Genomic DNA, 263,827 nt, shown 5'->3' on the forward strand with positions numbered 1-263,827 from the left:
CAAATACAATTAGATACACTCTGGTCAGATCTGTCATTATCTCAACCCTTTGTGTCCCACGCTGCGCGCCAAAAAGCACTGTCATGGTTTAAGCCTAGCTGGTAACTCAGAACCACACAGCCACTTGCTCACTCCCCACCTTCTTCCCTCACTCCCTCTGGAGAGAGGGAGAGGAGAATGGAAAGAACGTAAACCCCATGGATTGAGGTAAGAACAGTCCAGAAACTAAAGTATAACACAAAAAATACTACTGCTACCGCCAATAATAATAGTGATAAATGAAATAACAAGGGGAAAAAATATAAAACTAAAAGTGGAAAAGGAAAAGAAAACAACAAACACAAGTGATGCTCAATACAATTGCTCACCACCTGCTGACCTATACCCAGCCCGACCCAAGCAGTGATTTGGGCCTTCCAGGTAACTCCCCCCCAGTTTCTATACTGGGCATGACGTGCTGTGCTATGGAATATCTTTTGGCTAGTTTGGGTCAGGTGTCCTGTCTCTGCTTCCTCCCAGCTTCTTGTGCCCCTCCTCACTAGCAAAGCATGAGAGACCGAAAAGTCCTTGATGAGGGTAAGCACTACTTAGCAACACTAAAAACATCAGTGTGTTATCAGTGTTGCTCTCAGGCTAAAGTAAAAAACACAGCACCACACCAGCTACTAGGGAGGAGAAAAATAACTGTTACACTGAACCCAGGATGGCTGGTTTACTGGGGTCTTTACCCCAGTTCTCTGGGAGCCTGAGTCTCTTCTGTTTAATAGAGTTCCCCAGTCAGCTGCCATGGGTTTTGTGTACTGTAATGTACAGAACTGTGAATATTTTTTCCAGACCAGATTCATCCTGCCTTTTCTTAGGAAAGGTGAGAAAGAAGCCTTAATGTCTCGGAGGACACAGATAGTTTTCTTAGTGATCCATCTATCAGCAAAAGAGGAGGGAGGGACTGTGCAGAATCCATTGTTGTAGGAGGCCATTCTCTTTCTGCTCAAGCTGCCTGTAGTAAAGCTCACATGCTGAACTTTTGTCAAGAGGTTTTCCTTCTCGGCTGGGCCTCACTGAATTAAACCACACAAATGACTGCCTAAATAAAACCACCTGTGCCAAACCACTGAAAACTACAGAAACCCCTGCTCAGCAATCAGCTTTTCCTCCAGTGAATAAGAAGTTTTGCTTCCAGTCAAGTAAAAAAAAGATAGCCCTATTTATTTTATCCAGTGCATGTGTGTTAGAAGAGAAATTAATACAATTTAGCAACTGGAAACTAAACAGGGAAAGTACTGCTATAGCTAGGTATGTCTTGCAATCACTGTCTCACAGCAGCAAAGACCAAAACTGGAACTGAAAGTAAGAGAGAGAAATAAACCTCAGGAAACATACCAGATAACATTGCTTGCCTTGCTTTATGGGTTGGATTTGGATCAGTGAGGACAGAAGCCTCAATGTTCCTACATGTTTTCCTGGCTGTTGTTTTCAAGGAGAAGGCATGCTGCATGAAGAAGGATCCTGTGAGTCTGCAGAGGGGTGTACACCCATGTTCCCTGCAGAGAGAGGTCACTGAGTGTGACAAGCCACTTGTCTTACTTTAACTCTTATGTGAGAGCTGATGAATCATGAATCGGGCCACTAAAACCAGTATGGCAAGTAGCATCTCTTTCCCCTTTTTTACAAGATGCCTTTAGCCAACAAACACACATTCTTTGAGCCAGTGTCCAGAGGACTGAGGGGAAGAAGGTGAATTACACAGTTTCTGTGTTGGCATATTCAATACACATTCCATGCTCAATTCTTTTTTATATCTGCAGGCCATAGAAAGACTGGTTGTATCCCAGAACTGTTTAGCAGTCAAAGAGGACTGCTAAAGGTAAGAGGAGAAAAAAGACTTGGCTTCAGGGTATGGCCTGCTGCTGGCAAGAGGTGCAGAACAAACTGCCCTCAGAGTGGCCATAGCCCAGTGCATGAGCACTCTGCTCCACTTCAGAGCATGTGTATGTGCATGTGAATGCATGTGTGTATGTATGTATGTGCAGTTTTTCTGGGTACATCCAGCTGTGGAAGCAGCACTTTCTCACAGTGCCAGTGATAACTGATGAGATAGGAGTGGTTTGAAGACTTGGGGCTTACAAATTATCTCTGTCATCCTGAATTACACGAGTCCATTGGGAGGTAGTCATTTCCCCTTGCTAGCACTATGTGGCATGTCTTTCTTGCCTTTTGAGGCTTTATCAGCCTCCTCATTCCTGGGGATGTCCCCATGACTCACAATTACAAGTCATGTGTGGATGTCTGAGACGACAAATGGAGAAGTGTATTGGTTGAAATTCTCTCAGTATGCAGTCAGCAGTCACACTCAATTCTTTAGTCACCATCTGAAGTACAATCACTAAAAGGAGAAGAAACTGTATGAGTATATGCACTTTACTGACTCTATTTGTGACTACTTTGGTTTGACCCAAATAGCCTCAGAAAAATCAAGAAGTAGTTCCCACTTGGCTGAGTATAGGGGGATTCCTCCACTGAGGAACTCTAAGATTGATGTTCATTAAAAAGGGACAACTTCATTCCATTTGCGTTTGAGGGCAAGTGCCAGAAAGCCCTGTGTAACTTATGTTGAGATTGGCTTGCGCTTTCTGTCTCTTGTTCCTCCCAGTCCAGCATATGAAAACCTAACGCACACAGTGAAGCATGAAGGTCTTGGAGTAAACAAGGGCTTTGTGGCTGGTATGATTGCCTGGGTTTTCATTTGCTCTCTTTTTTCCTGTTTTCATTTTTGGATATAGTAACTATTTTTTGACAGACACTTTCAAATCTGTGCTCTTTGACTCCTAAATTCCTTCAGTACCTTTCAAAACATCCCTTTTTACATGTTCTTACATGACATTAGTGCTTTTTCTTACATCAGATACCTCTTCTTACATCTTGCATCTTCTATGGAAAGACTCTCCTCACCCATGTTTCATAATGAGCTCAAAACAGAAGCAAATACTGAAGTAGAAACTGACTCTTTTGACTCCCCTAGTGCAGGGAATTTTTCTAGAATTCCTATCCTGTTCAACACTGAGTCTCCTGGAGACAGGACATGTGTGACTAAGACTTTCCACTGCTGACCCAAAAGCTAGCCTAGAGACATCCAGAAGATGCATTCACCATCCTTCTCCTATGCTGTAAACACAGGCTGATTTGCACAAGTGCTGTCAAAGGAAGGCACAACTCAAGGAAATTCTCTTAACATGGTAAGGTCAGGGAATTCTCAGATGCCCTCCACCCAAACACAACCACATAACTATCCCAGAACAGACACATTTTCAAAGCATACCATTGCCAGGCAATTTGTGTTTGCTATGTGTTTCCCCAGCTAGAAAGCGGAACTGTTTTAATCAACTGCTAAACTTTTCTATTGCTCAGTCTTTTAGAACAATCTTTTATTCTAAGCTACATTAAAAAAATCTGTTGTTGTTATTATGTTAATATTTAATTATGTTGTTATTACATTAAAAAACCCTTCTGTTTCCCTAATTTTTGCCTTTTGTATTCCTTCTCATTACTGCCTGTTTCAATAACATCCTGTTATACCTAAGATCTTCAGAAGAACTATGATTTTCTCTGTGATTCTGGTACCACTTTGCATTAACATCCAAAACTGTTCTTTTAATAACAATTAAACAACACCAATTATTTCAATAATACCTTTGGTTGAAAGATCATGGAACATTCCACTGCCTCTGCTAGCAGAATTCTTCATCCACAACTGAAGGGCAGGTATCTCTGAAAGAGAGCACAGCGACTGCCTAATGACACACAGTGTCACTGCAGCAAAGCCCAGGACACGAATATATACTCCATGCAAATGAAACTGAGGGGAAATTTGGAGGGGAAGAAACTTATCAGCCAGAATTAGACATCCATTGGGATTAGCTGTGTTGTTTATTCTGAGTTCCACCTAAAGGACGGGGTAGATTGACATATTTGTTTGACACTCTAAACTACACCTGGCCACAGAATTGGCAAGTTGGCTGAACTGCTTCTTCGTCACAGGTAACCACATCAGATGACATTTGTCCTCCTTTCCCAGTGCTCGCACTTGCCTCAAGGTTAGTCAAACAAACTTGTCAGCAGGGGAATAGCAATTGCCAGATTCAGTTCTCACCAGGACACTCTACCTTGTTTGACTTTGCAGTGAAATAGGGGAGTGCACCCCTGCTCCAGAGAGGTGATGGAACTGGACGATCTCAAGATCCTTTCCAAGCTTAACTATTCAATGATGCCATGATTGTGTGTCAGTTCATTAACAGACCTGTAAATTGCTGGAGTTTCCTTGAGAGTAATTGTACAGAAGAGGGAATACAAATGCCCACTCCTAGGTTGTCCCTCTTCTGAGCCTCCTACTTCTGCACAGGACACTTTGCCTAAAAATGGCAGCATGGCTACACAATGAAGTACAGGCATAACCTTAAATGGCAGTATCTAGGGCACCTCTGAGTTATGTACTGTACACAAAAGGATGAATCTGTAGTTGATTCCTAACTTATACCCAAACACTCCTAATAAGGATTAGCAGCTATACAATATATTTTAGTTTTAGTTCTCAGGTATTATAATCTTTTTTTCAGTAAGTGTCTTTCAAAATCAGGTGGGCATGTGACACAAACCTCATTCTGCTTCTTAAACAGGAGGACCACTGAGCAGGAACTTATTTTTCTTGCAATAAATTAATCTCAATTATTAAATGAAGATGTGATTCAGAAGTGAGGTTAAATAAGCCTCCTGCTCTCAGTTCAGTGCAAAAGTCACTCTGGGGACACATACCGGGTTTATCACAGTACTTCTCATGGCACACTGATTTACAAAGCTAAGGAAAAGGTTTTGCCTCCTACTTTTCTGTCCCTCCCTTCAACCACAACCATTACAACAGTTGGAAGAAAGGACCTGATCCTCCTGTCTACTGGTGTTGTAAATTAAGACCACCATCCTTATAACATGCATAATAGGAAGATGCCCTGCAGGTTCATTTTGGTCGTTTTGCCCAGTTTCTGATTATAAATGTCCTGCTCCAGTAATTCAGGAAATAACTGTGTCAATGCTACTACAGAATGGCCTCTGGCTCTTTCTGGTATAGATTGGTCAGCTTGCTCCAGGGAATAAGGGATGTGTGTGGAGCTGCTACAGTTAGCAGCTGTGACTCAAATACTATAGAGATCAACTGTGGAGTCACTTTACTAATAGCAATTGCATTTTTACAAATGTATGCTCCTACTTGCTTATAGGAGCATGACAAACACCTCTGAAACTGATCAGATTATTATCAGATACAGAAGCAAACCCATTCAATATAAAGCAGTATTACAACTCTAAAGTATTACAAATAAGCAGTACCTTATTTCTTTTTCCAGGCTTCCCATCTCAGAGGCAGCAAAATACTCCAATATGGATCTTGACAACAGAAATGTTCATTCTTTCCTCTGTCCTCAGTGCTTGTCCTCCACCATAAGCAGAATGCCCAAAACACAGGAAAATCAACCCTTTCCTACCACAAATACGTGTGTGCTGCTTAAAGCAAGCCCCTGTGGTCAAAAGAAGCTTCCTCTTTTTAACTTGAAATTCCCCTTCTTTCAAAGCACATTGAATTCTCCCATAAGTGCCAGTGTTAATCACTGTGTTCCTGAGCTAGTGTAGAGCCCTAGTCTTCAAGAAGGCTTTTGCCTGGATTTTGCCTGAAGGAAATAACCATTTTTGAATAAAGTTTACCTTTCATGGCTGGCAAATTCCTTTCACTTTTGTTTGCTCAAATAGGTCTTGTATTAATAGAATGGGAAATAGATTTCTTGGCAAGGACTCAAGTTTCTCAACACGATTAGACAAAACTGTCTGTCCTTCCCCAATACTCTGCTGCTGAAACTCACCAAGTTAATTTAGGACTTGATGACACAATGAAAATACAGCTGAATGGACTGTCATATAAGAACAGTGGTATCAGGACCTATTCCATAACATTTATGGGAAATCAGAGAAAATTAAGGCCATACCTTTACCATAGCTGCCAGGCTTGCCATGTTCTAATTGATTTTTCTGTATGACTAAGTTGTGCTTATGTGTTTGAATATTTGTATGTATAACTCCATGATAGATTGGTAACTTTATTTTTCTGTACTGCTAACTTATTTACATGGAATTTGATTTCTCCTGTAACTTCATTTTGATTCTGCCAGCTTAGTAAAACTTGCAACTTTCTCATCCAGTATGATTTACGTTGGCTTATGAGCATGCAGTGAGCCTCACAAAAGCTCAGCTTAATGACTGCAGTTGTACTTGCCAGATGTAGATCAAACATTATTCACACCTAAGCCTTTTTTGTCTGAATCACAGTTTATATATGGCATTCAAAAAGGGCTGTATGGGAAGAAAAATCCTTCCTGTGTCTGTTGCTCATTAAACATTATTAGAGATGAATTTCAAATCACTTTCTATACATGACTTTCTTTGCCCAGGACAAACTACTCAACAGCTCTGATTAAAAATAAAGAAGTAGGCTGTTAGGAGTGAAAAAGGGGAAGTATTTTTCTCCAGTCTGTAGCAATCAGAGAACTATAATTTGCATTTAACTCAAGTTTCCTGTGAAAGCAGCCAAAAGAATAATTTCTTCAACTAGGCTGATTAAAACCTAATTGGATCTAATTTAAGTGTTTTCCAAACAAGTTCAGCAAAAATCTCAAACCAAGGAGCTTTTACAGGCTTCAGGTTTTTTACTTCCTTATAACTTAGTCTTGTAGTTAACAAGAAAAACAGGAGAGGTGCATAGAATTTTCAGAGACGATGGAGTATCTTCACCCCACTCTACAATGTCATCAAAAGTAAGGATGAATAAGACCTAAACATTGTACTGGAAGCAATCAGATTGGAAATGCTACATATTCTTTGTCTTTCTGCCTACAGAATATCACCATTTATACTCAAAGTCACACAGATTTACTGAGTTCAGTTTTCACCTGTTCAAACAACAGCCAGCCAGGCTGGTTGCAGTTGGATGAAGAGGTAGTGTCCTTTGTAAGAGACTGACTTGTGGTGCAGTGGGTGGGATTTACTTGCTTGCTCACGGTGAAAGCTTTGCTATGCATTTATTGGTTAGCTTTGCCTGTACTGTTATTGATAATAATAGATATTTGATGGTGAAAGCTCAGCTTGCAATGTATTGCTTGTGACTATCTCTAAAAATCTTGCTGAGTGGCATATTAAATAGGAACCCAATGTGGTTATATTGGAAGAGAATCTAAAGTTCAGAGCAAGACAGAGACAGTGTCTAGACAAGGAAAGAGAAACTAGATCAGGCTTTAACTGAAAGACATGAAAATTACATCAGAAGACCATAGAGAGGCAGGGATTTTGTAGAATTTAATTAGGAGTTAGCAGTAGATCAGAAGGTTTTTGAGAAGTGGTTAGTGAAAACATGAAGTGTGTTGGTGGAAAAAAAAGATACTTGATGGTAGATCATAAAGAACAGGTAAGCAATTATTCAGACACAGACTGAGCCTGAAAGCTCAGGCTTAAGAGTGAATATTCGTCAACCATTCAGTCATCTTCTTTTTTGTCTGTTGCTGAAGGAAAAAAGCTTGAAATTGCAAAAACAATGTGAAGACACCAAGTAAGGATTGAAAATAGATCTCCACATTAGTGTACGTAGAACCACATTCTTTGTTGAAATAGGTCACACCGAACATTGTATTGCTAATGCAGCACAACCCCAAAAGCTGAGAGGTAGCTGGAAAGATATTTCCTTGGAGCCTAGATTCCAGCTCTGAAGAGGTTTTCCCTGGAGATATGTAGCAGCAAGGATAAAATGCTATGAACTTCACAGAGCCTTGCTGAAATTCCCAGTGTGCAGCAGGGATGCAGGTTAAAATGATTTGCCCATCTGTAGCTGCTTGTGATACTGCAAAACACATTTAAGATGATGCGCAAGAGATTAACTGAAGCGTATGTGGACATCTGCCTGCCACCCACAGTATGAGTGCGAATGCTGTGAGCAGCTCAGGCTGCATCCCCCATGCTCAGCAGATGTACCAAGCTGACACAGGTACTACTTGCCAGATTAGTGTTAGAAGTAGATTTTACTTATAGTAAGCAGACATTTTGTAGATGCTTGTCAGAGTGTGAAAAGCATGGGATAAAACGGTCAACGGCAAGAAATCTGGTGTACTGAATCATGTGAGGCTGTGGAGAGGTTTTCTCAGTAAGCTGGTATTTGGTTTCACTGAGAAGGAGGTAATGAAAGTAAGTGCTGCCTTCCTTAGGAACCCCAGAAAGCTTCCAGAGGAACTGTGTGATCCATTGCCTGAGGCTGAAGTACCCACCTGGGAGACAGGTGAGAAATCATGAGCAGCCCAGATCCAGGGTGATGGCACCTACAAGCAGGAAGAACAACTCAGCTTACAGTGAGAGAACCCCCTCAGCCCTATGGAGGTCCTCAGTTTTCTGTTAAAGACATAAGGGGTGCTAAGACATGCCTCATTAGCACCAGTATATTAAATGCTGATGCAGAAATGATGCTCAACTGATAAAAAGCAAGATGAGCTCCAGAAAAGGGTGTGCTGCAGTAAACAACAGGGAAGTACTCAAGGTACTGTTAGGAGATATCTTGAGACTCTGGAAGGATTATGACATTGTTTCAGGATAGTCCCTCTGGAGTTTTGGGTACCACTAAGGGCAAAACCTCTGCTAAGTGGCCTGTGGGTACAAAAAGATTGTGAAGCCAAACTGTATTGCTTATACTGCCTGAGTCACAGCTTGTGCTGAGAAATGAAAACAACCCTGGCATCGAGTAATTCCCAAATGGATCATTCAGGGCAAATTTCAGTATCTAGGAAAGATGGTAATACATTCTTCGCTATAAATTGGTTAGACAAATTCTGTAAACAGAAAAATATATTTTATTAGATCCAAATATTGGTGGAAAAAACAGGAAGAGCTTGAAAAGGCTCGAAAACGCCTGACATCCTGCTTTGGTTTTCGTGTTATACGAGTTGCTCCAATAGCAAACATCATCTATGCAAATTCTGCTTCACTTAGACTATCGTGGCTACAGCAAGACTGCTATTATAATTAAGGCTTTTCATGCCCACATCCAGAAAACAGGAGATGCTGAACACAGAGTTTGCACAATTCATGGGGAGAATGCAGTTTTGCAGAATGGAGATGCTGACAACCGGCACACGGATGAGGGAGCCACACACATGAGTCTATGGGAGAATCCGGCTTTCTTATCCTGTGTTAATAGGCACCTACTTTCCCTCAGGATTCACAAATATTAAAATACTAGATTGAAGTGGAGGAAAAAAAACACATAAAGAACAAAGAATGTGATGTTTTCATAGAAAAAAACTGTTATCCTTTAGGGGGTGCTGTACTGACATATGGTAACTACTTTTGCTACTTTTTCTTGGAAACCCATAAATAAAGCTTTATATATGAAAATTAATTTTTAGGAAAAAAAACAGATTCATGCGACATTTCAAATGGTGAACTGCAGTAAAACTGGAAGAGACCTTCTGGAAAGAGATTTCACATGACAAATTATTGAATGTAAGTGAAATGAAAATTCCAGGAAAAATAAACCATGCAGAATTTAACTTGAAGTACGAATACAGTACCATATAAATGCACATTAATAGAAGAAGCTTCTTCTGCTAATAAGCACCTTCATCACCTCCTTTTAAAAAGCAGCATGCATCACTCCATCAGAAGAGTGCAAGCAAATCCTTTTTCTTTTTTTAGGAGCCAGGCCACTCAACCAGGACACAGGAGGCCCAAGTTCATGATTCACATGAGAAAATCCTGACTTATTCACACTGCAGGACTACTTCATGTACAAGGCTGAAGACTGTCTTGGAGTAGGACCAAAAACTTTCGAATGAGTTCAACTTTACACAAAAGAATTACCAAGTCTCTGGGTCAGAGAATGATAAGGAGCAGAAGGACCTCCTTTTTCCAGTGGTTTGTTTGGGACATGGGAGCTCTGGATTAATTTTGTTGCTCCCAGGACTGTATTAAGAGTATTTTGTTAAATATTACTATGCCAAATGCATTGGTAGTGGCTTGGGGCTGAGAAAAGAAGACCAGGAATGACAACCTCTGTGAGAGTGCTCTCATCATACAGGTAAAGCAGTATTTCCTTTCTACTTCAGTTTCAGGAGCTGTCTACAGAGGTATTCCATAACATGAGAGACAAGCATATAGATATCTCACAGGCAAGACTGGGAATTGTCCTGCACCCTCTCCACCTCTGAATGAGGGCTCTAACCAGCTGTAAAAATAGTCCCATTTTAATAGGCAGAAAGAGACACCATCCTTGTAACCACACTTCAAAGGGTTAAGCACCCACAATCCAGTTTTTTTGCAGACTGATTCAATAAATGTATCCTGTGACAACCAACTGTGTCAGGTCCATCAAACAAGACAAAAGAGAGGTAAAGCTTTCTCCTGAGCTTTGGCTAAGACTGGGTCTTGCTAGGGCCTGAAATAGTAAACCCTCTCTGAGCATCTCAGATTTTGTCACTGGGAAACCTGAAACCCTTTAGACCAATACAACTTGGTTAAGCACAGCCAAAAAGGGGCTTCATGTTTGTCACTCTGTGTTTGGGTGAGTTAAGTCCAGCCAAGGAGCTATTTTAGGTACTGAGAAACTTTGGTGGATTTGGCCCTAACTGGGCAGAGTTTTTCCTTCCTCTTGTGACCAGGGGCAGCTCCTGCCTGGCTTCTGGTTAGGTCTGTGGTCTCTGGGGATTCCCAATGCCTGCTGAAAATAACATCCCACATCTTCTCACCTCAGAGTACGGCAAAAACTTCTGGAGATTAAAGGAAATCTCATAGAAGGTACCTACTGTAGTACCTAGGAAAACAGGCATGTCCAGCAGTGCCTGGGAAAACAGAGATTTAAAACTCTACTGATCCCAGGGCCCATTTCAGCAAGTCCTAACAGTTGTCCAGGAATGAGAACTACTTTAGTGCTGAGGCACACCCTGTTTAGTTCTGACTCAGAGAAAGAAGTAGTTGCTATTATGGGGCAGGGGAACTACATCTAAACTTTAGTCCTCATGATTATTTAATTGGCTGTGTCCTACAGGATGTTCCAGTTAAACAGGGAGCAAGGTTTCTTTAGTATACAATGCCTGAGTTTTGTGAAATGAAGATTAAAGTACCAAGTGCACTCAGAGAGGATTTCTTTCTCATCACTTCTGGTTTAGCAACTTGTTTAAACAAAATGTGTTTCTTTGATGTGATACAAGGGGATTCAGTACATAAAATTTGAATTCAGGCAATGAACTTACACTTAACCCTGTATATATGCTGATGTAGTGAAGTGCTCCTGTCCATGCATCCTATAGATGCACTCTTTTTCTATATTATGCTAACTGGAAGAATTATGACATTTGAGTCCTCCAACTAAAAATATAAAACAGAAAAATATCTGCAAATGAAAGAATATGACTGTGGTCTGCTCTGCAGTGCAAGTGCACTGGCTGGAGATGTTATCAAAAGAGAATTGGCATGTGAAACAGAAGATTTTGCTCTTAAAGGGTTTGATTTTATATGTAACTTAAATTAAACTTAGTGCTGAAAAACAGAAATAATCACATAAGATGTTAGGTTGACAATTTACAATCACTTTTGTGTGGGTTTTCTTATAGGTATTGAGAATTACTAGTTTATCTTTGAAGCCATCACTTGGAGGCAGCAGCGAAATAATAAACCCCTTTTAAAGTAAGCTTGGGTATTTAAACCTCTCTTTCCATACTTTCCTATGCTATGCTCTGCTAACGCTGAGCATAGGATGGGAAGGTATTTGCTTAACTGAATTTCTCATTATTGGAACTAAAGACAATTCTTTTGCCGGGGTGACCTTCCTCTAGCTAGGGTGAACAAAATTACTTCCCTCACACTTACTGCTAATAGGACCAAGAATGATTGAAGAATCATTGAGAGAGTACAAAATACTGACAGGCTCACTGGGAGCATCAATGAAGTCAAAGAACACATTGGTGAATTAGGTCATCAGTGAAACTGAGCACACAGTGGAAGTGACAGAAACAGACATAATCTTCATCAACTCACTTCCATCCTATGTGGGATTTGATAAAAGAGCTGTGCAGTAATTAATCTTTCTCATCCTGAAAGCTTCCTATGTTGAGACTCTTCTATCATTGTTGTAAAAGAGGGTGACAGTTTGCAGCTGCCAGCACAAGAGTTCAGTTTTCAGGGTTTGACATGGGGCTAAATTGAGGATAATCCCCTGAAGTCAAAGTGGGCAGCAAAAGGAAAGGAAACAGCATATTTGAGAGATGCAAGATGGGACATCCTTCAGTGCATTTAGGGAGTCACAGAGACAGAAGGATCTCATCCATAAGAGTAAATAGCACAGACAATTTCCTCTCGGACTAGCAAGATGCAGACTACTGCTGTCCTGAGGCTAATCCAAAGCAGACAACAGCTCAAGACCCTGCAAACTAGCATATAGGTAGCTTGCCTACTATATGAGTTATATTTGAAACCTTTAGAATCTGTGATTAAGAATGTGTGAATGGTAGCTTGTACACAGCCAAACATGTAGAAACTGCTGTCTTCAATCCTATTGCATTGTGAGGGCTGGAAACGGTGTTTGGAGGATATTAGCTTGCCAAAATGGGAAATGGGGTTTTAAGCCATTTTGAATTAAATGAGAGCAATTAGGTTGAATAATGGAAAATTGCAGAAGTTGCTCAATAAACAGCAATTTTGGAAAGTCTAGCAGCTGCCTCAAAGATACTGAAAGAAGCTTGTCATATTACCACTATTATGGATTTTTAGGGCTCAGACAGGTAATTTCACAATCTGAATCCCACTTGTGTTCATCTGAAAAGCAGTTGTTGACTTCATACTATATCTAAAAAAATATATTAATTCACTTTTTTCCAGTTGCAATGTTAATTTGAGCATTGTGTTGTTTGATTTTATTTAGCTTAGTGGGAAATACTGTTTTATTAGGATATGAATGCTTTTTAAGCTTGTTTGTTTATTAATAGGTAATCATCCTTATAAAAGGCTCTCAGGCATAAGGTTTTTCTTCCTTTCAGCAATGCAGTAAGGTTACAAAAGCTATAGTCAGTCTGCTGCTTAACATTTGCCTCTATCTCTTGGTGTGTATTCATGTTCTTCACAGTACATTATACACTTCTTACCTTATCTTTTAAGACCATTACATTAGATGCCTATACATACCTTTGTGTGAGTGAGTACTATATTAACAGTGCATGAATCAGGAAAACATATCTAGTAATTTCTCATGATATATAACTTCAGAGATTTGACGGACTGTTTGTATAGTTATGGTCTCTTAAAAATCTACTAGGTCCACACTGCAGTTCCCATTATATTTTGTCATCATTCATCATTAGGATCTACTCTTTGAAATACTGTAACTTCCAGAACTCAGAATACTTCACCTTGAAAGTGCATTACATCTAACAGCCAAAGTATCTTCATATTTTCTTCAAGGTTATTTAATGTACTTCTGTTATCTCATTGCAGTTCTGGCAAATTCAAGTGAAAAGCTGTGAAGTTTATTAGCAATATTTTCAAATATTTAGTGCATCACAATGTGCCAAAAAAGGATTATATAATCAAAAAACTATGGGTTTTCTTAATACTTACTAGATTTGCACTTATATTGCAAAACCAAGTGCTTCAAAGCTATTCTTCAAACACTATTCATTATGGACTGTAGTGATAGGACAAGGGGTAATGGGTTGAAACTTAAACAGCAGAGGTTTAGACTGGATATAAGGAAGAAATTCTTTACTGTTAGGGTGGTGAGGTACTGGAATGGGTTGCCCATGAAGGTTGTGAATGCTTCATCTCTGGCAGTGTTCAAGGCCAGGTTGGACGAAGCCTTGGGTGACATGATTTAGTGTGAGGTGTTCCTCCTCATGGCAGGGGGGTTGGAACTAGATGATCATAAGGTCCTTTCCAACCCTAACTATTTTATGATTCCAAAACCTCTTAATCAAGACAGATGTATCTGCACATGTGCAGTACCATTCAAATACCTCCTTTAATCCATTATTTCAGCTATGTACTATTTTTATCCTACAAAAAGACATGAGTAGCATTAGAGTACTTAATTACTGTGGCATACTAATGTCTGAAATAAGACATGTTTTGGAAGACTTTGTTTTTATGAAGCATTGGGTTGCAGTCTGGTGAGGAAAACACCTGAAGAAATAGAAGAGCTTTAATAAAAAGACATTTTAATGTCACTGACATTATCAATGGTATCGACCTGCTCAAACATTAATGATGTGAGTGTTAACTCCTCTGGTTATGATGTGATTAAGAAGGATCAAGAGGATAAAAAAAAGAATCTTAGAGGTAGAACTATACAGGGAAGATAAAATTACCTTGGTTTAGAGTAAGACTGTAGACTGTAGAACCATGAATAATTTAGATTAGAATGGGCCTCTGGGGATCATCTAGGAGAACATCCCTGCTCAAAGCCATTTAATTAGCTCATGTTGCTCAGGGCCATGTCAGTTGGGTCTTGAAAAACCTCCTGAGAAGGAATTCTGTAACCTGTCTGGAGAACCTCTTCCACTATCTGACCACTTTCAAGGTAAAAAAAACAACCTCAAACCAAACCAAACCAAAAAATCTGATGTATAATTGGAATTTCTCATGTTCTCAATTGTGTGTTTTGCTTCTTTTGTTACTGCTGTGCACCTGCAAGAGGAGAGAAATCAGAAGTGAAGATACATGAATGCCCAGAGACCAGTGTGTCAACTAGCACTGTCTAGGGAAATACAACTGAGGGTGGAAGAAGAGAATAAGAGGAATATGAAAAGGACCAGCCTTTTAGCTTAGAAGAGTTAGAAAACTAGCAATTGCATTGATGAGAAGCCTGAGCAGGTTTTTATAAGGGACAGAATTCAAACCTGCACTGTTATGGGGAAATTAAAAACTGGAAGATTTGCAGTTATCAATCAAGACTCAATAGAGTTTCTTGGTTTTGTTCAGGGAATTCTTCAGAATTCAGAGAGAAACAGAATTTCTGGTTCTTTGTGGCCAGAAAGGACCTCCCTGTTCACCTAGGCTGACCCTCCCTATGAAGAGGCTGGGTAATGTTTTCTCAGAAGTAGATCAAACACTGTCTTTTAAAATGAGATCTAATGTTGTCTTTTGCATTCAAAGGGATGGTGACCTAACCATTTTGTTCTAAAAAGTCTGTAAAATGTCACTTACATAACTTAAAAGCCTTACCAGCATAAGGGAAATGTTTTGGACTTCACTAGAAGGAATAAAGATGGAAGTTGCTGGATTAGAAGTTGGTGGTTGCCAAGAAAGCAGTGTTCATGGCCCGATTATAGTAGCATGGCCAAGCACAGGAGAGTCCCAAACACAGACAGACTCAAAAGCTTTCATTCTCAAGAAAGTCGTAAGCAGAATCAGTTTGGGAAATATATCCGGGCAGAACAATGTGAATGGAAGATGGTGGCTTTTGAAGAGGGTTTATTTTCTGTCCAAAACTCACTGTCAAAGAAAAGAATATTGCTTGTACCATTTTCAGTTGCTATGTGAAAGCCATGATTAGAAATAAATAATTTATAACAATGGAAAAAAAGGAAATAGGTTGTAGGAACAATGAACAAGGAGCTACAAATCTGGAAAACTGATATGGGAAGATAAGACGTCCAAAGAGGAAGGTCTGTGGTTGCAATGTGAAAGGACAATATTAAGTTATTTAAGAAAAGTATTAAAAAAAACCAACCTGAACATAAAACCCCAGAAAAAATTGCCCATAGCTAGATGCAGCAGATAAAATTGCTCCTAATGGTGTAGAAAAGACACGACACTATTTTCTTTGCTGTACTTAGAAGAAAGCAGTGTGATATATACATGTCAGATTAGACCGATGAACTAGTTTCTGGCCCAGAATTTATTGAAGTTAAGAAATAGCTGCTAACGTTGTTAAATCTGCAGGCCCAAAGTATTTGCTCCTAAATCACAAAAGAATTGGCAAACTTGGCTTCTGCACCTCTGATAATTTGTAACAAATCTTGGAATGATGGAAGAACACCAGAAAATCAAGTCTCAGTGATAAAGCTGAGTCCATAACCAAAGAGAATGAGAATTATGCCACTAATTATAATTTAGTTAGCTTGATTCAGTCATGGTAAAATAAGGGAAAAGGGATTAGCTGAGAAAGGCCTGAAGGGGAGGATTATAATTAATGTCAGTATATTTTAAGGGAAATTAGTCAGATGAAAGCAAATCGCACTGATAAAGACAACAACATGGATATAGTATATATGGCTGTTTATAGGGCAGTTGGTTTAGTACCTCTATTACACTGATCAAAAATTTTTCACAGAGCAATGAGAAGAGAGCCCACATGAACTGTATTAACTGGCTAAACGACAGCTCCCAGTATCTATTTGCAATGCGGAACCTGTGGCTGAGCAATTGTGTTTCATTACTCAGAAGTGAGTATCAGCAGGCAGTGGGCTCCTCAGGTGGTGTATGGTGTGGGTTCCTTTCAGTCTGCTTTTAGACAGCCATGCTCTGACTAAGCACATGCCGGTAGGTGGGTTTGGGCTCAACAGGACTATGTTGTGGTGCAGCTCCAAGTGTGATGTGAGCAATTGTGAAGAGCCCAAGGTCTCCCACTGTGACAGCTCTAGCTCAAAACCATACATAAAATGGTCCAGAGTTTCCCCTAGATGATTGTGAAAGAAAATGCCCCTTTCTTGGCAAAAGAGTGGAAGACTTTGGCTGATAGTCCATGCTCAGGGACAAGCTTAGAGAAACTTGTGTAAATCAGGACAGAGGATCTGATCTAACCATGTGGTGATTTTTCTTGGCTTGGAAAGCCATCTTGGATGCTCCCTGATTATGGCACAAATGCCCTGACTGCATACATTTAGCAAGGCATTTTCAAAGTCTCATCCCTTAATTGAGTCACAACTTTATTTTCAACTCTTTCAAGTTTGAGACACTTTGGAGATAAGATTGTAACAAAGCAGGAATTCCCCCTGCTTTCCTGATGAAAGAGGTCAACACTGGTTTTGCTTAAACTTAACAGAAGAAAATTCAGCAAGTGGATAAACCAGGCATGGGAAATTTTTGTTAGAAGACAATTATGAGTAATTACAAACCAGGGATTAGAATTCAAACCCTTACGCAGCCTAACAAAAATCAGCATTACTGATTTGATAAAACTGTGTTGTTACTGATGTATCTTTTGTTTAATCTCAACTTTTCAACCTTTTTTTTGATTTTTTTCTTTCCCCCCCAAAAAAAAGCTCAGTGTGTGCACATATTTTTCCTGCTTCCCACAACTTGTGTCCTGAAGCACTGAGATAAAGCAGACTACAGGGAATTTTGGAAGGATTTTTCAGAATGAATCTTGGGTGCATTCTTCTTAGGTGCATTTCTCTTTTAGTGATGATAAAGAAATCCCACAGTGGAACATTTATTCTGACCTGTGGGGAATGTGTCATTGGTTGTTGCCTGAAGACTGATGAAGCTGCTAGCATATGAAAAGCTAGTTGTTGGCCATACTGACATAAAAGGCATTTGTAGTTTTTTAAGAGCCAACATTAATCATACCTCATGTCAGGGAGTACAGAGTGCAGAGGTGCCAGCATATTTCTAAGAAAAGAAGGAGATGGCAGAAAGGGAAGTGGGAGTAAAAAATTGTGTGTGTCTGGCTGTGTGGCTATTTGATGCTGTGTCCTGGAGGCAGAGTGGGCTGGTGAAACAGGTAATGAGGATCAACAGGCAAGTGAAGATGAGAAGCTGAGCTGTGAATTTGGAGGGTAACTTTCACAATACATATGCCTTTGGGAGAGGTGTGGAAGGTGAAAATAGGCTGCTTGCCCTAACTTTTCATTCCTTTGCTTCCTAGGATCCATGCCAAGACTATTATGTACCTGTATACCTTAAAATTCTTTTTAAAGTGCAACAAATTAGTTTCCTAATACATTTTAATTGTTAAACAATGTCTGTGAGGTATATAAAGTGCAGTTGCTGACAGAAAACATCTAAGATTTATGTGCTGTCACCAACTGTACATGAAGTAGCATTTGAACAAAAAATGAATAGCTATATATATAAATGAATAGCTATATATATAATAGTATACACATGTAAATAAGCTATATATTATATATATAATAGACATATATATAGAACAGATGCTGGAAGATTTTAATCATAGAATCATAGAATGGTTTGGGTTGGAAAGGATCTTAAGATCATCCAGTTCCAACTGCCTACCCTGGGCAGGGATGCTTCACACTAGACCATGTCACCCAAGACTCTGTCCAACCTGGCCTTGAACACTGTCAGGGATGGGGCAGCCACAGCTTCTCTGGGCAACCCATTCCAGTGCCTCACCACCCTCACAGTAAAGAACTTCTTCCTCATATCTAATCTAAACTTCCCCTGTTGAAGTTTGAACCTTTTACAATCACTACAGTACAGCTTCATGAACTGGTTGGGTTCATTACTACAATTGCTGGGCTTGTCCTTTGCATTCAAACATTTTCTATTACAACTGCCAGCTGCTGTTTTGCTGACATTGTTTGGCATGTTTATTTCCTTTGCTGTTTTATTTTCTCTAATCCTTACTGAGCTTGTTTAAAATGGGTTGCTTAGTTATCATGTAATCTGTGCCATTTAAAGGTCTTTGGGATTTTACTTCAGCGGTCTTTCAGGTATTCCTTTCTTTAATGAATCACAGTTTTTCTTATCATTAATGAATAGTCCTGAATTAAAAAAAAAACCCAAACCAAACCACCAAAAATCCCCACAAACCAAACCAACCAACCAACCAGCCCCACAACAAACAGCAAAACTCTTCTGTGTGTGGAAAAACTAATCCTACTTCCTCTTTTTTTTTCTAACTCCTACTAAGAAAATAGGTAGCATTTCTTCATCTGGACATAATGTTCTTCCTACTTTTGCATTAGCATTTCAAAACAATGTTCCTCTTTATCTGCATACACAAAATGCAACCAATACTCCCCAGAACAGTGGGATTACTTCAGCTGTCATCCTTTTTATTAACCCTAATGATTTTCAGGTACAATAGAAAGTGCTGGTTGGACCTGAAATTCTGCAAGATTTCATCAGCATCTCTCCCAGTTTTAAAATTTGCCAGGTTATTCACACAGTGCCACTCAGAGACTTTGCAATTCTGGTTTTATGATGGTTTTTTCTTTACTGACACGGGTAATTTTCATCCAACATCTTAGAAACATTGAATCATTTAGGTTGGAAAAACCCCCAAACATAAGATCATTGAGCCCAACTGTAAATCCAGCACTACCAAAGCCACCACTAAACTATGCCTAAGCACCACATCTCTTCTAGTGAATTTAAATCTCTATGCCTAAGCACCACATGTCTTTTAAATACCTACAGGGATGGTGACTCCACCACTGCCCTGGGCAGCCTGTCCCAATGCCTGACTACTCTTGGTGAAGAAATTTCTCCTAATCTCCAATCTAAATCTCCTCTGGCACAGCTTGAGACCAATTCCTCTCATCCTGTCTCTTGCTTCTTGGGAGAAGGGACCAACCCCACCTCACTGCAACCTCATTTCAGGTAACTGTAGAGAGCGATAAGGTCCCCCCTGAGCCTTCTCTTCTCCAGACTGAACCCCTCCAGGTCCCTCAGCTGTTCCCCATCACACTGTGCTCCAGACCCTGCACCAGCTTCAGTGCCCTTCTCTGGACCTGCTCCAGCACCTCAGTGTTTCTCTTGTAGTGAGGGGCCCAGAACTGAACATGGGATTCGAGGTGCGGCCTCACCAGTGCCCAGTGCAGGGGACAATCACTGCCCTGGCCCTGCTGCCAAACTGGTGCTGAAGAGAAGGCTATGTGGAGACCTATTAGCAGCCTTCCAGTATCTGAAGGGGGCCTACAGGGATGCTGATGAGGGACTATTCATTAGGGACTGTAGTGATAGGACAAGGGGTAACGGGTTGAAACTTAAACAGCATAGGTTTAGACTGGATATAAGGAAGAAATTCTTTACTGTGAGGGTGCTGAGGCACTGGAATGGGTTGCCCAGGGAGGTTGTGAATGCTCCATCCCTGGCAGTGTTCAAAACCAGGTTGGATGAAGCCTTGGGTGGCATGGTTTAGTGTGAGGTGTCCCTGCCCATGGCAGGGGGGTTGGAACTAGATGATTTTGAGGTCCTTTCCAATCCTCACTATTCTATGATTCTATGGTTCTATGATACAGGCAGGATGCTGTTGGTTGCTTTGGCCACCTGGGCACACTGTTGGCTCATATTAAGCCAGCTGCCAACCAACACCCCCCCCCCCCCCCCCCCCCGGTCCTTTTCCACCAAGCAGCTTTCCAGCCACTCTTCCCCAAGCCTGTAGCACCACATAGGGTTGTTGTGACCCAAGTGGAGGATCCAGCATAATTTTCCATTGCCCTATTCTTTTTTTCTATACTTACTAGGCCTTATGATTTTCACTTTAAGGATTCCATTAACGTGACAGCAGTTATTTAACTATCAGATGGAAAATGAAACTTCTATTGCGGAAGGGAATTTCCAATTTAAAGGGAGGCTGGATAGGCTTTCTGAGGCATGAAAGAACTAGCTGTAAAACTCTGAAGGTGTTCAGGTAAGGTCAGCAGATTTTTATTAATGCTTGAGAGAGAAGGAATGAAGCTGGCTTCATTCTTCCTGACGGGAGAGGGTTTGGTGTTCTTAGCTGTCAGAGGGTGTGCATATGAGTGTGTTTTTTCTGGAAGGGAAGATACTCTATAATGATGGTGAAAACAGATATATAATCATAGATACAGTAGAGCAGAAGTTCCCAGTCTAATCTCTGTTGGCATATCCATGAGCAATGAAAACACAGGTAATCTCGACCAGTAAAGGCAGCAGATGAAGAACCTTTTCCCCTCACATGTGGGAATTTCAGCACCAAAAGCACTTTCAAAGACACAAATCAGAATGGTTACAGGTGGAAAGAGTGTTTCATTTAGAAATAAAGTTATTGTAGTTGTCTTGGTTTAGTTTAGCTTAGTTTAGTTAATTTTAGCCTGGTTTAGTTTAGACCCTTCAGTTAAGCTGAAAAAAACCTCCCTTGCAGCCTGACAAAGGCAGGGCAGAGCAGGAACGGTGCCGTGGTGGTGCGAGAGCAGGGCAAGAAGAAGCCAGCCAGAAAGGGCTTGGTGGAACTGGAGGATTTTAAGTGTATCTAGTAGATCCAGGTGGCTGCAAGTTTCCTGCATAGCTGCTCCAGCTGGGCAGCTGTATGCCTTGAAGTCACAATGGTTTCAAACACACAGTTGCTGCATACTCATCAAGTAGAGCCAATGCCATGAGGATACACTGGACTCAATTACCTGTCTGCTATTCAGTCAGGTAAGCCTGACCAGCATTTCCAGCAAATGCTGGGTTCATTGTGTATGTATGACTTTGATTCCTACTTTAAATTTAATAAATGCAGGATCATCCAAAAGCTCAGGCTTACTCTTCACACATGCCTAAGTATATCTGAGAAAACCCAGACCAGCAGTGGAAAAATACTCAGCCCCACATGGCAGAGCTGTAATACAGGTAGGGATCTGCTGGGATTTGTGTCTAGAAAGCATCATGCAGTGGGACAAGGGAGGGTATTAGAAGGTGCGTAAGGCATGTCCTAGCTGCTAACTAGAGCCACTTTGGAGACACCATGTAGGGCCTTTGCTGGATAAATTTCCATTGCAGCATCTGCAGGAAAGCCAGTGCTAGCCTGATGTTTAAGTATGTGCAATTACAGACCCAAGCACAAACTCAGCTCAGAGACTGTAAGAAGGAAGAACAGTGGCAACCTGAGGGCTGGATAGCTTTAGACATCTTGGAGGAAATGATGGGGAGAGGGAAAAAATATTAGATGAGGGAGAAGATCACTGAAAAGCATAATGGGCAGACTGACAAATCAAGAGAAGGTCTTGTATTTGGGTGATGAATATAATCTTCCATGGAAAGCAGTTCTGCTGGCTTGGCTTCCAACCTGCACAGAGGTACAGAGAAATTCCTGTCTTACTGTTGCCAGTCCTGATAGGCACCCTGATGGCTTCACAAGGTAACAAGGATTAAAACAATGCTTAGGACACAGCAATGCAGCTTTCCCTACTGCACATGTCGGTCTGCAGTTAACTAGATAAACACAGGCTAGACAACAGAATGACAGAAATTCATTGGCTGAGCATAGCATCCACGCAACAAAGTCAGGAGTTTTCCCATAGTAGCTGATGATGATGGCTGTGATCTGGCTTTTTTGATTCATTTGGAACAAGGGAGAATTGGTACATGAATGTCATACAGTCCATGGCATATAATGTTAAATGGCAGCTACTGTGTCTGGTCAATTTTCCTTGATGCTTTTAACTCCATCCTCAAGTTTGAGCTAGCCTACAAGATCCTGGGTATAATGGTAATATAGGTATAGCACGGGAGAGCTTCTGTTTGTGTAGAGCCTTTCTTCCCTCCAGACATATGGCTGGGCTAATGAAAGGAGCTGCTAATATGAGAGCTGGCTCTGTTATATACCACATCTGTGAATATACCACATCAAGTGGTATATTCTCCTTTAACAGCAGAATTCTTCACTGGCTGTGCATGGACAAAGTCTAATTAAGCAGCATGAGTTTAATGAAAATATTTTACCTGAAGATTACGCTTCCAAAAGACTGGCTTATCAGCTTGTTGTAGTTCTAGTTCTAAAGCTGTTTAGACTTGAATGTCCACCTTTCTTTCTTGGGTTTTTTGGGTTTTTTTCTCTTTCTAAAGAGAAACATCTTTCAAATGCTCTTTTAGCATGGAATGAAGATAATACAGAACTATCAACAATGCAACGATAAAATGTCAAATGGCAATATATGCAAGCGCCATGCAGTTTTCTACGTATTTGTGACTGATTTTCTTATAATAGAAACTTTTTTTTTTTGTCTTTCAATATACAGATATAGAATAAAATCACTTGAAAGCAAAGAATGAAACTGGATCTCGATAAAACATGGAGTTAGTGAAATGGTGACAGATGGACCCTGCTGTGAAGGAGAAGACTATTGAACAAGACTGGGAGAAGTCAGTGAGTTTGCAATTATAAAGCATGTGGCTTTGTAATTTCTAGCCCCCAGTTCTGCAAAGTAATCAGTGAAGTTGGACACATATGCCTGCAGGGAAGCTCACTGAGACAGGCATGAAGATCTGCGTAGAGGAACACGGACATGCAGATATTCCAAAACCATAGCTGTAAGGAGGCAAATGTCTCTTCTAGCCAAATTTTAATTTGCCCTCTCCAGAATGGAAGAAAACTTCACTATGAAACATGAAGGTGATTTGCTTGATCTCCTGTAGTGTTTACCGGACCTGGGCTGGAATTTCAAGGAAGAAATGAGCCTTTCAAACATTGATTGATGTGCCACTGTTATGTGCTGTCTATCATGGGCAATGGGTGACACGTGTTTAAATTATGTTTCTAAGAGGACTCTGACTTGTTTTTCATAATGTTGAACATCTTTATCTTGACTCATTTCTGTAATAAACGTTTGGCAATGGGAAGCTATAATTTATTTACTTAGAAATTTCTCATCTCCATTATCGTAAAGATGTCTTAGCAATTCTATTTTTAGTATGGCACAAATGGGGCATAAATCCTGTTTTTCTTCTAAAGCAGATTGTGCTTGGATGCAAAACATCAAATGTGTAAGATTTGTGTCCATCTGAAGTGATTTTTAATTCCATGGACAGGCTCAGTCATCAAGTCTCATCATATGCAAACCCAGACCACCATGCAGATGATATATTTAACTTGTTACACAATCTCTTCCATATATTTAACAGATTCCAGTGATTTCAGGATGGTCCTCCCAGCATATGCTATAGGCAACTATTTGATCTCAAGGTCCTAAAGTCATGAAGCTCTTAGCCCTTATTTCTGAGCATCTTCAGAAAACTTATTTTCACTTTCTCAGCTAAAGAATGACAGTGCTGCTGCTGATCCCACTACACACTCATAGATCTCACATTTTCTTTTACAGTCTGATATTTATGCCCATTTTGTCTCTGTACAGAAGCTGCCAAGAGCAAGTTCAGTTTTCATAGCTGCAAATTTACTGGTATAGTCTAATACTCTTTCATGGTTCCCAAATTCCCTTTTGATGTGCAAGTCCTTTCATGCCTTAGGGAAGCACACAAGAAAGCATGGAAGTACTTGAAACATTAATAAATAGGTGCTGGGGGCTGGTATTACAGGCCAACTGGATGTAGGAGGAGGTGGTGTCTTAGTGATGAATCAGAAATACTAGGAAAGGGGGAAAGCACATCAGGAAAGGTTGGGATGATGCAAAGTTTGAAGTAATATAGCAAGGGCAATTGCACCCAAAAGTTTATCTGTCCAGAATCACTTTGAATAGACTTGAAAGGTGCAAGACTGCCTTTGTGAGAACCCAGAGACAAGGAAGCAGGACAATGGAACAGTTTGGCTGAAGTAATGACTGGGAAAGTATGTATCAGAACTGGATGTGTGGATGTAAGGAGAATTCAGAGTGTAAGACCATGCACAGAATCATCTTGCTATAGCCGCACTGAGGATGAGCAAGGCTAGTCTTCCTCATAAACATTTAGGTTCAAGGATTATTTGGAACAAAATGGGATCTAGAGAAGTTGACTTATGAGTTGTCCATATAGAAATGATATTAAAATGTATGTTTACCTACATTCACCAAAAGAGGGAAGAGGTATATAGAGCAGGGAAATGAGCCAAAGACTGAAGTCTTGTGACAAAGCTTGGCTGGGAGTGAAGTCTTTTTCAAGGAAGTAATGATTGGAGAGATAGGATAAGAAACATGGAGACAGTCACAGGAGCAATGAGAGACTAGATTTCACAGAGAGTGTTCTCATGGGACTGCAGTCATCATTAGCTTCAAGAGATGTTAATGGTGTTTTAAGCTGCGTCAGACTTTCCATGGAACCTGGGGGTCAGAGGAAAGACTGGAAAGTGTTTAGGAGAAAACTGAAGAAAAGGCTTTGCAAATGATTGCAATTGACCTGGTGCCCAGACTGTGATGTTAGAAGGGAGCACTGCAGTCATTTCAAGAAGAAAGAAATAATACATGGATATGGATCTGTACTTCAACGGGACTTACTTTGTCTATCTTTGAAATATGTGAACTACCGTAATAACTTTCCAAAATGTTGGTTTGTAGAAATACAGTGACTTTAGTGCTGACGATCAAGCATTTCTGCACCTTGAGCTTCCACTTACATTAGTAGTTAATCAAAGACAATGCAGGCAGTACAGAAAGTTCCTGGTTCTAGTGAAAACCCTTAGGTTTCATCACAGGTCACTTCTGAGAATGTTCTGGGCATCTCTGAGAAAGCACTAATAGATGCAGAATCTATGTAGTGCAGTACAGGCCCACAGAAACAACTAATTCAATATATTTCTATATTTAATGTAGTTCAGCTACAGAGCAACAACACTGCAGTGTGGAAAATCACTGGCAGACTTACAGGGATATGCATATTACCCAGTGTGACAGAACCAAAGGATGAAAAATTAGTCTTGGACCTGGGTAAAGAGTAGGGAAGTCAAAACAAGCACAAAATTGAAGAAATACAAAACTTCATCATGATTTAGATGCTTTAGAATTTGGAAAGGTCATCATAAACTACAAAACCTAGAGAAATGTCACTTCCTTGCAATGAGCTAAACACAAAGATACATTTTTATAAAGAAACTGGAAGCTTCTGCTCAGTCTTTTAAAGCAAAAGAAAAACTAGCAGTTGGCAGAGAAGAGTGAAGCAAAGGGCAAAAAGAATGAAGAACAAAAGTCTTCATGGATTGATCTTTTTTTTCCCATTGTGTGAAAGCAATTTAACAACTGAAGACTTGAATATATTTGAAGATATTTTACTTTACCAGATCAAAACTGTAAGTCAGCTGAAATGACCAACAGATCAGGTGAAGCCTATTGATCCTGCAGTAACACCATGAAATGTTAGGTTTAGTTGCTGTACTGGTTTGAGTGCACTGTAGTATCATCAATAATACAGTTTCATATACATACTCTCTTTGGTATCTTTGCCTCACACTGGCTTTTTGGTTTCTATTACCTCATGACAGAGTTTCTCACTTTATTCTGATTTTTACTAGTGTAAGACCAGTGAGCAGGGTCCAGCTGTCTGCTGCATAGCATTATCATGGCCCTATTTGTAAAAAAACAGGGAAGAGGAAGCAAAAACCTAAGTTAATGGAAGAGTTCAGCTGACTGGACAGAGAGGAAAGGCTATTTTCTCTGGTATGTTAGGCAAAAAGATCAAGCAAGGTGTGATTCATAGCTTGGATATGAGTACTGTATGTAGCATGTGACCAAAGAGAAAGAGTTAATCTCATATAGAATACAGTTTCCTTCACCTTGATCAGTTAACTTCAGATAACCTGACTGACTCTAAGGTTTATTAATCTGGAATTTTTTGCCCCACCCAGACCTGTGCCACTACATTGACCATCAGAGTGCTTTACTAGCTCAGCTGCTCTCCTTCCTTGGAATCCTCCCAAATTAGCCTCTTTTGAGGGTTTAATTTCCATAGTACACCATACTCAGACCAGAAGCTGAGCACTAACCTTCATTAATTCAGCATGTCCAGCTGGACTTGAGATGCTTTTTTTACAGGCTAGTATAATTCCCCTCAGATTCAAACCACTTAAAGCAATGTGTAAGACTGATAACAGACCTAAAGGCCTGGTATTACCATTATCAAACCTGCTCCAGTCAGATATCAGCAGCTGCTGGGACTGCGATCAAGGGCACCCCACTCATGGGCATTGGCAGCATTAATGGCAGCAACTTTTGGCTCTGTGCTGGATGTCTGCCTGCAGGACACATGACTCAATGCCTTCTCTTCCACTTTCTTTGTGTATTCACACCTGTAGACTGGTTTCCTCACCCTTCTGGAATGTGGCTGGGACATTCACCACAGGGAGCTGCTGCCTGCTGCTTGAATTCAGTTATCCTGTTACTCCTACCACAGTCTGGGAACACTGCCTTGCCCCTTGGAAGTCCTCTCCATGCTCCTCAGGTTGAACTGACCTGTCCTTTCCCCTGCCTTTATGTTTCCTTGGCTGGGATTCAGTCTTGTCTGCCAGGTTTGCTAAACACACTCTGCTCTCCATAACCTGGGAGTACTCAAGGCTCCAGTGATATCTTTAACAGGTAAAAACCACCCTACTCTGAGAAGAGTTGCAGATGTAACTTGTTTCCCAAACTTATGATCTACTTTTGTTCTTTTAACTCCTCTGAACCTGGTTCCTACAGCTACCTTAACCAGGCCTTTACTAAACCTTTCCTTTCGCTTTTGCATTCAACCCTTAGAGACTGGGGAACTCTGCCTTGGGCATGTGTGCAGGCATCAACCATGACTGAGCAGGGTAAAATGATCACATTTAATGTTTGTAAGGGGTAATTCAGATACGCTTTCATAGAATGATAGAATGGTTAGGGTTGGAAGGTGCCGCGGCCAGGTGGAGGGGAGAAAACACCGATACGATGTAGGTTCACAAAATGCTCCGTTTATTGATTACAAGGCTGCTCTTAATATACTGTCTTACATGCGATCACGCATTACTTGATTGGCTGCTTCGCTTTGCCCATGAGGGATACACGCTCCCCTTTACCTCTCCTGATTGGTTTCACACCTTCGCTTCAGCTTAGCGTTACATCATGCTTCTGCAATTACTGGCATCCTGTTATTGCATTCCTGTTTTGCTGATCTTGACACTTCTTCTTCTTTTAACCTGGGGTCATAAGTTCACTTTCTCACAGCTTGCTGTAGGCCTGTTCAAGCGCCCATGCTCGACCCCCAACAGGAAGGGACCTTAAGATCACCCAGTTCCAGCCTCCCTGTCATGGGCAGGGACACCTCACACTACACCATGTTGCCTTGAACACTGCCAAGGATGGAGCAGACTGGGCAAACTCTGCCAGCACCTCACCACCCTCACAGTAAAGAACCTTTTCCTTATATCTAACCTGAAGTTCCCCTGTTTCAGTTTGAACCCATCACCCCATCACCCCTTGTCCTATCACTACAGTCCGTGATGAAGATTCCCTCTTTGTACCCTTGTAGGCCCCCTTCAGATATTGTGAGGCTGCTCTGAGGTCTCCATGCACCTTTTCTCCAGGCTGAACAGCCCCAACATTCTTAAGCTGTCTTTGTATGGGAAGTATTTTCTGCCTGCAACTTCATCCACACCCCTTCTTATGGCGCTTCTGCATTAACATCATCACTCCATAGGTTCAAAGCTGCTTGAGAAGCTGGGGAGCTCTCACGGTTGAGGTCACTAAAGCTGACTCTGCTGTAGTACCTCAGCTGCCCCAGGGCATTGCCCCTGGCAGCATGCTCCGACACCCCTCAGGTAAACCAAAACAGCCACACCAGGGAAGGCACAGCCTGATGCCTCCGTGCGGTATCAGAATACACGCAGAATACCAGAGCTCCGTGCTGCTCCCTTGTGACGTGTGTCTCCTGTCAAACATTACTCCCCATTGACCCCTAAATTGCGAGGTCCCCTATCCAAGCCCGAGCCAGAGCCCGAGCCCCAACCCCAACCCGAACCCGAACCCGAGTCCCAGCCCGAACCCAACCCCAGCCCCAGCCCCAGTCCCAGCCCCGCCCGCACACTCCGCCAGGCCCCGCCCCTGGCCCCGCTCCTCCCACCGAAGGGGCATGGCTCCCTTGGCAGCAGCTTCGCGGAGACCTCGTTTTCTGCGCTGCGCCTGCGCAGCTGCCACCTCCGCGCCTGCGCAGTAAGTGCGGGCAGAGGGTCCGGAGTGAAATTGCAGTGGCCGTTACCGGCGCCGTTCACAGCGGGGCGGCGCGGCGGGGATGAGCCTCCTCCCGGCCCGGCTCAGGGGACGCGGGCGGAGGCACGCAGAGCGCCAGGCCGGGCCTCCAGCAGCCCGCTGCCGTTCGCCGCTGCCGTCCCGCAGTCGAACGGCTGCGGAGCTTGGGGAGCGCCGCTGACCGGAGCCGCCCGCTTGGGCCCTACCGGGCCCGGGGCGAGGAAGGGAGGGAAGGAGGGACACGCAGGTAGTGGGGCGGCTGCACCCCGGCCCAAGCTCCCCGGGAGGCGGGGGTGCCGTTGGGGCGGCCCGGCCTCTCTCCTCCGGTCCCGTCTCCTCCCCTTCGTTCCCCCAGCGGTGGTTAGGCAGGCGAGGGAGTGCGCGGCCCGGCGCCCTCGGGAAGGATGGTGAAGCCGCCCGCAGCTCCCGCGCCGGGCCGGGAGGCGGCCGAGCCGAGCCGGGCCCGCGCCGCCGGAGCGCTCCGCAGGGGCTAAGGGATGAGCCGTGCTCCGCGGGGTGGTCGCTAACGGAAGGATGACCACTCCTGCCTTGCTGCCGCTCTCCGGGCGGAGGCTGCCCCCCCTGAACCTGGGCGCCTCTGCCTTCCCGCACCACAGGGCTACCTTGAGACTCTCCGAAAAATTTATCCTGCTCCTGATTCTTAGTGCCTTCATCACCCTGTGCTTCGGGGCTTTCTTCTTCCTCCCCGACTCCTCGAAGCACAAGCGCTTTGACCTGGGCTTGGAGGATGTGCTCATCCCTCACGTGGACACCAGCAAAGGGGGCAAGAACCTCGGCGGCTTCCTCATTCACGGGCAAGAGCACGACGAGCACCGGCACAGGTAAGAGCCTGGCTTGCCAATGGAGAGCGAGCGGGTCCCCTTGGGAGCGGAACCAGGTGGAAGGAAGATCCCTTGAAATAAGTCCTTCCCGCATCCCTGTCGCTCCGTTCTCTGACGTGCTTCAGTCTTCCTAACGAGTGTCAATTTCTGGGCTCTAGCTTTGTGTCCTACAGCTGCCATATGTAGCTGTGCTTTCGTGTTTTTTTTACCACTGTGAATTTAACCTCCCGGCGAGAGAGAGCTGGGAGGATAAAATACTGATTTATTTTCTCACCTATGCCAATTCTCAGGGTCAGTCGTGGGAAGAAGGGGCTTAAGTTATGGTATTTGTGGAGGCAGTATATGTGACTGAAAAACTGCCACATCTTTTGTATAGATGTTATGGGCTTACTCACAACCAGCTGCTTGTTGCTGAATAGTGTAGCAAGAACTTTGATCTGGCAAAGACTTCATGCTGTGACCCTGAGGCTGTCAGTTTGTGATGTGCAGGACACAAACCTAATGTAGATGGCACGGTCCCCTTTTCTGGCCCTTAAAATCACTTGTTATAATGCTATATCCAGACAGTTGGAGATGCTGGTGTCTGAGTTTCCATAACTGTGTTTGCCAGTGTGAAGAAATTGAAGGTAAACTAGCAATGAAGAGTAAGAAGGGTAAATGTCATGCTGCTGATAGCTTTTTGGGCTGCCTAGAGCTTCATGCAGCATAAACCTCTAAATGTTAAAGACAAAGTTGTGTGAAGTTAAGTCTTCAACCCTCATTTTTTAAATCTGTTTTATACATTATGTCTCCTTCCAATGTAAATGAGTGAGGATGTAGATGACCTGCAGTCTCCTCAATTTATCAGATTTTTTTTAAAGCAAGATTATTTATAAAACAGTAATTGAGCAGACTTATTTCTTTAATGATATGTCAAGCACCTGCTCTTTATATTAACTTACTTTAAATGCTTAAATCCTGCCTGGGTCATAGTGAAGCTGTCTGATCTTTCTTCATTGTCCAAGATGTGAAAATGTGATCATCATGGGTGATAAAATATAAGTTCTTCCATAATCAAACTAGGAATACAGTGAAATTTAAAGAAAGGTGACTTATGTTGATGGCATTTCCTTTGAGAACAGTTTAAAAAAATGCTGTTGACTTAAGAATTATTTAAAGGTTACTTGTGCTAGGTTAAAAGGAGAGGGTGCAGGTGCCTCTCTGCTCATCTGTTATGAGTTATAAGGACTACCTGAGTACTGTGGTATTTTTTCTTAAGGCTTTTTTTGCTGTTGTATGCCTTGTGACACTTATGAGCTCTTTCTCCATAACTGAAGGGGTAGGGATGCTTAATATTTAACAAGAACTTATTTTGTCTATGGCATTAATTGCTGATGTGGTTAAATGTTGAACAAAACATAGGTTTAGGAACTCTCTGATGTGCCCTTGAAGTTCTCATCTTTCACTGTCTTTTTTTTATGATCTTAATTCTTAGCTTCCCCCATCACTGTGGTACATGCATTCAAAATCAGGTTCTAAAATAGAAGACAGGTGCAACAAAAGAAGGAAGGTTCAGAAATGTTCAGAACTCCAGCTGTGACTGTTCTACCTTGTGTTGCTCAGTAGATGTGCCACAGAAAATGAAGTTTACTGATACTGATAGTATCATGTAGAGTGATGCTCTTGATTAATCCACTTACATGTGTCCTTTTTGGGTTTCCTCTCTAAGTATAATTACTGGGGCTACAGCTTTAGTAGTGATGTGCATGCTGGTTTTGTCATACATGGATAGCCAGTAACTTGCAGCTATTGGAGCTAAATGTGTGGTGGTTTTGTTTGGGATCTGCTCTTAAACAAAGTGGTTATCCTGTCATCAGCAAACTCTCCTGTGGTCCCTCCAGTAACTATGGAGTAACCACTGGGTTACTCCAGGCAAGTCTTAACTACTAAAAAAGCCTGCTTATAAGACACTTGTGTGAATGCCATGTGAATCAATGTGAGCCCAGGTGTTGTGCTTTGCTTCTAGAGCAACTTTTTTGGCTTATTACCACATGGTTGTATCAACAGGCCATTTGCTAGCTTTGAGATGATGGAGTGACTGTTTTCTATAAAGGAAAATACGTGTTGCCATTTTCGTTGTTGAGTTCCTACTCCTGGGTTGTAGGGACATTGACAGACAGTATTTTGAGAAAGTATAGTGTCTTCAGTAGTGAATTCTAGATTGTTACCTCAGTTTGAGATGGGAAAAATATTCAGCTTACTATCAAGGAGCAAAGTCAAGTGTCAACTTAAGTGTTGTTTTTTGGATGGCACTGAGGAGATACGGTACGTAAGATCAAGAGAAATTAACCTACTGTGAATACAGAGAAAAATGTGGTCTAAGATCTGTACCGTGATGATGGATTGACAAACTGTATTTACAAGAATAGTGGACTTCAGAAGAAATTGGATTGAAGGTCATTCATATGAAGCATACACTTGATCATGAAATGACAGGTATTGATTTAGTAGCTGAAGGAAAGTGTTTTCTTCTGTGAATGCTGATTTTGACCTCTCTCAGATTATTTAAACCCACATACCATTATTACACTGCTCCCTTGGTATATAGGCTATAATAATATAATGCTTATTTTCTCCTACCCCCCAAATTTTGAGCTTAGTAGGCTATTGGAGCATATTTGTGTTTCTGTCTTCTAGCAAAATATAGCGATGATGTAGGTAGAGGGTTGTCATGCAGCTGTGATTTACTGTTGGGTGTGCAAGCAATGTTTCTCACTGGATGTTTTCTGTATTCCTCACACTGCTTTCCCACCTCTTCTCCTAGGTCCCCTTGGCATTCTCGAGTGTTTTTATTATTATTGTTAGCTCTTGGTGACATTATCTTCCATTAAGCTGTCTTTTTTTTACTGCTCTTGTCCTTTACTTCTCACCTACCAGGCATCAAAAAGCAGGGAGATCCCACTCTCTTCCTGGTAGGCTAATGTATTTTTTTCAAGAATTGCAGTGTCCTTGCCATCATCCAAAGAATAACCATCTTCTTACAAGAAAGAAGTTTAAATCTGGAGTAAAACTGCAGTTTATATTTTGCAAAATGAATAGGCAGCAATGCAAGTTAATACTCATTTTTAGCTGGTTTTTTTTTCATGGGTAAGCTCTTCATTTGCACTTGCAGGATAATGGGGAATGGGTTAGTAATGTTGGAGAGGTATACCACAATATTTTGCCTCTAGGAGAGAAGTGGAAGAGACTAGTCCAGGACTTGTGAAGATATGTGCATATACATGCTTTTAAAAAATCTATTGCACTTCCTGAAGATGAATTTCTCTTCATTTCAAATAGGATTTTGCAGAGATTCTGGAATGAGAGCAGCACAGTTTTGAAGACACATCTTGCCAGGCAAACTTATGTCACTCAAAATTTGTTACACTGTTTTAGATAACTGTTACTTTTCCAAAACTTCTGAATCTCCCCTGCTGCACAGAAACATTTCAGGTGTTTCTTACTACCCAGTTATTTTCCATCTCTCTGTGTTTTATTCTTCAGTACCAGGTCTGAAAGATAGCTTTGGAAGGAGAACAATATATTCTTATAGTTTCTTGGCATCTGGTGTAAACAAGTGAGGATGTAGATGCTCTGTAATCTCCTCAATTTATCAGATTTAAAAAAAAATAAGGTTATCTCCAAAATGAAAATTGAGCAGACTGGCTTCTTTAACGATGTGTCAAGCAGCTGGTCTATATATTACTTGACAAAAGTTAAGACCATTCCTATGGTAAAAGTACATTAATCTTAGAGGCAATGTAATTTTATGGGCTCAAAGCTGCAACGCCACTTTTTAACAGCACTTGGACTAATGTTGTGCCACCAATTCAGTCCTTCAGAATTTGCAGAGCTGTATCTTCAGCTGCTAAATTCTTCTGTATTCCTTTAAGTCATATCTCCTGCTTAAGCTTAAAAACAGCCCCAAAACTAACCCTGATGTCATCACATAGATAACGGTTGTTACTAATACAACTGGCCACCTCAACTGCCTTGGCCTCTGTGTTAGATTATGTATACATCAGTGTAAATGATGCCATTGACTTTGTTTCTGTGAAGTTAAGGAATATTGTCTCCTGTGTTATGCAGAGATATTGACCTTTTACTCAGTGGGATCAGTGTCTCCTGTTACCCTTGCCATCAAGTGTAAAAGTGCATAAAACTCTTTGCCCTTCCTTTCCCACTTTTACTTGAGGCACAACTCAATAGTGTAATTAAGACTATTTGCTATTCTGAGACTATTAAGACTACTTGCTATTTGTGATTCTAAGAACCTATTTTTTTCTGCTGAAAAATTGGGAGCCACTGTAGTGGATGGGCCCCAGGTCCTAGTCTGTCCAATTTTTCATTGCATGAAATTAAACCTGTCTTCAGAGTAGACTTCACAGTCTGTCTCTGGGCACTGAGTTTAAGCTGAGGTGCCTGACCTGGAAGCAAGAAGTTTTTAGAATGCAACATGTAGAAGATGCAGGTCCTCATGGTGACACATGTATGGAGCTGAAATGGGCAGGTGTAGTATGTGCCAAGTCAGGGTTCAGAAATATCTGGTATGTCTAGGGCAAAGAAGATGTAACTATTTGATGCTGGTCTTCACCTGTTGAAGCTATTTCAAGAGCACTGCACATCTTTATCTGAAGACTTTTCTCAGTTGGAGTTCTTAGTAGCCACATGCCATTCTCTGTTCTGGAACTTACCATTCTTCTTTTTGAGGAGAGGCTTCAGAAATTATGCTGGTCCTTGAAGATTAATGGGAATTTGATTACTCTATTTCTTCAGGAGTCCCCTCATTATACCCTTAAACTCAATTTGAATCTCTCCCAGCATTGTGTTGGACTGTGGGAGAAGTACCCTCTTATATTATTTCTAAGATTCTGCTGAAATTAGTGTGTTGTGTTGTAGGCTGAGAAATGCCTCCATCTTCAAATTACAAAATGCAAATTCTAGACCATCTGTCTAGATGTCCTCCTTCCTCCCACCCATCTGCTGAACAGCCTACATCATATGTAGAATACTGCTTGCTTCAAGTTATCTTGTTGAACTCCAGTTTGTCAAAGTATTTCCCATATTATGAAAGAGGAGCTCAGAGCTGGTGCTCTCCATTTCTTATCCTTTCCAGTTTAAAAAAATATAATAAGGAAAAGTTCTAACTTGTTTTTCTACGTGATCTACACTTTCTCTGCATGCTGGAAAACAATCAGGCGTGGGAAAACTGCAGGAAGTCTACTGGCTGGATTTAGTCCAGCTGCTGGTGGGTGGGAGGCAGTAGCACTTTGGTTCATTTGGAGTTTTGTAGATTAAAATCTCAAAAGAACTTTAGCATAAATGTGGGTTGCTTGATGATGGTAGCAGTGTAGGCAATAGTAAGTATTATGGCTAGCTGTGGGCACACTGCACTGTGAGTTCCCCCATCTTCTGATCTTCTCAATTTCCTCTAGTAAATACAAACATATTGATCCTACTCAGCTAGTTCTGAGTTAAGGAGTTCTTGCTTTCTGAATGTATGTAAAACTAATTGCAAGTTGGTGATATGGTGTTTGTGTGTGTACATGTTTTCATAACAATTGAGCCGAGACTGAATATGGGCAAAGAGGAAAAGCTTTGTAACACCTCTTCTTATGTTCTTCCCTAAGATGCCCATAAAGTCCACTTTCAGTATTGCAGCTCTCAGGGTGGAGTCTGGGCAGACGGGTAGGCAGCTATTTCTCACAGTAGTTATTCAGGCTATCAACGTGCAAACTTGAGGGTATGTGTTTGAATACAGCTTGTGGCGTTTGTTCTTTCCATTTCCAGCTGCAAGCTCAGGTGTCATCTCTCCTGATTCAGTAACTACATGATTACTTTGTTACTAACATTGAGAATTTTGTTACAAGTTAGCAGTTTGGAGGGAGGAGCCTGTGAGGCCAGCAAGGTAGTAAGGGGAATCTACTGATATAAGCACTTTTCCCTTGCTGCCCCAAACCTTGAAATAAAAAGTCCGAGGGCTCCAGATGTTCTGTATGATTGTAACTTTCCCCAAATACCTGCATTTATAGTGTAGTTATTTACCTTTTATTTGATCAATATGACTTCTGCTGTTTGTCTTCAAATTCAACAAATACTTATTAACTTTATTAACCTAATGCATTGAGAGTGCACACATTCATCAGGAGCAAATATTGGGAAAACCTTTGAGAACTGCTAAGTTCTTGTCATATGTTTGCTTATAAAAATTTGTAACCTTTGGTTCCTTTTGCCTTTATGTTGTCTGATCTAGTGTCCTCTACAGAGCAAATTATGTATTTTCATTTAATCTCTCAAAGATATGGAGGTTCTGTGTCATTATTTAGTGTTTGAAGAACTCAGAAATAACTGGTATGGTATCCTCAAAAATGCCTGGTAACTTCCATTGTGGTACCTGGTAACCCAACCAGGTACGCTGGTGTTTCTAAAATAGAACTTGAAAAAAAAAAAAACCCAGAGAAGATAAGTTCTAGGCTACTTATTAACCTTATTTCTAAGAGGCTGCTTTTTAAAGGTAACTTTAGCCTTGTCTCCTAAGCCAGCAAAGTTTGTGGCTGTGCCTTATGTTCGCTTGTAGCAATTGCTGACCCTGTTCTGTTCTGTATTCTTTCTTTCTCCCTCATAATATCTATCAGCAGCAAATGGTATGTGTCAAAATAAGTATGTTTCCGTATATTGTGCACATCTCAGTGCTGGGTGAAAGAGAAAGACCTTAATTAGGGACGATGCTGAAAGAGGGATCACAGCTATGAGCCCAAGATACTTAGTCTCCTGCTTGGTCAATCTGCACAATAGCTGCTCTGAACCAGCTACAGCATGTGTCCTCTGTTCTTCACTGATTGCTGGAGAAGGGTGATCAGAAATTAATGATGTGGCAGGGAACTGCTGGGTTTTATGGGATGCCAGGAGTAATGGGGTGGATTACTGAGGTGGTAGGGCTCATTGGCACAGAAAGCTGAAGGCTGTTAACGTTTGAAGTATTGGCGTACGTTAGTTTGCTAACTTAGCACAACTGTTGAATCATGGGATTTATTTGTCCAAATGTTGAATCACATTTATGACTGTCTTGCTGCCTTTATTTATTGTTTTTTAATATGATGCAAACCTGGATCACCTTACATATATCATTTAGCGTTTGTTTCATTTGCGTTTAATGTTTTTTCTTACCTGTTAATCACCTCTTAAACCACCAGAGGATTTTGTAAATGCTTCCCCAACTCCTTGCTGCTATTGAGGCTTGCAGTGGCAGGTAGCTATTTTGTATGAATCTTTTTGAGAGAGCAAGTTGGAAGTTTTAATTTGGCTTAAAGTTATATATAAGCAGTATGGCATGAGCAAAATCACAGCTTTGAGGGAGTGCATAAGATGAAAGTATTTTCTTGCTGTATAAAGATTTAAAGAGCTCTTAAATGAGATTACTTTGTGACTATTAACACCAGCATGCAGAAATGGCAATTTTCACATTTAATGTGTGCTGGTAGTAACTTGGAAGACTTTTGTAAGATGACATTAATTTCTGCTGAGTTTTAGCACTGTTTGTAGGCCAGCAAGGCATTTGAAGTTTGCACAGGCAAGCTGCATTAAGTAGTTTCTCTCTCCCAGTAATTTGTTACCATTTTTCTCTGGACCTGCTGATGTGTTCTATGTGAACAGTCAGGCCACTTACGAGCAGGTGACTGCCAGTGGTAAATCAGACTAATCCCTTTAACTTTTTGTTGGATCAAACTGAATGTGCTCACAAAGGGTAAGAAAAACATCTTGTCCGTGTGAGTGGCATATCCCTTAAATCCTTTGGTGGGATGGGGAAGAGCAAGATCTGCCATGTTCTTCCTCTGAATACCCTGCCAGATAAGTAAACTTGTGCTGAATACACTGGGTTGTGCTTGTGGTTTAGGTTTGTTGGCCGATAAGAACTGTAAGTACTGTCTTCTCAGCTGATTTTTCTGGATGTGGTGCTATCATTACAAATGTGTTGCATTTTAAGTGCTGTTTACTATTTTCTCTGTTCAAGTTAGAGGATCTGCTTTTGCTTCAGAACACTTGTATCCTTTCTGACATATATAAACAAAATCATAATCCGTAGGTGACTTTCTGATCTATATACTTCCTGCTTGTTTTCATTACTTTTATGAAATAAAATTTGCTCTATGCTTAAACAAACCTTAGAGAAAATTCTGTGACTCTCTGGGCTTATTTGAGGTGGCACAAGTAGTGAGAAAGATGCTTTTCAGACAAGAGGGGTGTTATTTTTCTGCATAAGATACGGTATTCTCCCTTCCCCCTGCCCTCCAAAGAAAAAGAAAATTCAGTCCTGAAAACATAGAAGTGTGAGTTAGTTTGACTAAGAACCATGTTTCTAGTGACCTTTTAAATCTCATGTTAATCAGGTTTATCTTGGAAACACTAAAGACTGTTTAATTCTAAACTTAATAATCACAGATGATGCAAGCATGTGTCTGTTTTCCCAGTGCTGTAATCACACATCTTTAGTTTCAAAAAAGGCATCTGTTCTGCTGCTGTCGGCTTCTATTTGAGTGGAGAGCGTTCTCCAAGTTAGAGTAACACATGCATTGAATTCTCAATTGCAATACCCAGTGTTCTGAAGAAGACAATACTGTAGAGGGGCAGGTGAGTTCTTCTGTATCATGGAATTCTGACGTTATAAAGCGTATTTGAGGAATTCAGCTTTCTACTTTTGTGACTAATTCCACCTTCTAGAAACAGTGCAACCCATGGCAATTAAAGTATTGATGGGTCTGTGAAACAGCTATTTTCTAGTAAAAAGAAAAAAAATCAAAACAAATGGAAAACAGTGCTAAGAATTAAAACATTTATTTAACTTCAATTTTAGCACTGTATCTTGTACATTATTTTAACCAGTTGTTACTCTGGACTGTTAAAACTGATGTACTTCAAAACTGTCAAGTTGGATCTATGAATTATTATACTTGTTAAATTGGTTCAAATCAGTGCAGTTCGTAGAGTATGAATGTTATACATGTCTGTTTCTATGTGAAATTAATTACTAGTTCACTTCCTGGATGATGGAAGGGAACTTAACTGCACTGCTATAACTGTCACCCTGATAACTGAGAAATGTTTGTTTTATACAATATCCGCAAACTTTCTCACTGGGCTGACACCTGTGGAAGGATAACAAGGTATCTGTATATAGGACATCTATAAACTGCTCAATGAAGTGGATAATCAGTTGCCACTACTGTCATTTCAGTGCTTGCAGATGAAACTTTAAAACCAGTGAGGTAACTGATATTCTACTGGAAATTTTTGGCAACAACTTGTTATGAAATTGATTCAGCTTTTTCTTGCAGTAACGTTGGTGAGCACAACACTTTGGAATCAATTCATAGTCATTCGAAGTTGTATTGGTAACCAAAGGAAGCTGCAATCAATTCATAGTCATTCGAAGTTGTATTGGTAACCAAAGGAAGCTGCTTTTATAAAAACACCACCACAGCTCACCAAAAAACGCTACCTAAAACCAAACAAAAAAACTTCCCATCAACTTGTCATTCTTGGTGTTACTTAATGTAAAAAAGAACAATAAAAATCCAGGGATAGGAGAGAACTGGAATCTTTCTGGCTGCCTTTTACTCAGTCCTGTGCTGGCATTGCAGTGTTTGACAGCTGCTAGCTGGCAAGTGTAGGCAGTGGGAACAGGTTATTGACTTACGAAGTCAAATACCTAATGGTGACTTTGTTCTTGTATGGTGTTGTGAAACGTCAGAGTTTTTGAGATCATGTTACTAAGACGAGATATGAAACCCTGTTCTTTGTTTTCTCTGGGGTTTTTTTTTAATGCATCTGTAGTTTTTGATAGGTTTATTTTGGTTTCTGTAAATCACTTGAGCACTAATTTTATTCAGCTGGATATGCTATTGCAGTTGTGCAATAGCTGTTTGCTTGACAGCCCCACTCCCCTCTTTAGATACATTTTTTTCTCAGAATAGCATCTGGCTGTCGCACTACAGTGGGACTAGATCATCCAGTCTACTGCTATTACAAAGAAAAATGAGGCTTGACATATTCATGTCAATTTGGCAAGATGCCTGAATCATTATGCTCAATGAAATATGTGATGTTTCTAGTGGTAATGTAACCTGCAGGAACATTCGCAGGAGAAACTTCAGGCACTGCAAAGTAAATGCAACCTTTAGTTTAGACTGGGAGGTTTAGATGGTGGTACAAGTCACCTGGTCAGTCTGGAGCATGAGGTTGCAGTTTAGTAGAATCACAGAATGGTTTGGATATAGAAGGACCTTAAGATAATCTAGTTCTAACTCCCTGCCATGGGTAGGGACACCTCATGGTAGACCATGTCACCCAAGGCTCTGTCCAGCCTGGCCTTGAACACTGACAGGGATGGAGCATTCACAACTTCCTTGGGCAACCTGTGTCAGTGCCTCACCACCCTCACAGTAAAAAACTTCTTCCTTATATCTAACGTGAACTTCCCGTTTCAGTTAGAACCTATGACCCCTTGTCCTGTCACTACAGTCCCTAATGGAGAGTCCCACTCCAGCATCCTTGTAGGCCCCCTTCAGATACTGGAAGCTGCTCTGATGTCTCCATGCAGCTTCTCTTCTCCAGCCGATCTCCACACAGGAGGTGCTCCAGCCCCCCGATCATCCTTGTGGCCTCCTCCAGACTTGCTCCAACCGTAACTTTTTTCAACACGTTTCATGGTCTAGAATTTGCTGGTTGTGATCCTGGGAGAATTTCAAATGCCTTTTGAGTTTAAAAGGAAAAAAAAAATCTCAAGGAAATATCTGTGGAACTTCCTTTCATTCAGTAACAAGTAAACAAACCAGCAACAAGCTTTATTTCTGAAGCTGCATGTATAGTTTTGAGTAAGTTGTGTTTACTTACTGTTCTTTGGTTCTCTAGCAGGTTTACTTTGAACCTTCAAGGGTTTGTAGTATGGAACTTTTAGAAAAAGCGAACCAAGTAATATTGTCTAGTGTTCTAGTAACTAGAGAACATGTGAAAGTATAAACCAATTAAAATATCCCTTAAATTTCACATTTCACACATTTCTTTTTCTATCTGAATTCTGTTATTTAAGAAGAAATTCTGGAACCTCTGCAGACTAAGTGGAGTTCTTCCAATCTGCCTTGAAAAGTTGCCTTCAACTGCATCAACCATAACCTTGCCTCACCAGCTTTCAGGTGGGTCAGTAATGCTTAAAATAGAATGCCCTGTGAGAATTAGAAAGCTTTATATTTACTTCAAACTGTTCAAAGCCATTTGTGGCAGATGGTTTTTGGTTTTATATTTTATTTTCGGTTTCTTCTCTACCTCTCCTTTTTGTAGACTTGGTTAGTTATTTATAGCAATTTGACCCTACAGGTTTCAATTTAGTGCTCAGTAGTTGAAATAAAGCAGAGCTGTAAAGGTAGCAAGTGCTATCCAATTGTGACATCTAAATCAGCATCACCATCTTCTTTTCTATGTGGAGACTAGAAAGCTGATGGGGAAGGGAAGCATAGGAGGAGTTAGATGGAAGTGTAACCTCGGAAGTTTTTCTTTTGTTCCTTTATGTCATGCTGTTCTTCAGATCACAGATAACTGTTGCCTCAACCTTTCTCCCACAAAGGTTAGGTGTGGTCCAAAAACATATTGTGCTGGTGGGTGGCTAATATTGCTTCATCTTCTTTTAACCCATTAAGAATGACTGAACTTTAAGAAGTGTGAGTAAATAGAAGCCTCCATAAAACTTCAGTCCTCAAGAAGAGAAGCTACTTTAGGCTTTGACAGCTGCCTTAAATACCATATTTTGTGTTCTTTATTCTTTCACCTGTTCTCTCTGGAATCTAAAATTGTACTATCTGAAGGTGACATAATGTTTATAGGGGAGGGAGTTAAACTTCCATTTTGTAGTCCGAGTGCTTGATTTTGCGTTATCTTTACTCTAGGGTTGGAAAGAACTTCCAACTAATATTAACTTTCATGCATGACAACAGCTGCAAGGATGTGACCTTTTGCCACAGCATTAATCTTCAGAAATAGAGTCTTTCTATATAAAATTGTTGTGGGTATGTGTTCGGCATCCTCTAGCATACACAGAGGTTCTTCAAGCAGGAAAACCACAGCAGTTACTTGCTGGCTTGGGCAGAGCCTAGCCAGTTAGGCTATTTACTGAGGATTAATATGTTTACCAGCTTAGTGAGTCCTTGGTGGCCTGAAAGCTAAAAGGTAGGAAAATACTTGATTCTTGGAGTAGATTAATTCTTGATCTTACTGAGTCAGCATCTTACAGCTCCACTGTTTTTTCTCAGATTTTATGCCTTTTTGATTTGCTCATTAATTAAGTTAATGTCTCATCAATTTCATTCTTTTTCTTGCCTTTTGTGGCTTATGAGATTATCCTCTTGTAAGGTAACAGTTTGGCTTTGGAGCTGAGCCAGAGCTCGCATTGGACTTTGCGTCATAAAGAGTTGGATCTCCTGATTTGATCTTGGGGCTGCGTGCTTATTTACTCTGGACCAATGTTTCTGAAAGTATTAGTTCTGAACTTCTCAAAATAAATGTAATCTTGTTGCCTACAGCCAGTGAAGGAAAAAAGTTGTGGATTGTTCTCTAGTTCTAGAATTTCCATTAATCAAATCAACAATGATGTCTTGTTTGAGGCATTTCTTTGTTATTATAACTTATTTGTTAAGGAAGTTGCCTCTTTTTCATGAAGAGGCAAGGAAGTTGCCGTAATAATTTGAGCTAATGAAACAGATTAATCTTAGAGGAATCAAATATATGACTACAGCTGTCCATGGGCTGCATTTTATTGCTGGGAATTCAGAAAGTTGACAATAGTGGTGGCAGAGAAGGAAGAAATTTGACTTTACATGTTGGGTGTATATGTGATTGTATTAAGTAAATTAACAGAGAAAGATAATATTGTTTGCTATATGCTGCTCATAAAGCTATCTGAAAAATCTGAGATTTGGTTGAAGAAAATTCAGAGGTCAAATTGCTGAGACATTTTATATCCCCACCTCTTCCATTATTTTAGATGCAGGTTTTGGGCTGCTGCACTTCATGTATTTTCTGTCTTGGTCATGTCAAGAGTAGTTTGTCTCCAGCTCATCTGTTGTTGCCTACATCTTAAAGCCTGAATATGTATTCTGTAAAAGATTTTAATAGTAAAGTATTTTACTGATACTGGAAATGGCATTCATAGCTATTAATCATCATTGCATTGCTTTGCTTTAATGTGTTAGTTTTATTATAGGTTTATGAAAAACATCCATGATAGTTCTAGATGTGTATACTAGATGCTTTACTATATGCGAGTCTTAGATGTATGTACTACTGAAACTTTGCTTATTTGCTATGTTTTGTTTCACTTGTATCCTGACAATATTTTTATTGCAGATGTATATGAAAAAGGATTTGCTTTGCAGTTCTTGAAGAATGCCAAGTCATCTTTAGCTGACTTCATTGTAATGTGTAAGAGCAGTTTACACATCACAAATTCCTCTTTTATACTTTTTATTGCATTCTGTTGTGTTTTCCATCACAATGCTAACATTCTTACTTTGTTCATGGATCAGTCATTCCTTAGACTACGTGCTGAATTTTGCTAACCTACCTGGCTATCAACAGTATTGTTTTCCCAGTGGGAAAGAAGTTGCAGTTGGGAAGGTGTTGTTCAGAATGGAGCTTATCACTCATATTCTTTGCAGTTTGCTTATATATGAGGAAAGCCCACTGCATAATTTATGGCAATGATAGCTACATCCTTGTAGATACTCAAAAGCTGTATGGACATGGTCCTGAGCAACTGGTTTTAGGTGGTCCTGCTTGAGCAGGGGGTTTGGACCAGATGACCTCAAGAAGTCCCTTCCCACTTCACCCTTTCTGTGATTCTGTGACAGGGGCTATACTCTCTTCTGATGTGCAAAAATCTGCTTTCCATATTCATAATGTACTGAGCAGTGTGAGCCTTGTATTGTTACATGGTTTGGGTGAAGAGTTACTAATCCAGAATTGCTTTTTTCCTGGCCTTTTTTAAAAGGGAAAAAAACCCCTGAACACCAAATTATCTGCCTCTTGAAGCAAAACTCTGTCGTTTATGAGCAGGGTGGGTTATATAATGTGGAAACTTCTTAAAAGCATCTGCCTTAAAAGGAAGGCTAAATAATTTGTCACACAGTTGTCTTTCATCCTCTGCTTTATCGACAAGATTAAAGAACTCTGGGAATAAAGAGATACAGTTTTGCTCTGTTGTACAGTGTAGATTAGACCACATGTCATGATTTCCAGGTATTTTGTTGTGCTATCTTTAGTTACTATTTTGGCTGATTTTGCCAGGCAGTGAGATGTAAAGCTTTGCTGCTTATTACTTGTAGCCAGTCCTAGTGGTGCTGTATGAGAGAAGACCTTTATAGAGTATTTCTATTTTAATTAATCTAATATTACTGTTTAAAGTGTATCCACACTGCAGTCTGTGTCCTCTTGTATGAAATCCTTTTGAATCACAGTATAAATGCTATACGTATTTGTTTTTTTCCCCTGAAATAAGTAAGGACTATGCTTAACAGAACAATGATCAGCTCCTGCCCTGTCAGGGGTTTTCTCATGGCACATCACAAAATAACTTCTGAAAGCAATTGTTATTCTGAGACTGAGTTCAAATTAGTTTTTTCCCCTGTTGTTGCCCCATAATTCTTCAAGTTTTTATGAAGCAGGCCTATGTTTTAAACTCATATGGTAGATCCCAGGGTTTTACCCCTCTTCATTTTCAAGCCCTTTGCCATACATTTTAGTGCATGGCTTATGGTGCCATGAATATTAACTACTATTTTAAAATGCATTGATAGACAAGTATCAGGTTTTGCCATATAGCTATATGGTAACAATTATAGGTGGAGCGGGAAAATGGATCTGAGCAGTATGTGTGAATTTCCAAGATGGTATTTTAAGCAGTGCTGCTTCTGGGATGTGCAAAGCAACTCTGGCTGGGGGAGTAAAACAGCATTATGGAAATGTGGTAGCATGTGTCAACAGAACATCTGTGTGAGGGTAGTAGCTTCCTTAGAGCTCTGTAGGCCCTGCCAGAGGGTTTCCTGTGTAGAGAAGTCTAGTACCATCTGCTTACCTGAAAGTTTGCCATCTCTGAGTCTACATTATCTGATATTTGCTACTTTCATTTTGTGATGGCCTTTATTTCGTTACGTGTATTTTTGCTGTCAACTTATTTTATATGTGAACAATTGAGAATTTTTAGACTAAGACCATACTAATATAATGTCTATTGCTTTAACTAGCTAATTTTGTCCAGCTGTTTTTCTTCAGATGGTGAGAGTCTGGGGTTTACTGCAGGAGATCAGGCTGCTGAGAAGACTTGTGGTATGAAAGGAAGGAGCTACCATGCTTACTGTAGTACCCCTTTCGAACACAGACATCAGGAAGAGGACATTGCTTCAGTTAATATAATTCTCATTTTTCCAGTGTAGGAGGTGGGCAAAAGGAAAGAAGTACCTGACAAGGAATAGGAACCTGGATGGGGAATTTAAGCCCAGGGGAGGCAGAGAGCCTTGGTGGTGGTGAGGAGAAGCAATGAATTTCTTTCTTAGAAAGCTGAAGATGGGAACTGCACACAGAGATAATTAAAAGGGGTGGGATGACTGTGAAAGAGTGCTTTTTGCTTTCTTCCCCTTTCCCCTAAGAACAAGATCGATGTTGTTGTGAGGCGTAAGAAGAGGTAGGTATTGGCTGAGTGAGATATCAAAAGCTAATCACAGTTGCCTTGGGGAAAGGAGATATTTGAAGCAATTTGGTGCTCACTGAGGCATAAATAAAATTTAGGGTGGTAGGGAGTGATTCTTACTTAAGGGAGGAAGCAGTATCATTAGGATAGACTAGAGAAGAGGAAATGTGGCTGAGTGAGGGGATAGGGGTGATGGTAAAGGAGGGAATAACTAGTTAATGGCCATGTGAGTCTGTGCAGAAAACATGTTCCTTATAGCTTGGGCTCTAATTTAACATCCCTGAACATGCAGGTCTATAACACTAGAAGCTCATGCTCTGTTCTGCTGTGTCCCCAGCCACTTAATTTTGCTTATAGCCTTGCCCCAAGAGCAGCGTTTAGGCAGTCAGACAGTTAGGAGACCTGATTTGGCCTGAAATGGTCAGTGGTTGTCCAGCAGGCTCAGCTTGCTGCTAGCTGACTGGCTTGTCTGATTTCCAGAGTACCGGCATAAGGAGTAAGGGAGCTTGCTTTTGTAGGGTGATTAAAGCCCTGAAAACGAGTGATTCACCACAGAGATGGTGACCCATGCAAAGAATATAGAGTCATCCTTTATTCTGTAAACCAGTATACGAAATATTTTTGTTATTACTATTAATGCTGCACTCATATGCAACCAATCTTCAGCATAATAAATCAGCAGTGTGTGTGGACATACAACATCCTTCATATGCTGGTTGCCTGGTTTTACAGAACCATTCATTTTTTAGCCATTAGTGACTCATTGCCGTAACACCAGGGAAGCTGTGTTCCTGGGCACTATCTGACCGGTGATCAGGAAAGGGGACCCATGCTGATGGTGAGCAACTCTTACACATCTAGGTATATTTTCTTACCAGTCCATACTGGTGGATTTCTCTGTCTCAGGCATACAGTGAAGACAGTGTCATCTCCTCTCTGACTGGAAGTTGCATCTACGGATGGGTCTCCTCTGAGTTTGTCAGAGGAACTTTCCGAAGCTTAACCTGCCATGGCCTGTGCTTGTATTGGTGATCTCTGCTCAAGGTGCTGTGTGCATCGCCCACTCAGTCCATTCATCTCACTGTGATTTTGGCCAGTAGTTTTTAGTTTTGCTGTACTACTGTTGGCTTTGACCTCGGCGCTCTACAGTTAGTTTCATTTATTGTTATACAAGTCACTTTAAAGCTACCATTTACACATTAGTGTAATGGTAGACTCTGTCAAGCTCTGTTAAAGGAAGACTGTGTGGACTCAGCTGTAGAGGGAAGACTGCTCCTGCTTCTTTACCAATGTTAGCTTTGGCTGTCATCTGACCTCACCGTCATCTAAGTCAGGGAGATAACTGTGCAAAAAAGCCAGCCGCAGAACAAACAAATGCCAAGGAGAGCGTTCCCAGTCCTCAGATAGCTTACTGTGGTAAGGCACTCAATCAGGTCACCAGCCACTGACAAGTGACAGAACGGTTGCAGGCTTGAGTGGGAGCTTTCACTTGGCAGTAGCTAGGTATTAATCAGCTTAAATATAATGTGGAACTGTAGCTGGAGTCTCTTTTTTCCACTCTGTCAAGGTATTTTTTTCTCTTCCTCTGTTGTTGACCTACATAGTAACTGATAGAGACTGACAGCCTCCTGCTATTAGCTGAATTGGTGAAGCCTCTTACGGATGTCAAACACCAGACTTACCATTTTGAATCACCAGGATGTTAAAATGATTGTCATAATTTTTAGTGATTACTGGTTCTTAGTTCCCTCAAAAAAACCCCAGACCCTGCCCTCAAACACACTTCTATAGAGCAAGTGTTTTCTGGCACCCTATTTTTTTTTCTCTAGCATTTCTAGCTCCGTTAAGGTTACTTACCTCACCCTTTTAAGTCTGCGCAGTATTACCACTTGCAGTTGGTGTTTAACTTTATTTTTCCCTGATCTTTATTATTTGAATCTAAAGAAAACATTCAAGCCCCGTTTTTAACAAAATAAAGTCAAGCTAATGATATAAATTGGGGTAATAGAGGTGTTTTCTTGTTAACTGTGTTTGAAAAATTTTCTTGTTCTGTTTTATGGTTCGCTTGGTCTACAAGAGTAGACCAGGAGTTATCTTCTTTCTATTACTATATATTTAGTGTGGGTTTTTTTTTTGGCAAATTCTTTTCAACTATGTCTCTTCTTGTTCTTCATTCTAAAACAAGCTTATAATGTCTATGTGGAATGTCACAGAAGTGTCATCTGTCTACCACACATGGAGAGTGAGGCTAAACTGGTATATTAAATGTTTAATACGTATATATTTAGCGCTTCTATTGCAAGACATTAATGCAGCTTTCTCTGTGATGTTCTTGCTTAGTGATTTCAGCAAGCCTTAGATATCTGCTGGAGGAAAGTTTTCAAGCTATGTCTTGTGAAGTTAAACAGGTAAAATCCTGTTTCTCTTTTGCTTAAATGTTCTCTCATACACTGATGTTCCTGTATCTTGGGTGAAATGTTAGGAAACTCTTCATAGCTTGTTAATCAAACTATACCATATGATTTGTTATTAGATTAAACTACCTGATCAAGAGCATGCTATAATCCATAGATGTGCTAAGAAATTCTTTTTTTTTTGTCATGTAGGTGTGCAAAAGTAAAAGGAATTTCTTGGTTGACTATTGCACCTACTTCTACCTTTTCTGTTTCTGGAGGCTGAGTCCTTTCAGTCACTCCTGAAGACTTCCTGCATATCTCCAGGAACTTTTTTTTTCCTCCTCTGGGAATGCAAAAAGGGGGATTTGTAATTCTGGAGGCAAAGATCAGAAAAGAAAGGGAGAGCAAGGATGCTGTGTGTAATGCAGATTTATGATTGGAATTCATTTGTTGTTGCTTCCTTCTGGTTTCTGCTCCCATCTGCTCCCAGAAGTAGTGCTGAAGATGGAGTGCAAGCTTCCTTAGAGCGTACACTGAAACAGTTTCTGATGCTGTGCACAAATGGACCCATGACTCATTTTCTTGGGGTAAAAAATTATGTAAGGACTATATATTTCAAAAAAACAATCCTTTTCACTCCAGAGAATGTTAAAATGTTAAGTACTGTAGGAAGTGCTAGTTCTGCATATGCACATACAACTCGAATCTGGCTTTTCGTGTGTTCAGAAGGGTGAGAATTAAGGTGTAGCAGAAACCAGTAACATTCTTGGTTTTCAAGCATTTGAATCTAAAATTAGTCTTTTAAGTCTGGCTAATTTTAGGGTTCTGTTTAATATTGGGCAGCTTAAGTAGGATTGTGATTTTTCGGGGAAAAGTTGCTATCAAAGCAGGTTTGTTTTATCATTGTGAAAAAAATAGTGTTTACAATTAGTTTATTTTTCTTTATTCTATAAAAAAATCAAAAACTTCTGTAAAAATTGTAGCATGATGCCGTCTGAGAAATATAGGAGCTTTGAGTGGTACGGAAAATAGAGGAATGCTTCAGACTACAGCAATTTTTGCAACATAGGCCAAATAATTTTTTCCTTTCTGGCTTGTGTTGCTGGGTTTGTGTGGTGTTTTGGTTGTAGTAGTTGTGTGTTTTCCTTCCTATTGGAAACTTAGGTTTTGGCAGTAGTAGTAGACTAGCCATAAAATAATATTGAAGAGTTTGCTGTGTAGTGGGAGTGCTCTGGTTTCTTTCATTTCTGTTTGAGCACCTGCCTCAATATCGTATTCATGCCATCAACATCAGCAGGATTGCATTGTCCTATATGTAAATGTGCTTATCTATAAAAGTCCCTCCTTCAGTAGGAAGCAGAGATGATGAATTGCTCTGGGATGAGAACCCAGTTCATTGCTTTCTCCGAACCACATGACCAGCTAATGTATTATTCTGCCTTGATCAAAATGTTTTTTATATCAGTGAATAATACAGTATGCAGGGTGTTTGTCCACCGTCTTAGACTTGACTTGAATATTAATTTCTATATATGTGTCTAAACTTGTACAATAATAGTGTTTCCAGCAACTTAAGAGTGGTTGATAGTAGAAAATTCTGTATTTTGACATGGCTAATTGTAGTAGGCTTCTGTAGTTTTCAGTTAAAATTGTCCTGCTGGTTTTTGGTACTGTTGGAATCCTGCATCAAAATAGACTCTTAATTTCCATATTGGGAGTTTTATCCTACCCAATTCTCCTGACTAATGTTAATTTCTTATTCTCGTACGGTATATGTATTTTCCAATCTTGCTGCTTGTAAAGTTCTTCTGCCTTTATTACTTCAAAAAATAACCATAAACCTAAATCAGTCTTGGGGGGATACTCACTGGAAAGGAAGATCTGATGCTGTAGTCAGTTTGCTGCTGGGAGACAGGAAGCTATTTTAAATCCTCTTACACAGGGCAGGTGGCAACATTCTTATTCAGCTTTCTTGATAAACATGAAGAGATCCTAAACATCATAAACTTTTATTAAGTTTTTAGCTTTTCAGTGTCCTTTTTTAGAATGGATTAATATTTTTCTCTCTAATTTAGCATGGTAAATGCTTTGAGAGTCAGATTTAAGACCTTGTTATGCAGAGGATTAATATTTTGCACAACAGTATTAGCTGTAGCTGTTAAATGATGTATCTTTAATCAGCCAAAATTATGAAATAATACCTATTTTTGAATTTGTTAGTTCCTTGAGGCAAATGTAACTGAACTCTTTTATAGCATAGAAGCAGAAAGGATCTAAATGAGATATATTTGATAGAGCTGTAGTGATTGTAAACTCTATATTGTTGAACTTTATGCATCTATCACTTAAAAATGTTTTTGTACCCAAATGACATTAAGACACTAAAAACTGAATGAGTTTGATTGCATGTAGTTGAAAACTTCTGTAAAGTGTTAGATGTAATTTATAGCATTTATTTGCTCTTCACTAACGAAAGCTGCATTCACTGCTGTTATAGTCTTTAAAAAATTATCCTTTTTCTTCCTGAGATAGTTCATCTGATTCTTCTAAAAAATCCTCTTTGGCTAATATTATGTAACTACAAAACTAAGAAATTCCATGTAACCTGAAAATGCTTATCTAGTGTCTAGTGACACTTCTTAGTGCTGACAGATGCCTGGCTGCTAAAATAAACAAACAAACAAACAAACATATAATCTACTTTTCTTCAGTAGTAAAACTTAAGCTGACTTTACCAGCTACAACAGTGCTTTCAGGTCCCAAGAAAGCTACTGACTTGAGCTTGGCTCCCTCCTTTTTCTATGTTGATGTTTGGGATTACATGGCTGCTGAAGATGGGTGAGGAATCTTTGCTTATGGGCACAGCACTTGACAGAATCTCAAGATAAATTTTTCTAGTTCTTCAATTCTTATCATGTTAACATTCATAACATAGGAGGCAAATAATTGCCAAAGGATGACCTCTTGCCTGCATGTATTATTATTATTTATTTATTTTTTAATTCAAAAGTTATACATATTCCTGCCTGTGGCAGGGGTTCGGAACTGGATGATCTTTAGGATAGGATCCCTTCCAACCCAAACCAGTCTGGGATATTCCACACAGGGTAATGGAATTTGTACTGTTTTATACTTAACTGAAAGGTATGCTTTGTACTTTTTGTTATCAGTACGAAAGAAAGTGAGAGATGTCTTATGTGTTAGTATATTTTACTAATGAAATATTTAAATGGGTGTTGTTACCTTATAATTTATGAAGATTCTCTCCATGTTCAAAAAACCTTATAAAAGATACCTACCAATAATACGGATTTTTCCTGCTTTCAGTTTCACAGAGGACTTGCTCTTCATGCATAAGGGATGTGCTTCAACTCTCCACTCCCTTTTGCACTTTCTGTGTGCCTATTCAGTCTCTGCTTCTGAAATTCTTGCTAAATGTATTCCTTGAGTATTTCTTTTGTACTTCTTCCAGTGTTGCTTCCAAAGATCCTGCCTCGGTTACACGAAAAAGAAAAGCAATTGGGTAGACACAGATACAGAAGCAGCAATCAGCAGTGGCCTTCAATGATCAGCATGGAAATTCATGAGTTTATGCACCCAGAAGTGGCCATGTTTTCTTTCTGTTGTGCCTAGAAAAATACATATAATGAATTACAAATTTTGCAGGAAAAATATACAGAAAGAAAATGTAAAGATGCAAGTAGTTAAGTGGACTGTCATTCTAACAGAATTGTTGGGTGAACAGAACAAGATCTCAGGGCCTTTAGCTGTATGAGTTAAAAAAAACTGCATTTAAAATTCCTTAGTCTGTTTCTGTTTATTTTAGGTGTAGTCAGGTTTTAGGAAATAGAAAGAATACCCAGACACTGGCAATCTGGGCAATGGAGAATTTTCCATTGCTGAACAAAAGATGTGGGAGGAAGATTAACAGTAAGTCACAGTTCATTTGGCTTGAAGGTTGACATGCAGCTACAAAGAAATGTCAAGAGACTGAGGTTTTGGTTTAGACAAGACAGCAGATGTGAAACAGCACTTGTCAGGCCACACCTGGAATACTGAGTTCAGCTTTGGTCCTTGCTCTACAAAAAAAGATGTGGACCTGCTGAGATGGTCCAGAAAAGGGTCACAAAGGTGACCAAAGGACTGGGAAGCCTGCCAGATGAGGAACAGCTGAGAGAGCTGTTTGTTCAGCCTCGAGAAAAGAAGGCTCAGGGGTGACCTTACTACTACCATGTTCCAGTATTTAAAGAGTGGATACAAAAAAGATGGAGACGTGGAGTCACATGGGGAAAGACATGGGGTAATTGACATGGATTACTCCCGGGGAGATTCCAGCTGGGCATGAGAGGAACATTTTTCACAATGAGAACAATTAGCCATTGGAATAAACTCCCCAGGGAAGGGGTGGATTTCCCAGCACTGGACACTGCTAAGATTTGGCTGGACAGTGCTGGGACATGTAGTCTAGGTCATGCTTCGCCTAGGAACATTGGACCAGATGATTCTTGAGGTTCTTTCTAATCTGGTATTTTATGATTCTATGATCTGTGAATTTCCATCATAGAGATGAGAGTTTGAGAGCAGTGATGAAGGTGGCTAAAGGCTGGGATTCTTGGTCTGAGATTTTGCTGCAGAAGAGATCAGTTAGGGGCATCATTTATTGCACAGAAGTGGAAGGAAGTTTAGTTTGGAGGAGGTCTACGTGAAATTTAAGAGGGTGCATTTAGAAGTAAAAGAGAGTGCCTATGTCAGCAAGTTAATTCTCTCCTCTGTAGCATGATCTAAAGGAGTTTAATGGTGAGAAGTGAGGAGGGCTGGCATCCAGCCTGGAAGCCATGCCTTTGTAGATGACCAAGGAAGCAAGCGAGCAGAGCTTAAGTCGGTACAAGTAATAGTAAAGGAAAGTAGAAAATAGGAATGTGAAGAAGATCAAAGGAAAGTGTGACAGCAAGAGAAAAACTTCTGATACTGGTTGGAGAGGGATAAGAGAACTTGAATGAGGACTCAGTCTCATGTTCTTTGTATTTAAGGAGCCGTACTCATGTCATATGCAAATGTAACCACTTCCTAGAAATAAATTCTACTGTCAACTTTGTCTGAAAGAAACCACTCGAGGAATTTGCAATTTGGGTTCATTTTCTGGGCAGTGAGGGGCATTACATATTTCTCCAGTGTCCTTGTGTTATATACTCCATATAGTAGGAGAACATGATGGGATTGTGAAGTGTGGATGTTATAAAATCATGTACACTGCAAGGCTGGAGGGAAAAGCAACTTTTATAGTTGACATATGAGATGGCTTTTAGGCAGACTTTCCATTTGCTTGGGGTGTTATGTTTTCGGTTGTTTGTTTGTTTGTTTTTTTAGTATTAGTGCCTATCTTTATTTCACTCTGTTGCTAAAAGTAGCCTCTGGTTGAAGATTAAATTTGAGAAAAGAGTAAAAGTTCAGAATTTCCACACAGGGTTTTATTTCTGGATGACAGACTTACATGAACATTTACGTGCTTTAACAGTTCTTGTCTATCTGCTGAAAATCCAAATGATAATAAACTGGGGGTCCTTTCACTCTAGTGATAAAGTGCTCTGCTTTTTCATATGAGAGAGCAGTTACTGGTGGTCACTTTTCTTGCCTCCATGCTAATTTTTGTTTCCTTTTTTGATCTTGAATCTCACAAAGTAATCTGAAAGCATTTTTGGGTTGTTTTACTCTTTTGCTATTGATTTCTGAAGAGCCTGCTGTGTCACGGCAGATAGGGGACACTTATGTTAAAAGTCATTGTCCTGGCAAATGAAACTTTAGTAGCTTTTAAGTTCGTAAAGCTAGCTACCGTGTGCATGATTAAAGCACAAGAAGTTTTGGTTAGTGATTTAGTTATCAAGCGTTATCATTTGTGATCTTTCCCTAATGGCATTTAGACAGCTTTGGAATGTTTTGTGCATAGTGCTTCTGCATAAGCAGCTGCAATGGTTATTTACAGGGATTGTTTTAAAAAATCTTGAACATGTTTCTAGTTTTGGATTCTAATTTAAGTCTATTTATAGTTCCCGCTGGCAAAAGAGAGTCTAATTGCAGATTTGTTTAATAATACTGCTTGTTTTAAAGTAGCTACTGCTGTTGTTTATGGTACTTGAACCTTTCTGTCTTGAGACTTCAGAGTAAACTGGAGGGGGGGAAAGGGGGGCACTAGAAGGAAGCAGCAGCTTTCTGTTAGGTAAGGGGTTTTGAAGATTTACTCAAAATACTCTATATTTTAAGAGTTTGCTTATGTTGCCTAGAAGCGGAGGTGGGGTGGGTAGTTGGATAGGGAAACTGTTTGACACATTTGGGTATATGTGTTTATGCTGGGACTCTTTCCAACCTTACATTTTTAGATGGATCCTATCTGAGGTCTCCTTTCTTTCACTCTGAGTATTTGAATGTGGTGCTATGTACATGCATTAAACTGTTGCTGACTCTTTCTTATGCTAGATGGGCAGCTTGTTGGTGTTTGGTTATGACTTGGGGGTTGTCAGCTGCTCACATGTTTTCAATCTTCTAATTCTCCTTATTCTGTATTTTCAGTATTCTGTATTTTATTCTGTATTTCAGAACTACTTAGTTCATGTTGCTTAAGAACTCAGAAGAAAGATGTGTGGCGGATGGCAATGCTGAGGTGATGGTGGCAGCCGCCATCTTGGGGGCGGGATAGAGTGGTGGTAGAGGCGGGATGTGGCGCTGCTGAGGCCACCTGCAAGGCAGTGCTCTTCCCATGGAGGCAAGAGCGGATGGTGTTGTCCTGCCGTGGGCTTTCAGGCAAGCCCTAGGAGGAAGGCAATCCTTGTGGCAGTATCTGGGCAGAACCGTGCTCCTGTCATCGCTGTGTAACAAGATCCCACCTTTCCATACTTGCGGGCAGTCATTTTCACCAGCAATGCCCTTCCTGCCGGAAGTGCTGCTATTGCACTAGGGAGCTGGCACCCTCAGGCCTTGCTCATGCTAAGCCCAGAAGGTGGAAGAGAAGGCTGCATGGAGACCTCATGGCAGCCTTCCAGTATCTGAAGGGGGCCTACAGGGATGCTGGAGAGGGACTGTTTGTTAGGGACTGTAGTGATAGGACAAGGGGTAATGGGTTCAAACTGAAACAGAGGAAGTTTAGATTGGATATAAGGAAGAAGTTCTTTACTGTAAGGGTGGTGAGGCACTGGAATGGTTGCCCAAGGAAGTTGTGACTGCTCCATTGCTGTCTGTTGAAAGACAGAGCCTTGGGTGACGTGGTTTAGTGTGAGGTGTCTGTGCCCATGGCAGGGGGGCTGGAACAAGATGATCTTAATGTCCTTTCCAACCCAAACCATTCTATGGTTCTGTATACTTGAATATATTTGATAAAATATGTCTTCAGCTGGAATGTAGAATATGACATTTCTTGTAGTTCATGCTGTCTCTGGTAATTGCACAGAGGATATTTCTGCAGAAGCTCTTGGACAATCTCCTGTAAACTTCCTCAAATACCTGTTGACCTTTCTCTTCATCTTACTGTTTTCTCATGTTTGTCTCAAAATGTCACTTCCTGGAAGACTTGGAGCCGATCATACAGTTAGTGCTAGAGTTTGTCATCTCTATTGAGTCTCGGTGTATTTTCTTAAAATACTTAGGTGTTCTGCTGAGTGACTGAAGGTGAGTAGACTGTCATTCAAATCTCCTTAATGACTCTAATTGTATTATAGCACTGTAGAAATCGGCAACTTTATGTTTCTATAGTGGATCCTGCAGTGTAAATAGACACGAGTTGAAAACTTGTTTTCCAATTTATGGCTGTTTCATGCAGTTTGAATCTAGAAATAGATGAAGATGGCAGAGTGATAGAGCTTTTATTATTACTGTTGTATGCAGCACCTGGGACTGAAAATAGAGAAAAGTTAAAGGCAAAATACTCATTGCACTTGATCTTGAAGGTGTGCAAAGCACATCATTTTAGTGAGTCAGACTTACTCCAACTACACGTACATAATTAATCTCTTTTGTATTTTTGGGGACGTGCATGTGAACCAGGGGTTTTACCAAGCCCTTTCCTATTTATAAGTAAAGCACACTCATCGTGAAGCATCGTCTTCAAATTCAGTTAATGTGGATATACCTTGCACATCTTTTTCTTCAGTTTTGAGATAAGCTGTTATCCTGTTTTTCTAAAAAATCTTTCTTTTGGAGAAAGAATTTCAATATTTATTAACAAAATAGTAGATCTGGTTGGAAAGACTGACACTTGCCTGCAGGAACTGTTTTGAAAATGAATACCGTACCTCCAAAATACATTATCCCCACACTGAAATATTTCTGATTCTTTAATGTTCAGCAATGTTTCATATTTCTCATCCTCTGTAAGCTATCTCTTTGGCTCCTGCACAGCATGCTGTCCCTTGATTCTGGGGAATGATGTATCTTGTTCTGGCAACCTCATTCTCATTTTCTTTAGCTGCATCTCATGCAAAGCCCTCTGCTAGTCTTGAAAAGCTTTCCAGACTACACATTTATGGTTTCAAATCTTTTGCTTGATAGGAAATTTCGGCTGCTTTTGTTACAGAATTGAGCACTTTACTGCCACAGCGAATGTAACTTTTGCAAAAATACAAGGAAGCTTATTTTCTCCTGTGAGTCACAATAGAAATAAAAGTTACCTTAAATATTACTCGTATTATCTCTCTTTAGAATAGTGTTTTGTCACTTTGAAAGTTGTTTCTTTGCCTTACAGTTGAGGGAGAGAAGCACTGCTACTGCTCAACAATGTTAATGAGTTTGGATTTGATAGTCAAAGTTGAGGAGCACAGTCCTTTCTTATTTATTGTTTGGGAGAAATGTGGATGTGCTGTGCTCCATGTTGAGAAAAGTGGCTGAGGAGCTTCTGTTTCAAAGCCTTTCAGTCAGTCCATCTGTTAAAAAGTTGCATTGTATTTCTAGTACTGAAATATTGGAAGGTAATAATGCTGCTATAACCTCTTAAAATGCAAAAGTAATAGCACTTCAGAAATATGGAAGGGCTAATAAAACATTCTGTGTAACAACACATTTTGCTGAGCCCATTTATGTTGCAGTACTGTGGCTTTCCCCCTGCATGCTAAGCACATTGGCCTGTAAACTTGTAGCTGAAGTTATTTTCTGAATGATGACAAGTGATACCAGATTTTGTCAACTTCAGAATAAAATGTGTGCCTAAAAGTCTCGGAGCTTTTGTGCCCAAGCTAAAGAATGGGGAAAAGAGTGTATAAATTTTACCTTAAAAATATACTGATGTCCCTGAGATAGCAGTCAGGGTTGGTGCACTGGGAGCATGAACCGTGAATATTTGGAACTGAAAGCTTGATTTATTACATTTTGACTTAAAATCAGCTTTTCCTTGGCAGAAGATTGTAAGTCATAAACCTTGCACAAAATGAATCAGTCTGGTGGGATTGTTCTGATACAATGGTATCATAACTCTTTGCAAGCTATTCATTATTAGCTTTGTTCTTTGACCTTCTTTTTGTAAAGGTGAAGCAATGCTTGTAAAAGACATTATATGATCTTGATCTGTGAGATTAATAAAACTAGTTCTGCTATACTTGCAAAGCTCAGTAAGATCTGTCCATATCCCCAAACATTCAAACACAGCAGCCCAGCAAGCTTCTTAACATTGATTTCAGTCTCTGGAAGCATTAGCAGTTCACCACAGACTTTGACAAGAAAATGAGGAGTATATTATATAATATAAATTGGGATATTTCCCCTACAGAATTTGTTAGAAATATTTGACAATGTTAGGTTAACAGTTGTCAATCTTGAGGTTTTGCTGGTTTGTTTTCCTGTAAACTTTTGGATTGGCTTTTAATCGCAGTTGTTCTGGATGATCACTGGGGGTTCCTTCCAACTGAACTTCTCTAATTCTCACATACCAATGAGGAGAAACCACCATTTGATATGTTGATATTTGATATGTTTTCAGTAAACTGGAACAAAACGCATGCAGTATGGGTCAAGTGGTTCATCCTAAAAGCAGTTAGCCTAAGCTTGAAGTTTATTACATGGCTTGCTGCTTGACTGACTTTCTTTCTATTATCCATTGTCTCTTCCCTAATGCTTTTTTGAGGAAAAAGTATTTTTGCCTGGGGGAGGAACTGGGAGGGAGTGTGGGTTGTTTTGTTGGGTTGTTTTGTTGTGTTTAACTAGTGCTTGTTTTAAATCCTTACAACTATTCTGGCTTACATTAGTCACTAAGCAACTTGGTATTTTAAAGAAGCTTGAAAAGGTTATGTTATATTGAGAGTCTGATGTGTAGCTTCCTGATGCCTTGAAGTATTTTGAGACTGGAATGAGCTGTTTTCGTCTCTTGTTTAACCCAGGCTTTAAAATGGCAAGCTGTATTTTGCATGTGAATCTCAAAATCTTTACTGATCATTAAAGATCATGATAGAAGATTGTGCTTTTATAACCAAGATGATGTTGGTTTTGTTGACAGTGAGTTTCAAAGCCATGCTTTACTCTGAAAGCTCTTATGTTCCTAAATAGCTTTATAATTAACCCTGCGTTTAATGTGTGAGGTTTATGGACGCACTGATTGGAACAATGAATTCTGAATTCAAGACAAAACATGTTGTGGTGGAGTTAGCTGCTCTTGCAGCTCCCAGCTTACTGGTAATAAAAAGAGTGGCTGTGAATCTTTTTTTTTAAATGGTGGTTACAGCAGATCTTGAGAAGTTGTGTACAATGTACTTATTGTGCACAAGACTAAGAAGAGCCCTTCTGATCTTATTTCTTAAACTGAATGATTGCTAGATGTGCCTCTGCACATGTCTGTAGTTGAAGTACAGGATGTAGGGCTTTTCCTCTCTAAATTCTTGAGTAGGCAAGCAAAGGTGCTCACAGATAAAACTCAATGATACATTTTTCCACAATAATATTGCTGGTGTGTGCAGTGTTCTTCTGGAGTTTATGGCAAAAGGACTGGAGGGTTCTGAACAAGCATAATAAAGTAAACTTGTCTGAGTCATTAGAATTACTTAGAGTAAAGCAGCTTGGATGTGGCTTCTGTTTTGAAGCTGTATTTTGTTTATAAGCAGTGTGGTTCTTATTAATGAGATGCTGACTAACATTTGTGTCTCTAGAGAAGAAGAGGAACGTCTGAGAAATAAGATCCGAGCAGATCATGAAAAAGCACTGGAAGAGGCTAAGGAAAAATTGAAGAAATCACGTGATGAGATTCAAGCTGAGATTCAGACAGAAAAGAACAAAGTAGTGCAAGAGTTGAAAAAGAAGGACAGCAAGCCACTGCCCCCCGTTCCTTTACCAAATCTTATAGGGATAAACAGTGGAGAACCAGCAGACCCGGATATCCGAGAGAAGAGGAACAAAATTAAAGAGGTAAAGATGATGATGATGTGGTTCTACCTGTTCTTGTATCTGATAGCAGTTATTTGGACACCGTTTAGTTGCTGTTATTATTTATATTAAAAACAGGACTACAAAATCTTTTAAAATAAACAATAAGCTAAAAGTGCACATCAAGTATTAATGAACATAAGCATTATTGCATGTGTTTAGTTGCAGGTTGGGGTGTTAATATTTCACTGGATAACAACTTCAAAGTTATTTTAAGGGTTTATTAAACTTATTGGTATGGTTTCAAAGTGGGTTTGCCATTAACACACAGAACAGCAACAACTGCATCTTTAAAGCAGAGACTGACTTTGTCAGTTTCTGGTCAAAGGAAGGGATATATTGGTGCAACACAAGAGACTTCAAAATGTTGAAAAAGTGGATTGAAAATATAAGGGAAAATAAAGACTTGCTGCTAAAATTTGCAGATTACTGAGTTATGACATGCTTTTCAAAATAATATTTAAATGGGTCTAAAACCTAGGATTTAATTTAAGTAGATTGTCTCATTTACCTGTAAAACATTCAAACCAAGATGCTGGCTTAGGCTTTTGGTTCTGTGGCAGATTACCTGGTGGAATTGCTGTTTCTGGTCTTACTCTTCCACTCCTGGTTGGCAGTGAGGTTGATTGTCCTCTTTTGTACTGGCAATGCCACTTTGCTATTATTAGTGCCAGGCATTTTCTGAGTCTGTACTTCTAGTGGGGATGGCAGGAACATTGTCCAGCAGTCTTTTTGTCCCTGCAGTCTCATTAGTTTTATGCCAAAAAATCGGGTTGAGGCCAGAGGTAGACAGGCCCGGGGTCTGTCACTAGAGAACACCTAGGACCACAGCACTTGGCAGTGCCAGCAGCTTAATCTTTTATTGTAATCTATATTTAATTAGCTCACAAAATTAAACAAAATAGGTCATTCATACCTGTCCTTGTAATAGGAAGGAATTGCAGCTGGGGAGAGTGCCATGCTGTGTGTAGATCCTCCAAGGTGGTATTTTACTTTGACTATTAATGATGACTAGATGAAATCCATCCTTACCAAATAACAAACAACTGCCTATGATAAGAGTGATGCATCATAGAGCTGTATCACTACTTGAATCTCTCAAGTAGCAAATCCTTCCCAGAAGGCATGCTTATTCTGTTAGGTACTGCAAAAGCACTTCTGACTGAGAAGTTGTATGTGATATTGGACCCCCTTGACCCTGCTTGGTTAAGGCTTTTCCCCAAAGTACAGCACTGAACTGTGGATTTCAAAAGGCTCTACTGCTTTTCAAAACTGGGTCCTGTGAGAATATATAGAGGATCTTGCTTTTCAAAATGTCTTGTGTAGGGTGAAGGTGAACAGTGAATGGTATTGTCATATAGTTGTCAATACTTCTTGATTTTAACTACAGATTACTGTATATACATACATTTGAGTGTGGCACTGACAGATTTAATGGATACAATAATACTGAGTTGACCAAGTAATGTGAAAGTACAGAGTTCAGTTAACAATGAAGAATCAGAAGAAATAATCAACCGAATTTCCTAGAGATCAAGCCTGGAATTAGAGGTAGGGTTGAAAATTAGTATTTGCATTTCTGAGATGGGTTGGTCAGAATGTAGCCTGAGAGGGGATGGGGAGCTATTGGTTAATACAGAATGGCAATTTTCTTGGTGACTTAAGTATGAAGTTTGAATAGCTCTTGCTGATCTAAACCTGAGAGTATAGCAATTTGTGAGTAAGGAATGCAGGGTAGTCTGTAAGTAAGAATAACTAAGTAGTAGCTCTGGTGATCCTTAGCTGCAGTTGCCACAAATCTCATGCTGTAAAAGGTTTGCTTTTTTGGGTGATCAGCCTACCTGTGAGTCATTTTGACAAGCTGTGTTTTTATTGTGTAACTTGTTGGTGGCTCTTATTGTGTCTTCTGACGTGTAGCTTTTCATACACCAAAGATTTTTGTGGGACTGTGCATTAGGTGGGTACTTCAGTTAGGATAATTCTGCACTTGTACTGATGAGTCTTCAGTAGTGTGACCACAGTGCTTGAACAGTCTAGGATCACACCAGCACGGTGGAAATTTGTCTTTGTTGTGTGAATTGTCTTCATTGAGTCAGTCTTGGTAGTACTATACCTACCAGGGGATCTCCAGAAATATTAATCTTTTCTGATGCAGGGCAGCAGCTTGTCAGTTCTACAGCTAGATGCGTGAAGGTGCAGAATACAGGAGTGGAAGGTGTGCTAGTGAGAATGGACAAATAATAATGCTGAAGAACCCATTGTTCATACACTGTCATTTTTGTTTGTCCTCTGGCTCTACTTTTGGATTTTGGCATCTGCTATGTTGCAAAGAATAGAGCCTGTCTCAGAAAACATACATCTACGGTGTCATAGGAAGAATATTTTGCCCAAAAATCTGTTTTTGACAACATCAGGTATTCACAGAAGGCTGTAGGAATTGCAGAGATGCAAAGTACATTTTAAAATATGTTATGATCATCACTGAGGTCTTCTGTCCCAGTTTTTTGTAACCAGTGTAGAATAATGCAAATAGTCTTTGTCAGTGAGATAGACTTAGCAAAGACAGAACAAGTTCCAGGAGACAGTATCTCTAACATGGGTCTACACCTAGCATATATAGCATTTCTGACATGCAAGACATTATGATTGCTTGGATTGAGACCAGAAAAAAATAGTACAGGGAAACTTCTAGGTCTTTGAAGGCTGCATAAATGGCTTCAGAATTGCAGGTGGTCCTGGCAAGGCATTTGGCTCATGCCTTGGTTGACTTCTAAGTGTTCTGATGCATATTTGAGGAACTTGCTTTAGGCTGTTTAAATTGGAGGGGGAAAAAAAAGTAAAAAAAAATTATACAGCTTACTTTGACTAGTATCAAACAGTGGTAAAACTACCCAGGATTGGGTTGACCGTTGGGGATAGTTTGTAACACGCACATGGACCTTTGCAGTCAGGAGAAAACCGGTAAACATTCAAACACAAAACCAGTGTTTTGCAGAAAATTTGTTGCTACTTTTTTTTTCCAAAACCCAACTTGGTAAAGTCCCTTTTAAACAGACCTCTGTATATGAAGCAGTTTTGCAGCACTTGAATATTTTTAAAATACATATTTTGATTTTTTTTTTAAAAGTGCTTATGAAAGTAAAAAAAGAAGTGTAAGGCTACTTGAGAGCTTTGTAAAGTGTCTGAAAGCTTTCTATAAGAAGAATGTTTCCTGAGCACAAAGAAGGAAGTGTCTTATGCTTATAGAATAAAACAGGAGCAGACTCTGCGTGTCCTGATTTTTGTGTCTTTTGGTTCTGACGTTTATATTTAGTATTACATTGTGTTCTCAATTGTAGCTCATTCACAGAATTGTATAATTCATCTATATTCTTAATACAAGCTATTAATTCAGATATTTCAATAAGGACCATTTATGAGTAGGCTGATTAATTTAGATTCTCAAATTGACAACTTTGAGAAGTGAAGATTTTCCATCTGCTTGCTGTATATGGTCTTGTAGCACTTCTGTAGTATATATAGTCCTTTAAATGGTACCAGTATTTTTTTCTGCAGTTTAAGTGTAATCATTACATGGTGCTCTTTATTTAATGAGTTGCTTCCTTGGGAAGGTAATTTTTACCCAGTCAAATAAGGAAAAAATCATAGTTCTTTTACCCTACTCAGGGTTCAGGTTCTCTTTCATTTCAACCTGAGATTTCACAATATTGTCTTACTTTGAGCATTCGTTTTTGATTCTTGTTAAAATAATTTTATATTATTAATCTTCGTTAACGGTCTAGATGATTGGACAGAATATACCCTCATCAAGTTTGCTAAAGACAGAACTGGGAGGAGTAGCTAATACACCTGCATGCTAAATGCTGTCCCTTTCAATGAATAAAGGGGATTATAACAACCTTCCTCTCTGGGGTACTGACTTGTGATTCACTGTAGATATTTTTTTTTCTCCCTCCCTGTAGATCCCATAGAGGTCCCAGGTATCTGGTTCCTCCAACTCTAAAGTCAGGTTTAATGAGAGAATAGATTCAAATTCAAAGGCTACTGCAAATGTATATGGCAAAAGATATGTGTTCAGAGAGCAAGACTGCATAAGCCTTATTCCCTTCAGAAATCGGGTTAAAAACAATAAGTGTCCTTTTACCTGTGTTATGTTTTGTGTGCTTACTGAGAAAAGAACTGTGCAGAAGATATATCATGTAGAGGTCTTTTCATGCTGTGTAGTTCCTCTTTTCAGAATTACTATTCATTTATGTTGTTGTACTTACCGTGTTTCTGACCTAGCCAAGTAGGCTGCCTTCTGTGACTGGGGTACCTTTTCCAGCATCCGAGACCAATCCAGAACAATTTTGTTATTGCTGAGTCTTTATACTCTTTTCATTTACTTGATCAAAATTACTTGGATTGCTGGTTGGTTAGGACATCAACTTTTAGTAATACATATCTATTGTGTTAATAGTTTTACATTGTGTTTTGTAGCTCACTGCTCCTCACACTGATCCCAATAGAAGTGAAGCTCAATAAGTATTATGACCTATATTTTTCAGTATTTAAGATAACATGCCCTGTTGTGTGTGTTTGTATAAAATGCATACACACAAGTGTTTGGTTGTATACATACAGATACATAGGTATGTGTATCTATACATGTAAGCACGCATTGTTTATTAAGTGGTTTTATTTGTACTCTTTGAATTCTCTTTGGATTCTCAAATATAATTCACCATGTTGACAGCTACCAAGTTGGCTTTAAGTAAGTTTCCCTGCGCTTTCTTTAATGCTTATCTTAATTTTACCACGAGTAAAATGCCTGTAACGTAAGGATGGACTCCCTTTGATCAAGCCTGTTGGAAAATTAATTCTTAATGTATACATTGGAATGAAAATTGTGCAATCGCCACTTTAGCCAGTCCAGGAAAGTTAGAAATAGACCTGCAGAAAGGTGTGTCCCAGCATGTTGGGATGATTGTATAAAGAACCCATTTTACATTTGTATATCTTCAGTTTTTGTCTGTGAGAAACTTTGTAGCTTAGTGTACTTATTTTGTTTGAACTGAAGAATGAAAATAAACCTCCTAATGTGGATGGCGCAGTATTCCAGCTGCACATCCCTATAGATTGCTTTGGTTACTAGCTTAAAATGTGCTGCTAATAAGGAATGCAGGTTTGTATTTGATGATATTTAAAATATGAGTCACTTTACTCAAGTTGTAGCAATTACTGAATTCTCCAGCATTTATGCATTCTTGGAAGCATGTTATAAATTCAGGAAGGTCTTCCTTATTAAAGGTACCTTTTTTCCAGACTATTGTGAGAAGCTGTCTTTCAACAATGAACTGGCACATCTGCAATATTTAAAATTTATAATTGTAAAATAAAGTCAAGAATACAAGGAAGTATTTCAAGGGAGTTGGAACTTAGACAATCTTTAAAGTCCTTTCCAGCATTACCTATTCTGTGATTCTGTTTCACTTCCCTAATATAATAAAGAAAAACTAGCAAAACCCCAGGTAAATGACTTCTCTTCAGAACTGGGTAAATCCAAAATGTGCTGTGATATCTGATTTGCCCTTGCTACAGAAATGTTAGTAGCAAAGATAATGAATTACGGCTAGATGGAAGATCACTGTATATTAAATTATACAAGATCTGTTACACAAGTGACTGCTTTTTGCAGCTGTGGAAACTTTGATTGGAAAGCAAGAACATTCTCTTAAATACAATAAAACTTCTACTTCTTGTAAATTATCATTACACAATTTCTGCTGTAGTACTCTCCATTTTCCCACAGTTCCATAGAATATATGTCAGCATGTCCTTTAACATAGTTTTCTCGATGTTAGATCTCAGATTTGCTGATACTAATGATGTCATTGATACACAATGAGCTACTTGTAGCTGATGAGTAACCTCTTATGGTGTTTTCCTTTAAGATGTAGACAATACTGTAATACCTGAAACTTGCAACAGTTTACTCTTGGTTTGCTCTGAGATGTGAATTCTTGATTTGCACTGGTAGCACTTAGTCTTATTTTCTGCTTTGTTACCAGAGGACTAGAGGTGACCAGCAAGACATCAGTTCTTGAAAGGGGTTCAAGGGGAGATCAAAGAGCTACAGATCCCTATGCCTGGTGAATGAGCTGCAGATTAACAGAAACTAGAACAGGGAATAGGGTGGTTGAGCACAGAGATATGTAAGATTTCTCAGTATATTTTTAATGATGTCATGATGGGCAAAGCTTTAGAAGATGCCTGAAAGAGTCATCAAGCATGTGGACAAGGGGAGGTATGGTTATATATATATATAACTTTTAAAAGCATATTTGGCATGATTCATCACTAACAACAGTTGAATTAAGCAGCCATGAGATGGAAGATTGTGTCCCTGCCTGGAGAAATTGCTTAGAAGGCAGTAACTGGAGAGTGCAGTTAAGTGGTGCTGGAGACCACAGAGGATGTGCATTGGGGATTCATGCTCTAAATTAGACAAATGGATTATGTAGAGTTTGTAAGTGGATAAATAGCAGTATGATCAACTTTTGCTGCCAACATGTAGATTTGGAGTAGAAAACAGAAGAACTGCAGAAAAACCTCATGGGACTGAGTGATTATCTCCCCTTTTATTTTTCAGCTGAACATAAAATGATACATATTCAGGCTGGAGAGGGAGGAAATTCCAACATTATGCTTAATATGAAAAGCTGTGAGGTGACTTATTACCACTTGAGAATGAGAGCTTGTGTTTATAGTAGCTGTTTGGAAATGTCACTGTAGTGCTTAATAGCAGACAAAAATGCAGATATTCAGTATTTTAGGAAAAGAGAAGAAAACAGGCAAGGTTTGTGCTCTAGCATGTGAAACTAAAGTTCTTCTGCATCTTGCATGCTTTCATGTAGTTCTAGTCTCTCAACTTCACAAAGGACACAGTAAAACTGGCAGAGATACATGGATAAGCTGATGAAGATGTTTAGATTGATGCCTGAAAAGGCAAGACTGGAAGAAGGCAGGACTGAAAGAAAGGAGCTGCTTTCTGTTGGCTGATAAGCATTTCTGGTTGTTTTCAAAGATGAGCTTTTGGAGCACCACAGGATCAGTCAAAAACCATGAGTACCTGTATCTCTTGTAACAGTGAGGACATGCAAAGTTGAAAAAAGCACTTGGCTTTCTTGTACAAACTTGAGCAGTTGGTTCACTGCTGTAAGCTCTCCAAGTTTTAGCTCTTTGCATCTACTGTTCCAGTTCCCACCGTCCTGAGAGTTCCATCAGGCATCTTAGACTTAAAGTATTTCCTGCCAACAAAAAAGGACAAGCTTCCCATTTTGTACACATTTGGTAACCAGTTTTATTTTAGTAATTGATTTGTTACCAGATTCATCAGTAAAAAAAAAAAAACCTCAGCTTTCTGTGTCTGTTAAGAACATGTTCCAAACAGACTTTTTCATTGGCAGTGTTCAGAAATGCATAGAGTCATAGACTGATGCCTGTATTAATTTCTCTTTAGGTAGAGATTTGTAGCTCCCAATAGAATAATATAACCTGCATGATTTTTCTAGGTTTCTTCAGAAATGTGAGTACCTATACAAGGAAAAGATCATTCTTTAATGTCCAAAAAATGTTCTCTACAAACAGGAGGAAAGTGGTTATTAGTTTTTAATCTGCCAGTTGAGCAGTGATATTGTCTAGCAAGTCCTGGGTTAATTTTAAAACTGAATTTGAAGATGGCTTATATAAATCTCTTTAAATTCTACCCTTGACCAGAAGACATTCCTTTGAAAGCAAACCCTGTTTGCTGTCTCTTATGCACATTCCTGATGGAAGGGCAGGAAGAGGGTAAGCTTCTTGTTTCTAGGCACAGCCAGTATATATTGCAATTTGCCAGTAAATTGTTTCCTTTGCTTATTTTTCAGGACTCTTATTTTCTGTTTGGTACCTGTCTGCCCTTTTTTGAGGGGTGGAAAAGGGCTTTTGAGTCTGTGTTTGGTTTGAATTATTGTTTCCAACATGCTGCTGTAGTGATAGAACTCCCTTACTAAAGTCTCTTTTCAGTTACTGTAACCTCCTTTTACTGTTGTGATTATGATTTCATCAAAGGCGTCATTACTGCTCTGTCTCTATAAAAAACTGATTTCCTAGTGACTACAGAAGATAATCAGATCCTATGTTCTAAAGTTAGTAAAAGCATCTAGATAATAGTGTACCTACGAAAGCGGTTTCATTTGACATGCCCTGCTTCTTGCCATTCTGGCTTGCTTTCAGCAGAGTCCAAATTTATCTTTTTGTTGAACTATCAAGTTGCACATGCAACAACATCTTGCTGGCTGTTGTATGTGGGGCATCCCATACTAAACATTTTCAAGGCTGTTATTCACTGGACCTAACCTGTATCTTCCTTTTGAAAGCAAAGTCTGGCATGGAAAGTGCCAGTAAAAAGTCCATCACTAAAACTATTTGTTCTCTGGTGGACAGATTGGAAGATCTTTATATGAGATTCCATCAAGCTCCAAACCCTCACTTTGACAGACAGCTGTTAGGTATGGAAATTTCAGTTCTGGAAATCTCTGCCTTGCCTTTTTCATAGTTATTGATCCATGCTTGGACCAGCATGTTATTCCCAGTCTGCTGAGTTTAAGATGCCTCTGTCATGGGTTAAGTGTTGGGAGTGGTTTTCTGCAAGTGTTTTTGCCCTCTTTCTATTATCATTAATGCTGATGTTCCAGTCAGTTTCCAAGACCTCTCTGTCTCCTCTTAAAGGCCAGTTTTTTTTTTTTGAGGAAAAGCCTATCTATACCTGCAGCTCTTCTTCAGCATTTCCACCCTTCACTATGCAAATACTACCTAGCACATTCACAGAGAGAATCCTGTTTTTCACATCACTAGTTCACATTGCTTGTACTTCCTGACCAAAAGTGGCATCCTCTGTTCAATTTTTAACCGGCAGATGCATTTATCATATTTTATCTCTCAAAAGCTTCTGTGTGCACAACTGCTCCCAGTAGTATAGATGCTGTATCTATAGTGTATCATGCTACCAGCTCCAGCAGTAACAGAAATCTCCATGTTGTTATAGGATCACTTGGCATGTCATCCTTACAAGCACAAGACCTGTGGGGTTTCTCACTTGCATGTAGCATACAGTCATTTGCTAACATGATACCCTGAAGTCTGCTCACTTGGTGCTGATGAGCTCTGTCCCAGAGTAATACCCAGTGTTCATCTGGAAAAAAATCAGTTGACAAATTAGTATAGTGAAGTCAAAATATTCTTGAGGAGTTATAACACCATGTTCTTTGTAGACCGCTTGGGGGAGGCAGATGGGACATGACAGAACATTTGTGCTTATCAAAGTAGCTTAGTCTCCTCAAAAGACAATTTCCTATCTTAGAACCTTAGATGATGCAGTCAACTGTGTCAGTCTCTCATGTTCAGTAGTGTCTGGTCTCAGCAGTGTATTCTTAAGTTACTTCTGCATTAATTCATGAATCTAGTGAAACTGACTCCTTTACAGTTTGTCTTAATGGAATTTTATCTTAGGATAAATATCCTCTTGGGGATATAGAAACAGATTGTGAGTTATTCTGGTTTAGCCCTTTGTCATTTCCATACTTTTCTTGGGTTTTCTCAGAACTAAATAGTCTGTAATAAAATCTGTACCTTCTTCCCAGAAGCAAACTGGAACAGTGAAATATTCCACAATTAACATTCTGCCATGAGGAAACAATTTGTTGTTCTTATTTTGGACTTAACTAATTTTGGTTTATACTGGAGTTTGCCAACACTTTGAGATTTTTAAAGAGATAAAATGTCAGTGGTCATTTGGTTATTCTTCATGAAATATCTGACACATCCAAAGATCTCAGAAGCCCAGTTTCCCTTTTATGGAAGCAAGTTGGTTAGATATGCCATGTCATGGTCACCTTGTTGTGTAGACATAGAAATAGATGTAGAAATAGAGCACAGTGGTCAGTAATTTTTTTGTTTCACCATCTAATGCCTTCTAAAACTGTAGGTCTGTGTTTTCCCAAGTGGCTTTTTTAGGACTTAAAAGTGGACTGGCAAACCATGAGTTAGAGCAGAACACTTCACGGAGGTCTTGACTGTCCCATTCTGACTCGGTAAAACCTTGAGTAGCCCAGTTTGATCCCGTAACTGATTCTCCTTTGAGCAGGAGGTTAAATGAGAGACATCCTGAGGTCCTTTCCTGCCTAATGAGGCTGTGATTCTTGATTCTATGATCTGAAATTGATGAACAATAAGATAAAAAAATGTGTAGGTCGATTCTGGATAAGGTTAGCAAGAGATCTTGGAGGAACTTCTGCCTGTGATCAGGCTTTTATTGCGTTTGTCACGCTCTAGTTTTGTTACCTGTCAAGAGAGGATCATTTTACCTGAGTCATCTTGAAGTTCTAATAGCTATTAACTGATCGATTTGATACATGCTTTGTAAACAGTAAGGAATTTGTGAATGCTAATAAAATGGCTTTTCTCTCCTTTTTAGTGTAATATTTGCATCCTCTTTTTCTTACATTGCAGGTTGATGACACTAAAAGAAACAATACCGTATTATTGCCTAATCAGGTGTCAGAATCTTTTAGTGCAAATACAAAAAGCAACACGTGAGCTGACTTTGACAAGCAGTAGGAATGGGACCTCTGGCATCTTGAGAGGGACATCTGTGCCTAGGTTGATGTCGGTTTAACACAGGAGTGCTCCCCAGCTGCTAGGCCTGTGCGTATACCTTTGCTGTGGTTCACATTTATTGTCTGGGCGTGAGTTAACTGAGCCATGGGAAATTTGGAGGGGTTTATGGTCAAAGGAATTATAGCTGTGTAGGTGGAGCAGGGATCTCTTGATAGCTGCAGGGAGACAGGGCATGTCTCAGCATGCAGGTTAGGTGCAGTTTGCTGATTTCCACTATATCCTGAACTCAGTGAGAGAACTGTGTCTATGTGAGGGAGTGCTGCTAAGGCAGCTGGCTGCACTTGACTTTTTAGCCAGCACTTCCTTATTCCCTCCTGTTTTCTATGAGCACAGTGACCATCTGATTAAAATAAGAAAGCTACAGTCTTGTAAATTGGAGAAAACTTTATTTGCCCTGATACAATCAGTTTCTTAAAAAGGTTAGTGTTTGTCTGTTAGTTACATTAGCATAGTTTCTCATCTTAGAGAGTATTTCTTAAATTTGTGGAAATTGTGATTTAAGTCCTTTACATTTTCTTGGCTTTTTTTCTTCTTTATATTAACCATGTTTTAATACTATTTTGAAGCTGGAATGTAAAAAATATGTTGAATGTGGTGGATACAGCCACATGGCTGCTGTTTTAGAACTGATTTATTCCCAACTGCTCTTGTGTCTGGGGCAGTATCTTTTGGAGTCTTTCTGTTACTTGCTTTGATCTGTTTAGGTAACTGATAATTTTTTTTAAGTGTATTTGCTTGGCAATTTGATAGCCACTGAATTTCTGCTGTAACCAACAAGCAAGAACTTTGAAAAGCTTTAGCAAATCCATAAAAGCCTGCTTAGCAGCTGATGTGCACAACTAATGTTCATGGATCAACAAGACCTTTTGTTTCTTAGATATAACTTGCTTCCTAGGTGATGGTAACATCTGTTACAAAAAGTTGAGAATGTTTTGTGGAGTAAATGTTAACAATTTTATACTGCTTTGTTAATTATGTTTTCTAAAGAGCAAAGCTTCTGCCATTTCTTTTGATAGAGGCTGTAAGACAGTGTATCTTTGTCAAACAGGTGTTGCTAAGAAAAAATGTATTATGCCTTTTGCGAAATTGTGTGGTTATACTTGGATGTATGTAAATGACTCTCTTCTATGCTTCAGATATTGGTAGCTATTTTTTCCTTTTGGTTATTGTCTTGAGATGCTAGCCAGTCTTTCCACCAGTTCCTGATGCTTGAATTCTTAAACGTCTGTGTGTCTATTTAAGGAAAAGAAAGAACAAGAAAACTACCTAATGCAGAGCATTAGGCTCTATAGCTTGAGTCAAATAGTCTTAAAAGTTGTTTCCAAATTTATTCATGCTGTATAATCTAATTTCTGTAACAGATGGAAATAGCAGCAAATTAATTATAAGTGTGCTGGGATGACTGTGAAAGATGAAGTCTCAAGGATTAAAATACTGTATTTGTACAAAGTAGTTTTATAATGTAATGAAATCCTTTTTGTTTTTCCCCCCATCTCTTAGATGATGAAGCATGCCTGGGACAATTATAGGCAATATGGATGGGGACATAATGAGCTCAAACCAATTGCCCGGAAAGGACATTCCACCAACATATTTGGTAGGCTGTTTTCTGGTTTGGTTGAGGGATTTGCTTTTGTTTGGTTGCTTGCTCTCTGGTTTTAATATTTCTGTCTACACCACCGTCTTTGAAAGTCAACCCAGACTTCCTAACAAATTCTATTTTAATATAAATCTTTTGAAGTGTGCACGGCAGAAGTGTATTGCTTATTTCAGGGATACTTCAGTGAATTACTTCACTAAACTCTCTTGGGGTTTAATATGTTCATATTGTTGCCAAAGCTAAACTGTGTCTGTTTATGAATATAAATGATTTTTTTTAACAACCTCATCTTAACCAGATCTTTGTGCTTAATTCCACAAGAATGTGGTTTAAGACAAAATGCTTCTACAAGATGCTAAAAATCTGCTAGGACCTACGTGAAAATTAAAACAGCTTTTAAAACAAGGTCTTGGTGAAGTGGATGTGACATTGTTACTTGATGTGTGACTTGTTGCTCAACCTGTAGATTGGAATGAAGGGGGGGGGGGGGGGGGGGGGGAAACATTCCAAATATAGAATTTTGGTGATAAGGCCAAGTTTTGAAAACCTGCCTTCAAATAAATCCCTTCCTTCCAGTCCTCTGGTGCGCAGAAGCCCATTTAAATCCATAGGAGAATAATCTTAGCTGCTGTACTAACCCTACCTGTAGTTAGAACTGCTCACCTGTACTGCAAGCAAACCCCTTAGGGCCTGGCATTGATTACTTTTGGTGAGGTACCTGAATCTGGTTTCTTATACTTCAGTATGATGTGAAAGCTGATGTTAAATTTCTTTATATTTCTTTATAAAGACAATGACTGGCTCAGGGGGAAGATTATCAAGTTACTGTGCTCAGGAGAAAATAAAGCATCTGTACTGGACAAGGAGTTTGAAGATTGAAATTGAGAGTCAAAGATGTAGTCAGCACTGAGTATAGCATTAGGAGAGAGTGTGAGGCTGAAGGGGTACTGGAGTGACAGGCTTCTGTCATGATGGTCAGAAGGAGATTTTTAGATTCCCAGCAAGTATTGTGTAGTAATTCTTAAGTACTTTCTCTTTGCTGCCTTGGACATTGACACTGCTTTCATTTCTGTTAGAAAAATCTCTTCTGAAGCTCCTTCCTTGTGACCTAATTGTATGCTATCTTTAATTTATGGCTTTCCTTTATATTGTAGGTCTGACAGTGTTCACCTGTATGATCATGTAATCTTTGTTGTTGAATTTACATGAAATTCTGTTGCTTTATGTGCCGAGTATAATTTTAGATCACCCTTGGTCTGTAACCTGGATTCTCTATGAAGTGAGGGTTTTCTCTTTATATGGCAGGAAAACACTTTTCCAATGTTTGTTTTTATTGTGACTAGCACAATATTTCGAAGTAATTTTGAGTTGCAATATAACTCTAGCATTTTCTTTCCATTCCTCCTCTGCTTGCTTCTCATGTGTCTCCTAATGAGCCTGGAGGATTTCTACTTTTTTTTTAATGCCCTCTTTGGAATGCTTTTTCTTGGAGTTTTGACATTGCTGCCTGAAAGAAATTGCAATCTTCCTCTACATTTAACTTCTGTGATTCTATTATTCCAGCTCACTCTAGCTGCCAATTCCCCAAGTGTTTGTCCTCTTAAAATCCAGATGCTATTTTGTACCATTTCATTTTTAGCCAGTCATGTCATGATTGCTCTGTTCAGGGCTATTTAATATGTGAAACTTTCCTGAAATACATAGTCTTCAGTATATACCAGGTCTAGAAATAGAATCAGCTAGTGTTGATTTTGGTGGGTGGTTGGTGCGAAGGAGGTGGGGGTGAAAATTGGTCTTTGTAATGAGGAGTGTTTAGGTTGGTAAAGTACTATCAATAACAATACAATTTCTGTTACCCATAATGACACCATTCCCAGTGGTATTTGCCTTTATAGAAGCATTACATGATTCTTTTTTAAATCTGATGCTATTTTTAATAAGAAGCTGCTCAGCAAAACCTGTTTTTATTATTCACCTCAAAGATGATTTGACCCAAACTATTTTCTGCTATTACTGCAGTCTGTTGTACTTCCATTGCAATTCACAGCACGTCTGAGAGATTCAGCATGGAGATGCTATCGTCTGTTGACACTGGAACCCTCTGCATTAATCTTTAGGAAATACAGTTTACTGATAACTCTCAAGTGAGGTAAACAAGATTCAATTTAGAAGGCAAATAAGCCATTAATCTTCCCTGTAGGACTTTTCTTTCCTTCTAGAACAGTGAATATCTATGTCTATGCCAAGAGGAACATCAGTGTTCCAAACACTGCAAGATCTAGCAGGGCTTGGGCTGGAATCAGAGAAGGGCAGAGAATATGGCCTGCTTTGCTGTCATAAATCTTAGTTTTAAGTCCCTAAAAAAATAAGGAAGGAGGATAAACAATAAAGCAAGCTGCTCTGTGCCACACTGAAGCATGCCAGTGGCTGCCCCAATGACTAGTTTCATGTTGATAATAAAACCTGCTGGGTTTGCTTTAGTTGTCCTCCAACTAGAAACTTTTACCAGTCTTTTTGAGATGTTGGACTGGGTGACTGTACTTTGTGAAGTCAAGCCTGCTAAGCATGTTGCCTATCAAACTGTGCAGTCAGTAGTTAAATCGTGATGTACCTTCAACTGCTGGATCACAGGGTAAGTAGCATAGTGCTGCTTTGAGAAAGCATGACTGGAAATTGGTGGGCTTTTAAAGATAGTTACATTTATTTAGATGACTTCTAAAACAAACCTTTGTAGGTTCTGTGTTGGTGAAATGGAATTTGCTCCTATTTTTTGTGAAAGTTGCCTCTTTTTGAAAGTGTTGATAATTCCAAGATTTCTTCCTTCCCTATCGATAAAACACAAAAGGCAAGTAGGAAGTGTAACAGAGAGCTTTAATTTTTCTTTCCAGTTAAAATTTTATTTGCACATATGCTATTGGCTGTAGCAGCTAAGCTAAAAATCCAACCCCAACAAAACCCCATGCAGAAAACACAACCAACCAAAAACCAGGTTAACGTCTTTGTTGGGCTGCTTAAATTGCTAGAATAATTTGATGACAGCCTCAGGGTGTTACTGTAGAGCATCTGGGTCAAGTTCTCATTAGAAAAGGAAGGGTAAAGAGAAAAGGTTGATGGAATCTGATGCTTGTAAGATAATGAGGAAGCACGGCAAACACTGTGCTTACTCCAGATTTTTCTGGGTTTAGCAAGAATCTGGGTGGCCAATACTATTGTTGGATTCTCTTGCTGTAATGAAATCTGAATCGATTTGCTTTTGGGGATCAGAGTAGCCATCTGAAACAGAAAGATGATTTGTCCCTGCGCTTCTTTAGTGACCCCTAAGTGAACATCTTTTACTTCAGTATCTTACAAACTAAGTACTGTAATACAAGCTTTGAGGATGGTTTCTTGTAAGTTAAATAGCACAGCTTATACTAGTGGGTTTGTATCAGTCTTCAGTCTTTTATTTCTCTTAAACAGTGTTAATTTGAGAACCTAAATGTCTTTAAGGAACAAAAACTTAAGAGACCACAATCCTTGGGCAACTCAGAACGTTGTCGTCAGCAAAACTAGTAATTTTTTGGGCTTCATCTTACCTGATGCTTTCTGAAATGAGAGTGCTGAAATTTGTGCTGTGTTTTTGTTTTGGTTGATTGGGTGGTTTGGTTTTTTTTTTTCTTTTAATGTCAATTATCTAAGCATAAAGTCAAGATGTGCAGTTTGTCAGGTAATAAGTGCATGACGAAGTGCTGATACACACTTCTGCTTAAACTGTAGACTTCCTGTATTACTAGCAGTGCATTTCTAAACCTCACATTTGGATGTATTCTGTGTACAGATGAGTTGCATAAGATGATCTGATAATGTATACATACATAAACAGATACATGTCTAGATACGTTTTGAAGGGTGTGAAGAGATCTTCAGTTGCAATGATGTAGATATTTGCATACATGAGACATACCTGTGCGCATGCACCAAAGATTTAATGAAATTATTTTGTATTTTGTCACTTTCTCATACATCTCTAGTGCTGTTATGCCTCTGATCTTGCATGGCATACAAATGGTCAATTTAATCTGAGATGTCTGCCAGCTCTGCCTTGGGATTGTTTTCTAAGAGGAAGAGAGCTGTCAATGAAGCCACATTGTGGTTGCATTTTTATTATGTAGTAGAGCCTTAAGGCTGCAGTGCAGTGCCATATCTCTTCCTGAACCAAATAAAGTTGTTTGTTCTTTTATGAGGGATTTTTGTCTGTTATGTTCTATGTCAGTGATGCGCTGCTGCTTTACACATGAGAAAATGAATTTTTAAGGTGTATGTTGATTAACAGGAAAGATGTGTTCAAGGGAACAACTCAAAAATTTAGTTGGGGTAGCTAGTGAGCTAAGTTGTTTTTTTTTTAACTTGAAAATGCACTACTTGGCTCCTACCATGTTGTTCAGTGCATCCTATTGCCTGTCTCACTGCACAGCCTGGCTCAACCTTTTGCTACCAGTGCTGCTTTTAAACCCTCAGGACACAGGAGAAAGTTGCTGAACCAGCTACCAACTGCCCACTGCTGCAGTGTGGTAAGCTCTTGCCACAGAACTTTGTATTGCTTAGCAATGGAGATCTGCCCATGTGTTTCTCCACTGTGCTGGGGAGCAGGATCAGTATTACTCCCAAGCCCTGTGGGGAAAATGCATTTGTCAGGCTGCAAGGGTGGGAGGCCGTTGAGAGGAGGTGAGTTGGGCAAAGGATTCTGTTTTCCCAATACGTTCCACAAGTACAGTATAGCATGGGAGATTAATGGCATTTCTTTATCCAGACTGTGGTCTAGAAAACAAGAGGTAAGCCATTTTTTTCATAAGCACTACAAGAAAGTGCTGTGACAGATTATTAATGACCTTGGGAATTTTGAACTAGATACTTTTGTCATCTGTCATTGTAACAGTTATTGGGCTGCCCAAGCTGCTCTGACAATGTCATCAACAGCAGATAAGTTGTCATCTGATTTCCTTTTGAAGCGTGTCACGGTTGTCAGGCTTTGCGGATCTTTTGTTTTACTGGGGTTTTTTTAGTTGCCAATGACATGCCAATAAATTTAGAAACACAATGGAGACAAACACTCTCACTGGGATGAAACTGGATGATGTACCCTAAAGACTCAGGGACAGGCTCTTGAAAATACAGCTAAAAACTTCTTGTGTCTTCTCATTGTAAAATCCTAATGAAGAGACAGGAGAAACAACTTCAGTTCAACAACCTCTTTCTGTGCATGGGTTCAGTCTCTGAATCCATGAAGAGGATAAATGACAACAAAAAAGCAATGTAAACAAATATGTTCTTGACTTCTTGTTTTGATGAAGGAAAAAAAAACAAACCAACTCACTTGTTGAACAGCAGTTTTCATCTTAACTGTCTGTGCCCAAGTGTTCTAGCCATCATTGCCGTTTTCTGGGGCAAATGAAAGGGGAAAGAAAATCCTTTCATGCTAACTAATGAAGTGAGGTAATTTCATGATGCAAACATCAGCCCCATTTCTGTACTTCAGGTTCTGTTCAGCTTTAAAGTAAATGAAAGCAGCCTTAGGACAGGCCTATGCAGCTGTGTCCTCTGCAAAATCAGTGATGTGTGACTACACTGAGACCATGTTGACTATTATATGTACATTGAATGTGTATTTTTTTTTTTTTTTTGGCCAGTGACACAAATTTTGGAAATATGAGATTTTGGGAAAGAACTCTCAGGAGCTGCTGGCTGAATTTGGAGTTCAATAGAACAGTGTTCTGATTATACAAGAAAAATCCTTTTGAGTTGGACAAAGGATCAGACATGATTGTTACTTGTTGCTCATGGCAGGTATCTAAGGCAGAAATATAAGAGCAGAAAAAGCCTGCAGTTAAGTGAGCATTTTTCAGGGCACTCTTTGGACTTACAGAGGTTTGTGCAGTGTTAGTGCTTCTGTGGTCAGAGGAAGCAAGTTTTATTTACTCTTAGAGTTTATTTTTCCATTATTTTGTCCAATCTGCTTTTGAGTCTGAATTCTAGAGCACCTGCCATATCCCATTACAAGTGATTCCATAGCTTGATTCCATATTGTGTAGTCAACTTGTTAGTTTTGATGTCTGCTCACTGTTCAAGGTGACTAGTTTTGTTACTGGAAAAAAAAGACCCATTATACATCTCTTCCTTGCCATTCATGAGTTAGAACTGCTTATACCCTCACCTGTTTGCCTGTCTTACATGGAGAGTTTTGGTCTGTTAAGTAATTTCTCATATATCTGTGTTTTCATACTTTATCCATTATCACCTTTCTTTGTATCAAGTTTGATTTTTTTTCTCTTTTTTTTTCTTTGGGAGTATGACTAAAACTTTGTTCTGTTTCTTGTTTTGTTCATAGATCCTTTCATAATAATTGTGTTTTGCATCACTTAGGGTCCTTATGGAGTCTAGAAACTCACACTAGGGTGTTTTTTCTGCAGTAGCATTCCTTTTCAAAGTCCTCATCTGAATTATTTATAAATATGATTTATAAATGTTTCTAAATTATTTCATAAATAAGCATGTGCCCAACAATTCATCTCTGCAGGATGCCACTGGTGGCCTTCCCTTACAATGAGAATTGTCTGCCTACACTTACCCTGTTTCCTATCTTTTAAACTATTATTCGTCTGAGAATGTGATTTTTCTCTTACCCTGTGGCAAGTTAGTTTTCTCAAGAACCTTTGTTCTTGAGATGTTCTCACATACCTTCTGTATGTGTTCTCAGTCCATATGCAAGTTCACTTCTTAAAAAGACTGTAATATTGGTGCTAAAATATGACTTTCCATTACAAAATTTCTGACTTTTCTACAGTTGATTTAATTTCAAGCTGTCCTCTGCTGCTGCTAATAGTGTTTTGTAAACTAGCAAGCTATTATTTCACTGCCATAGATGTCATGGTTATTCATAATATGGTTGTTCTCTAAAACTTGCAAATGTGTGCAGGCAGGATGCAACGTGGCTGTCTGTTTCCTCTAACTGTTTTACAGTACTGGTGCCATAGATAAAGACAACTGTGTTAGCAAAGAATATTGTTTGCATGGTACTGCTATCCATCAAACTGTTACAAGTGTGCCTGTGCGTATAAGGAAACGTCACCATAAGCAGCTGTTGCCTTCTGTTCTTTTTAATAATGCACTGTTCTCACTGAATTCTCATCCAGTTTGTATTAGCTCATGTACAACACATTTAGGTCAGTTGTGCTTAATGGCTTTCTGATGTATTTCTGAACTGGTGTTTAATCTTGCAGTATTGTTAAACACCTCATTTTGTAACCTGTCTTATAGTGAGGTAAGTATCTATATCAAATGGTAATGAAGAAATTAAGTTATATTGGAGTTCAAGGCTCAGGCTCAATTTGAGGATTTGTATTCTCTCTAAAGACATCCTTTCCTGTTTTTCTCTTACAAACCAGATGGTTTGCTCTGAGGAAAAAAAAAACCTATTTGTTTCCCATTGGGAATCTTTAGACTTGTTTGTTTTGATTTGGGAATTATTTAGGTTGTGGGAATGCTTTTTCAGAATTATTTCCTGTCATTCGGAATTAAGAACAGGGGTTGTGATAAAGAAATGAAACTAAGGCTGTGATGTCTGTTTTGGACTGTGTTAAAATATTAAGTAAACAGGCATGACAACTAAAGAAGGATTAGCATACTGAGTTCCAAACCTAAATGTACTAAGGACAAGTCAATGGGCATGTGTGCAAAGTGGGAGGTAGGTGCAAGTAGTCTTTGCTATCAGGTGAAGCCAGCAGATGTATGAGGCAGCTGTAATGCAGAAACAGTTCAACCACATTAGTGCAGTGCCATGTTTGTGCCAAACACATCAATATTGTTCAGTCAAATTTTGCAACATTCTAGTGAAGTTTTATGGGTTCCAAACTGGAATCTGCTCCCTTTCAGCTGTCTTAAAGAAAATTTAGAAAGTGGTTCGGACCAAAATGTGTGGAAGTAGCCCAAGTTGTTATCTAAAGATAGAAAATCTTATGTGACATGGCTGTTAGAGGTGTGGGGTTTGTGATGCTTTTCCTACTGCCTGGCTGACAAAGTAGTTTAGCTTACAGCTATCTGTAAGAAATTGTATCTTTACTGTTTTGGAAAATCAGTACTTAGCTTGCTTCATACATAAGATTTCTGCACCCAGGCCACATAACTCTGCTTGAGTCCAGATAACATCTCACTCTCTTATTTACTGTCAAATATTAATCTTGCTTTGCATGCTGCTGGGTTTAGTTGACTGCTGCCTGTATTTAGGTTCTACATACCTTTGAGCCATCATTCACAGATACTCTTCCCATCACTCTTCCACTTCCTGATTTCTCAAAATGGAGTTGCTCCAGAGAAGTTGCTCCAGATAGGTGTATTTGGTTAGTTTTGATTGCTTCATGGATGTAGCCAATTGCCATCACCATGCAGTTCTCACTTGTTATTCTTGCCTCTATTCTGATACGTTTCTATTCCTTCCCTTGTACTCAATTTAATGCCGTCTCCTCTCACTCATTCCTTTTCTGCTCTGAAGCTTATTCTAGTCTTTCTCTCATGACACTGCAGCCTTTCAGTTAATATTAGGTGTTAACCACTAACTCAGATCATAGTTTCAGCATCAATCGTGATTATGGCTTGCACACACTCCTCCTATCTACTATAATTCAGTTTTGTGGTTGTGCTTAAAACCAAAATAAAAATACGGAGAAGACAATTGGGTGGAAATGTAGAAAATCAAAACTGTCTGGAATTAGTATGTTAAGCCCTTCTCTAGTTTTGAGGACACTCAAGCTTTGTACTAGAGGGACTGCATTCAACTGTTGCTTGTATGAATTTTGAATGTAGCTGAAGGGCTGTGTAAGATTTAGCTGGAGAGTAAAGTGAAGCAGTCAAGTGAGGAACAGAGAAGAGGAAGATTTACTGTAGTATAAATTCTTAGAGTTCTTAAATTTGAGTCTTAAGGATGTAGCTGTTTAAGCAGCAGTTTGTTGATTAATAACATCTACCTGCAGGACCACTTCTTTAACAACGATTGGCATACACTTTGGTGCTTCACTTCCATTGCTTCCTCATTTATAAAATTAAGGCAAGCATTGCAATTGATTATTTAATGTAATTTATATGCTAAAATACTGTCTGGTACAAAAGATTAAGAACTCCTTTTCATGTTGTCTTATTATCAGCAATTTAACAGAACTCAGCAATCAACGTACTTAGGTTTTTGTTCAGCTTTTTTAATTAGCCTAAAATGTTAAAGGCGATTGGTTTCTTCATGGATACTTAAAGGCCTATTCATTGCATTCTTATAGCTGAGCTGAAATACAGTGCGATTTAGTATGCAATGCATAGTTTCATTGACTGATTTTGAGGCACTTGTTTTCATGGTGTAATTAAACTCTTGTTCAAAAATTTAATTCATTTTCTTAAATGTTACCTTGCTCTTTGAGTCATTAAGACACTTTATAGGTGGTATGCTGCAGTACTGGCAGTCTTATTGCCAGAGCTTCATTCAGTATACAGAAAAGTGGGTTGATAATTGTTTGCATTTAATTTTCATGTTACATATTTTCTTACCACATCTGTAATTGTCTTATCACATTAAGAAATCCTGTTGCTACAGTCTGAAAACTTGAATTCTGTGAATCTTTTTGAGTAGCAATTGCAATATTTTTCTTACATCAGTACAGTCTTGCCCAGTCTGCATTTTTCAGGCATTCTGAAGCTGGGCAGGCACAAATATCAATAACAAGAATATTTATTTCTTTAAGACTGTAATAACTCTGTACTTGATGTGAGGCTGAGTTTATCAAGGAAGCATTTTCACTCTGTTGCTAAGGATTAAAACACCTGTCTGTGTGAAAAATAACTGATCTTTTAGGTTCAAAGTGTGCCAGGGTATGCTACTTTCATGAGGCTTTACATCTATTCAGTTTCTCGAATCACAGTGATGGAATAGGGGAGGAGCTGCTCTATGCTTGGGCTCATCCATTGTTGGGTTGCTGTGACAGTAGTGCTGGATCACTGTCTGGTTCAGAACAGAGCAGAAATTCAGCTTAGGAATTAAGTCTAATTATCACGTGGCACTTTGTTCCTCTTAGATTCCTTTTGAGGAGGAATCTTCTTTCCACCTCCAGTTAATGAGAGCAGTAATCTCTATGCATAACTAGCTATAGATTCCAGCTTATGAAGAGAAGTTGGCCTTTGAGAGTGTAAAATAACTTATTTCCATAGCAAGGATTGCAACAGACTTACTTGCTATTTGTATGATATAGAGGCAGTTGCCTCTGTATCAGGCCAAATGCTTTTACTATACCCAACTTCTTGTTTTTACTCAAGCAGTCTCACCAGTTCCCTTAGCTTTCTTCTAAACATAGCTGCTGGGGTATCCATAGGCTGTCCTTGTAAACCAGAATAATGGTGTCTTAGATTCCTCTGTGATTTTTGTCACTGGTTGAGGAAATAGTCAAACCCTACCTAGATTGTAAACAAACTGATAAGCATCCCACTTCAGGATCTTTAATCTGCTGACTTTTCTGTTTAGTAATAGAATATCTCTTTTTTGGTCACTGCATAAGGGAGAAGGGTAAGAATGGCTACATGCACCTACTAGATGTATTGAATATGACTTTCCTTGGAGACAGAGTGGCCTCATGGTAACTTTCCACTTAAGGCTTGTTGCCTTGACTTCGTAGTAGCCCTGCTGTGACCTAGTGTGCATTTTGGTAATTAGAGATCCAGTTGAACAGGCTAAATTTCCTTTGGGTTTGTTACTCCTCTAACTCATCCTTGGGTAGATGTCAGTTGTGTTGTAAGACACTAACACACTTGTAACACGAGAGTTTTGAAGTACAGACAGATGGTGAAAGGGAAAGGAGAATTTTCTTCCAGTGGAGAGGGGAGAGAATAGGAAGAGCAAAAGCAAGAAAGCCTACACACTGAGGAAAGGGTACTTTGCTAAGTGAAAGAAAGGGGTGAGAGTGGGGAAAGTAATGCAAAGACACTCACCACCTACCACAAGCAGGCTGAAAACCCAAGTGGTCCTAGAGGAATGGCTGTGTGCCAGACTGTCCCCTGCTCTGCCAAAACTCTGGTGTGTTATAAACACTGGTTTAGTCATGAATCCAAAACACAGCACCATATGTTCTGCTGTGACGAAAAATAACTATATCCCAACCAGACCAAGTACACATGCTCAGTCTTCAATTCAGGCTAAAGACAGCCTTCATGGAAGTGCTTTTTTGGAAGAAGTAATGAATTTGTCTGTGGTGTATACCTGTTGAAGAAAGGAAGAAATATGGGATATGTATGAAGACATATTGAGAAAGTTGGGGCTGTTCAGCCTGGAGAAGAGAAGCTGCTTGGAGACCTCAGAGCAGCTTCCAGTATCTCAAGGGGGCTTGTAAGCATGCTGGAGAGAGGGGGCTCCTCATCAGGGACTGTAGCAATAGGACAAGGGGAAATGGGTTTAAACTAAAACAGGGGAAGTTCAGGTTAGATATGAGGAAGAAGTTCTTTACTGTTAGGGTGGTGAGGCACTGGAATGGGTTGCCCCAAGAAGCTGTGGCTGCCCCATCCCTGACAGTGTTCAAGGCCAGGTTGGACAGAGCTTTGGGTGACATGGTTTAGTGTGAAACATCCCTGCCCATGGCAGAGGGTTGGAACTGCATAATCTTAAGGTCCTTTCCAACCCAAACCATTATGTAATTCAATGTGTCAAATAATGGAAATTTCTGTGAAACACCTATTTGATGATTCCTCAGAATGCATGACCTCAGTTTGCTGGTGTAGAATTTTAATCTGTTATCTAGTTCCTTATTTGCATAATGTGACAGTGTCTCAGTTTTTCATGGTCTTCTCTGGTCATAATTGATCTATACTAGTTCACCTATTTTCTCTAGCACCTCACTGCTCATAGCCTCTTCTGCTTCCACATAAGTATCAGACTTTCTAGATCTCTATACTTATGGTACAATGGAAATGGGCTGTTTATTTTCTTCATGTTCCTTTAGTCATGGAACACATCACAAAGATTTGTCTCCCTGTACTTTGATAGTCTCTTGTGAGACTTTAAAATGGTATAAATAAACCAGTTTTTCATCTAGCATGTTAGCATACTGAAAGAATTTTAGATAAGAAAACGATTTTTCTTTCAATGGCCCTGCTATTTACACTTAGTTATATGATTTGTTAGATATTTCAGATTGTAAATTTATGTGCTATCAAGTTGAAGGTATTATTGGTCTAATCCCAGGAAACTGAAGTCTACCTAAATATAAATCTGAATTACTATTTTGCAGTCCTTTGGAATAATACTTTTGCTTAATGAAAGTGTTAGTAGTTCAGCTATTTCACTGCTTAATTCCTTCCATTAGCTCATGATAGATGTTCTGTTTTATTTAGAAGAGTGAGCGTTGCATTCATTAGGCAAACTTCATTAAATTTGGAGCTCAATCAACTAGAACTATAATTATATAAAGAGGAAACTTCCTAATATGACATTTATAAAACTGAGCTCTTTTGAAATCAATTATTATCTTAGTCAACGTGACCAACTGAGCCTTTGTATTGAACAGAAGCAGACCTTGGGAGGAGTGCCTTCTGCTAAGAGAAGTGTTATTTTCTGTTATAATTTAATTGTTTTATAGCCTTTTTCACCACAATGACACATCTGCTCTTTCTGTATTCAGAGCAATAATAGATCAGACTGGTTGAGGTGGTAGTAAGCAGTGTATACTATTACCTCATTGTTCAGAATTACTTCATGGCTTACAATGACACTTTCCGCAGTTTAAGTTCAGGAAAACTTTCCTTCTCTTTTAAGGCAAAATTGGTGAATCTTAGTATGGTTATGAAAGGGAAAACCCATACTTTGTTATGAATGGAAAATTATTTCTCTTTGTGACTTTAGACTGAATGATTTGTATCAACATCAGGAGGGGGAAGTACAGCTGCCTATCCACTATAGCCTGTTTTCCCTGTAGCATCACATGTGACTCTAATGCAGGCCAGTGGTCTCTGAACACTTGCTGTTTCTTCCACCTTTAGCTTTTGCTATCAGTGCAGTACATTTTTTAAGATGGAGTGAGACAGCAATGACAACATCGCTGCCTGTTCTGTTTAAGTCATGTATCTCAGCAGATACGGATGGATTTCATGGAAGCCATTATTTAGAAACAAACTAAGAATTACCTCCTCTCTACATTGTCCTCCAAGAGAGAAGCTGAGAGCAGCTCATTAATTTTACTCTCTAACCTAACCTTGTGTAGCCTGCAAATGACTGTAAATTATACCTATCTTGTAACATGGGCCAGCCAAGGTGTTATGTGCGTTGACTACTGTTGCCTTATGTCCTCTATTCTTGTAGGCACAAGACTTCTGGGTATGAACTCTACATTTTGGATTCTTTTCCCCCAGTGTCCAGAGGAGGGAATTAGCTTGCTTTGCGCTGACACTGAAGGAAGAAGACTGGATAGACAGTCTGTTGCAAAATACTGGCTTGTCATCTCTTGGCCTTTTGGAAATGTGTTCAGCCAAAAAGGTTTAAAACCCAAAGATTGTTCTGAGTCTTCCTCAAGGAAGACAGGCTGGTGTGCAGTTAAAAAGGAAAATCAAACCAAATTTGTTTGAAATAGCCTACTTATGAGTAAGAAATAATAAAAAATAATAATTTATTATGGGTTGTGATCTAAATGCGATCCTTAGGAGACCATGATAACAAATAGTTGAGCTCTCTCATGGGGTCTAGAAACTAAAACCGTGGTGATCTGCATTTCAGAAACAGGCACCCATCACTGCTTGTATAAGAAGTGTGTGTGAGTAGAAGGGGTTTTGTTCACACCCACATGTTTTGTTGGATGTTTGTGGGTCTAGGAAAGATAGACATAAAAGATGAGAGAGAGGGGCAAAAAGGCATCATCTGGGGGAGCTTAAAAATATATTGGAGTGTAGCCCAGGCAAAATCTTAGAATATCTATCTATGCCTTTAATTGACTCTTGGGGGCAAAAAAATGCTGAGCAAGTCTGTTTTGCTCTACTGGACTGGAGGGGCAATGCCACACCGGCCCATGCCCGTGCAGTATATTCTCCACACCCCATACTAGATGTCAAATATAAGAGCTTACTGATGTGTTTATAACTGTGTTGAAGTCAAAAAGTTTTTATTGTTTGAAACTATTACAAGAGGAACTTTCAGGATTATCCCCATTTGTTAAACACCTTGTGTATTTAGAAATTACCAATATTGGTGTGACTTAAGTGAAGGAACAGAAATTGCTTTGAGTGCCACATCAGTATAACACACTCCAGCTCCAGGTCTTCTTAGCTAATACTGAGGTTAGTCATTGTGTTATGGTCTGATTTGTGTATTTAAAGTGATGAATTAGATAACTGTCATGTGAATACTTATGAAAAGCTGCAGAGTTAAATGCATGCTATAGCTCTGTTCAAAGCAACCTCCACTTCAGCACAAGCAGTGGAATTTGTAAGTTGGCAGAAGGCATTTAACCTTACAGTACTTGCCCCACCACACTGAATTAATTTCCTGAGAGTTATAGGTATGCTTGTTGGCCAATTTGTGGAAGAATGTGTGTTTAATCTTGTGAAAGGTAGTGTATCCTGCTCTATACTTGAATATTCTTAACAAACACCATGACTTTAGGCTTTCCGTATCTAGTTTAGATTAAAACATATGCATGGCTATTTCTGAAGAAATTAATTGGTGATTACTTTGTCATAGAGGCTGCTTAATTTTTATTCTTCAGGGAAAGAAATCCCTGAAAATGGAGTTAAGCTTGCACGTAAGTGTCATTTAGGTGTGTGAAAAGAGATACAGTGAGGGTGATGGCTTCAGTTATTGTTATGCTTGAGGAGAAAAAAATACCTCTAAACATGTAAAAACCAGAAATGAATGAATAAAAACAACAAGCAGGAACACTGCACTATAGAGATTTTGCTATGGATGAAAATCACATTAAAAAAAATAAAATTGGCTTAACTTGCTAGGAGACTACTGTCATTAAATTGCTAATCATGAAGTTATTGTACTGTTTTATAGAATACTGGTATGAACAGTGAAATTTGACTACTTTTAGTGCATAGGAAGTTTCATACACACCATGAAAATAAATGCAAAAAATTGTATTTTTTGCTTTCCTCTAGAAACAAAGACTTCTGCCTACTAAAGGCAACAGCTTAGGTTGAGATGGACTAAGCAGGTCAAGGCCAAAGCGGGCAGTATCTCATCACTTCCTCATCTTATCTCCTTTGTACAAACTGATGAGCCACTCATCAATCGCCTGGAAATTGCTGCTGTTTCAAGTGAACAGTATTTTAGAGTAAAGCACCATTGATTTTTATTTGGCTTTTAATGCTACACTTTAAATGGTGGCAGTTGAGGAATCCATCAGCATCTCATAGTGTGAGTCCTTTGCAGGCAGTGATGCGAACATCTTGGAGCTGTGGCTTTATCAGTCAAGCCAGGTCTGGGTGTCTGTGCTCATCAGCCCATGCTTTAATGACTAGGTAGCTTCTATAATTACTGTTTCAGTAGTCAGTGTTAGGAAATGCAAGGCATTACTGCAAGTACAGGTTGCTTTATCTTGCATGTGCTTGTTTTTTTTTGTTTTTTTGGGGTTTTTTTTACACTTCTGTCCCAGAATTCCTGATAGGTTTTTGAAGCTGGATGTCTTTCTGTCCTTTTTTTATGTCAAAGTATGGTTGCTTATGGTCAGGCTGGGAAAGCAGATGAGAAGGATTTTTTTTCTATCTTTAGTTGTCTTTTTGTCCCCAGAAACCAAATTGTGCCAGAGGAATGATGTTTTGAAAGAGAAATGTTATCCTCCTATGTAGCTGCTAATTCCTTGCTTGTTTTGATTCTCCCTGCTGTCATCTTTGTTGTAACTTTGCTTTACTACCGCTTGGGTTATTTTCTCATGCTTGTGAAGATTAAGAAAAGTAATAAAATAATCACTTGTAATAGGAATCCTTCTTTTTGTGTGCAGGAAACTCACAAATGGGTGCTACCATAGTTGATGCATTGGATACTCTTTATATCATGGGGCTTCACGATGAATTCAGAGAAGGACAAGAGTGGATTGACAAAAACCTTGATTTCAGTGTGGTAAGTAGAGCTGTCCTTAATACTTCTCTAGACTTTTTCACAGCGTTCCACTTGAGGGGGAGACAGAAGAGGTCTTTCAGCTAGAACTTAAAGAACTTAGGACTCAAAGTATCAGTGCAAGCTTTAGGGAAGTTCTCTGTTTGCAACTTTCCAACCCTTTCACACTTTAAATTATAAGCAATGATATAGCTATATATTGTATTTCCAAAGTCCAACTTACCATTGGAAAGTGGAGGGGAAGTGGTCAGTGAGAATCAACAAGGTGTCACAAATGAAGGCAGAAATGAGACTTTACTAGGTTGTAGTAGTTGGAAGTAACTGAGCTGTGAAAGACCATTTCCTCCCAAGCCATAGTGTATAAATTACCTAACAGTAAAATCTCTTCTTCCATGTCCTTAAGATGTTTTAATACGAAGAATGCCATCTGGATCATCATAGTTTGCCTGTGCTGAATCTATCAAAAAAATTTGCCAGTTGATCATACAGCAATTTTTTGTGTGTGCGGAGTTGGGAGGTGTTAAAATGGAAGACATGGCTCTATTTTATCCTTCTCAGTTAGTGTTCCTATTACTGATTCAGGGACTGTCACCAGATTGTGGTGCAATTTATATTTTAGTCCTTGGGCTTTCTTTGAACAATTACTGGACATTCCAGTAATGCACAAAATGAAATGTAGGGATACAGTCAGAATTGAGCAGATGCTTCCTGTTGGGTTTATGTTATAGCTTATGTTTCAGAAATTATTTGGTTGGTTGGTTTTGTTTTATACATTGACTATCTGGCAAACATTAAAGAATTTCTACTCTGCTTTTTGCGGTTAATGCCAGATAATTTAGTCTAGAACTGAAGATCCTATGTATCAGAGAGCATAGACATAATGGTACTGTTATGAGGGTAAACTAAATTACTTCCATAACTTTTGTCTGATCTAAGGTTGTCTCCATACAAATTGCAGAAATTCCCAGAAGATCATAGAATCACAAACTGGTTTGGGTTGGAAGGGACTCTTAAAGACCATCTAGTTCCAAACACTTGCCATGGGTAGGGACACCCTCCACTAGAGCAGGAAGGTTGTCCTCAAATTAGGTTTAGAATCAGATTGTGTATTCCAAGAATCTAAGGTTCAATGACAGCTTCCTGTGTATCAGAGAACACTTCTGAAGGTTAATGACTTGTCGTATACATCAAATATGAGTAATTTCCTTACATGGCTTGAAGTTTATAAATAAATGTATAAATTTGTTGCTCTTGGATTCTTTTACTAGGAGATATAAATAATTTTTCACTCTACGTTGTACTATTGCTTCTGTGATTCATGACCTTCATAGGCATTAAATGGAATAATATGCTATACTGTTGATACTCTTCTTGTGTCACCTGTATGTGAATAAAAATATCTTTTTACTAAAAACCTATATTTGGGAGTATTTCAAACTTCAGACTTCTAATCATCAGTGCTATTCGAGGAACCTTTTAGAGTATTCATAGAATCTTTCTGAAATACGTAATATGTGCAAAGCACATTTATTTTGGATACAAGCAAAATGCACAATACAACTTCAGGTGCCATAGAAATAATGTGAATGGAAAGATATACCCATAAATTTGAGCTGTGTGCTAGCAGGTCAACCTGTACAGTGTACATTGTAGTGACTTTTCTGGATGAAAGAAGTCTCCCTTATCTCAAAATCTTCTAAGATAACTGCATTTCTGTGTTTAATGGTTTGTATTTGAAGTTTATGAAGGAGGCAGGTAAGGGTGTATGCAAAGGAGTGAATGGGGTGCAGAGGGAGGCAGAAAGATGTAAGGACAAGCTAGTTCCTCTTAAATTTTCAGTGGTTCAAATGAGTCACAAGATTCTGGTGAATTTAGCCCAATGATGGTAATGTGGAGGAAGGCAGTAAAATGGTTTATTCTCTTAAGTTTCTAGGTGGCATTGCATACTCTGTGTCATATAATTAAATACGTCAATGCTATTCCTAGACAGAGACTATGTTAAAATAGACCTCTGAATTTAAGACTGTACATTTGTAACTCAGGTTAAGAAAGTGCATTACAGGAATTACCTAATTATTATTTAGCTTTATCTTGTAAACCCGGAAGATTTGGTGTTAGAGAATCATAGAACAGTTTGGGTTGGAAGGTACCTTCAAAGCTCATCTAGTCCAAACCTACTGCAGTGAGGAGGGGCATCTTCAGCTAGATCAGGTTGCCCAGAACCACATCCAGCCTGGCCTTGAACATCTCCAGGGATGGCAGTGGTATGCTTGAATGTAAGAGAAAAGATGCTATATTATGGAAATATGTAGGTCTTTTCTTCCTTCCCACTATTCCCAAACAATTTTAATTGCGCTTTGTGGTCATGATAAGGTTAGAGAGCAGGATTAAAACTAGTTTGATTTTTAAAAATCAGTTGAAGTTATAATTAGAATTGTCATTTGGTGTCGTGAAGATGTGCATAGGAAGTTCAGAATGAATCTAGATACTGAAACAATACAAACAAAGCCTCTGCTTTGATTAGTTCCCCATTGCTGATTGATTGATGGCTTGGCTTCATGAATGAAGATTTGGGAAGGGCTTTACCCACACTTACTCAGAAGTTGGTTAAATATTGACTCTTTCTGTTCTAGAATTCTGAAGTATCTGTTTTTGAGGTCAATATTCGCTTCATTGGCGGTCTTCTAGCAGCATACTACCTTTCAGGACAAGAGGTAAGAAGACTTGAATGTATCTGTCAAATTTAATGTATTTTAGCAAATGTTGCATAGGAAGAATTTTTTAGACTCTTGGCTTCTCAGTAGTTTGCAAACCAATTTTACAGCAGTAAGTTGTCTAAAGTAACCACATTCTTAGAGTATGGGAACTTTAAAGCTTGTTTCTGTGCTGGTCTTAGCCAGTTGAGGACCATTTTATTAGAGCTTTGAAATGCTTCTTTTATCAAGGTGTTTTCAAAAGATATATCCACTCAAACCTGAAATGTCAAGTGGCTAGCTTCTTATGCCAATAACTTGGTTTGATACTCTGTAATTCCAGGAAGGTAGAAATAATCGTTTTGTCACTTGTCCTGCAAGGCTGTAGGTTTACTTCACAAAAGAACTACACAATTTTACCATTTTCTCAGGGACAAACTTGAGAAACATCAAGCCAATTTTATCCCACTTTTGAAGCTTCTATTAAAAAAAAGATTGGATACTTCTGAGCACTTGTGCAAAGACATGCTTAGACTGAAAGGCTGCATATACCCAGAGACCTGCAACTATGGACTTCTTTGGTCCAGCAGAAACATTGCTGCGACCTCTTCACATACTTTAACAAGGCTGGAGCTTGATCCACGCTACAGATTAAGTCATAGGTCTTCTGATGTCTTTTGATATATTACCTATGTCTTTGATTTGTTTGGGTTTATCCTTTATTTTTCATGGCCCTTCTAAATCCTAAAACATCAGCTTTCCAGAAGTACTTAATGGCTTAAGGTTTGATGCACTTTCAGGTATTCATCATAGAATCATAGTGGTTTATGTTGGAAGGGATGTTAAATATCATCTAGTTCCAATCCCCTGTTACAGGCAGGGACACATTCCAATAGACCAGGTTGCTCCAAGCCCCATCTAACCTGGCCTTGAACACTGCTATGTGTTCACTGAAGCCTTCAAGCATTGAGTAGAGCAGTGCCACATCCTCTTTTCAGCTAATAGGAACATTGATCCTGTCTCTGGATAACTTACTTGATCTGGAACATGCTCCTTGTAATCACCTACTGTGAATAAGAAAACCCTCAAAGAGCAAAGTTCAGAAATCAGTAGCTGGATTGTTTGTGTAGGTCAATACCAAATCTGTGCACAAGACCCAGTACACAGATGAGTTCAGCCAAACACTGTAAAACAAAACATGTTTTGCCTGCATTTGTAAAACTGTGTATTCCTTTTACGTTCAGTTGTCTAACTCTTTGGTAGAGTCAGACAAGCTCCTTTGGTTAAAGAATTTTCATCAGCACATTTCTTTTTTTCCTTCTTGGAAAGCTTTTACCCTTTGTCTTTCCTAAATTGTAGTCCCTGGGCTGACTTTTGGTTTTAAAAGTATTTTTATGGCATCAACTCTTTCCAACGAACTTCACATGCTTCATGGGTTGTAGAAGATAGTTCCTATCAAGTGTTTCTATGTTATGTTATGTTTTTTCCAAAATACTCCTAAAGAGAGTGTTCAAGTTGCATTGCTTTCAAAATAGCATGGCAGATAGAACTGTTTCTGGTACCTGAGGTACAACAGTATCCAAGTTGGATGGTTTGTCTGCAATTTGTCAGTGTCGGTAAGACAAGGGAACTTGAGGCTTTTTGGTAATTTAACCCAGGAGAGACACACCTGCCTCTGTGAGAACTCTTTAATTTCCAGTGTGGGAAGGTGTTCCTTAGCTTAGGATTGGGGCGTGCATTCTGACATGCAGTAGCTACCCATTTGGATGTTTTGCTTAATCAGGTGGTGAACGTGCACATGGGCTTATGCCTCTGAGGGGTCTGTATGTACTGGTAGGTAGCCTTCTTTTGTGCATCAAGCTATTGCTTACTTATATTTCCTTCCCACACCTTCTTGATTCCAATCCCCATCTCCCTTCTCCCAAGCTTCTGTAAGATTGTTGCTAGCTACTGATTTACAAGGTTTTCATACTAATTTCCATACTTCTGCATGTCTTATTTATGTAATGAAAAATCACAGAAACACATAATGGTTTTGGTTGGAAAAGACCTTAAGAGCATCCAATTCCAACCCCTTGCCATGAACAGGGACACCTCACACTAGACCATGTTGCTCAAGGCTCTGGCTAACCTGGCCTTGAACACTGCCAGGGATGGGGCCAGCCGTAGCTTCTCTGGGCAACCTGTGACAGTGCCTCACCATCCTCATAGTATAGAACTTCTTCCTTATATCTAACCTGAAATTCCCCTGTTTTAGTTTAAACCCATTTCCCCTTGCCCTGTCACTACAGTCCCTGATGAATGAACAGGCTGCTTGGAATAAGTTTTCCCCTTTTTATATAAATTTTCCCCTTTTTATATAAATTCTACTTAGGTCTGCAACAGGAGTAACTGCTGTTTGGTGATGGTTATAAAAGCTGTTCTTACTTTTTTTTGACTCCTATCCCTTAGTGCTGTTAAAGATAGTGACAACCATTAAAGTGTCCAGGACTCTGCATCAGCCGTGGAAGTTCAGGCACTTCTAAGTGGCCACATTTAGAGAATTTGACAGTCAGTGTGGTTTATCTAGATGCTTTTGCCCTTTGTATAAAGCGGGTAATTGTGTTTGATAGGACTTTATCTGTTTACGGGTCATAATGATCATAGTTTTTAAGTACAGCTGGCTATCAATTTAGATAAAATTGTTCTGTTTAAAAGTTCTGTAATTTTTATTAGAAACATGTTAGCTTTTAAAAACTATTTAGGGTGTCTAGTGTCATGACTCTGTGGTCTCCATGCTATATTTTTAGCTGTTGTGTTACTGACATTTCTTAGATGAGCATGAACTGTGATCCTGGGTTTTATGATGCTGATCACATCTGATGGTAATGTTTTGAGTCCTTCCTATTAAGATCATGGGTATTGCTGTCCCTTCTTTAAATAAAAGTTCATTTTTACTGCAGTGGCTGAGAGAATAATTAAGTATATTATAATAAAAGTATAATTCTTCTGAACTTTTCGTGTCAGAATGCCTTTTGAATAGAAGAAAATCAAGATACGTTGGTGAAACTTGACACAGTGGAAAATATGCCCATGTACTCTGTTTCAGTCTTCTAAAGTAGAAACAGCACTAGGGTTTATCTGATGGCAGGGCAAGTAGGTCTGCAGTCTGGGAGGCCCTTGTTTAAATTCTCTGTACAGTAAGTTTTTCATGGCTCGTTGTGGACAGGCCATCTGGTGTCTCGCATGGTGTATGTTATCAGATCTAAGAATGTGCTGCCTTTGTCTCTGCTGCTGTGTTGGAGCGAGGTCCTAATCTGTCCTTGCTTTTGAAATTCTTGGGGTAGGTTCTAGATTTCTGTTTTTTATAGCTTTGAGCCTGTGGCTTTTCTCTAAAGCACATTATTGAAATATATAACAAATATATGTTTAAATAGTGGGATATAGAATTACGGAATGGTTTGGGTTGTAAGGCACTTTTAAAGATAACTTAGTCCAAGCCCCTGCCATGGGCAGAAGCATCTTTCTCTAGGTCAGGGTGCTCAAAACCCCATCTGGCCTGATAGGGCATCCACAACTTCTCTGACCAATCTGTGCCAGCTCTTCAACACCCTCCTAGTAAAAGAATTACTTCTATATGACCAGTATAAATCTACTGTCTTTGAATGTTAAAACCATTGTCCCTTCTCTTGTCACTACAGGCTGTGGTAAAAAGTCGCTCTCAGCCTTTCTTTAAACCTGTGTTACAGTTTGAAAGACCACTATTAGGTCTCCCCTGAAGTTTCTCTTCTCCATGCTGAACAGCCCCAGTTCTCTCAGCTTTTCCTCACAGGAGGGGTATTCCAGCTCTGATTATTTTCATGGCCTTCTTCCAGACTTGTTCTAACATGTGCATTCCTTTCTTGTACTGGGGACCCCAGCACTGGATACAGCTTGTAGTGGGGACCCCAATGCTGTATACAGCTTGTACTGGAGACCCTAATGTTGGTGGGGTATATTGGAATTTTTTTTTAAATTATGCTGTCAAAACGAAGAAAGCAAGAAGAGACTTGATAAATATCGGGAGAAAAAAAGCAGGAGATCTCCTTAGGAGTGCTGTATGTCCAGGGAAGCTCTCTTGTATTTTGGTATATGCCAGAGGCTTCTTCACAGTTTCCACTGAGCAACCAACACAAAGCATTCATTTCACTCATCATTATTCCTTGCTAAGTTGCGTGTTAAGAGACATAATTTCTAAGTACTTAAATCTCTAAATAGGAAGTGCAAAATTTATATACTCAATCAGTAGCTACTTAATGGTTTTGGAGGTATAATGTTTAAGAGAGTAGCTTAAACAAAGGTGGCTTGGGGGTGTATTGTAGAACCAGGCACCCCTTTTCTCCACGCCAGGTTGTGATAGACTGGATATAATATTTACATTTTGCCTTTTTCTCAAAAAGGAAGCATGATCTTGTAGTTAAGGTGTGTGAACGACAAGGTTTTCACCTTCTGAGTTCACAGGTACCATCCTACTTGCTCTTTCCCATCTGGCAGATGGAGTTAACAGGCCAAATTAACATACTGGTGGTAAAATATATAATGATTTCTTATCTAAATTGAGCCAGACTGTTTCTCAGTAATCCCTGCAACAGTCCTTTAATTTCTATAGGAACTAGACATGGTCTTCATTATGCTTGGGGGGAACTGTTCTGGAGTTGATAATATAACAGAAATAAGTAGAAATGAATGTTCCATATGCCTAATTTTGGGTAAAATTGAGTGTAGCAGTTTAGGATAAAAATAAGCCTTACATGAGTTAAAAAAGACCCGACCCACCCCACCCCCCCCCCAAAAAAAAAAACAAAAAACCAACAAACTTCTGTGTGTGTGGCTGCATTAAGGTATTTGTTTTCTGTTATTCATCATCCTAACACAATACAGATTTTATCTTATGAATCCATGGCTTTTACGGTTCTTGATGCCTATCAAGGCATTATTTAGCATTGTACTTAGAACAGCAGGTTCCTTTTTGCTTATTCTGGTTCCCTAGACTTGCTGTATAAGAATGCTCAGTGTACTTTGTGGTTATCTTCGATTTCTTATCCAACACTAATAAAATAGCTTGATATCACTTTATTGCATGTAATAGCACCAGGGTAGAAATGTAGAAATGCATAATGGAAGAGTATAATGTATGCACAGAGGTCAGAGCGACATTTTATGCACTTGCAGTAGCATCTTTTTTCTTTTTGTGAAATGCAGGTTACACTTTTATTATTAGACTGGAGCTTTTCATACAGTCTTTTAAAGTCTCTTCCTCAGGAGGCTTCTCTGTTACCTGGAAATCAGCTATATTTAATAGCTGGTTTCTCCGGATGCAGCTCTGGAATTCTTCTGTGGTGTCTATTTATTTCTCTGATTGAAGATTTTGTTCAAGATCATGCTTGGTGCTTGCTTTTTCACTCAGTAACATGAGGTTTTCTCTTTACTATGTATGTTGGTATTGGTAAATTATCCTTTTCCACACAAATCATCTAATTGGTCTTTATTTGGCATATGTTTGATTTACATGTTCTTCCCCTTCTTCATCCTGTTTGTGGATCTGGGTCTTTCTGGGCGTCAGGCTAGTTGATACTGACTTCTGAGGTGAACAGGAGGCCTGATGTATAAAATCAGTGCCTGCCCATAATGCTCTCAGCTTCTGGTGCAAAAAAAAAAAAGAACAACCAAGCAAGCAGTAAGAATGAATGGTACCAACTAGAAAAGATCTGGCTGATCTTTCTGTGCTAATGCTGAAACAGCAGAGTGAATGTGATACTCACATTACATGCCAAATGTCTGTCCAGCTTCTCAAAGTATAAATAAAGTCCAAATTTTTGAGGAAATCTACAGGAATGGAGATATCTTCACAGCGATCCAAATCAAAGGAATGTCTGCCGTTTCTGGATACTGTGGCATCTCCCTTGAGTATTGTTCCTTGGAGCATTCAAAGAAGTTGCAGCACCCTTTTTCTGTGAGGCAATTCTAGTGATGAGGCTTCTGCCATCACCTTCATCCTCATCAAGGAAGGAAGACAATATAAAAGCTGAAAAGGTAGATTTCTTATGGGGCTGGAACCAGCCTATCTGCTGACTATCTCTGTTCTTAGGGAAGCATCCCCACAGTGAGAAGAGACTAGGAAACAGGAATAGGCCTGCTCTGTGGCTATTTCTAATTGTATCACGGGCTGTAGAATGCATCTTCCAAGGTGGTTGTTCTGAGTATGCGTTTTCCCCAAAGCAGTGTGTGTGCTGACTATTACAGTGCTACAGCTACTCCTTCAGATCTGAGATGGTCGGTAGGTCTCAGGGTGCTTAGGAGGTATTTCTCTGTTATGCATATGCATGAAATGCAAACCCAGCCAAGGGAAGATTGCAGGGGAGGAGCTTCTGAGCAGGAGTCTTGGCAGGTGGGTGGCTAACACCTATATTTGTGCACCCAGGATGAACATTCTGTTCTTACTCTTTTCTGTAAAACTCTGTTGGGCATGTGTGCCGTAAATGTTCATTCATGAAGGTTTGCAGTATTCTTGTGAAAGTACCTGTTGTCATGCTAATCTCAGACATAACTAATTGAATAATGGATAGACTTAAGGATAAAAATACTGGAGCTGTTCACTGGAGTTGGGCTGCTTTAGTGAACAGAAGTATGACTTCACCTTTACTCAGCAGTTAGCACCTTGAGTGTCTGTGGCCCTCACTGACAGAGTCCTTAAAACTCTGAAGATTTAGAACATTTCCTGAAGCCGGATGAACCAGACAAAGGAGTGCAGTGGGCAGTGGACTGTGAAAATCCAGGTGTAACTCTCTTGACTGGCATCTGGTAAAAACTGTTGAGCCCATGGCTTCTGGGTTTCTCCCCACAAAGTTTCACTGCAGCTGTTTGCAGCAGGTGTCAGGGTTTGGTTCCAGTTACTGCATATGTTGTGGTTTGTAAAGCAAGTGATTGACAATTAGGATTAGTAAGGGACACTTACATGCTTTGCCTTGAGCTCATCTGTTAATAGTCCATGAAGAGATTTGTAAGGTGTGCAATCTTGCCTTTAGAGTAACTTGCCCCATCTTGCCTTTAGAGTAACTAAGCATCTCATCTGGTATCAACAGCATTTGTCTGTGGAGAGAGTTCATAAGCTACCTGTTGACTACTTGCTTTTTTTCCATTAAATGGAGCTTTACAAATCACTAAAGCTTCTGATGTGACTGGTAGTGGTGAATAAAATACTCCTGCTAGCAGTAACACATGGAATGACAGAAGATGGATAGAGGGTCAGTTGTGTGGCATACATGGCTGTGCTTGAGTAATGGTCTCAGGTAAGAAAACAAAGTGAGTATTATGTTGTGTGATAGTGGCAGGAGGACGCTTACACCATTATGCTGAAGTGTTCTTGTCTGTTGCTGATTTATTAATACAGTAAAAGGGGTACTGTTCTGTTTTTTGTTGAACAGTTATTTATGGTATTTGCAATACCATAAACATATATATATATATAGGAATATTTACTGTGTTTACTTTTGCCAGCCTTAGCTATGGAGCAGTTGTTTTCCTTTTGATTGCCTTTATCATCTTTATAAGCACCATTAAAATGACACATCTTTCTGGACAAAGTAATAAAAAAATATGTGGATAAATCAAGCCTGAAATCTCATTAAAATAGAGCAAGAGATGGCGGTAAGTGCCTGGTACTCTATTAACAGATAATCAAACGAATCCTTTTCAGCAAACTGGCAGGCACTGTCTTTTCAGGAGACTTCCTCATAAAATTATAAGATAGTATATTATGCCAACAGATATCCCCAACAACTGACCTATCTATTTAAAGTAGAGGTTTTTGGTAAGCAAGACAATGCATTTTGTGAACTGGTTTCACAGAAGTTTTGACTGTACCTATGAAGGGGCTTTTCTAAATTAAGTTTTCCTTCAAAGGTTTAAAACTCTCAGAAGAGATAACACCGTTGTGTATGTGCTAGCCAATGAAGATTGGATTTCAATTTGTTGCCAGAAGCTGAGCTGCTTATTCATAAGCAGTTGTGACAGCTCCCTGCTCCCTAACAGGACACAGCCTGAAAAAATAAATTCTTTTTTCTCTCTTGAGTATTAAGGTATTGTCACATATTGGGCAGTGCCACTGCTTGCTGCAGTGCAGATAGTAAACCTTGTAATGTGTTTACTAGGCTGTAGTAAACATTTTTTGACAAATTACACATAGCCCAATTTATTGCTGCATTTTGGTACCCCAGGGCAGCCAAGGAGAAGAAAAAGAGGCTAAAACTGACTTCATTGCAATTTAGTTCCCTCTACTTAAAGTCTGATTGGAAACAGCATGGCCTTTTAGTATATCATGCTTTAAACTGGTGCAAATAAAGGACAAGCTGTTAGAACTAGAAAATAAATCAACTGTGCAGTGGTAGCCACTCTTAAACTTTACTCTTTGGTTGTGTTCCTGTAGAGGGCTACAAAAGCTGAGAAAGACAAGATCTTTTGCAACTACTTGTATATCACGTATCTCCTGATGACCATGTCTATTAGTTTTTGGCTCCCTCTTCAGCAGTTAAACCAGTCATACTGATGCTGATGGGCACCAGTCAAAGCAAGCACAGTATCCAGACATTCATTTACTGGCATTACTGTTGACACACTAATATGTGACTTTCTACCCAATGAGTTTTCCTATATTCTTTTCTCCTAAGTTAGTGTCTGCATGAAGGATTTTCATGGTTGAGCTGATCAGAGAGGGAGCATGGCATTTTCTTTTGTCAACTGAAAATGCTGCCCTTTCAGTAGGGTATCTTTTCACTTTAAAACAAAACAACAGTATGACTCTGGACATGATATCACTTTAAAACCAGGTGTTTTTGGCTGGTATTGCCTTTTCAAGCTTGTTTTCATTCAGGGCTACCTATTACGTTTTCCTTTTTAAAAGGAACTTTAGAGACAAGAACAGGTACTGTGAAAGAAAGATAAATGCCATGAATGCTACAGTGACTGAAGGAAAATTACTAAAACCTAGCAAAAATATTAACACAAATCATATTGCCTCTAATGACATGTGCAGTCATCACAGGAGAAAGAGGGTGCACTCTTCTAGTCTCTTAGGAGACAAGAGGCTGCTGTCTGCAGTAGGACTGTGTTATCATTTATGAACTGGATAATCGGCAAAAAAAATCTTTAAAGAAATGACCAAGAAATTCTTGAGCCTTTTAACATTCATCTTTAAAATTCCAAATAAAAAATTGCAGATAAATGCCTAAGCAAAAAAAAAAAAAAAGCCAACTACATATGTCCAGGTTCAGAAAAGGTCCTTTAAGGTGACCTAGGTATTTGTGAGACAGTTTGTCTGATTTCACTTCTCCTCCCTATCCCAGAAATTCAGTTAATGGAAAACAAGAGATTGTCATTGTCATAGTGACTTGACAGTAAATATTCTCAGAAGAATTTATAGCTGATTGTAGATTTCTCATTCTGCGATGACAAATAAATAGAAAACTCCAGAGAAATGTAATCAATTGTTCAACTTGGTGTGTGTAAATTAAATCCATTTTAATGTTACTAATGTCGTAGATGCAGGCTGTAACTTACAAGAAGGTCAAACAGCCCATATTGGCTAGACCAACATGGAACAGGACCAGGGAATATGTTTTGAGTAACTGTAGCTATGAAGAGTATGTGGAACTTGGAAAAGGCAAGGAGGGCAGTTTGGAATGAAATCTTGTGGCAAAAGACCTATGAGCATTTGGATTTATAAATAGGAGTTCTGACTACAACGAGGAACTTATTTCTGCTTGAAACTTTGTGGTAATCATGTTCTTAAAAGATGTGCAAAAACAGCAGAAGAGGTAGGAAAATAATGAAAAGGTAGAGGACTGACAGTTACGCCTCTTGGACACATGAATAATCAGTATGTTGAGAAAGATTCAGTCCAGTTCTATCTCTGGAAGCAATGGTTTACTTAAATGCTACTTACTGACGTAATTATCAAGGTAGCTTGATAATTACACTTTATGTAGATGATCAGACTGTTGCTCTGTTGAGCTTTTGATTTGTGTTTGCGTGGCATAACATAATCTTCATATGTTATTCCTGGCCCTGAGATCTCTAAATTCTGCTGTAGGAGATCAGGGTGTTTTTCTCCTCATTTTTCAAAAGAAATGTCTGCTTTTTCAAGTGCTTTGCAGAATTTATGCAGCTCTGAAGATTTAGTGCTTACTAAGTCATTGCTCATTGCTTTTATCTGCCAACTAATTTTCTATCAGAGGTTGGTCCTAATATATAAATTAACTGTAGATAAACTAAATATGTCTGTAAATCTCTGAAAACAAACCTATTCATTAAAAATAAAACCAACCCAAACAGCACACAAACCACTATTTAGGCATTTCATCAGTGCAGTGTAAGGCAATGTATTCTGTGTCTGACGGTCTGTAAAGGATCTGGTTTTGAAGAAGTAAAAGCTATGTGATTTTTTTTTAAATAATTTCTTTTTCTAGATTAATTTTTGCATTGTGATCTGTCACATTGAGTCATAAAATAGGGTTGGAAAGGACCTTAATATCATCTAATTCCAACCCCTCATCATACCAATGAGAGGAGAGAGGCCCTATGTGTAATGAGCGCACATCATGGGAAACAATAGTAATTTCATCTCTATTTAACTGGTTTTGGGTAGGCAAATACAGTCTAAAGGGGACTAAGTAATTTCTGGCAATGTCTAAAAGGGAAATCAAGATTAATTTAAAATGAAGACCTTGGCAGCACATTCAAGAGAAACAGGAGACAGGGATAACTGAGAAAGAGAGTAGAAATTGATAGAGTGTAAAAAAAGATGATACAGCAGAGAAAAATATGTGGGGAATTAAGGAGAGATTTGACATGAGTGAAGAACGTTTTAGGAGAGGGTATTACCACAAAGAAAGCCAGTGTCAAGAGTGATTAATAATGAGAGAAGGTAGATAATTTTTATTGCACAAAAATGATTCTCATAAGGCTTCTAAGTATAGCACAAACAGCTTAATTACTTGTCTTCAGAACCATTTCTTAGGGTTTCTAATACAGATTTTCCTTCTTAAAAACTGTAAAGAGACATTGGTTGGGTTGGGACCTTCAGGCACATAATGCAGTCTGTTACTTAAATCAGTAGGGCAATGGATAGTACCAAAATGTCAAAGATCACTGATTAATTGGAGAGATTCATTCCTACCATTTGATTTGCTTGGTTGTGTTTGACTATGAAGGCATGTTGAAAGGCTGATATCTTGGGGTTAATTCTAGGTCCTAAGAATATGTTATAGAGATGAAAATCATTCTTTCCCTATCAGATTCCACAAGATGTTTCTCATACTCCCATTCCTTACAACTACACTCTTGGCATTTCCTCCATGGTCCCTTGCTATGCTTTGTCTGCTTTGGCCTGCCATTCATTCCCTATCCTTCCTCCTCATGCCATTTGTTTCTTCCCTTCAGCTCCTATTTGTGCTCTCTTAACAACTTCCCTGACACTTCCTTCTGTGAGGTGGGGGACTGGAAACTCTATTTTTACTGCTTCTGTTTCCTTGCTGGCAAAGCTCCATACTGATATTCTGTCCCTTGATGGTGCTTTTGTTTGTTTTCCTGATGGCCATTCAGATTCATTTTTCTCTCCTTTCTTTTTGTATTCCTTCTTTCCACACTCTTTAAATCAATCTTTCTTGCTGCCAGCAACTAGAGGGAAAACATGTAAACCAGATGCCAGATATTGTCTGTGCTCTCACATCTTGGTTTCCTGTGCTACGACAGCTCCCACAACAAGAAGAAATTGTCTGAAATGAGTCTCTCTTAAAAGCTCTCTTCCACCCTTAGAGCGTGTTTAGGCATGAGTGATGGTTCAGTGGTGGTCCTGGCAGTCCTGGGGTAATGGGGGGACTTGATCTTAAAGGTTGATTAAGATTAGTATGTTGTGCAAAATCAAGATTGTTGCTTCTAGTCCTGAAACAATTTACTTACAAATGTAACTAATCTGGCAGGTTAATACTGCTTGTGTGAGTAAACTTACAGTGAAAAAGTTAGAGATATGAAAAGCAGGAAAGAGGAAGCATAAAAATTCCCTAGGCTGGATGCAACTTTCTAATAATAGTAATAATAATAGAAGAGCAAATAAACTCGAGAATGCCATGGGTTTTGGCTTAGTTAGGCAGGAGGGAAACCAGTGTAATATATCTCTTCCTGGAATGATCAGCTCAAGGAGGCATTTATATGCCAGTTTTTCATTATATTTATTCTGAATTTTAAGGGATCTGTGGTGTTGACTGACTGGTGTAAAGTGCCTCAGATTTGAAGTCCCTCTGAAAATGGAGAATGTATAACTTTTCTATTCATTTGCATGAAACCCATGCCAACGAAGCTGACACAGCTATTGAGGTAAACAAAATGGTACGGTTTAATTGAGATGTTAATAGGCAGTGCCAGGGAGTTAAAATATGATTAGCTGGGTGGTCAGTGTATGCCAGGTTTGTATGGTTAGGTCTTCTAGAGCAAAAAATCTGAATATTTCTGATTAGTTAATACATGCTCAAACTTTCTCATGTGGATTTAAAAAAATAATCAATAGTGTGAAAACAATGAATATTTCATTGGATCCTAAGATGTTTCAGTCAACAGTAACTAAATTCTTCATGTCTGTTGTCCAAGAAAGCAGCTTGGGAAAACTTTAAGTAAAAGATAGAGATAACATCACTTAAGAATTCTGTTTGCAATTCTTTCTCTGCTGGTGGTAGAAAGCCACCATAGTATTTATTATCTTATATCTAAGAAGCAGCATTTGAACATATATTTGCTAATTTGTAGAATATAAATAGGAAAGGCTGTATCCAACAAGGTAATCTGTCTTATCTGCATGTAACTGATGCAGTTCAAGTATTCAAGCAAGCCCAGAAGAGGCCAAGAGGATGATGAGGGGCTGGAGCACCTCCAGTATGAAGACGGGCTGAGAAAGCTGGGGCTGGTTAGCCTGAAGAACAGAAGCTGCAGGGAGACCTTGGAGCAGCTTCCAGGATCTAAAGGGGGCCTACAAGGATGCTGGACAGGAACTCTTCATCAGGGTCTGTAGTGATAGGACAAGGGGTGAAGGGTACAAACTGAAATGGGAAGTTCAGGTTAGATATAAGGAAGAAGTTCTTTACTGTGAGGGTGCTGAGGCACTGGCAGAGGTTGACTAAAGAAGTGGTGAATGCTCCATCCCTGGCAGTGTTCAAGGCCAGGCTGGACAGAGCCTTGGGTGACATGGTCTAGTGTGAGGTGTCCTCATACTAAGAAGGTGACCTTTGTTTTCATCTTAGAAGTCTAGAGTCTCTAGGAAAGAGGAGACCTGGCAGCATGTGTGTATTAATGGACCTGTACAGTTGTGTGGGCTTTACTGAGCTTTTTGTTTCAGAAGGAGAATGTTGCAGTCTTTTTCTTTGAAGTCAGGATAATTCTGATACATGGCATTAAATCTATTTTACAAGTTGAGTCTCTGAATTTCAGACAGACATACTAACAGACAGCAGGATTTGCGTAGCCATTATTTTTAGATCGGAAGTAACTGTTATATCACCTAATTTCATGCATCATCTGAAACTGAACAGCCTTTCTTGCCTTCCTACCATTTGTTCAAATTGTCATTCAAAGCAGATCTTTCAGGGAGGTACCCAGCATGATTCTCTTTGTAGAAATCTGATTGTGTCTCACTGGCTAAAGAGGCTATCAGCCTAGTCTGCATGTTTTGAAAACTAAAGGAGTTTCAGAAAAACCCTTCACAATGTTATTTTTCTTCTAGTGGAAAAAAATACCTGGTTTGACTTTAGAAGCCTTTAAAGTGAAAAGAGGTCTGGATCAGAATAGGTACAGGAGGAGGCAGTCATAAATGTTCATCAGTGTTTAAATGTTGACTTTCTGATTTTATTTTTTTGTGTTATTTCTTTTTTTATTTTGAAAGAACATTTCATGAAGCGTTTTATTATCTTGTGAAACAAGTAAATCAGCAAGCTATGTAGTATTGATGTATGAAGTAATATCTGCTTTATCCTGTTGTCCTTGACCAGAATTCTCCTAGCACAGGAGGACTCTACAGCAACAGTTGCATGAATAGAAGTAACTGGTCCTGTACTTCCATCAGGGTAAATTTGGCAGTGTTTAAAACTTTGGAAACTGTTAGAATTAAGGCATCAAGCTCAGTTTCTTTCTGTCTGCCTGTCTACATCTTCTGCAGTTGCATGCCTTACAGAACTGTACATTAAAAGGCTAAAGTTTAAATTGGTGTCATTGGGTACCAAAGCTAATACACAAGATGAATGGCATCACCCTTAGATCACTCCTACTTTCAAAAAGGGCAAGAAGGAGGACCCAGGGAACTACAGGCCAGTCAGGCTTACTTCAGTCTCTGGGAAGGTGATATAACAACTACTCTAGGAAGACTGTTCTGTTCCCTGGACTATGAGTGAGAAGTAGGAGCTACCATGGATTCCCAAAGGAGAAGTCATGCTCAGCCAACCCTGATAAACTATGATGAATGGCCTGGGAGATGAAGAGAGGGCAGTGGATATTGTCTCCTTAGACTTCAGTAAGGCTTTCAGCACTGTCTTCCATGAGATCCTCAAAATGAAGCTGGTAGAGCGTGGGTTGGGTGAGCTGATGGTGAGGTGGATTGAAAATTGGCTGAATAGCCAAGCCCAGAGGGTAATGATGAGTGATACAAAATATATGTGGAGTCCAGTAACTACTGGTGTACCTCAGGTATCAATGCTGGGTCCAGTCCTGTTCAGTATCTTCATTAATGAGGCAGAGTGCACCCTTGGCAAGTTTGCTGATGACAACAAACTGGGACCCACTCAGAGGAATCTCAGCAGGCTGGAGAAATGGGCTGACAGGAACCTTATGCACTTCAATGAAGTCAATTGCAAATTCCTGCATCTGGGGAGGAACAACCCCATCACAAATATATGCTGGAGGTTAACTATCTGCAAAGCAGCTTCGCAAACCAAGTTGACCGTGAGCCAGCAACGTGTCCTTGCTGCAAAGAGAGTGAATATCCTGAGCTGCATTAGGAGTGTTTCCAGCAGGTCAAGGGAGGTGATCGTTTGCTTTTATTCAGTGCTGGTGCAGACCCACCTGGAGTGCTGTATCCAGTTCTTAGCTCCCCAGTAGAAGAGAGACATCAACATACTTGAGAGAGTCCAGTGAAGAGCCAGAAAGATGGTTAAAGGACTGGAGTATCTCTCATCTGAGGAAAAGCTGAGAGAGCTGGGAGTCTTCAGCCTGAAGGAGAAAAGGCTTGGGAGAGACCTTGCCAATATGTACAGATATCTGAAGGGAGGAAGTAAAGAAAGCAGAGCAAGTTGACACCACAGCCATTTTAAGTTGACATCATAGTCCAGATTCAAGTTGATTCCTCTTTTTTATTAGCTCTAATCTTAGACTGATGAGATGGAGTTTGATGTTTAATTTTCATATTACTTTTTTTCTGTCATGAATCTAAATTCCCAGAGCATCCTTTTTCAGGATCTGTCTTCTCTTGTTTAAAGATTTTCAGTGTTTTAGAAATGCTAAGTATTCTTCATCAAGTACTTTGGTAGTCATTATAGCTCACCAAAGACAGAAAAAGTACTTTAGCTATGACATTGTCTTTACAATATCTGCAAATATTCCTTCCTTGAACATCTGCTATGACTCAAGAGACCTACAATGCCGAAGAGATGCTGTTGTATTTATGTAATTCTACATTGTTTTGGCACTATAGGTGGTGTAGTTTGTAGCTGCCTTACTAAATCTCACAGGAACATGGATTTACATTCTTGGGACTAACTCTTCAATCATCATTCACAAACATCTATAAAAAATTATCCAAAGTGCTCTCCCACTCTCAAGTCATACTATGATGGCTGAAATGTTACCAGAATCTAAATTGCATCTCCTTTATCTCACAAAAGATGCCTTTGTAATTAAGTCCATTAAATTTATTAGAAGCAAATATATAAAGAGGGAGTAATTTCTTCATTTCATGGTAGCAGGGTGGTCCCTGCTTGTCGTAGGGAATGCCCTGGGAACACTGTAAAATACAGCAGTGTTTGTGAACTTGTGCAGTATGTGTGTTTTGTTCAATGGTTCTTTGAGGATCAAAAGTTACCAGACTTACAGAACCAGCCACATTGCATAACCACGCATACTCACTAGTTAATAACTCAGATTAAGCAGAAGTCTGGCATTTATTACACTGATCTATGGACATAAATGAAAGAGATTAATTATTTGTATAGAGCGTCTATAATCCCCACTTAGAGCCAGAAACAGAGGCCAGTCAAGGCTGTTTGCCATTCACAGTGCAGGAAGGGAACACCTAACAGCAGTATTAAGCATAATCTTGTCTCAGAGATGCAGCCACACATCTTAGTAGTCACTGGTTACATCAGTAAGGCTTTTGAAGACTCATCTTAATCTTTAAAGCCTTTTCTGCTGAATGTTTTTGCCTTACTTGGATTAATAGACTCAAAACAAAGCTTTCATACTGTGGGGTGGGTGGCAGAATCAATTTAATGGAAAAAAATGATTCAGGCCCTCACAACTGGTCTGCTGTAGATACTGATTGATGGTTTCATCTGAATGAAGGATTCACTCAATTTAAGATTCAGGATTTGCTTTTTCTGGTAATTTTCGCTCTCTTCCATTTTACCTGTAAACAGCTTGATTTGTATTTGATGTGCGAAAAATTCTTCCATTGCTTTACAGCATTTGGAGAAAGAAGCATTAGCCTACCAAAGACCATGTAAACTGACAGATTTAGTGTATTAGATTTTGGTGTGTGAAATGGAAATACTTCTCCAAGTCTGTGGTGGCTTCTGAAACACTTTTGAAACCAATGTCTGTATGTTGAGACTGGACAGAACAGGTCCCCTGGGATTAGTACACATGTTTACCCTAGAACAGTAGGTTTGCATCTCCAAACTAGAGATGTTAGAGGGTCTTTACTTTAAGAAAACTCTGATCTGTTACCTCCATATGCTAAATTCTGTCATTAATGTAAGTGGGAATGCACATTTGAAAACAGACGGGTTTAGCCTGCAGGAACAGCACTTCTTGGAGAGCAGTTTCTGTGATGTTCCTTCTCTCTTACAGTGTCCTGTACTCTGGAGCACATAGCAAAGAAAGGGCTGGGTGGGTGGTCTCTATGATTTATGCACCAGTTACAAAGGTGCTGTGTGGGTCTACAGAGTAGGTAGTAGATCCCAAGAGAGACAAAACACTTTCCTCTCACATGCATGGAACAAGCCATTTGATTCACTGGTGGTGATTGATTCTAGCTGGACACCAGGTGCACACCAAAGCTGTTTATGACTCCCGCTCTTCAGTTCGACAAACAGCAGGAAAACAGAATACAACAAAAGGCTTGTATGTTGTCAACATGAGGACAAGAACCATCACTCACCAGTTACTGTCATGGGCAAAACAAACTCCACTTGAGGAAACCAATTCCATTTATTACCAGTCAAGTCAGCTGACACTGGCTCTGTGTGAAAAAAGGGAACCTTCCATCTGTTTCTCCCAGAAATTCCCCCCTGTAGCCCCCTGCTACCAAAATCTTGACAGATAAACCCATTAGAACAGTATAGCTGGAAGAGCAGTAAGGAAGCTGTGTAGATCTTAGTCTTCTGTTCCCTGGCAGAGTCAAATCACATCAGTCTTTATAGCTGCATGTGTTGTACAGTGTGTTTTTACAAGCTGTATGGATGACTCTGCAGCAGAGTCATGCTCTGGTATTAGTTATCCTTATCACCAACTTTATTTTTCTAATAACTAATTTACTTTTCCTTGCTTTATTTTGGTGTTATTTCGTATTCTTCATGTCTACAGAAAAACAAACAAATCATTTTTTTTCATTGTATTAGCCTTTTATATACCAAAAAATCATTATCTTGTCCTCTCTTGAATGTCTTTTCTCTGAACTAAATAACCCTGATTCTTTTACTGTTTCCTAATGAGATCTGTTTTCCAGGCATCCATTCATTTTGTTGTTCTGTCTTCTTCTTGCCTATATATTTCTTGAAATGCATTGCTTGACAACAGGAAACTGATAGGGCTGAAATAGAATCTATCTGTTCAACCTATTAAAAAAGAAAAGGAGTAGAAATCTGTCCTGTGTGCTCAGCAACCTCTTTGCCTGATGCTACCATGTTATTTAAAAACTAAAGCTCTTATGGTAAGTCTGAAACTCAGTAAAAGAAGTCACTGTAATGAGCTCAGCAGAGCACTCTCATCACTTCTGCAGTCTCATAAAGGGCATCTCATCCGCTGCTGTTGGCTGCGTTTTTTTCTTTACATCTCTCCAGATACGCTCTTCTGGTCACTTTGCTCTGATAAAAACATATGCAATTGTCTCCCAGTTCTCACTCCAGTCTGCGTATGTTAATAGTGGATTAGGCACTAGGTAGTTTTGTTATCCAGAAAAAGCAGTGAGATAGGACTGATGCAGCAGTAATAGAAAGATATGTCTTCAGACAATTTTTTAAGTGTTTCTTTGCATTCAGTCTTGTATGGGAGGGGTATAGAGAGGTAGTGTTTTACCTTCAGATGCTACATAGAGTCTTCAAGCAAACAGAGGTGCCAGGAGGGCACAGCAAGTTTTTGCAGGTTGTCTGAACATGGTTGTCTGAAGTAGCAGTTACCGCTGATGCTCTGGTTTGCTCACATGCTGAAGCGGAATATTGATTGTTTTGCTTTAACTGACCTTGTCTAGTTTCCCACACATTTAGATTAACTCAAACTTTGTTTCATACACTCTTACTAACAACTGCTCCTAATGCTCTAACTTGTTCTTCAAATATCATAGCATATTTCAAATTGATTAAAAGCCAGAAAGCAGTAGATAGTTACCAATTAAGAATAATTATTCTAGCAATGAATTTTCTAGGTATGTTTTCCCATTGAATATTCTTACCCTAATGCTTCAATATCTTTTATTAATAAATAATACAGTAATGTGCAGCACTTCCAGAGGGTGCAGGATCCAAAAGCTGAAGCTAAACAAATGTCTTTCCAAACTAGGGGCCATTAACTGGAAGTCAACATTCTGTTCTGGATTAGGTCTTGAAGCTTATCTAAACTGTAGAAGAACTCCCTTTGGATGACCCTCTGTAGATTGTTCTGTCTGGTCTTGACCCATCTACTACTTGCAAATCTAAAAACTCAGCATGAATTTTTGACATGTATTTATGTATGCCCATCATGTAGTTTATATAGAACTCATCCAAGATAGAGCTTTTAGTTCTCTTCAGGGTTTCTTTCTCCCCAGTTACCATATACTCTACCTGTATTACACTTCTTACTTATGCCTTCCTATTTTGACTTGGCACTTGGTCATGTGTTCAAGGTGAATGCATTATCTTGATTTTACTGCTAAATTTATGCATATTTTCTCAGAGATTGTCTTTTGTCAGTATGTTTCCTAAAAATCGTTCAAGCCATATTTCCTCTCTTACTTCACAGTTCTATCAAACTATATTCTGAGGTGTTCTCTTTTTCAGTTTAGACATATCCCATCTCACAATTCATTTAGAGCACCTCTGTAAAAGTTCTTTTTCCTGGCTCATTGCTTTCAGATCCACCTCCATCTCTCCATACTCCACTGCATCAAATACAATTAGATGTCAACTTTAATATTCTTTTCTGGTTTATTTCATGTCTCACTAGTCATCTCTTCAAATATTAAGATATTGATCTTTTCCCACCTTCATATGAAATATGAGGATGTTCTTGATTACTTGTTTTTCAGTAACTTTTCAGCTTGCTTCTCTGGTGAATATCTCTTCTGTTTTCCTCCACAGACTTTAGAAAAGGGAGAAATCATTTTTATAAACACAGCAAAGCCTTTTGTAAATCCGTTCTTACAGTCCTTCTTAAAGTTTTTATTCTTCTTGATTACAGAATATTGCTCAGGTAGTTGATAATAATAGAATCACAGAATATGTCAAGTTGGAAGAGACCCATAGGGATCATCGTGTCCAACTCTGCTCCTCATCGGACTACCTAAAACTAAACCATTTCACTAAGAACATCTTCCAGACACTTGAACTCTGACAGGCTTGGTGCTGTGACCACCCTCTAAGTGAAGAACCTTTTCCTATGTCCAATTGAACCTCCTCTGATACAGCTTCATTCTATTTCCTTGTGTCCTGTTGCTGGTCACCAGAGAGATGATGTTTCTATAGTATATCTATGTTACATAAATTATTTGGTGTTATGGCAGCTCTTTTAGTTATATGTTCATACAATGCTTCAAACTGATGAATAATGTTATCTCCAAATAAAGATACTTCTGCAGAAATGGAGTGAATACTGAAAATGTATGCTAGCAACTAGCTGGTAAAACCAGTTTTATGTCATTGGAATCTACTAAATACTGCATTCTTTGAAAAAGGTGCTTACTATAGGCTTAGAAGGAACTTTATCTCAATTATTCATTTAGCTAGTAAATATTAGGCTATGAATGAGGCTATTACAGACTCATGGCCCAAAAGTGAGTAGAAACAACACTAGAAATGAAAGACATTACGTCCCATCAGTCATTTCTATAAGTAGTCAGACTTGAGATGAAGATGAAGTCTATAATAGTTTTTTGTTGCAATACCAATGAAAGAAAAGCTGCAGGGAACTGTGTATATTATGGTTTTGCACAATGTTCAGAAAACAATAGAAACTCTATCTGCACTATATATATATTTCTTGTTAAAAAGAGATTGGAAGTTTGTAAAAGTCAAAATACTTGTGTGTGGGGTAGGGGAGTGTTCTCTTCTTTTGATTTTTAGCTACAAAATATAAAGTATGGTTTAAAGACTCCTTTAGAAAACACTTGAAATTCCTAATACTGGTGGAGGGAGGTGGGAGGAGAATTTATATCCTTCTTTAATTGGAACCTAAGCGCTGTTGCTGGTGAATATGGAAGGAAAGAAATCAAAATGACAAGTTTTCTTTCCACAGTCAAATCTTAATGAAATTTATAAAATGAACAACTGAGAAAAAATGTAATTTACCATATTTTTTACAATGTAAAGCTTTTCAATACAAAGAGGTGGGTGGGGCAAGGAGATTTCAGTCTTTTTAGTTCTTGGAGGTAGATCGGGCTTTGTAACTCTTTGCAATTGATCCTACTATCTTAGGTTTTCAAGATCAAAGCAGTGCAACTGGCAGGAAAACTTCTTCCAGCCTTCAACACACCTACGGGTATACCATGGGCAATGGTGAATCTGAAAAGGTAATGAATTTTCTTCTGTGAGGAAGTATGTTTCTTCTTCTCCTTCCTAACTTACACTGAGTAATGACATATGTAAGTTTTTCTTAGTAGTGGGACTGTAGAAGATGCTGCAAGACAAATTGGCATTTTGGGCACTTTAGAATAGTTCAGAGCATCCTGTCTCCTTAACTGCAACAAACTGTGACCATGTTGTTTTTTCCCTCCTCATAATAAGAGCTGAACATAAGAGCTCAAATAAGAGCTCAACACGGCATTGGAACATACCCAGTGTGTTATTCCATGTGTTGCCCTAGAGCTCAATCATTGGTTCTTTAAAGAACCTGTAGAAAAAAAACCAAAATAGTTTGCAGGCCATGGTTAAACTTCCTAGGTTTTATGTACTGTGTGAGCTCTATGTTACCTTTAGAAGACTCACACTGTTTGAGAAAACAGTGGGACACTGCAAATATTCATTCATCTTACAGTTCAGCTGAGCTTTAAAGGCTGGTGTGCTGAAATCCATGATGTGTGGAGAAAGAGAGGTTTCTTTAGGTAGCTGTTTGGGACTGACACTGAACTTAGATGGTCTTGTATTGCCCTGTGGAAGAGAATTGCCTTGGTTAATTTGTATTGCTTGTTCAGTCCTGGGATTTCCCTTAGATTATGCCAGTGGTTTTGATGTAAGGCGTTTTTAACATCTTTCTTACGTACTTAAAACAGTAGCTGAGTTGAGATCCATGTCTAGATTGTGTGTATACTCCTAAGCAACTCATGATGGTAAATAGCAGAGAGCATTGAATTGTTCTAAATTGTTTTCCTTTTAGGAGAGACATTTGTTGTGCTTTGTTAGGCTGTGCTGAGGTTTGAGATGACTTTGAGAGCATTAGCCTTATATGCCTTTTGAAGATCAGGAAACAATTCTCCCTTTGCTGTCATTCCTCGGGTAAAGACCATGGAGCTATGGTTTGCCTTTCTGTTGGTGCAGCGCCTCACCACCCTGCCCTGGTTTTCTCTGCTTTGCCTGTGCTGCACTTCCACCTCTGAGGCCATTTATTGGATCTCTGTGCAGTTAATTATTGTTGAGTTAAATTTCCTTATGTACTTTCTGCACAGAATTATAGTTTACTCAGTCTTGTGTTCTTTCTGCAGTTTCATAGGGCTTGAAATTCCTCTGTGCATAAGTTCGGGTTTTATTTTTGCTTTGGTTAGCAGTCACTGCACTGTGATTCTGGTATGATTGAAGGGCCCCAATGGCCATCCTCCTCAGGCAGCAAAGGCATCTTTTTCACTGGCTCAAGCAACACAGATGGTGAGGTTTAAGAACCTGCAAGCATTAGATGCACGGGTACTTATCAGGAAAACATTAAGGCTAAGCATACAGAGGACAGTCAGAAAGGCTGGACCAGGGAGTAGGATTTGCTGTTGGTGGAAGGGAAAAGATTGGAGTGGCAGAAATTTCCTGCTTGATGGTATTGTTTATGCATTTATTGCATCAGTCTCTTGATAAAGTCAGCATCAGACAAGATAGCAGTGGCTGGCATGCCAGAGGGCAATGACACTAGCAGGCATATATGAGAACATTTATCATGAGGCTCACGCGCAATAGAAGACAAGACCTTAAAGAAATAGTTGTTTAAGAAATGTCTTGTGGCTTTTTTAGCTTTTTGCATTCATAATGAAACACTTCATTTTCTCTTATTATCAGACCCGTACCAAAAAAAAACCCTGAGACAAGCTATGGTTTTGTCTCTCTACTCTCTAGTTACTGTATTATAAAAAGGTGGGGTCAGAGCTACAAATACTGCTCCATAACCAACATTTTTCCATTACATTTTCTCTTTCTAATTTGTAATTGAAAAAACAAGAAGTCATTCCTAATTGATTGTCGTCTTACTGATAACTAGCATCTTTTATGAGAAAAAGTAGAAGTCATCTCCAGGAAAATTAAAAGACCTAATCCTGAAAGGTGTTGAAAACTCCCAAGTTAAGTTAAGCCAGAGATAGTTCAGGAGTTATGACTTACCAAGATGGTATCTCTTGCAGTGAAAAAGATTCGAGATATATGATGCTTTCTGTTGATTATTTATGTCAGCCTGAGGAAATTGCAGTGTTCTGCCTAAAGTAAACATACTGTTTTATGTAGATACAGATAGGACTCACTCCCATCCTACTGGAATGTCTTAATACTTTGAAGCACAACTTGCACAAGTAAAGGGAACAGAGCAGATGTTTGACAGAACAAGGAAGCAAATGCTGCCACCTTTGAAAGTATACTCATCTAATAATTGCTTTTGATTCTTGTGCTTAAAAATATACAATAAATAAGCAATTGATGTTGGGCCTAGTGTTAAGACATTATATTTCTGTGACATAAAAATATTGTATCTTTTAATCACAGGACTTTTTGGTGATGAGGTTTTTGGTGATGAGGTTATGGTATCTTTTTTCTACAAAGACACACTCAGTGAAGCAACAGATCAATCAAACCACAACTCCTGTAATCTTAAGTACGGGTTAATATTTTGCTGTTACTTGTTTAACGTGCTGTGATGGTTGTTACTAGTGCTGTAATTCTGATTATTTTGTTGTTTTCTCCTTTTTTGTATGTATATTTGTTGGAATCCAGTGGTGTAGGTAGAAACTGGGGCTGGGCTTCTGCTGGCAGCAGCATCCTTGCTGAGTTTGGTACTCTGCACATGGAATTTGTCCACCTCAGCTATTTGACAGGAGACCCTGTATACTACAACAAGGTAGGTCTCAAGTTAAGGTTTTTTATCATACAAGTGTCTTTTACACTGTTTCATGATAAACTGTGCTAAAGGGGATGTTCTTTCGGCACTGAATTATATTTGCATTCTTAGTTGCAGGTAAATTTCTGCATGCAGGGTATTTCTGTTACCAAATAAACATCTTTTTCAAGTAGAAATTTATGACAAGTTTTCTTGTTTGTTTCAGCAAACACTTAAAAAATGATAGGTTTTAAACATGCTTATGTGAGCAGTCCTTTACAAACAAAAACTTACCAATCTGCAGGGAGCCCTCAAAGCTTATGGGTTCAGACTGAGAAAATTTACTACCAAAAAAAGAAAACATATGAGATTTCACTGTGTACAGAGAGCAGATGAACGTTGCTAGTGGTGATCATGATTCTTGATTTCATTTAGGTCATGCACATTCGGAAGTTACTTCAAAAAATGGATCGTCCTAATGGACTTTATCCGAATTATTTGAATCCAAGAACAGGCCGATGGGGTCAGCGTGAGTATTCTTATTTTATTCACTCTGAATTCAGGTTCTACTTCTTATTATGTTGCTGAGTTGGAGAACAGAAAGCTGATTCTGTAAGGGTACGAACAGCACTGCTTGAGAACAGGCAGCATAGAAGGATTACTTAGACTTCAGACTTCCCAAAACCAGTTTTTGCCTGTCACTCTCTCTGAAGTCAGGCAGCTTGGCTTTCATGATACTTTCTGAAAGCAGCTTCATACTAAATCTGATGCCTGCCCTTACTTCTATCAGTCAATAAAATCTTCAGTAATAAAAAATGAGACTGGAAAGAGTTTCCTTGTTTTGTCTTTGTTCCTGGTTTTGTTCTGCAAACCATCTGCAAAGTGGATTACTGTAAGGCAATGTAGAAGTAAGGTATGTTTGTGGTGGTGAAGTTTGAGCTCCTTCACTTGGTGTTAAGGACTGACGTTTACATAGTTATACTTGGCGCCATGTGATGTGGCATGATGACCTTCCTTATAGATCCTGCTGGTATCAGTGTGTCTCTTATGTAAAGAAAAAAAAGGCTTTTGAGTGAAAGGACAAAATAGGGTTTTGTTGCTGATTCTGACGATGTTAGAGAAACACAAAGACAGACACACAAACATGATTTCCTTAAGTGGTTCTTCCAAGAAAAATTGACTAGTGTAGTGTTTTCATAGTGGGTGTGATAGAAGAGAATCTTTCTTTTCAAGGCTTTTGTTCCTGTTTGTTTTATGAATTCAAGTTCATTTACAAAAAATAGGCAACACTATCTATTTCTGTCCTGTTTGACATCATTGACAGGTTTCAGGGATTTCAGTGGTTGGCTGTAAATACCCAGCAGACCATGTTCTGGCTGGCAAACTAAGCATTTGCTTCTGACTTTGAGTCTGCTGTATGAGGGAAGTGAATGCAGCTGCCACTGCAGTGACTGAAGAGAGTTGTCTAATCCCATTGTTACAGCCAAAATTCTCTGCAAAGTGTCTAATATCCTTGGGTGAGTAGTGACACCCTTTGAGACAGACACATGGATTGAGGAGAAAAATTCTTCAGACAAATTTAGGTGTAACAATGGATTCAGGAAAAAAAGAAAGTGAGCAAATACAAATATTCACCTGCTATTTATAGAAAACACAATTTTGTGTTGTTGTTCTGAAATATTTTTTTTCTATTCCTCTTTTTCTGTTCCCAACCAATTGCTTCTGCTATTTTTGTCAGAAGTAGTCTGATGTGGCATATCACAACATCATAATGCTCAGAATTAGCAGCTCTGGGGAAGAAAAGAATCTTGGTTACCAAGAATAAACATACAGTGAGAACTGTAACTTTGCAGAAGTTTGATGGAGCTCAAACATATTCATTAAGTGAATTTTGAAATATAATACATTTGGGACAAATGATTGAAAAACCCAAAACCCTGCCTTTGGCACCAGTCACGTAGCCATACGTTAATCTGCAGACTCTTCCTATTTAACTCTTCACCCTTGCTTGTAACAGGTATGGAGGCAAACACCACTTGTGCTCCAGACCCTTTAACCAGCCATCCCAGGGTCCTGAAGTCTCTCTTCATTGCCCTTGCCCTCCTTGTAATCATTTCATCACTGCCAACCTGAAAAACCAGCAGTGGGTAGTAGTCAGAGGGCTGCACCAGATCAGAGAGTTTCTTTTTAACATCTCTAATCTGAGTCCCAGGTAGGCAGCAGACTTCCCTGTGGGATGGATCTGGTCGACAAATGGGCCCTTCTGTTCCCCTCAGAAGGGAATCACCCACTGCAATTACTCTTCTTCTTGGTTGGGGAAGTTCTAAGGCATGGGGGTGAGTGACAAGCCCTAGGTGACTCACTGGATCTATCTACCCCTCCATCTCCATTTACCTGGCCCTGTAGTTCCAAGACCTCATACCTGTTATTCAAGGGCAACTGGGAGGGAGGAAGGGATTGTGAGGGTTTTCGCTTACCTCTCCGAGGAGGGACCTCCCTCCATACCTCATTGTCCCTTAAGTTCTCTCCTTCTGTCTGATGGCAGGAGGGAAGGGGATCCATCCCTTGTTCAACTACTTCCCTCTGCCCCTGCCTTAGGCTGTGCCTCCACCAATCTATTTCACTTTCACATTCTCTGATGGCTCTCAGCCTTTCTACCTCCTCCCTCAGTTCACCCACCTGCCTGAGCAGGTCATTTATTTGCTCACAGTGAACACAAGCAGTGTCACTGCCTCCCTCCAATACAAGTGCCGGGCTCAGGCATTCGCTGCAGCCAGAGACCTGCACAGCTGCATGTCTGCAGGAAGGCTCAGTCTGGATACCCACATTATTCTTCACTACAGGTTTTGATCATGTTGTGACCATGATCTGTCTGGTCAATCAATCCATCTACGCTCTCCACACAAACAAGCAGTCCTTCCCCTACTGCGCTCCAGGTGAGTCCTCTTGATGAGGTGGTTATCCCACTCGCCTGCCCGCACGAAATGCTGCGCAAACTGCCTCGACCCGCTCTGTTTGCCTCGCTCTGTTCGCCCACTCTGTTCACCTCACTCATGGTCGCTGCGTTCCCTAGGCAGGATTTTAACCAATCAGGGCAGGTGCTGCTCCTCCTGGCTCCGCCCCCAGTGAGTCAGCTCTCGCGTGAGCTGAGCTGCGGCTCCTGGGTAAGTTCTGGCGGGAACTTGAGGCTCTCTCCTCAGCGGCTCTTGTCGCTCTGAGGTGAGGCTCCTGGACGCTGATCTCCCGCCGCTCCGCTCTGGTGTTGCAGGTGTCCTCTGTCAAGCTACTCACCTTCTGTGCCTCACAATACTTCTGTCTTTAGCCTCCAAAGGTATTAGGCCGTGTTGTTATGTCTTGTCTGCTTTTGCTCATGTAACTGTACTCTTAAATGTGATCTGTTCTGGGTTTGGGTTGCTGTATGTGTTGTATGTGATATGCTGCAGCCATGTCACCATCCTTTTGATGTTAGGATGCAAAGGCTGATGAGTCATTTCTCCTGTGGTTTGATTTATCAGAGTGTAGGCCTTTTGATCACAATAGAAACAGCATGTTCTGAAGTTTCACTGCTGGGGAATGATGTTTGGTGACAGTGACCTGAGACATGCAGACTCTTCTGTTTGTTCATTGTTCTGCTCCTTCTGCTGGTGCTTACAATGACATGGTTCTGTTTAATCCAGTCAATGCTTCTGATTCTGATTAGATCTTTTACCTGAAAAGTTAGTTATCAGTCAATTAGTTAGTACAGGTTCATCAAGAACAATGTGACCATTGTTTCCAGGTCCTTAACAAGTTGCAGGGACGAGTAAAGTCACATAGTGTGATATTAATCTATTTCAGAAAGATGTAAATGAATTTGTATTGAAGAAAAAAAATATTTATTTTTAATGAAATATGTTGAGAAAATTTAAATCTAATTTGCATTTGCAAACAGACTAGAATACCAGTTAAAACAGCAATAGCAAAGAAAATGCCAATCTGCATGTTATTGCCAAGTCAGGATGTGCCACTCGTGTTTGCACATGTCTGTAGATTGGACATTCCTTCTTTCCGTTTTCCAATACTGAGAATAAATTCTTGCATTTCATCTGGTTCCAGCATCTCTTGGAAGTAATAACATTATTGAAGTGGAACTCAAATAACTGCCTTCAAATCTTACTACCTGCACCTGGGAGTTACCTGGGTTGGAAGCTGTCAGTTTAACTGGCTTTTAGGCTATGTATGGCTTCCATGTACAAGTAAATAAACAAAAAATAATCAATTTTTTGTTTGTTACACTTTAGTGATATGTGAGCATGTAAACTGGTTACTGTAAAGCTGGTATGTGAATTTACAGTACATGAGCTGAGCATTGGTATTAGGAATGTAACATCAGATACTGAAATTACAATCACTGAATGTTGATGTGATGAGCATTCAGAGTTGGTCTATTCTACAGTGCTTTGTTCATGTCTCCTTACCAAAACCAAGACCTTTTCATCAAATTTGCAAGTGGATTAAGTTAAAAGCCCAATGAGGGGCACTCTCTCTGTCAGCACTTTTACAAGGACTCACCAACCCTGTGATGTATTTAATGCACTAAATTTAAATGCTGTCAGTCATGTTCAAGTCCTCTGAAGACAAATAAGGGGATACATGCATGTGTTCTGCCTGCCTTGTTGCACACACTGCCTTGGCACCTTTTGGTGCTTAAGTTAAACCAAACCAAGCACTTTTAATTTTAAAATACTTTTTACAGAAAGATTCTGTTAATTTAATTGAATTGGATTAGATTTGCACTTCTGTTAAAATGGTGCCATTTTCACCATGTAGCAAAATCAGCAAAACCAATTTTCAGTCACCGTCATTAAATAAGTGCACATACTGGGTGAATATTCATCATTTTTTATGCCTGCCTGTACAGCTGGGGTTAGGCTAATGCTCTTGGGCTGGACCAGGTAATTAACTGAACTGCTTAATTTAAACTCTTGCATGCAATAGACAAACCATGTGGAATACACCCTATCTACTTTAATTTGTGATATGATATTATATCAAATACATAGCACCACATGTCTATATTTAGTTGGCAATATTCAAAGGAGAATTTTAAATAAATTTGATCTAAATGTACTTTGTTAAAGATGTGAAGAAAACCACTGCATCGAGCAATCCAGGATCTGCTTATTCCTCCTTCCCAACTATTAAAGTCCAGAGAGGTACAGGTCTCTCCATTCCAGTCGAATGGATGTGGCTGCTGCTGTTCCCATTTGCAGGTTGGCCAGTAGAGAGGCTGAGGATGTATCCTAGAGGTACACACATACATCTGTGAGGACACTAGTGTGGCTATCCACGCAGGCTGCCACTGACAACACTGTCTTTGTAGCACCCACATGTAGTACTGCCACAATTCACATAAAACATAAGTAGAGGTGGCCAGGTCTTGCTCCTTCTCCTGATGTTCAGTCAGATAAATACATGCACTTGCAATCCCTTCACAAGTGCACTCACACTCACAGATCTTTCAAGTATTAGCAGAGGCTCTTGATCTATTTCATACCTGTGCTTGAACCCTGGACCAGGGCTATGCAACCATCAGGCTTTTCAGATGCAGGTCTCCTCCTGCTCACCTTCAAGTTTGCGGATGTGAATTCCATATACACACATGCACTCTGGATTAAATTCACTGGGAAAACAAACACACATGGGTCTTTCCAATTGTTAGAACACAAACCTAGGGCCCTCTGACCCACTGTCTTTTCTCCAGCCACTGCCACCCTAACCTGTTGGCCCCTGTGACCTGCCTAAGGCCCTGTTTTCCAGTTGCTGGCGCTCCAACTTTGTAGTACGCAATCCCAGTCCCTCCAGTTACTGACACCCAGACCTCTGCTGCATACCATGTTCTCCAGGTGCTGGCGCTTAGGTCTGCAGGCTCTGGTAACTGTGGCCTCTCCTTCAGCTGCTGCTAAGATAGTGAGTGGAATTACATGCAAGAACATAAAGAAGATGAGGCAGACTCTGCTCCTGAAGGGTCAAGGGTGCAGGCGGACAAGTGTGGTAATCCCCAGCCTATTTACATGTGATCAAGTACTTCTAAATCATCTCCTCTCTATTTTTCCTTTGGTCATTCTTCCGTAATCGACCTTGATCATTCCCTTTCCCTTCCTTTGGCCCTAAATACCCCATAGTAAGTTTTAGCTAAAGCCACAGCCCTGTTCTGCAGTTCCATAAATACATTTTGCACAGTCCTGCAAGGCCCCTGAAATACCTCATAATGCTCATAAAAATCGTTTCCCCCTTCTTATCAGTGACAAAGTTCAGATTGGCTCTCTGAGTCTGTGCCAGAGCATTTGCTTTAATGGCCCATCAATCAGTAGCTGAGGAGTTCTGGTCTGTTATTGTCTGTTACCACCTGCTTGTTAATGGCTGTGTGTTTAATTTACCAGCTTCCTTGTCATTTATTATTTCTTTTATACTGAATACTCCTTGCCCAGAATAATTCTTTATCTTTGCTCTCACATTCCACATATCCCTGCATGGGAGAATGCTAATTCTGAGAACAGTCAGCATGTGAGCTGAAGAATGCTGTCCTGGCAGTGGGAGCTTTATCTGACATATAGAAGAGTGGATCTCTTGAATACAAACTTCCAAAGGTGCTGCAGAGGTTGATAAATAAATCGCTATGCAAATTTCTATTACTGGGACTTTCATTGTTAAAATGAATGAAGAAACCCTTTCACTCTTTACATCTACCTCCCGGAGATGAGGTGAAGTGAAGAAGACTGAAGAATGAAGTGGTCTTTCAAAAGATTAAGCAAATATTGCAGATAAATATTTCAGATAAAAATATAATTGTAGTGTAAATTATGAGGTTGATGGTCTAGTTCTGGGTGGTGAGAAAGATGCTAATGTTGGAAAATTCCTGTCTTTGCCCACTGAAATTGCTAGTGTTCTTTATCTATGAGGGTACTTTGCGTTTTCTCCCCACCCCCATTACATGGTTTGCTCTAGACAACATTTAAGAGACTAGCATTGCCAAGAGTATCTAAAAATCAAGTTGTGAAATTTAAAGTCAAATTCTGGCAAAACATCCATAACCTAGAAGGAAGTGAATGGGAATAGTGCCAGGTAAGCCTGTATTTTCCAAGTACTTTACAGAATTCTTGAGATAACTACCTTCAATTTGAACTTGTGGATGATAGTTTCTAGTGCTTTCATTTTTGGGTGGTTTTTCCCCTTTGGCATAAGCAAAGATTTTCTTTCTCTTAAATAGAAATGGGGCAGGATTGAAATAATTAATTTGTCTGTTGTAGAGGTAGTTCCCGACCTGACTTCATCATTTATTTGGCAGAGCAAGTAAAGTTCTGTTTGAAACATCGGTTATAGAATTCAAGCTATGTGGTTTATGTGGTGGTTAGTTTGGAGGTAGGTGCAAGCAGTTATTGAGGTGGGTGGTTTTTGCTTTGAATCTGCTTTCAGTTGAGTACATAACAAACACAAGTACAGCATGACTTCCAGCAGTGGGCATGCATGTACCAGTTGCAAATGAGGAGGTGGGGGTGGCTTTCTGCTGTTTCATTTTCTTCACTGTCTTGGCGGATGTCCTTAATTTTTCTCTCCAAAATATTCTGTCATGTTCTGTACTTAGGAACGTGCATGTGTTTTGAATAGAAAATAAACTGTGTCATCTCTACTGGGGAATTCCCCTTGCCCTTTTGCTTTACAACCTTGTACAAATGTAATTAACTGTGTTCCAAGAAAACGCTGCATTCAGATTTGTTTATTCATTAGAAGCCAAGAGCAAGTTAATCTGTTAAAACTTTGTTTTAATGAAGTACAGCAGAGACGTGCGTTACAGAGAATGTGCTTTTTTAACTCTACAAGGTTAAGACATTTTGCTGGTCTTTTGAGCAAGATGCTGCAAAAGCTGAACAAATAAAAGCTTTTTTTAGTATGTTAAAGATTCTAGAGTTACTGGAAGCTTAATCATGTATAAGAGTTAAGGATTTGTGTCTGTAAAAACTTCCTAAAGAAAGGATTTGGGTATGGCAGAACTGGGTTTTGAAAGTGCTTGCACACATTTCTGTGGCAAGTGGTGAATATTTTCTTTTGCTGCACCACCAAACTGTACTTTCAGAACATGAGATTGGTGGGGAATGTGTCAATACCTAGAATTTGAAATCTGTCCAGCAATTGCTTTAACATTTATTCTCCTCGCACAGAGCCCAAGTCTTAGGGTACTGCCTGATATTCTTGAGAGTTTAGTTTGTTGCCTTTGAAGACAGCCAACTTAAAATGATTGGTGTCCTTTGACATGTGCTCTGTGAGCTTTTAAAGTCTGAGCTCCTGTGAAATCTCATTACTTCTTTAATAACTAATATTTGTACTTGGATCTCTATCTACCTAAGCTGTATTTCTGACCCATTCTTGACTTACTCATTTCTTATCAAAGGGAAGCCTATCAAAGTCCAGTTACAAATGTGTTACAGCCTGATTACAGTTACTCGTTTTTATATTATTCCTTCTGTATAATTTGTTGGAGGCTGTGCACCTACATGTTTATATTGGCATTGGTCTCTCAACCACTAATAGATTCAGATGACACATAACAGCCCATTTCTTTTCATTCTGTCATCAATATGTAAGACTTCAGATTCTGAGTTACTTGTGGAGATTTACCTTCTGGTGGTCACATGAGAATTATTTCAGTTGTGGTGACGTTGATGGGACAGGGTCTATCATTTTGTTCAGAGGACACTGAAGATAGGTTCTTTTAATCATGAAGTTGCACTGGAAGCTGGACTGTCCTGGTGCTTTAGCACCTTTAGTAACCTTTAGCAGCAAGCTAGAATACTGTCTCATCTTGGAGATCTATGTGAAGTCATAGCAAACTTTTGATTGCAGACCACACTGTGGGACTTTTTGGCCTATATAGTCAAAAGTCAGAGAGAGATGGTAATGAACGCAGTCAAAATGTAAGGTGTGGTAGCTCAGTCTCAGCCACAGAACATGGACTAAGTCTTACAATTAGCACAATTTCCTTGCACCTGTGGGGGTGGTGAGGCACTGGCACAGGTTGCCCTAAGAATTGGTGAATGCTCCATCCCTGGCGTTATTCAAGGCCAAGCTGGACAGAGCCTTCGATGACATGGTCTAGGGGGTTAGAATTAGATGGTCTTAAGGTCCTTTCTAACACTAAATATTCTGTGATTGCTCTTTGATTTGTGAATTTAGGTCATTGAGAGGTGAGCTCAGTCTCCAGAATTATAAATAGCTGGAATGTTTTGAAGTTTCAGGGAAGTTTGAATACAAAAAGGCAAATACTTGTTCCAGCTGTGAATTCCTGAGTGCGAAAGGAGAGCCTGTTGTAAGATACCAAATAAAGATGCTCGTTTGACATTACAGAATCTTGAACTACATTCAATTTGAAGATGCATTTTGTTCTAACAACATGAGTTACCTAAGCTTATGTTTTAGTTCAGTTAGTTGTACTTGCTGGTCTGTTTAAAATTCTTTCTGTTGTCTTTGCACACACTTGAATTGGGCGAGCTTGAGAATGTTAATCTTTAGTTTGATAATCACTGCAGTTTTAGGAGGCCGTTTTGCTTAAGTTTTATTTTAAAAGAAACTGGTAGCACCTACAGTTAAGATTGCTCAACACTTTCCATTAAGTGATTGTGTTTTCAGTTTCTTGTAGCTGCCAACCTTCAACTCTTCCAACTGGAGTATTCTGTCTGCCTCAAGCTGTTTTGTTGGGGTTTATGAAAAAGCTTTGAGAAAAATGCTTCAGCCATATCTTAGTGAAGCTAGAGGTGGAATTTGATTCTACCCAGATTAAAGCTTGTTTTAAGAACCTCAAGAACCATCATGTTTTGGATATAAAATACTATGGGAATTATTTGTTTGAGGACTGCTTGAGGAGAAAACCATCTGTATTTTTCCAAGTCTTTAAAAAATACACCTACTGTCTCTATATGGAGTATTCAGAGCTGAGCTGCTGCGTTCTGTAGAACAGTGTGTACTGAGCAGGCACCATCACACATCCCCAGGCTGGGAGGAGCAGTTGGATTCTTGTTCCTAGAATCTTCTGTGGCACCAGGCAGTAGAACAGGAAGCAGTGTCTATTCAGCTGTCTCCTAACTTAAAGAATGCTTGGCTTTGCAAGTTTAACTTCTTTTAATGTAGTTCTGTTATGTGACAACCTGCATGTTTTTAGAAAAATGCTCATGCTGGTAACATGTTCGTTAGTGATAAATGATTCATAGCTGACTAGAAATTGTACCTCCACCTGTTTTTATCAGGGCTGCCTCTGCTACAGTTAATCTACAAGTGTTTGCACTTTTAAGCCATCCACTATGGTTTATGGCATCTTTAGGTTGAATTTCCACTGTGAATTGCAGCTGCTGCAATTTCCAAGCCCCCAGCTTTCTGGATTAAAGGATTAGAAAGGGACCTTGCACCTATTTGGAGCAACCAAGGGGCACTAAGCCCAGCTACATGAAGATTGAACTGCAATTTAATCAGAGCTACTCTAAAGGCAAACAGAAAAACAGTTCCTTAAGAGTTTCCAATACAGAGAAAGAGGGCTCCTGCAGTGTAAGGTCAGTTGATACCCAGAACAACCAATGGTCATGGAGTGTGTGGATTTCTTGACAAAAGTAATATTAGCTTGATCACTTCACTGCTCCCTCCAGGTCACTTATCTTTTCCACTCTAACTCCTTCTCTGACATATTACAATAGCACTTTGCCAAAGATTATGTGTTTGTAACCCTTACGTGAAATCAGCCTCCCTTTTTACCCCTTTGTTATCTTGTTGCAAATTAGTTCTGTACTATTAAATGATTTAAATTAATCAGTAGTTGGTTCATCTTGGTTTTTTCAGTCTATTTGGTTTAACACAAGGCAGGCTTAAGTTAGTTTTACTTTACTTTAGAGCCATAACTAACAACTCCAGTTCTAAGACTTGAGTTTCTTTTACATATTACCAAATTTCTAATTCTTTCCTGGGTCATTTTCTAGCTGTACTTAAAAATAGTAATTCAGTGTTTTAGTTACAAATTCACGAGTTAAAAATACTATGGGTATAGCTGACCCTCATCTCCACCTGCTTGTGCTTATGTGCTGCTATGTTATCTCACCATACTGCTTTTCAGCACAGCAGCCCATGCACACTAAACATACTTCTGCTCAGCATTTTATTGCATCTTTTCCTTCTGTGTGCAGTAAATGATGGATAACCTTTATGGGCACAGTGGAAGGGCAGGAGGACGTGCCCTGAGGTCAAGAAGGGACAGCAGCTCACTCCCTATCTGCTCATGGGTAACAGGAAGCCTCACCCTCAGGTGTTGTCACTGCAACAACAGTTCTGGCATGATGTGCTGCTTTTAAAACAATGTCTGGCTTCTTTCTTTATTCCTGCTCATTGCCAAGAAATGACAATTGAACAATTAAGGCACAAAGCAGAGAGGGTTTAGCAAATCATGAACTGTTTTTCATTTGCCTCATTAAGCTGCTGTTAACTACTTAAAGCCATCTGCTTAAAAATAATTTACCCATCTTAAGTTTGCTCTAGAGAGCAGGTAGATCGTCATTAGAATAAGTTTTGTTATTAATGTTATCTTTAGGGGACTTTCAGTTGTTGTGAAAAATATTGCGTTGCTTACTGAACTAAACTTTCCCTCTAAACAAAAGGAGGCGGCACATGTTTGTGACATGAGAATGAGCTATGTGAATGCCTACTGTCCCTATTATCTACCACCATCCCCAAAAATTAGTCTTGGAAAGGAAGAGCAGCCAGATCCATCACAGTGCTTCAGCTGTAATTGCGAAGGGGGAGCCCTGCAGCCTGTGCCCTGAACAGCTAGCTGTGGAAAATCAAGTTGATTTGTCTCCCTGGATTTGTAAAGAAACAATTTCACTGACAAAGGACAAATCACCAGAGACTCTCCCTCCTTTCTCGAGCTGAGATTCATTGTCATTTCAGTTAGAGAGTATGTACACTTCTTTCTGACCTGCTCTGTAATTCTGTGATTTGCTGGGTTCTTGTAAAAGGAGACTGTTTCAGCAGAGTGCTAAGATCTTTTGGAGTGAAACTAGCTTTAGAAATATTAGATAACTGATGGTGTGAGAATTGAAGGGAAGATCCTCCATTCAGTCTGTGGGAAAGAGGTGGATATGATTTTTGAATATTAGCCGAGACACAATATATGTCTAAAATTTGACTAAATATTGATCTTTTCATCAGTAAATTAAAACTCTTTAAAAGATTTCTATGAAATTGATTTTTTCCCAATTGCATGCTGTTTATGGAAAATGGCAATATTGAACAGGATACAAAGCTTTTGAAGTAGCTGAGCAAAAATGGTGCTGTGAATGTTAAATATAATTTTTTTTTCTATTAAGATTATATTTGGCTCTTTCTGGCAAGGAGGAAGCCTTCAACTGACAGACAGACTACAGGCTACCAGCACAGATTTGCATAAAACATACTTTCAAGTGTGTGAAAAACCAGGGCTTTTTGGAATTACTTTTTATGGCAATAGTTGAAGGTATTCTTTGCAAATGCAGCTACTGTGCATTCTAATTTAAAGTATGACTTCCCAAGGAATCCTTGACTGGAATTCTTTTATGTTTGCCCAGTCATCTGGACCTACATTTGAAAAAGTGGGGAATAAAAAATGTATATTAATTTGTCTTGATTGGAAGCAATGAGTGTTATAAGAATGTGTGCATATTATTGAAGAAAATATGCGGCATCTGCTGTATTTGATATGCCCTCATACTCTGTTCTCTTTGCTATATTTATCTTAATCTCGAAAGAATTTTGCTTCAGGATTTCACTGTGAAACACTTCTTCACAGTAAAAAACTTTAAATTACATAGAAATAATCAAATAATTCTTGTAAATCAAATATATAATAAAAATTAAATCAATTTTTTTAATTTGCAAAATACAACATTTTAAATATAATGATTACTTTCACAGCTGTCTACTGAAGAGTACCCAGTGCCAAGATGCTATTGTAAACTCAGGTATTCAAATCATGAGGTGTTCCTTCTTAGCACTCTGGGTTGACATACAAGGTTAGCACTGATTGAAAAACTTTTGTGAGCAAAACATTTTGAGTTGAGCCGAGTTAAATCTCTGAATCCATCTGAGCTGTAATTCAATAAGCAGAAGAGAGTGATAAGCACCATGGATCTTCTGATGATAAGTTTGGGTAGGGACCTTGTTTATAGGAGAGAATGGTATGCGATGACCCAGATCTACAGATTTCAGCAGCTATGTATTTCCTATGGCTTTAGCATGTCTGCTGCAGGTGAGAGCAAGTTGTCAAAGTCCCGCAATCTGTCACAAAAAGACTGCTTTAATTTTCAGTCATTTCTACTTATACAGAGTGCAGCAAATTCTCCTTCAGCAACACCTTCTCATGCTAGCACAAGACTTGAAGGAGGCCTTGCAGGGTGCAGTTAAATCAGCTGTAGAAGCTAGAAACCTTGCTGTGCTTAAACCTCGAGAGAGGAGTCTTGCAAAGCAGTTAGTTGAGAGCTGGAGTCAGGTATGCAACATGGGAATAAAGAAAGCACTGCTGCTCTCAAAAGGCCTTAGCCTTGCCATGTTAGCTTCTCACTTCCTGAGTAGGAGGAGGATCTCTATCCGAGATGCTTGTGCAGCTCTGTTCTCTGAATGCATCAAGAAGGTGCAAAAAAGGCTGTCTAGAAGATGGTTCTGAGTCCTTTGTGTGCTGATGCTACTGATTCTTGCGTTCTCTCTACTTCCGTCTAAGGTGAGAAGCAGTATTGAGGAAGAGCTGCTGACAGGAGAGACAAATAGTTCTCAAATGACTGCCTGAAGGAAGTAGACGTACAATGGGGTGTGTTTCTGATAACTGACTTTGGAAACTCACCTAGAACATGGATTTTTCTGATTAGGAAATAAAGCTTTTGCACTCATCTTCTGCTCATTCCTGTCCTGAACCCAGCTGGAGCTGCTACAAGATGAGCCCTGCTTAAGGGTTCAGCAACCCTGTCCTGTCTGGGGACAGAGTGCATCTGAGAAAGAAACCTGGCAGAGGAGCAGTGCTGACTCCAGTGACAGAGCTGAGCTGGTGAGGAGGCAGCAGCTTGACAGGACTTGTTTTAAACTGTCCTTGAGCAGTGCTGACACCAGTTGTAACTTTGAAGTCTTGGGATGGTTTGTTTATTTTTCCCTTAGTTCTTGGGTCTACCTGTGAATGTAATTGTACATTAGAGGAGTCATGACTAGCCCTTGCCTTTGTGGAAGAAAGCGACTCATGATCTGCCTGTCTTCTTACAGCTCAGAGCTAGAAAGCTTATGAAAACTCATTGCACCTAAATCACTGAGTAGCTAGGTGTGAAAAGGCTGACTAGAAGATACTGAGATAGATGAGCATGAAGTCATTTGCTGCAAATTCACAACCTGAAGCCAAGTGGAAAGGCTACAGGCTTTCCATTTGGTCCTTCCTTTGTTTAGAAACCCATTGGTGAGTAGTAGAGGAAACAAGAGGCTAGGAGCATCTACCAGCTCTAACCTCCTATTCACATCTTCAGAGACAAGCAGGCATGCTGGGGCAGAACAGTGCTCGGACAGAAAAGGCAAGGAAGGAGAGCTCCAGACCTCTTTTGTACACCTTCATCCCAGAAAGGCTGTTGAATGATACAACTCTTTGGAGGTACTTTGGAAAAGGAAGTATCATCTCTTTGTTTCACCCAATAAAAGGGAATCTACATGAGTATCACAGCCATGAAGTGAATTTCTGGTATTGCAACAGAGTTGGTCTTAAATGTTTCCTTCGCCTAGCTTGAGCAACCTAAGACTGTTCTGGTGCCAGTGTTTTGTGGGCTGTAACATTGGGAAAGAAAAAGTTATGTGCTGTTCTGGTTGGAGTCACTCTCATACTGTGAGTGTATTGCTTTTTGAATGAAGGGTGTACCGAGGGAGTACTTTCTGTGGTTGGCACAGGGGCTCTGAGGCTGACTCACCCCATCAGTAGGGTTTTTGTGGGAATGCATGATAGTTCACCCAGAGAGGAATGTAGGTAGTCCTCACCTATCCCTCTCTGTGTAAGAACTACCTACATGTGTGAGCTATTCTGTCAGCACAGAATGGCAATGTCTTTGCTTGTGAAAGTAACTACCTTGCTGGAAATAAAAAACTCCTGGAAATATAGGATTTGTTGTAGTTCATAGCTGTTCATAGCCAGCCACATGACCTGATTGTATCCTGGATACAGAGATCTTACAAGGGGGTTTTGCATATACTTTTTTACATATATAAGAGATTTTAAGCCCCAGCAGCAAAACGGTCAGGTTCTGTAGAATGAAGGAAAAACAGAGGTTAAATTAATTTGTGATGTGCAGAATGACAGTGAACACGTAAAGCAGGTTCCATACCTAGCAAGTAAGTTTGGAGGGGAAAGGAGATACGGTGCTGCTTTGTCCTGCTAAGCAGGCTTGAAATATTGGTAACACGACAACAGTAGATCTTAACACCATAAGTTTCTATTTTGAATAAATTTAAGGTGTTATTATATAACAAATTCAACTTTTTTTTTTTCTCTTACAGATCACACCTCTGTGGGCGGGCTGGGAGACAGTTTTTATGAATATTTATTGAAAGCCTGGCTTATGTCAGACAAGATGGACACGGAGGCAAGAAAAATGTACGACGATGCCATTGAGGTGATTATAATTCATGGAGTTCTCCCATACAGTTGAACTGCAAAACCATCTTTAATACTTAAAAAAAAAGAAAAATCAACCCAAAACACCCCAACCAAAGCACCCCCAGAACTGGGTTTGATTATGTAAGCTTTAAGAAATCAAGTGGTGAATAATACTAGCTTTCACTCTCAGTAGTTTAAGAAGTGTTATTGTGGAATACATCTGATGCAGATTGTTGTGCTAAAAATAATCAGCCTGTCCAAAATTGTATAATCTAAATGCCCAAGCTATAGTTTATTAGAAAGAGATCTAACAACCCTAAGATGTCTGCAGAACAACCAAGTCACTTCTTTCCAGTGTTCAGTATCACTCTAGAGATTAAAGTTCTGAATTGTTTTATTCTTTATTTTACAAAACATTTAGAGGTTATATTCCATATTTGTGTTGTAAAATGTAGTTCATACCTATTCCTTGCGCTGTGGTTCTTTTGTGATGTGATCTTGCTCCCTCTCACAGATGAAGTAATGCTTGCCCAAGGATAGTTCAGTGGGATTTAGGGCAGTGGCCTTTTAGTGATGGCTCTGAACTTTATGCTGCCCAGCTCTTACTTTCTTATAACTTCCCCATACAGAGGCATCTTCTTTCATCAGGCTTGCTTGTGCCAACATGCTGGTGCTACAGTTAAGACATGTGGAGAGTAACTAAGCTGGTTTTAATCAAGTTGGCTGTGGTACCAATAGCAGCAGGGACTGCATAGTCTTGTCCAAGTGCAGATGTGTGCTTGGTGCTTAACTTGTTCCATGATCTGTGCATGCTGTGTTTCTTCAACACAAGCTCCTAAAGCAAAAAACACCTAAAATGTCACATTTTAAAAGATATATAGTGAAAGTTCTAGTCTAAAATTGCTTTGAAGCTGTAATATATCTTATTCCTGACCTGAATTTGATTCATTTGACTTTCAGATACTTTACCTTTTTCCTCCCCTACATTGTTTTCCAGGGTCATCTGCATTATGTAGCTGGTGGCTAACCAAGGTGTGACACACATTCTCTCATAAAAGAGATTCATTATTTTCTTGAGTCTCACAATATAAAGCATATTTTGAATTATTTCTTAAGCTTTTTTTTCTAAGTACTTTCCAGTATCTTCAGTATGGAGACAAGAATGTAATGGTTCAACATCTGATTTCTTCTCCATATTTGCCTCTTCATCCAACCAAGAGCTGTGTTTGCACTCTTAACCTTTGCCTCAGTGTCATCTGCTTTCCACTTGGTTTTGCTCTGAAGTTGGTTATAGTCATTTTGATTTACTGTTTTCCTGCTACTGTGATTTATATTCATGATTCCTTGATATGTGATTCCTACTAAAACACAATTGTTTAGGCAAAACTCACTTTGTTCCGTGTTCTGAATGATTTTACGGGAGTGACTTTTTGTTTATTACTGTCTATAGCTCCATCAATTTTTGTGTCATCTGCACATTTCTTTTAGCTTTTGTTTCTTGCAGATTGTTGGTAGAAATGCTGCCTAGCATTGTATAGAAGTGTTTTTGCAGAATCTTCATGGGATGAAGACTTCTCAGTTGTTGGTTTCACTTTGAACTGTTCTAGCACACCAATTTTTTAATCCAGTTCATATGTGCTGCCTTGAATTCATTTAGGACTAATGTTTTGTACAATACCAAGGAAATTCCTGAAATTCCTACTATTCCTAATATCAGTATTCACTTCTCAAACAAACATTTTATATGATTGTTTCATTAGGCTTTTAAAATACTGTTAAAGCACCAGCTATTTCCCAGTCCTTTTGAATTTTCTTAGCTTTCCAGGCTTTGTTAAAGTCAAAATTAGTGGTTCAAAACATTGGTTGAGTGCTTTTAATAGTCTAAAATACAGTTTATTGGGTCCTGTTTTACAAATACATAGCAGTTGGTGTTTAACATCCATTGTGATTATTTAATCCTCTTCATTGTAAGCCCAGTCTTGCAGACATTATGTATGGGCAGATCTCTCTGTCTCTGAATGGAAACACAGCAAAGCAATGTGGGACCAGGTAAAACACACTGTGGAGAGAAGGGAGAAAGAACTGAGCTGTTCCCACTCCATTTGTGATCTGACTTGCAGAGCAAACCAAACAGATGGTTTCCTGTTCAGCTTTCCCTCAGCCAAACCTACCCATTGAAATCTCTACGAACCATACTAATCTATGCATTGTGGAACAATGTGTTCATGCCTTGTACAAGCCCAGGTAGATGAAATCAGTCACTCTTCCCTTACTCACCAATGCTGCAGCCCCATCATAGAAGGCCACCGAACTGGTCAGGCATGATTTGCCCTTAGTGAAGCCATGTTGGCTGTCAGCAATCACCCTTATTTTCTGTGTACCTTAGCATAGTTTCCAGGAGGATCTGCTCCATGATCCAGGTGAGACTGACTGGCTTGAAGTTCCGCAGGTCTTCTTTTTTTCCGTTTTGAAAAACAGGGGCTATGTTTCACCCTTTCCAGCCAGCAGGAAGTTCCCCAGACTGCCACAGCTTCTCAAATATGATGGATAGTGGCTTAGCCAGTTACCTCTGGATCTGCAGATACATCTCATCAGGTCCTGTATACATGTGCACCTTCAGGTTCCTTAGATGATCTTGAAACTGATCTTCTCCTACAGCAGGCAGTTCATTTTCCCAGTTCTGCGTTTGTCTTCTGCAACTTGGGTAGTATGGCTGGAGCACTTGTAGGTGAAGGCTGAGGCAAAAACGTCATTGGGTACCTCAGCCTTCTCCACTTCCAGGGTAATCAGGTCTCCCATTTTCTTCTGGAGAGGGCCCACATTTTCCCTCATCCACAAAAGCCACTTCAGTTGCATGCAGGATCCTCTGCCAGGATGTTCTCAGTATATCTAAGCTTCAGTGCAAACGGTTGTGGGCATTTGGGGTGTAATTTGTTGTAGGTACCAGAAAATTAATGAAGAGGGATAGTAATTCACTTCTGTAATAGGTTTTGTGGATGGCAAGGAGAATAGAAAATGCCTTTTTAAAGGCGCTTTAATCCTTCAACTCCAATCAGCCTTGGAGTACTCTTACCAGTCATGTGCTTCGAAGGAAGTTGTGAACCCATCAGATGGTTATGTGTGGAAGTACTAAGGAGATTTCTGGAAAGAAGATAGGAATAATGTCTCCATGGTAAAAAGATAGTTGTCTTTACTATTATAGATGTCAATTGTAACAAGATTCTAGGTAAAAAAAAGCCAAAAACCTGTCTAATGCTTAAGGTAGTGTTTCAGTAGATTGGTGGGGATTGTGAACTTCCCTGAAATAGGCTTAAGTAGATATGTTATTTCACATAGCTTGCAAACTTCGGAATGTTAGGTCAGCTATTCTCCTTCCTACTACCAGAAGAATACCATTTCAAAGCCACAGGCAACAATATAGGTACAAATGCACAAACAAGGCAACAGTTGCCTCACCTATAAAATTATATTTATTCTAACAGTTACTCTAACCCTCGCCCATCCTTTGACCACATGTAATCAGAAAGCTTCCATGGAGAAGGAGCTACAAGGTGGCTGGATCATTCCTGTCACTTCCTATTAAAGACTGACTGAAAGTACAGGTGCTACCTGAAAGTACAGGTGTACTTACTTGCTGACCAAAACATTCCAATGTGGATGTATCTTACAAGTACTCACAGACCGTACTGCAGAAGGTACTTCTCAGAGTTAACGGGTAGGCAAACACTGTTTGAGCCATAAAATACATGCTGAATTTCCAGTTAAAAGTACAATTTTATCTATGTTGTTATTTTCCTGTGTTTGATCTCATTAGCATCTTTTAGCAGTTAGGGTACTTCTTGTGTGCATTGAGATTATATTCTTATAGCTGTTTGCTCCTGAAGTGCTAAGAAGTGAATTTGAAAGAAGAATTTTTTGTTGTTGTTTTAAAAACAGTACTTTATTCTCCAAAAGAGAGTTTAGTTACATAAAACAGTGCATGTGAAACAGCGTTTGAAAGCTCTCTTAATCTTCTTGTAGGCCATAGAAAAGCATCTCATCAGAAAGTCCAATGGAGGACTGACCTTCATTGGGGAGTGGAAGAACGGACACCTTGAAAGAAAGATGGGCCACTTGACCTGTTTTGCAGGGGGAATGTTTGCCCTTGGAGCAGATGGTTCCAGAGATGATAAAGCTGGACATTATTTGCAGCTTGGAGCTGAAATTGCACATACATGTCACGAGTCATATGACAGGACAAGTAAGATCTATTCCTAATCTAGTTATTTCACTAGTTAACATAAAGAAATTGTTGTAATTATTTTTTAAGATGTGTTATGGACATATGTCTTATCTAACATGCAGTGGTTTCTATACCAGTATAAATTTTGAACATCCACGTATTTAATTGTGATCTACATCATGGTGAGTAAATATAAAACCAGATTGCATGTGGTTCCTTCCTGCATGTTTATCCCTATTATTTGTATCAGTCGGCTAAGATAGGTTATATGAGTGCATGGAGGAAGGACTGTGTGTGGACTCTTGTCCTTCCAGATATATAGGGCAGTTTTTCATTTCATTTATACTGTTCTTACTGTTATGTAGAGTTAAAAATTTGTAAATACAGCTTTTACTAGTTTTAGTAATAGTACATTCTGGGTAAGTCAATTAAACTGGAAAGAATCATGACTATTATACAAACTGTGAGACAGCCAAAGACCTGACTAGTGGGGAGGCAATAACAGGTTTCACGGTTGAGCTGGAAGTTTCCCAAGTTCCATCTTTTGGAAGAGGTTTATTTTTCATTTTTTAATAGTGACCTCTGCATAAAGTTGAAGTGTGCTCATTGGAATTACAGTGGCCATAAGATCATAAGACACAATTAAAACAGAAGAGTCTCAGAATAGCAAACAAAAAGATCTTGAGGGCTGGACTGTCAGAAGTTCACTAGTAAAAAAGGCAGGAACTCTTTCTCTGAACTGGGAGTTTAGAGGAACCTGCTCAGTGCATTCCTCATCTGTATCAGGTGAGGAATTTTCAACAGAGATTAGGGAATATTAACACTGCCTTAGAAGACATGTATCGTTTGTCATCCAGAATGTCCTATACAAATTTGAACTTCAAGCAGAACAAATGCAAATCAAGAACCAACAGAATTATTAGAGCAACAGAGCTTTTGTTTTACAGTCAAAAAATAAGACAGCTCAGCCTTGAAAAATAGTGCCAAAGAAGGAAATAAATCTATTGTCGTCTCAAGGGATGAAGAGTGAAAAGGAAGAGTTATTTTAAGATATGAACTACACAGTTGTACCAAGAGTGAGATTTGTAAGCTTGTCATGAATAAATGTAGGTTGGAAATCGTAAATAGCTTTGCGTAGCCATCAGAGAAGTGAGCTTCTGGATTAACTTCCTAGTAGATGTAATGGTAACTAAAAATCAGTTTTAAAATGAGAATTCATGTGTTATTCACAGGATTATGTAATAACACTGTGTAATTGCCTGTCATTTTTAAGAATTCAATCCCATGAGTGGTGCTTTTACCTGGGTAGTAACAGCATTAAGAAAAAAAAAGGAAGGAAAAAATAGGAGAATGCTTAAGGGAAAAGGTAGGACACAGTAACTATTGTTGCATTCTGAAAAGCTTAATTTAAATGTTTCATTCGACACTTAAATGTAAGCACTGCCAGATTTACAGGTTTTTGTGCCCTCCTAATTTTATTCCTTCAGATGTTTCTTCTGTACCCTAAATAAGTCAAAAGATGGTGAGGGGTAGAAGTTAGGGTTGCATATTTAATGACTGAATAAGGACACACACATGCAGGAAGCAGTCTGGAAGCTGTAAAGACAGCTATACATTTGCAGTGCCCTAGTTTTCTTTTGTTCAGTCTTGCAATCTCAGGAATGTGTTGGGTTTTTTTTTTTTCCCTGGACTGATTTTTCAAAGCAAATAAAGAATCGTTACATGCAAAATATCAACTTCATTATGCTTTAACAGCAGGATTTGAGACAGAATTGTACACTTCAGTGCAGAGCTATCTGGCTGCGAAAAACGCTGTCTTTCAGAGGGTTGACAGTCATCCTGACTCAAATGATACCTTTATGTTTCAGCAAATGGGAGAGCCTGATCTCTTTCTTCTATAGATTTGGAAGAACTCTTTCCCCATTCGTTGTCCCCTGTGGAGTCAGCAAGGTGCTGAGGCTAGAGAGCTCTTTTCTTCAGATGAACCAGAGCTGTCCTTTCCTGTGTCTTCCCAGGGTTGCTTATAATAGACTGCAGTACATGCCTGGTGTTATAAGATTTTAGTATAAAATTACTACATTATGAAACAACTTAAATTTCCATGCAGCAGGAAGAAACATGGCAAAGGCATAAAGTAACTGGTGATGCAAAATCTGTGAATGGGAAAAAAAAACCAAGATGTCCAATGAAACTGAAAGAACAGAAAGACCACTAACAAATCAATGTGAATAATGAGCTTTCATAGGTATTGTAGCGGTTAGATTAATTAGCAAAATTATTTATACAGATGGCAGCATGTACTGGTTTATAGCACACGGTGATTTTAGTAAAAGATATCATCCCTTACACATAAAAATTTTCCCAGCCATTAGCTGACAGTCAGTCCTTTACATATTACAGACAAATTATTTTAGGATGAAGTTTTTTGCATGTCTTTAAAATTTCCTGAAGACCTGTCCTCAAATCTGGGTACAGCTTTAGCTGGTTCACATATGTGACAATTCCAATGCAGAATAAGCCAGATGACTTGAGATTTCAGATGAGACATTGTCAGGGTATGAGTGGATGTTGTCTCTGTCCCAAGACTTTCAGTAAGCAGCTAAACAGGGAAAGATGGAAGAAATAAGATAATTGAAAAATATAAATAACAATGTATGTTGATGGAATGGTTCAGAAAGTCTCAATAGAAAAGGATCTTGGAGTTTGTCTTCCTCAGATTTTATATGAAGTGAGTCCTAGAAACTATTATAATATTATGCAATAATAATAGTAATTATTATTGCTATTATTATTGTTACTTTCAGGAAAATTATTGCTAGATTGACTCTAGTCTTAAAGGAACATGCAAAAAAAAATACACTGTTTTCAACATTCTTTCTACAAGGAGATATATAGGTATTTATCTAGAAGTCTGAGCATTTGCCCTTATTTTTAGCAGTTCTAAATACAGCTCTCATTGAAGTGTTACATCGGTTAAAATATCTTAAAATGGTATTAATTAGCTTTGCAGTTTTGCATTATAATGTGAGATGTTCTCATCTGCTCTTCCTGCCCAGCGTATCAGCCCCCTTAATGCTAAAATACCTGGGTTAAAGTGTGACCACTATAGCATTGTAAAATGGCCTTGGAAAGTTGTTTGCTTAGAAGAATACTCTCCTGAAAGGTCCTATGTTCACAGTAGCTTCTTTACTTTAGTCAGCTATTAGTAGAAGTGCTGTGATTAATTTTTAATCCTTGGTTTCAGGTAAAACTTCAGTGAGGTTGTCACAATATATGGGGGTCACCCATCCTTGGGTGACAGAATTTCTAGTACTGCCCAATAACATTAGAAGTAGATCTGAATAAATAAGTAAAGATCTAATGCACCATCAGGCTACAAAGCAAGTGAAGGTGTCACAGTTCCTGTAGGTTATGTATCACAAGAATTGCCTGAAATCCTGCTTCTTTGGTGGATAATACTAATACAGCTGAATGGTTTGCATATTTCCAAAAGCCTTTTTCACAAGGCCCTTTAGGAATATTAAGCAGCTACTGCATAAACAGCAAGTGCCTGCATGGAGAAAATAAATGGTTGTAGTATAACAAATAGGGTGGAGGTAAGTAGTCAGGTCTTGCAATGGACAAATGGTAGTTAACCACTGGTACTCTGATATGTATTTATACATGTGTGTGTATAGATGTCTATATATGTATAGTATATTTACATTTTATATTTTAATACATATATATATAAATAAAAATATATGCACATTATCACAACATGGACTTATCCACAGCCATAGATGCTTCAAGATGTACCTGCTTTGGTGTGGACTGATTCATGGCCATAGATGCTTAGTGACTTGGTTTAGTGGTGGCAGTGCTGGGGAACAGTTGGACTTGATCTTAAGGGTATTTTCCAACCTGGTTGATTCTATGATTCTATGTACACACATATAAATAATCAGGAAAAGGGCAGGAACAGTAAGACAAAGATATGATAATAATTCAGAAACCTATCCAGGATAGCAAGGATGAAAGAAAGCAGAAAAATTGCAGATATTTTATGAGGTTGAGTAATTCTATAATAAATTACTAAATTAAATCCTATGTAGTTAAATGTAGAGTGAGGCACCTGCAAAAAAAATGCTTCCTAACGTCACATATAAAACAATGAGCTCTGAACTGACCATTACAACTCAGAAAATAGCTCTTGAGATTATGAAAATGCCAGCTTAGTAGCAGTCAGGAAAAACAAAGTGAGAAAGCAAAATAGAAAATGTCATTATGTCACTATATTAACCTTGTCTGCACTTTTAGTGCTGTATTCAGGCTGGTCCTCTCATTTCACAAAGGATATAGTAACACTGGAGGAGTTGCAGAGAGAAAGGCTAGGAGGAAAACCAAAGATATGGAACAGTTTCCATTCAAAGAACAATTGAATTAGGTAGTATTCTTCAGTGTGGAAAAGGCACATTTTAGGTAGGATGCAACAGATTAGCAACATCATCAGGGACTGGAGAGAGTGGATGGGAATCAGTTGTTTGCTCTCTTCTCCAAGGCAAGACATAAAGACTGTTGAATAAGTTGAGCAGGAACCAAGCTGAAAGTGGAAAAGAACAAAAAATGTGGTTCTACACCAAAGAGGTATTAGACATGTGGAATGTCTTAGCAGAGGTCTGTTTGGATGCTTAAGGCATATACAGGTTTAAGGAAACACAGCCCAGAGAAGCTGTGGCTGCCCTATCTCTGGCAGGGTTCAAGGCCAGGTGGATGGGACTTCTAGCAACCTGTGGCAGGGGGATGCAACTGGATGATCTTAAGGTCCTTTCCAACCCAAACCATTCTGTGATTCTGTGAAACACAGATAAATATTGGAAAATAAATCTATCAAAAACAACACACCACGTTCAAAAGTATGTCTAGTTTGGGAGAAGCCTTGAGCTCCAAAAAATTGCAGACTGATACAGAAGGTGAAAAGGTCTCTCATATATTTGACCCATTCTTTCTCTTCCCCATCCGTGTCTGATTTTAGCCATTGTTGGAGAAATGATACTGAGATACAGAGAGAGTTTCCATTAGGTCCAGGATGGCTATTCTTATCTTCTTAATTTTGGATAGGTAATCTCCTTGATATTGCAATGAAATTTGTACTTTTTTTTTTTACTGAAGCTGGTAAAATGGCCACTTTTTAAAGAAGTACTGTAACCATTTCTTGATGGAGTTTTCCTTTGCCGTGCATGTAGCTGAAGTGTGAAGAGTAGTTCTTTTTCTCTATTGGCATCTGGAGTAGTACTCCCTTGAAAAAAAATAATAAAGAACTCTTTGTTGGAGATTTTCTGATGGGGCACACATTGGGGGTGCTCAGATTTTTCTTTGTAGTATTCTAAGGTTCCCCTCTCTGACTCATGAGACCAAGATTAATTGGAGCCTCTATCCCATACGAATGACACGATTAATGGCTTTGATAATATTTAAAGTGTCAGTGCAGCTTCAAAGTTCAGCACCTTAAAAACTCTGAAGAGTGGGGTGCAGCTGTAGATAAGAGTGCATTTTTGAGGAATAATGTGCAGCTGCATAATAAAAAAAGTATGTAATTGCATCTTCATATTATAGACAGTTTCTCTACAAGTGCCTCCTTAAAAGACTTCCAGATGCTGGCACAGGGCTGCTAGGGCTTCTTTAAGGGCTGAAATAGTGAATCTCTTAGTTCAAAGATTTATGTTCAGGTGTGGCTAAGTTTTCATTGCCTAGTTGTAAACTATTTACTTGAGGATCACATTATGGAGCACATCAGTTAGCACATCACTAGCATAAACCAAGAGTTTGGTTAAAGATGCAGGTTGAGATGGTGGTACCTGGTTTTGTTGTTTTCCTGCTGAGCTGGGTGGGATCAAAGGACATCAAACCTCTGCTGCCTTTTTTTCCTTTTGTTGGTAAGAACTGGTGTCAGTCACTTTAGTTTTATCCTAGAATTGAATGTGTTAATGATGAATGTGTTCATGTTCTTAGTGTTTCATTAGGTTTCAAGAGGATTACTGTCAAGATAGGTACTTTTCTCCCAGGAACTGGATAAATTATTCATAACAAATTATAGGCCTCAACAATAGGAAATACTTAGGAGACTGCTTAAATACAAGCTCATTTCTGTTTTACTCACATGCTTGGGATCTAGCAGTCTCCTACCCACTCTTCCTGCAAAGAGTGGTAAGGAATCTTTGAAACATTTTTTTCTTTCTTTTTTCTTTTTTTATTTTCTTCTATCCTTTGCAGCATTAAAGCTGGGTCCAGAAGCATTCAAATTTGATGGTGGCGTAGAGGCAGTGGCTGTGCGGCAGAATGAGAAGTATTACATCCTGAGACCAGAGGTGATTGAGACCTACTGGTACATGTGGAGGTTTACCCACGATCCCAAGTACAGGCAGTGGGGCTGGGAGGCAACACAGGTAACTGTATTAATTATCTGTCCATAATTTAATTCCATGTATTTTTCTTCTGTAGCCACTTTAATCTCATGGTACTGAAACACTTCAAATGGTAATTGATTTTCACAAGTTCCCATAAGCCAGGATACATATGGGGGTGTCCACAGTTATTCCTGTTTTTCAACTGCTGAACCAGATGCACAAATGAGAGATGCATTCAGTATTATACAGCTGATGAGTTTTAGTCATGGAAATAGAATCTACTGGTTATGACTTCTACTGTTATCTGTAGTCCACAGGCCCCTGGGAGAAGTAATTCATCTTGGGAAATGAAAGTGTATTATAAATAACTTTGCTAAGCATGTGTTCTCACTCAGATTAAAAGCTAAGCTATTCTTACAGTTTCTTCTTTGTCAGCTATCACACAAGTGGTAGGACGACTGTTCTCAGATGGTTTGTAGACTACATAGCATGTACATATGTATATGTGGGTTGGTATCATGGCTTTTTCTTTTCTTAGTTGTCTGACTGGAAGGAAAAAATTGCCAGTCATTTTAGATTTACTTAATTACAACAAAAACTATAGCATAAGAAGTAGATCATGAGTCAGTAAGTAATGGCATATAAGCAGAACCTAAAAATTGTTGCCAAGGTACTTTAGAGATGTTTTTTTATCTGATTTACCAGGTTTAAATCTGATTGTTGGGTATTTTTCCTAAGTGCGAAAATGTTTCTGAGTCTCTCTCATTGGAAATGCTAGTACTGGTCTACAGAAGCCTAGATTCATTGTTAGACACAGAACTGTGCTCATGGCCTGCCTTCATTCATCCTTTGTACTTAAATAACTCCTTCATCTTCCACTCATTGGTTATGTGCTATATGAATAACTAGGCAGCATTTTCACATAACAATGTAATATTCTAATTGCAAAAATTATTTGTAATTCCCAGGAGAGTTTGCCTTTTAAATGCTTCCGAGCGTTCAACTTGTGAACCTGTTTGGTCTCATCTTTCTCACTGCTTCCACCTGCTGGTCTGTGCTGGGCTTGTGCTAAAGCGATTTGCTGGCCAAGCAGTTTTCTGGTCGTCTTCAAGATCTGTGGGTTAATACAACTCCTCTACTTTCCTGCTACAGCTCCAGCCATCTGTGGAAACACAGGTCAAAGCCAGTTTCAGAGATGAGAGTAAACATTAAACATATAGACACTAATGAAGTATTTTGACTACAGCCAAAGGCCATGAAGGAAGAGCAAAGGAAAAGATGAACCAAGTGCCTGGAGAAACTTTATTATGTAGGTTAAAACCAGCTTTCTTCCAGAGGCAAAAGACTCAAAAAAGTACTTTGAGGAAAGGCTCTGTTGAAAAGCTTGTATTCATCAGGTGAAAGATAGTTAACAAATCAGAGTATTTAGCTGAGCTTATCTCTATCCTTCCCTCAGTGCAGTCACGATCACATAGAGAGTTCACATATTTTAACATTGTGTCCTAGTCTGCGTTAGGTTTTTCTTTGTAGGCTGTTTTGATATAGCTAACATTATGTTACTCTGGAGAGAGGTTCAACATTTGTCACATTTGAGTTAGAGGATGCATTGCCTCCTTCTCCAAAGCATCAATCATGGAGTCAGATCGTCCCTCCTGCCCAAACTTTGCATGTCTCTAATACGACAAACAGATCTAGTAACCTGCTTCTTGTTGGTGTGGGTACTACACAGGCTTGCTGATGTAGCACCAGATCCTGTCAGAAGCTATGGCTGGATGATCTGAGCAGAGATGGGGTCCTTTGTACTATGTTAAACAATTCACAAATGTAATTTTTCAGGCCAGGATCTGTCCCGTAAGGACGCTGCAAAGCATGTCTTTGAATTGTATTTTGTTCACTTTTCTTGATTTGCCTTCATGTTTGCAAACCAAACCCTCCCTCCCTCTTCCTGGGCCTGCAGTTTTCTCTGTGTGCAGGGTATGATTTTGTTTTATCCTTCTGTCAAGCTGTATTGAAGTTGTGTAAAGCAAGCAACCCATGTTCTGAACTACCTCTGTCCTTACAGAGGGCCTTTTCTTACTTGCTTCCTCAATAAAAAAGTTTCTTTATCCAGCATAGCCATAAAATATTTTTGAACTCTTCAGAAATGGTTTTGCATACCCCTCCCTCCCACAATTACAGAGTTTCTTACCCCATCATCATCCTAACACAGAAGCTCGGGAAGTTTTTTGTTCCCTAGGGTTTTCTGTTACCTGCATTTAGATAATAAGTTCTTGTGTTTACTCCTCACACCTACTCATCACTTTTCCTTTTTCCCTACCACACACAGCTCTGGTTGTGTTTATTCCTCCTTTTATAAATAGAGAAGAATCTGGTATGCCACACAGAGCAGTTGGCTTGCTGCTCTTGTACAACACTGTGTTTGCTTTCCTTTTGCCTCTCAACCACTGAAGCATACTTTGAAATCTGTATTACAGACTTCTTGTGGTGAATGATAGTTTCCTCATCAGAAGTCTGGTTGTTCTTTTAAACTTCTGTGGAAACAGAGTTTTGTTTCTGCGTTCTAAATGGTCTTTTTTTTCTACACTGAACATGGTCTAACTTGTTGTTTGATGCCTGAGTTCTTGGTGGTGTCCCTTATTTGCTGGCTTGAATGGATGAATACATCCCCACCCAAATGGGTTTGGGTTAGCTCACTGATATGTCAGATGTCTGCTTCTGCCAGTTTAAGAACTCTTTAGAGATGATCTGGGATACAATGCAGAACCACCTGGCTTTTAAGTATACTTGCATGACTGAGGTTTCATTAACATTCCCAGCCCACAGCTCTCACCGCCTCTTACCAGTAGGGATTTGCACAGAGGGCTGGATTGTATGCGTATGCAGACCTTTGTACTGTACTTTCTTTATCTTTCACAATTGGCAGCTTCTTTTTTTGGCCTTATAATCTAGATTGTTGGACAAAACTTGAGCATTTTAGTACAGACGTGCTTTGACCAAGGCCTGTTCAGTCACATAGTTCCAAATACAGTGACTGTGGGGAAGAACCAGGAAGTTGAATCTTATATTCCCTCAATCAAGGGAATCAAGGGTCTCTACCTCTTTCCTAATAAAAAAAAAAGGCTAATTCTCCCTAATACTGTACTTAGCTAGAGACTGTACTAGAGACAATGTCCATCTTATATTGGGTATGCTGGGGGGGCTGGCTAACGTATTACAGAAATATGCATGCAAGATATTCAGGTTAAATACAGAAAATGACTAAAATCCTTTTTAGGCTAATTATTTGAAAGCAGTAAGAGCCACCACTTTGCATTAGGTATGTAAAGCCAATTACTAATCTAAGATGTGTGAATGAAGGGTTCAACTATTTGTTGGGGACTTGCATGCCTGACAAAGTAAGGTTGTACCATGGAGGCTGCAGAGTTCAGTCAGAGTTTCTGCTTACAGTGAAAGTAATATAGAAGATCTCAAGTTCAGGCTCACTTCAGGCAAACTGGGGATTAACAGTAAGATGGAGTGGAAAGACCTATAACTCTCTACTTAATGAAGCCAAGAAGAGAGAAGAGAGCCAGGCATGGGTTGAAAGTGAGAAAAACACAGGTTCAGAGTTCACGGGTTGGAAGCCATGAGTACCACAGCTGGTGAGAAAGTAGCACAGTTTTTATGAGCATATTGTTGGCGTAGTCAAGAACCACCACACATGCAACCACAAAAACACCCTCAGAGGAGCTGAGAGAGCTGGGATCTGATCCTATTTTATTTCTAAATAGCATAGATCAGCTGGCCTCCCTATGTGTTATAGCCCCTGAAATATCACTTTGTGTCATTTTTGAGCTGAGATACATGTATTTGGCAAGAGTTCACTATCTCATCTTCTGTTCTACTCTTGATTTGACTAAAAGTAACTAGAAAATCCACTTCTTCTCATACTTGGTTCCATTAATTAATTTGCTTATTATTATATATTATTTAATTGCTGTTAAAAATACATGCTTTATTTCACATTCGAATTTGTCTAGTTTCAGCTGTCAGTCACTGGATTTTCCTATGACTTCATATCCATATTGAACTGTCTTTTATTCCTTCATGTTTTCTTTCCAAAGAGTTTTCCTAGATTGTAATAAGCTTGCTACTGAGTCTACTTAAGATGGTAAACAAATTGTATTGTCTCTCGCTGTGAAGCATTTTCTCCTCATGTCTGCACCCACATCAGTTCATTATCCTTGCGTGAAAATGAATTCTAGGATTTCATATTCCAGTTTTGACTTTACCCACAGCCCTGTGCAAAAGTCAAATGATGTTCCTGCTCTTGTTTACTGTCCCTGTGTGTGCACCTGCCACAGTATCCTAGCAGGAACTCAGATTGAATTGTCTCATGTGGCCACTGAATTATTTGAAGTGTCTCTGTGTCTTGACTTTCCAGACTAATCTGGTTCTAAATCCGGGCAGCCTTTCTGTCTAAATTTAGGGCTATGTGCCTGATTATATGAAACTCACTTTGCTTGGGCTCCAGTTGCTAAATACAAATTACACTGTCTGCTGTTATTTATCTATGTCATTTTTGCCAGCAGTAGTGTTGTAGTGGTTGATAAAACTTCAGACCTCTCCTCGTGGATCTCTGTGAGAAGCAGCTCTGTTTGGTGATGATTTTGTATTGCCAGGGTGGTTTTAGAGCACTGTCAGTCAGTTTTAAATTAAGATAGTGATATTGCTATGGTATAGTGCAGCTTTGTCTTAACATCTCTTGGTACCATGTCAATTGCTTTAGAACCTTGTCAAGTTTATTACGGCTCTGCAGTTCCCTTTATCTGTCAATTTTGTAGACTTCAAAGAATGAGAGCAAGCCTGTGAGTGGGATAGTTTCCTGTAAAATCGTGCTGATTTGTGTCAGTTGTACTCTTATTCTCCTATATTTTTTACATGTGTTTCTATAGTTGTTTGGAACTAACATCAGGTCTGCTATCGTAAAATTATTCAGACTGCCAATGCCACGTAATCATAGAATCATAGAATAGCTAGGGTTGGAAAGGACCTTAAGATCATCCAGTTCCAACCCCCCTGCCATGGGCAGGGACACCTCACACTAAACCATGTCACCTAAGGCTTCGTCCAATGTGGCCTTGAACATTGCCAGGAATGGAGCATTCACAACCTCCATGGGCAACCCATTCCAGTACCTCACCACCCTAACAGTAAAGAATTTCTTCCTTATATCCAATCTAAACCTCCCCTCTTTAAGTTTTAACCTGTTACCCCTTGTTCTGTCACTACCTTGATACCCTTCCAGTCATCTAGGACTTCTCTGTATGTTAGGGTGCATTAAAATGTTAGCATTGTTTTGTCAAGGAGAGTGGTCTTCATCTCTTGAGTGGAAGGGTATCTAGGTGGCAAATCAGATGCCTCTACATTAAGTACTCTGAGATCTGTGAGAAGGCAGAACACTGCAGATTTCAAGTGCTTTTTAAGTAGCTTGTCTACAGCACCACGCATTTCAGCCAGTGTCCGTAAGTGCTGTACACCTCTGAATCAAGGATAGTCTGTTTATGCACTGGTAAATGAGCACCTGTATAGCAATCTTTCAGAGAACATTTCCTCTACAGCTCAATACTACTACCTGCAGTGTCTGGATCTCTCATAAGCTAGGATAAATCCTCAACCTGCCATGAACTCCAGTCTAGCCAGAGGCTGTCTCCCTGAAGAGAGATTTCTGAAGATATAAGACTACTTCATAATTGTAAGAGGGAGGGTATCAATATAAACCACACATTTCCTTTCTTCAGGTTCCTAGCCTGCTAGCTTCACCAGTCTTGCACTTAGTTATCCAAATATGAGACCTGTACAGCACAGAGTGAGATCTCAGTGCTGTTATCCTACACTCTCCAGAGTAAACAAGTTGTGTTTCCTATGCTCATTTGGGGATGTAATTCTTGAGGGGGAAGAAGACAGTGTCCTAACAAGGGAACCATTTGTTCCTTCTGTTAATTTTGCCACCATCATTGCAAGTTTCTCCTGTCTGAGCTGTGGCATGCAGTGTCAGCGTTGCCGAGTCACTGACCAGAGGAGCACCTTCAAGGTCAGACACTGCATGCTAGAAATTCTGGCAGGATTATAACCATTGGAGCTTTCCCCCCTTCTTGCTATGCTCAGAGCAGAGGCAAGGTCACATTCTGCAGTATTACAAACAAGGGGATAGTGACAAGAGGAGGCCTTCATTTCCTGCCTAGAAAGCAAAGCACTTTGGCTCTTGTTTATTCATATGACAACTGCCTAGCAGCAGCAGGACTTGTGGCAAGGAACATGCAGATGGTTCCACAAGCAGGGTATGCATTAGTTCTGCAGAAGTCAGCCAAGCAATTACTTTTTTCCTTTTCCTTTTTTTTTCACTTGTTTTCTACCATGTGGTATCCAGCATCAGTTGTGCTGTGCATGAGCATGCAAAGAGATCATCACGCATATGATGTTGTTGGGCTAGGTGTGATGCGTACACCTTTCTGTCCAGACTGTAGAGAAAAACCTGGTCAAGCCAAATCCCAGCATGTGAATAGTCTCAATGTAGCCTGGACTGCACCAGTCATCACATCTGAAAAGAATTTATCCAGACAGTTTTTCCTTTGAGGCTCAAGTCACAACAGAAAGGGAGCATTGCCATCTGAACTTGGAGAAAGCTCCACTGGAGATAAGGAGTTACAGTGAGGATTCCAGCTTGCCAGGGAACACTATACCTTTCTTGGCATAAGCTCAGGCTCTAGAGCCACAGCCATTCTAGTAACATCCTTTTGCCAGTGTCTGGTGCTTCCTTTTAAGGAAGGTTTTTAAATGTTCAGGATTTTGAAAGAACTCTGTACAGTCTGCATTATTCTTTGGTCTATGAACAACCTCACACTTCCACAGGGTGAGAGTGGGAAGTAAGCAACCTCCTGCATACTAGCGGAAGGTTAGCTGTAGTACCTGATGTGCTGTGACTCACTGTCCTAGATACCTTCCTCAGTTGTCTTTTCACTTTTTCTCCTGATTTCAGTAATGGCATGTGCCAGCATTCTTTGTGTCTGTATTCAGTAGAAAATTCTCCTTTGTTTCCCAATACTTCTAGTATGCAGAGGCTATAGTAAGGACCTTGAAGAGTTAAGTTTGATTGAATTTGTTTTCTCTGCCTAGAAAGGGACATCATTCAAAACTTATTTGTTCCCCTGCCTTGATTCCCCATAGCTTCTGTTGAGTATAACTGGCAAAACCCATTAATTAAAATCTAGGCCTCAAGCACCATGCAGAAAAAACTTCATGGAGCTAACAGGCAGAATCATAGATTACTGAACTACATGTAGATGTGTTCGGTAGTTGGTAATGACAGACATCCTGAACCAAATGTTTTCCTTCATCACTGTGCCTTTTCTGTCCCTGCATGAATCTATTAGAAGAGTTGGCATCTGCTGAGGAAACACAGCCAAAGCAGCAGGGAAGCACAAATAACCTGTGAATCATTTCAGAGTTGTTGCTTTGGAGCTGGTTTTAATGGATGATATCCTTGTGTGCTGTAAGGTTGTGCATGTGAGTGGAATAATGAAAGTGTGGGCGAGAGGTCCTCTGAGCTACTAACGCCTTCTTTCCAGTCTCCTCCTCTTCCATTGTGCTTTTTGCAGTACTGTGTTGCAGCTGACTAGCTGGGTGATTTGTGAATCATGGATCCATTGGCCCCTTTCTGCATGGAATGTTTATGGATTTAAGCTTTATGCTTTAAAGATTAAAGAGCTCTCCTGCAGTCCAGCACACAAGCTGACTAGAGTTTCCACTGTATAAAGGGGAACTGGAGAAGAGCACATGTAGGAGATGGAAATGTGGGGAGAGAACAGCAGCTAGAGGAGTTTATAAGATGAAATCAACATTCCCTAAAGATGAGTACAGTATGATTGGTGACAGCCAACATGGCTTCACTAAGGGCAAATCCTGCCTGACCAATTTGGTGGCCTTTTATGATGGGGCTACAGAACTGATGGATAGGGGCAGAGCAGCTGGTGTCGTCAGCCTGGACTTGTGCAAAGCATTCGATAGTGTCCTGCACAACATCCTTGCCTTTAAACTGAGACATGAATTTGGTGGGTGGACCCTTCGTTGATCGAGCCTGAGCCTTTCACGTTTCCAGATTTTGCTCTACAGTTAAATTCTCCTTTCCCCTTCCTCTTTGCAGGCAATTGACAAGTATTGCCGAGTCAGCGGTGGCTTTTCTGGTGTCAAGGATGTCTATTCCTCATCTCCTACATATGATGATGTACAGCAGAGTTTTTTCCTTGCTGAAACTTTGAAGTAAGTTCTCTTCACTCTTGCCTCTGACTCTAAATGCTAGCCACATGATTCAAGAAGAATGTGGTGGGTCAGCAAATAATCCCTTGTCTTGTCAGAGTGGTTTATGCTTTGGGCTTTCATTTTTTCCCAGCTTTAGAGTCCCAGATAGCCCTTCTACCAGCAGAAAATACAAGTGGAATTTCCCAAACAAGACACTTATACTGGGAGAGTTTTAGTTTTAAAGACAGATACACTGACTTGACATGTCACATACAAGTACATGCTATGCTCTGATATTGTAGAATATGTTTCTCCTCTGCGTGTCACTGGAAAGGAGTAAATGCATAGAACAAAAGTCCTTCATGCCCTTGAATGGCTGTATCCCATAATTTTTCTAGAATGCTTTTTAGTGTAAGCAAGAGTTTCAGGCCTATTTTATAATCTCTTACATACTTACATGCATATTTTTCCTTTTAGTCAAATCAATAGGGCACCTGTAGTCCACCCTGCATAAGCTAATGCACTCTGTTGCATATTTGATTCAAGGTAAAAATGTTCAAAGTCATTGGTCTTCCACCATGTTTCTATTTAATAACAAGAAATGCTGTCGTAACCTCTGACTTACAGACATGATGCAACATAAAAAACTATCATAAAGATAGGCATATGTTAGGGGGATTTTATTAAACCTGAGCTAGCGTGTATTCATCTCCTCTGGAACTGACACAAACCAGCCATCAAGAGCACTCTTGTCACATGGTTGGGATCACTCTGGGGTTTTCCCTTCTAATGTGTGACAATTTTCCTGATACCTAAGTTACACCAGTAAATTTAGTTATATTGTTCTGGCATTTAAATCTACCAGGATTCCTGAATTACCTCCCTGAAATCCTGTGAATGGTCTGCTTCTGGAAAAGTGTCTAAGATGGCTATATTCCCTATGTTTTTTTTTCCTCCTCCGTAACACCTAGGAGAATGTTTTAGTTGGGTAAATCCATAGCCAGAAGCCACTGCTGGCAGTGTGAATGAAGCCAGAACTGCTATTAGGAGTTGTTGCCTCTGCTTATCTATCTACACCACTTTATGACAATGTGTGATGGAAGTGATGATACCTCCCTTTGTCAGCAGCAAAGATGCATTAAGGTGCCCTTTCTGTCTTTACAATACAGTTATATGACAAAGAAATGGTTGTAACCACTTGGCAGTCATGCAGGCTTGCAGAATAAACAGGGTTTCTATACAGAGTTTGCAGTATCACCAATCTTAAATGTTCAGGCTTTAGCTGTAGCTGATGTACATGAAGACTGATTTTGGGTATTGGGAGCTCAAAATGCAGCAGGTCCTGAAAGTGGCAGTATGGGTGTCTGCTTCAGGCAACCACAACATGTTTCACTGGCAAGATGGGGCTCTGAGTTCATCGTGTGTAAAGGGAGAGTCTGGCTATTGTGTTCTTCTGTCTCCTTACCAAATTGCTCTCCATGGTCAGAATCCTTTTTTACCCCATGTTATTGTTATAAAAAGAAAGCCACTGCTGCTTCCTCTGTTGTCTAATTTTATTTCACTTACTCTTTCATTTTCTGGAGACAAAAGGCTGTACTCCCACAGAGAGAGGCAGCAGTTCCAAATGGGTCCAGTCATAGAAGCAATACCTCCCCAGGAGCTGATCTGATATGATAGATCTGCCTATAAAAGCTAAATTGGAGAATGAAATCTGCTCCTAAGGGACTTCTGTGGTGACAAGGCTGACCTTTGAAGTATCACCAGAATCCCGTCTGCATCTTAAATAATCACAAGGGTATCTGAAAGTTCACTGATGCATCGCTCGGATGTACTGCAGTGAAAGCATTGTAGAAGAAGACAGTTCTAGGAAAGAACTCAGAAATTTTTATTAACTTTTGGTTTGGACCATTTCTTATTTGTGAAACAAAGTTTTATTGGAAAGCTGGGTATTAGATATCTGATGTTTTATGCAATTGGCATAGCCAAACCAGAAACTGGTATCACCTTGAGATAAAATAGAGAACATAAGGTCAGGATAGTGCAGATGGCAATGAAAATAAAGACAGAAGGGTTGGGTGTAATGCCATAAAGAAAATTAAAATATCCCTCAGAAGAGGGGCATAAAACGTGTGTCATGGAATGCCTACACAGATCTTTTCTGCTATGGTGAATTCTGCATCTTCATTTCACTGAAATTCAAAATTGATACCTCTCCCAAGCATGCTCTGTTGGTGCTTGGATACTTTGGCTCAGCATATATAGTGGGCAAATTATGACAGTTTGGCCAGTAGGAGTGGCAAGAAGGTAGCTATTGAGTGGGAAGGAGCAAAACATAGACATAGGTTGCTACATTATTCAAAGGAAAAATGTGAATCAAGTTACGAAGGTGAATTTGAGTAAGGTGAAATATTGCTGCTGTAGTGAGAAAGAGTTTGGAGAGCTACAGAGGGAGAAAGCAAGACAGGAGTAAGGAGGAAAGAAAATGAATGACGCTTTAAAGACAAATGAAAAATGTAGAGAAAGGGACTAGGCATGCAGGACAAAGCTGAATCATCTCAACTAGGAATTTTCATCTCTAAGCAGTTAACTGGGGAGGAAGGGAAGAAGTAGAGCTTCACTTACAGAGTTGTTCTGCAGATACAACTGGTAAATAAAGCCCCCGGGAGAGTGATCAGGCTGTGACACATGGCTGCAGACAGTAGACACTATCAGCCCCTGACTGAGAGAGAGCAAAGTAGGAGCAGTCTCAGCAGAACGAAGGCAGAACCACATGTGTGCACATTCTGAACGTGACAGAGCCCACTAATGGGAGTGACACCCTTTCCTGGTCACATGCTGCAAAACCTGTCATTTTCTTGACAGCAGGAAAGCAAGAAAGGAGCTGAGAAATCCTATGCACCCATGATGTTACACTTGCGCAGTCAGGTTTTCTACAACAGGACAAATAAATGTCGCTTGAATTTTAGCAGCTGAGTTTGGAAGCCTTGACAAAGATCTCTTCCACCAATATCTTCTACAAAGTATAGCACAGCCACATCAAAAGGGTGTATTAAGAAAAAAGAACCAAGAAATACTCTTCATCCATGTATGTCCAGAAACCTTAATCTTGTTCCATGCTTCATTTACTCTGCATTGCTTTATAATGTACAATGTTTATGAATCCTGTCTGCACAATATATTGGCCCGTTTCCTCCCACCAGAAGCTGAACCATCTTCCAGCATGGCATTGACAAGTCAGGTACCTGGCTTCTCTTGTGCTTCTTTGAAATCTTTGGTTTGGATTAAACCATTTCCATATGGGTTTACTCTATTAAGAAGACTTTTTTGCCAACTTAATCTCTGCTGCCCTGTTCTCCAAATCCTTTTGCTTGGTGTCTTGATGTTTGTTTACATTGCAAGCCTTCAAAAGGAGTCTTGAAAAACAGAAGTTACTTGGAAAGATTAAAATGCTGCCTTTATAACAATTTTTCATTGAAGGTCTTGATCATAATAAAAATGACTCTTCAAATCATTATAATGAAGAAGGTTGTGTAGGTGCTATACAAAGATTGCAAGCAAGTAACTTGTTTATAGCTTTAGCTGCTGACTGCTGGGGCCTGAAGCTGCTGTGTTACCCCTGCTTCTCTATTTCTCTGCTTTAATACCCACTGTTTTATCTTTCTCTCTTAATGTCTAGGTATTTGTATCTGCTGTTCTCCAATGATGACCTTCTACCATTAGACAACTGGGTTTTTAACACAGAAGCTCATCCTCTGCCTGTTTTACATTTAGCCAACACCACACTATCAGGAAATCCTACATATCAATAAAAACAGCTCTATGAAGAGAAAGAGAGACTGTTTTCAGCTCTGTTTTGTTTACATGGACCACTTGAGACTTTTAAGCAGGAGAGGAGACAGACTAGACCTCTTGAGTCAAGCACGTACCAGCGTGGGAAATGAAGCTCTTCAACATATAGATAAGTTAAAAGTTCTGTTTTATACATGACCAAAACACATTAGTGTGGTATTTGCAGGACAGAGACTTCATGCGCTTTGAACCTTAGCAAGACATGGAATCTGTTGTTTAATAGAAGCACAGCAGCATAAGGAAGAAGAGGCTTTCCCATCTAGGGAGAGGAACTTGCTGCTGCTGCTGTTCTGAACAAGGAACACACACCAGTCACCTCTTCAGATCAGGTGGCTTCCAAATACCTAGATTTTCTTTTTTATTTTTTTATTTGTTTGAGGATGGCATGAACAAAGCAACAACAAAAGCAACATCACTGCACCAGCAGCAGCAGGATTTGAATTGCTTTCTGTACCTCTCTGAATTTCCTAAGGAGCATCTGTTTGTCCAGACTGGTAGCCATTCTCAGGGCCACTAAGCTATTAAAGCTAAACTTTAAACTATAAAAACTGTTACCTCCTCATTTTCCCCTTTTCAGAGTAATGCTGAAAGATCTGTGTTGTATGCTTGCAACCAAAAAAAACCCATTTAGTAAGCATTTGCTTTGTAGCTCTCTGTCAGCAACATGGGCTTTGTTCATTTGGCAAGCTACAGTCAGGATCTGGAGCGAGTTGCAGGGGTAGAACCTGAGTTTCCCTTCCCCAGAAATCATATCACATGGAAAAAAAAAATTCTTCTGTTAATCCTAGTTCTTTTAGCTAAAAAAACAGAGATGACAAAATGAGAAAAACTGTATCTCATGATTTCTGCAGGTGGATACAATAGATGGCACTTAAAAAATGCTCTCTCCCCTTGAGCTAAGCAGCAGGAGTTTGTTGGTTTATATTTTTCTAAACAATCTAGATTTTTCCTAAAAGTTAAATTTCGTCAGTTGGATACTACTGACAGAACCTTCTTTGCAGGTTTGTGTATGACAGAAGCCCAAAGCTGCCTTTGATTTAATTTAGAAAACTCCTTTTCTTCTGGGTGCTCTGGTACAAAATCAGCATGATTTTCTTTGGAAACGTCTCTGACAAAGGGATGGAAAAAGAAACTAAAGTCTCTTTCTTCCATTAGTTTATGATAAATGAGATGCTGCGACCTGCATGGATTGTTTTTTTTTTCCCAGGAGCTCCTGGGCTGTGCTGTGCATCACTCACATGGACATGGAGTCTGCTTCAGTCTTCACTTAGTTACTGAAAGAAATTTTAGTCTTTTCAGGTACATTTCAATCTCTCTCTTTTTTTTTTTTCTTTTTAACTGTTTTTTCAGAATCCTTACAGCTCAAATTATTCTTTCTGTTCCCCTTTATAGCTCTCAATCCTTTTGCCATGGTGACTGACCCCTTTGCTGAAAAGGAGCTGTGAGATGCTCCTTTCCCTCCTATTTAGCACACAGGTTGAGTCTTTAAAAGGTCTTGATTGTGTTTTCATACAGAGGTGAATGGTAGAACTCTTCAGTGAGCTACAGCAGTACAGCATCAGATAGAAAGGGAGTGAGTGCTATTTTTCCCTTCAAAAGATGTTTTTATATAGAAAAGCTTTTCTATCATATCTGACTGTATAGTAGAATGTCCCCATAAAATTTTCTTTCACTCATCTCTTGACACTAACTTAGACATAGAAATCGTGGTCTAAGAAAAAAAATGCTATCAGATGCTTTTTTTCCAGAAAGTTACTTTATTTTCAGAGGAGGAAGACACAGAGCTTGGAAAAAGCTCCAATCTCCATGTTTTTACCTTAATACCAGCTGCTTAGTTATTCTAAGTTGGAGCAGTAGCTTAAAATAGTTGAAGAACCAAGAAAGGAATTGATATAGTACATAATATTGAATCAAGTAATTGTTTCTCTAAAATCATAAGTCACTTAATAAATTAATTCTTCTTACTAGTCCCACATTAGCTTATATTTCTAATTGGTATTCAGTGGCTTACTGAAGAGCTGGTCATTTTCCATTTCCCAAAGTTCAGATAGGTTGTGTTTTCAAATTGAGTTTTTTCCCATTGCTAGTTTAAAACTGCACTTGATTTCCTTGTTCTCCTCAACTTCTCCAGGTACAAAGGAGAAAGAGGAAAAGCAGATTCCTCTGTTAAAAGATATAAATACCAAAAAAAAGCACTTTGCACCCCATATCACCCATTCTCATACATCTCCTGATGAATGCACCTGTAGAATGGCTGCCAGTCTGTTCACAGGAAGGGCAAGGACAGAATTCTGGAGTTCCATAAACAGCCAAGTTCTTATTGCTGCTCCTCTATCCCCTCTCATGAATTAAAGAGCAACCCTTCAAATTAGTTCTTTCATGAATCCCAATGGGTTTAACTCATCCCCACAAGAATGCGTGCGTTGAGGACCTAAGCCATTTCATGTTCTGGGATAGTTATTTTTCTGAAAGCAGACATACAGCACTGCTATTTCTTCTTTGTGTAGACAAGCAGCAGGTACCAAATAAAGAACACTTGCTTCCCATTTTCTGGTTACCCCAATGGCTGTCACTTTTTGTGACAATGTCTGTCACTTTTTAAAACACAAACTACCCTTTTCCTCCAGAAGCTATGGATGTGCGCAGTCTATCAAAAATAATGAATTTTAAGGACTAATTACTGTGTCATTCATGAATCTTATCCTGAGATTTCCCTAGAGCAAACTGAGTTTGGAACTAACAGGTTATGGACAAGGTGTGTGCATAATAACCAAGCACTATGGATATTGAAACCTCTGATGTGTCCTTGTCCTGAGTCCTTCACAGAGAATTAGGTTCTGATGCGCAGAATGGTGTTACAACCCAAAGCTCAGACTGTTTCCCCTCTGGGTACAGAAGGTACAGTAGAATATTGCCATTTCATTCTGTTGCTGCTGTCTTACTTTCATGAAGATAGAGTGTAAATTTAAGCACAAAATGACTCTTTAGTCCTAGTTGTTTCCAAGTCTTGCACTGTATTCTCTAACAAAACAATCATCCTTTTCTTTAGGTAGCTGTCCCATTTTACCAATTTCTACAATACCCTCTCCCCTTACAGGATGAAATAAAGAACAGAAAATAATGTACGGTTTTGGCACACTGGATCTGGGCAAGAGCCTGGAAATCCCAGAATTGCCTATTTCCTGTTTGCATGCAGTCAAAACAAGGATGTTCAGTTCTTTTCCTAATCCGAGCCTTAAGTTTGCCTGTTGTCAGGATCTGCAGTAAACTTTTTCATAAGACTTGAGCTTGAGTTTTCAAAGAAGCCAGATTTCTGCAGCTTCCAGTGACCACCCTGGAGCTGTGTGTCCTGCAGTCAAGAAGTCAGCTTCTTAGCTTTGTCCTCTTAGCAAAACAAAACCCCCTGAATATGTGGGGTGTTCATTTTGCTGCCTAATGTAGTCCTTAAAAATGGAATGTTTAAGAAAAGTATGAAAAATAATAAGTGCCCTGGAATAAAGGGAACAAAGAGTAGTTCCCTGTGCCAGTCATAGCTCTGAGGCTTCTTTATCCCCCAATTCAAATTTGTGGATCAGTGTCTTCTACCTCCCAGTCACTGACATATTCCCACCCAGTGTTTTACAAGATTTGTATGTTGAGTGTCTGGGTTCTGAAAAGTGAGAATACAAACTCCCTGTAATACCATCCTTTATGTCCATGTTTTTAAGGGGACAAATAAGAAACAGGCTTCTTGTTACCAGAGCAATATGAAAGCGAGCTCTTGATCCACACTGTAGTTTGGAAATCTGTTCACCCTGGTAAGACATCCTTTTTCCACTCCTTGAATGTTGAGAAACAGTCTTCTGACTCAAGAGTTTGAGTTGCCATCCAAAGAGGAAACCCAAGCTCTTTTGCAGGTTATGTGCATACACCTGTAGTAGAGATGATAAGCACTAGCTGCTTTGGCTGTCAGCCCCTTCTTAACAAACTGCTCTGGAATTGCCCAGGGAAGCTGTGAACCATCAAAGTCAAAGGAGACAGCCTGACTTGTTATGGTGAATTGTTGCCTTTAATCCTAATCGCTTGGTGGAGGTTGGATTTGAATTCTGCCTTTATTCTTGCTTTGTCTAAAATGGACAGATTATTTTTCCTCCAAAATAATGAAAGGGCAAAAGTCTGCCTTCTGATGTGGAAACCTTCTGCCTCTGACCTGGAATCCTGCATATGTACTTTTTACAGATTAAAAATAATATTGTATATAAAAAAGATTGAATAAAGAATGTCTTTAAGTGAAAAAGGTGCCATTTGTGTCTTCTGCCTCCAAAAGCAACCTCCTGCAGCTGTGAAGGCTGTGAAGCTGACCTCATTTCATAGGCTTGATGGTGCTGCAGCTTTTCTTTCCCCTGCAGTTCTCCTAGGGACTTTGTCAAACACATACCAGGTCTCCCTATTGCAAAATTAAACCCATGTACCCTGGTTTGCTTTTAACAGGTTGCTGTACTGCTCAGATTTCTCTCAACAGCGAGTTGAGGTTCTTTCTGTATGCTGTTGTGAAAGCCACCAATTCCCACAAAGAAATCTACCCTTCTGTTACATTTGTGTGGAAGTGGCTATAAAGTTCAAAGGTTCTAAATGGGGCAGGCAGAAAAGATGTTACTAAATGAACTTAATTCTCATAAGACACCTGGTTAAACCCCCAGCTTTTCTTGATATTAAGTAGCCCAATGGTGAACTGGGCAATTAATTCTGTCCATCCAGTCCTCTGTCTTCTGCAAAAAGGAAGAAGCTTGTAGTTGTTTAATGTTGTTCACAGGGAAATTGCTACGAGGAAATTACTTTGGATGAGCCTATTTTCCCCTTGTGCCTTTTGCTGCTATAGGTCTTCATTTTGCAGTGCAGCAAGTGAATAACCTGATTTGCTTTCTGATTTGCATTAGCTGTAGATAATGCTTACTGCCTGACATAAGCCATACTGCTCATATGCAGTGCCTTATTTCCATGGCATGCCATGACTGCCATCCTGTCCTGTTTTGGTGCTTTGTATCTGATCAAAGAATAATCTTGGCTGGAAAAGACCTTTCAGATCATCAAGTCCAACTGTTCCCCAGTACTGCCAAGTCCATCACTAACCCACATCACTAAGGGCCTCATCTATCACCCTTGTGATGATGCTCAGATTTCCCAGGGTGCTTCTGCCTCAGGATGCATGAACTCCTTCAGAGTTACTTCATAAGAGAAAATTGCTTACACAGTGCTGTAATTCAGTATAGCACATAACACAAGATACATGCCTGCCCTCTTGGTGTGTCATCCATCTCCAGATCCAATTATGCCTTCAGCTTTCTACACAAGCGCTGTGTGTTCATGATGCACCCAGTGTTCTACCACAGTGCCACTGTGGCAATGCAGTGTCTTTTGCATCCAACCCTTAAGCCACCTTGCTGAAATTCACTTCTTGTAGCAAAGCATGTTTGCTATGTCTATCAATGACATTCTGTTTCAGCCACTGAGCACTGACACACAAAACCTTGCCTCCTGGTCTAGTACTACCAAGCTCTCTCTTTCGGCCAGTGCCGAAGGCTATCCTCACTGCTCTTCAAATGGGATCCTTTGTGGTTGCTTCTCTGCTTCTTCCAAGTGCTTCATCCCTCTACTTCTGTCTTTTCTGAAACACACCTTTTTTGCATGTCCTCTATCCAATATAGGATATATAGTGAATATCCTCAAATATCCTCTTATTTCTCCTTTGGTGCTCTGCCTGCTATACTCTGTGTGTGCTCCTTCCTGGAGACCATGCACCTTTCCTCTGCATGTTAATTAGCTTTATTTTAAAATCCTAGAATTAATCCTTTATGGGCTATTTTTAGCTTTCATCTCTTAGCTCTGGGAGTTGGCTTCTCTCCTTGCAAAGCCATAGGCATTCTGTGAGCTTTGGAAAGGAAATATTCCTCTCTTGGTGCCAGTTCACATGTGGATGAGGTTGTGTGCTTGCCTACATTTTCAAAGGTACCTGAATCAATGATACAGGAGGTCCCTTCCTGTCCCACATTTACAAAACCCCTTTCCTTTGTGCTGTTATCTCTTTCTAGTATGGGTCAAGTGTAAAATGCCATTGGATCAGAAAAAAAAACCTTTATTATCTACATGGATGGGAATAATTGGTTCATGTGATGCTGGTTCACGCTATGCTGGTGGAGTAGAATAGAATATAAATTAATAGAAAATCACCAAAATACTTGCTATGAAGTTTTTTAATGTGGTTATCTGATGAACTTTCACCACCAGACTTGCTGTGGCTGAATCAGAAAGATTGCATTGTGTGGAAACAGTGCTATCAACGTACGACACCAGCCTCTTTTATCTGAAGATTTGTGATTGAACAAGAAAGGAGGAACAAGGAATATGATACTGAAAGAGTGGTACAGACAACAAATAGTCCTTTGTGCAATGATTCTTGCACAGCAAAATAAGTAAAGATCATCAGTACCCTCAGAGACAGAATCTCTGAAGATGCCATCTGTTGCATGCTCTTGCATTCTATTTTGCCCATTCTTGCATATGGCTCATCTTGTCCTTTATTTGACTACATATCCTGTTATTACTTGAGGTGCTTTGTGAGTTATTTCTACTCTCATTTATGTTTACATCAAGGGATTTCCCTGACAGTGTCCTCTTAGATCTTAGATAAATGTTTAAACTTTAGCCAAGCAAATAATTTCAAACAACCCATACATTATTGGTGTAAGTATGATCAAACCTTAGAACCAGTGTTACTTGAGCAACCATTCCTATCAAACTAATGCTATAGTCTGCTAAAGGCTTATGCCAAGTTTCTGTAACCTCAGATGCTGTAATCTGACTTGTACCACAGCAAAGTTAGCTTTTCAGGTTCTGTTTAGGTATATTTCAACTGAAGTGGAAATTTCCCCCAGGAAAAAAACTCCCACAGATCTTTGCATAACCACCAGTCATCAGCTTGTGGATTAATGGCTTTCCTCTGAAGCAGACTTTGATGAGTTCAGTGACAACAGGGGAAAATTTACTGCCACATTCAGGAGACATCATTCCATCAATTTCTTTATTAGCTTTAGTAATATACAGATGCTGCTTTTCCAGGTGTGCAGTCTAAGTAAACTGTTCTATGTATTACCTCTGATTTCCTCCAGTTCCTGCTCCTGCTATTTCTTAATAAAGCAGAAGTCTATGAGGAAAACATCAACTCCTTTGCAGAGCACTGTGCATAGCCCTGGAGATGTTCCCTCTGAGCAGGTTATGTTCAGTGCCAGATGCTTGTCAGCTGCATCAGAAAAATGCTCTGCACACATCCATATTTTACGCCTGCAGTACAAACTTCTTTGCCAGCTTGAGCTGTCAGTAAAAGGCCACTGATACGGCTGTACTCCAGTGCTGGTACCACCTTGCTCACCTCTCTGTTGACTGATGTGTTCAAGACACATCCAGGCTAATTTCCCCAAAATTTGAAAGCTATGATTTGTTTTCAGTCATGGTATCAGATGGACTTCCAAAATGGTGACCATGAGGTTCAAATGTCAGACATTCATCATCTGCCTCCCAGATGCTGAACCTCCTCTGTGTGTGTAAACACCTACTGCAGCTGCCTGACCAGGATGTGCCAACTGCCCTGGTTCAGGAACCAGCAAGTCTCAGCGGACCCAGCCGAGCACGGGACACAGCATCATGTTCTGAACTGATGAACGCAAAGGACAGTGGCAAGTTTGTGATACGGGACACGAATTGTGACCATGAGGAGCCTTATTACTGGTTGGGGGCAAACACACCTCATGGGAGGACTCGTTAACCTCTGTGGATACTGTGGCATTGCAACTGGTTCCTGCTGAGGAAAGGCTGTAGTTGAGTTTTTAGCTGCTTGACAACACCTATTTTTCAGACACTGAGTCAGGCTGCAAGAATCCTGAGTGCTTCTAAATAACACCTTTGAGGATCTTTTTCCATGTCTTCAGTTGTTTGGGGATTTTTACCTTGAGCCTTTGGGTCACTCATAGTTTAATATTTCTGAGTTCTTCCCTTTTCTTTCAGAATGATGAGAAACACTTGTAGAAAGAAAAGTTGTCACATCTCTAGTAGAGTCTCCAGCCTCAGGAAATGATCAAGGGTGGGCACTGCTGCATTAAGCTTACCCTGAGCACTGCTACAGGTACTAAAGGAAGGCCAACTTGCTGTTTGGAAGGCAAATGTTTTTTAAGTTCAATCTGATAGAGACACAGGTTTTTGTTCTCCAGACAGAGCAGGCAATTTCTCCTGTTTACTGCTCTGCTCCAAATGCAATTGACAACATCCTGTTTTTAGTGAGATGGCTCACAGTAACCAAGTACAAAACACAACACTGAATAACGTGATGTCCCAGTACAATGTTCTGTGATATAAATGTGAGCGCCACAATTATTGTGGGGTTATTGCACTGATCTTTATACAGGTAGGTTTAGTTTTCCACTCCAAAATGAATAATGAATGGGATTCATACACTTGACCTTTATCACTTGTTCTTCTGCCACTCGATGCGGGAGCGCTGGAGGGACAAGGGAAGGGAGAAACTTAGCATCACAGCTACATGTGGCATCACTCCCACTTGAGCAAAGAGGAAGAACAAGAGATCTTTTCTTGAAATAGATCCATCACATCAAGCATCTGTTTCAAGCTACACTGAAATTTTGACTTGTAAGAGGGGTTGCAAAGCGCCTAAGATTGTTAGCAGGAGTGCAGAGAGGATGAACACTTGCATGGATGCCGGACATGATATATCAGTCTAAATCCTTTGGCTCTGTTTGACAGAATCTACTGTACTCAGTAGCAGGCAGCCTGCCCCAGCAAGCTTGCACTGTTACCTCTGATAAAAGTGCAGGTTCTGTGAACACAGAAACTCAGCAGCCAGAATATTCAATTGAGCTTCATAGAGAGAGGGGAAACTATCCCTTAAGATACCATCTTGTGGTAGTAAGAGGCATAGACCGACAGTACCAGAAGAGCTGAACTGTGCGAAACAAGCATCACTCCTACTGCCCAGCTGATCATAAACTCCTGCTTTTCCAAGCAAAGGATGCCACCAAGGAGTAAGCCCTAGGCTCAGATCTCACTCTGACCAGTGTGTCCTAGTCCAAGAGCTGCAGGAAGAGAACACGGAGGAAGCAATTCACCCACTCAGCAGTTGGTCCATGACATTCCTTATGAAGGGGTGATCAGCTTGTGAGCCTGGTTCTTACACTGGGATGTCACCCATACCTGCCCAGTGGCCACTTCCCACCAATCTTTCCACTACAGCAGGAAGCTTTGCCCTTGATGCCTCTGTCCCCAGCAGCCTGGGCCTGATGTCCAGCACAGCTTTCAGAGCACATATTCCTGCTTCCCTGCCCCAGGCAGGGAGATGCTGACAGTGCATCCAGGTACCAACCAGGGTCTGTGTCCTGCAGTGGGACCTGGTCTCTTTGCAACCTATCACAGCCTATCACAACACTTATGACAAAGGGTGATCAAGCTCCTATGGTGACATTTTCTTATTTCCCTTCCCTAATTTATAGCACACCATGAACAGAGTGTTCCAAGTTAATGTGATAATTTTTAAAGTAAAGGTTTTCTCTCTGTGAATATATAACTAGTAAATTTTGGAGGGCTGAGGAAAAATCCACCTCAACAACATTTTCCAAGGTAAAACTTACCTGGCTGTGCTCATCATCAAAAGGTTTTCATGTCTTAACTATTCCTTGTGGGCTGAAAGACCACATTGTATCAGCAATACCTCTGGGCAGAGTTTCTTTCAAGAGCCTCATAGACAGACATCAAAAGAAGCCTGACATGATGGTGGCTGTCTTGAAGATCATGGTGGGTATGAACCATTTCTTATGTCATCAGCATTTACTAGTAGGGCATTTAGAAAGCCCAAGTGCATGCAAAAATCCAGTGTGGTTTTGGTCCAGTTTAATACAAAGCTTAAATGCCTAAAGTTGCATATGGGATTAGAAATCACCACATAGAAAAAGTTGAGGTGCAAGAGTATTTGAGAAAGAAAACAGCTTATAATGAGAAACTGAAGATGCTCCATTCTGGTAGTTTTTCTAAAAAGAAATAAAAATGAAGGGATGAGGTGATTAAGGGGTATGTAAGTACCTTCACTGGGCTGAACATCAGCCTTCCAAAAGCCTTTTGTCCTAGTAGAGCAAGCATAGCAAGAATCCAAAGCCAGAAACTGAACCTTGACAAATCTAGCCTATAAGCTATAAATCTTTATTTATAAATATAAAGCCATAAATTTATAAAAGAAAATAAGCTATAAATTTTTAACAGTGGAAAGGCCTAATCACCAAGCAAAGTGATCCATTCTTCTTCCCTTGACACCTAGAGATGGGGTCTGGATGCTTTTCTGCATGATATGTTTCAGCTTGGGCCAAGTTACTAGGCTCATTGAACATAAGGGGGTGAAAGTCTCCAGACTACATTATTCAGGCAGTAAGAACTCACCATGTAATTGTCCCTTTAGCCTTGAGAACTGTTGCAATAATTTTTAAGAGGCTTGGATGACTTTCTGAAAAGCATCACTTGGTAATTAATCTGAGGAGAAAGTGCTACAGCATCACTTCTACAGAAAGATCTTCAAACCAGGCTGAAGAAGAAAGTCCTTGAGAAAGGTTATGGGTGAGACCATGGCTTTGGAGTGTTAATAAGCTGGTCAACAAGCTAGGGGAACTAACCTGTGTACTGAGACCTTCAAACCCCTTGAATCATGTCATCTTTGGCAAAAACTGAGGTATACATATGAAGACTCACAAAGGCTGATGTATTGTAACTGCCTTTATACAACTGGATACTGACCTGAGCCTGAGGTCAGGGTTTCTCCCAAACACCTTCCCTGCCTTGGTGGTGCTGGAGGCAAGGTGCTCCTCGAGCACTCAAGCTCACCAGAAGATAGGATGAAGGATGGGGGAGTGATCATGCGAAGAGGTGATTACCTGGCATAGCCTGTAGAGTGCAGAGTATCCTTCCAGCACTGGAAGGGTATGATGGTGTGGGAGGTGTTTACTGCTGCTCTGCAGCCTCGTTCAGGATCCATTCAGAGGTGGTCTCCAGATGGAAGGAGAGAAGGAGCTGTGCATGGCCATTTTCAAGGAGGCTGTAGGAAAAGATCTCCCCAAGAATATCTCCAAAGGTGAGGAATACGCCAAATTAATTCAGTATCTCCATAATGTAAAGCCAGGAAATTCAGTTCAATTTGAGTTTACAGTCAGAGACAGGTCATCATTAGTTGTCAGGGATTAAGGATGGCAGCAATCCTGAATCCCTGGGTGAGGGAGGGGTGTTGCCCTCCAAGTCCAACCTTAAACAAGTGTAGTGAAGGCTCACAGTCTCTAAGTCCTTTTCCTTATCTTGCTATTTTGCTGAGCTTTCATGTTAGCTTCTCTTTCACGAAGCTGATGAGTAGGAATAAAGATGATGTTCCTCTGGCAGATGATCCCTAGAACAGTATGAGACATAACCAGAGGCATTTGAAGATAATGCTTTTCAGAGGTGTAGCAAGGCAGATGCTTATGAGAGCCAGCCCATGTCAGAAATGCACCAGAGGGACCTCCTTGGGGAGAGACAGGATGACAGCATTCATGTTCTTGAGGGCCTCCATGATATCCTTCTCCATCCAAAAGATGCTATAGAAGACAAACACTCTGGATACAGGAGAAAAACCTTCCATGTGTCCACTGCAGGAAGTGCTTCCAAACCAAGACAACCCCTGTAAACTTCACCTGAAATAGGCAGTGGGACAACATTCTCCCGGGGTCTATGAGTATTGGTGCCTTGCCTTAAAAAAAGTCAGTTATAAGCTCTATCGTGTGATTGAATGAAGGAAGAAACCACTAAGGAGAGGCAAGGTCCCCTGTCACAGTAAGTGTGGGTTGCTGATGAGGTGTGAGGAGGGTGGCAGGTAGGGACAGAAGTGTGAATAAGCTTGGAATAGTTTGTCATGGAGACTGAAGGAAGGGATGTGGTAGCAAGAAATAGGGAGAAAGTTCAGTAAAAGAGGAATTTGATGCTTAGAAATCTGGTTGTTGGGAGCAGGGCCCTTGGAGAGATGAAGATGTCCCACTGTCCTACTGAGAAGGCAGAAATAACAAAGTAAGCTCTGGCAGTGGGAGTCTGTATTCATTAAATGAGTCACTGAACTGCAGAAGAAGAGTTGTTTTATATTTGCTCTGGCAGCATATGTAGGTATTTTAGGAGCTCTGTTAAACCTGGGCAAAGATGTCCCAGTTTTCTGGGTCGTGTTTTAATATGCCAGCTCTCTGATGTATTAAGTGCCTTCCCCTATTATATAGCTGCTCCTCTCTTGTTCTCTCCACTCCTTTCCTGCTCTATTTCCATGTGCCCGAGTTGTCCTTTCTACTACTTCAGTGACATGGCTCCACCCATCATTACCTTGGACTGCAGAATGAAATATCACTAGCTTAGAAAAATAATGGGTGTTACTGTGTTAAACACCTTCTTTGTGCTTTTCTAAGCAGGGTTTGATAACCTCCTTCAGCAGTATTTTGTCTTACACAAAAGAGAAAGACCCTTATTCAACCCTGGAGGCAACAGAGATAACCGTGTATATGTAAGTATATGGAGCTGATCAGTAGCTTTATGAGCAGCACTCAGAGGTCTGTGGATTTTACATACTTGGGAATCTTTTAGAGGCTTATGGCCAGCTCAGAGCCTTCTGCCTAAGAACAGAGTGAAAGCAGGAAATGGAAAGAGAGCAGAGTATGAATGGTGGTGACTGGAGGGACAGAGACTGCAAACAAAGGGGTTCCAGAAGGGGCTGGAAATGGAAACAGAAATGGAGGAAACCAGAGGGGAACCGAGTATGTACAGAGGGGAATGGAAAGGAGCCATTTGGTGAGAAAAAAAGCCAACAATGTAGAGGACTGGAAGGGAAAAGCATGTGGATGGTGAGGCTCAAGGGAAGAAGACATGAATAGGGGGGCTGTACCTAAGCAGATTTATCACCAGGCAGGTCTAGACAGAATAAGATCATGAAGGGAGAGGAAAAGCACTGATGGAGGGAGCAGGAGAGGAAGAGAGCTCCCATCAGAGGGCAGTAGGGTATAGGGTTAGAGCAGGGGGGCTAGACCGTGGTGATTTGACTTCTGGTGGTGTGAGGGCAGAGGGCAAAGGGGCTGGGTCTCCTTCAGCATGGGATAGATTCGTGTGCTCACTAATAAATGAGGAACGCTGATGAAAGTGTTCAGCATACAGTTTGCTTGCTGGAGCAGAGATGTTGACATGGTTATCTGTGAAAGGATGGCATTCAGAGTATTAGTTTGCCAAGTGTTAACACAGCCATCAGTGAGAGCCTGGAAAACTTGGCTCCCCAGAGTATGAGCAGAAGTCCTGGTGGCTGGTGTTCTTCTGCTTCAGATCTCACATACTTCACCCAACATGTTAGTAAAGAAAATGGTGATATTTGCACTGGGAGTATCTAATGTCCAGGGCACTGAATAATTGAACACAGACTTTAAGCTGCCAATGTCTCTGGAAATGTGATTCATTTACATTAGTACTGGGTCAGATAAAACGTTTCTGTGACCCCATCCTAACAGAACAGAGAAATTCCCATCTGTCAGAGCTGTTCTCAACAAGTGAGCTTTATGTTTAAGAAGCAAACAGAGGATCACATCCATTTATTCAGACAGGTTCTACATTTTTGGTCTGAAAGTCAAGTCACACATTCAGCAGAAACTCATGTGCCCATCAGAAAAGCACAAGGCCAGCACCTACGCAGCTATCAGCTGAAGGTAGCCTTTGTTCCCAGCTGAAACCCAGAAATAGCATGATTTTTTGCTTTGAGCACTGTTAATTTTTCTTCAGAGTTCACAAATGCCATGACTCTGCAGTCAAAACCCTTCAGAAAACACAATGTTGTTGCAGTACTTTTATCCTCTTCATCTTGTTGAAGCTGTGGTTCTTCTGGGCAGACAGATCTGTTGCAATACAGGAATTGGTAACTAGGAAAATGAGAATGAATGAGGAAGCCCTCATCTGACAAAATCTCACCCTTCTTTCATACACCGTACTAACTAAACCTATGTCTCACTTATTTTGTACTTTAGGCCTCACAGTGCTTACAGGACCCAGATTTGCTCTCAAGTTAGACTGTCAGGTGAATGGCACATGAAACTGGACAACGCTCTTGAAAAAGTGAGCAAGATTTGTAACCTCTTTTGCAATCAGGTGGCTTCTACCCACTCTGTGTTTGGTAAGGCTGGCAAGAGCTGAGTGCGCAGGGTATAGCTAAGTACTATGTATTTGTAAAGTGTAGTCATAGTTCTAGGATAAATAGTGCTTTACAAAAGCCTTAGAGGTGGCATGGAGTGAAAAGAAGGGCTGATGTGTCCACACCATGGGTTGTATGGAGTCATACTAAAGCAGTGTCTTTGTGCTGCACAAGATGTAGAAGTGGATATGGCCTGTGCAGTAAAGTCACCCTGGTCAGCCTGTACTCAACAAACAAATGAAAGATTCACTTCTATTTGCCATGGGTTGGGAGGGGGGATGAGGGAGCTGGCACACAAAGTCTCCATTTAAACACTTTGAGTTATCTGCTGCTGCTGTTGTTCACCCAGCTGTCCTGTGGCTCAAGGCCCTAAGCGTTTAGCCAGGTCTCAGCTCCTCCTAAGACTTAGGCAGCCTTGCTTTTCAAGTACAGCCTTCTCTGTGGGACCAAGGAAGCAATCCACTGACCAGTGCTCTGCTTCGCCTCTTCCCACGTGTAGCGGGGCACATAGCCAAAATCATTCTGTGCTTTTCTATAAGAGAAGGTGAATGGGGTGTTCAGTAGAGTGACCAGGTGACGGTTGGTGGAGGGGATGTATCTGACAAAGGGCCGGAGCAAGAAGCTCACAATCTCCAGCAGCAGAGAGAAGTAATACAGCATTGTCAGAGGCATGGGGAGCTGGGGCTCAATCCCAAACCCCAGGTCCCTGGTCAGCTCGTAATTCAGATCTGCATAGCTCATATGAGGAGTGTCATCTGAGATGTAGTAGAACTGCCCCCTGATGTGCTTGGCTTTCTGTGGGTCTTGCAGGGCCCTGGCTGCCTGCACGTGTGCCCAGGCAATATTTCCCACATACACGGGGTTCACCAGAGCCTCCTTCCTGGAGAAGCGCAGGTAGACATTTCTGTTCAACAGACACTTATCCAGATGACCTAGAAGAAATGGGCATCCTTCTCCAAAGATGTACATGGATCTCAGGGCACAGGTCATCAGTGTGCCACCATCTTTAAGCACCTGGCCATCTGCTTTCAGCACAGAATCTTCTGCCTGTCTCTTGCTCTGGGCATAAGGAAATTTTGACACACTCTCATAAGCTGTATCTTCATCACCATTGAAGATTGGGTCACCTTTGCAATTGGGGCCTGTCACTTCTATAGTACTAGTATATATGAAGTGCTGGACGTTACAGCGGACACATGCCTCCAGCAGTAGCTGTGTACCTTCAAAAGAGAAGCATACAAGTCAGTCTAGAGCCCCCCCCCCCCAAGCTGGAAAAAGTGGGGGGTTTAGATCAGAAACTACATCTCTGACCTGAGCTTGGCTAGATCTCCCCTCTCAGCAGCTGGAGATTGATTGTATTGACTTGGTTTAAGGCAGAGAACCTTCAGAAGTTGTCTCCAAAATCAGCTTTGCCCAGTGCAAGTCTATACACTATTTAACTGGGTTCAGTGCAGGGCTTGAAGAGGGAGATTTTATGAGCAATGCACAACACCATGCAATCAAAGAACACAAAGTGCAGTGAGCAAATTGACGCTTGTGTACATATGCCTCGTTTTTCAACATATTCTGAATTTTATTTGCAGTAGTACAGGATTTCTTACTTTTAAAATCCTATCACAATGCTTTCATCAAGGGGAGTAGAGGTAAACTGGCAAGTTCAGGGTCTTTCAAATAGGCAAGAGGGTTAAGCTAGGAAAGCACATTCAAGGGGATATAAATACTTGAATAAGTGTGTGCTGGTTTAATTGCAAGCAGACTCTTCTGCTTCTGAGCTTTGAGGCACAAGTTGCCTCATTTGTTGTGCATGGTGTAACGAGAGGAATTATGTGTTAAAGGGCCAGTGACTTGGGAACAGAAGATGCGAAGATGTTTCAAAATGTCTTTGGCAAAGGAACATTAAACCCAAATGACTGATGTGATATCACAAGGGTGTGGCCTAACATCTAAGGGATAAAATCAAACACCAGCAGTGAGGCATAGGAATGATCTAACAAGTCTGTTAAGTCTGTCACAACTCAAGGCAGAACGATGCAGAGCAGGCTAGCTTTGCTAAAGGGAATATAATGAATAAAAGAGGTTCAGAGGACCAAGGCATATTGGCAGCAAAACATGGACCCATTAATGAGTTAAAAATGCAAAGAATTATTGAACTGAATACTGTCAGGGCACCAAAATTCTGTTTTCTAAGCTCGAAAGAGAAAGAAGTTTAGGAAACACCAAAGAAGTGCAAAGAAAAAAGGCTTACATAGCCAGGAATAAAATGTGAAGGAATCATGGAAGGAGCTATGTTTCGGTGGCACACAAGCCAGGCTCATCTGGAACATTAATTAACAAAATATATTATTTTAAAAACTAATAGCTCAATTCTTGCCATCAATGCTGATTAGAACGTGAGGGCAAGTAATAAAGTGCAGACGGGCTAGATAAAATCAAATGAAGCAAACATAAAATTATCTTGACAGTTGGTATCTGTTCAAGATCAAATTCACCCAAATAAAATGTGTTTTATTTGCAGCTCAGAATTGTATGTGGAAAATGAAAAGGTTCTTACAGTAATGGGAATTTGAGCATCTTCCACATATTCACACATAATGAAGTAAATCTGCCATGGAGCAGGTCTCCAAGTGTTGCTTGCATGCGAAGCCCTTCTGGCTGATTCACACAGGGTACTTTTATTTGGATTATATTCAATTATTTTCTTAATTCCCTTCCAACCTAAAAATTCACTCCCCTTCTACAAAGCTATTTTTGCACTGAGGCCTCACACGTGTGTGGTGTGCGAGGCAGAGGAAAGCCCTGCATTGCAATGAGTTGCATTTGTTTGCTTCTGTTCTAGGTCGTGAACATTGACAGCTGATTTCTTGACACATTTGTGTTATAAAAGTTCTGTTTTCTAGGAGAACCAAATCATTTTTACTGCAAGTCTATGTAATACATAGTGTCTTGTCTGGTCAGAAAGCCAGAAGAACATCAGAATAGAAATGAAGGCAAAGAGGGAAGACAGCAGTGTTTACTGACTGATCTTAGGGACAGTTGGCTCTAGGAGAAGGGTGTGTGCTTTCATTCTGTGCTTTCAAGTGTTATCAGCTAACCCTCACCGATGGGCTTTACTTATCCACAGGTACACTCTATCTGGGGAGATCTGAAGGGTTTATGCAAACCTAGATATTTTGTGCTTAAGCCTAAACCTGCCAAAAGAAATGATGGAGCACACTCAAACAGCTCTGACTCTAGCTCAGAGCTAGAAAGCTTTCTGCTTTAGGGACACTTTAATATTTGTCTAGGTTTATGTTGTGGTTTTTGTTTCCCCCAATAGGTTTAGGCAACACATTCTGCTGTGAAAGCCAGATTGTAGCAGGAGTATGTTCATAAAGAAAGAGTTTTACAAGTCCTCTTTCTGAACTACCACCCCAGTATATGTATTTGTCACAGTACCCAAAGCACAGGTTTACAGGAACTCACTTTCTGCTCGTCCCTTCTGGCAGGGAGCTAAGAAGCTGCCTGCTGGGCTCTAATTTGTGGTGACTGACAGTCTGAGGCTTTGTGCAGAAATTAAAGGATCTGGAAGCTGAATGTACAGCCAGGCGAAAACAGCCAAAATGCCAACCTACTGTTTTCAAGGTGCATGTAAGAGACAACTCAACTACAAAGAACACTCCCTTGCTATGAACGCTGGTGCGTAGCCAGTATTTGTTATGTGGCGGCTATAGGAGTATGTTCCATATTTTTCTGTGAAGAAGCCCTGTATCAATGGCAGAGAGGAACAAAGAATCAGGAAAACTACTCACAGAAGAACGTCATCCCCAGATCTTCATAAGGGATTTGAAGCAGTACAGCCAGGGAGGTCAGTGGACATGCAGGTTAGGCAGCACCAGTTCATTGAAAGGCACAGAGGGTTTTGGGATCACAAGGAGTGAGATTAAGTTGTTCTTTTAGGACATACAAGTTTCTTGGCAGCTGATGCCACACTACCTAGGCAAAAGCTTCCCCCTTCATCTGAGCTGATGAGGAACAGGGGCTCCTTAACAGAAAGGGAGGTCCCATCACTGGCTCAGAAGTTACTGAACCCCTCCTTCACACAGCTTTGGGATTGGTGGGGGATATTTAATGATAAGATCAAGGTGGGAGAGCACCTGCTCCTCTGAACTGCATTCATGCACACACGGACATAATGGTAAAGGGGAGGAAAAGGAGAAGAGAAAGAAGAGATGCAGAGAGCCACAGGGGGTGGGATGTTAGCAACACAAGATTGCTGTAATTGCAGCCAAAGCCTGCAGTGTTTGTAGAAACTGATAAATGTACACAGGCAGGATGAAGGAGAATAAGAATTGGTTTCTTGGATATGCACTGGGATTTCAGAAGGTTAATTGCTTCCAGAAAGGTCCACTGAGCATGGTATTGTGGCTATCCCCCCTGAAGGCAGATCTGTGCAGATGTCAGGATGGGCACATGTGAGTGCTGACTAGAATAAATGATTCTGCAGTGGAAGACCAGTGCACACTGGGTGTGGAGAGGTCTAGAGCTCCGTAAGGCTGCACACAGGCATGCTTTTCACCCACAGGTATGGTGTGCAAGATGCAGAACAACCCAGTTAATCTGGCTCAGAAAAACAGGCCGGGTGCTCCCTTTCCTGAGCAGATGATGATCAGGACACAGTAGACATGGATTTGGGAAAGCTGATTCACTTGCTTACCTGTCACATTGACTTCCCAGAGCAGCTGCTTCTCTATGAGGCCCAAGGTGTCAATGATAGAGGCCGTGTGGATGACAAGGGAGATGCCCTGACAGGCACGGTGCAGGAACGTCACATCCCGGATGTCCCCTTCCAGGATTTTCACCTCCGTCTTACCCTGGAACTCTGCAAGGGCAGCAGAAAACAAAGAAAAGACCTTGCAAGCGTCCTCAGAAGAGCACTGAAAGGAGTGGATATTTTAAGGTTAGAAAACAGATGACATTTCCAGTGCTATATTGTTCAGTGCTAACTACAGTGCTTTAGAAGTCTGTGCTGAATTACCTACCATATTTTTGCAGACAATATTCACCATGGCTCTTTCTCTTTTGTTGTTGTTTAAAAGAAAACCCTTTCCCACTGCTGTCAAGGGCCTGGAGTTTCCTTCAGGTGTGACTGTTCTAAAGTTCACAGCAGGGATAGCTTCACTTGTGCCTGTGCTGGTGACTGGCTCTTTATAGAAGTGATACTGCAAATATACCAAAGAGCCAGGCACTGCATTCTCCTGTCTTGAAGATGATGAATGATCTCTCTCCTCCTACAGCATGTGTGCACAGAGCTGTGTTCACACCTATTTTCTGCCCCTTGACCTTGCCCATATTGCAGCTCCTTTAATACATTACCTTCAGTTCTGACACATCTTTTTTACGTATCTTGGCCAGGATTTACTGTGTCTCTTCTAAATCCAGTTCTGGCTTCATTTTGGTGTCTGTGCCGGGGGGTCATGTTTAGCATGCACATCTTTCTAGTCCGAACCTGAGCTCCCAAGGCCGTTCTCCTGAGCTACCTCAACCCTGACTTGCTTTAGCTCCTGCTTTTGAAGCCCTCCCAGGATCCAGTGTGTGTGATCCTGGTGGAGCTCTAGGTCTCAGAGTCATCCTTTCTGTAAGTTTCTCTGGGCAGAAGCATCCTTTAATACAGCCCAGAACTGCATTGGCAAAACTGAGACAGCAGAGGGTGACCTCCTGGAGGCGATGCTGCTCTCCTGGCCCGTCTCTGGCCTGGCTGCAGCTATGAGGCTTTCTCAGCATGTCCTGCAGGAGCTGGTGCCATTACAGCAAGAGCTCTGGCCAGCCCCTGCTGTGCCTGCACCGGAGGGCTCCCCAGGCAGGAGCAGGGAAGCAGCTGCAGCAAAGCAGCGTCCTCTGTCTTCTCCCAGCACAACCAAATGCCCGTTTTAGAACCTGATTCGTTTATGCAGCTTTTAGCTTCAACCCTGACTGAAATCATCTTAGTGCTGTGTCACCAGCTCCAGAGCAGGCAGGATTTCATCCCATGTCTTTAATAGAGAAGAGAGACAGCTGCTGGGATCTGGAAGCAAGCAGAGTAGCTTTTACAATGGTTTTATCCCATCATCTCTGTAGCATGCTAGAATGTAATCCTGTGTTAATTTAACAGTTATTCTGAGGCGATAGGCTCAAAGGTTTTTCTTTCTCATCACAGTTGGTCTGACATGTAAAATCTGTGAAACATTTACATAACTGTTCCTAAACCTAGCTACTGCCCAGCACGGTCACCCGGTCACTGCCACATGCCCTCTTATGTCCTTTCATTTTACAGAGTGCATTCACTTCCTAGGGCTCTGTTTCCAGAAGCTTTACACTGACCTCCACTTGCATGGATGCAGAAGAGTCAGATTATGGGGCTAGGCTTTTTGTTAAGCACCTGGCAGTTAGATTTGCTCTAATAAACATTGATCTTTGTACAGCCCTTAGGTTGGTGTTCTCCGTGAGTAAGGCTTTGCAGGTTGCAATAATCCAAAGGATCCATAGTTTTCACAATGCAAATGCTCACATGTGGCCCCTTCAGAGTGGCCACTGTGCCTGAGCAGGAGTTAGAAAAATGGAGTTTCTGTACATGCAGATCAAAGCATTCAGGGGAAATATAAAAGATATACATCCCTTTTAAAGCTCATTACAGGCATAGTTGTTATCAGTCACCAGAAATCTGCTGTTTAGCTGCTTTGTGCCTTGTTTCGGCTCTCAATTTAAGTTGTGTGTGATATGAGGTAGGAAAGCTGCTCCTCTATTCCACCTTAGCCAGCAGAAGTTATCATGCTAAGTACAGTATGGGCCTGGTTCACTTTACCAGCATCAGCTAGTTGTCAGGAATCGGCAGATTGATCTTGTTTTGCTCCGGGGAAAAGGCAACCTGCAGGTGATCTTGGAAGCAGAGGGAGGAAAGAAGAAATGATGGACAGACAGTGGTTTCAGACTGAGATGAACAGCAGAGAGAAATCTGATTTCCATCTGCACAAACCATTGCCCAGGGATCAGAGGAACCATGTGCTTGTGGGAGATACAAAATGAATTCAGCTCAGGTCTCCATTTCTGCTACAGTGATTATGAGAAAGTATCCACTGGGAAAGCTGCTTCTACTTCACCAATGGTTTCTGCATCCTCTGAGCCATAAGCAATGCTCCCTGCTTTCTGTGGGATAGTTTTTGCTTGGAAATGCAATGATTACTCAGTAAGATTCAGTGTCCTGTTGTGAGCAGTGTCTGACTCAGCAGCTGGTCCAGTCAGACTATTTGCCCTAAACTGTCTTTCTCTTTTCTATGTGCTGTTTAAAGTTCAAGCAAACAGCAATGGCTTGTGGGACTTGGCTTAAGTTTCTAAGTGTTTTATAGAGGTCCTAACAGCCATGGGGTAGATGGTGGAGAAAGGCACTCCTCGTGAGAGACCTTCACCTCCTTGGTTAACTGGACGGTTCATTCAAATGCTCTACTTCGTGTATTCATAGGAGAAAATTACAAATGGCATCCTATTTTCATTTGTAAATGATAAAGCAATTTATTGGCTTCTTTGGCCTAAGCAAGCTACTGGCTGTTCTACTGCTACTCTGCTTTGAATATAGTGATAAAGGCAAATGAACATCTGAAACGGAGCAAAAAGCCAGGAGGAAGATTCCCAGAGCAGGAACTTTCTCACAGCAAAAGTCCTGGGAAAAAGACCCGTATTCCTTCTCCTCTACTTTCCTTCTCCTTTGGAGCTGTACTGGGTTAGCAGTGCAAAACCACTCAATGCTCGAGCATCAAACAATCTATAAATGTCTGGTTCTGAAAGATGTTTTATGCCTGATTTCTTTGCTGATGCTAGAGGAAGGGATAAAGCAAGACTTCCTTGAAATAAAACCTCTACCTGCAAAAACTGGTTTGGATGAGAGGTGAAGACTTCCAAGCGATCCACATGAGACAACAGCACATACACCCATAACACACAGCCCTTAGGAGAGGGGACTTACTTCCAAATTCCCTGAGCACTTCCTCACTAAAGGCTTTGTCCAGCAGTCGGATCTCAGCCAGAGCCTCCTCTTCTTCCAGCAACAAGCGCACAATCCTCTGGCCAAGAAATCCTCCTGCTCCTGTCACCAGGCAGCTTACCCCAGCCAGGGACATTGCTCTGGGCTGCTTCTTGGAGGCAAACTGGCTGCGTCCTGAGCTTCCACCGGCTGGTTCCCCTCCTGCCTGAGGAAACGAACACACAACATCAACTTCTGGAGACTTTACAGATCAAAGGCTGTTACCGAAAGGAAAGACTCATGGAAAACAAACTCTCATGCCTACATTAAACAGCAATTCTTAAAGCCTGTCTTACTTTTGCTAGCTATTCCTATTCAGAAGTAGCCTACACACATTTCCGTACAAAGAAAAAACTCTTTACAAACTATTACAAATTAAAGAAATAAATCTGAAAATGCCCCAAATCAACTTCAATGCCAAACAAACCTCACTGAAGTCTGCTTCAATCCTTGGTTCCACGTCTCTAGAGCTCAAAAGCCTGTGGGGGAAACTTGCCTGCATTTATATACTGTAGAGCACCACCTTGGTCATTTTGCTTCCCCTCCCTCTGACGCTGCAAACAAATGTGGTGTTTCCACCTCCCTGTCTCAAAAAGAAAGGATGCAGCAAGGTCTTGTATGCCTGGATCCTTGGAGGGTAAACCTCATGCTGATAATTCCCTGTATCTGCACTTGCTTGTGTAATACAGTGTTAATATGAGGGTAGAGTGCATTACAATTAAATATAACAGGAGTAGCTGTTTATAATGTTTTGAGAAGTGGAATCTGCTGCTGTACTTTTTTGGATACTGGGCTGCCTCATTATAACATAGGTTTCTTACCGTATACAAGCTCGAAAGCTGACCTCTGAGATTTTGTATTTGTTCAGGACACTTGAAGCATTCCAAGTCATGAAAAGATCTGATGTACCACTAAAATGACACTAAAGGAGAGGGAGAAGAAGATTTCCCTCTGCAATGTCTGGTGTAAGGGTACCTGGTTAAAGTAAGGCTGGGGCTGGCTGCCTGTGCTGTCACAGCCAACTGTGTTGTTACCTTTTACATCTCCAAAACATAGGGAAAATGCTCTGGAGTTTCTCCCTAGGGTTTCACTCCAGTTCTAGGAAAACTCTGGTTTCTACTGTGAGATCAGGGCAGGGCTTAGGTCTTAGCCTGAAGCTCCTAATACCTTCCCTGCCTTCCTGGGTCTTTGTGCACTGTCAGGACACGATGCCTGGGGCTGTATTTCCTCTCCCTCTCACACAGGGTCAGGCAGACACCCCTGCTGAAGCAAGATGATAAACGTGTAGCTGCTTAAGCAAGAAGGGAATTACAAGGAAGCCCAGCAATGCAGCAACTGAGGCTGAAATCACTGGGAAGGGAATCACTGATTCCAGGCACAGCTAAAAATGCTTTGCTTGCATTCACGTGAATAGCTGCTAAGCTCCCATTTCTTTAATCCTGTCATGATTTTTGTTCCCTCATTAAAAACTATAGTGGCAGCACCCCCACACTGTTACTTTTTTAGAGCAAAACTGGGCCCACAAGTGCCAGAAGAAAGCCAAACCATTTCAGTTGGAGGAGAGAAGCATTCTAGCTGACACAGACAGCAGAGTTGTGGTAACTGTTTCAGTCATAGAGTCCTTGAGAATCCTTTCCTTGCCCCCACAAAGCTTTAAACAATTTATTATCAGTGCTTCTTTCCTTGGCTTCTCTCAGTGAGAACCTTGACATTGTATGTTCTTATCAGAAACTGCTGCAAATTAATTATGTGCAGTGCATGCATTTTGTAAGGGAAAATAACTGACCAAAGCCTGTTGCTGCAACCAGTGTTCTCTGAAACAGGGCTTCCTTTTTACTGTTAGAAAGGGAATGAAATGCCTTAAAGAGGCATTATAGAAACAGGCAATACAACATAGCCTCTTAGGATAGAAAATATTCTCTTACACCAACCTTGCTTATTAGAATGGCCAAGTTTAGCAGGAGTAGTGCTTCATATGAGAATATGTGTGGAGACCTCAGAGCAGCCCTACAGTATCTGAAGGGGGCTACAAGGATGCTAGAGAGGGACTCATCAGGGACTGTAGTGATAGGACAAGGGGTGATGGGTTCAAACTGAAACAGGGGAAGCGGAGGTTAGATATAAAGAAGAAGTTCTTTACTGTGAGGGTGGCGAGGCACTGGCACAGGGTGCCCAGAGAAGTGCTTAAGACCAGGCTGGACAGAGCCTTGGGTGACAAGGTTTAGTGTGAGGTGTCCCTGCCCATGGCAGTGGGTTGGAACTGGATGATCTTGAGGTCCTTTCCCACCATAATTTTTCTATGATTCTATGAGTGCTACATCGGGGACTGTAGGGTGATTTAGTGCTGGTGCGATTTTGTCCTCTTAGGCACTACTGGGCCAAGTGCCTGGCTCAGTTTGAGGGAATTTTATACATTGCTGCATAGCAGCCTCCATTTGAACTGCTGCTTGTGGATGTCAGGGATCAGACAACAGCAGTTTGCTCAGTTCCAGAGCAGATCAGCTGGTGCTTTTCTGTGGCTTCACATTTCCATCCTCTGTTTCTTGTTGTCATTGCCATGTGGGGATGCAGGGTGGTGTGACAGCTCTTCTGTGCCACAAACAAGACTGGCTCTGGTGTTCCCAGAAGGACATAAAGGCAGATGCTGTACACCCCAAAACAGTGTTAATGAGCAACAAGGCCAGAGTCCACCAGACTCCTGACCACCAGGAACCATGCTATACCTATAAGCTAAAGATTCCTACACGCCTGCAGCTCTAGGAAAGACATTGTACTTTGAGATGTCAATTTGGTCAAGCAAATCTTCTGCCCTTCATGGTGGGAGACACTCTTCCCTCCTAGAAATGCTTTCTTCTCTATTCTGGTTACACATTGACAAGAGGCAACAAGACTTAAATGATTAACTTTTGGACAGCTGTGCTGAATCAAACTCTGGATAAACACAACAGTTTTAAGGTGTTTTAACCAAAGTATAAAGATAACCACCTTAAGAGACCTCAGTGTTTCTGTATATTCAAACCTGGCAAAGAAAATACCTCCTATTCCAGTAATACCAAAATTCTTCAACTAGAAGGGAGAAAATGATTGTAAACTTTTCTTATATGTCTTCAAGATCAGAATGTCTTGTAGGATCCTTTGCTATATTAGACAGCACATGAATTGGGCAAGCAACTAAAATCTAACATTAAGTCCCATTTTCCCTTTAGCATTAGGCAGAGCTGTGTTTTCTCAACTGAAACTGATGAGTGAATTACGTTAAAGGCTGTAGATATTTGCACCATATGCAAAGCAAAATGCTTATATTTGAATCTACTTTTTAGATAAATAGACTGATTCCCTGGCCCTGTTACATCCTACACAGATACTGGGAGGCAGCAGAGTTTGATTAGGCCTTAAACTACATGTTTATGACCTCTTTGGGCACAGTTCTTTTGAAAGATTTGAATTTGTATTAATGACATTCACAATAACCAAATACAGAAAGCAGAATGGGGGACATGAGACTGGTACATGTCGGTTTAATCCAGATGATAGAAAACTTTCAGAGTCTTGGAAAAGCTGTAGGATGGCCTTGTTCAACATACTCTCAGCCTGGTCAAACCCTGTGAGCTCTTCTTTTAAGTTCACTCACCAAATAGCTTAATTTTTCTCTTAGAAAATGCTTTTTGCAGCCTTTTCCACAGAGGGAAAGGTACTGCCTCTGCAGCTCCATTCTAGTCGGCCATGGCAACACACCAGTACAGCAGGGTACAGATCTGATGGGTGGCTCTGATTTTATGATCCTGTGATGTTCCCCAACAATTTACATTGAAAGGAGCCTCTGGAGGTCTCTGACCCAACCTCTTCTCAAAGTAGCATTAGATCAGATGAGATTGCTCAGGCCTGTGCCCAGTCAAGCTCTGAAAATCACTAGGGGTGGGTGTTTAAGCAACCCTCAGTTGCAGTGTCTGACCACCCTCATGCTGATTTCTTTCCCACTAATTTCTAGCTGGAATTTTCCTCCTTGCAACTTGTGCCCATTAACTTTCGCCCTTTTGCTGCACATATCCAAGAAGTTGGACTGCATCTTTCCCGTTTCCTTCAACTCAGTAGTAAAAGACAGCCATGTGATACCCTCTCCATTTGCCTTTAGCCTTCTCAGGACTGAGCACACCCAGCTGACTCAGTCTCTTGTACATCCTTGAAATCCATCAATGTGTGTAATGTAGTGCAATTCCTGAGTCTTATCTGCTGGGCTGTCGTCTGCCAGCAAGGATTGTTATTACTGGAGCAGAGGGAAGGCCTCAATGTGAAGGCCTCTGAAAGATCACTACAGACACTGTTATCTCTTTGAGAAATTCAGGTCTAAACAGAGTGAGCCAATGGGGCTCAATCTTCTGCCTTGCTAAGGAAAATTGAAGGCAGGGGTTCTACAGAAGGTCACTTCTTGATAACATGGCTCCTCCAGCACATGGCAGGGAAGTGGGCACTGGGGCATGGGCTGTGAGAGGGTGTCTTCACCACTGTGAGCTGCCTCTTTGTCCCAGAAGCGGTACTGTGCCACAGGCCATTGCTTGCCCTCAGAACCTCACCTAAAGAGAGGTTTATTATTTGCCCCAGATGCACATGCACAGTTCTGTAGCAGTTCCCTGCTGGTAGTGATCTCTGCAGCATCATACTGCACAGACCTGGCCGGCAACATCATCCCTGCCCCTTCCTCCTAGGGGAATACAGAATAAGCCATGTGTACAGGCACTGGAATACATACTGATCTGAAAGGGGAGAAGGGACTAGGAGGATATTCTATACCAAGGGACATAGTTTTCCATGTCTGGCTGTTACAACAGAGCTTAGGAGTAAGGCCCAATACAGGTAATGCCACAAAACATCTGGTTTAAAGAAAATGTATTAAAGCAAGTAACAGTTACACAAGATGTTGAAGAACTCGTTGATCTCACTAAAAGCAGAGGCAAGCCCATGTGACATGGAACCTTTCCTGGTCTCCTAAGGAGTTTCCTGCAGACTATATCCAATAGTTTTTGCACATTCAATGTTTCAACCTCCTTTTTCTCTCTTCAGTCTGGTTGGGACCCCAGCATGAAGCACCTTTCTTTGGTGGGCATTGCAGGAGGCCCTTCACAGCTTTGAGAACTGAACTAGGTGTCGACCAATCTCTGAGATGCTGGCACAGCCTGAAATAGAGAAAGGAAACATGCTGGTGAAAGAGGAAGGTCTGTGGGTGGAACTTGGAAGGCCCCCACTCCAGTCTTGTATGAGCCATTTGGGGATGAGTTGGTACATCAATAACTCCCTCAGTAGATCCCTACTCCTCAATGGCATCTTCAGCCTTCAGGTTAGGCATCGGGCTTCCCACACAACAAAGAGTATGAACAGTTAAATAAAAAGGCTTCTTATAACAAGCTGAGCAGGAAGCTGTCTGATCCATCCAGAAGTGAAAGGCAAACAGAGGAGACACAGGAATTGTTCTGTGTCAAGTGACCAGAGGTAGAGATTTGCCATTTCAGTTGGTCAAATCTGGGTGGAATTTCACAGCACTGCCAAGAAGATCCCAGCCTGATACTCTTGCAGAGTTCAGTGCCCTTTTGCATTTCAAGAAATGTGAAAGAATCTGGGAAAGAAAACCCTAAACTTGTAGGAATCTTTATAGTTTAAAAAGTAACCCAAAAAATGCAGCCTGTTAAGAAATATTCAGTGGGATTTCAGTTCCAGTCTCCTGGTCAACATTTCTATCCACTTGAGTTCAGGTTTGCTAGAGCACAAAAATCTTTAAAACATGATCTGAAGCTGGATAAGATCCTTTGCTGATGTCTGAATACTTCTGCACTGGATCTGCACATTGTACTTGTTCATGTATGAAACTGGAGTTTACACTGGGCTGTGTAAATCTGTTGTTCAGTGAGGGGGTCAAATGTCACAGGTACAGGTAGGAGCAGAAAGTGAGAAATGCAGAATGAGGATCAACAGTAAAAGCTTGAAAAGACACAGGGGATTTTAAAGGATATATGATGTGGAGATTAGAACCTGCACCAACAGACTCTGTTTTCTAATAGAGAAAAAAAATGCATCAATTTTTTCTGAACTTTTCATGCAGGAAGAAAATTGGTTGCATTTTACCCTGGCAAACATTAAATTAAATACTGAAAAACATATGCTGCAATTATCAGCAGAACAGAAATTCCATGTTTTGCTCAACTCTAGTAGCAGGTTTGCATCTCTTTAGTTGGGGTAAGAAAGGTGCTCGAACTTTCTCCTTGCAAGCTTCATTGCTCGAGCACCTGAAATGCCAAATGGTTTCACAGGAAGCAAAGAAGCACCTTAAATATAGCAACCAGAACCAACACAGTTCATGTGGATTCCCTTTTTGTGGCCCATTCATCAGATCTGAGATGGCTGGCATGCAAAAACCTCTGTATTGGCAATCACAACCAACCTGCCAAATGCTTACCAGCTAAGGCCATTGACAAACGAAACTCATCCTGCAAAATCCGCAGCACATCTTGAAGCCCCTCTTCACCCTGCTCCAACAGAGAAAGCAATCAGGGTAAAAGGAGCATTGGCACAGAGCAATGCAGCAGGATGAGAGCTGGGACAGTCCTTTCAGTCCATGCCAATTTCAGTCTCTCATACAGACAAATGATTAAAATGATAGGATGGATATGCTCAGTTCCTCCCAGATTAATTTAGATGCTTTTCCTCTCATGGCAGGGGAGTTGGAACTGGATGATCTTAAGGTCTTTTCCAACCCAAACCATTCTGTGATTCTAAGAATCTATGAACAGAGGAAGAAAACAAACCTGGTTTTCACTACTGACATTTTCTAGCTTTTTTCTTGTTTGTTGGTTTTTTCTTAGGTTTTAGTTAACCCCCACCAATGGGCTTGTTTTAAAATGTCAAGACTTCTAATGCTGACAGTAATGAGAGCTTTAAATATAGAACAGCTTAAAAAATTTCAGTTTACTCAAACACCTGGGTTTTTAACATCGGTGGGCATCCCATTCCAGTGCCTCACTACTCTCACAGTAAAGAACTTCTTCCTTATATCTAACCAAAATTTCTCCTGCTGGGGGGAGTGAGTGAGTGGCTGCATGGCTGAGTTGCCGACTGGGCTTAAACCACGACAGTATCCAACCACTTTATTGATATGAACTAATATGTCCTCAACAGCCCCTCTGTAATAAGTATCATTATTTTTATCTCTTATGCTTAGTGTTGTTCAAAATGTTACAGACATCAGTGAAGTTCTGGATGGATTTCTGAAGAATTCTCAACATGGCTGTGAAACTGCTGTATCAAAACCATAGGTTGTTTCCAAGTAAGTTGACAGCAAATAGAACTGTCAGACCTATGTAGCAAATAGGCCTGCCTCTAATTTTCCGAAGCACTGATGGTCCTAAGACCTACAGTATTTTAGCACCAAACTACAACCCCAAGGAAGTCCCACAAAACAGTGTTATCAGCTGCAAAATCAAGTGTGAAACTATAAAATTCAGTGGTCTTTTTAAAGGACAGAAAATGTGTAGGTTTGATTCAATTTGGCCTTTCCACTTAAAATTCAGCAAAACAAAAGAGTAGATCCTTCACTGCTGAAAACTATCTTTATGACTTTTAAATAGCAACAGGGTGTTGGAGAGCATGAGAAGTAGACATACAAAGCAAAGCTCCTTACCTTGTAAGCCAAACCCCATAAAGCTGGTCTTCCAATAAAGACACATTTTGCTCCCAGTGCCAGTGCTTTTAAGACATCACTTCCTTTTCGTATTCCACCATCTAAATAGACTTCGATTTTGCCTTGTACTGCCTCCACAACCTCAACCAGAGCATCAATCTGCAAAGAAGCAGCCACTCTCATTTTGAGGTCAGCTTTTAATTCCAAGAGAAAAAGGAGCTATTCTGAAGAGGAATGCTGGATAGCATACCTGCTGGAAATTAAATGTGCATCATAAATAGCTTAGCACCAAAAGCTGTAGAATAAAGTGCAGTTCCCTGTCCTCTTTGCCAGATAGTGAGTTTCATTTTCCTGTGCTTTTTCTTATGCTGATATTCTTTGCTAGCACTTCTTATAAGTGGAAAAACAACTTTTTTCAGTTTCTTTCTGAAAGATTTAGAAAATATTATTTATTAATATCTTACTTTCATTTGAGACAATGATGAATGATGCAAATGTCTGTAAAAAAGGTTTATGTCAAACCTTACCCTGCTACTTACATTCCAGTCTAATCCTGGTAGCCACATGTCAAAGGCCTCTTCAAACCCCCTAAGTCATCTATGAAGGATTTAATTTGCTATGTGGTATGGTCAATGTAACATTTCCTCCAGGTTGTCTCCTGATTCTCTAAGGATCCTTTTTTGTAGAGCACAGTGCAATGCCAGTCTGGTACTGCAGGGCAGTACCACGCAGAAATGGTGGCTCTGGTACCAAAGGCAGTATAACCAGTGGCAGGACATTGCACCAGACCTAAACAACTCTACTTCATAGCAAACCCTAAAGTCTCTTTTCTGCAGTGTTTGATACTCTTCTGCCTTCTTTTCATCTTTGCTGATCAGAGCAGCTATAACGAAGATTACTGGATAGATTTTTCCAAACAGTCCTATGGTTTTTTAAAGATTTTGGATTGAAAACTTTCAGGCTGAAAGTTTCCAGGAGCAACTCAGCAGGAAGAGGGACAATAGCTTCTGCTGCCAAGCTTGCTACCAGAGGAGCAGCACAGCTGAGCTACCTATGTACTAGTTTGTCTGTATATGTAAAGAAACTTTGAAGATAGAACTTCAACGTGGATGCCATTTCCATTATTATGTCCTTAGCATTTAGATGAATATATTTTTAATTCATCATTGTCAGTCTTGGTGTAGAATAAGAGAAAATTCCCTGGGACCTGTTTTTATTTGGCAGAGGAAAATAAATGAAAGAAAGTCTGTAAGATACTATGCAATATAGAACTGTGAAATAAGACCAACTGAGAAGACTGACAGAAAGCAAATTAAACCAGTGAAGCACGCATATGTCCAAACAGCCCATGATTTCTTTGTACAGATGACTTTCTTCAGATAAGTTATTCTTTTTCTTGCCCTTGAAAGTCAACAAATTCCCATTTAAACTTGAGTCTGTAAATACGCAAGCAGACATCTCCCTCAATCTAGCTGCATTGTTTGTGTGTGTTTTGGCAGATGTGAATAACAAGAATACATTCTGCTCTCATTTGTACATTTTTGGTTCCAGAGCTTCATTTTATTTTTGCTGCAGTGCACAAAGAATATTTATGCACTGCACCAGTTACTGAAGACATAGGCAGATAACTGTTACTAACTCAGACCATTACTTTATCAGCAGCTGTGTGGGTTCAGTTCTGCTCACAGGACCCTCCCAAGAAGCTGAGAAAACACTTCAGTGGTAGCACATGCCAAAGAATGCATCTTACCAGTCTAAAGCTAAAGCACATCTGCACACATCCATAGCCACACAATGAACACACAGGTCCACCAAAAGCATAAAGACAAAGACAAACATGAGATATCCACATTAGCACGAATGTGCGTACAGTAAACACTCATGGGACATCTATTTTCTTACTTACAGTGGCAGGTCCTCCATCTAGTTGCCTTCCACCATGATTGGACACAATAATTCCCTGAACCCCATGTCTCACTGCCAGCTCTGCATCTTCTTTCGTCAAGATGCCTTTGATGATGATGGGCAGGTGGGTCAGGCTCCGCAACCAATAGATATCATTCCAGGTGACCGAAGGATCCAAGCTGTTGGGTGGCAGTCCGTACTCGGAACAGTCAACCCCCTACAGCCATAGGACAGAACAAAATCTCATGAGCTGCAGCAATACAGAGGCCCCTTAAAGTCTTTCCCTGCCATGAAACAGATTAATTAAACTTGCTAACAGACATGTTCACCAGCTCCAGAAAGGACATATCTCCAGAAGAATATAATTACAGTGGGGATGGAGATCAGTGTTTCTAAGGCAGCTGGATGGGATTTTGGAGCCAGAAGCCAGGCTGGCAGGAGGTCAAGCCAGGACGCTGGAGAACCAGAAAGGGAAAAGATACATCCTGGATACAGCAGATGCCAAAGCAGCAGTTATCTGGTATATTTTTTTTGTCTCATGTGGTACATGCCAGCACAGTGAATGAAAGGGCGGGCTCATCTTACAAACCTCAAAGGCTCCTTCCAAGTTCTTCAGTTTCATGTGGGGAGGAAGGCGGAAACCATTGCGGATATCATCACGTCTTTTGCCCGTGTAGGGCAGATCTGCGGTGAGGACAAGGCCCTGGAAGCCCAAGGCCTCTGCCTGTTGAACCAGCTGCTGGGAAACTGCCCTGTTGCAGTGGATATAGAGCTGGAACCACCGGATGCCGCCAGGGGCAGCTGCAGCGATCTCCTCCAATGTACAGGTGGAGTATGTGCTGGCAATGTAACAGATATTCATCGCTGTGGCCGCTTTGGAAGGCATTGGAGAACAATCAGAACCAGAATTATTTGAACAGTCTTGCCAGATATCAGGTACAAAACTATGTCCTGGTTACAGAGACTAACTGGCAGTTGTGCCCCCAGGATTAAAAGTGGCCATTTTACCATGCACTGTTGTAGCATCATGGTTGACAAAGAGAACAGATGTAAGTTGTCAAGTGGTGCTTTCATTTTGCAACTGTTTATTTTAAAAGCATCAGCTTTATGACTCTGTCCTTGTAAGAATGCATGTCAAAGGCACTCACTGGAGATGGAAACACATACACCAAAAACAAACAAGCCAACATTTCTAGGGGTCAGTCTCCAAGGATCTGCCACAGGAATTTGGAAGAGAGGTTATCCTTTTCTCCAAGGCAGATACTGCTCTTAACCAGTAACAGGGAATTTACAGGCTGAGTCCCACCCACCATGTTTTCAAGCCCAGAGGTTCTGTTCAGACACACTTCAGGTCATCCTAACAGCTTCTTGAGACTTTTTCCAGAAACCTGTTTTTGCTACATGGCAATGAAGCAGAAGAGTACCTCTGGCTGTGCTTTTCTCTCCATCAGGCCATGCTAGCTGATGGAAGCCAGTAGGGGCGATTCCTACAGGAAAGCTGATTTCAGTCCCCAGGAGCTTAGTCCTAATGTCCATCATGGATACATCCCGCAGCATACGTGGCCGGAAACGAATTCTGTCAAGCAAAAAAAAACACCCTTCAGGATAATGGCTATTTAGTGGCATTTCTGAAGTTTCATGGAAACCAGGTCTTCCTTTACCTGTTGCAATGCAGAAACCTGAGCCAACAATGAAAACATCATATAACCAAGGCTCTTTGTCTTTTCTCTTTGGTTCTAGACATCAATTCAGCCAGTAGTTCAGCCTTCAGCCACTCTCACTTTTCATTAACCTCATACTCCTGCTTACCAGCCACAATACATCATTTCTGCATTTCCCACCTCAGCTCACTGGGGCTTGTTCTCCCACTGTCCATATCACAGATTCCTTTGACTTGCAGCCCAGCCCAGGTCACAACCATGACTCAGGCCTTCCACCCACTGTTCATATGTCTGTCCTCACTGTACATTGTGCTTGCTCTCACTCTCTGCAGCACATTCCCCAAATCCCGTCTTACTTACAGGTAGGCTTCCTGCTGTTTACCTGATGCTCCCCATTACACCTCAATCTATTACAGATATTCATCCCCTTTCCTGGTGTGCCATGACATCCCATGCCATGCCACACCACACCATTCCATACCATATTGTTTGTTTGTCTGAACCTCAGCATCCTTTACACCTCATACAACCTGTCATATTCAGCTTAGCATCAGAGTATACTCTGTATGTCATTCCAGTAAGTGCATTTTGCTTCAGGGCCACCTTGAAAGCACAAGGTGTTAGGTATTTTGCTTGTGAAGCCCTAACACTTGCATAAAAACATAGTTTTAAAGCTTCTAGTACAACATTTCCTCCTCACATTACCTTTTATATGCCAGGATGTTTTCATCTCGGGTGCTACAGTCATCTGCTCCAGCTGCAAAATAATCCCAAGCAATCTTGGGTAGATGCTTTTTAGCATAAGCTTCAAAGTCTGAAAGACACACCATAGCCATTGCCAAGAGAGGCTCTGGAAACCTTAAAGAAAAGAGTAACATGGAGCAGAAGTTAGATTCTTCGTCTCTCCTTCTCTCTTCCAGGGGCTCTAATGTCACTTAATGCAAACCTTGGACCCATTTGTCTCACAGAAAAGTTGCTAAGAGGTTGTCTCAGTCTATCTAGCCATGCATCCTCTCCCCTAGTATGAGGAAAACTTGCAGAGGTAGACATAAGTGTAGGAAGAAGCTTGAATCTTTGTGACCCTCTTTATTTAGGTCCTCTGCTATTTTAAGACACAGCTATACTATAATTCTGTCATAAATTCCATCTCAAAACTAGCTGGGCTATTTGTTCCACTAATTCTCCTCAAAGGTTGTCCCAGAATATCCTTTGCTGGATTACCCCTTAGGATGGCTCCCTGACTAAACAACTGGTTATAGAGCACAGTGACCAAATTCAAGCTCATGAAATCTGGAAGCAAGTAAATACAGTGTCTGCATCTAGCCTGCTCCAGCATGAACACATTGTAAAAGTATGTCCAGACTCTGAGTGCAAGTTATTGTCAAGGCCAGCGCTGTGGAAAAACAAAGCATTTTCTACAGATCTTCATTTCTCTCTTGTAGCAAATACCTTCTGGGTGTTTGCATTACATACTGGAGCAATGATACATACTGAAAGAAGAGCATACAGAATTTGGGCAGAATAGGAGAAAACACTCAAAAAGCAAATTCCACAACATGAAACATGATTCTAAAGTCCCCAACCTCTCAGGGAACAGAAGTGGCATTGGGTGACCCACATGTCCAAATAAACTGACATAAATGTTGCCTAGCAAATGCCTTCACCTCCATGCTTTTGAGCAAGGCAGGCCTGCAAATGAATGTTTTGGCCAACCATGCCCGTGTGTGAGGAAACATGTACAAAGCACAGACAAAATCGATTTGCTAAATCACTTGTTGCAATTACTCCCACAGCTCGGATTAAAATAGGCATTGTGCAGAGTGTCTGAAAATAGGATGGTTTAAACCAGTGTGGTTTGGTTGAACCTCTTAAAAATGTCCAGGAAGAAGTAAATATCCAAGATTTCAGGATCAGCCTCCCACCTCTGATTAGCAGGGGTTGCAAGGGAACCAGAACCCATTCCATGTGTCCAGTGTTGTGCACTTCTGGCACAGAACACGTATGTTATGTACACAGTTTCAACCTGTCAAACTGCAGACATGGGCATGTCTCACTGACTCCTTGTATATACTTGAAAATCTTAATTCTCAGCTAGGAAAGAGCCCAAAATGAGGGACTGTCTGGAAGATGAAGAAATGTGACTCTCTTCAGTATTGTTTTGTCTCCCACAGGCATTAGGTAGCAGCTGATAAAAATGTCCTAAGCACTCTCTGTATGCCCTCAAGACATCAAGCACTGCTGATAGCACAAGTCTTTGTATATCATGCATCACAATATACTGTAAACCACATATCACAACTTCTGCTGTTTCAACTGTTTGGAATATCAAAGCTGGCAACTAGAAAAAGATAAACCAAGTCTTCTCATGGCAAATAAATGGGAAATTTAAAGAGCCCAGACCCAGACCTCATCATCTCCCAATTCAGATTTAAGTTCAGACTTACTTTAGGTTTCAGGGAGGGCTGCAGGTGGTGAGATCCTCTCCTTCAAGTTCACCTGCAGACAGGATGTAGAGGAGCTCTTTTCACTGAGTAGCTGCTGTTTTTAATGGAGTCAATAAGCAAACACCAGAGATTAAAGCTCAACCCTGCAGTCAACTTTGTACTGTTTGTATAACACTGGCTTTTTTCTGCTATCAGGTCATTAAAAATTCCTTCCAAAGACATGCATTGCCCTGTCAGCAGCACTGGAGCTGTGCTCCTTAGCGGTGGCTGTGTGCTCCTTTAGAGGAGCAGCAGGATTTCAGTGGGTTTGACTGCGTCTCTACACTGTTGGTAACTTGCTGCTGAATATGTTACAAATCCCACCAAAATGATGATCCACAGTGTGAGTTGTTACAGCTCACAGCTACAGAGCCTTGAATCTTCAGCACCGTGTGTGGAGGAGGCATTTTTCTTCCTACAGAACATGAGCAAGTGAAGTACCCTTTTGTCTTCTGCCATTTTTAAAGGACTACGAGTGCTCTCATGATCCAGTTTCTCTCCCACTGAGCTTGCAGATTCCCTCCTTTGGCTCCCCAGCCAGTCCTCTCCCAGGAGGAACACCCATCCTCTCCCTTTCCTGTGCTTGGAGCTGGTGAGACTTCTCCTAGCTTCCCTCCTTCTCTCCTGCTAAGCATTACAAACAGGGACTGAGGTGCCAACAGATGTATGATATTGACTTAGATTTGCAAGATATGAAAAGCAAACACTGGACAGTTTTATTTGACCTTTGTTTTTCTTAGTTTTTCAGTTCATGTTTTCAAATTTTACATGAGAACTTGAAACTTTGATTTTTGCTAACAGAAAATGAAGGTATTTTTCTCATAAATGTATGACACCAGGTACAGAGGGTGAGGCAGAAACTCCTGAAAACATTCCCAAAGTCTTACCAGGATTGTTGCTCTCCCCGCCAAGCTGGGCAAGCAAGTGAGCCAAAGGACTGGGAAAGAGCTGAGAACTGAACAGAGCTGCAGCCTCAGGACCTTGTGTCCAAGAGGCTGGTCTGATCCAGGACTGCTGAAATCCTACATCACTGACATCTATTTTTCTGTTGGGTGTATTCATGAGGCTCTGCCCAAACTGTGCCAGGCATGACCATCTATAGTATTGCTTTTGAAACTCTTCAACCTTCATCCTTCAGGGCTCATGCTCTCCATCAGCACTGTGAAGCCTGATTCTGGCACCTAGCTATGGACACAGGTGTCACTCAGAAGACAAGGTGACACATAGCTGGAGTGTCCATGAGCTCCTTGGTTCGATTTTGCAAAGTCTCACACAAGGGATGGCATCCCTGGGAAGGAAAATCCTGCTCTCATTCATCGTCCACTAGATGTCAGCTTTGGGTCGTATATGTTCATCTATGAAGTTAGTAACAAAACAATAAAAAAGTCAGTACTTGATGGCTTGCCAGCCACTTTGGCCTTAAAACTGATATGATCACGTCCCAAGAGTGCCTGCTAATATGTTTGGAAATCTTCTTTCCCTGTGCTTTATTCTTAGCATTTTCTGGTGTGCAGCCTAGCAATAAATGTAGCTACATCTGGTCTGGCCTGATCTTCATCTCAGCCTACAAGGATCTGCAGGGTCTCCTGTTGTATATCTCATTATGCTGATCTCAGTACTCCTTTACTTGAGGGATTCAAATTGGAGCCTCCTCACCAAACCATAAAGTTTATGGTTTCATGGCTATCATAGTTTTACATGAATTAAAAATAGTCTGTGACTACTGTATTTTGGATCAGGAGAGGGGGAAAATCTCTACTTTTGTGCTGTGGCTTTTGAGAGACTGTACTTTGCATCTAGCTATATTCTCTCCCTTCAGCCATGGACTCAATTCAAAGTGGAAATGACTTCTCATCATTGTATAAGGAGTATTTTCTTGGGTACTGGTAATACGGATTTAGCTGTGAAGCACTAACGTTCTAAGGAAATCAGGATTTGCCACAGAGACAATAACTTTTATTGGAGCTCCTGCTATATACTTGAAAAAAGTGGGCAAGTTTTCATTGGAGTACAATAAGACTTAAAAGTACTTTCTGCAAACTTCACTGGAAGCCTTGTTGCCTCCTTTTGAAGAGTGAAGAAAACAATATAGGATATACTTACACATCTGCTCCAGCCTTGCAGGTAGCGACAAGCACAGCCAACATCTTGATTTTTGCACAGATCAGCATAGCCTGGCTTTTGCAGTTGGTTATTGTTCAATACAAGAATAGTCCAAGGCTTGTGAGTCCAAACACAAAGATCCTGTGTAAATCTGTGCTCCAGTTCCTCTTAGAATCACAGTGTTCATTGCTGCAGTGGGTTATAATTTGATTGCCTTCTCACAGATGGCAAAGACCATGGGTCAAGCTGACATTTACCTCACTGATGCACCGATGTCATGGGTTCAGTCTGGGACTTTACAGTGCTTCAGTGAAGAATCTGGTAAACTCTAAGCAATGTAAATAACTCGGATCATGTAACAGTTTGAGTACAGTAACCATTGTTTTTCTTTATCAGATGTCTGTCTTGGGCCCATGCCCCATGTTTGGAAGGAAAATGTTTTTTTCTTGCATGTCAGTCATGCAAGAAAGTTTCCCAAAATTAAGTACTTAAATAGCCATTCATCTATTATAGGTGGAGATAGCAACAGATCTTGTATTTAACATTGCCTAACACTTCTGATTATAAGATCCAATTTTCAGTTGCTTTTAATTTTGTCATATTTTAATCATTCTAGGCTGAAATTTTCCATCCTCAATTTTGGGCTGAAGTTTTTTGGGAACATTTCACTGAAAGCCAGTCAACAACATCCAAGAATGAGGTTATTGAAAGCTATGGTGGTTGGCCCGTGCTGAAAATGTCTTACAGTGGTTTTCTTGCAGTTCAGTGCTTCATGCAGGGGTTTGAAATGAGCGGGGGCTGATCCCTGGGGGCATCAGCCTGTACTTGCTGGCCATATGAAAATCCAGCCCGATCTGACCTAGCTGTAAATCACTGCTCTCTGCTTGCACATGCTCAGCAGAGCTTGTCTGAAATCCAGATGTTATCTTTACTGAAGACTTAACTAGCATAGAGCATGCTTCTGCCCACAGTCAGAGCAACTCTGAAAGCCCCAAGTAGGAGCAGAGGGCAGAAAGCAGGCCACCCCGAACTCTCCCACCCCCCCCATGCCACCGGTGTTTGATTTCACCCTTAAGGAAGAGGGGAGAAGGAATTGAAAACTAATGGCTCTAAAGAGGAGCTGCTGGACAGGACCTAGGGACAGGTAGGGTGGGATGTGCAGAGGTGATAAGATCAGAGACAGAGCAAACTGGAGTAAACCAAGGCAGAGACATGACAGGACTTCAGGGGGATAGAATAAGCAAGAGAAGGAGACAGATTTGGGGGAAAGGCAGAAGGGGACAGCCTGTGACACAGTGGGCAGAAAGAGTCCTAGGAGACTACCAGATATTTGACCACCTCTGTCTCCAAAACCTAGAAGAGAGCTTGGTTTATTCGCAGCATTACTCTGTGGAATGGCAAATAGCTACAGAGCCCTTTGGGAAAATGGGTCTCATGTATCCCCAGTGTTAGAGCCTCAAAAAGGACAAGTGTTTCCTGCTAGCAGATGACTCCTCAGGACCACGCAGTGGAGCTCTGTACTGTGTCTCTGCAAGTCCAATCATATAAAGTCTTACATCTCTTGTGTACTGTCACATGTGTCATTTCTGAACCTTCCTTTCTGGCTTACCTGACATGCCAATGTCAGCTAGCTACAAGTCTTCTGATAAAGTTGCTGAATCTCACATTGATATCTGCACTGGCATTAGAAAAAGGTTCGGAAGCAGATGAGGTTTAACTAGCATGCATCACAGAGCACCAAGCAAAGATCTGCTAAACCAGTAACAACAGAACACAATGAGATGGCTGGATGCAAAAGAAATTGGGTCTGGAAAGAAACACTGAGGCTGCTAGTCCACAGCCAGTTCATTGCTGATAACACTGTGTTGGCACAGCTTCCCACAGCTTCCAGTCTCTGATCGTTCAGAGCTGTTCTGGACATGACCACCTCACTGGTACTAACCTCTGTGCTCTGCACCCTTGGCTGTAAAACAGACATTACTTTGCTAATATGTCCATAACTGGTTCAGCTGGAATCAAGCCAACAGTTTGGGAAGAAAGATCATACCAGGGTTTGATGCGTGAAACCCAGTTAGTATTGTGTGAGGAGTCATGGGCTGCATGTAGGAGGGGCAGAGGGTAGCAGGATCACAGGCTGAGCACACAACCATACAAAAGAGAAGTTCCAGAGTCATACAGCGTTGCTCATCTCAGACATGTATCTATGATCACTGTCAAGCAAATAACTGCACAAATAAGTACAAGATACAAAATAGGGGTAAGGGCATGAAGTGAGTAAAAGTTAGGGAAGAAGGAGCGCAGATGCTGTGCTTCCCAGAACACAGATGGGTTCTCACTAGCTGCTGCCAAAGCTGCCTCCAAAGACACTGAGCTCACACAAGGTGGAGCAGCAGAGGAGCTCAGTCATGACTCAGCTTTGAGTTTTCCCCTTGATTTTCATGTGCAACTGTTCCTGTTAAAGTCATGGAGTCAGAGGCAGCGGGATATGACATTAATCATAATATAACCTTATGTAGGTTTAGCTATAGTTTATTTTGTCCATAACCTTACCTGGCCTACTAGGCCAGCTAGGCTGGTATAGCTGTCTAGGCTTTCTCTTCCTTCTCTGTCTTGTTTTTAAAGACTGTAGTACCCTGTCAGTAAAAGAAACAGCTCACTCAAATCCATAGTGCAGAATAGAAACAGAAACAAGAAGTACCTGGGACCTGCACCCTCTAAGATGAAGAACATTATGGGATTGTTGTCCCATTTCCACTTTATAAGATGGGCAAAGTCCTGGTAACTGCCACCTGCAGTAGCAGTGTTGCTGCTGTATGACCACCACTTGGGAATCAGTGAGGACTAAGTCTTTATCTCTCATTGCATAGCTGCCACAGAAGAACAAACAAAGTAGGGCTCAGAGGAGAAGCCATCATGAAGTCCACTCCTCTTCCTGAAACCAGAATCAGCCATACCTGTGCCATGTCCATTCATGGAGAATCCACAACCTCCAAAGAAAACCAGTTTCATTGATTTACTATCCTCAACACAAGGAACATTTACAGATGTTTCACCTGGATCTCCCTTCCCATAATTTAAGCTGTTACCTTCCCATAGTGGACACAGAAAAAGATTAACTCCTGTTCTCCTTATGTCTGTCTTTAAAATATTTGAAGATCATTGCATGGCCACCCTCTCTATTGTTTCTTTTCCAAACCAAACTATGTAAATTCCTTTGGCCTACCCTCTTGAGCCATGTTTTCCAGACTTCTGGTCATCCCCAGTTCAGTCCTCTGACTCTCCAGCTGTTCCACATCCTTCCAGAATTAAGGCACCAGAAACAAGACAGAATCTTCTCCAGCAGAATCTTCTCCTTCTCTTATCTGGAACAAAGCAGAAAAAAATATACCAATATTCCTATTTCTACAGCTGTAATGGTTGGAGATTGGTTTTGTATTCATGACTTAGCAGGACATTCCTTACTCATTTCTTCAAATGTGTCATTCCACCCTGAGTTAAAGAAAGGAGCCAAACAGTTCTGTTCATCTTTTTCAAATGAGTAGCCTTATCTCTTTTCCAAAAGGATAAATGTCAGGCTAAGGATAATGGAAGTCTCAAACCCCAGACCTCAGTCACCTAGCAAAGAATTCTCATTTTTTTGCTAAAATGTTGAGAGGAAATAGATGTCAAAACCCCCTCCATTCCAAATACACAGCACAGGCACCCTGATACATCCAGGATGTACCTGGAGCACCTCTCATATGAAGACAGGCTGAGAAAGTTGAGGCTATTCAGCCTGGAGAAGAGAAGGCTGCGTGGAGAACTCATAGCAGCCTTCCAGTATCTGAAGGGGGCCTATAGGGATGCTGGGAAGGGGTTCTTCATTAGGGACTGTAGTGATAGGACAAGGGGTAATGGGTTAAAACTTAAACAGCAGAGGTTTAGATTGGATTTAAGGAAGAAATTCTTTACTGTTAAGGTGGTGAGGCACTGGAATAGGTTGCCCAGGGAGGTTGTGAATGCTCCATCCCTGGCGGTGTTCAAGGCCAGGTTGGATGAAGCCTTGCATGGCATGGTTTAGTGTGAGGTGTCCCTGCCCATGGTAGGTGGGTTGGAATTAGATGATCTGAAGGTCTTTTCCAATCTTAAATATTCTATGATTCTATGTCTGCTCATAAAAACAGGGACAGAGAGAACCTGATGGAATATATGATATAAAAGAGGCCTTTGAGCAACAATGTCAAGAACAGTCTCTATCATGAAAAATCCACCTCAGCCTTCAGGTTTTGTGGTCATGGAGGGGCAGAAAATCAAGGAGATTTTCATGACACTATCTGAATGAGAACACAGACTTGAACACCACATCTGAAGGGCTCCATTAACCCTTAAGACTGAATTAGTGTTTAAGTTGAGCCTAGGACTCTGGAATCCCAGAATGGATGCCTGACAATAAAACTGTACTGGTGCCTTGGAAGTTATCTGTAATGGCTAACATCTAGACTTTCAGTACAGATCCAGACCTCTCATGAAAGCAGAAGATCTGCTCTTTTGGTCACAGCATGGGCTCAGAAGGCTGCCCTGGTCCCACTTCAGAGGCAGTCCTTTGGCTGACACTCAATCTGAGAGCAGAGAATCAGCTAGTTGAGGAACCATAACTGTGTTTGCATGTTGCTCTGCGTCAACTTTCCACTGAGAGGAATGCAGTTTTCATCTTGGGACACATTGCAGCCTCCAGATTCCTCCCTGCAACGCTGCTTTCCAGGTCATACACACCTGAATGATTGACAGAAAAAGGGAGATGTTGTTTTCCTAATAAAACTACATCCTGGCTTTTCCAGACTAATTCTCCAGTCTGTCAAGGTCATCTAAATAATTTCAAGCCCTCCCAGTTCAATATAATATGGAAATATAATAAATGTATTCTCTGTCATCCATATGATTAACTATAAAGTTAGCAATACAGATCTCAATCCACATATTCTTCCAGGCTAATAGTGAACTATAAAGGACTATTCTCTGAACATACTTTTCAACCAACATTGCACTCACCTGCTAAAAATTGTACATAGCCAACATTTCCTTAGCTTATTTCCAAGAAGCTTGTGTGAGACAATGTTCAAAGCCTTATGAAAGTTAAGTTACATCATTTTGCTATTCTCCTCTATCCTCAAGTTCCATAACAGAAGCATATTAGATTGGTTTGGTATGATTCTGGTATGATTGGTTGCCATCACCTTGTTCTTAACTTCTGGAGGCTCAACAATTACTTCTCCTGCCATCTCATTATTGAAAACGATTGTAAATGGCAACCCCGTTATACCTGCACTCCATGATTCCTCAAAGATAACAGCTCATAGTTCTGTCTTTCAGACTGTCCTCCCAGTATCCTAGCAGGAATTTCACTGATTTGAAAACAGGATCACAGAATGGTTTGGGTTGGAAAGGACCTTAAGATTACCCAGTTCCAACCCCCTGCCATGGGCAGAGATGCCTCACATTAGACCATGTGTCCCAAGGCTCTGTCCAACCTGGCCTTGAACACTGCCAGGGTTGGGGCAGCCACAGCTTCTCTGGGCACCCTGTGCCAGCACCTCACCACCCTCTCAGGGAAGAACTTCTTCCTTATATCTAACCTAAACTTTCCCTGTTTCAGTTTAAACCCATCACCCCTTGTCCTATCACTACAGTCCCTGATGAAGAGTCTCTCCCCATCATCCAAACATATCTAGCACATCTAACACACCTAACTCTCTTCTATGATATTGTTTGATCTTGCAACAATTGAATTGAAAACATTCTCAGTCTTTCTTAGCAAAATTAAGGCCCTAGACAATAATTTTGAAATTAAAATATTCCCTAGCATTCTGGAAAGCACAGATAGTTGGGGACAGCTGAAAGGTGTGGATAAGCCCAGGCTCACCTCAGTTTCCTCATAAACCTATGAGGAAAACAAAGTGGAAAAGCTCTGAATCTCGAAGGAAAGCACAGTCCAGAAAATTCTAGTAATCCAGGGGGGAAACAATCATAGTGGGTTTTATATAAGGTGCCAGTAAAAGAAAAAGTAGTGCTGCACTCATTTCTACACAATGCTTGATAGCTAAAAAATAAGATGAGGAATGAGAATGTTTGATCCAAAATGTAGACACTGATATACCAAACATATAGGAAACCTGGGGTAATAAAGTCAATGGAATACTAAGCCATAAAATACATAGTAAAGATAAACTGTCTCAGAGGCAGATCAGTGCTCTACCTCATTTAAAGTTGAGCATCAAATCAACTTTACAAAGTCACTAACTCAACAAGTATGATAAAGTCTGTAGAGGTTGAAATTCCAGACCTAAATAGGAAGAATATAGTTACAACTATGTTCTTCAGGTAATATTACTATCCCAGGAGAGCAAAGTGCCTTGAATCTGATAAGCTGAAATTGATCAGAGAAGCAGGAAAAATGGTACTAGGAGACATCAACTGCCCTCCTGTAGATTGACAAATGACATGCAAGGACATGAAACAAATACGATGGTTTTGGACTCTGTCAGCAATTAGTCCACTAAGTAGCTGATTAGAGAGCCCACAGGAGCAAAGCCAGTGCTTGGCTTTGTGGCTATAGCCCTTCCAGTGGAAGCTCCACTCTGACAATGACTCTGTAGAGCTGCTTCACCAGCTCTACAGGAGCCAAATATGCCACTGCCATTGTCCTCAGCTTCAAGAAAAGCTATGCAAAATGAAGAAGCTTGTTAAAAAGAAGCTAGAAAGGTCAGGAAAGAGAAATCCTAACAAGCAGCATGGAAACTTCTGCAGAACACCCAACTGGAAGCATACTACCACTGTGTATGACCTATTGAGAAAGGCTGGAGAACGGATTAAAGGAGGCCAGCACACACAAACAGCCAAATAAGCAAGTTTATTAGCAATAAGAAGGCGTTTTTCAAGAAGATGCCTATTGTATCCAAACCAATAAAGTGAAATGAATAGTGTAGTGAGGCAGATTAAAAGCAAAATCCTGATTAGGAAGCATAAAATTGGATGTGGTGAGAGCTAGCTATAGAAATCAAAACAAACACTTCATCAAAAATGTCAGGAGTGAAAAAAACCTGCAAGGGACTGTGCATGGCCAGCTAGTGATAAGGCAAAACTCAGAGACAATGAAGCCATTCTGCGTTGTTGTTCACTGGAAAGGAATGGGGGAAATCTTCACACAGGGAAAACACAGAGGGTATGTCTGAAATCAAAGTAATTGTGTTTCAAAGAGATACAGTGAAAATTAACAAATAGCTTAAGCCAGATGGTACCTAGAAGAAATAAATGATGGAAATGCTGAATTACTAATCACTGTGTGCAACCTCATACTTGAAACCTCCTTGGAACCTGAAGACTGGAAGGTGACATATATGAAGCCAGTCTTTAAAACAGGTCATGGTGAGAGGATCCAAGGAAACACAGGTCTTATGCTTCATGCTATTTTTAAAGCCTAACAAGGTGAGCAGTGCAGCTCCAGGAGACCAGGTGGTGCATGTGTGAGAGGGTAAATTCTGCTCTTGACAAATTGTTAACACTCATGAAAGAATTCACTAATACGTGAAGAAATAGGATATATTTTAAAAGAGTAAAATTTGCTTGTGTAAAGGAAAGTTCTGTATAAAAGGCTTCCTTGAGTGTCTCTGAAAGGATCAGTGGCAGATGTGTGACAATGGCCCTGTGGACAGAACCTGCCTTGAGAAATCCCTTGCCAAGCCACTGCCAAGTCCACCACTAAAACATGTCCCTAAGTGCCGTATCTACACAACTCTTAAATACCTCCAAGTCTGGTGATTCCACCACTGCCCTGGGCAGCCTGTTCCAATGCCTGACCACCCTTGGGGAATTTTTCCTAGTCTCTAGTCTAAACCTTCCCTGATGCAGCTTGAGGCTGTTTCCTCTTGTCCCATCACTTGTTACTTGGGAGCAGAGACTTGACCCCACCTTCCTGCAACCTCCTGTCAGGCAGTTGTAGAGAGCAGTAAGGTTTCCCCTGAACCTTCTCTTCTTCAGACTGAGCACCCCCAGGTCCCTCAGCCATTGACCATCACACTTGTGCTCCAGACCATTCACCAGCTCCATTGCCCTTCTCTAGCCCTGCTCCAGCACCTCAATGTCTCTCTTCTAGTGAGGGACCCAGAACTAAACACAGGATTCAAGATGCAACCTCACCCAAGTACAAGGGGCAATCACTGTCCTGCCCCTGCTGCCACACTGGTGCTGATACAGACCAGGATGCTGTTGGCTTCTTGGCTGCCTGGGCACAAGCTGCTTGTGTTCAGCTCCATCAGTCATTACCCCCAGGTCCTTTTCCATGAGCAAATTCCAGCAGCTCTTCCCCAAGCCTGGGGCATTGCATGGGGTTGTTGTGGCCCTAAAGCAGAACCCAGCTGTTTGCCTTGTTGAACGTTATACAATTTGCTCTGTTGCATAGAAAACTTCTCTGTTCTGCAATCTTAAATAAACTGAGAGATAAACAGGTTTTATAAACTTGAGCTGCAAAACCAGTGACTAGTTCACATCTAGTTCTTTATATAATGACAAATACTTCAACAGTTGTGTCCAGGCACAACCGCACATCTTTGTGAAGCCTGCATTAGGCTCAGTTCTGCTGTTCAGCTTCTACTTCCCATTCATCTGATCATGCTAAGGTATCAGCAAAGCAGACCCAGTCCTAAGCTCCATTCTACTTTACCATCCATCTCCTTTTTCATCCAAACCTTCCTCTTTTCTTCAAATTTATGCATAGTCTTTACGCAAAAAGAAAACTGGCTGTTAAATATGTATTCTTTCATACTATCCCCCAGTGTTAAGCTATCAACCCTGAAAGAACAGAAAGAATTCTTTGGATGTAGTTTGTTTGGTTGAATTGATTTGCTCCACTTATATAGGGAATGAATTGCTCCATTTGGCCGACTCTCCTACTAGATTATTAAAGAATTATTTAGAATGTAGTATCTACTACAGTGAGAAATTGGAATGACTGCAGCGTTTCCAGGGTGGTTTGGGTTTTTGGGTTATTTTACATGCACCATTTCTCATCATTTTATTTTAGGGCAAATGAAAGCTTGGGAAAAAAAAGTAAAAAGTAAGCAATCAGTCTTCTTTCATTAAGGGATCTCATTCCTTCTGGTGAACTTGTGGAGAGCAGGCACAGAATGAATTTCGTTTCATTTCCTCATTGGGAATATCAAATGCAATGCAGATAATTTGTCTGTGAATGAAATTTCCAGCTTTTTTCAGCCCTTCAGTGCTGCTCTTATCTTTTATTTTCCTGTTGCAGGGAAAGACGCAGTACTATGCTAGCTGAGGGACAGTGGAGGGGAAAAGCTTTGCATTCTGTTTGCCTTTATTTTGTTATTTAATTTCTTTAACAAAGAGAGGTAGATCCAGAAAATAGCACATGTGATTGCTCTAGGAATCAACTTCTCATCAGCCTCCTCAGCCTATTGACAGAAATAATTTCTTTTAGGCAGTGACACTTAGGATGAGGTTGTCTGACAGGAATTCTTGGTTTTCAAATGTAGCATCCTTCCTCCATTTTACACTGATTTCCCGCTTGTCCCTTCTGCTGGCTCCTATCAGCCAGTAAGGTCTACAGCAGCAGGCTTAACACCAGCCTCTCTCAATGCACTTCCATGCAGGTCCAGTGCCTCCACAAGGCTTGTGTGATAGGGCTGCTTGGCACACATGTCAGTTACTATAAAACAGATCCTCAAGCTGCTATGAAGGACACCAGAGATTCTTTGCTGGGACTAGATTCCTTCCAGCACCTCCAGCCCCGTTCCTTCCAGTTAACTACCCTGCGATCAGCTGTCCTGATGAAAAGGATTATTTCTTTAGAGCAAAATCCCTTACAGAGCAAACAGGTTTTAATCCAGCAGATCAACGTATCTGCTTGCAGACAGAACCCACTGACAGTCTTGTGCATTCATCTTTTCTGTCTTCCTCTTCTCTGAGGGCTTTTTAACTGTTCAATGTCTTTTCCAGCTGTGTTGCTTTTGAAGCCTGAAATTTGGCTGTTGCCCTGTTAGTTTGGAGGTTCATTGGGAATGTTGCTTACTTGTTGGCTACTGCATTGCTCTCCTGCTTACTTTTCCTCCAGCAAGGCCAATTCTTTCCCCAGTGAAAGCATTATAATCTCAAGTATAGTAAATCATCTCACTAATAATGTCACTATAAAATTATTGTATCTCATTATTCCTAATTGATTTGCAGTGTTTCCACATTTTTCCCTAAGCTCCATGCTGGAGAGAAGAGGATATACAGCCTTTCTCAGAGAAGAATTAAGGATGCACTCCATCCTTAATTTAGGGTAAATTTTAGTTAAAACCAAGACCCATTTTTGTCCCTAATGTCTTACGTTTGGGCTGTATTTTATATGTGGCAGAGTGGACATTGAGTATGTTTATATCAAATTTAACAACCAGGTAAGACTGAATATGTTTGTTACATTTACATTTATTACCCTATTTACTGTAGGAGCTCACTAAAACCTATCTTGATATGGAACTTGGTATTTCTGTAAGCAGCCCTTCCATGGTCTGCTGTTACACTTTTCCATTAAACCTATATCTGTCTGCTAAACACAAATGTGTGTTTATCTATCATATTATATGTTTGTAGTTTTATTTGAGCTATGGTTCTCCTTGACAAGCTTTATTAAATGGCTGAGAAAAGCAAGCACTCCATGACTAGGAAAAGTCTATGAACCATAGGTTGTGATTTCCATGCTCTCCTCAGGCACCAGCAGGTTAGATGACCTTTAGAAACCCACTTTCCAAGGATGCTCTTTCACTTGAGACTTCCATTTTTATCAAGGGACAATGTCCTGCAAATGTGCTACTCATGTAATCCAAAGAATGGTGTAGGACACTTAACAGAATGCATTTGCCATATATTGGCAAGTAGGTGCCTGATAGGTCAAGATGTTAATTTCTCTCCTTATCTCCAGAAATGTTTCCATGTATGCACCCTCCTGTCTGGCCTGTCCTAGACAGCACACCCTAAATCTGAGCCAGTTTATGAGATGGAAACTGAGGCAGTACTGGTGGATGGTGTGTTGGTGAAGCAACGAAAGCACAGATCAGTCCTCATCCTTCTGGGCTTTTGTGCACTTTATGGTCTTGCAACATACTGGCACTGAGGCCTCTCATAAAGCCTTTTGGCAAATGAGGAAGAAAATTCCTTTTTGCATTTTGGTGGAAATGAAGAAAGAATGAAGGGTAAGGCCAGTCAGTAGTGCCCTGCTTTGGGGGAACTTTAAATGGAAAGTTGGGGCTATTCAGCCTGGAGAAGGGAAGCTGCATGGAGACCTCAGAGCAGCTTCCAGTGTTCGAAGAGAGCCCACAATGATGCTGGAGAGGGACCTTTCATCAGGGACTGTAGTGATAGGACAAGGGGTGGTGGGTTCAAACTGAAAGAGAGGAAGTTCAGGTTGGAGATAAAGAAGAAGTTCTTTACAGTGAGGATGGTGAGGCACTGGAATGGGTTGCCCAAGGCAGCTGTGAATGCTCCACCCCTGGTGGTGTTTAAGGCCAGGCTGGACAGAGCCTTGGGCAACATGTTCTAATGTGAGGTGTCCCTGCCCATGGCAGGGGGTTGGAACTGGATGATCTTAAGGTACTTTCCAACCCAAACCATTCTATGATTCTATGATTCTATCTTGTGCTGCTTAACGTCAGGTAGAATGGGAAACCTGGGTGACAGCATTGGATCCAGGTCTAAATAACATTTACATGTATTTGGGTCAAATGTATTGCATATATTTGAACTTGTTGGTCTTTGTGGCTTAGACCAGAGGAAGAGCAACAAAAAAAAAGAAAAATAAGAAAAAGAATAGAGCCTGTGCCTCCTGTCTGGTATATTCAGCACACCGAGTGTAGCAGTCTTCTCTTTTTATGAGAAACATACATGTATTTGAAGTCCTTTTCTCCACCTATCCTTTCCTCAAAGAGCCAGAGTCTGGGTTTATCATTTCCTGCTACAAGCAGGCCTATGACACAGGAACAGGGGCTTAGGAATTCTGTTCAGAAAATAAATTAAAAACTCTTTAAGCAATGCCCCCTCCCCTGATTACAAGGAATCCATATGCCCTGAGGTAGAAAGCCAGCCTCTTCCCTCTTCTGATTCACTCAGAGGAGGTGCACAGCAACACAAATAAAGTGAACACAGAAGTAAAGGACACACAACAGTGGATAGCTAACAGCCCAAATCTGTTTTGTGAAAACATATATAAACAACATAAAGGTTACAGCAGAGGAGCTAATACTGCTTAATACAGCACAAGCCTATTCCCAGAGTCTTTTACACCCTTAAGCACAGCTTATTTTACATTTGCACAGCTTGACAGTATGAGGACAACTGATGCTGGAAGAATATGGGCTCAGTATGTCAGCCCAGCAAAAGGAGATGAATAAGTATCATACAGATGGTGTGTGCTTAGAGGAGAGGACAGGATGGAGACACTCTCATTGTAGCTGGCCCAAAATTTAATCATCTGTGCACCTGGCTTCAGACAAAGTCAGAGCAGAGATGTGGTTTTGGTTAGGGATGTAAGCTGCATCACAAAGGCAGAACATCTATTAGTTAATGGCTAGTATCAGTTTTCATGCCTTTTAAGGCCATAAATATTTTAAATATCAAGGCTCTTTTCTTTCATGTGTGTATCTATTTCTCTTAAGTGCATTCCGGTGCTGTCTGTCCCCTTCTCATCTGTTCTCCTCTGAAAAAGATTAGACATGATTTTATCTGATGGCCACCTCCAAGCCCTTAGTCATGAACAGTGTTCATGCTCACCATAGGCCATGTCAGACTAATCCATCATTATTTTACAATTCCCATGACCTTTCAGAGAGGACTTCACATTAAAAGGATGAGCGCTCAGTCTCACAATGAAGTTGGAAACTGTGGCTCCCAACAGAGATCAAGCACTGCTCTAGGAAATACGGATTCATTCAAGAAAGGCAGTGTGAAGCTGTGACATAGCTAATAATCCACCTGCCTATAAGTGTCTGGGACTGATAGAGAAGCACAAAAGCAGGCCTGTCTGACATGGTCAGGACACCTTCTAAGAGCTTCCAAAATGCAGGGTAGAGTCTGACATCTGCGCCTGCTTGATATGGAGAGTGTTTGATTTGCCAGATGTGCCCTCCCCATCATCTCATTTCCTCTCTGTCAGTTGTTTTGGTATTTAGAGTGTGTTTCTACACACAGGGCATTCTTGTTTGGTTCTGTTCAGGTTTATCAGTAGGGCATACTATTACTTTGCCTCTATGATGGGGAATAAACTGACCTCTCCTCTGCCTTGTCCGACATTGGTCTTTTTCCACTCCCCAGTCATCTAGCATGAGAAGGATAAACGGTCTCCTCTTGTATGTATTTATTTCACTACAGAATTCCACTACCTTTTTTTAACCTATGGATCATACGGTGGCAACAGAACATGACAAAACCCAAGAGTTTTCACATATGAAGCTTATCTGTCTTTAACACACTTTTTTGGTGAATACTTTGGAAGTTTCGTCATTCTCTGAGAGTAAAAGCCTCCCTGATTATACTCACATTCACCTGTGTATGCAGTGTGGATAATCTGGGTTTCTAATGGTTAAGAGATCAGATTCTCTAGGCAATTCAGCACTGAGACTCTTCTGCAGTATGATCATAGAGGCATAGTATCACAGAATGGCTTGGTTTGGAAGGGACCTTACAGCTCAAGCAGTTCTAACTCCCTGAAAGGTTGGCTTTCTGGGCTCAAGCTCACACTGAAGCTGGCTCAGGCTGAGCTTCTCATTGATTAACACCCCCAAGTCCTTCTCCACAGGGCTGCTCTGAATCACTTGTCTGCCCAATCTGTAGCTGTGGCTGGGATTGTCCCAACCCAGGGGCAGGACCTTGCACTTGGCCTTGTTGAACATCATGAGGTTTGCACTGGCGTGTCCATGCTCAGGCATATCCAGGTCCCTCTGGATACCATCCCTTCCCTCCAGTGTGTTGACCACACCACACAAATTGATGTCACCAGCAAACTTGCTGAGGGTGCATCAATCCCACTGTCCATGTCACTGATAATGATGTTGAACAGGATCAGTCCCAGTACCAACCCCACTCGTCACTAATCACTGGCAGCATGAAAAATGTCTACTTTTATCAGGGTTAATGAGTAAGTAAATTTGAAATCACTTGTCTGCCTCTGAGCTTTATTTATCCAAAACTAGATTAACTTCATGGCCATACATCTAGAGGTGCTTAGCTAAAGTTAGGTGTTTAGAGGTTCTTTAGATACATCAGTTGTTGCTTTCACATTGTCCTTTAGGGCCTCAAACAGCTGGGGTCCAGATTGGAAAGAAGATGCCTACAGGAACTTAATATGTCATTTCACATCATAAGCTTCTCAGAAGGTGTTAAAGGGAGCTGGCATGCATGCTATGCAAGGGACAGAGGGATTCAATCACACTCTGCACAATTTCAGACAACCCAATTGGAAAGAAAGAATGAAGTGAAATTTGTGGTGGTATCTAGGAATGGTCTGAAACACTTTGAAGTCAATGGAAAGATTTTCGCTGACTTCCAGAACTCTGGATCAAGGCCTGGATAGTCTTATACAGAATGACAGGGAACTTTCATCTTTGGGAATTCCTTTCAAGGGACATGACAATAAATAGCCTTTTCTAGCTCTCAGGGTCAGTGTATCTTTAGATAATGAAATGGAAAAAATCTGAATCTTCATGGCAACTTCAGCTGTTGTCCTCTAAGCAATTCAAATCTAGACCCCTACACTACAATGTATACATCTATATTTAATATCTGTATAACTGAGGTCAGACATGGAGAGAGAACAAGCCCTTAGCACTTGGCATTGAAGATCATGACAACGGTAGGTCCTTGTCAGATGTAAAAAACTGGTCTCTTGTTGAAATGCCTAACCACAGAATAACCAGCATGATGAATCTAGGAAGCGACCCTCTATTTAGCAATGGATACCCATGTTTGTTCACAAATGCACCTTTTTTCTTGTGCAAATGTCTGCAATCAAAGACCAACCATTCCACAAAAGGTCCTTGGGGACTATGTACTAAAGGGCATTATAGCTGCAATCAAACCAGCCAGCTGTTTGGAATATGAAGAAATGGAGTTTTCCCAATGTTTGAACATTTCTCATCTAGAGTTTACTTGGTAATTTCTCTCTCTCTATAGATATATATATTACATGTATCTATATATACATGTGCTTACAGGTGTCAGCCTTACTAGCTCAGTCATCATTTTTGTTCCTTTCCCCTGGATTCTGCCCATTTGTCAGTAACTCTCTAGTAATGATGCAGCTATAACCAAACCCAACAGGCAGATACTCAGCTGGTGTTCACTGGCACAGCTCCACTGACTTCAAAGTCCCTGAAACTTTCAGGTGTGGTCACACCAGGCCTGTAGAGAGATGGTTTATTATCATGCTCTCTGATGTGGTGCCTTTGTGCCTGCATCCCAAACCGCGTTGCTGGCACATTGCAAACTCATGGCTAATTTACTGTCAGCTCTCAGGCTCTTCAGCCTACCTATTTCCATGGCTCCCTTGGTGAATAATGTGCTTTACATCATTTCTCCATATGTATTAGTTTATATTTTTTCCCCAAGAAGGATTCAATTTTGTCACCCAGTGACCTACATTCTGATTCTTTGGCTTTTCCAGTTTTGCTCTATTCACATTAGCCTGAGGTAGTGTCCTCCTGCCTGCACACACAAGGAAGTTGATTCTTACCATCTTTTCCATTATGAATAAACTAGAAAACATCACAATTATCACTCTGTGTACAAAGTTCTGCAGACTTCTGGAGAGCTATTGACTGCAAGCTGGTTTTAAGGCAGTTTTCAGCTTGCCTGTTATGGACAAAGCATTTTAAATTGTGCTATTAAAACTAAAGGCCCAAGTCTAGAGTTACAATGTGATTGACAGAGTTCTTAAAATAAGGCAAGGCAAAGCAGCTTAGCACTATGGTGCCTTAGCAGCAAAGCAATCTCAGCACTTTCAAATCTGGCTGCCAGGCCAGTGCCTCCTAAAAGCTAAAACTGCTTGAAGGCTGCTGTGATTCATCTCACTAACCTCAGGCAGGTGAAGCCAGCCACAACAGGGACAGGAAGAAGGTGAAGGTGACATGTCTGCATTAGAGACCTGGAGAAGGGATAAAATAGGAGGCAATGTGTCTGGCTTGCTGCAGTGCAGGACAGGAAGTGGGGTGCTCAAGGGGCCATGTAAGGCACATTTGAAGGTGGTTCTGTTCCAAAGATCTCAGGTTGGACCTGCTCCACCTACTATTCTCCCTTTTCCCATTCATCTCACACACTACTAAAATCTATTTTAAAAACTTATGCCTGACAAAGTCTACTTTCTTTTCATGCTTCCATGACATAGATCCTGCTGCTTACTTACCCTTGGCAGGTGAGATCAGATGCACAGGATGAGGGCTCAAGGACAGCGCTGGGTTTAGGCATTCAAATGATGCACACGCTGGGGGATCATGGCAAACAAAGTTCTTCACAAGGAGCTCTTTATAAGGTAGCACAAGTCAGTCATAAAGTGGCACACCCCCAACTGCAAAGCATGGCTATAGCTTTTCTTCCAGACTGAATCCATATTCCTGGTGTGTCTGGACCGAAAAATTGCTGCATCACACATGACTGGCATACAGGGCTCATGAGTAAATGTTTTTAAATGGAATAGAAATAAGACATGTGGGACACTTTCTTTGTTTTTAATAACATTATAATTGCTTTCGTCCAGTTTTCCAGTATTGTGCTGCTTTTATTAATCATGCATACAACATAAAAACTGTATTTGCAAATAGAATGGGAACTTGCCTGCCAAAAAAATATAGCCTACATCTACCCTAGTATCCACCCTGCATATTAAAGAACAGCCAGGCCTGGGTAGCATTAACTGATGCTCTGTCATCTTCCTGTTAAATCACTGCAACTGCCCCTTGGTGCAGCATTGGTGTAGAAACCTGTAGTGGAAGGTGAGGTGAAGGGACCACAGAGTGTATGGGAAGCTTGCAATCTTCCTGAGTGGGGGGAAGCATTGTGAAGGAATGGTGTGGAAGGCAGAGGCAAGACAGAGGCTCCTAAATACAGCAAAGGGCAGAAGAGTTGGTAAAACATGGGGGGAGCAAACTGGGAAGGCCAAGCAGGTGAGATCTAGACAGGGCAGAACTCTGTGGCTCCTTTACACTGCATAAGAGACCAGACAGCAAGTTGGGGCCAAACTGTGCTTGGAAGTTCAATGCTCCTTGGCTCTTGCTTTTTTACCCTTTGCAGACTCAATCTGCAATAGTATCCCCATGTACTAATGCATAGTTCATTGCCCTTTATTGGACCATATTTCCTGGTTAGCACTTACGAAATATCCATGAACAAAACTGAAGTCACTCATTCACGGTAGTAGGAACCATAATTCTCTACAATGTCATTCAATTTTGCTGTTGTCTTGATACATGGTTTCTTCTACAGTGGCAATCCCTTTCCCAGTTCTAACTCTAATTCATGCTCAAGAACCTTTTGGTTGAATGTTTAGCTGAACAGCCTTTTTAAAGTATCACAAGCAGCTCATCTCCCACATCAGAAGTTCAGTGTCCTTTCAAAGGCTTTTGGGTGCCCAGATATCCAATTCAAGAATTTTCTATGCCATTTTTCCTTTCCTGTGGCTTTATCAGGTGCTCGTGACCATAACTCACCATGAGCAGAGCAGTGACCTGATGATGCTGTGGAACCAGTGACCTGGGTTCACATCTACCTGTGTCCTAACTTGCCACATGCCTGCAGGAGAGCAGGGGAATGATTCCAGATCAGCTTTGCGCCACACCAGGGCAGCCAGGACAGCCAGGTAGCCAATCAGAATACTCACAACTTCTGGCCAGCCAATGGCAATACACATGACCTCTGACTGGCCAATCAGAACAAACATTGCTTCCAGCTACCCAATCAGAAAGTGTACTGGATAACTATGCTCACCAAAGTGGCCCAGGGTGGTCCTCAGCCCCAGGTTTTGCCCCAGGGACAGGGTAGGACAGGAAAATTACCACAAGTCTTAATTCAAGATAACTGAAATGTTTTCTTCAGGTGCTTTCTTAGGTGCTGGTTTGCTTTCAAGCTGAAATATTTAATTAACGCAAACTCTCTGCTGTGTATTTTAGCAAAGGATAAGGTTTATTATTATGCTTTTATTAAAATATTCTATTTGATAGAACAGTCTAATAATAGAAATTGCCAAGTGAACTAATCAAAAGAGTATGACAATTTATGCCAACGAAACTAGTGAGGCCATACAGATTTTTATGCAGTGGAAATAGAAAAATCAGCCTAGGAAATAATGTTAGTTAACTTCAATCACATAGTATGCAGTAAATACAAACATTATAACTGAAAATTCTATATAGAGTGTAGAAACTCAGGCAATAGTAGGTGATGTAAATACATTGATGGTCATTGAGGTAGATAAGAAAAATAGGACTCACATAAAAAAAAAGCAAAAAGAAAAGCCTTATAATATAATTAAAGGGTGCATGAAACCTAAGCAAAAGGCTGTGGATGAGTAACCTCTGCTGTGTTATTGTGTGCGTTGTGCCTGGATCTCTGACAGCAAGCTTTTGCTGTTTGCAATCTCTGATTCTCCTCTTCTGCTCTTTATGGGCATTTGGATGTTCATTCAAACTCTTTCACTTCTCACCTGCCCTATCCCTTTTTCCAATGCAGCATTCTGTGAATCTTCTCTCACCACCACCTCCAAACCTACCCCTTACTCTACCCCCCCCAATTTTCTGTTGTCTACTTTTCTTATTTTATAACTTTACTTTATAACTTATTTTTATATCTCTGCCCCAGCTCACATTTCCCAATTAGGCTGCTCATACCCTGTATCCCCTTCGAATCCTTCCCAGTCACACACTTTACTATGTGGGTTAACCACTTCACCCCTTTCTTCTCAGGAACCCTTACTCCCTCTTTAGGATGTGTGTTTTGAAGCAGCTCAGCAAGTACTATGGGATGCAAAGCTCCTCAAATACCAGCACCACCCAGCATCCCTCCCTTCCCCACAGCAGAAATTGTGTCAGAACTGGCCAAACAGATGACCAGCAAGGAAATCTTTTCAATTCCTGTTTCTACATTTAGAAAGCCTTAGAGGTAAGGGGCATCTAGAAGATGCATGGCACAACAGGGCAGATTGTGCTGACCAATATGATCTACAGAAAAATTCCTTTAGGATCCTAATCTGTCAAGTGGTTTAACCTGGGGTGTGCAAGCAAGCCTGGAACCTGAGAGATCCATCAGTAGCCTCAGGACTGCTAGCAGTATAGGATCTGGAGCATATATGCATTTCTTCCATTCAAGCTTTGAGCCTGAATATGTATGTCAGTAGTGCCTTTGGCTGAGTCTGGAAAGTTCTGCCATGTGGATTCACCATGTGGCTTTATCGTGGATGGATGGGTGTGTTACCTACTAAATACAATTATAAATACAATTCACTTGTACAGACTGCCACCTCTGTATCCCAAGTGCAGTGCTAGTTGCATCACCCTACAACTGTTCACTGCCATTCTGCACAAGGACACAAAAATATCCTCTGAAAATACATGTAGAACATCACTGGATAAACAACTTGTAGCTCAATGTAACTTACATCCCTGCATTCCCAGATCTCAGTGTGCCAGATATCCTGCAACTGCAATACCATAGGCAATAGACAATTGCTTTAATTGATTCTTATTGGCAGAATCCCCTTCTGTGGGTTGAAATTCCTGCATAAATGGTAAAACAGACCTCTTGGCAAAAGACAGAAAGATTGATTTAGCCATTGGGAGCTAAGAAAGAGGGGAAGAAACTTCCTCTTGAGGGAAGAGAACTGGGAAACAAATCTAAAACTACATTAGCAAACTATTCTCCACAGGTACCAAACCAAAAACCAGTCAGATGTCCCACCTGCCTCCTTCCTCTCCCCTCTCCCCTGCCCAGGACTAAGCGGCAGGTATGCTCACAGCAATTAGACTTAGGCAAACAAAACAAATTGGAGAGGTCATGAGTGTGTTACCCGAGTGTAAAGAACAGGCTTCTTGCATCAGCATTTAGTGGGCCAGCATGTGAGAATGATGGATGGAGAGTCTGGGGGAAGGGAGATAAGGAAGTGTCCTCACTGTTGAAGCCCCCATTGAGTTTGATTGGAATATGTGAGCAGACTTGCAAGGGATATGGAGCTGATAATCAAAAACATGACAGGGAAACAGATGTTGCCTGCTTTGGAGACTCTCCTTGCACATTCAACACAATGGAAAGGGCTCAGATAATAAAACAGAGAGGATCCCAGCAAGAAATATAGTGTGCTGACACTTTTATGACCTGAGATGCTTACAAAATACAGAAATGGCGTTTTGTTTGCTTTCCATGCGCAGCTTGAGATCACATGCTCAGCTCTCTCTGCTGCCACTCGGAGTCAGGAAGGACGATATATTTTCCTTTCCAGATAAACCTAGTGATTCTAGTCAGGTGCAGAAAGCAAATAAATTACATAAGAAGACTTTCTGTATCTGTTAATCAAGAAGCTTGTCATTTTCCAGGCCTTGATCCACATGAAAGAAAGTGAGGAGGGGGAGGGGGACCTAGGAATAAAGGAGGATGTGGAAAGAAGATACTTGCTGGAGCTGCTTGAGAGGTTTCTCATAGCACAAAGGACCACAGCTGAGACAAGCACACCGAAAAACAACTTCCTAACCTCTTCTTTTGGTTTTCTCTGCAAGCCAAGGGGACACAGTCCAAAAGGAGGAATGCACAAACCAGGAATATTCCATTTTGCTTTTTGGGCCATTTACCCTCACATTTCCTTCTTCTTTTGAATGCTAAGTGGAAAATACCCAGCTCCTGAAAAAAAATGCGCTATGTTCAACACCTTGTCTTCAAGAATATCCCAACAGGCTGTGTCACATATTCAAAGGTTCTTTTCCAACTCATACCTAGGTATCTGTGGAGTATAGCAAGGGAATCATGAAGCAACAGGGTTGGTTATTTACACAGATAAAGGAGGAGATAATTTTCAATGCAGACTGCAATAATTCTAATATCAAGTAGAGAGATACGATTGACTGTAGCTTGCATGAGAAACTGGCTCTATTTAACTCTCTGCAACTGATTTCACATGCAGCATTAAAGCAAGACACAGAATAATCTTATTAAGGCCATCATATTTACTTTTTCCCTTGATTTGCTGCAAATGTAAATCTATGAATATTTATGACATTTTTGAGATCTTCCAAGAAAACAAACTAGAAAAGCATAAAATTACTGTATGGAAGGACTGAATTATTGCTACAGCCCAAACATGAATCAGAGTAATATCCCACATGGAAAACTGTCAGGCAAGTTCTTGAACCAGGAACCTGGTTCATGGCCAAAAAGTAAATCTGGTTCTCTCTGAATCAACTGCCTGAGAAAATCTGTCTACACACCGCTAGATAAGGATGTATCAACAACATGGGCAAAGCCATTTTCTCTCCAAGGTTTCTGACTACAGGTAGCTGGTCTCTCTAAGTTCCCTCTCTCTGTTACAACAGAATGGCTTTTCCCAGTGGCATCTTGGAGGACTGGAGTTCAGGCTCTTCTGCATTGCTATCAGGAGCTGCTTACATAACCATCTGTCTCCCATCTTTCTAATTTCTGCACAGAAATAGGCAATGAAACAGTTAATGCCCACAGCTAAACTATTATTGTGATTGGCATAATGGTTCCACAGTTCTGGTGTCCACACCCACAAGAGAATGGTAGAAATTGGAAGGGGTTCAGAAAATAATTTAATCACTAATATGAGGTTAGGAAAATCTGCTGTATAGTGACAAGAAAGACAAACCTTGCTTATCCAATAGACACTTGAGAAGGGATTCAAACCTTACCCACAAATACCAATGTGAGGAAGAGATGCCTGATAAGAAAGAGCTCTTCAGCTTAGCAAGAAAGGACAATAAGAGTTACAAATCTGGATTAGAAAGCATTTCTAATTCAACACTGAAATCACCTACTGAGAGACATGAGTCATTTTCCATTATAACAATGCTTTACATCAAAACTGCAAAGATTTGCAAAGGATATGCTATAATTCAAGCAGAGGCCACTAATGTCACTGAAAAAAAATTAAACTCTTTTGTTTTATGACTTTGATCTTAAATCCTGTAGATGCCTACCATTTTTTTGCAACTCTTCCAACAACCGCGTAGCTTGTTGGCAGTCTCTGTGCTAGGTAATATTATCAATATATTCTAGATCAACCTAAGATGATAAAGTCTTCAAGTACTGGAAAATCCACCATGTCACAGAATCATAGAATTGTTAGGCTGGAAAGGACCTTAAGATCATCCAGTTCCAACCCCCCTGCCATGGGCAGGGACACCTTACACTAGACCCAGTTGTTCATAAGTAAGTTGCTTCAGTAGTTAACTAACTCCACAGCAATGCATATGCTTCATATCTAGTCTCAATTTGACCAGATTTAGCTTTCAAACACTGGGTCTCTTGCACCAGAGTTGTAACCTATCATACAATGTGTATCTTGAAGTACATGCCCTGTTGATTCTTAAAATCTAAATGGTATTGTTGTGGCTCAACACTTAAAGTAAGCCCTTGGAAGATTTAGCACCTCCACTATAAATATGGAGGTTGATGCTTTATTCAAACAGACCAATACTAACAGAAATCTTTATAGAAGACTCATTTTTCCAGTGTAAAGCTTTGAAATTTGAAAGTGGATTGGGCTTGTGCAACTCTGGCTGTCACAGATGTCTATTCATGTAGAAAAGATTTCCAGCAAAAGACAGGTAAAAGCAAAAGGAAATCCAGTGACTAGAAACTGAAGGAAGAGAATTTCAGAGTATAAATAAGAAATACATTCTTGTCTATCAAAATAACCATTAAAGTCACTTACTCAAGCAACTCTTCATCAGTTGAGACTTTCAAATAAATAATGGAATGTATTTCTAAAAGCTAACTTAGAGATAAAGCAGAAGATACTGTTCTACTGATGGAACCACCAAGTGCAATTATTTGGCCTATCTTATGGAAAAGCTTACACTACAAGTACTGTACAAGTGGTTGCTCTGGGCTTTAAAATATCTGGAAATATCATCAATGTCTTGTGTTTACAGGTTTTTAGTCTTTGTTTTACCTCTTCTGCTTTTAATAAGCTGTTTTTCAGCTTTTAGCCACATGCATCTTCTTTAGGTCTAAAAGCATCTCCTTTTTTGTGTCGAGCAGACTCCTTCCTTCTGCATACAGGGCATCATCAATGGAAATACTGATCCAGACAGAGAGCAAAATATGATTCTATTTTAGCCCTCTGAGATGATGACTTTTTCCTTTCACAAAGCTTTCTCAGTAAGTGATGTTTCAACATCCTCCTTTGACAGAAAAAGGAAAACAAAATGTCAGAGAACCTACATCTCACCAGCTGGCAGATACCCACTGTAAACTGGGTTGGAAAGCTCACTGTGGCTTCCTTGAGCTACAAAAGGACTGATGGATGTGGAAGTTCTGAGTAACTAAGGGTGTGTATTTTATGTTCAGAAAGCATACAACATGACTGTGAATATAGGGGTAAGGAGTGGTGACTTTCTTAATATCTGAGTGGGTTAGACATTAAAAAAACTGGGAGTCACTATCTGTGAGACAGAACCTGCAGTACCAGCAAAATCAAGTGTGGGCACAATAAATAATAATCAAGAAGCACTTCTTCCCAGCAAGACATATTATTTTTAAAACAATGTGGACTTCTGAGCTTTGCTGGCAAGCTCAGAAGAGGCCCTATCTCCCAATAATTCAACACCTTATTCCCTTACATCTGTTGTCAGTGTTCAAGACCATGTGAAACATGTGCACATGGTGATCACTCATATATCATAGAATCATAGAATCCCAGACTGGTTTGGGTTGAAGGGACCTTAAGGTTCATCCAGTTCCAACCCTGTGCCATGGCTGTTGACACCTTCCACCAGATCGGGTTGCACCAAGCCCTATCCAACCTGGCCTTGAACACTACCAGGGATGGGGCAGCCACAGCTTCTCTGGGCACACTGTGCCAGCGCCTCAGCACCCTCACAGGGAAGAGCTTCTGCCTAAGATCTCATCTAAATCTCCCCTCTGGCAGGTTAAAGACAGATTTTTGTCTAAAGTCCCTCTTCAAGTTTCCTGTAGCCCCTTTAGGCACTGGGAGCTGCTCTAATGTCTCCCTGGAGCCTTCTTTTCTCAGGCTGAACAACCCAGCTCTCAGCCTGTCTCTAGAGCAGAGCTTCACCAGCCTTCTCCTATGAAGCATCTCCATGGCTTTCCTCTGAACTCATCCCAACAGCACTTTTACATGCTTGAATTTACACCCCAGCTGCAAGGTAGTAATGGATGGTTCTCCACAGTCTAAAGGACCTTTTGCAAAACTAAAAACATTCTTCTTTCTCCCCATTCACTTCCTACCTGCTAATTTCTCCACCTAACGATTCAAATAGTAAGCATGTGAGAGAAACAACTTTCCTGACTAGGTGAGAAATGTGACATCCAAGTTTTGCTCCATTTCTGTCAAAGTCTACAGCTTATCTAAACAGTTTGCAATTACCCCGACTAACACCTCTGGGAAGCTGGAGCTAAGGTTGCATATGGAGCCTGTAATTTAGGAACTTGATAAAAATACGGATAATGTTGCTTAAATAAAATGAATCTGAATTGTAAAAAATGGGAGGTAAGATTACAGATAAAAATATGTTGGAAAGGACAGAAATGCAGGGCTAGCAGGGAATGCAGAGTTCTCTGGAGTATGCCTTTGAATAGTGTGTATCTATGCAGATCACAGCACCTGTTAAATTTAATACATATTAAATCTCGTCATATCTTATATATCTGGGCAAATGTAGCATACCTTCATATTTTGCTGGCAGCTTACAAGTCCCCAATTTCAGTTTAAGTTACAGAAAGTATGTAGTCAATTCCCAAAGAAAAGCTGATTTAAAGGGCACCACTGGGGATTGTAAAGAGATTAAATTGTTTTAATATTTTCACTACACAGAATGGAGAATTTAAATGGGAAGCTGGGAATCTTTGTTCCTTATGTAAAGCGTAAGGGTCAGGACTTTGCCATAGATACAAGAGCTGGAAGATAGATTCTGTTTGCATAGATGTCCATTTGTCCTGGAAGGGTGCATCCTTAAATCACATACAGTGCACATTGATGGCTCATCTTGTCAATGTACAGAAGGACTGCAAATCTATGTGGATTTTTTCATTATTATAAATGGAAGATGTGCATTGAGATGAAAGCAGACTAAAGTTTGTTGTAATCTTGAACTTTTTGTGGGTTTAGTTTTGAAGTTCACTTTCTGAATTTCCCATTAAATCTACTCATATTAAACTCTAGTCTTTCACCATTATTTGTCATTCCTCAGATATGAATAATATTTTTTCAATATTAATTTAATTTAGATTGCTGGAGTGTTGTTATTCTGTGGAAGAAATGTCACCCCCTTCTATAATAAAATTAATCTTGTGCCAAAGGCCAGCACAGAACCCAATTTAAATACCAGGATGTGACATGGACTTGGCTCAGTTTGGTCGGCTCTTTCCCTGTTTCTGCATTTGAGAGGCAGTGGGTAAGTCCACAGGAGATTGTCCTTCAGTGCCCATTGCAGCTCCTTCAGGCAGGGAAAGGACAATACATCCAACAGAAAAGGACTGCCCCTTTTACGCATTTTCCTCTCTGGACCCCTAGAAGAACCTGAAAACCTAGAGTCTGTGGAGAAAACCCATGGTCTTGGCACATCTGGCACTTTCCAGCCCGTGTTGCTTTTGAATCATGACAAGCAAAAAAAAAAAAAAAAAAAAAAAGTGTGGAAAAAGGGGGAAAAAAATCTGTTTAAAAGAATGTTTCAATTTCTATATGAATCCAAAAATGCCTCATCTAATTTGCCTCAAATTTTCCAGAAAACTTCTGCTCTGACATGAGATCATACATATGAAATGTAAGACAGGCTGGTTTGTAGTGTTGGCAAAGCTGGGAAAAAAAGACAAATGGGATTGGGTTTTTTTAAAGAAGATTAGGGTCTCATCTTTGATTTATCACCTATTTAGGCAAGTCCTGCCACTCATGACACTTCAACCATTAGAGATTATTAAATGAGCAATAAAGATGTTACTGGGAATGACTCTGCACTGGCAAAGAGACCATAAAGCATGTAGAAGGAGGATGAGACATAAAGAAAATAGGGATGTGTGGGGCGACCACAGAGAATAAAGAGGAAGGAGTTACAAATACTTGTGAAGGCACTGCATGAAAGGAAGAGCTGTCAGTTTGTCCAAGGGACTGTGTGGTGTAGTAGGATTGTAAGGACCATAGGGGACTGTAAAGTACAGAGAGAACGATCAAAGAGATGTTGTGAGACTGGGAAGGTGAAGACTTTTCTAAGGAAAGAGAAAGAAATACAAAGCCATTTTCTCAGAGAGGATGAAATAACAAGAGTTGTCTTGATTGGAGAGAAGGGAAACAGTTTATGGCATTGCTGGAATAACACATATATTACAAAGTAGACAGGCTGCTCACTTGGGTGGGCTTGGGACACTTATCTTCCCAGCATTTGTAGTGCAGGAGAGCTCCAGTACACCATCACTCACTTTGCTGCCAGCTTCTTCTGCACAGCATGGGAACTACCATTGCTGCTGCAGAATGCACCCATGCGGACACTGTGAAAAGGTAAATTCAACACAAAACTTCAGTTAGCAAAATGTGTTCTCAAAATCTCAGAAGCAGCTCTCACAGTTTGAGAGACACACCTAGGCTATACAAAATGGGGTAAGATCATCCAGTGATGTTTTTGGCATACTGAAGGTCACCTCCTTAAAGAAATAGAACACCTCAAAATAAAACATGTGAACTATAGCACCCAGTAATAATCTGCAACAAAATAATTCCGAGCTAGAAACCTTCCCAAAACTCCTGTTTTAAACTCCTTTGGATGCCTTGGGATGATGGCTTTTATTACTTTTTGTCATGATTTCATTTTTCCTTTGCAAGGAAGAAAATCTCTGTTACTTTGGAAAGACCCTGGAGGGAACCTGAAGTGTCATACAGCTTGCTGCCAGAAACACATATGAAGGCAGCCTACTTGGCAGAAGGAAAACAACTCGCCCTGTCTGTCAGCCCCATATGTTTCCTGGTCTTTCTTCTCCCTAGCATTACCACATGTCACAAAGTACGTTACAAAGCATTAACAGGAATTGCAGGCTTCCCACCCAAACAAAACCACAAAAAACAATGCTGCAATTAGGTATCCATAACAAATTATGAAACCTGAAGATGAATTGTTGCTCCTGAGTTGATTCCATTCGTCAGGACTATTGTACTTTTTTTTAGGGGCAAGGGGAGGAGGTTTGGTTAATTTTTTTCCTTCATCACTCTGCCTTTTGAGGGGAGAGCCAGGACTATGGGCATTTAGGTGATGTCATCTGCTAGACAGCAACCATATGGAGCACATGAAATAGAAGTTTTCCACCCTGCTCCTGGCAAACCTGTGGCAGATGCCCTGTGACAGCTCGAAGAAGCGCACTAAGACACAACAGGCACAATCTTCATTGTTTAAAATGTGCAAAGAGGCCACTGGCACAAGCCATGCAATTAATCTGTGGGCAGACAGCTCATCCCAGGAGCTCTCTTTTAGCCCTTTTTTCCTCCAAGGGCTGGTTTCCAGGGAAGGACTAAGTTGGCTGAAAGGAAGTGGAACACAGGGCCATAATGAACCTCCCAAGTCACCAAGGCAGGCAATCACATCATGTCATCCTTTTAAAATATTTACCAGCCCTGTCTTGAAGTTTGTTCGTCTTCCAGTTCCCATTATTCCTACTGATGCTTTTCCCCACTATCCCAATCCACAGCACACATTTGCACAGACCCGTTTGTTCACAAACCAGGATGGTCATTCTGCTTATATTGCTCTTCCATACCCTATCTGCTTAGCCCTAGATTACACATAGAGAACATCAGTATCTTCTTCCTGGTCTTCTCATAGCTGAGTTAAAACAGGCAAACTTAATATTTACAGACACTTCAGCAGGCATCCTGTACAATTTTACTTCCAGTTTAGCCTTGAAAAAGCATGAACTCTGTTCTCAAGGAACTCTTGTATTGTGAAATCAGAAGTCAAACTCTGTCAAAAATGCCTCAAGATAGTGTAGGATGTGGAGAAAACATTTGTTTATGTATAAATGTATATAAAACATTTGTGTATAAAACATTTGTTTTCTCCACAGCCACATCATACTGGTAACTCACAGCCAACCTGCCATCAAGTAAAAGCCTCTGTTCTTATCTTGTTCCTCCCATTTCTATGCACCAGTATTCACAGCCATCTGCTTCTTCCTGTGTGAATCATGACCTTTTCTGTACTGATGATGTCCCCAGCTCTGTGCCACCAGAAAAGCTGACATTGCTTTCTCATGTTTTTTACATTACTGAAACCATCCATCCCACCTTCATTGCACTTCCCATGCTGCTCCTTTCCTGAGGAAGCTTGTCCTGGGAATATCTAGATTGTGGGTACATCATGGAAAGGTGCTGTCCAGCCAGAGCATCCAACCCTTAAGAAAGAACAGGAACTTAAACTACAGAGCTTGTAATGCAAAACACAAGCTTATTTTAATAATGAAACATGGTTCAAAAAAATCAAAGTAAAACATGATTCAGGGTGTTGAGATGTTGTGGTTTAGGTGAAGATGTCAAAAAAATTTACCTTTCTGGGTAGACTTCCACTCTGCTGGGAAGTGGATGCTCCAAGTAAATGTTACCAAAGTATTTATTTCAATTCATTACTACAATTAAAAATGAAAGTCACTTTCGGATGAGCCATATGAGACTCAGAGGTCCAACTATAAGACAAGTGTTAATATAGTTATGCACTGAATGATACACGTGACAGTTTACATAGTTATCATTTCATATGCAAAACCAAGGTGAAAATGAAGTTTAGACTGCAAGGTTGCTAATCAAGCAAAACACTCCCTAGCAATAATATGGATTTTGTAACAAGGAGTAATAGGTGTTGGGATAATGATCTTACTCTAAGTCGCAGTAGTTGAACTTTAAACTTGCTGGAGCAACTTGACAAAAGACCAAATGTCTGTACCTGTCATACCCCTCTTTATTGCTCTTGGTTGTAAAACTCAGGGAATTCAGCTGGTTATTCTCACATCTGCCTGTGTTGTCAGTGTGGTGTTCCCCACTGTTGTTAATATGGTTACCTCACTCTGGGTGGGAATTAGCCATGATTTCATCTTGAATTTAAAATAATACAACAAAAACAAGTACATGAAACCATAGACATGGGAGAAAAAATCCGTGAGTATGTTTCCTGCCTGTAAAAAGTCTCAGGGTTTTTAATCAAACCTTTCCAAACCAACTTTGCAGAATAATCCTGCTATGCAAAACACATCAATTCAGCCTCTGCAAAATAAAGGCAGAATGTCTTTTAATCGGGCAAGTTGGCTTCTTTTATTTTAATTTCCCATGTTTTGCTCTTTCTTTATGTCAAAGTGAAAATGCTGTATAAACCATAGACATGATCTATGACGCAGAACAATATTTATAACATGCCTTTAAAGTTATGTAATGCTAAGAACAGAAATGCAATTAAAGTAGAGGGGAGAGCAGAGGAGAGGAGAGGAAGTTCTGCACTCTGCAGAGCATGCTGTCTCATCTTTTAACCAATGCAACATGATGGAAACCAATAACTGTTTCTGCAGAGGTGACTGGTTTCTCCTATGATGTATTGAGATGGGAGGGGTTGATCTCAGAGATGCATTTTTTCAAAATCAATTTTTCAAATTTATTTGGGGAAAACAATGACATTTTCATTTTCTTTGTAAGAAAAGTATGTGTTATCTTCCCCATATGTTCTCAGAAGAGTGCAAGCAAAAGTGGGCATTTGGAAGTTATTTTCTAGTTTGATCTAAATTATTTCATGTGTTTCAAGAATAAAAAGCCATGTTTATATGCATGGATATATTTTAGAGAGAGACAGATAGCTTCTTAGAGATAGGAACCCAAGATGACAGTGACATCAGAGACTTTCATGTGAAGACAGGCTGAGAAAGTTGGGATGCCCCAGGTAACTTATTCATGTTCTGCCACAATGGTGCACCAGGAAAGACTGATGGTGAGAGAGATGCTATGCAAGACAAAAGTCTGACAACTAGGGAGAAGAGAGACATCAAGTAAACCACATAAATGAGTACATTTACATGCAAATCTTCATTTCTGGGGACATGCTGATTTTTTTCTGAAAGAATCCAAATTCCCTGGGAAAATGCCCAAATAAAGCAAAATTAAACACTTCTCAACCAGCTCTAGTGCATAAACAAGACGAGAGGGTGAAAAAAAGAATATACATCAAACCACAGTAATTTGAAAGTGGCTTATGCTCTTTATTACCTTATTTGCTTGGTCTTCTTTGGGAGACTTGAACTGTTTGGGGAATATGAATTTTGCATTTCCCTGTATTAGAAGAGTAGAGTATATATGAAATAGAATGCAGATCAAAGCCTGAAGACACTTAGAGGAGAGATAGCACAGAAATAGAGTGAAGGGAAGGAACGGGATAAGGAATACAGAGTCAAACTTGAGAAGGCTGCTAGTTGTAAATGACAAAATCATACTCAGCAACTACAATCTAAGGGCTATAGCCTGAAGACATCACCAAAAATGATGGACAGAGCACTGGGGATCACAGTCTACCTTGGCTGTCATCTCCTCCTGCTCCATTTATCTTCCAAGACACAACAGCAGCAGGTGAGGGTGTTGCATTAAGCTTGGAGTCCTGATCTAGGACATTCCCAAGTACTGCTTTTTCATGGCAAAGTATAACAGAAATTTCATTCTGCTAAGTCTCTGTGTATATAATGTACAAATGCATTTTCCTAAGAAAGGGCTTCACAGATAATCCTCTTCTGTTTTAAATAAGGAGGATCCTGAAGAAAGATCATTAAGATCTTGTGTAATCAGTCCTGTTTAACAGGAGGGAGATTACTGAAGATCACAAATTTAGTGGTGAGAGACCAGCTCCTCACACAGTTCAAAATGTAATCCTTCTGTTGTGACACTAAGATATAGTAATCCTGACTCCTCAAACCCAACCACGTGCACTCACTTGTAGCTGTGCACCATACTCAGGCATCACCAATGGCTTTCACCAGAGATTTCACCAGGCATCATCAGACTTTCACAAGAATAACTTTAGAAATATGAACATTTCTCAAAGAGAAACTTGACAGGAGAAAGCAAAATTAAGCATTTTAGCATGTCAGACAAGCTTCACATAAGAGCCTCTTAGAAATGAATATAAATGCATCAAAATGGATGACTAATAGTAGAAGGTTAATTGTGACAAAAAAATGTTCTTGCTGTAGTTATTTGTATTAAACCTTGATTTTGAACAGGATCTTATGAATTCTGATATATTTATTCCCTTCTCCAGCAGAGACTATGCCACACTTAGAACTGGGATTAGGCTAGTTCTTTAAGGGTATAATTGGTTATTTAAGGAGCAAATGCAGAAAACAAAGGTGTCCTTCCCCTTGAAGCAGGCTTCAGGGACCCACGAATTAGCAAAGTGAAGACTGAAATATGTACATATCCAGTTGTACCCTCTTACCAGGCAGAAAGGTGCCAGAATAACATTCTGTGCTCTTCCATGTGTTTGGATATAAGCCAGTATCTGTAGCTACGGAAAGACAAGCCACATTTCACTGATTTGAGCTTACTCCACCATGCTGCTGAGGCTTTAGGTAATGACGTAGCAACAGACACATCCGGTGACTTGGAGTTTGAAGTGAGGACTGCTGCTGTCTTAGCCCTGCCTCATTAAGTCTGCTGGGAAAGCATAATATTTCTAACATCTCCTTTTTAAAAGCCTAGAACTGAGAAGAAAAAAAAAAGAAGAAAAACAAACACACACATTTTTGACCAACTGACAAATCTGACAAATCATTGCCCCAAAGGACTCAGAAATAGCACTCTAACATTCAGGGGTTAGGCTTTATGATGAACATGTGAACATCTTAAAACTCTGCTTTTGTTCTCTTACAAAGTAAAGTCTGGATGGAAATTCTTTTAGCTAGCTCTACTTGCTATCACATGCATGTCATAGGTCCAAGACCAGACACATTGGCTCATAGGACTTTAATAAAACATCAGCTCTTCTTTCACTTCACAGGTATGGAAAGAAAACAACTTCTTATGTTAGACTTTCATTTTCCTTCTTTTGCTCTTCGGGACAAGTGAAGAGTTCTGAGAACTGAGCTGAACTAGTGGCATGCACTCTCAGTGCATAGACACAATATGTGTGCTGTGGTTTCAGAACTGTAGGTCACTATATCTGGTAATACCTCCCAGAAAACTTTAAAACAAGAGTCAGAAATCTTTTTTATCAACACACCATTTTCTGCATTGCTCTGCTCCTGCTAAAAAGAGTTTGGATATTTACATAAAAACTGCTTTGGTTCTCATTTTGTTCTACTAAGATGCACATGTCCGCTGTTTAGTTCTCACTTGGACTCACAAATGTCTTCAGAGCAACCAATAGCAATGTGATAATCTTAGAATCCTGACACTCAGGCAAAGATGAGAAAATTAAGGCTATTTTCTTGCAAGTGGAATCACAGAACCATAGACTCACAGAATCACAGAATGGTTTGGGTTGGAAAGGACCTTAAGAGCATCCAGTTCCAGACCCCTGCCATGGGCAGGGATGCCTCACATTAGACCATGCAACCCAAGGCTCTGCCCAGCCTGGCCTTGAACACCACCAGGGATGGAGCATTTACCCCTTCTTTGGACAACCTGTGCCAGTGCCTCACCACCCTCACAGTAAAAATCAAAGGTAAGATGGTAAATGTGTTTAGAATGTAACTTCACTACAAAACTCAAGCAAAACCTTTCTCAGGTCCTGCATCAGGGGAGAATGAAACGAAAACAGGATCTTATTCCTTTCCTACAGCAGCCCTTTCTAGCACTGTATTTATATTGTCCTTCAGGTTATTTCCAAACTCTGAATTAATGTAGAGCTGGTTCCCAGATGACCCCCATCTCCCAGCAAACCAGGCTGGAGTTCTCTGTCTACAGGGCAGGTGCAGCACCACCAGATGCAGCAGGAGTTTCTCCAGACTGCACTGAGCATAGCCATGGAAAAAGGATGTTGTTCACACAGCATGCAACTACACTGTGGAACTCTTTCCTCCAGGAAACTGGCAAAGCCCAAAACCTAACAGCAATAAAAAAGGACCAGATATTTAATGTGGTTTCCAAGAGCATTCACAGTTGTCACAGGCAACAATAGCAAACATTTTGTATTTGAGGGTTTATGGCACTTCCTAACTCCTGGAAATCTCAATGTCACTGGACGACAAGGTCAAATTAAGCCTCTTTTCTCACCCACTGTATCACAGTATCAGCTGTATCCTCAAGCCTCTTCAGATCTTCCAGTGACTTTGTTCTAGATCACGTGGGATCTGGACACTAGACTGGATGAGCAACAGTCCAACAAGGCCATCAGCTCCCACTTATCTCTACCACAGAAGAAGGAAGAAGTGAGTTCAGTTGCTTGATGTTTTTCCCTCTTCACCCCTTTCTGCTGAGATTTGATAACGGCTCTCATGTATTTCAATGACAAAGCTCAAAATACTCTTTGTAGAGGTATGTCCTGTATCATCAGGTCTAGAAAGGGATGTCAAAAGAGCTGAAGTGACTTTTGCTAAGTGTCATACAGCAACTGAGCACAACAGTCAAGAGGAAAACCCCAGTATGCTTCTAGACCTCCATAACTTTGCAGCCATGCTGGTATTTTCTAGCGGAGCCACACGTGTCATGGCTCTACCCACTGTAGGTTGGCATCCAGCCTACTGCTTTCTTCTAATCAGTCTTTGGCTTCTCGCATTGGGATTGTGGTGGGCTCTGCTTTGAAATGAGATGCCTGAAAATGGTTGACACCTGTAGTCCTCTGGCTCTCGGGAAAATTTGTTAACCTTGAAGCAAAGTCTTGGAGAGGAGGGACTTTCAAGTTTTACAAGATGGTGAAGTTCTCTTTGGTTCCTTTAAAAAGCATTAGCAAAGGTCAGATTAACAAGTCAACACTGAAACTAGATATGACCAAGACTCCCAAAATTGATGCAGAAAAGAAAAGAGGTGGGTGGGGACTGGGTGTGGGGGAGAAAGGCCCACAACACAACATTGGCTCTGATCCTTTCCCCCTTGTTGGGCCTGGGGCACACTTGATAAGGTGAAGGGAAATTGTAAAATTAGACCTGGCAACCTACACAGAGAGGCCCAGTGCAAGGCCCTTGGCCTGAGGCAAGCTGAGAAAGTTGAGGAATTGTGGGGGAAAGGGGACTTGGCAGGCGAACTTCCTGTGGCTGCATCCAGGGCTAATTAGTTTTCAGTGTTCTGTGTGTGTTTAAATGGAAACGAGCCAGCACTGAGAGGCACGGGGTGAGGAAATCAGAAACACATGCACCGAGAAGGAAGGGTTGGGGGGGGTGTAAGAAAAAAAACCCTGTCCTTTTTAGCTACATTTTCTTTTTCAGGAGGGGATCTCATCATTTTGTTCCATGAGCACTAAATCACTCCAGCTCCCCTGTCTATCACATCTCACATCTGCTTCAGAACTCATTAAACATCAAAAGGCCTGCCCTATCAGTTCTGCTTAGTTAGAAGTCTGAGTTACTAGAGTCCTAACCAGGGAAGATTTTGTATGTTTTTAATAATAGCTTAAGGAACTTCTTAGCACCCCATAAATTACTTAATGCAACAAACTCTTCCTGTGGACCAGCAAATGTTTTACAGAGGAGCTGAATGCTGCCTTAACATGCTTGTGGTCAGTCCAGAGTTACATAGCAACCTGCTTAAATGAACCTTTAATCCATGTTTCACTTTAGGAATTGTTTTCTCATGTATCCTCTCCTGCCGCTAGCCCACTCTCATTTTTACTGCTGCTCTAATTTTATATAACTACATTATAACTTGTATTTCCATGGCATTTTGATCCTCAAGAATGCCAAAGCAATTATTATAACACTGCTTATAATGCTACAGCACCAATGAAATCTGCCTACTTCTGCCATATTATTTCCCCTACTTCAAATACACATGCACAGTGCCCTCCACTACTGCATATGCCAAACAGTTCATGAAAATAATTTATATACAGGAAACACAATGAACACAGTAAAGGCTCCAGTGGGCGTTTGTTATTAGAAGTACCACAAGAGCTCTTTAAAATGAGCTGAGCCCAAACCAAGAGCAATTTCTGAGTGCTTGTTATTCAGACAAAAGCAAACCAATTTTCATCAGGACACTCACAAACTTTTGCCTTTGGGCAAGAGGTTTTCTCTGCTAACTGGAAGTCTCTGTCTGCAGCTGTATGATCACTAGAGCAGTTCAGTCACTCTTTCTAGAGTCAGCAAGCATGGGCTTTGCACCGCTCCTCATGCTCAGGAATTACTACCTCCCTTTTGCTCACACTTCTTAAAACACCTGGTAAGTGGTCAGACTGGAAAATGTGAGTCCCATAGGTGAGACTTTCAGAGAGTGATGGGCAAATCAGAGAGGCTTTGAACTGAAAGCAAAATCAATCTGCAGCTCCAGCTTTATCCACCATTCCCATTCGGCTGCTACCAGTAAGCTTTGTCGTTTAGTTGCAACTGTTCCTTCTTCCATCTGAGGTTGAGGGCATATCCCTCAACTTCAGACAGACTGAGGCTCAACAGCATCCTTGACTCCATTTACCAGAAGTGACATTGTATAAGTATCTCTCTTCCAAAAAAATTACAAATCGACAAAATGCATTTTTTTTCCAAAATAGAAGAAAATTAAAAATAAAGAATGTGACCCTCAATCCATGTTGAACTAAACTTACCATGAAGCACAAGAAAAGATGTGTCTTAGCATATCCATTATAAAGCCCTATGCATCCACTGGCTATCTAACAATCACCTTGACGCAGGTGAAACAACCTTGGACATCAGATGTGCAATTAGACTAGAAGTCAAGTGAAAATTTAGTGGCAAGTTACTAACCCTTTTCTAAGACTGCTATTGCTTGTCAAGGAGCTGTAGATACTGCTCAGCAAGGGAGATTTCCCTTCCCAAACACAGCATGTCTTTTTCCTTGCAATTCAGTGGAGAACAGTCCAGCAGAACAGTGAGGAGTCCTGCACTTGCAGTGGGTGTAGGACAGCCTCTAAAGGATGCACCATTAAGGAAGAAATTACTCAGTTCAGGAACAAGTATGAGGAAATTAATAGGGAATACCTAGTCATTTAGCTCCCTTTCAGGTTCTGTGTGACAATCCCTTCACAATGACACTGCTGATAGGACAATTTCACAGCTGTCAGAGCTGTCAGCTAAATTCCGAGGTGATCCATGGCCTCAGTTCATTGCTCCTCTGAAAAGGGACCTTTTCTAGGATAAGCTTCCCCTAAGAAAACTCCAAAGTCACCAGAGGTCCTGTTCAGTGTATCTATGCCTCTGGGGACTGTCTGAAATGCTTCACCTTGACAAGTAATGTAATTAAGACATCAGCTTATAAGAGTACATCAGTCATAGTATTAGTCTCTCTTATACTATGTTTTTAAGGAATGAAGCACCAAGCTAGTAAATAAACAATGCAAGGCTGACACCCCCTACACAGCATGATGTTGGGGATTAAATTTAGTCCTGGAGAGCTCACATATGTTTAAACACAGAGAGGTTCAATGATGTATGACTCCAAAACTATTTACTACACAAATACTTAAATGATAAGAGAGGAATATAGTTTACTAGTAGATCTAAATAGAGACTAAGCACATCAGGAAACTGTGACAACTTGAAGGTAATTATATTTATTTTATTATATCATATTATTATTTATTATATTTATTTTTATATTATATTTATACATAGAAAAATGTTTCAGTCACAGCTCACTGTGTTTGGGAAACCTTGTCAGACCATAAACATTCCAGAATCACTGAAAGACTATGAATAACACTGAGACAAAAAGTACCTAGAAGGTATCATTGGATGGGCAAGTCATTCAAACAGGTAGGCCATGTTCTCTAGATCTGAAGACAACTATGTTCAGCCCTTAGCTGATGTTCTCCAATAAGGCATTCAACAGCTCTGGTCTTCACCCTGTAACTGTTTTTGCCCTCTATATTCAAGATTCGCGTCCTGCACCAGTTTAAATTAAGCACCCCTATGGAGGAAATGACAGGCTCTGAGTGAAAGAAGCTCTAGGGAGTGTGTATGCTTTCCTCCTCTTTGATTTCCCCCTTCATGTGGAGCTCACACTGCCTTGGGATGATATTTACTCTTAACTTTGAGTCAAAGAACATATTTGCTTTCTGTTTTTCATTAAATACAGAGGGTTTCACAAAAGAGGCCATTTTTCATCCAAAAAATTGTTTTCAGGTAAAAAATATCTACCAGCTCTACTCCTGACTCTTAAACAATTCCTGGCCTAGAAGCCCCAGTTCATGGAGTGTGACTCAAGAAATGAGAAAAATGTTTGCAAGAAGTTATCATAAATGTTTGTTTTAAAACAACCAAAGTATGTGTACCACAGCTAAGAGTCCAGCTGGTAGCCTGCATGCCATCTGAGACAGCCACAGCATTCACTAGCATCAATCTTGCTCCTCTTTTTGATGATGGGCTCTACATTTGCTTTCACTCAGCCTCCTGCTTCCCCCTTCATTTTCTGTCACTTTAAAAGCACTGTCAGTAGAACGATATAAGCTGTAGTTTTTGTCTTCTGCCTTTCTTGTCTTCCTGTATTTAAAGATGTCTTAGAATAAGGACAGCTGCCTGATTTGAAGGAGATAATTGAACAGAAGGTGTCTGAGACATATCAGAGGCATAAACTGAAGGTGCTTGATGCACTAATGTACCAAATGGGACATGAGGGCTTGCTCTGCGTTAATGCTTGAAGAGGTGAAGTACATCTTACTTGGGTTCTAAAAACTTTCATGAGACATTCTTCATATGTGCTCAAATTCCTTGCGGCTTCATCAAAGCAAAATCTAGCCTGTGTTCAAGCAGGCAACTTTCTTTCTTTTCCCCTTGCTTTTCACCAGAGACTTCCTGTGTATCTTTCTTCTAAAATGACAGAAATCCCTCCTTCATTGAAACAATGCATACAGTGTATTTGGAGGCAGCTTAGAGAAATAAAATGTTTGTTAGCAGAGATTAAGTCAACTGATCTAAGCCTTACATAGTGGTGTAGTTTTGAACCTCTGGAAGCCAACAACAAAATCTACTCTTTAGTTTCACACTAAATCATTGCCAAACATAGAGTTCAGAAACTCAAATAAAAGAAAATTGTGTGACTCACTTAAAAATCATGAAATATACTTAAAATAATAGATTTTAATATTCTTATTGTCTTTCTATAGACTTACAAAATGAAAACACTCTGCTTTTATGGACAAAGGATGGGATACACAATCCCTTCTGCAAAGCGAATAAACTATTATCTATCACAAGACACACAGGTAAATATTACGAATTAGCGGCATGAAATGAGGTGAAAAGGCACAGTGGGAGTTCAGTCTGATTTTAGGACAATCCCAAATGCTCTCCTTTTCCAAATCTGAGACAGAATATAATGTAACAAAAAAAAAAAGACATTGGCACTCAGAAGACCTGGTGATGCATTCTGTGTTGCAGGACACTGTGAGCTAGCTACTACATGCCAGTAAAACAGCCAAAGAAGGCACCATTGCCCAGGAAGAGACAAGAGCTGAAGCGAAGAGGGACATGCTAAGAATACAACCACAAAGTTATAACTGTGCATCATGATATCTCCAGAGAACTAAGGAGAAATTAACCTGCTGCTTCTTCCGATGGAGTATATCCAAGGAATGCAGATGCAATGCTGTCTGACATCTCTAGAGTGAGTCCTCCCAGTATGAAAGACAGTGTATATAGAAAGCAGGTGTGATGTTTTTAGCATTTCTGTAATATCCATCCATCTAAGTATCTAAGCACTGGTAGCACATGTATCACCACAATAGATAAAAGTCCCAGAGTTATTATCCCAACATAAAGCCACAGTCCAGCAGCTGTGGGAATTTTTAATGTTATTTCTTCTCATTTTCCATTCTCTTACTTGCTTTCATTTGTAGTTGTTGTTCTGTTAAGCTTCAGTAAAGACAAGAGTTTCTACATTTTATTCATAGAATGCCAAGGTCCCATCTCCACTGGAAAGCAAGCCAGTCACTGGGGAAATTTCATCTACTGCTCTCATGTCATTGCTTTCAAGTCTGATGGTTTCATAACAATTCCTGCAAAATAATATAGAAATTATATGCCTTTCATGCCTGGAAGCATATAATTCCACCATACATTTCTTCATCTATGTATTATAGCTCTTGCAAACTATGTGGCAGCACATACTGTCACTCAACTGGAAAGAATGATAGTTTTAGCACAGAGCTGGAAGGTTAGGAAAATCCTTGTCTGCATGTACTCTGGACCAAATCTGTTATAAATCAGTTTCCTGCAAATCATCAGCACTTTGTTTTGGCCAAAACAAGGTCTTCTGCAGCAAGAATTTTTTTACCTTAATAGTGGCTCTTACTCTCAGATGTGTTCACTTCAGCTTTGCCCACTAAAGTGTTGACTCCTGAATTCTGTTCTTGGCTCTTACTGGTTCTTTCTCTGAACGTGCTAATTAAATCTTTGCCTTTCATCCCACAGAATAAGTACACTGTGTTTTCATTTCCCATCTGGAAAACGCCATCTTTAATGCAAGAAACAAAAAATTACATTAAAAGTTACCCATTACCTGAAATAGTCTATATTCCTGGTGCCACCCTTCCAAGGGCTATATTTTCTGAGACCTCGTTCAACAACTAATGTTCCCTGAGTGGTTTGTCATTCTTCCTTCCTTTTCCTTTGAAAAATTAAAGAATCTAGGTTAAGCATTAACCCATTCTTCTTCCTTTGCCAGTCTTCTCCTCTCCCTTTGACCATCTTTATTCCAACATTATCAGGTCTTGGTTTGACGTTCTTTATCCCAATATTTTCATTTACAGATCAGTTGTGTTTCAAATCTCCGATTTCAGAACAGCCTCTCATTACATATGTTGCCTGCTTTTTGTTCTCTGAAAATGTTTTATGCATAAAGGAATGCTAGCTCTTTGTGATGGAATTACAATGGATCTGAAAGAGAAGGCTCGGGGGAAAGGCGAACTCTTTGAGGATGTCTTCATGGTTCTTCTTAGGAGGGCTATGAGAAGGACACAGCTGTCCCAGGAAGGAAAATGGTTCCTCTCCCAGAGCACAGAAGTCCTCAGGGATATACTGAAGGCAAAGCCATCTCTGTAAAAGCTCTGGATCTCCCTGTTCCCACACATTTAACACTAGCACGAAGGTGTAAAATTGAAAACACTGATGGGAAGAACTAACTTATTGCCAGGCTCACTAAGTCCATTCAGAAAAGGACAATACGAATGCACATGGCTGCCATTACTCTTCCACTGAGGAACCCAGTCTTTTTCAGTGCTTGTTCTTTCATCTGTTAGAATCAAAATTGCAATGCCCCAATTCTGCTTTACTGTGGTTTTATTCCTATAAATTCCCATGGAAGTCAAATGAAGCTAACTTAAGTAAATTAAATCCGATGAACGTTGGATTGAGGGTTTGGTCCTATATTTCCTAATCTTCTGTTATCCCCTCTCTTTCTTTCGTGACTTTTTTTCTTTTTAACTTTCTTTTACTTCTTCTCTCCATTAGTGAATTCAGTAATTTGCTCCATGTCCTCTCTCAGCAGAACCTCCTGGATCCTGGTGCCAAACTACTCTCTGCCTCTCCCATCCTCTCCAGCTCTCTCAGATGGCAAAACAGATACCAGACAGTGTCTTCACTGACTAGACACCCTCCCTTCTGAACAATAAAGTTATTTTTCCCATTTAGTTTAGAAAACTGTTTAGTCCTTCTTTGACTAAAGGGAACTTCTGACAGTTATCAGCGTACATAAAATTTATGCTCCTCCCTAAACTTGGCATTTTGTGGCATTTGCTGGTTTGAGAACATTTTATTCTTACTCTCTTCTGCCTTGGTGGTTAGAAGCAAATGCACGTTTACATTGTTCCCTATTCTTGTGTCCCCACTCAAATACATGAATGAACTTTTCATTGTAGTGTTGTAACCAAAAATTGCTTCTTTACCCTCTTCTGTTCTGTGTATCTTGTACGCCTCATGCTGTTCTTCAGTTTTAAGTATCTCTTCATCAAATTTCAAGGTTTGTTTGCTGCACTGCAATATACATCCATTAGCTCAGCCTTAACCTCAGAACTAATTATCTGATTCACAAGCTGCTTGCACATTAGTACATTCAGATGTTCCTATTTTGAATATTTAAAATAACTTCATCTTTCAGCTTTTATTTATCTTCTGATGTTAGGAGAATGCAGTAAACTATTTGTGTTACGCAAAAACTTGGTTCTTCTTATCAGGTTTAGACATACAGTGGAGGAGCAAACTCATCCATCATGAATCATTTACACCTGTACATGTCACCAACTCATGATCATTCACGGTGCTTTGGTAACACGTGCACATAATACCAAAATGAGATCATCTCTTGCATGTTGTTTCCACACATGTGAAGTCCCTACATGTGAAAAAAAGAAATGCAACTATTAGTTACAATTATAATTTTGCAAAATTGACCAGAGGAATTAACACCAGCCTGACAATCAGGCCCAAATCTTCCCTTCGGATCACTGCTGACAGGAATATTTTGCTGAAATCCCCAAAGTCAAAGCTCAGCTATACAAATAAATACTGTAGCAGATCCTGACAGGAAGACGTTCAGCCCAATCTTTTCCAGATGGCAGTGATGGATGGCTGTGTGCTTCTATTTATTTGGTTTCCCAGGCAATGGCGTCCTGCTTTCACTGGTCATCACTTGAAGTGCTTTGGCTTACAGATCGGCACAACAGTGGTGTATGCTGCCAGACAGGTATTCTGGTGGGTTTACTCATTGCTTGGATATCATGACTGCAAAAAAGAAGCTAAATTTTACCACTTTGCTGGGATTATCTTTTCTATAAACTGCATGTCTTAAATTTGTGACAAACTCTTGGCACAGGACTCCAGGAGCAACCAGGTAAAGCAGAGATCAATTACATGTAACTTGCTGAGATATGCCAGTTCTGAAAACAATACAGTGACCTAAAGAAGAGAGACAGAGAGAGGGAGGAAAGACGTCCAAATCCCAAACCACATTGACTGAGTATGTGGCTGTCACTATTGTTCTGTTCTGTAAAACACATGGTACTTTACATAGGGCTATAAAACAAATGTCCATAGATCGGGGACTTATGTTATAGCATAACATGTAGGGAAAAGTAAGAGCTGGGATACAAAGGATTCTGAATCCAGACCATTTTGCCTGGGTATGCTTGAATAGTGAACCAAAGTTATAAGCAACAAACAGAGGTTTGGTGGCCTAGGTAAAATCATCCATTGCCTCCAGAGTATGTTGATTTTGCAGGCATCTATACCAGGGAATAAAATGAGAACTTCTTGCTGCAGGGATATGAGGCACATGGTGCTATCACATTGCAAGCAATTTGTGGAAGAGGCTATGTTTTCATGTGTTCCTATAACATCAAGCATAACAGGGGCATATTGATGAGCAGGGCATTTGATGCTACTGTTAACGCAGAAATTGACAAATGCAAATTCTTGATGCAAGAACTTCCTGATGAAACCAGGTGACAGCTGACATGTGGAGACACCAGGACTGAATGCATAATGGGAACAGACACAAAGAAATAAATGCCCTTCCCATCGTCTCAATTCACAAACTTACACAGTCATTTTTAGGAGGGCAACATAGCCAATTGTGATAAAGCCTCCTTCTAAATAAAAGCACACACATCAGCATCAGTAAGTGGACAGATTAGGGGAAGGTTTCTTAAAAAAAAGCTTTATCTGGAATCCAAAGACAGCAGGAAGTGAATGAAATTGGTTGAGGCTGTGGGGATGTGGTCACGCTTCTCTATGTAGGCGAACAGATGGGCAGCAGAATTCGGCTGGTTTGGACAGATGGGATTCAGGGAAGCCATAGAAAGAGAATGATAAGAGTATGAGAAAATGAAGGCAGACTGAGGATTTCAGCAGAGCCTGAGTTGCAACACCAGTATGCTCAGGCAGAACTCTTCCAGAAAGGAGTCACCACCTACTAGCTTAGAGACTCAGGTTACCTGCCAGGCTGAACCATATTGGTCAACAAACTGAAAGATGTTGTTATAAAAGCACTACTGAAAAACAAGTAGCCATTGCAATGACAGATAATGTGAAGTCAGAAATAATTAGCTTGTTTATGCTGCCTGCATAGTGCAGATGCACACTATGATTCTACCACTAATTACACAACCGTATGACAACTTTTCTTTCAAAGTTTCACCTTCACACTGAAAAGCTAGAACCACAAAGGCATGGGCACACTAGTGGTACATGTATGCTTCATCAACAGCAGTAAGAGCTTCAGCCAACATGCTCTACGCTGTGCTGTCAAATAACTGATAGAGACGAAGCCCTCTCACAGTATTATTTGCAGGTAAGTGATTAAAGAAGGAATTCATGATTCTCAGTTTTCAACACAGATCCTATAAATGAATGAAGACTCTTTCTTCCAATTTGGGCTTTTTAAGCCATCATAATATGTGCCGCTGTCCTGCTTCTTTCTCACCTTGGTCCTTCTCTCCTCATCCAGCTGTTCACAGCTGCTGCCTCACACAAAATACCTTGGCCCCACACCATGCCAGAGCAAAACCTAGCTTCAGCCTTTCACCAGCCCCTTTGATTCCCTCTTTCAGCCTCCTGCTGTCACATTCCAAGTCACAGTCTCCTACCCAGGTACACTCAGTCCTTGCCAGAGCTCCAGCCTGCCAGCAGTGGCCAAGCTGCACAAGGAGATGCCATAGCTAAAAAAAAGAGTAAGGATTTCTAAACAGCTCATGGCAGTAATTTATTTTATACATATTCTTGGCAATAAATTCATTGCTCACACACAATACACTGTTGAGTTCCAAATCGTTATTTTCCGAGCTGCTCAGCACCCACACAACAGCTGCAGTTGGCCCGAAGAAACTGAGGAGTGAGGTGAAGACACAAGCAGCAGCAGCAGCAAGATCCCAGTTATTTGCCAAATGTGCCGTTTTCAGGCAAGAACAAAACTGAAATCAGCATAGGCAAGCTTCTTTGTTTATGTTGAGAATCTGAATAGAGAGTCCAGTGACTTTAATTCACTCTTCCTGTAGATTCTTAGTAGAAAAATGTCTCAGCTTTCAGGATTGTGCTAACTCCCCACCCCCCTCCCCCCCCAGAGGAGAATAAGCAATCCCACATGCTAAACAAGCAGATAAGCAGGTAGGCACATAGATTTTAGGGCTACAGAAAAAAACTGTGAGGTTATCTTGACTTCCAGTGCAGTAAGAGGCACAGAAGTCCTATGTAAAACCTGAAAACCTCTTGCTAAGCTGGAGAACATCTCTTGGGCACACAGATAGCCATAACGTAAATTTACCTGGTCGCTTCTATCTAGTACAGAAAAATACTCTGCATTTGCTGATGAGTTTTTTCAGGCAGCTCTTTGGCCCCATGATAACTGTCTGAAGTTGATTTTCAGTGTGGATTTGTCTATCTCTCAATATGGAAACTCTCAGTCTGTCATTTGTGCCTTTGCCCAAGCTGATCAAAATCTCCTGTCCATACAGTTACCTACCCCCACCATTGAGCTTTCATGTAACTTCCACTTGAGCTGCTCTCTCATTATGAAGACTTCCTTTGCAGTCATATTTGTAATTGTTTCTAAACCCTTGTCATTTTTTCATCACCTTTTTGAAGTGTAGACAGCAGAACCAGGCACACATCTAGTGTCAGATACATATCACCAGTGCTGTTTGCAGAGGAAATCTGATCTCTTTATTCAGTGTTGTCTGTTTATACACTCAGTGACTACCCAGCCATCACTCACTGGGGTCACTCAGCCATAGCACTGCACCAAAAGGTCGTCCTCAGTCATTCACCACAAGCTGGACTTTCTGAGTTACTGCTTCCCAACCGAGAGACTTCATCACACCAGGGTTACACTCTTTCTTTGTCCTAGTAGTGCATAGGATTCCATTAACTCAAAACAGTGGAAAAAAACTACTTTATTCCAGCAGGGTAGGGGTAGGTACGTGTGTCAGCCTCATGCAGAACTGCACAATAAGAACACTTTGACAGCTCATTAACTGTGGGATTTAACAGATCAAGCCAGTTCCTTTTCAGATCATATACTTAAGTTGCACCTCCTACAATCTCAGGAACATCCTTTGTGTGACTGCTCAACAAGGATTCTGCAGGCTGTAACATTTACATCCTGAAAGAGAGGGAAACTGGACATGAACCTAAAAGGAAGAAACCTAACAGGCAAGGAGGAGTCTAGGAGAGATCCCAGTATGGTATCACATAAATTGACCACATTCTGCTCAGTCATGATATTCATTGACTATGGGTTATGTTTGTCATGGAAATGATGTTTATTCACCTGACTTTTGGCCAACTACAGATACAACACTTTTCACCACCTAAGAATTTCCACTTCTATTGACACTCCAGCTGGGGACTATGGAATTTCACCCAAAGAGCTCACCACAAAGGGCATGCTCCTTCAAAACAGAAGCAAAAGCATCAAGAAACTGCTTTCCAAATACCTTATTTAACCTTAGTGTAGGATGATGCATTTCTTCTGAAGACAGTGTGTTACTAGCTGTTGTTAAGGCCAGCATCAGCTCTTACTGTCCATTCTCAGTGTATCTGAACATGCTTTTAGCACTGGCTGAAAATACGCTGGGATTCTATGATTGATGTTCTACTGTTTCTGCCAATGCACTGTAGAAAAACAATTTTATTTCATCCAACTGAAGACACTTTAAGAGAAAAAATATACAGGAAAGAAAAAAAAACAACAAAAAACCCCAAACCCCAACCAAATCCCTTGAGATTTAAATCAGCAGTTCCAGAAATGGAGAATCAAGATTTCTCTATTTCAGAATTTATTGAACCAGAAAGGAGGGGCTCAATTTGTGCAAAGGGACATAAACTTGGGGAACTCTGTGCTGCTGACACTCTCAGCAGGGGCTGAAGACTGTTTCTGGCTGAAGTCCACGCTGATTTACAATGCTCAGCATCCTATCAAGACAGCAACATGTTATTCCTATTATCTTGCATTCTTTCCTTCCACTCAGTTGTAGCATATCAACTCCAACATCATCCAGTCCAGTGCTAGGAGAGATGGCACTCAGAGTTGTATTTATATTAATCTAACAGTGCAAAGGACTCTGTTGCAGACACATTTCCCTGATCAGAACCGTTGGTTTCAATTTTACCCATGTAAAGCCTAATTATAGAATCATCGAATAGTTAGGGTTGGAAAGAACCTTAAGATCATCCAGTGCCAACCCCCCTGCCATGGGCAGGGACACCTCACACTAAACCATATCACCCAAGGTTCTATCTAACATGGCCTTGAACACCACCAAGGATGGAGCATTCACAAATCCTTGGGCAGCCCATTCCAGTGCCTCACCACCCTTACAATAAAGAACTTCCTCCTTATAGCCAATCTAAACTTCTTTTAAGTTTTAACCCATTACCCCTTGTCCTATCATTACAGTCCCTAATGAAGAGTCCCTCCCCAGCATCCTTATAGTCCCCCTTCAGATACTGGAAGGCTGCTATGAGGTCTCTGTGCAGCCTTCTCTTCTCCAGGCTGAACAGCCCCAACTTTCTCAGCTTATCTTCATAATTACTTCAGCTTCTCTCAAAACACAAAGCTGGGTGATCACTAGGTGACCTTTGGTGGTCCCTTCCAGCCCAAACTATTCTGTGACTCAAAGATCAGCATTAAGTGGACTTGCAGAGCAGCGGAGAAGGCACAATAGGGTATATATATGAATGTATATACCTATGAAAGCAAACTAGCTCGTCAAAATCACCCAGTCCTGTTGTGAAAATGTTAACATCCAAGACGAACACAGTTCTGGCACACTGTGAAGAGCTCTGCTGTCACACAGCTGCAAACAACAGCAAATGCAAATGATACGCTACACAACTTAAAATCACAGTTTATGGCGTAAAGCAATACCATCAGGTTGTTACAGATCATCTGCACTGCTACTGGCTATAGCACCATGGCTGAGACATCCAAAGATCCAGGAAATACAAAATTACATTGAGAAATTACTCTTCCCACTAACACTTAGGCCATAGGATTATAACAGTATAATAATAAACAACTCCCAGTTCAGTATTGTAATACAAAATGGAAATTCTTATGCTTCTCTAAAAAAGGAAGTTTCAAATAAGGCTATGTTTTGATCTGCTCATACCAGTGCAAATGCAGAGTAACTCCAGTGACTTCAGCAGATCTCCAGAGGATTGCCACACCAGCACAGGTGACATCAGAAACTGGTTGTGTGTCCTTTTCATCAGCAAATTATCAGACTGTGGCAGAAAAGACTGTTGGGTGCTTTTGCTGCTCAGAGGGTAAACTAAAACTGCTGCCTGAGGAAGCAAGGCTTACAAGGACAAATGGGCTGTTGCAGAGGAAGATGGAAGATTGTGATGTTAGCTTGCTTATAATTTCCTTTCTATTCTTTTCCTTCTTACAATGTTGCTTGAACAGGTTAGCCAGTTTCACCTAGATCTGACACAAGTGACAATATTTCAGAGATATTAACTCTCATCCTAACAATCATTAACTGTCGAGGAGACCCCAACAATTAATTCAGCTTCTGGATCACTCAGCTGTAACTGAGCTGCTGTGCTCTCTGATTTACTCTAATAAATGATAATATCATGTTAAACATTAATTCATTTATTCCTGCTATAGACAAAATACAAATGATGTTAAGATCTGGTGGAATTAGTTTGCTGGTTCAGTGGCAGATGGAAAGTGGTACAATGGCAGGTGAGGGAAGCTTGAAAAAATCCTGTATCTGAATAAAATTACGAGTACAAGGTTCATTAATAGAAACTAGACAAAATAAAAAGAAAACCAGCAATGACAACAAACAACCATAATTAAAAGAAAAAAAATACACCATAGTTTTGAGACCAGATAAATCTGCACAACTTTATTTAGACTTCAAGTCCATTAAGTCCATGAAGTTAATGAAAAAGATATGCATTCATTCATACTGTGTGTGTGCTTGACTATAGCAGCTAAATAGTATTCCTTATAATCTTTCATCAACACTGGCACAGTTCACCCAAAGAAGTGGTGAATGTTCCATCCCTGGCAGCATTCAAGGCCAGGTTGGACCCTTGGGTGACACGGTCTACTGTGAGGCATCCCTGCCCATGGCAAGATGTGGAACCGGATGATGTTAAAATGATCCCTAGCCCTTTCCAACCCAAACCATTCTATGATTCCTCATGAAAGAACAAGAGACAGTTTTCACATTTCTTGTTTGGGAATATTGTAAATACATTTCTCTGCTCAAAGCTTGACTTCACCTCTTCTGCCCTACTGCCAGAGTCTGGGGATAATATAAGAAGTGCTTTCTTGAATGAAAGGTGAGTGGAAAGATTGGACGTGGATGGGCCAACTGAGCTAATAGCAGGGTTATAGCTCCCCAGAAATTTATCAGAACAATCCTCAGCTTTGTTTCTGAGTATAGAATAAGGCAACAAAACACCTTGGAGATGATGATTGCCACAGTGAAATCAAGGTCTTATTGAACAAGGCCCATGTTTCTAGATACCTACAACTAAGAAATTGAGTTATTGTTATCTGTGTTTTGGAGGCTGTTCAGGAAGAGAAAGGAATCCAGAAGACCTGAGCATGTCTACTTACATGATATTTTGAAGTCAGATACCATTCGATGAAGAGCACATCCTGTTCTGCAGAGGATGAGATTTTCAAGGCGGAAATTCCCCCTCAGATTTCCTCTATCCTGACATGCTCTGCCTGACTGTCCTTTGCCCAGATGCTGATGTTTTCCAGGTGCTGAAAACAAGCAGATGATGCTATTTGCATAGGAGGTTTAAAGATACAGAGCTGAGACTTGCTCATCCTGCTTAATTCTCCATTCATACTGTTTCATGCTCCGTCTTACTCAGTTGTAGCAAACACAGCATTGTCAGGAAAGCAAAAATTAGGGGGATGGAGAAAAGATCACAGACTTCTTCAGTTTAAGGGCATCCGGCAAATGACTCTTGACCTTTCAGGAGTCACCTCAATATAAACTTCTTTCACCTTGCTTTTCTCAATAGGACAGCACCTGCTTTGTAGGTACTTCAGGAACATATGGTCACCTTCACCAATATCCCATGTAAAATACATTAGTATAAAAGCATGGGCCATGTCTGGGCCTCTTGTTTGGCTCCAAAACCATGCTTTACTTGCATGGACTTTATTTCAAACTGGGAGTATTCTGGGGTCTGGGACTGGTTTTGTTTTGTGCCTTGTTCAACACAGAGCACACTGAGACTGCCTAACACATAATAGAGTAAATAATAACCCTAAATGAAGAGGAAGCCTTGAACTATGGAAAGAATAAAAGCATTTTAGAGGGTGTCCTGACAATGTTTTACAGGTTTCAAGCAGCAGTTTGATGGCTCATGATCAAGGTCTGCTCTTTCAGACTCTATTTCTCTCACCCCAACAACACTTTGAAGTGCATTTGAGCTGAAACGTTCTGCTTGCTGCTAGTGCTTGTGTTCACAACAGCAGCATCCCCTGAGGACAGGAGCCCTTTGTCTTGCAGCACATTCTGCCACGATAAGCACAGGGGTGAGACCGCACCTCACCTCTTATCCCAATTTCACACATTGCCTCCACAGCATTAATAAATTGGTTTCGTTTGCCACACATTTGGCAGGAGAATTTTCTAATAACATTTTTATCCCCTCTGAAAACATGAATCACTCACACGCTGAGTATAAAATTACTTCCCTCCCTCTCCTTATTAAAGGCACCGCATGTTAGCAGGGGTCAGACACTCAGCCTTGCCAGTGGCAAAATCAAAACCAAGGGCATGGCTGGGAGGCACGGTTCTAAAGCTCACTGCTTTTCTTTTACGGATGGTGGATAACCTATTTAGCGCTTGGAATAGATGGTTTTCTCCAGCTGTCAATCCTACCTGCTTGGGGTCTAGATTGGGAAAACGTGTCGGATTCACCGTGCTGCTCACACAGCCGTCCCGAGCAAGACATAAATCAAACGTGCGCAGCACATGTCGGCCGCTGCCACCAGAAGCTCCCCATGAGGACACGGCCCCCCCGCCCGCAATCACTGCCGCGACAGGGCCGTGCCGCACCGCGCCACCAGGGGGCGACTGGGAGCAAATGGGACCCGACCCAGTGGGGAGCTTACACACACCTTTTCCCCCCGCCCCTCACACCTCTGCACCGGTGAATGGTCTCTTCCCCACTACGGGCTCGTCGGGCTGCACTCGGGTGTTGCCTGCAACCGGAGGGGGGTGGAGTGGCAGAGCGAAAATCACCGTATTCATAAACCTATCTGGGGCTGATTCTGGTTTAAAGAGGGAAAACCACACTTTTTACCTTTTTCAAAATTGAGGACCAATTTTATTCCAAATGCACACCTGGGTCAAAACATACCCCTTGAAAATACTGAAGATCTATTCTCAGGTTACCATTTCTTCTGAATTCTCTGCAGACACTCCCTGAAATACAGGCAGATGAAGGAAACATCCATCACCTACAAGAAATCTGGAGAGGGGCTTTTTACAAGGGCATTTAGTGACAGGACAAGGGGAAATGGCTTTAAACTGACAGAAGGAAGATTTAGATTAGATATACGGATTAGATACAGTTCTTCCCTGTGAGGGTGCTGAGGCACTGGCACAGGTTGCTCAAGAGAAGCTGTGGCTGCCCCATCCCTGGCAGTGTTCAAGGCCAGGCTGGACAGGGCTTGGAGCAACCTGCTCTAGTGGAAGGTGTCCCTTCCAACCCAAACCATTCTGTGGTTCTATGAAAGACAAGTAAGAGGTGGCAAGGGAGCTACGAACTAACCTGCTCTGCCAGATGGAATCACCACCACAGGAGGTGATAGGACAAGCTGCCTGAACTCCAGGCATGGATTTTCCTTGTATCAGAAACCTGAAGGGTGCGTGGGGGAATTCCCACTCACACCACACTGGTTTTCTTCTTGAGGTTTTTCAGGTTACATGCTGTGCTATCTAATACAGTCAAGACTTAAGCACTTGGCAGCAGACCTTCAAGATCACACAGAGTTTTACTGGCAAGGGTATAGCCCTGTGGGGAATTCAGACATCTTCAGGCTTGGCAGCAGCTTTGCTGCCATTTTGGCATATCATTGTGTGATCTCAGTGTTGGCTCTTAGTGGTGGGTTTTGTCTTTGTTAATGAGGCCTTTGTATTTAACTTTTGAATTTTCACAGGAATCTTCACATGGGAGCATTACCCAGGTATAGCTTGAAGCTGTTATTTCAGTGAGGACATTGTGTGTTCCTATGATACACGAGAACAACACTGTGACACCAAGTGTCGGCAGATTTTGCACCATTTTGTCCTAATATGCTACTTGTTGCCTAGAACTTGTCAACAGTTCTTTTAATGATTTTGAATCAGCTGGGGGGGGATTTCATATCCAGTACAACCTATTCATATTTAAACACAGAAATGACAGGCCTATTTGGTGAATACCACCAACAGGCAGCTGCTCAGTGAGCTCCAGGTTTAGTGGCCTCCTGTGCTTTTCACGTTGGACCATTCAAGGCAGGTTGTGTTTTTTCTAGCTTCTGAGTCATCAGCAAGAAGAGCCAAGTGACCAGCTCACAACAGAAATACAGTCATCCGAGGCGTCTGCTCTCTTCTTCTGCCACAAGGAAACAGCAGCCAGCAGGAGAGCCTGCACTGCAGCTGTCTGGGTTAGGTTTGATTGGTCAGATAAATCACATTGTATTGTTTCCATTCCTTTGGCTGGGGGAATGTGTAAGCACTTCAAAACTGAATGCCTATGCATGAGAACTTAAAACTAGTTTACTTAAATGCACACATATGTACCTCTGACATTGACTTTTTACAGATTTTCTTGTCAATAAAAGTAAACTGCTTGACTGTTCACAGAAAGTTAACATAAACAGTCAAAGTGAATTCCTATTTTCAAACTGTATTTTAGCATGTGACTGCATTCAGTGACAACGTTGTCAAGAGAATTGATAAAGTCTTTACTGCTGTGACTCCATGCCAACCACTGCAACCACTGAAGTCATTTCTCTGATCGAGAGCCGCGAACTTTCAGGAATAGCAACGCAAACACTGAATGCCTATTTCAGAGCAGAGGACTTGCTGATTTACAGCAAGTTGTGGATAATGGAATTGTCTCAGTTCATCAGAGGACCCAGACACTGCCCAGTTAACTCCCAACTGTGCAATCGCTTTTGTTTTGGGGATGACAACTCTATACCTTTTCACCACTTCTCAGGTCCTTCTTCAGGTTGATGGAGAAAGCCTTTCAGCATACAGCAAAAAGTCATGCCTTGCAATCTCTCCCAACTCTCACACATCCTCAGGAAGCAACCACAGCTGCTCCACAGAAGGGGTCCCAGCACCTCCTGCCTACCCACCCCCTCAGCACCATGAAGACATTAAAGGAACAGGGAAAGAGAATCAAAAACCTGCAGATTTAGGAGAGTGGCTAGAACAAAAGGAGTGAAAGATAGGGGATTACAAGTGGTGTTGGAGTTTTTAGGACAATTATCAATAAGGCAGGTATGGGAGTACTGATTAACTTGTGGCAGAAGTATCAGTGGGTTTCTATTCTCTCTGTCTTTGCCAGGAGTCCCAGTTGCAGGAAGTCCACATGGCAATTCCTCCTTCAGCAGACTGACTCCATGGGCACCATCAGCTCCCCACCAATCCTGCCATATCACTGATGCTAAGTGCAGTGTCCCTCTTTGCACTGCTAGGATCACACCCTGAGTGATCCCCCATGGGTTAACCATGACCCAAGGTAGCTCTTCTGGATGTGTCACTATTGCTACCACAGTGGCCACTAAAGGGACAGAGGCAGATGGAAGCTGGTCCGTTTGTGACATTTAAGATCAATTATTTTTGCCTGGAGACTCTCACAGAGGTAACTGATAGATAGGATCTCATTCATGCAGCTGTTGTAAAGACACCTCAGTCATGATCTATCCTTGATCAACATGGCTGCTTCAATCTCTGCTTCCCTTCATGTGTGAAGCAGCTGCCCTTGTTTTCTGAGGATGTGGGGTGGAACTGACACAATTAAAGGTCATCCTCCATCTGGGAAGAGAAAGTTCTGGGCTGCAGTGAAGCACAGGGGCTGGTTTCCATTTTGTTAGAGTTATGTAATCTCTAAATAAAAAATCATTCCACTGTTCACTACAAGATCTTGTTGCTTAATGCTCCCTAGCAATGGCTGCCAGATTGCTGTGCAAACACCGTGCAGCATACACGGTGCCTGAAAACCTACCGAGATTGGATGTTCTTTCAATTGTAAATGCAAAGCTTTATTTTCTAGAAGGGGATCTGCTCCTCCAACTGAAAAACATGAGTGCCTGATTTTCAGAGGTGCTGAATTCCAGTGGAAGACAAAGGCATCTGCTTTCGGTTTTGTGCTGCCCTGCTGAAAATTGAGTCTATGGTATTAACATTGGATGTTAATAGCAGGCATGTTAGGTTTAGATGTCAGACATGGAAATAAAGTAGGGACACACAAGATACACACAAAAGGAAAACTAGAACAAAGTGTACACAGTAAAGCCTTTAAAGAAAAGCATCAATAACAATCATTTGCCACTTCAGATTTCATCATTCCCAATTTATAATGCAACTGAACAATGTTGCAAAACCTGAGCCCAAAAGCTTTGGTTTTAGCAATTTAAACATGTATGCTCCAGATCCTGTGACAAAAACTCATTTCTGTCCAGCATTAGGTGAGCGCACCCTTGCTTATTTTATATAACAATATTTAACTAATAATTTTTTCCCCTATCCTCATGTATGTCAAAATGCACTAATGCTCAACAAAATGACCACGCTGCAACATTACGTCTTCATTCTTCATATCTGTATTTCAATCTTCAACCCTTTACTCAGAAAAGTATCTTTTAACTCCTACTAATTTTTTCTTTATAATTGTGCTGAACCAGCATAGCTTAAAGTGGAGGAGATCCATGTAAAAAAACAAAGTCTGTGTCGCACTGTGGCCTCTGCACCAGCACTGGGCGAGTGGCAGAACTAACGATCCAGAAATCCCTACAACTCAGAGGATACCTGGGCCATCCTGCCTGCTTGAAGAATCTGCACAAGGGCATGGGCAACGTGCTGAGGGAGGCACAAGGTATGGCTGGAGTGCATTATGCCCTGGGAAAGCACTGACTCACCCCTTTCTGCTGAGGTGGAGCCTAGAGCCTCCTATGGGGATATTTTTGGGTTGTTCTCTTCAGTCTGAGTCTTTGTGTTATGTTCATAGATATGCATTGTGTCCTGATGCGTCCTATCACATGCCATCATGTCACACGTCTCCTTGGTAATGGGGACTGCATAGATTACTTGGTGGCACTGTCCATGAGGACAACCCACAAAGCCTATAATCTCCATACACATGCCTTGAGGACCTTCAGGAGAGTATGGCAAGAAATGAACTGGACTAACCAAGTGTCAGGAAATACTTATTTTGCAAGTGACAGTTTGGCCATTCTTGAAATGTCTTAAAGAAAGGAAGCTCGTGGTCCTCCAGAATCCATCAGGTGAAGTATAAAGCTAGCAAAAAGAAATATGTTACTGCACTGAGCCCTGTTTGTCCGGAGCAGGACCTAAATACATAACAAGTATGTGCAAGCCCAAAGGAAAAACAGCTATTGTCTGGTTCCATTTCAATTTGCTGAAGTATAGCTAATGTGTGTTTAAATATACACTAGGGTGCTCTGGCATCATTGAAAGACAAACTTGATCCCACTAGGGAAAATTTACTTAGTTTCCAGTTATAACTAAATCTTAGTTTCTTTCTGTACATACATAGCATCCAGTATCTGTGGATATCCAGCATCAGTTAAGGTATCTAAACTTATAAACTACAAAATTGTGAGTATATATTTATGTGGAGAATCAGTTAGGTGCATCACATTGTATACATATCATAATACCTCATTGTCTCATAGTGACTGCAGAAAATCACATGGGTAGGTTGTCTGTGTGGTCAGCATCCTTCACTGGTGAGGATTCACTTGTAGATGGCAAAACTACAGTGTTTCTCTTGCAGCAACAGAGATAGCTAAACTGAGTGCAATTTACTGAGGTTTGAAAGGAGAAATTAAGATCTAGCTACAGGTGAGGATGCATAAACAGCAAAAGCAGATGTTTCTAGAATACAGCAAGCACAAACAGGCACAATCACAAGCTCTGAAGAAGTGCTGAGCAAAATTAGGATCAAAGGTTGACACGGTGGCTGAATGAGCCATGGTAGCACTTTGACCAAGAGACAGGATAGAAGAAAGAAGACACAATGGAGTGTACTTGAAAGGGATCTGAGTTAGAGATCAAACATAACTGGTTTAAAGACATTTGCACAGGATCAAAAAGTTTTCATCTCAAAATCCAGGACATGTTTGCCTCTCTGCCTGCTCCTGTTAAACAGGTAACCTTCACTCTTTGATGTCAGCATCTTCCCTGTGCATGGGTGTCATGTCCAAAATGTTCTCATACAGGAATCTGGCCCATGCACAGTATATTCCAGTAGCAGGGAACCTATTCCAATCTAATAAGAACACCCCTTGTACTGTGCATCCGCTGACATAAGGACAATGGACCACATGGGAAAAGATGAGAAAAGTAGTGGATTAAAGATTGAGAAAAGTACAGTGAGACAGTCATGTAACATACTGGTAAACATCAAGTTTGCTTCTAAATTAAGGTTTGCTTTGTTTCTATGTATGTGCTGTTATTGTAACAGGAATTTGCTTGGGGAATCCCAGTTGTGTAAGTCAGCCCTCAGGTAAGACTCAATGGTTAAGTTACTCCCTCCCTTGCAATACCATCCCATCATTGGCATCTGTACACATACTGAACCCCTCACCCTCTTTACTCCTATTTACTGGGAAGGCCACATTAGGGAAAATAGGATATGCTTAAAGGACCTTCAGTGGGGGAACAAAACCATTGTGGCTGTCCACAAAAAGATGACTAAGACTACATGGATGTTTACTACATCCAGCAGTGGAGGGGGAAATTTCCTCAGTCCTTAGGCAACTGTACAGCTGTCATTAATGAAAAGGAAGGAAATCTTTTCAAAGTGAAAATATGCCTAGATCTGCCCCTGTACATTAGAGAGGTAGGAGATCTAAACATCCGTTTTTAATGAGGGAGAGCCTGAAAAGAATTCCATATATGATAGGTGATGTAAGAAGCATTCTGTCACAGAACAGAAAGTGTTGCAGCCACGCCTCGCTGCATGAATCACATTACTAAAAAAACAGCCCAAATCCAAATGTGGAAGATACCTCATCATTTAAGACTGTTAAAATAAAACATGCACTGCTGCACAGAATCTTGCACTGGTAATCAAGAAGTGCACTGAATTATCTGATGCTTGGGTTCTCATTCATATACATTTGTATTTGCAGAGATGGCATATTTGTAAAGACTGAATCTAAAAAGTCACCCTCATATTGCACTTCTTATCATCCCTAATGTAACTTTCACTATGCAAGTAAGTGATTTACTTACCCATGCTGCAAGCATGGTGTTTTTAAAGTGAGTTTTTGAAGAACCTACAATTTGATCCACCTGATACTGCTTTGCTGCAAACATTCCAGATATCCTGTACCTCAGCCTGCTGCACCCTTTAGAAACTGCCACCTTTGCTTTATTGGACTCAAAGTGAGATAATTCATCTTAAAAAACAGTGGAGAGGTGTGGGGACAAGAGAAAGAATTCATCCTATTTAAACATGGACGTTTTGCTTCTCTGTTCTGACAAAGGATAAAGGACAGTATCTTGCATTGCCAGTGAGGGCTCATTAAAGAGGCTACCCTGTGTGGCTAAAAGCACAGGTGACTGTACAGCCTGCAACAGAGCTAAGTCTCCAGCCTTGAGCAGCCTGGTGTAGTGGAAGGTGTCCCTACCTGCGGCAGGGAGTTGGAACTGGATAAGCTTTATGTTCCCTTCCAACCCAAATCATTCCATGATTCTATTATTCTAAATCCAAACAGAACCACATTAGGAATCAAAAGTATTGAAGTCATGAGCCATAGCTTGAGCAGAGGCTGCTCAGAGTGTCATAGCATCACTCACAGAAAGGACTCAAATCTCTCCTAAAGCACAATATTTGAGTAGGGAAATCAAAGACTAATTAGCAGTGACTGCATCAGGGAATAGGAGGTAGAAACAGGGCTGAGCACAGGGCAGGGATACATTTCTTTTTCACACAGACCCTGTACACTGACCCCCGGTAGCCACCCAGAGTTCACCTTCAGCATCTGACCCAGACCTCCAGTCTTAACCCAGGTCTCAGAGGGAAGGCTTAACATGAAGCTATCTGTTGTTATATCTCTGATAGATGTGCTGCAGCATGTCACTGACAGCCTGACAGTCGTGTTCCCTAGGGAAACCCCGGCTTCCAGCATCAGCGAGGTGAAAGGCAGCTGCCATTTGCGCCAGCACCAGCTGGAGAAGCCACAGCAATGTGTAAAGAGTGTCAGCAGCAAAAGCCTCAGGGGTGAAGAGGGAAAGAGACGACGTCACTGTAATGGAACCCTTCCCTGCCTGTCTGTCTGTCTGTCTGTCAGCAAGGACTTCTGAGTCAATAAATACCAGTCAGAATGCACAATTCCTGCTGACCTGCAGTCCCCCCTTCATCTCTGGAGAAAATAAACATGGACTGTGGGTGCTGAGCTGCTCTGCCTTCTTCAGAGCCTCCATTGTATTTGGGTTTGCAGTATTTCAGCCAGCAACACTGGCAACGTTCACTCGGTACTCCCAGGAACTTGGAGGAACTCCCTGGTTATTATGAGATTACCCCTTCACTGCAGAATAAATGGTTCTTTACAGATGCCCTCTCAGGGGTGTTCCCTTACAGATGTGCAGGAGTCAGGAAGGGTCAGGACAGGAGGGATTTGACATTGTGTATAAATTCTCTCAGTCCAACTGCAGCTCCCAGAACAATGCCATTCTCTGTCCAAAGCATCCATGGGAACAGGAGCTGCCTCTGGAAAGCCTAAAGGAGGCTCTTGGTCTGACATCTCAGCCCAAAGCAGCATCTTACATGTCTGCAGGCAGCTCAAAATTGGATGCAGAAGGGAAGTCCTCATAGAATCACAGAATGGTTTAGGTGGAAGGGACCTTAAAGCTCATCCAGTTCCAACCCCTTGCCACGGGCAGGGACACCTTCCACTAGACCATGTCACCCAAGACTCTGTCTGGCCTGGCCTTGAACACTGCCAGGGATGAGGCAACCACAGCTTCTCTGGGCACCCTGTGCCAGTGTCTTACCACCCTCAAAGTAACGAATCACTTGTGTCTGAACAGAAACACTGGTTGCCCTATCCCAGTTTTCCCCTGTTCCTAGGTGAAAGTGTTTTGGTTTGGCATTCTTTTGCTACGTTATTCCATGTCTTAATAGAGCTATTTGTCCTTCCTATCAGTCAATGTTCAAAGCGTAGCTGTTCAACTACTGATTTAATAACAAAAGGTCCAGCACCCCTCATGCTTGCTATTTGCTTGGGGGGATGAAGGGACAAAAATGTTTATCAATTTGCTAGTAAACTGCCGTTTCATATTTGTTCTGGCCAGTCAAGGAGGTGAGGCATCCTTCGCCGTGGGCTTCACAGGTACTTGATGTCAACGGACAGGCTGAGGACTGGGATCTGACAAGCTGCTGAAGTCATCTACAAGTTAACTCCTTCCCCGGAACATACCAGAAAAAGAGTTCTGAGCTGTGCTTCTTGAAACAATACTTCACTAAGTAAGGCCCTGACAATGGAGATAGATTGCCTGGAGATATTGTGAGGCCAAAAAAAGATAAAAGCTTTCTTAAAAGAATGGTTGAAAATATTCATTGCCATATTGTGTTGATGAGTATTTTCAGCAGATATGGGGCACAGCTGCACATGTGAAATGTGAAATTTCCTTTGTGTGAAGAAAGGAAGACAAAAATGAATGGATTTCTTTTATATCATTACCGTTTGCTCCCACTTCATTCCACAATACACAGGAGCTGGCTTTGCAAAGCTTTCTTTTGCATCCTTGTGCCTTGGAGCCAGAGCTGAGGTAAAGAGTGTTAATTTAATTTGAGGCATTGATGAGATACAGAATGTAACTCACTTTACAGCAGTGTGGGTCCTGGCCTATAAGCTATCCCAGGTATTACTGTATAAATAATGCTATGTTAAGAAACTTAATGTTGCAAAGTCAAACGTTTGGATGTTAAGGATCCTCAGCAATAAGCCTGACATTATTTCAGCCCTATCTATGAGCCATCTCACTGTCTCTAATTACATAAATACGTAACAGTTTCCCACTGCATCTCTGGTTGAGGTCTTCTTTTATACTTTCTGTTCAGTAAGTGATTCATGTCATACCTACTGCTCATTATCCAAACTCTGCCTTAAAGCTTGAATCGCTCATTTTCGGGGGGAGAGAGGGGGTGTTTCTATTTAATTTTTGTAGTTCAAATGGGTGAAAATTCCTGTTCAGTTTCCTGAGGCAAACACCTGAGGTCCATGCCTCTCCCCTGTCATGTTTCCAGTCCTACCTGTAAGCCCCCCACCCTTACCCAGAACCTCAGAATATTGAGCCCAGTAGCTCTTTGTCCCAGTGTCATTGTTCCTAGTACTTTAGTCCCAGCTCCCTACCTTCTGCAGTCCTGTCTTGTCAGCAAGGTTCCTTCTTCTCTCCCATGCTCTGTCAGTCAAACACTGAAACCACAGCCACAGGGGAGGCAGCATCACTGTTCAGCTGCTGTGCTCTGTGACAAGCCACATCATGCACCCCACTGCTGCAGTGGGAGGGAAGGTTGCAATCCTCTGCTGGGTTTGTGAACAGGCAGAAATCCTTCAGAGAACAGACGTTTCTAAAGTCTTGGTGCAAAGTGGGACTTTCTGAGGCTCAGAACCTGAGCAAATGTGGGAAAAATTGCATGGAAATAGGCAAGTTATACATTTCTGACATCAGAGGGATTCTCTGCCCCAACTGCTGATCAAAAGACAAGTCTTTCATCCCAATTAGGTAGGGAATATTAATTCTTACCAGTGTCCCTTTCAGGGGTTTTTAGCATATACATTAGAATAAAGTCTCCCAAACTTTCTTTTTCTGAAAACACAATTATTTTTCCCCCCTTTTTCAAAGAAAGGGGAAAAGAAGGATACAAGGTAGAGAGTTTAATCCCTGACATGGCAAATTTCACCCTAGCTATTTCAGATACAGCAAAGTTCATATACAACTGAAAACAAGGCAGTATAATAACATGGCCTAAATTTTGAGCATACTTAATCATAAACATTTCCTTAGCTTGTTGGCTATATTGTTGGCTACAACAACCAGTTATAGTATTGTTAGCTATATTGTTGGCTATACTGTTGGCTATAACAGTTTCCAGGACTTCCTGTTAAATGGAAAACAAAACTCTGGTTTACTCTCATATTGAATAAAAGGTGTGTTTAGATGTTGCAAATATTTAGTCAAAAGCTTGTTAATAATCCTTGTGTTGAAAACGTTTGGCTCAGTCTGAGCAACCTCTTCAGCTCAATTCCTACAGCCAACCCACAGCCATCATAATGCAGTTTTACTTTCCTGGCCCAATATACATGATGTGGATAAAGCTAGAGCAGTACAGCAGGGTGCTCAATGCAAATTAACCAGGAGGTCATTAAAGACTTCAGGCTATCAGCTTGGGGACCTTCTTTCCTCTCCTTTTCCCAGCAGCCCATCCACCTTCCCAATCCCCGCAGCCACTCTTCTTCAGCCTCTTGCTCCCACCACCATGCACACCTTGGTCTCTACCTGGGGTGGGCAGCTGGCCAGGGCCCATGCTATGCAGGTCACATGGAAAATATGCTGCAGAACAACAGGAAAACATTGTTCCTTGTGCTAAAGAAAGGAGTGAGCAGAAGTGAAGGAGCAAAATTCTTACATGCCCAACTCCTGTGATAACTGATGGTCAGGGTGAGCTCTGCTTCAGGTTTTTATCAGTCTTAGCACTTAGCAAAATTGAATTGCCTTCTCCCCAGAAAGGCCAGAAGACCTTCTGGCCGGGGTGAGGTGCTTTGAAAGAGGATCCCAAGGCACACTGATAGGGGAGCCGGCAGTTCTGCTGCTTCAGTGGTACCTGTTTTGTGGACAAACAAATGAATTCAGCTTCCAGTGCTGTAAATCTGGAAGCCCTCATCACCACCAAATTAATAAAAACGTTTTTAAGAAGGGAATAAAACCATGTAAAACGCACTAAGTAGTCAGCACTTGAAGCCCAAGATCGGATGGTAGAGAGAGAGCAGGGGGTCTCTTTCTCACCTAGGTAATGATTATACGAGCCCCATAAGGACATAGTTAAATCAAGTATTAAGAAGACTGCACTTAAGAGGGGGAAAATATGTCAATCACACTTTGCCTTTGACAAAAGGAAATTCCTTGAAACTGAGAATGGGGAGAGAGCGGGAGGGAGAGTGTCTCGTCATGTGGGTGGCCAGGAAACTGGAGGCCAGAAAAGTACGAGAGAGAGAAAGAGTAAGAGACGGGGTGGGGGAGAAAAACCCACCAGACTGAATTCTAATCCAAGTGCTGTGAGGCGTTCACACCAGGCCTTGTGAGAATATTAACAAGGTTACAGGAGAGGGGCCTTTAGCCTCGGGAATTATTAGTGAATATGGAATTATATTTGCGCAAACACAACCAGATGCAAGCAGCTAAATGCTCTGCAGATGTGAAAGGAGACGGAGTGTGTTCCAAATGGGCAGCAGCTTCGTGTGTTTTAACCCTCCATCGTGGTGCCTGTTTGCCAGTCAAAGAGGGCTGCTTTTCTCTAACAGCAATGGGACAGGAGGGACAAGGCCTTCTTCTTTATTAGCAATTCAGACATGAGTACACATTAACGATTGTTCTTTGCCAGAGCCACCAGCATCTCCCAGCTGACTATCATGCAGAAGAATACAGCCTGACTACATTCTTTTAACTCTCTGTGCCTTAGATTAATTCCCTGTAAGTTGGAATTTTTCTTCCATTTTACCATGTCTTTTCCTAAAACCTCCCTCTGTCCTCCTCCCTCATTGTTTTTCCTCATTGTTTGCTCTCTCTGCATTGTCTAACTCCATCGTGGACTGAGCAGTCAGCCCATATGCACGACATCACAGGCTGTTTCCATTAGAATGAGAAATTGATTACAAGAGCCAGGTATTCCTTTGAAGTAATCCTGCTTTACTACAAAACAAAGTCCCGCTTCTTGAAATACAGTAAGATTGAACAAGAACCCGTTGCGTTGCTCAGGATCCCAGTTCTGCTTGCAGTCAAGGCTCTGCTCAAAAAGCTCATTCCCTTGGCTCACTTTCAAGGCCATTGTGTATTCACTTCATTTCTTGAAACATGATTTTTGGGTTTGCTCCCTGCCTATTTCATCCTGCTTTCCACTGTTTCATTCACTCTAATCGATCCTCTAACCCTGCATGCAGTGTTTACTTTGGGCAGTAGCCTCCATTGTTTCTGTTATTACTAAACATGGGGCGTTCGTTCTTTTGGCAGCATGGAAGGCAGCGAGCACACCTAGTACCCCAAGAGGCATTTATGGATTATAAGAAACCCAAAAAGCTGCCTCTCAGCTCCCAGACATTATTAGGAGTGCAATGCCAGTAGCTCGGTGTCACAGCTGAGAATGCAGCTTCATCACTCTAGATGATCCGCTACTTCCGAAGTAGTTACTTTGGAGAAGAAACAGCACATACTTAATCTTTAAAGATCAGCTTTGTCAATTTAAATACAAAGCCACTGAAACTGCCATAGGCATAATTGTACAGGGTTTGGATTGCCTAGGGAAGCTGTGAATGCTCCATCCCTGGCTGTGTTCAAGGCGAGGTTGGACAGAGCCTTGAGTGACATGGTTTAGTGTGAGGTGTCCTTGCTCATGGCAGGGAGGTTGGAACTAGATTATTTTAAGGGCCTTTCTAACCCAAACTGTTCTATGATTCTATGATTCTATGGTGGCAGGGTTAAGGTTTCTGTTCTTGAGAGGATTTTTTGCTAGGAAGAATAAAAGCAGCAAATCACTGCTCATTCTATAGAACTGTAAATGTGAAAGTATGCAGCTCTGAAGACTTATGTACCTGGGATTTTAATAGATGACAGTTTGACTTGGGTCAACATGCTAATTGTGACTCTAATTGCTTGAACAGTTTGAATCCTATTAAGTAAGATCTTTATTGCCATTTTTCCCCATTAATTTATTTTCCATTTACTTCCTTGAATAACAATGCTCACTTTGGAAAGGAATCACAACCCTCTTACACCATGATGTGTGCGAAATTATGATGTATATCCTCAAATTTCATCATCTTTGAAATATTTTCTATCATTAAATGCATGTTTTAGAGGCAACTGAAGACTCGAGTTAGAATTTTCAAACTCAGGCATGCTGCATTGATTATTCTTAACTCTCTTTACAGTGCACCCTCTTCAAAAATACAGTAAGTATGATTTGATTACCAGACATCTTCTGGTAGTTTCAAAGATGTATTTGAATATATTAACTTGCTTAGAGATTAAAAATCAGCCATTTTAAAACACAGACCACCCGTTATTAGACTTCTCTGTCTCCTGTCTTGGTAAAAAGAATACAGTCTCTAGTGAACCAAGAGTATATGAGGCAGGAAGCTGCCCAGTGAAAAGGGAGGGTGGAAAAATATTACATCTTCAGAGATTAAATGCTTATTATTCTGTGACAAAAATCATTTCCTATTAAAACTGTCAAATAAGATTTTCGTTCTCTTAGTACTTAAGGGGGAGTCAAGACATCAGTGGAAGAGAGCAGTAAAAAAGGACTTCAGTCTCCCCTGCAAACATGGCTAAAAGCTCTGCTAACTCCCACATAAGTGGAACTCATTGTAACCTTGCATGAAGTCTTTATTTCACTTGCTTCTTGTAATTAAGCTGGTTTTGTCTGGGTATTTTTCCTATTGCATGGAATCATGTTTTTCCCTCAGGCAGGGCCCAGAGGCTGCTCAGTAGATCACCACCTCCTCTCAACATGGCTGTGCTCTGGATGGGCCAAGAGTAGTGGCAAGCCTCAGCTGGTGGCCACGTTGAGAAGGCTTTTCCCCATTGTTCCCAATGGAGTCTGCATTTTATGATGCCTCACAGTATAGGCTGCCACCATCTCCCCCGAGGGCAACGGCAGTTTCTGTTTCATGGAGAACAATGGATGATGGTGGTCAGTCCAAAAGGGAACAATTCTGCATGGGGGAAAAACAACAACAACAAAACAACTTTTCATTAAAAAAAAAAAGCCCAAAAAGTATGGCCATTCATAAGAAGCATCTGGGAGGAAAGCACCTATTGTGCCAGATCCTCTTCACAGGCAAGCTGAGAGGGAGGTGGAAGGAAGAGTGCTCATTTTTTGCACTGAAGGGGAAGCCAGGAGCACCCTCCCTGGAGGAGTGGTGAAGAGGGAAGTAGACACATGTAGATGTTTGGCTCCAGGTTTGTAAGCAAACTATTTTTTGCTGCTCAAAGGGACAGTCACGTCTGCCATGAGATGAAGAAAAGGCAAGGAGCTGAGGCAGAGGGCTCAGGGTAAAGCTGTGAAGAACTGATCAGCTGCTGTCACCATCATCAAGAGGCCATAAGAGCTGGAGACATGGAGAGATGCTGTTCGGTGAGCCCAGCTCTCTGAGATGGTGGCATAAGAAAAGCAGGTGGCAGAGCTGTCAGCCCCAACCAACCTGATGTTCTCAGCCTGGGGGATCTCATACATTCACCTGATGAAGCCAGGTTAAGGGAATGCAAACAAGGAGATTGCGTATAAAGAATAACTAGTGGTAGGAGATGACAAATCAGCGGGCATTGGCATTTGGAGTGTAGAAGGAAAAGGATGCAGAAAGCAAAGGGTGCTAGAGTCTGAGCAGCTTTTCATTGCTCTGGTGAAACAAAGCAGCTGCAAACCCAGTTAAAGTATCCCATAAACCCGAAGTGTTCTGTGTTCCCCAGATGGAAACACAATATTCAGAGCATATTCATACCATGAACACACGCATAAATGGTAAAAGAAAAAAACACTGAAACTCTTTCTCTGGGAGTGTCATTTGATATTACATTAGCACATGGAAATGACTTTTTTAGAGATAATTATCTTTAAAGTGCAGATCTGAATTTTATGTACTTCAGTCTTCCTGGTATCTAGAAACATGCTCGGCTGTGCCAGATCTGCATTACTGTAAAGTGTTGATTTTGGTACTTCCTGCCAGTCTTATTTTTCTGAATGAACAGTGAAATAATCAGTGATGTGAATATTGAACTATGCATTCAATGGATGTTGAATCAAAGGGTGTTAAGCCCCTGATCCCATTTTAGCAATTAGTATTTAAAAGACAAATGGAAGAAAACATGAAAGCACTGCTAGTAACTCCGCAGATGATGGGCAGCTTGGTGGAATGAGAAACAGGATTGAGAAAGAGCCAGTTCTACACAGCAGAGTTGTTTGGTAGAAGGGGAACTCATTCAAGCAATATGTCTGAATACCCATAACTAGGGAAGATCACACACCTGAAAATAAAAACCCTGTGTCACTTTTACAAGTTGGGGGACTGTGGAAACCAACAGTTGGAAATTGGTAGACAGAGATCAAATAGAAGGAACATGAACTCTCAGGGCAGTACTGCAACTCAGGCTTCTCAGCTACATAAAGGTTGTTTACTGTTCTATCAATCTGTGCATCACCTGCAAACTTTCTTAGCAACACTTCTTTTGTTGAGTAGAAGCAGACAAATTGCACTGAGAATTGCAATAGTATGTGGCACATTTTGGTGCTTACCTTCACCAGAAGAGCTTGAAAAACTGAAAAGATGAAGGAGCCACAACTGTAATTTCAAATGTGTATTTCATTTCAAAGCCTATTTCATGATGGTTTTGAAAAGTATCAATCCATGCCATTTATTGAAGAGAATGAAAAAAACCTCATCACCACAACAACAAAACACAACCTACTCTGATAACAAGAGGAAAAGCAAAATTTTGCTTAGCTTAAAAGGCAATAAGGATATTGTAAAGTTGGAAAGTGAAGTAAGACTTAATTTAGATCGCTAATAGGGCATACTTCTTAGGAACTGGAACAACATATAAAAATAAACCATAGTTTTTTCATAAATGACTTTTCAAAAGTGCCTGCTGTGTAATGACCACGGATCTAAACGCAAAATAGGCAAGCAGATATCTCTGTACCTTACTCTCTCATCTTTAAGATCCTTATTCCAACATGCAAGTTGAGGGATACACTTCACTATTCCTTGCAAAATCTCTTCTGAGCACCTTGGACAGACAGGTAAGTCACAGGCAAATGTTCACACTGTAATATATCCTATAGAGGAAGAGAGGTGTAAAAAGGCACCTGTGAGGTTCTCTTACTGGAAGAGAACCACCAGAATTACAAAGCAGAGGTTCAGACTGTGTGAATTCCTATTCATGGGTACTGAGATGTCACCATCAGCCGGGTATACCTGAAGAAGGTTTGGCAGATGGGGAAAATGACTAAGAGAGGGAAGACCATCCTCACTAACAATGTTTCCCAAAGTAAAACTCTAATCTATGGACTATTACTTGAGAATGTGCTTCCACTTCAGAAAGGAAAAATCAGTATTGCACACCAGCAAAGTCTCCTTAATGCCCAAGAACCAGTTCAGATGATGATTTTATAAACAATTTCCCAGATTTGTTCCTACTTTTGCATACAACTTCACAGATTTTTGGGTACAATGGGGTGAGCAGCTGTATGAATCTAGTTAAATGTAGTTTGTATTTTGGGTGGTATTTGCTCCAATGCATATTAGTATATCAAAATTTTAAAAGGAAGGCATTTATGTAGCAGATACGAAGGTCCCAGGGCAGCACCTAAACCAATAAATTTCCTTCTTTCTAGAGATAAATTCCTTAAGAATACCAGAAAATATAAGAAAGTGTTGTATATCTTTCCCCCAGTGCTTTTATACCATCTTTTCTCCCCTTTTCCAGACAGATATGGATGAGAGGCCAGCACTACTTTTTTTTGTTTGTGAAGTCCATTGACTTAGCCTTTTTTTCGGCTGGTGGATTTAATTTAACTCACATAGGGTAAGTATGTCCATTCACCATTTCTACTGGCAGTCTCTAAGAACACTTATCTAGACAGCAGTATTTGCATATAAAACTGAGCTTCAGTTACAAAAGACAGGAGTCATTAAAAGCACTGCTTAGGTTACACCCAAAAATATGTGAAGCATTTTCGAGATCTAGAATAAGATAGCTTTCTGCTGAGAACAATGATCGAAGGTCTCCTCAGACAACCAGGCTGGATTAAGCACCGGAAATAATAGCAGAATTGGGTTTTCTATTTACTGTAGTAAAGCAACTTTGTCTATAAACTCCTTATTGCTGCAAACCAAAGGTGTGTGTCTGGGGAGGGCAAGCTTTTCCCCTTGATGTTCCAGGACATGGAAATACAATCCTTTTTCAGACACAGATGTTTGCAATAGAAAACTTTCACTCCGCTCTCTTCTGTTTTTAATCTGCTCATGACAGGAAACACAGATTCAAAATGAATGTAAAGAACACAGCCACCATAACTGATGATAATACAAAAGAACATCTAGGAAAGATTTCTTTTTTCCACAGCACATTACAGGGAGAAAAGGTTTACAGATTTCAGAAGATTCTAGGTGTTTTTCTTCTCAGTGGCTACCAGTAGAATGTTTTTCCATGAACTTCACAGGATATAGCTCTCTGCAATGCTATGATACTATCAACAGTTTCAGCATACAAAAGATAACACAACACTTCTTCATGCTTTCTGCCAGATCTTCAGTGATTTCAATACTACCCTGCCAAAGCTTCATTGAACAGACAGATGTATAAAATGGGTCAAAGATTCTTCCATAGCATGTGTAAAATGTAAAATCAAACAGGTAAGAGTAATTGTTTCACCCTCTTCAGCCAGTCTTGCTACTAACCTCTAGGCTCTTGAGAATTTCAAAGATGTCCTTTTAAACTATGCCAGCCTACATATCTCAAGTGAAGTACTTTTATATATGACAATGTGAAGGGTTTGACTGGACTCTTCCCTGTGCTTTTTGGTTGCCTGCTCCAACTTCTCCTACTCTCTTCTTTAGCCCCCCACTCTACCTAATCTCCCTTCTGTACTAACTGCAGTCTGCTTAAATCACCTTTCCTTGCTCTTTCATTCAGGTAGTACCTTGCTAATGATATCCTTCATTTAAAAAACAACAGGAGTTACAATATTTACATGGCAAATCACACTGTGTGTCACACACTGTTTGATCTGTGCCCATTTTGCCCATTTAGACTATAAGCTCTTTGGAGACAGGAATGTCACCCGGCGTACGCCTCAGCAATGCATAGCAAAAAGGAATCCTATTTTAAGCAGTACTGATCAATACTGTAGCAAATAAAGACATTATAATTACCCCTCCCCCGAGCTACATTAAAAAACATGATCAAGCATTCAGAAATCGAGAAATGGCAGCATCAACTCTGTGATGTAATTTTAATTCATTTCTCACTCTTCTTCTCTATGTGTATTAGCATTCTGTCTCTAGCTATATGATAGCACACTATTTTTCATTGGTTATTGTTCAGGTTTTTTAATATTTTTTATTCAAAATGGTGTCCTAAAATTTTCATACCATAGGATTTTCTGTCACAATACTTCCATCAAGTAGAAATGTATTAATTTATTCTACATTCTTTGTTACTTTTATTAGAGAATGTGAGTGATTCAAGCATATTAGTGAAATTATTTTGACAATGCTGACTTGAATAGTTGTTACACTGTTTTGAAGATGGGACCTAAAGCACAAATATATGAAGCATAAAACATAAAAATTACATGATTTTGTGATTCTGTTAAATTAACAGAGGTTCTAATATTTTAGACTGTTTTATGTTTTTAGCATGTGGCATATTAAAAGTACAGTAGAAAAAGATTAGTTTTCATCTAGGAGTGCACAGAATTTCTGTTCATTTTTCAGGAGGAACAAAAACTGATTTAGTGCCCATGATTTTTGACAGTGGCAAAAGATAAAGACAGGTTTTCAAAATTTAGTCATCTTCTTTAACCATTGTTCCTTTTTACAATGTGCTGCCAACAACCAAATGACTTCTGATTTCTACATTAAATAAGACAAGGATATTGTGGATAAAAACACTCCACTTGTCCCTAACTAATTTCCAGGACCCCATTCACATTGTAGATCAAGCAAGGCTGGGTCTTATGCAAAGCACTGCCTCTTCAAAGGTTCAGAAATTTCTGGGGGCTATAGAGGTTTTTCTACCCAGAGGAAAAAAAAAAACAGTATCACAGACTTTCTGTTCTGCTCCTTTTCACTAATCACTTATTCGAGCAGATGCCTAAGTTTTCTCTTCAATACATTTATGGCTATTGCCTGTAGTTTTTTTCCTTGATTTTTCAGTATTTTTTCCTTTCAGAATTTTTTTCCTTGTTTTTTCAATAAATCTCTTCTATATTTTGAAGCATGGAAACCCAAAGTGGACTTTGTATTTACTGACTGGTACCCCAGTACTAAAAATCACTTAAATGACCATTTCAGCTACAGCACTGCACTAGAAAATTGAGCTGCTTGTCCAACACAAACTCTAGATCTTTTGCAGAATCACTGTGTTCCAGGGGGGACATACCTAAAAAATATGGTCTACAGCTCTTGTCTCTAAATCAAGTCAGTTTGGCTGTATTAAAAGCAAGAATTGAACAGTGATATTTTGACTGAGTTCTAATTCATGCTCATCTTTTACTGGTATTTTCCTAATTTGAGGACTCAGTAGAGACTCTGCACATCTAAACATTCTTGCACAGATTTACAATGTGCCTTGGGGTAATATGGGTAGGGGAAGTGTTTAGGAATCATACATGAGAAAAGTCAGAAGAGTTTTGGCAGCAGCAGGAGATTTCAGAAGACAGTGAGTATGAGCAGTGAATCTTCCTCCTCATCTCACTAGGCTATCTCTCAGGATACAAACAGTATTTTCTTCTCCAGGATTTTTAAACCAACTTCTTCCTCTTCTCACCCACCTTGTACACTGACACCACTCTCCCTCTCTGCTTGCACCAAGAATATTCCCTGCTTATTCTTCTGCTCCTGCTAGATTTCTGTCATAGTAGTGGACTCCTCTTGTGTTAAAGAGCTGTTGTGAATATTGCATTGAATTCTTTTTGTTGTTGTTGTTCAGCTTGAGTTTGGGTTCAACAAAGACTTCAAAGTAATAACTCAGGCTCAGTTCTCATTTAAAAAAAAACCCAACCAACCAACTTGAATTAAAGTCTTTATTTTGGTTTCAGTTTGATTTTAAAATATGCTCTGTTTTAAAACACTCCTATTATCAGAACAGTCTGAGTGATCACCATGTGTTTAGTGTTATTTACAAGTCTGACAATATTTGTGTCAAGGGCATATTTCAACATAAATTATTCAGGATCTATTTCCATATTACTGGTGAGAATACTGATTAGGGCAAAGCTCGAGTCACCACAGAACTCTACTCAATGTCTCCTCATTCAAATTTAGCAAGTACTTTTGGAGAGCTGTCAGCTAACAGCCCTTTGGCACTTAATGTGTGCTTCTCTGGTGTGGTTTATCAGAATGCTCTGTGGTACTAAGCCAAAGGTATTACAAAAGTCTAAGAAGCATCATCTTTTACTGTTCCATTTACTAACTCAAATTCTAATAACCTTGAAAATTAACACTAATACTGTTAAACTAGTATTAATTGCACCTATTAAGGATAAAAAGGTGCAATTAAGGAATTATCCTTAGTCTTTTACCACTGAATCCCACACAGCCTTTTTTTCTTCATTTCCAACTTACGTATTTATAACATTATATTTGTATTTGTCAGTACATATATATTTGTCAGTAGACGCCAAAAGCTTTCTCCTTAGTACTTACATTCTGGAAAAAGAGTTTGGTTTTAAATTCTTTACAACTGAAATATTGTCTTAACATTTAATCATCACATCTCAATTTTCTTTACAACTTTTGGAAGCTTAAGTTTATATTCCAGGTGTCTCTCCATCATCGTCCTCTTCACTGCATTAAAGACAGCTCTACCTGCTCTAATTAGTCTCCAGCAGAGAACAGTTCTGGTTGTGAGGCAGAGGTTAAGCTTCTGTGCATCCCTCCACCATCAGGGTTGTTGCCTGATGGACCACTCAAAGCACTCAGTCTTAGCTTAGTGGAGCAGTCACGGGCTCTTGCCTAATATCTTGCAGCCTTAGGACCAGAAAATCACAAAAAATATCACCTGGATTTTTCCATTTTTCATCTTCTCCCCTGATGTTTCCTACAATTCCACCAGCTCCACATGATTTTTGCCTAGTTATGTTCTCAAAATTGGCTGACATTTTTGCTGAAACATAACACTGAGTAAAAACATCAGGGAAAGATGAACACTGCACACTGAAGTTTTTAGCTCAAATTATAAGCAATATCTATAGCGATGATGCAAATGATGAAAAACTTGCATGTACAATTTCTGACTTCAAAATAAAGTTATTATTGACTACCCAAAGTAGAATTTTTACACTTTGTATTATAGTAGTGTCTGTGGAACTAAATGAAGATTAGGCTCCAGTGTACTAAGCACGGTACAGACAGACTTTTAACATTTTTAAAATGTTGTAACTAATGCATCAAAGTGAAAATAAATAGTTATGAAAACCTACAGCACTTTCAGCTATTAGAATTACTTCAGGAATTTACAGTTAGGAACATTCTGTGATAATATAATCAGCGACAGGGTTTGGACTAATCTTACTCAGTACCGAGTTGGCTGCTGGAAATAATCACCCATATGATGCGTAGGACCACTGCTAACAGACCTACAAGTGCACCTTCTTTCTGAATTGCTAGTTTGTTTCCCCAGTCACCTGAACATGGGTAACAAGCATTTTGTGGTGGAATTGAACTGGGTAGAAATTAACCAGGAAGAAACCTGGCACCATTCCCAAAAGAGTGAGCACCAAGGGTTGATGTGCAACACTCTTCAGGAGCATGTTACACCTCATTTATAGCTTCAGTGTTACTCATTTGTTTTGGTTCTGTTATCTGTGTCATCAACATAAGGACATGGAGCTGTTGGAGCAAGTCCAGAGGACACCACGAGGATAATCAGGGACTGGAGCACTTCCCATATGAAGAGAGGCTGAGAAAGTTAGCACTGTTTAGGCTGGAGAAGCTGCGTGGAGACCTCAAAGCAGCTTTACAGTATCTGAAGGGGGGCTACAAGGATGCTGGAAGGGAACTCTTCATCACGGACTGCAGCAATAGGACAAGGGATGATGCATTCAAGCTTAAACAGGGGAGATTTAGGTTAGATATACAGAATTGAGTTCTTTACAGTGAGGGTGGTGAGGCACTGGCACAGGTTTCACAGATAAGTGCTAAATGCTCCATCCCTGGCAGTGTCCAAGGCCAGGTTGGACAGAGCCTTAGGTCACATGGTCTAGTGCAAGGTGTCTCTGCCTATGGCAGGAGGGCTGGAACTGGGTGATCTTAAGGTTCTCTCCAACCCAAACCATTCTGTGATTCTGTGATGCACTGGAAGCAGCGTGAGCACAAAGACTGGATCTGGGGACATGCCATGTAAGAGAGCTGCTCTTGGTGTCTGGGGCAAAGCAGGGTAGACTCAAAGCAGAGATTTCAGGGGGTTCTGTGGGAACTGACTTCGGCTA

At 40.6% G+C, this 263,827-nt stretch overlaps 4 protein-coding genes across 7 annotated transcripts in view; 1 reads left to right on the forward strand and 3 right to left on the reverse strand.

The window, feature by feature from the left end:
- Window positions 1-1,427, reverse strand: part of LOC101879478 (T-lymphocyte activation antigen CD86) — a 12,906-nt gene extending 11,479 nt beyond the window's left edge. For both annotated transcript variants that reach the window (XM_031046884.2, XM_034074590.1), the window contains exon 1: window positions 1,381-1,427. The gene's annotated coding sequence lies outside the window, so the exon portion shown is untranslated. The remainder of the gene's footprint in view (window positions 1-1,380) is intronic.
- A 27,442-nt stretch (window positions 1,428-28,869) lies between these two features.
- On the forward strand, window positions 28,870-156,979 carry MAN1A2 (mannosidase alpha class 1A member 2). Its single transcript, XM_005146631.3, has 13 exons — window positions 28,870-29,722; window positions 58,981-59,236; window positions 71,453-71,549; window positions 87,542-87,660; window positions 90,291-90,371; window positions 111,503-111,597; window positions 114,203-114,326; window positions 114,741-114,834; window positions 129,870-129,985; window positions 133,990-134,209; window positions 140,444-140,616; window positions 148,760-148,875; window positions 152,531-156,979. The coding sequence occupies exons 1-13, from the start codon at window positions 29,415-29,417 to the stop codon at window positions 152,661-152,663; spliced, it is 1,932 nt and encodes a 643-aa protein (XP_005146688.2). The 5' UTR covers window positions 28,870-29,414; the 3' UTR covers window positions 152,664-156,979.
- A 10,332-nt stretch (window positions 156,980-167,311) lies between these two features.
- LOC101872451 (3 beta-hydroxysteroid dehydrogenase/Delta 5-->4-isomerase-like) lies at window positions 167,312-175,095 on the reverse strand. Its single transcript, XM_005146630.3, has 3 exons — window positions 174,930-175,095; window positions 171,651-171,815; window positions 167,312-168,177 (listed from the first exon to the last, which is right to left on the reverse strand). Exons 1-3 carry the CDS (start codon window positions 175,081-175,083, stop codon window positions 167,363-167,365), a joined length of 1,134 nt encoding a protein of 377 aa, XP_005146687.2. The 5' UTR covers window positions 175,084-175,095; the 3' UTR covers window positions 167,312-167,362.
- Window positions 175,096-180,101: 5,006 nt separating this feature from the next.
- Window positions 180,102-187,054, reverse strand: HAO2 (hydroxyacid oxidase 2). Of its 3 annotated transcripts, none has more exons than XM_005146629.2 (7): window positions 186,924-187,054; window positions 185,982-186,133; window positions 185,147-185,430; window positions 184,559-184,774; window positions 182,653-182,811; window positions 181,432-181,501; window positions 180,102-180,157 (listed from the first exon to the last, which is right to left on the reverse strand). In XM_005146629.2, exons 1-7 carry the CDS (start codon window positions 187,052-187,054, stop codon window positions 180,102-180,104), a joined length of 1,068 nt encoding a protein of 355 aa, XP_005146686.1. The 3 variants fall into 3 exon arrangements, with proteins under 3 accessions (XP_005146686.1, XP_033915856.1, XP_033915857.1); XM_034059965.1 differs by having other exon boundaries at window positions 184,559-184,736; window positions 185,130-185,430; XM_034059966.1 differs by lacking the exon at window positions 184,559-184,774.
- Between the last annotated feature and the right edge of the window lie 76,773 nt (window positions 187,055-263,827).

The sequence above is a fragment of the Melopsittacus undulatus genome, chromosome 2, assembly GCF_012275295.1.
Source record: "Melopsittacus undulatus isolate bMelUnd1 chromosome 2, bMelUnd1.mat.Z, whole genome shotgun sequence".
Classification (NCBI taxonomy): domain Eukaryota; kingdom Metazoa; phylum Chordata; class Aves; order Psittaciformes; family Psittaculidae; genus Melopsittacus; species Melopsittacus undulatus.

Bases quoted from the DNA above. Each gene is read 5' to 3' on its own strand.
- MAN1A2 (XM_005146631.3), top strand. From the start codon at position 29,415: ATGACCACTCCTGCCTTGCTGCCGCTCTCCGGGCGGAGGCTGCCCCCC. The intron at 29,723-58,980 runs GTAAGAGCCTGG...TTGTGTCTCTAG, and splicing joins CACGACGAGCACCGGCACAG to AGAAGAAGAGGAACGTCTGA. The intron at 148,876-152,530 runs GTAAGTTCTCTT...CTTAATGTCTAG, and splicing joins TTCCTTGCTGAAACTTTGAA to GTATTTGTATCTGCTGTTCT.
- LOC101872451 (XM_005146630.3), bottom strand. From the start codon at position 175,083: ATGTCCCTGGCTGGGGTAAGCTGCCTGGTGACAGGAGCAGGAGGATTT. The intron at 171,816-174,929 runs GTAAGTCCCCTC...CTGCCCTTGCAG, and splicing joins AGTGCTCAGGGAATTTGGAA to AGTTCCAGGGTAAGACGGAG. The intron at 168,178-171,650 runs GTAAGCAAGTGA...TCTCTTTTGAAG, and splicing joins CTGGGAAGTCAATGTGACAG to GTACACAGCTACTGCTGGAG.
- HAO2 (XM_005146629.2), bottom strand. From the start codon at position 187,054: ATGGCTATGGTGTGTCTTTCAGACTTTGAAGCTTATGCTAAAAAGCAT. The intron at 186,134-186,923 runs GTAATGTGAGGA...TTTGCTTGACAG, and splicing joins AACATCCTGGCATATAAAAG to AATTCGTTTCCGGCCACGTA. The intron at 184,775-185,146 runs GTTTGTAAGATG...CTATGGCTGTAG, and splicing joins ACTTGGAAGGAGCCTTTGAG to GGGGTTGACTGTTCCGAGTA.